General features: G+C 37.9%; 1 protein-coding gene and 1 pseudogene across 7 annotated transcripts; one reads left to right on the top strand and one right to left on the bottom strand.

Annotated features, from left to right (window-relative positions):
- Window positions 1–14,754: 14,754 nt before the first annotated feature.
- Gabra3 (gamma-aminobutyric acid type A receptor subunit alpha3) lies at window positions 14,755–187,543 on the bottom strand. 7 transcript variants are annotated; one of them, XM_013126418.3, is made up of 12 exons: window positions 186,625–186,805; window positions 186,083–186,165; window positions 127,247–127,409; window positions 110,282–110,403; window positions 88,664–88,731; window positions 77,396–77,616; window positions 52,165–52,247; window positions 41,495–41,638; window positions 36,762–36,914; window positions 31,064–31,275; window positions 17,932–17,979; window positions 14,755–17,040 (listed from the first exon to the last, which is right to left on the bottom strand). In XM_013126418.3, the coding sequence occupies exons 3-12, from the start codon at window positions 127,384–127,386 to the stop codon at window positions 16,705–16,707; spliced, it is 1,527 nt and encodes a 508-aa protein (XP_012981872.1). In that variant the 5' UTR covers window positions 127,387–127,409; window positions 186,083–186,165; window positions 186,625–186,805; the 3' UTR covers window positions 14,755–16,704. The 7 variants fall into 7 exon arrangements, with proteins under 7 accessions (XP_012981872.1, XP_040600664.1, XP_040600668.1 ...); XM_040744730.1 differs by lacking the exons at window positions 186,083–186,165; window positions 186,625–186,805 and adding an exon at window positions 187,353–187,543; XM_040744734.1 differs by lacking the exons at window positions 186,083–186,165; window positions 186,625–186,805 and adding an exon at window positions 187,331–187,421.
- On the top strand, window positions 100,183–100,689 carry LOC101825382 (annotated as a pseudogene).
- Window positions 187,544–288,358: the final 100,815 nt, after the last annotated feature.

Below are 288,358 nucleotides of genomic sequence, written 5' to 3' on the forward strand. Positions count from 1 at the left end.
ACAACTCTGAGATACCATCTTACTCCTGTCAGAATGGCTAGAATCAAAAACACCGAAGACAATTTATGCTGGAGGGGATGTGGAGAGAGAGGAACACTCCTTCACTGCTGGTGGGAATGCCAACTCATACAGCCTCTTTGGAAATCAGTATGGAGATTCCTCAGGAAAATGGGAATTAATCTACCACTAGACCCAGCAATTCCACTCTTAGGCATTTATCCAAATGAGGCAGGTTCATACAACAAGGGCATCTGCTCCACTATGTTCATAGCAGCATTGTTTGTAATAGCCAGAACCTGGAAGCAACCTAGATGCCCCTCAACTGAAGAGTGGATAGAGAAAATGTGGTACATTTACACAATGGAGTATTACTCAGCAGAAAAAAACAATGGAATCTCGAAATTCGCAGGGAAATGGATAGCACTGGAAGAAACCATCATGAGTGAGGTAACCCAGTCGCAAAAAGACAAACATGGTATGTACTCACTCATATATGGATTGTAGATATGGATCAGGATAGTGCCAGTCTGCACTTCCACAGATAGAGAGTCTGGGAAACAGGAAAGAACCTAAAAGATATGCATATATGCATAGTACCCAAGAGAAGAGGATGGAGACAAGATCCTCTGAATGGATGGGGAACAGGGCGGGGGGGTAGTGGGACCTGGGAAGAATAGAGGGGGTAAAGAGGAAGGGAGTTGGTCATGGGGGAACAGGAAGTTGAGGGGGTGGGGGTAGAATAGGGGGAAGAGGGAATCATAGGATCGAAGACAGATCAGGCACCAGAGTGACCTCGAGTGATCTAAAGGTATAACATCAATTGGCAAGCTAAGCAATAGTGGAAGGACCACCTCGAATGCCCATTCCTGATAATGAACTTGATGTCTATAACTATCCGGGAGCCTTCATCCTGGGACTGATGGAAGCAGAGGCAAACACACAACTAAGCACTGAACTGAACCCAAGGAACCCAGTGACAGAGAGAGAGGAATGATGAGCAAATTGGCAAAGAATGGGCTGGCAAAACCAGCAGAGACAGCTGATCTGAACAGGGAAGTGCTCTTGGACCCCAGACCGACAGGGGGGAGGCCAGCATGGGACTGATCTGGACCCCCCAAATGTGAGTGTCAGTGAGAAGGCCTGGACAACCTATGGGGCTCTGAGCTGTGGATCAGTGTCTATCCCTGGTATACAATCTGTCTTCATGTGCCTATAGCACAAAGAGAGATGCTCTCTCAGCCTGGACTCTTAGGGGAGTGCCTTGACCCTACCAAGAGTAAAATGACAGACTCTAGATATCCCCTATGTGGAAGGATTTGGCAATAGGGTGGGAGGGAGTGTGGAAGGGGAGTGCGGGAGGAGGGGAGGGAGAGGGAACTGGGATTGACATGTAAAACAAGCTATTTAAAATTAAAAAAAAAAGAAAAAAATGAAAAAAAATAGAGTAAAAAAAGAGCCACATAAGGATGGAAAATATACAGAGAGTCTGGATACTATATGTTATTGTACTGTCTTTGAATTGTTTGATTGCTGAGAAAAGAGCAACAGCCACTAAAAGATATTTGATTATAAATTCTGCTTGATTAATACAACTTATATATTTTGAAAATGCTTTGACTTCAAATTTAAGTCTAAGGACATATTACTTTGGAAAAGAAGTTCTGTTTTTTTTCCACAGAAGATGAAGAGCTGTGGATTCATTCCAGACTAATATGGTTTGATCAAGCAAGACCCTCAGAAGCAGTGGCCCAGGTGATCCAACATCTAAAACAGCTGATATGATACAGCCATGCAGACTACTACAGCCATGATTTGGACAGGTTTCTGTGTTTTCTCAGGATCTTCTTTCTGTTTGCAATGTTTCTTCACACCAATATAAAACTGTCTTTACCATATTGTGTGTATGTTTCTACATATGCTTAACATATTTTGATCATGTTGCACTGTATAGTTCTACCTCTTGTCAAAATATTTCAGTTCTACCTGTGATATAGAGATTTATAGATATGTATATAGTTACAAATTTGAGGTCACTGTCCTTATGGTGCACATCTGTTTAATTATTGTTTAAATTATGTATGGGAATCTTCAGTCAGTAAGCAATATGTTTCTGCGAATTACAAATTATAGCTACCCATGCTTCTTATACCTAATGATGTTAGCCAGATTCTCTATGTGCTCAAAGATGTAGCCAAGATAGATATTCGATCTTTTTTTTTTTTTGGTTTTTACGAGACAGGGTTTCTCTGTATTGTTTTGGAGGCTGTCGGTCCAGCCTTGTAAAAAGAAGCCTTTTCCTTGTTAGCCGCTTTGGTTTATCACCCGCCAGTCGCCTGGGCTCTGCCGCGTTGTAGTCCCCAAATAACACGCAAGACGCTGTATTAATTATGAAGCTGTTGGCCTTGCTTGTTTCTTACTGGCTAGCTCTGATTTAAGTAATTATGCCATAATTGTTAATCTAAGTATTTCTCTTACTGGAGAATAGTTCCGGGCTTCCTATCCCATGGCGTTACATCTTGACTCTCTGTGTTTCTCCTTCCCAGAGTTCTCCTGGTCTCCTAATCCCACCTATCTAGATTCCTATTGGCCCAACAGTGCTTTATTGACATAATCACAGGACTTCCCACATCACAGCCTGGCCTCGAACTCACAGAGATCCACCTGCTTCCCAAGTGCTGGGATTAAAGGCATGCGCCACCACCGCCCGGCTAGATATTCGATCTTTAAACACGTCAAAGACCTACAGAATATGACATTTAAATGATTTAATAATTAATAATTCTGTTAACATGAGACATAATTGCTCCTGAGAGCACTGATATATTCTCAAGAGTATGATGGGCACCGATGACACTCCATTTGGAGTTTGTTTTATTCTTGGCAATACTGTACTTTTGGGAAAATAACTGCCCCTGCCTTGACCACTGATTTTGGATATGTTGTCCTAATTGGGACAGCAGGTAGGACAGTCTTTCAAATTTTCCTGCTTCTGAGATGGTCTGTCAGATACTCTAGACCTTAGCCAAAGTTGGTTGCCTGATGTTACTATGAGATCTTGGGTGACTTTTCAGGTAACCTGCTGTTTCTGTAATTTTGACACCTTTAGGAATTTGCTGAAGCTGTTATATTAATTTGAAAATGTATAGCTCAACAAAAAGAGAGTCAAATAGAGAACAGTGGCAGTGACAGTTCAATACTGTTTTTTTATCATTTTTTATTTTAATTTTAAATAGCTTGTTTTACATGTCAATCCCAGTTCCCTCTCCCTCCCCTCCTCCCGCACTCCCCTTCCCCCCCTTCCTCCCACCCTATTGCCAAATCCTTCCACATAGGGGATATCTAGAGTCTGTCATTTTACTCTTGGTAGGGTCAAGGCACTCCCCTAAGAGTCCAGGCTGAGAGAGCATCTCTCTTTGTGCTATAGGCACATGAAGACAGTTTGTATACCAGGGATAGACACTGATCCACAGCTCAGGGCCCCATAGGTTGTCCAGGCCTTCTCACTGACACTCACATTTGGGGGGTCCAGATCAGTCCCATGCTGGCCTCCCCACTGTCGGTCTGGGGTCCAAGAGCACTCCCCTGTTCAGATCAGCTGTCTCTGCTGGTTTTGCCAGCCCATTCTTTGCCAATTTGCTCATCACTCCTCTCTCTCTGTCACTGGGTTCCTTGGGTTCAGTTCAGTGCTTAGTTGTGTGTTTGCCTCTGCTTCCATCAGTCACAGGATGAAGGCTCCCGGATGGTTATAGACATCAAGTTCATTATCAGGAATGGGCATTCGAGGTGGTCCCTCCACTATTGCTTAGCTTGCCAATTGATGTTATACCTGTAGATCACTCGAGGTCACTCTGGTGCCTGATCTGTCTTCGATCCTATGATTCCCTCTTCCCCCTATTCTACCCCCACCCCCTCAACTTCCTGTTCCCCCATGACCAACTCCCTTCCTCTTTACCCCTCTATTCTTCCCAGGTCCCACTCCCCCCCACCCCTCGCCGTGTTCCCCATCAGAGGATCTTGTCTCCATCCTCTTCTCTTGGGTACTATGCATATATGCATATCTTTTAGGTTCTTTCCTGTTTCCCAGACTCTCTATCTGTGGAAGTGCAGACTGGCACTATCCTGATCCATATCTAGAATCCATATATGAGTGAGTACATACCATGTTTGTCTTTTTGCGACTGGGTTACCTCACTCATGATGGTTTCTTCCAGTGCTATCCATTTCCCTGCGAATTTCAAGATTCCATTGCTTTTTTCTGCTGAGTAATACTCCATTGTGTAAATGTACCACATTTTCTCTATCCACTCTTCAGTTGAGGGGCATCTAGGTTGCTTCCAGGTTCTGGCTATTACAAACAATGCTGCTATGAACATAGTGGAGCAGATGCCCTTGTTGTATGAACCTGCCTCATTTGGATAAATGCCTAAGAATGGAATTGCTGGGTCTAGTGGTAGATTAATTCCCATTTTCCTGAGGAATCTCCATACTGATTTCCAAAGAGGCTGTATGAGTCGGCATTCCCACCAGCAGTGGAGGAGTGTTCTTCTCTCTCCACATCCTCTCCAGCATAAATTGTCTTCGGTGTTTTTGATTCTAGCCATTCTGACAGGAGTAAGATGGTATCTCAGAGTTGTTTTGATTTGCATTTCCCTGATGGCTAAGGATGTTGAGCACTTTCTTAAGTGTCTCTTGGCCATTTTAGCCTCCTGTTAACCACCTCTTTAAACTTACTACTGGAAAAACTGAGATCAGAAAAGAAGCATTTGGTTTACAAGCAGTGATGGAAATGAATACAGACTCCAGAAATGTGAGGATCTGCCAATTTAGAAGAGATTAGGGCTTCTCAGCACCAGTGGGTGAAGGGGACAAAAGAGATATTTTTGGTGACCAAATTTTTGGAACTCAGACTATAGGAAAGATTAAATCATGGGGATGGCCAGTTAACCATTGGGGAAAACTTGTAATAAACTATTGACTCAAAAGAATGCAAATTTAAAGCTATTGTCACAAGTAAGTCCTTTTCATTGAACACAATATTTTAGAAGACATGAGCTTCATTTGCAACTCTCCCATTTAGAAAATAGTTTTATAGTCTTAGTCTCAAGATCCCCATAATTTAACTGTGGAGATAATAGAACAAGGAAGCAAATGTAAGAAATCTACCAAGTGTATTTAGAAATGAGTTGCTGATATAGTTATTGATATTTGAAACTGAGTGGAGCTAAGTGAAAGAGAAGCCTTGATTAAGTTAATGATAACTGTTTGGTACAGAAATGACCTTCTTTAACTGTGAACATCCTAAAATCAGGAGGAAAATTGTGGAGCTTTTTAGCCTCCAACTAGGACAAATGGGAGACACATGGAAATGTTTCATTTAAATGTGGTTAGCTGGGAGGGCAAAATGAAAGAAACCTTCCCATGGCAGAGACAATGTATATAGAACACTCAAGAAACATCCCCATCTCCTGAGCAGGCAACTCAGGATCTTCCTAATGGGCTTGCAGAACTGCTCTTAAGAAGTGCCTGTGATGGATCTATTTTTGTCTCAAGTAAATTGTTTCTTGTAGTTGTATCTTCCCTGCTCCATCACCATACACTGCATACAAGAGGACAAAAAACTATTCAGTTTATAATCTGATAAATACAGAAAACCTCTAAAGGAGATTTTAAAATTTCAAATAATCTCAGGGATCTTAGATTTTTGAAAGCAAAAGAGAAACAGAATGAAGCTTTCCTATTCTTCTGTCACAGGGCCTGATCCATACGCTCTCCATGAAGAAAACAATATTTTGTGCACAGATGAACATTTAGTTTTTTTCTTAAAAATATGGTAAGGCTGCTCTTCTTACTCTCTGAAGTTATAGGTAGTTATATGATATATATTGCCTAAGAAATTTTAACTTGGAGTTATATATGTTACCCAAAGATGGAAGATCATGAATAAGCCTGAGATTTTTCCATTTTCTTTACCCTGTTTGTAATCATGGAAGCAAGCTTTCTGTGAGATGTTTATCATCATGGTTTACTTCAATGATTACAGGGTTCCTCTGGTGATGTTCAGGAAACACACAGAGAAAACAATCATTTGTCAGATTAAGGTCTGTGATCTAAGATATGTTAGCACTGCATCATATCCAAACCTACCCTAACTGATGCAATTTAGTCATGTCATTAGCATGAATCTTGTTCAGGTTTGAGTTGCTAGTCCAAGATCAATACTTGTCCCATACCCCAAGACTGTCTTGGAAATGGGGAAGAGTTCCCTGAGTCAGTCTGTGTTTCAACAAAGTCCTGAATTCACAAGCCCTTCAGTGCACTGTGTGTGATGCACTGACTTCTGACACTTGCTTTCAATCTGTAGGAGGCAACAGCAATTTGAGTGGGAAGTAAGGTTTGTGCAATTATGACTCAGTTTCTGCCTTGCCTAGTCCTCATGCCTGCCTGTAATTTTGTATTTATTATCTCTGCATTCTACAATTACCCTAGCTGAAAGCATTATATGACCAAATATTATCATTTCCACCCACAAATGGAATTATTTTTCTTTGCTTTGTGTTTTCAGTCCATAGACATAACATTCACTTGATAATTCCATCCCAATTATGCCTGTCTATATCTTTTACAAATAAGGACATCAGAATAATAAGAAGTCAGCAAGCAGATGGCTGTGCTCTGAAACACAGCATTTATGTCTGATATTTGGAGTGTCTGGTGAATTAATAACAAAGATTTGCTATATGTAAAAATCATACTTAGAGCACAAACTCCACTGTTCTGGACTATGAGACCTATGGAGTGACCACGAGTTATGAAATGTAACCCCGTGTGCCCTGGCCAAGTGTTGAGGATGTGGCCATAAGATAGCAAGAGTACACGTGTGGCACTGGACACGGTCAGAGATGAGGACATGGTCACAGATGAGGACATGATGGAGGGAGGACTAGATCTGGGGTCGTGGACCCCAAAGCTCTCTCTTGCTTCTGGTCGGGTCACAGGGAATAGCTTGGGAGGATCCTTGGAGCTGGAACCTGCAGTGGTTATCTGCCTCTTGTGTAAGTGCATTCTCCCCGAATAAACTTCACTTAACCTGTAGTGAGTCTAGTGAATATTGATTCCCGTACAATATCAGGAATTTGCCAATATTGAACTGAATTGTTTCTATATCTTCCTGAAGTCCATATGCCAAAGACTGGATCCCATCAGTGCTTCTGAAGTAGCATCTGCACTAAGTCCTAGACTAGGATTCAGAATAGTGACCTGTGAGAAGATTTATGTTGTCAGAGTTCTCTAGCATTACAGAACTTAGAGAACTGAATTTCATTCCTTCTGTTTGCCTTTGACCAGGGTCTTACAGAGGCTGGATTTCTCATATTCAGTATCTTTGTCTAGAAAACTCAATGGCTTTACTAGTTCCTAGATGACTGCCCTATTACCATTCTTACTGCATACCATTCTGCTATTGGCAGCAAAGAAAGTGTTAAAAATCATAGTGTTCTACAAAATGTCTCTCAGTGGTGCTCTTCAGATAAAATCCAGATTCTTTACTGTGCTGCATTAAATTCAGTCTTACTTTGCACCTCAAATCTCTATCATGTGACCATCCATTTTGCTTTCTACTCTAAGGAGCCTCATTTGAATCCACATTTGACTCCCTATTTATTTAATAGTGACTTACCTTTTGTATTACATGTTTCCTGAAGCATGGCTACAGCGTGTTACAGAGTGGGAAAGCAGGGACACATAGGATAGTGAGGCAAATTTTGAGGAATTTAACTCAAGTTTTATCTTAAACTTTGTAACTAAAATAAAATGGATACGTTTAAGTAGCCTTGAAAGAGGAGAGAGAAGAAAGGGTCATCTCCTTTTGATCTTTTGCTTCTCTACTGTCAGATCCCAAACTTCCTCTTCCATTTTAATTTCCACTGTCCTGTCAAATGATTGACAGCTAAATGAAATTCACATGAAAGATGGTTTCAGTCATAGCTTGTGACTGGGACATTGCTATGAAATGAACATGTTTCTCTGTAGCTCCCAAAGGAGGATGTATGACTCGTCTTCCTTGATTGTAAATTACATCTGTTATGATTGCTATTCCTGGCTTCAAGCCCCTGTGGAACAAAGTGAAACTTCTGAAAGCCTGAAGCATGAGATCTACTCAGCAAAGGGGCACAGAAATGACAGGGAGTAGATGGATGACTAAGTGCCTTTTTGTTATTGTTGTTCTTGCTGTTTTCATTTGAGAGCTGATGACAGAGAATCATTAGTGCAGCAGCTTTGGTCTGATTCTATGATTGAACCATTCTGTAAGAGATAACTTAAAAGCTCATTTTATTCATCAATTCAGTTTACATTTACATCAGATGAAAGTTTTACTATAAAAATGTTCATATATGACTAATAGTAATAAGTTAAGTGGGTGTCATAAAATGAAGCAATTATTGGCTCCTATTTGAAGTTATCTCAGAAGCAACAAACAGCAAAACATAGTCTTGTCTTCCTTCAGATATCATTTTCTTTTATTTAAAATTTTTTTCTTGCTTACCCTTAGTTGCTGGGACTCCTCCTTCTCCCAGACTTCTCATTGATGATATATTTCAAGTGACATTCGTTTAGTTATCAATCCTACTAAGAAGTGGGTTGGAAAAGACAAAGATGAATAATGGAGGAAGTTTGGAGGTTTGTCCAAAACAACAAAAGTTCAAAAAGGATGAATTTGTCTCCCTTAGGTCTCGCTCGGCCATACCTCCTGCTGTAACTTCTTCCTCTTATATTATAGCTTCTAATTTCTGTGTGGCTTTTAGAAGCTGGGGAACATTAACTGATCTCACATACAAGGACATGAGAAATGCAGAAATAAACCTTCCTCCCTTAAAAGAACCCAGTTTGAGTGAAGCAGTCAGGAAAACCAATGCTTAATGCATAACTGTCCTTGTAGAGTAGGCAGTAGAAGTAGGACAGGAACAGCATACCCAGAGGTTAGGCAAATACTCAGGTATTATATTATCCTTTAGACAGCTGTCTCTGGAGATTTGACTTACTTCTTACATGCATTGCCCCCTTATCCTTTAGTTCTGACATTTAGCAAGATACAAACTTGTATTGACTTCCCGGTGACATCTTTAAAGTGTTTTTATTCCTCTATGTGTCTAGTATCATTGCTGGTAAATTCATTAATCTATGATGGGTTTTTCTAAAGATGGAAAGCTAATGATTGAATACCTGTGCTGTGGGTGACATTATTTTATTGCATGTTACTAGGAAACTCCTCTTGTATCAGTGGGGTTCAGCCTTGTCTATTTTCTTCTCTACTTTATGCCCAGTACCTTGCATGAGCCTGTATATGTATGGATACTTGTAAAATTAACATCCTGTGATACAAGAGATTGCAACTTAATTTGCATGAAAGGTTTAGAATCTGGGACCTTTAACATTTGCCCATGCTGAATAAACAGCCGTGGAGTCTGGATTATTTCCTAATGACTAGAATAAAGATGAGAGGACATAAACTGATTTCCTATGTCTAGTTTAATAAATGACTGTACACATACCTGTTTCAAATGTGAATGTATTATCTACCAGTTCTAGAGGTCACAAGTCTGAAATGAGTCTCAATGAGTTGAGTTTCTTTTGGGGAGTCTTACGTAAAATCGGTTTCCATATCCTTTTCAGTTTCTAATATTTATCCAAATTCTCTCTCTCTCTCTCTCTCTCTCTCTCTCTCTCTCTCTCTCTCTCTCTCTCTCTCTCTCTCTCTCTCTCTCTCTCTCTCTCTCTCCCTGCCTCCTTAGTCCCTTTCACAACCTTCAAAGGCAGCAATTCCCTGTATTTGGAGAGCTGAGGCAGTAAGATTTTCATATAGAGACCAGCCTGATTTATATAGTCAGTTTCAGGACATCCTGGGATAAATAATATGACCCTCTCATGTAACAAAGCAAAGCAAAGCAGTGCCAGTAGTGTGAACTCCTCAGATTGCAGGCATTATTTCTTTCTGCCTCTATATTTCACTAAGAAAGGCTGGCCCTGTCTTATGCAACATGCCTCATGGAGTTATGTCAACTTCCAGGAGTTACCAATTATTGTCTTAACTTCAAATGCTAGATAAACTAGATGAAGCTTTGTCCAATCTATGAAGCTTGATAGTAATGTTATCCATTCCAGAGGGCAATTAGAAATACTTAGCATTGCAACTGGTTCCTATTAAGCAACAGATAGATGGTAGCTTTCTGTGTGCAATTTGTTATCATACTTCTCTTAAAGCCCATCACTTTACTTCACTGGACTCTATATCTATAATTCTTTCATTCTCTCCAAGTTTATTCTGGATTAAGAGTTTAGGAAAAGTATATTTATTTGTTCACTCAAGAGTAATTTCCTTAGCCTTTTGCACTATACTGGTGTCTATGGCTGTGCAGAGACGAGTAGAGAGGAGACTCAAATAACTATCACACATTTGGTGTTTAATACATATTGTCTGTCTGGTTCTAATCTGGTAGTTTTCCTCCTCTGAATGTAGATTTTTTATTTTCCCAGGAAGATATTTTGTTCCCAGGAACAATCAAGATGATTTTTAAAAATAAAACTAGAGAAAACCGTAAATTATCAATTCATATTGGGAAGCATATACTTGTGTTAAGAATTATGATAATATCGTAGACTTTGCTCAGATCTGATTACACCTCAAGGGATAAACACAAGCATGGCAATCAGTATTTACCCTAGTAGGTACTGGGGCTCTGGGATCTCAGAAACATTGACTTTTCCTCCTCCCAATGCCTAGTTTGCTGGCATTTTCACCCAAAATGCAAACTACCCATTTCCTTTATAAAACAACAATAATGATATAAAAAAACAATTCCAGACTGCCTTGAGCTAAAATATCAGATAGATAACAGCCTGCCTCTCATACCACTTTCTTACATCCTGACATACCATATCAACCAGTCATATCCTGGGAAGTTTTGACAAATAAAAATAGCTACATAACTAACTTGTCCCTCAAACATTTGGGCCTTTGAGCATTCTGTTGTCAATGTTTTTCCCTGCCTGAGGAATTTGGCATCATCCTTTAAAGATCAGCTCACAATTGATTGTATTCAGTAAGCTTTTTCTTTTTCTTCTTTTTTACTTTGTCTTGTGTGCATGTGCATATGTGCTTGTGGTTGTGCTCTCTTATATGTGTGGAGGACAGAAACAAAATCTGAATCTTTACCTTTTCCCACATATTTTTTCTTCAGACAAGATCTGAAGTATGGTTGATTCTCAAGTCCCTAGGATCCATCTGTCTCCTCTCACTGTTATGGGTACAAACATACACCTCAATGCCTGACTTTAATGTGTTTGTTGAGAAACCAAATTTAGATCCTCATCCATGTGCAGCAGTCTCTTTAACTACTATGATATGTATACAGCTCCTCTTTTCAGTTTTGACTATATCTTTGTGGTATACTTCAAAACTCCTAATTACAATGCTTAGTCTGATGGGGCATTGGGACAAAATCTGGTGAACATTAACAAAGAGTGGAGTGGAAATACATGGCATGGCTAAACATGTAGTGAGAACTGACAGATTGCAGGAGTTGACCAGATGAAACTGGGAAGGGAAGGAATATACACTAAGAAAACACTTTGTATAAAGTACCTGAGTGAACCACTGATGTGTGGTTCACATAGCTGGTGTATTGTGAATGAGAATCTGCAATTTTGGAAACAGGATACTGAGAAGTAATGAAAAACATACTACACAGGACTTTTAAGGCCAGCACTTTACTCTATGCTGAGCAAGATACTATCAGATGGCATTTTACAGGTAAGTGACATAATACATTTTATAGTTTTAAGAGACATGCCTGTAGTAATCAAGATCATGCATCATGATGAAAGTATAAATAATGGAAATGGGGAGGAGAGGGCACAATGTAGGATTTAAGTTGGAGACTGAATATAAGACTTTGAAATGTACTAGGCATTAAGATGCCAGACAGATTTATGGTGAATATCACCTTTAGGTATTTTTTAAAGGAGCATCTGGGTAAATAACTCATCTAATACTTGAAAAAAGAACAATAAAGGAAAACTCTGTGTGTGTGTGTGTGTGTGTGTGTGTGTGTGTGTTTAATGGGGGTTTCTTTGAACATATAAAAATTCATTTGAAAGAACTAGCCTAAGGTATCAATTTTTGATAGTTATTAACATTAAAGAGGTATGGTGGTTTTCATACACACTTATCATCAGCATTTTTGTGACCCTTTTCTTCATTCTTCACTGTTTTTTTACATTCTATGTGTTTCCCAACATAGGGCAGTAAAAAAATCTGATAGTTTCTGCCGGTTTCCTTTAAGACTTTTGTTCTCCAGAGGCTTCCATCTATGGATATTCCCTTTCGGAACCCAAATGTTATGCTGTGCAGTCACACAATATGCAGGTGAACAGTCCTAGATGAGTTTGTCCTTAACTCTTCATGGACCATCTGCGTATGAGGTGACTTCAAATCCTGATCCCTTTATCAGGCATCTGGAATCTCTTTGATCTTGGTTTAGGATCCAACTTTTGTGCTTCTAAACACAACTGGAGTTTTGCAGCTAATATGTCTACATCCCAATAAATACAGTCCAAGGCATTTACAGGGAGAAGATGTCTCTTTCAGATACTATGGTTAATAAAGCCATTCCATGTTTGAGTCACACTGTCTGTGGCTCCAGAAATCATGTAGTAGAGACAAGTTGTGCTCTTTCGACTGTCTTGACCTATGAGTAAGATAATGTGTTGTTTCACTTAGGTTTGTTTGTTATACAAGAGAAAATTAAAGTGTATGGTAACCTAAGCCAGGAGACAACAGATCACTCAGGGATAGTGTGAAGAAGGAAACAAACCACCTTAGGGAAACACAGACTTAAAAAGAAAGGGAAAGTTGAGCAGGAAAAAAACAATCACACACAGAAAGGTGGTTCTTGGGAGAGTGTGGTGTCATGGAAGCAGAGCAAATTTCAAAGATAAAGTAGTTGTGAACAGTATGCAATGCTCCTGACAGGTCAAGTAAGATAAGTGGGGAAAGCCTTTAGGTTCTAGGAGGGAGGATAGTGATGACTTAGCAAGAACAGTTTCACCAAGAGCAGATAACAAAATTCTTTGAGAAAGACAGCAGAGAGGAAGTACAAAGGAGGGGTTGGCCTTGAGCTAAAGAGAGGCTTTTGTCCTGTGATAAAAGAAGACAAGTAGAGATTGACATGTGAAGCAAGCTTGTCTCTAATTTAAATAAAAAATACTATATACAAAGAATATTTAGCAATAAAGTATATTTTAATGGAAGGCTAAAAAAAAGAAGACAAGTAGTACCAGCATATTTCAGGTTTATAGTAAGTCCAAGAGGTTCCCTTCTGAAGATTTCTTTTCTATCCTGGACTAAGATTTTTGAGGACAAAACAAAAGGAGTTATTATTTTTCTAACTCTGTCTTATATCCCTCCAATCTTTTTTTTTCTGGGACAGGGTTTCTCTGTGTAATACTGGATGTACTGGAACTCACTCTGTAGACCAGGCTGGCTTCAAAATTATAGAGATCCACCTGCTTCCCAAGTGCTGGGATTAAAGGCATGTGCCACCATCTCCAGGCCTCTCTAATCTTATCAGCTTCACATCCAGTTTTGCATGCAGAGTAGAGCTGAAGAATACTCATCCTGCATCTCTTCACAGGGCAAGGATGTAGGGGGAAGGTAGAGATCTGGAGAGATGCCTGTCCCACCTATAAATATGGCCCCTGTACCCCTAGGTTTTTCTCTGCGTGAGCTTTACTTTGCATTTAAGAAAAATTCATTTGAAACTGACAAGTCATCAATTATGTTACAGAAAAAAATTTAAATGGGTTTTATGTTTCTAGAGTGAAAACAGCAGCTACTTGAAAGAATACTATTCTGACTTGGATCTATCATAATCTGAATTGGCTTTTTTAATGTTGCTCTGCCTGTTCTGGAAATTACTATGTAGGATAGACTGGCTCCAAACTCATGGAGATATACTTGCAAGTCCTTCTTTTACTTTGGAGAACAATGCTTGTGTGTGTGTGTGTGTGTGTGTGTGTGAGAGAGAGAGAGAGAGAGAGAGAGAGAGAGAGAGAGAGAGTGTGTGTGTGTGTGTGTGTGTAAAACACTCTCCTGACAGGCAGTGGTGGCGCACGCCTTTAATCCCAGCACTCGGGAGGCAGAGGCAGGCGGATCTCTGTGAGTTCGAGGCCAGGCTAGACTGACAGTCTCCAAAACAATACAGAGAAACCCTGTCTCATAAAACCAAAAAAAAAAAACCACTCTCCCTAGGATATTTTTCCCATTCACAGCAGCCAAGTAAGTTTCTCAAGTATATCTCTTGAGATTACCTCTAAGATGACTCAGAACACTATGAAAAAGAAAGGTGCCATGCATTCCCTAACATATAGCTTAACCAATCAGATGTTCTCTATCACTTTACTTGAAATATTGCTAAATAAGAATGGTACTCAATGGGAAGGGAAACATGTCTGGAACTGTAAAGAAAATACTGTTTCCATCTCTTTCATGTTGGGTAAAGAGTCATTCAAAGCCATGTTTCCACACAGGATCCATCTTGGATCACTATAACTGTTCTGATGCTCTAGAGAAAACATTTTTCTCATATGTTATAATAGTGTTAAGAAGAGGAAAGTTTAGGGTATCAGAGTGGGTATCAAAGTCAAAAATATAGTACTAACTGTATATAAGACTAATCAATGAAAGTATTCAAGCACAAGTACAATTCATAAAGGATTTAATAAACAGCCGCTAAACATTGCACCAAAGCATTTGAAAACACAATTTCTACAGAGAGGCAAAGGTCAAGCTTTCATTTTATATCCTTAAGACAATCATTAACAGCCCCCCATCCCACCCCCATCCCTACACATCCACAAAACTACATTCTTCTAGTCATAAATTTACCTACAGACACAGTCTTAAGAATAATGGGACTGGCATGCATTATCCCAGCAATGGCAAGGAAGCAGGGGTTAAGGGAAAGATGGATTAAAGGCAACCAGCAGCTAATGATACACCCCTTAGGAGCTTTGTTCAGTGGGTGGGCAAAGAACCTACTTGTGGCTTTACCTTGGACATTCTGGGTACTCTGGGCTAGTTGAGGTATTCAGATCCAAAGTGTCTGGGGCTGTTTATTGAACAGTCTCATTCCTTTGAGTAATTACTACTGGAAGTCATCTTTTTGGGGAATGCATTGTTACCTTTCTAAAGACCTTTATAGTGTCAAACTGTCTTCATGACACAGAGGGCCAACTGTGGCTGTGCTCATTCTAAAGTAAGAATGGCCCTGGCTTCTCAGATATACCTTCATTTTGGCCTTTGGAAATGGGTATAGGATATTTCTTTATCAATGACATTTGTAAGAATTTCAGGCAAATTATTCAAACTTCTAGAACTGCCTTATAAAAATTGTGTGTTTTTATCTGTTCTTTTGCTTACATTTAAGAACAAAATGAGATCAAGTGGCCTCTAATGCATTATAAAATTGCTAATAAAGCTAATAAATTAACTGACTCAAAAATAAATAGAGATATTTGTATGAATCTGTAATTCATTTCTCATTGCAATTGGCATCCAAAGCAGGTGAGAAGTCCTTGACACAATGGAAGCAAAATGACTGGGCCTGAAAGAGGAGTGTGATATGTACAATGTGGATGGAAAAGTTTGACTTTCCACTGTTTGTGGCCCTTTCTTTTGAGGCAGCCTTCAACTACTACCAAACATCTTATTCTTCTACTATTTGACTAGTTGCCTTGGCAGGGAGGTGAGTTTCTTAGATTACCTGTCTTTGAACAATTCTTATATAGGCATTTGATCTGGATAATTTTGTGTGTATGTGTTTTAATTTAACTTAAAAGAGTCTTCATTTTTCCAGAAGGGTTTGTAGGCAGTCATGAATCCACAGTAAGCAATAGTCAGTTGGCTATAAGGGGCTCAGTGTTATTGAGGCAGGGGACTTTCCTGAAGGAGACATATATTGAGGTGCTGCTTTCCTGAGGGGCTAGTTGAAACTACAGTAGCACCTAGTCTTTTAATGCTGGAATGACCCAATTAGTTCCCTCTTTTTGTCATACATGTTTGACAGAGGTGAGGCTCAATTGTCCCCACTGACCTACAAGTCAAGAACCTGTGTAGGAGTCAGTTCAGAAGTTTGCATAGGCTTCTTCACATTTTACAAGTTCATAGGTCTAGTAGGCCCTGCTGGGGGCATAGGAGGGGCCAGATTGATAAAATTATATGAGATAGCTAGGCCTAACTTCATAGTGAGTCAGAATCATCCAATGCAGCCCAGCTCCTGAATCTCAACATCCTGGATCTCACACAGCCAAGGTTTCCACTAGAAGTAGAGTCTCCTGTCCCTTCTTCAGTGGACAGAGTAAAATTAAATACATGCAGTGCCCTCAGCTGGGGGAGACTGGCATACTGAGATGAGCAACTGGACAAATGGCAGTGTTTGGCTCAATCCAAGCAATGTTCAATGGACAAGTCATTTTTCTGTTATTACATTTTCATTGAGGTTTATAAATGTGAATTGAGAAAGTGATTACACTCAGCCTGGAACAGGGTTAAAAAGAAAAATCATGAAACACATGAAGGGAGCCCTGGTTTTGGTGTTTGGATGCTTCATGGGGTATACAGTGCTCTGGTTGCTGTGCCGCCACTATTATCTACTGTTTGCGGATCATGCCCTTGATAGCTGATTCACGGTTCACATATGTGGCCCAATAGACAAGATTGAATATGGCAAAGAGCACAGGAAAGATGATGCGGGAAATTTTGTCAACCTTGCTGACACTGTTGTAGGTCTTGGTCTCAGCAGGACTGTCCTGCACGTAAGTGGCCTTGGGTGAAGCGATGACTGTTGGAGTTGAAGAAGCACTGGGAGCAGCACCCTTGGAGATGGTGGAGAACTCAGCATCCTTGGCCAGGTTCATAGGATAGGTGGTTCCCACAATGTTGAAAGTGGTGCTTGTTTTCTTTGTTGGGGCTGCTGGTGTTTTCCTCTAGAGCCAGAAAAAAAGAGGGGGAGGGGGAGAACAAAACAAATAAAAGATGATGAATTCATTGCACAAAGTACCTTTGTAGACTGCAGGGAAGAAGAGCCATGAGGGACATTAAAGAACCTACTAAGTAATATATTTTACATAGGGACAGTATTTTTGAAAAAAGAAAACCTGCATGCACCATTTTAACTGTCCTAGTCAGTCCCAGTTGTCACCTTGACACAGTCTTAAGTCACCTGAGAATGGAGTCTCAATTGAGAGACTGCCCACATCAGGGTTAGTTTCTTGGGTATATCTCTGGGAACATGGCTTGATTGTTCATTGATGTAGATGGGTCTAGATCACTTCGGACATCACTATTCTTTAGGCAGGTGGTATTATACTGTAAGAAAGCTCAGACAGCAAGCATCATTCCTACATAGTCTCTGCTTTAAGATCTTGCTTGAGTCCTTGTCCCAGCTTCCTTCAATGATGGACAGTGACCTGGAGGGTATAAACCAAATCAACCCTTTCCTATTTCAGTTGTTTTTCACCAGTGTTTTATCTCAGCAACAGAAAGAAAACTAGAAAATTCTAGTTATGTGTCTTTGAATAAATCACTACTCCTTTGTGGGCTTCAGTTTCTTCATTTATAAACTGAAGATGAAAATAACTAGCAGATTATTGAGAGGATCAGAGGGGAGAATGGCAGTGGAAATTGCTAGGAAATGTGAGGTTTTATAGATTGCATGATTTCATCCTTCACCTTATGAAGTAGGTGACATTATTCATACTTAATATGTAAGTCGGCCTCAGATTAAATGGCAGAATACATACTACCAATCTGAGTTCCTGACTTATGTCCATAGATACACTGTGTCATTTTGTATAGTACAAGGTACTCTTGGTTACCCGAGGAAAAAACTTCAAAAAGGCTGCAGCCGTCAAGGGGAACACCTCCTGTGAAGAAGAGAGCTTGGTGAATCTGCAAAGTCATTCTGTCATAAAGAGCATAATACATACTATGGAATATTTACGTGCATCATCACAACAGCATGCTTCCCTCATGCACTATAAATGTGCTTAGCAAAGTAGGAGGTATACAAAGGTTTTTTCCCTCTTGCCAGGCTGCTAGCAGGAGTCACAGCGTCCCTACAAAGCTGAAGAAATGACTTCTTCTGATATAGCAAAAGTAGACAGCAGGAAGCTTGCTATGACATTGCCCTTTAGGAGCTTTTTTCCCAACATAACTATCCCCAAAACACAGTAAGAAGTGCTCTCGCTCTCTCTCTCTCTCTCTCTCTCTCTCTCTCTCTCTCTCTCTCTCTCTGTCTGTCTCTCTCACTGTCTCTCTGTCTCTTTCTCACATACATTCTCTGTCTCTCTCTTTCTCTCTGTCTCTCTCTTTCTCTCTCTCTCTTTCTCTCTCTCTCTCTCTCTCTCTCTCTCTCTCTCTCTCTCTCTCTCTCTGTCTTCACATAAATGCGTTCCTGTATATGTGGTGCTGCATTGGGGTTGCCATGCTTAGGTTTGGATTGGAATAGAGAGGCTGCATGGCATGGTGACTACAAGAGCAAGCTAGCTCCTAACTGCAGCCCAAGGCAGGGGCCTAGTTCAGTACATAAAAACTCTTCCCATGTCTTCCCTTCAGAAGTCTCAGTCGCTTTCTTGATGCTTATCAGAAGCTGGAATTAAATTCTGTAATCCCCCAGTTCCTTAGTCGTTTTCTTACTAAGTTTCTCAGTTCCTTTTGTTGCTCCTTTCTCCTAATCTCCCTGTTTTAATTCTTCAGAATTCTCAACACTTCTGTCTTCTGTCATTCAATCACAGCACCATTTACTTTCCTGATTCAAATAAGCACTTTTGTATATTTATTGAATATCAAAGCCAAAACATATGCTGGATATTTAGGATTAAGGGGGAAGGTTAGAAGTTGTTATACTCCAGTCGCTTTCTCCTAGGTGCTCACAGCCTGTTGTTGAAGAAAATCCTATAAAAACATGATTTCCATAATGTGTAACCTGAGTCATAACCATTTTGAGTTAACTGTTATGAGTGTATCTGCATGTGTGGGAAAGGCAGCTCAAGGCAGGCTGTGAGGTTTCCAGTCTGAGTATTAAAAGTTGAACAGGAAAAAAATCACAATTTAAAAACAGTCTTCTTGTGGAGCTTCTAACAGTGGAAGTAGGAATTGTCTCTCTTTTGCTGACTTTGGGACCCTACTCCTCATACTGGGTCATCTTGCCCAGCCTTAATACATAGGGAAGTGCTTAGTCTTACTGAAACTTGAAATGCTATGATTTGTCAATATCCATGAGAGGCCTACCTTTTTCTGAACAGAATTGGAAGAGGAGTAGACTTAGGGGTAGAAACATAAGGGGTGGGGGAGGGACAGGGAAGAGAGGAGGAAGGGGAAACTGTGGCTAGGATGTAAAATAAATTTTTAAAAAGGTAAGCATGAGTCACCAAATGATAATGCAGCAAAGGCTAGTGCATAGGAGTTTGCTGTGGCTGATTCACAGTGAGCACAGCAAACAAGTTGTAAGAACTGAAGGAAAGGCCAGATCTTTGCGCCATCCCCTGTACTTGGGTTGGTGACTAACATTGGACCCAGGGGAACTCTGCTGAGGAGAGGGAGGAGGAATTGTAGGAGGCAGGAGGGAGGGCAGTTGAATAGGGATATCATATGAAAGCCCATACAAAGGAGTACCCTACATAACCAACAGAACACAGGAGTCAGAAGAGAGAATCTCAGACATTGAAGATTCACTAGGAGAAATAGATTCACCAGCCAAAGAAAATCTAAAGTCCAAAAAATCCCTAACACAAAATATCCAGGAAATATAGGACACCATGGAAAGGCCAAATCTAAGAATAATAGGGATAGAAGAAGGTGAAGAAACCCAGCTCAAAGGTACAGAAACCATATTCAACATAATCATAGAAGAAAACATCACCAACCTAAAGAAAGGCATGCCAAGGAAAGTACAAGAAGCCTACAGAACACCAAATAGAGTGGGCCACAAAAAGTCCCCTCGCCACATAACAGTAAAAACCCAAACATACAGAAAAAGAAAGAATATTAAGAGCAACAAAGGGAAAAGGTCAAGTGACATACGAAGGCAAACCAATCAGAATTGCATCTGACTTCTCCATGGAAACTCTGAAAGCCAGGAGGTCCTGGATAGATATTCTACCAACACTAAGAGACCACAGATGCCAGCCCAGACTGCTATACCCAGCAAAGCTTTCAATCACTATAGATGGAGAAAACAAGATATTCCACCACAAAACCAGATTTAAACAATACATATCCATAATCCATCCCTACAGAAAGTACTGGAAGGAAAGCTTCAATCTAAGGAAGGTAACTATGCTCAAAAACATACATAATAGATAATCCAACATTACCAAAAGACAAAATAAAAAGGGGGTAAATCCACAAACACTAACACCACTACCAACAAATCAAAAACAAACAAGAATTAACACTAAATGGTCCTTAATCTCCCTCAATATTAATGGTCTTAATTTGCCTATAAAAAGGCACAGACTAACAGAATGGATATGAAGACAGAATCCATCCTTCTGCTGCATACAAGAAACACACCTCAACTTCTAAGACAGACATTACCTCAGAGTAAAGGGTTGGGATAAAATTTTCTAATCAAATGGATCCAAGAAACAAGCTGGTGTAGCTATTCTAGTATCTAACAAATTAGACTTCAAACTAAAATCAATCAAAAGAGATGAATGAGATCATTTCATCTTCATCACAGGAAAATCCATTAGGAAGAAGTCTTAATTCTGAACATCTATGTCTCAAATACAAGGGTGCCCACATTTGTAAAAGAAACATTACTAAAACTCAAATCACACATAAGACCTCACACATTTATAGTGGGAGACTTCAACACCCCACTCTCACCACTAGACAGGACCACCAGACAGAAACTTAACAAAGAAACAAAGGAACTAACAGAAGTTATGACCCAATTGGTTTTCACAGAATCTATAAAACATTCTACCAAACACAAAAGAATGTATCTTCTTCTCAACACCACATGGGACCTTCTCAAAAATCGAACACATACTTGGCAACATAGCAAACCATCACAGGTACAAAAAAATGGAATAACCCCCTGTATCTTATCAGACCACCATGCCTTAAAGTTAAAATTCAACAACAATACAAATTGCAGAAACCCTACAAACTCATGGAAATTGAACAATGCACAGTTGCACCATTCCTGGGTCAAGGAAGAATTAAATAAAGAAATTAAAGACTTCCTAAAATCCAATGAGAAAGAAGACACAACACACCCAAACTTACGGGACACTTTGAAGGCTGTACTAAGAGGAAAGTTTAAAGCACAAAGTGCACATATGGAGAAACGGGAGAATAGTCACACTAGAGATTTAACAGCACAACTGGAAGCTCTAGAACAAAAAGAAGCAAACTCACCCAGGAGGAGTACACACCAGGAAATAATCAAATTGAGGACAGAAATCAATAAAGTCGAAACAAAAATAACACAAAGAATCAATGTAACAAAGAGTTGGTTCTTCGAGAAAATAAACAAGATAGACAAACCTCTATCCAAACTAACTACAAGGTAGAGAGAGAACATGCAAATCAACAAAATCAGGAATGAAAAGGGAGACATAACAATGGACACTGAGGAAATCCAGAGAATCTTCAGGTCATACTTTGAAAACCTATACTTCACAAAATTCGAAAATTTAAAGGAAATGAACAATTTTCTGGATATACATCACTTACCAAAATTAAATCAAGAGCAGATAAGCAATTTTAAGAGACCTATAACCCCTAATGAAACAGAAGCAGTCATGAAAAGTCTCCATAAAAAGCCCAGGCTCAAATGGCTTCAGTGCAGAATTCTACCAGAAATTTAAAGAAGAGCTAATGTCAACACTCCTCAAAGTGTTCAACTCAATAGAAACAGGAGGTTCATTGCCAAACTCTTTTTACGAAGCTACAATTACCTTGATACCTAAGCCACACAAAGACACAACTAAGAAAGAGAACTACAGACCAATCTCCCTCATGAACATTGATGAAAAAATAATCAATAAAATACTGGCAAATCAAATCCAAGAACATGTCAGAAAAATCATACACCATAATCAAGTAGGCTTTATCCCAGTGATGCAGGGATGGTTCAACATACGAAAATCTCTCAATGTAATTCACCATATAAACAATCTGCAAAAGAAAAACAACATGATCATCTCACTTGATGCTGAAAAAACCTTTGACAAAATCTAACACCCCTTCATGATAAAGATCCTGGAGAGATTAGGGATAACAGGAATGTTCCTGAACATATTAAAAGCAATATACACTAAATCAACAGCTAACATTAAACTAAAGGCAATTCCTCTAAAATCAGGAACAAGAGAAGGTTGTGCTCTCTCTCCTTAGCTCTTCAATATTGTACTTGAAGTTCTAACTAGAGCAATAAGACAAGAAAAGGATATCGAGGGGATACAAATTAGAAAAGAAAAAAAAATAAAAGTTTTACTATTTGGAGCTGATATGATAATTTACATAAGTGACCCAAAAAGCTCTACAAGGGAACTCCTACAGCTGATAAATACCTTCAGCAGGATACAAGGTTAACTAAAAAAAACAGTAGCTTTATTATATACAGACAATAAGTGGGCTAAGAAAGAAATCAGAGAAACATCACCCTTTACTATACCCACAAACAATATAAAATATTTGGGGATAATGCTAACCAAACAAGTGAAAGACCTGTAAAGCAAGAACTTTGAGTCTTTAAAGAAAGAAATTAAAGAAGATACCAGAAAATGTAAAAGCTCTCCCATGCTCTTGGATTGGTAGGATTAAAATAGTAAAAATGGCAATCTTGCCAAAAGCAATCTACAGATTCAACTCAATCCCCATTGAAATACCGACACAATTCTTCACGGGCCTTGAAAGAACAATAATCAACTTTATATGGAAAAACAAAAGGCCCAGAATAGCCAAAACAACCCTGTAAAATAAAGGAACTTCCATAGGTATCATCATCCCTGACTTCAAGCTCTATTATAGAGTTATAGGCCTGAAAACAGCTTGGTATTGGCACAAAAATAGACAGGTAGACCAATGGAATCGAATTGAAAACTCTTATACTAACCCACACACCTACAAACACCTGGTTCACCTGGATTTTTACAAAGAAGCTAAAATGATACATTGGAAAAAGACTGTGTCTTTAACAAATGGTGCTAGCATAACTGGATATTGGCATGTAGAAGACTGCAGATAGATCCATGTCTATCGCCTTGCACAAAACTTAGGTCCAAATACACCAAAGACATCAACATAAATCCAACCACACTGAAACTCTTAGAAGAGAAAGTGGGAGGGAGGTACCCTTGAACGAATTGTTACAGGAGACTACTTCTTGAACATAACACCAGTAGCATAGACACTGAGATCAAAAATCAATAAATGGAACCTCCTGGAACTGAGAAGCTTCTGTAAGACAAAGGACACAGCTAACAAGACAAAAAGGCAGTCCACAAAATGGGAAAAGATATTTACTAACCCCACATCTGACAAAGGGTTAATCTCCAAAATTTACAAAGAACTCAAGAAGCAAGTCTCCAAAACACCAAAGGATCCAATTAAAAAGTGGGCTACAGAACAATATAGAGAATTCTCAATAGAGGAGTCTAAAATGGCTGAGAAACACTTGAGAAAGTGCTCAACATCCTTAGCCATCAGGGAAATGCAAATGAAAACAACTCTGAGATACCATCTTATTCCTGTCAGAATAGCTAAAATAAAAAACACCAATGAATGTTTGTGATGAGCAAAGGCATTAAGACTTGGTGGGTGAAACCCACAGAAATAGCTGACCTGAAAAAGGGAGAGCTCACTGAACCCCAGACTGATAGCTGAGAGGCCAGCATGGGACTGATCCAGACTCCCTGAATGTTGGTGTCAGTGGGGAGGCCTCAGCATCCTTTGGGGCTTCAGACAATAAATCAGTATTTAGTCCTGTCATCCAGATGTACTTGGGAGTCCTTTCCACGTGGAGGGATGCTCTGTCAGCCTGCTCACATGGAGGAGGGCCTAGGCCCCGCCCCAAATGATATGACAGACTTTCGAGATTCCACCCATGAAGGGCCTCACCTTCTTTAGAGAGTGGAGTGGGGACTGGGGGAGGGGTTAGGGGAGGGTTGAAGCATGGTGGGAGAAGAGGGGAGGGAGAGGGAGCTGGGATTGACATGTGAAGCAAACTCGTTCCTAATTTAAATAAATAAAAAAAGGAAAAGAGAAGAAAACAAGAGTAGCATAGTTCATGGGAACCTATTCCCTATCCTGGACTACCTTGCCCAGCTTGAATACAGGAGGGCAGACTTAGGAGGACACAGAAACATGGTGAAGGGAGGAATAGGAGGATAGGAAGGGGGGAAGCTGTGGTTAGGATGTAAAATTAATTATTTAATAATAAAGGAAAAGGCCAAATCTTGAAAGGCCCTGTATATCACACTCTGCCTGCCTATGTTGACATCAGTCGGAGGCAGGGAGTGTTGGAAATGGGTAGGAGGTGTTCATGTAAGTAAATAAATACTTTTCTTCTTTGTTAGAGGATTGTAGTCGTATTTTTAAAAGTAGAATGGGTACAGAACTCAAAGCCTTCTAAGAACCTTATAAATACTTTAAATACTACATGAGGATCATTTGTAATTAGCAAAGTCATTGTGTGAATATAGTCCTGCTGCTAAATGCCTTTGATATTAAATAAAACATTGCTTTACTTGTTTGCCTGCTTATTAACTTGCTTAGTAGTTTTTCCCCCCATGGGTAGGAAAAGAAGAAAGCAAAATAAAAATAGAAAGAAAGTGAAGAAAACTTTACACTTTATACTGACTTTGCTAAAAGGTTTTGCATGTCATTTCATTTAGTCATCTTATAAGCTGGTTATGACTAGGTCTTTAAAACTGTCACTTGGGAGAACAAGCCTTTACTTTGCCTCCACAGGTACTTTATGTGAAGAGAAGCAGTAGGTGATTTAATCACAGATTATTGGGATTGTATTGTAAAATTAACTTTTAGTTTATCTCATCATTTCCAACATGACATATTTTAATCACTACTGCATTTCTATCTGCACTGTCAAAAAAGCAATTGAAACTGAACATTACAGCATACAGAAGGTTGTGGACAAGTCCTTTAATGAGTAAAGAATTTTAAGTTTTGGAGATCAAAAGTATTTTGGGGATTAGCTGTAAGTGTGCTTAACATTATTGAATTACACTTTTGATTTTTATAAATACATAGGTGAGAAGATGAAAAGAAAGTGTGAGGGTGAGAATAATCAGAATGCACTATATACATGTATGAAATTATTAAATATGTAATTAATGAAAATGAAAATAACAAATTGTACAATAATTTAAATTTCATATATCTGTATTTGATAGTTTTAATTGTCATCATGCCACAATATGGAATGGCTTGGGAAGACAATCTCAATGAAAGACTTTTTACATAAGGCTATTCCATGGGTAATATATGGGTGATTTTCTTGATTGTGTTAATTGATATAGGAGTATCCATCCTAAAAGTATATGGCATCATTCTCTAGGCTTGTGTCTTAAATTGTTTTACAGTACAGACAATGAACTGAGCATTAGGCATTCATTTCCCTCTGTTCTTGACTGTGGAAGTGATATGACTGGCAACTTCAAGATTTTGTCCCTTTACTTTCCTCCAGTGCTGGGCTGTAACCTGAAATTGTGAACTAACTAGGACACGATTTTAATTTAATGTTTTAATGTTATAATTAAATATAACAAAGGACAATTTGTGGGTGGGGAAATAGTTCAACGAGCCCAGAGTTAATCCTGCTAACACCCATATGAAAACTGGGTATGGCAGTTCACAAAAAAGACTGAAATCCTAGTGCTGGGAGGGGTAGCAGGACAGTCCCTGGGGGCTTGCTGACCAGATAGTCTTGTTGAATTGGTTATGTCTAGGGTCATTGAGAGACTCTGTCTGAAAAAAAATGAGGTAAAGAATGACAGAGGAAGGCAGATCGACTTAGAGGAATCAATTAAGCCTATAGAAGGGAAGGAAAATGCAGATGGAAAGCCAACTTTCTAAAAGGATGGGAGTTGGATAAAGAAATGTGGTACATTTACACAATGGAGTATTACTGAGCAGAAATAAAAAAAAATGGAATCTTGAAATTCGCAGGCAAATGGATGTCACTTGAAGAAACCATCCTGAGTGAGGTAACCCAGTCACAAAAAGACAAACATGGTATGTACTCACTCATATATGGATTTTAGACATGGATTAGGATAGTGCCAGTCTGCACTTCCACTGACACAGAGTCTGGGAAACAGGAAAAAACCTAAGAGATATGCATGGTAACCAAAAGAAGAGGAAAGAGGCAAGATCCTCTGAACAGATGGGGAACATGGCGAGGGGTGGGGGTGGGGGAATGGCAGCTGGGAAGAAGAGAGGGGGAGAAGAGGAAGAGAGAGTAGGTCATGGGGGAAAAGGAAGGTTGAGTGGGGAGTATGATAGGGGGGAGAGGGAATCATAGGTTAGAAGACAGATCTGGCAGCAGTGAGACCTCTAGTGATCTAAAGGAATGACACCAATTGGCAAGCTAAGCAATAGTGGAGACACCACCTCGAATGCCCATTCCTGATAATAAAATTGATGTCTATAACCATCCTGGAGCCTTCATCCAGTGACTGATGGAAGCAGAGGCAAACACCCACAATTAAGCAGTGAACAGAACCCAAGGAACCCAGTGATAGATAGAGAGGAGCGATGAGCAAATTGGCAAAGAATGGGCTGGCAAAACCAACAGAGACAGCTGATCTGAACAGGGGAGAGCTCTTGAACCCCAGACCGACAGCTGGGAGGCCAGCATGGGACTGATCCAGACCTCCTGAATGTGAGAGTCAATGAGGAGGCCTGGGCAACCTATGGGGCCCTGGACAGTGGATAAGTGTTTATCCCTGGCATACAAACAGACTTCGTGCGTCTATAACACAAAGAGAGATGCTCTCTCAGCCTGGACTCTTAGGGGGAGTGCCTGGACCCTACCCTGAGTGAAATGACAGACTCGAGATATCCCATATGTGGGAGTGGGGATAGGGTGGGAGGCTGGAGGGGATGGTTGGGGGGGGTGCAGGAGGAGGGGAGGGAGAGGGAACTGGGATTGACATGTGAAGCAAGCTATTTTAAATTAAAATAATAAAGAAAAGGATGGGAGTTATCTAGAGCATACGTGGGGAATTATCCAGGTTCAAAAAGGAAAGAATGGAAAAGATTCAGATACTATCAGTGCTTTGAGGAGAAGAAATAAACAAGCAATTGAGGTAAACTTCATATGATGGTTTCCATATTTACTAGAAAGACAGTAAAAAAGGTTAAAATTTAAATTAAGAGGGTAAAGCTATGACTCAGTGGTTAACAAGGATAGCTATGCTTGCAGAAGACCCAAGTTCAATTCCCGGTGCTCACATCAAGCAATTCGTTCACAACTGCCTATATCTCCAGCTCCAGGGGAACCAACACCCTATGCAGTACAGACCTACACCAGCACATGTACACACACACACACACACACACACACACAAACACTCACAATAAAATAAATCTCCAAAAATACTTAAATTTGATAAAAATAGAAGTCTTCAGGAACTTTTATAGAGTCTTTAGAAACTTTTATACATAGAGTCTTCAGGAACTTTTATACGTAAAACTGTATCATCTGCAAATAAATATACTCTGAATTTCCTATTTTCATTTCACTTCATCTCCTTCACTTGTTTTATTGCTGTAAGACCACTTATTATGTTGAACAGGAATAAGGAGAGTGGACATTCCTGTTTTAGTAGAAATTATTTGATGTTTTCTCCCATTATGATGATGCTGGATGGGGTCTTACTGTATATTGTCTATACTGTGTTGAAATATGTCCCTTATATTCCCCTATATTCCAAGTCTCTTTAGGACTGTGATCATGGTGGATGTTAGATTTTTGTCAAATACCTTTTCTGAATCTAATGATATATCATATTGTTTCTGTCATACAGTTTATTTAAGTGGTAGATTATATATTACTGATTTTTCATGCATTGAATCATCTGTGCATCACTGGGATGAAGCCTACCTGAATATAGTAGAAAAATTTGAAATTATTTAAATTATGTATATAAGTACTGTGGCATAATCATTTTGTACACTGTCATTCAGTAGGTTATGGATGTTTGTCATTGTTTAGGGGGGTTATTTGCAAGCTGTTAGTGGTCATGTTCAGGAAGGAAACTAAGCAAAGGAAGTTAGAAGGAATTTCTTCCTTTCTTTCTTTTTCTTTCCTCCACCCGTTCTGTCCTATCTAGTGAAAAAAGGGGAAGAGATATAAGAGTAATAGGATAAAAGGGTAGATTATTGAATCTACTTTTAAAATAAAAAGCAACTACTAGTCTTAAATATTTTATATTGGTATGGATTTTGTATATTGACAGAAATTTAAGGTTATTTTTGTTATGGCAGACTGTAAGTATTGTAATTGTGCAATTCATTAAAATTATAATATAAAGATCTAGTCCTTGAAAGCTTCTATTAGAAACTGTTTAGGATAATTAAGAAACAATCAAACTTGTAGTAAGGGTTTAGATGTAGACAGAAATAAACTGTATTCATCCTTATGTATTTTATATAGATAGGTGCTATTCAAACACTTTAGAGACCTGCAGAATATGGCATTTAAAATATTTTAATAATGTAAGGGTTTTCATAACACTGAGACACACCGTCTCCTGACAGTATCAATCTACTTCAAGAAAGATAATGGTCATCAAATAACCCCTATATGGAGTTTCCTTCAAATGTAGCAAAGCTAGCCACTGGGCAAGAAACTGCCCTTACCTTTACTGATAACAGTATGTTATTCAAATTGGACAAGCAGGACACAAAGGAAGTTGACTGCTGAACAATTCAAAGACAATGTAGGCCAGTCCTTCAGAATTCTTGCTTCATGGAAAAGTCTATTAGATATTCTGGGCCTGTAGGCTGAAGATGGATGTCCCAATGTTTCAGAGAAACCTTGGGTGACTGTCCAGGCAACCAGCTGTCTCTGTCATTTCTGTAGTTTTGAAAGTTGCTTGCTCTGTACTTCCTGTTTACTCAAGTTATATGTATCTTAAATCTCTAATGGGATTGAAGACTAGATAGTTATAGTTTTAGAGTTCTTGTTACCAAATTCAGAAAAGAAACACATAAAAAAGATGTAAAGTCGTAAAGATTGAGATGCTTAAAAGTTTTAAGTTCTTTATCTGAGAAAATGTTTTATGGTCTAAAAAGGAATTTTAAGTTGGTAATAGAAGTTATGATAGAAAGTGGGTTAAGTGTAAAACTTTGGACTCACCAAGATAGGATAGATAATAGAGTATTTTCTCCAAGTTTTCAATACAAATGGACTAGAAATTGTGAATGTAATTCTTACTTAATAATAGTCACCATATATGCTATGGTAGAATTAAAAACCTTTCCTTTTTATTTAGATGAAAGGGGGAAATGTGAGATAATCTTTTGTACACTGTGAAGATATGTATCTGTTTTGCCTCACTTGTATAAGATACCACCTTATTGGTTTAATGAAGAGTTAAATGGACAATAGCTAGGCAGGAGAGGATAGGCAGAACTTCTAGGGAGAGAGAGGAAATCAGGGAAAGAATCTGAGAGGTGGAACATTCATCAGTAGTATTGAAGAGAGGTAATGAGTGACATGGTAGAAAACAGAGTAATATAAATAGGTTAATTTAAGTTTTAAGAGCTAGTTGAGAACAAGCCTAAGCTAATGAAGCTTTCATACTTAATAAGAGTTCGGTGTCATTATTTGGGACGTGGAAGTCCAAAGAAAGTCCATCTACATATAAATATCAATGTTCACCAGAGATGTTGGTCTATAATTTTCTCCTTTTTGGGGTGAATCTTTGGTTTTGGTATCGGGGTAATGGTGGCTTCACAACAGGAATTTGGAAATGTTCCTTCCTGTGCTATTTTGAAGATCACACATCTAAAATTATTTGGCAATACAAATTGGTCTTGAAGTGTTTAAAAACTATTGATCCCATTCATGGTTAATTACTATTGATCCAGTGAGTTTATCTTATCTCTTTATCTACCCACTTAGCCAACATTTCTTCAGCTTTCATTATTTTTTTTTTGGTATTACGAGACAGGGTTTCTCTGTTTTGGAGGCTGTCGGTCCAGCCTGGCCTCGAACTCACAGAGATCCGCCTGCCTCTGCCTCCCGAGTGCTGGGATTAAAGGCGTGCGCCACCAACGCCCGGCTCCAGCTTTCATTCTTATTCAGATACTGTGCTAAGATGAAGATAAGGTTCCAATAGGCATGATGTTCATAATATTGCAAGGAGACAAATGAGTACTTTTAATACAACTAAATTATTTTAATATCAGAGTACTCATACATAGGAAAGCCAAATCTGTCCCCATGGATCCTAACAGGATCTACAGAGATAGTAATGTTTTAGTTGGGTTTGGAAGAATAAGTAGGTATTTACCAGGAAGAAAAAAAAAAGAACACTTCGGGTAGAGAAAAAAAAATAGAGAAAGACTTGGAAAGAATGATGAGCACTTCATTTTGACTGGAATGTGAACGTTCCAGAGAGTGAGGGGGAGAAATGGTCCTGGAAGCTGTGCTTCAGATGTAGATAAGACTCTAAGCGTTTGGGTTACTTTCTAAGTACCAAAGTCCCCAGAGTCTAGCAGCATAACATTTATATTTGACTCAGCACAAGACATAAACTCTACATGCTATTATCCTCCTTTTTGTAGTTCCTAATTGATCCCCAGGTTGCCAAGAAACACTCCAGTTGAGAATTGGATTGATGACCCCAGTGAATAGCACATAGCCCTGCTCAGTTCCTGCAAGCTACAGGCTGTTCACTTCTGGTCCCAATACAGATCTCTCAGGAAGTGCTTCCCAGCCCTTCCTTTATTGCAACTCACCTTCATCTCCAGGGCTTCTGGTACCTTCTTTCCTTCCCAAGCCCAACTTCGCTTAGTGAAGTAGTTGACAGTGGCAAATTCAATCAGTGCAGAAAATACAAAGGCATAACAGACGGCTATGAACCAGTCCATGGCCGTCGCGTATGCCACTTTAGGTAAGGAATTTCTGGCACTGATACTCAAGGTGGTCATAGTGAGAACAGTGGTGACACCTAAGGAGAGAAAAGTCAAGAGCCAGTTATAACTGGAAGACCCTGGCAGTGTACTTGATAGGAAGTGCTTCACCTTATTCAGTAAGGTCCATTAACTTGTGTTGTCTGTGGAGTATCTTGATTTACTCTTTTGTAATAAACTGTACTTTCCCTTTGCTTCAAGTAATGCCCTGTTTTAAAGTAAATTTTAGATGGACAGACAGACAGACAATAGATAGATAGATAGATCAACCAAGGAAGCACTTTATTCCAACTGCCATAAGAATTAGATTCTTTCAGTGTAGTACCTCTATTGTTGCCCCCTAACCTCTGACTAAGCATTTCTTCTGAAGAGTGGGTAGCTCATTTTGTTGTAAGAGAGCTTCTAAATTAGAAAGACTTACTTTTGAGCTAAATCTGCTTCCTCTAATGATCAGCCTACTGATGGATCTCAATGTTCTTTCTGTAACCCAACAGGAAGTGAAAATGTAATCCCTCATCTCTAGGACAGACCTGTAGAGACCTAAGAAGAGTCTTCATCTCCAGAGCACTGGAGATCAGTGTTTGCCTCATGTTCTCCTTTTGCTCACCTTTCTCTCACCTTGGTAGTTTTATTTCAACAAGCCTGAAACTAAGGTCATGATTCAAGGCAAAGAACTGAGTTCAGTCTGGTTTCTACTCTTTTTTTGTGATTTCTTCTGATAAGGCAACAAAGTACTATGGAGAATGTTTCTGCAAATGCATCAATTTCTAGGTCTCAATTGAGATTTCTGAACAATCAAAGCTATTCTCAATTGTATCTTGAGAATTTTTGTAGAACTAGAACTCTTTTGGCTGCCACTTACTCATTTTGTAGCTTGTTAAACACTTTAATATCTCTGTGCCTTCTTTCTCCCCGTCTGTGAGTATCAGAAAATCCAGGTCTTTCATATTCCTGAATGCAATCAGATTTAAAGGAGAAATGGCCACAATATCTCTCTGATTGTTGGAAGACTGAAGAGGAAGACTGTGCATGGGACAAGCAGGGCACAGAATGAAATGCTGATGGGGTAAGATGCTAAAGAATAAGGCAAAAGAGGAATCACTGACTCTATTAGCGCTATTGAGACAATAAAGGCTCTTGAGTGTCCACCCCTGGTGCTAATTATCCTGTCTTGCTTCTTTGAATTCCTTGCTTATACATTTGCTGTATACATGAAAATCTAGACTATAGAAGAATTTTTAACAAAGGAAGTAAAGGTGCACATTTGCTGAAACTTAGCATCAGAGCTGAGCAGCAAAAATACAGCTTAAACAATGTGAGGATCAGCTACAATGTAGTACTTATAAACCAAAAAACGATAATAGACCCAAACCTCACCATCCCCAATATACCAAGACTCAGTACTTATGTATGAAGTTCTCAGAAAAATTAAATTGAGAAGGATGTAGAGCCTTTTGGGAGAAATAAGCTACCTCATTCATGCTGTGAACAAATGCATGGTCCACCTGAGTACATCTACAGCAATTGTCCTGTACCATAAATATTCTGTGCCTTATATCAATAGAGAGTTTTTGAGCTTAGCTTTTGGGAGTTAATCAGATCTGTCACTTTACAGAGAGCTCTTAGTTGGTCAGAGTTGCAAGGGCTCTCAATCAAGCATGCATTCTGTATACCCCACAGAGTACTTCAGCCTAAGACTCTTCTAGAAAGCTCTTCTTCCAAGACTAAGGTAGAACTGACTGACCTTCTCATTTCATATTAGTACTTCTAATACACTTACTTGTTAAGATGTGTCTGTTCCACCAAACTACATGATGAGGGGAACTGACATGACTCCTTCTCATAGACTCTTCCATGTCCCTAATACCCTCTCCTTGCTCTCAGCCACACACCCAGTGTCGTGTCATTATCATACAGTATGTGCACATTTGTGTCTGAATACATTCACTTAATGTCATAGTTTGGGTTTATTCATATTTCATCTTGAGAACACTTTTCTTGATTTCAGAGTGAGTCTATAGTTTTAGTGTAACCTAATTTGTCCATCTATTCACTTATTAATGGGCATCTGAATGTTTCCAATTTTCAATATATAATAAAAGTGTTTAAACAAATTGCTTTAAGTATTTATGCAAGTATGCTTTCATTTCTCTTCATAAATGCCTAGGGATGGAACTGGAAGATTATATGATATGATATGTTTATATGACATTGTCAAGTTTATTAAAGTAGTTGTACATTTAACAGTTTTCAAAGACATAGACAATTCTCAGTCACTATGTATCCTTGATTTATGAAAATTTAATGCTAATTGATATTTTTCATTAATAATGAAAATATGTACAATATTTTTATTTTCCATATCAACATACATAGATTACATTAGACTACAGTATTTTCTTTATAAGTCATTACTATTATTAATAAAGTCACCATAACTCATTTACTCATTATTTTTATTAATAATTTCAACCTTAATTGTAGGATAATCTTCCTTTCATTTAGTGAACAGCCATCAGTATTTATTTTTTTCCTTCCTTCACTCCCTTCTTTCTTTTTTCTTTCCTTCTTTCTTCTTTTCTTTCATTTCAGGAGGTAGCTTAACTATTTTTAAATAAATTAATATTAATTTGTATTTCAAGTTCTATGATAACCAACATGTTCCTGCACCCAGTCTTTCTTCTGATCTTTCATCATTTCATTCATTTATTTATAAATATTTATTATGGTTATTTGAAAATCTCTGTTTGATTGCTCCAACATCTATAATCCCACAGGTCTGTATTTTTAAGCTGTAGTATAATTAATATACAATAAAATGAAAGTATCTTTCACATTTAATTTCTTTGAAGAAATGTATACAGTTGTATCAATATATGGCTAGTCACTAATTTTTTGTGAATGAAATATATGAACATTCTTATGGAAGTGCTTTTATTTAATGCATTTTATTATATTATTTGTTTCAATTGGTCATATGTGTAAGAGAAGAATATCCAGATTAGGGGGTTTATGTAAAATGATATAACCACTTTGGAAAATGTTTGACTAGTTCTTAAAAAGCTAAGGTACATATTCTACAAGATGCATGGATATTGTATCATTTTTGTGTTTTATTCAAAGAACATCATAATTTTAAGTTTTATATTAAAGTCCATGAATAATTTTCAATTAATTATCTTCAGTGATATCTTTGTGATAAATCAAGTTTCCATATACAAGAGACTACTTTCAAGTTCACTGTATTTTTTAATTTACTTAATTTTCTTTTCTTTATGCCAATACAATGCTGCCTTAATGACTATTGCATTTTAATTATCTTGACACCTTATGGGGCATGTCTCTCCAGTCTGTTCTTATTCAAGACAATATTTGCTATTCTTGGCTCTTTGTCTTTGATTTTTAAATTAACATTTAAACTTTGAGATTTCCTCATCAATGCAGTTACCATAAATAAGAATTCTGAATTAGTATGAGGCACTTACAAAAAGAATAAATTCTCAAGGAAACCTGTATTTTATACATAACTTAGGTCACAATCAAAGTATTTTCACATTATCTTTCTATCCTATGTGTAATTTCTTAATGTTCTCTTACATTGAGGTCACAAGCATTGAATGGTATTGGATTTGTGGGAATGTTTTTTTTGTCTTAATTTCTTATGGTTGATGTAACAAGTTATCATATATCTAGTGGCTTAAAATACCACAAACCTGTAATTACAGATATAGGCATAATAAGCCTGAAATTAGTTCTACTGAGTTAAGGTCCATCTTGACCAGGGTCCCACTCCCTTTGAAGGATATGGTGTAATAATTATAATCTATTGTCCTTTGCAGGTTTCAATGCTACATCAATTGCATTTCTTGTCTAGTAAGCCTTTCTCTCTTCCTATAAGACAACAACAGAACATCTTCCAATTTGGTCTGCTTCCTTTATCACAACACTTATTCTTCTATAGTTAAATATCTTACAGTGCCCAATAATATATCCAGCTGGAAATCCTTAACTGCATCATATCTGGAGTCATATTTTCATATCCCAGAAACTTGGAGATGAAATTTTGGAGGCTATCACTCAGTATAACCATAACTTTAGTTATAATCCTTAACAGGGTTGAAGCTCAGCACCTTCTTTTATATTTTAAAATTCAGATACTTCTTTACCAAAACTAGTAACCCAGCTAAATAGCCACTTTTTATTGAAAATACTTTTTTCATACAATATATTCTAATCACAGTTTTTCCTCTAATAAAGGCCACTCATAACCACACCCATAAAGCTTCTGTTTCCTCTACTTCAGTAATATCTGAGTATACCACTTTAACCAAGAAACAGCTCCTACCTGTGTTTTACAAAAATTCACAGTAGACCTTCAGCCCACATGATTATTTCCTGCCACTAAATACTTACCTCTTGACTTCTATAATGTTGTAACTTTCTTATTGTTTTGTACTTTCTCTCTGCTGCTGCTGCTATCTCCTCCTGAACTTGATCTAATGTGCTACTTCTTTCTGAAACATCATTTACTACTGATGTAACAATACTGCAAAGCTTCAAGATATTGGCAGAAATGCCTTTTGTATGATTATCTAGCATATCCAATTGTATACTTCAGAATCTCTGTTTGCCCAGTGGTTCAATAGCCTGAAAGAATAAATTTTTGTTCTCCTAAAAACTTGCTATGGGAAAAACAGGCAGAAAATGCTTCGTATGCTTTAAGTCTCTGAGGAAAAAGAGGTCAATATATGATATGCAAACTTCTTCCTAGATCTAAGTAAACCTCATATTGAAATAAATTTCTCTGATTGTACATACTGTTCAAGAAACCCTCTAAAGTGTACACACAGCCTTTACTGAATAGCAGTGAATTCATTCTCTCAAAAGGCTGGAACAGATACAAGTCACAAATATATAGAGAAAATCATTCCTGGGGGTTGGAGAAATGACTCAGCAGTTAAAAGCATCTGTTCCTCTTACAAAGGACTTGGATTGAGCTCCCATCACCCACATGGTAGCTCACAGCCATCGATAGCTCAATTCTATATGGAGCTTATACCCTCTTCTCACCTCATAGGTACCAGGCTTGCACACAGTGCACACACATGCGTACATACATACGTACATACATACGTACATACACACACATAGAGGCAAAATACTTATAGACATAAAATAAAATAAATCCTAAAATAAAGCCCAATGTATTTATCTGTTTTCAGGTTGGTTTTCCACCTGTTACTTTTTCTATTCTCTGCTGTGTAGTCTTCACTGAAGACTCAATTTCTTCCTGAGTCAAAATAAGATAGGGAACATTTGGGTAATTGCACTACTGCATCATTTGTATCCCTGCTCCTTTGTTAAGAATTTGGTTACTTGAAATCTCAGCATCTGGCAACGCCATTACTACTACTGAACTTGGACACTATCCTGTTCTGTAGTAGCAGTTCATTCCTCTAATTTTCTTCCCTCTACTAGAACCATACAAGTGCTTCTCCCCCATTCTCCATGAAGTAACACTTACCAAAGACTGTGCGGGCAGGGACAGATTCTCTATTAAGCCAGAAAGACACTTGTGACAGAATGACAGTCATGATACATGGCAAGTAGGTCTGGATGACAAAGTATCCAATTTTTCTCTTCAGATGAAAGTGGGTTGTCATGACGACATATTCTCCTGGACAGAAAATAAAAGTAGGCAGTATAGAGTCATAAAAATATTGCTAAAGCAACTTGGGCCTCAATTTTGTTCCCTGAGATCCTCAATATTATATTCAAGTTAAGACATCCTAATGCTTTCCAAACTCTTCAGTTCCTTAATAATCAAAATTATGCAGTCGCATGATGGTGTGAAAGATGATACACTAACAAGATGCCATAACAACTTACTCAAAGTAAATATGACAATTATTCAAATCGTGTTTTTATTTAATAAGAAATAATGATATTTTTATAAAGAAAGTATTTACTATACACTCATGTAACATTTTATTAAAATAATTAATTTCACAATGGTTCTATGAAGTGTGGACTCCCTTGGTCAAGAAACTCAAGCAAGGGATAGAACAACTTGTACAGGAACCCAGTTATTAACTAGTGGTGCTCCAAAATTAAGACCACATAGATTGTATTCACAGTTTATTCTTTTTAACACCATGCTTTGGTATTGTACATACAATATTTGTTTAGAACCAAAAGATCACATGAGGGCTGGAAAGAAGGATCAGTGATAATGAGCACCTTATTTTACTTTGCTACCAGTAACCGTGGTTAATTGCTGCTTGCCTATTTCCCTAGAATTATTACAAATATGCATACACACATACGTATATACAGAATGATAGCTAAAACTAGCTGGAAAATGTACATTTATTCTCATTAAATAATTTGATTCAGAAACAGAATAAAGAAAACAAACAAAAGAGAAAAAATTATAAATTGACCAAAGTACATGACAAACGCAGAGCGTAAATGATACAAAACAAGTATGAACCCCTAAGACAGACAACAGGTCAAAAATCAGCAAATAAAGGAGCACAGCACAGGCACAATGAGCTACTGAGATATTTGCTTTCTCTGGCCAAAGAAAGCAAGCCAGAACACTCCCTCCCCCAAAGCCTTTACAGGCTCTTTCTACAGAGCAATGATTAAATTAAAATGGATGGTGACCAGTGAAGAAGAAATGCAACCCCAAAAAAACACACTTAGTATTTACTCTGTGTGTGTTTCTTTCTCTGCTTCAATTTCTAAAACCAGTTTTTAAAATCTTAATTATGAACAGAGAGATATGTTTGTTTCTTATCAGTCCTTTAACAAATTTATGCTCTAACACTTCTGGAGGTCAGAAATCTCAAATAGGGTTTTGAAAACCCTGTGCTTTCATTAAATACATTTGAGTGATATGTATAAAATAAAATATGTATATTTATGAGAAAACATAATATCTTGATACTAATATATACTATTGGATAACTGCATTTTTTCTGATGATTCTAGGCAAGAGGCTACCAGCCTTTCTTGGTTGGTAACCCTGCTTGTCTTTTCTCTGATTGGTTTGCTTGCCTGCCTGACCTTTATGAGTAAACTTTTGTAATTATGTTGGTCCTACCTGTATAATCCAGGATTATATCATTATTTAAATACCATATACAAAAACCTTAGTTTTACCTTCATAACCTAACATGCTCAAAGATTCTGCAATTACAATGTGCCATCATTAGAGCTCATTGTCATCATCAAAGTAATTAAATATACCTTTTAAACTTCTAGAAAGAAGTAAGACAAGGAAATAAAGACAAAAGGAATGATAGCATATGAAACATAGGGGATGGTTATACATAGCCATCAAGACATATTGAATCTTGTAGGGGAGTAGAAAGGTAGTGGGTGAGTGAAGTGTACTATGTGTTCACATACTCGGCACAAAGTAATCCATGTTCACTTTCATAAAGTAAAAAGATATAACAGTATAAGCACATTATAAGCATGGAGGGAACTAAAACATAACTGCTTATTGCACTGAATTATTCTGATCCATGATTTCTTTATCAAGACACCTGGACCAATATTGCTTTCTTCTCAGTGTTTTTCAAGGTTAAAATGAGTTACTACACGTCCATAGTGCTATGTCTGTCACACACTAAAAACTCAACAATTATTCATCATCAATTTCATCACCATGCATGTGTTTATTCCTTCATTGCTAAGAAAAATAAAACAAGAGTTTCTGGCTGCAATAATTTGGTGAGGTTGCCACAAAAAGTTCCAGATATTGGATATGTTAAAACAAGACAATTCTATCACTCAGAGGTTTGAGATGAAGTTATAAGTAGGGCCTGGCTCTGTTTAAAACCTGTAAGAGAGTCTTTCCTTGCCTCTTACTAATCTCAACTTGTTATTTTCTTATGGAAACATCCACCTGATCACAGCCTTTGTGTTCATATAGTCTTTCATGCTCATTCTTCACTCTGTCCAAGTTCCCCTTTTCAGAAGAATACCAGTTATATTATATTAGTGCAATACGACTTCATCGTCAGTGACTACATTTATAATGACACTATTCCCAAATAAGGTAGCATTCTTCTGTGATACAGTTAATATTTTGACATATCTTTGTGGGGGGTAATTTAATTCATAATACCAGTATTGCTAAGGAAAAAGGAAAACTAGCATGCTCATACAGGGACAGTGGGAAAAGGAATTGGTTAAACTTTCAAAGCAGCAGTTTGCCAACATGTGTTATTTTCAATGTTCTGTCTGGATCATAGACAGATAATTACACTGTAGTAAAATGTTGTCTGGAAAAGGAGGGTCTACACAAATATTGTTTATAGAATTAAACCAAGGCATAATGATAGATAATTGGTTAAGTAAGCTATGATCCCTGTACAGTGCCATTACAAATGATATGCTACATTTTCCACAGAAAAACACAAATAGTTATCAAGAATTCTCTGGCCTTGAAAGACAGAATTTTAATATTTTAGTTTTGTTTAAAGAAATCAAATATTAGTGTCTTTATTACCATTGTTAGTATATTGGTACCGAATTGTATGTGCATTTTGCTTGGCTACTGTACATCTAATGAATGAAAACTTTATAAAAATTATAATGTTCTAAGTAGATAAAATTTACAAAAGAATAAATGGAATGGATTCTTTAATACAGATACATTTCAATGTGCAAAGGGAATTCTATATAGTGGTATGCACAAGTCAATTAATTAAATCTTTTAAGAAAAATTTTCTATTTTTTATTTTTATTTCTGTGTTTGTTTCTGCCTGCTTATCTACCAGTGTCAGATCACCTGCAACTGGAGTTACAGGGTTATAAGCTACCGTCTATATGTTCGTAGAAATCAAGTCCTTTGTAAGAGCAGCCAATACTCTTAACTACTGAGGCATCTCTCCAGTTTCTTACTGGATTTTTCCAGGTAGTGAAATTAAAGAGTTAAACTGTAAGTCTGTAATTTTTGTGGACTGGTTTCAGGAGCCCCTTTTAACACAGAAATCCCCAAATTTTCTAGTCTCTTGCATAAAATTGCACAATATGTTTATAACATCTATCTTCAAGTATACTATTCTTTAAAACTAAAATATCACATACAAAACAAATAATTCTTATACTACATTGTATAGAGAATGACAAAAGCATGTACACATTTTATCCTACAATTAAAACAGATTTTCATTCTTCACTTGATTGAAGCTGCAGATACAGAGCTTATGAATACATTGGGTTGGTTGTATCCAAATTTTCTCTAATGGCTTTTTCATGCATTTCATTGTTCCTATTATGAGCATATAGTTTTCATGTGATAAAACTTAAACAGTGGCTTAAACTATGAAATGTTATCTTGAGCTGCTTGGATAACCAGTAACATTGATTTTCAAATTTGATGCCAAATAGGTGTTTCAGAAGAGGACCAGGATTGGGAACACAATTAATTGGTGCAGAATACACTCCTGGGCAAAGGCATTTCTAATATGTTATACTTTCTCCTGGTATTGAAATGAAGAACAGACAAAATGAGCATGCTATAACACCATGAAGTCATAGTCAAGTGATGTTCAAATAATGAAATAATGACTGGGTACCCAACTTCATCAGTAATCGTGGACTCACAGAGATTAGTGTTTGAAAAGTAATGCTGAACACCTCCACACTATAATAGCACAAAGTATTTTATGTGACATATGAGACATAGCATCTATTCCATTTTTCCAATTACTCTGCATTCCTTTTGTGGTATTTTTTAATTTCAAGAAAGTTTCCATTTTATTGTATGCCTAGAATCAGGTAGTATTCAAATGGACAAATTGAAAACTACAGAGCATGTCTCTCAAAAAGTATTTGTTTACTCAAAAATGAGATTTGAGAAGATTTTGTAGGTTTCGTGAAAAAAAATGTTTTCTCTGAGGTGGGTGAAACTTACTGCCTCAGTGCTAATGAACCCTCTGTGACCTAAGCTCAGTGACCTTATCCCAATGCTATCTCTGATTTGTATCACACTTCCTTTAACTTCTGCCACACTCCTTAAGAGGCATCGAGGCACTAGGGTTCAGAAGGATTTAAGAACTTCCTGCTTGGGTTCACAGTTTGATTCTGACACGGAATAACAATATGGGACAAATTATTGAATTCCTGCAATTTCATCTCTGTAATAGTATTCAAAAATTTTTAAAGGTTAAATAAGTTATAAATACAATGCTGGCATATTATACACACAACACAGAATTTTAATATATAAGTCAATACCTGTACTAGACCGGATTATCTCTGTCCCAACAACATGGCCAAGCAAGTCATATTGATTCAGGCGAGAGCCATCCTGTGCTACTTCCACAGATTTGTTCTTCCCAAGAGTCCAAGAGTAAATCACTTCAGCTTTGGTATAGGCATCTATGGCAGGATTGGTTGGAAGAAGAAGTTTAAGGGAAAGGAAAATTATTTCCAATTGTGTTAAACATGTAGATGATTTAATAATACTCATTTTAATACTGCTTCCATTAAAAAAGCTTTCTAAATACATGTTTGTCTTTCATGTAAATCCCCCTTCTATTCATCCATGCACTCCTCCAATAACTGCTAAGTAAATACTTATTATAGCATGTATAACATACACGAAACTACGTGTTTTGTGCATTTAGTGACTGACAATGTCCTATACTGACACCTTTCCTTTTCTTGGAGGAAAAATGTACGGAAATGTGAAAGAAGAACTAAAATATCACCTCATTCCCAAATGTCAAACTCAAAGGAGACAAGAGCAGGAGATATACCTGAGTAAATCAGGCTGGTAATAAAAATAAACTTCCAGGAATGCAATAAAATTTTCTTTAATGAATGATGAGATGAGCATATGAGATTAGGATAAAAATTCAGACTAATGATATTGTAAGTTAAAAATAAAAATCCAAATTAAAATAGCAATAATTAATGATAATAATTTTCTTTATTATCACTTTAATATGTAAACCAGAAATCTCACATTTTCTTTTATATCAGGCTATCAGTGTTTTCCCTTTGATTGGAAATTAAATGTCAAATATAGTATTTTTTTTTACTGATTAACAAAGGTTCGTGAGCTGGCATAGAGATACATAGTTTTGTCAGTATCATAAATGAATAAGTTGATTCCTTCCTAGGGAATTTTTACACTGAATTTCGTAGCATGAGTACCTTACCCTAACTGGGGTACCTAGACTCAGAAAGGGAAACTAATCACCATACCTTGACCAACTGTGTATAATTCTATGATAGTTTTATAACTGTATTGTCGTATGTGCATAAAAATTTTTTATAAGAGGGAATTGGGGATTGGCTCAATTGGAAAGCACTTCCCTCCAACTTTTAAGCTGTTTGTTGTTAAAGTCAGAGAGGGAAAGTGTCTCCACCTCATGATGGCAGCTACTATATCTTTAATATGCTCTAGTTCAATAGTTTACCACAAAGCAAATAATTTCCAGTGAATCATCTAGCAAAACAATGAAACCTCTGCAAAATTTCACAATACTGAATATACTAATCATAAGCAAATCTGGCATTAATACTTACATGTGTATGTTGATTATTATTTGTATACATTTTATTTAGGACTTGTTTTCAAATAAGTAAATCATTCTATGATTTAATTATAATGAATAACATGCAAAGAACTCATGGACATCAAAATTCTCATTGGTACCTTGACCAACTATGCATAATTCTGTGATATTTTTATATCTGTATTGTCATATATGTTTAAAAAATTTTATAAGAGGAGATAGGGATTGGCTCAGTTGGTAAAGCACTTACCACGTAAGCATGAGGGTCCAAGTTCGTATCCCCCATCTACCATATAAAAATCTAGGTACATTCTTATAGTTCCAGTGTTACTAAAGTAGAGATAAAAGCGTGCCTGCCTGGAGCTCAAGCTGGATGGCTAGTTCATCTAGCCAAACTGGTAAGATCCACATTCACTAGGAGATTGTCTCAAATGAGAGGTGGAGAATGGCTGAAGAAGACACCCAGTGTCAATCTGTGTCTTCCACACACAGGCATGTGCACACACAAATTTTTTAAAAAGAAAATTGTACAAGAGATTTAACTTTTCCACATAAATTGCCTGCACAAATTACTCAATCATTTCTTAAACATATTTATAACAATACTTCACACTGACATTCAATTAGTCCTACAATTAGTAGATACTTTTTTACATTTGTGTATGTGCACATGCATGCATGTGAGAGTGCATGCATGCATGCACAAATGCCCATACATCCCATAGTGTGCATGTAGAGATCAGAGGATACTTCTTTGGCCAGGAGTCAGTTTTCTCCTTCCAGAGTCCTGGGGTTCAAACTCAGGTTGTCAGGTTTGAAGGCAAATACCTTTGACCACTGAGCCATCTCATCAGCTTCAGTAGATACTTCATATATTGATAATATATTGAATATTTTGATGCCTAAAATTTCCCTGTAGCAATACTTAGTGCGTGTGATGAAATACAAAACTTGCTGAATTTTAGCCTACGTTTTACAATTTAGGTCTTAATTGTACATTTTTCTTAAGCACTAGCACCTTACCCCTATTATCTGTGGTTTCTCTTTCCAGGGATTCAGTTATCTGTGGTCAATGCAGTCCAAAAATACTGATGGAAAATTCCAGAAATAAAAAAATCTGCAAATGTGAAGTCAAATACCCTTTGAAATAACAGTGGGCTCCTTTGACATTCATTCCTTCCTACTGGCGATATAACTTTTTGATCTAGCATATGTGTAATGTTAATGCTACTTATCCATTAATAAATCACTTAGTAGTTGTCTTTGTTATCAGATCAATTGTTGTAGCATCTATGGATACTTACACAATACCCTAATGCTATCATTCACCTCACATTACATCACTGTGCTATCATTTCACATCATCACAAGAAGCAGATCAGGTACAGAAATAAGTACAGTTGTTCTCCTATTAGTGGTTATCCTTATTCATTTGTGACTGTGTCCAAATTCAAAAGTTAACTTCTCCATGAATAATTATGTATAGGAAAAACTATATACACACAATTTCACATATTCCAATATCCACTAATGCTCTCAGAACATTTTCCCCAGACAAGGGGGATGCTATATCTTAATTATATTTTCCTTTAATGTGCCACACAATTTCTGTATCTGAAGCTTAATTATTTCAAAAATATTGTATAGGCATACCTAAAATACTTTCCATTTATATAAGGAAGTGAAAATGTTTTGAAGCACAACTGTTTCATTCTAGTTTTTAATTGTCAAAATCTGATACACATAAATATAAGAATTATTTCAATTGTGTATTTCTATTAATAGCAACCTATATTAAACCCTATATTAAGAGGGATTATGAGGAATTTGAGAGTCCATATCAATCACCTACAATAACTAGTCACCACAGACATCCAGCTGGTTGTAACCTTCTGAGATTTGAGCCTAGTATTATCAAATAATTTAATTTCACAAAGCAGTAATTAATATGGGAACTTAGAATTTGGCAGCTGGGTTAGCAGACATCAAGACCCAGGGATGCTCTTTTCTCCCATCATGCTTCCTCCTCCCCAATAATACTGGAGTTCCTGGTATGTATCTATGCTTAGATATTGGTGTGACTACTGGAATTCCAAACTTGGTTTCTCGTGTTTGTACTGAAAGCACTTTATTCACTGAGTCACCTTCCCAGCATTTTGTACACAACTTTTTCCTTTTTTATTTGGAAACAATAATTTTACATATCAATCCCCCCCCCGAAAAGCAATCTACAGATTCAGTACAATCCCCCATCAAAATCCCAGCACAATTCTTCACAGACCTTGAAAAGACAATTCTCAACTTTTTATGGAAAAACAAAAGACCCCAGGATAGGCAAAACAACCCTATACAATAAAGGAACTTCAGGAGGCATCACCATCCCTGACTTCAAGCTATACTATAGAGCTATAGTAATGAAAACAGCTTGGTATTGGCACAAAAACAGACTGGTAGACCAATGGAATCGAATTGAAGACCCTGATATTAACCCACACACCTACGAATGCCTGCCTGATTTTTGACAAAGAAGTTAAAATTATACAATGGAAAAAAGATAGCATCTTCAACAAATGGTGCTGGCATAACTGGATGCTGGCATGTAGAAGACTACAAATAGATCCATATCTTTCGCCATGCACAAGACTTAAGTCCAAATGGATCAAAGACCTCAACATAAATCCAGCCACACTGAACCTCTTAGAAGAGAAAGTGGGAAGTACCCTTGAATGAATTGGTACAAGAGATCAATTCCTGAATATAACACTGACACTGAGATCGAGAATTAATAAATGGGACCTCCTGAAACTGAAGCTTCTGTATGGCAGAGGACACAGTCAACAAGACAAAAAGGCAGCCTACAGAATGGGAAAAGATCTTCACCAACCCCACATCAGACAAAAGGCTTATCTCCAAAACCTACAAAGAACTCAATAAGCAAGTCTCCAAAACACCAAATAATTCAATTAAAACGTGGGGTACAGAAATAAACAGAGAATTCTCAATAGAGAAATCTAAAATGGCTGAAAGACACCTAAGAAATTCCTCAATATCCTTAGCCATCAGGGAAATGCAAATCAAAACAACTCTGAGATACCATCTTACACCCATTAGAATGGCTAAAATCAAAAACACCAATGACAGTTTATGCTGGAGAGGATGTGGAGAAAATGGAACACTCCTCTATTGCTGGTGGGAGTGCTAACTTGTACAGCGACTTTGGAAATCACTATGGCAGTTTCTTAGGAAAATGGGAACCACTCTACCTCATGATCCAGATACACTCTTTGGACAGTTTTAGAAAATCCTCTCATTGCTTTTATGCAAGAACCCTGGAAGCAAAGGTTGTCAGAAGAAACTTTAAACAATTATTTTTGTTAGCAGTGACATTTGAGGTTGCATTAAATACACACAATGATTTAAGTGTGTGGATCACTCACTCCTTGATGTGCTCAATATTCCTTCCAGGATAATGTTCCTTAATTTCACGTGCCCATACCCTTTGCATTTATTGCAGTCCTGTTTTTTTCTCTAGCCTCTCTAGTCCTTGATCCTCTTCTTATCTCTATTTATATTCATTTCTTTACTAATCCCACCATACCATCTGGACAGGCAACAACTAAATTAAATACCCACTGTGTGTATTTCAAAGCAATTAGAAATGAGCAGTTTTGAATATGTGCTTTCACATCAGAATTAAATCTTAGTAATAGATACACAGTTATTGTTAATTTGAAGAAATCGATGGTGTAAATAAAATCAAAAGGGAAAGGGGAGAAGCTGACACGCTGAATCAAAAGTTTTGAAATCTTCAGGACTATTAAGACTTCAGTGGTCACAATCTGTCTTAGTTGCTGCAATGAAACACCATGAACAAAAAACAAGTTGGAGAGGGAAGGGTTTATTTAGTTTATACTTCCGCATCACTGTTCATCACCAAAGTATGTCGTGACAGGAATTCAAACAGGGTGGGAACCTGGAGGCAAGAGCTGATGCAGAGGCCATGAGAGGAGTGCTGCTTACTGGCTTGCTTTCCATGATTCACTCAGCCTGCTTTCCTATGGCATGCAGGAGCTATAGAGATGGTACAACCACAATGTGCTGGGCCCTCCACCATCAATAACTAATTAAGAAAATGCCTTACAGCCAGATCTTACGGAGACATTTTCTCAGTTAGGGTTATCTCCTTTCAGAAACCTCTAACTTGTATGAAGTTGACATAAGACTGGCCAATATAACTGACCTCCTGTCAACTTGACACACAAACACATCACTATTAAGCCACAAACTGTCCTTTCTCATTCTGTCCCCAAGATCTCACATTAAAATCATAATTTTAAAAGTCCCACAGTCTTTACAAATTCAAACATTGTACTTTCAGTACCTTTAAAATAGCCAATCTGTTTTAAAATCTGACGTCTTTAAGTTCACTTTCTCAACTTTGGGCTCCATTAAAATAAAAAAAAACATTAAATACTTTCTTACTTCAAGAGGAAAGAACCAGGGTATAGTCACAATCCAATCAAAGTGAAACCAAACTCCCAACAGTGTAAATAATGCTACGTCCAATGACTGGACTTTCTCACGTTCATCTGGGCTCCTCCAAAGGGCTCAGGTCACTTCTCCAGTTCGATCCTCTGCAGCACACACATCTCATCTTCTAAGCTCGGGCAGGCTCTCCACTGTTGCTGCTGTTCTTGGTGGTTATCCCAAGGTACTGGCATCTATGAAATGTTGGGGTCTTCTGCTGCAACTGGGCTGCACTTTCACAAGTAGCTCACTTCATGGTGCCAAGACTTGAATTCTCTGCATGACCCCTTCAGTCCTACGCCACTGAGGCTGCACCTTCCTTCACCAATGACCTATCCTTTCCTCTCACAGTGCCAAGGTTTAACTGTTCTCCATGACCCACCCCTTCCTGCTTCCAAAATCAGTACCACCTGGGTGACTCTTACATGTTACCAAGTCTGGCTACCAGCACAAGGTACAACTTTGGCCACCTCTAGCATACAGCTTCTCTGTGCTCTCAGGAAACCCTTTCAAGAAGATTTCACCTCAATTATACTGGTCTCTCCTTAATCACCACTAATTTCTTAGCTTCAACTAACCAACATCAACTATCCCGGCAAAGCAAAGTTCTGCTTTAGTAGTTCTCATATCTTGTTAATCACAGCTTACTATTCAGCTTCAGCTAACAAGAGCCACAGGATCTTAATTCAAAATAACAAATTGCTTCAATAGAGTCTTTAAACTTCCCTCTGAATATTCACAAGCCAGACCTCCATCCTCTGCACTGCTATTAACGTTCTTCCAAACCCCAATGGAGCATATCACAGAGCTCTTAACACTCAATGGTTCTTCTAGCCTAAAGCTCCAAAGTCCTTCCACAATCATTCCCCAAAGCAACACGGTCATGTCTGTCACAGCAATACCCCACTCCTGGTACCAATTTGTCATAGTTGGGGTTTCTGTTACTGCATTGAAACACCATGACCATAAAGCAAGTTAGGGAGTAAAGGGTTTATTCAGCTTACACATCTACATTACTGTTCATTACCAAAGAAGTCAGGACAGGAACTCAAATAGGACAGGAACCTGAAGGTGGGAGCAGATATAGAGGCCACGGAGTGGGGCTGCTTATTCTCTGGCTTCCCTATCTTGTTCAGACTGATTTCTTATAGAACTCAGGACCACCAGTCCAGGGATGATACCACCCACAATGGGCTAGGACCCCTCCATCAATCACTAAATAATAAAATGCCCTACAGCTAGATCTTATGAAGAAGTTTTATAAATTGAGGTTCCCTCCTTTTAGATAACTCTAACTTGTGTCAAGTTGACATAAAACTAGTTAGCACACAATCTGATCACTTAACTTTAATATAAATATGTGTTGTGCCTTTAGTACTACATGCTGCTAGAGACAAATTATCTTTCAAAAGTGTGTGTGTGTGTGTGTGTGTGCATGTGTGTGGTGTAGTGTAGTTATGGTTATTTTAAACTGTAAACTTCATACAATCTAGAATTATATGTTTACATTGGACTTTTCTGTGGGCACGTGTGTTGGCTAATTTTCTGTCAACTTGACATAAGCTACAGTTATTTGGAAAGGGGAAATCTCAAATGAGAAAATGCCTCTCTCTATTGGCCCAAGCCAAGCATATTAGGCATTTTCTTAGTTATGATTAATGTAGGAGGGCCCAGCCCACTATGGTAGTGCCATCCCAGGCAAGTGGTCCTGGGTTATACAAGAAAGGTAGCTAAGGAAGCCAGGAGGAACAAGACAGTAAGAAGTATTCCTCCATGACCTCTCTTTCATCTAATTCCTGACTCTAGGTTTCTACTTGACTTCCTACCTTAATATCCCCCGATGATAGAGTGTGATCTGGAAGTATAAGTCAAACTCTTTTATTCCCAAGTTTCTTTGGCTCTGAATGTTTTATCATAGCAGTATAAAGCAAACAAGAACAGCATGTCTGTGGGGGATTGTCTTAATTAATGTGAGGTGATTCAGCCCACTATGGGTGACATTTCCTAGCAAGGTTTCTGGGACTATATTTATGGATGAACTGAGCTTGGCACAAGCAAATGAGTCATCATACATGCGTTCATTTCTCTGTGCTCTTAACTATGGATGTGATATGACTACCTGATTGAAGTTCCCAATTTGACCTCACGAGACTACACTATAACATGGAATTGTAAACTTAAACGAACCATTTTGGGGGAGGTTCTTGTTTGTTTTATTTTATTTATTTTTTCTCTTTATTTTTTACATGTCTATCTCAGTTCCCTCTCCCTCCCCTCCTCCCTCACCCCCCCACCACCCCCAGCCTTCCACCCTATTGCCAATTCCTTCCACATAGGGGATATCTAGAGTCTGCCATTTCACTCAGGGTAGGGTCTAGGCACTCCCCTAAGAGTCCAGGCTGAGAGATCATCCCTCTTTGTGTTATGGACACACGATGTCTGTTTGTATTCCAGGGATAGACACTGATCCACTGCTCAGGGCCCCATAGGTAAACGAACAACTTTTAATCCCAAGTTATTTTTGTCAGGGTACTTTATCATAGTAACTGAAATGAAATTAGAACACTAGGAAAGTATAAGCAAACACTGAAGGTATTCTCCCAAGAGATAACAGATTTTGGAAGTAAAACAGTGAATTTTGATCTGTGACTCTAGTTCTATTTAAATTCATATGATTTGTAACATCTAACATATTAATCCTATACTATATCAAACCTAACTAATAGGATTAATCTTAATCCCGTATTCATATCAGGTATTTGGAAATATCAAGAGCAATTATACATCAGATACTGATGACTTCTATCACAGATTAATATTCCCTGTTTTACATATAACAGAAACAGAACCATGCTGCAAATGTACTTAGATATGTGGCTTTTCTCAGTTATCTATCATGTTATTAAAGCAATATAATTGCCATAATGCTATTGTATTTTGGTGTGAGTATACCACATATTTTTAATCCATCTTGATGGGACCCGAGGAAGTTTCCAGTGTGAGCATATTACAACTAGTACTGCTATATCTTCCATTTATATGAATATTGATAAACATAAACATTTATATACTGATGGCAAGAATACAAAATTTTCATATGTATGTGTTCAGTAATATAAGGTGTGATCAAACAATTTCCCCTAAACTTTCTATAAATCTATATTCTCATCATGGCTCAGGAGACTACAGAGTTGCTCTAAAACCTCACCCATGTATGGAATTTCCCGAGTTTTTCATTATAGCTACTTTACTGAATATGTGGTGGTACATTTTGGATTTGAATTTTTACTTTGCTAAAATAGTCAACAACCATTCAGTAAGTCCATATGAGAGAAAGAAGCAGATACATCCTAATGTTATTGATTGTTTCTTAGAGACTTACAGAGTGTCTTATGTATTTGGGCATTTTGTCACAATACAAATTATATATAGCACAAATATTTCCCCATCCTATTAAAAGCTTTCTTAGTGTCTTTTTGTTTTTGTTTTTGTTTGTTTGCTCTGTTTATTTTGTTTAGACAGCATATTTATAACCCAAGCATCCTGGACCTCACTATGTATCACAGACTGGCCTCTAACTCACATCAGTCCTTCTGGCTCAAATTCCTGAGTGCTAAAGTTATAAGCTTGTACTTCCACACTCTGCCATTCTCATCTTGCCTTTTTGCTCTCTTAGTGATATTTTGATAAATAGAAACCCTTAATATTTAAGATATCCCAGATATCTTACTGGTTTCAGGTTATGCATTTGTTTAATTGAAGTCTACCTTCTCCAATTAACAAAGACATCCTCTTACATTTTCATCTAAAAGTTCTGATTTTCTAAAACATTTTTAATTGAAATAGAATTGCACTACTTTCCTCCTTCAGTCCCTCCCAGATAGTCTTCTTCTAGACCCTCCCAAACAAACCTCCCTCAAACTCCTCTAATGTCCCTCCTGAAGTTGATAGCCTCTTTTCCTTTACTTAGATTTCCAATCCATCTGGACTTTATATATACATATATTTTGTATAAAATAGCATCCAAGATCTTTCTCCATGTCTTGTAAATTCTGTGTTATTTGTTTATCTTTGTAACAATAATATCTTTTCTAAATTACTACAGGTTCAAATGGATTATTAATGAATGCATTCCAAGCTCATAGGATAGAGGCTGTTACAAGAGATGATCTTTAAATATTTGACAAATTAATAATTGATAAAATATGTCATATACAATTACTTGAGACTTTTCAAATATTTTCTATTTCAATATCATTCAGATGTGATCAACACATATCTTCATATGTTTTTCTGATAACTTACTCCAATATTCTTATGTTCAAAACTGCTCTCAAATATATTCAATTTTGATATCTGCAATTCATTTGAAAATGCAATATACTGTCTTCTCTATAAGAGTTACAGCACATGAGAAAGACAGTACTCTAAAACATGAGGAAATCTTCACAGCTGTCCCTCCTATTTACCATTTTTGTTGGGAAATGGATAGTAAGTGGAGATGCAGAGAGAATGAACATTTTTAAAAATGATGCATTATCTTGTCCTTAGGAAGCCAAAATTCTTTTTCAGCCCTAGCTCTGTCTTCTTGAAAAGGACAGATGTTTCTGTTTCCAGCTAATGACTGAAATTATTCTAAAATACTGGAATGCAGTTGGTTTCTTAAGGAAAGAAAACTGTTATAAGCCAAGTCTACTAGTCTTGATCACTTAGTACTATTTGACCTCATTCTCCTGACCTATTCCATACCAACAAAGACTCAATTCAGTACTAGGAACTTCTCAGGAACAAAGTAGAATATATTGAATTTCTTCTAGAAGCAAATCAGGTAAACAAAACTCAGAAAATACATACAGCTTCCAAATTTAAGTGGGCAGGCATGCACATCCATGGGGAAATCTTCCAAATGCATAGGACATTCAGCATGTATTGTTAACCTAAAAGAAGAGAGAACAGAAAATGAAATACAGCACAGACAAATGTTATTAAACATAAAGCTCAGTTCCCACTCAACAGCAGTGCAGTACTCCAAGAATATCATGGGGTTTTGCTTGTTTATCTTCATTGACAGTGAAGTCCTCATGCTAACAAATAACAGATTATGTGATCTAGGGAGTTACTCAAAGCAGCAGCCAATGTTGCCTGTTTTTAGTTATAACTTATGTGAATCGCACATTACCACCTTTAGAAAAAATATATATTTGGCCAAATGGTACTTCCTTAGCTATCTTTCAAGAAGCATAGAAAAAGCTGGTCCTGACTCATTCACTCCTGATCACAGCTTCATTATTTCAGAAGAAATTCATTATTTCAGAAAGAATTCTTCCCAGCAGGCTATTAGATGAGTTAACCAATTTAGAGAGTATATAATAAGGGAGAGAGGTGTAGAAAGAGTATATTTGTCATAACTAACAGAGAAAAAATTAATCTACTGCTGTAGGAGAACATGCATGTACACACACACACACACACACACACACACACACACACACACAGACTCACACCACTCCAAAAATACAAAGGTAAGGGGGGAATCAGAAACCTCAAAGGCTAAATCTGAAGAACTTTCAACAAAAGCATAAATAGGAAGGATCATGCTTAAATTCCTCAGTGGAAATATTGATGGGGTATGATTTGTTCATATTTATATGTTCATTTCCATCTCCTTGCATAAGTCAGTCAAAATAATCCATTCTTGTCAATCTTTTAAGGCTTAGCTGCCATTGGAACTAACAGTATTCATATATATATATATATATATATATATGTATATATATACATATATGTCCCACACAGTAAACATTTAGAGTTGCTTACCATCTGCCATAAGTAGGTTATTTTTATCTAGTCTTTATACTTCCTGTGTATATGGCATACAGCTTCTGTCATACTCATGGTATTTTAATAAGCTGAGAAGCTGGTCATCAATAGGAATTTTGTTCATTCTCCAAATACCTTCCTTCTTTACAAGGGCATTTTTGCTCATGGCTTTATAGTGCCCATATTTTCCTTGGGACCATAATTCCTGCTTAATAGAATTTCAACAAAACACATAGAGTAATTTGTCTTGTTTCATATCAAGGCAATAGAGAGAGGAGTGTAAGGAATCCATTATACAGGATCTCACTCTTCCTAATGGCAGTGCTACTATAACAGTGTCAGTAAGCACAATCTTATCAGGTGCTTATTGGTAGGACACTGTTGTCTAATACTTCTCCAGTTTGGTTGGAAAGAGTAAGATACCAGGAAACATTCATATTTAAAATATTATAGATATCCATACATCCAGGAAGGCATGGGAGGTTCAGTGTATAATTATTATTAGTACAAGGATCATTGCTAATAACTTGAGCTATTCACAGTATTTTATAGTTTCTAAAACATATTCACATTGAGTAATTCCATTGAAGTCTGCTCCTAACACTTTATGTCATAGGGAACTGAGTTGCCTGGAAAAAAGAGGATGTTGATTCTATTTGATCCCTGTGGTGGCCCTGTAAAAATATACTGGGAACATCAATATCATCTCTGTTCCAGAGATACAAATATAAAGTGTTTGTGAGATTTGATCAGAAAAATACAAGGAAGACTGGATCAAGTCTAAAGGTCTTGCTACATTAGCTACCTTCTGTACATTAGAGCGTAAATGGCTCCTCAGCTCCTGGGGAATGTATTAGATGTGTGAGAAAAGCTTGAATTTCCTGTGGTTACCTTTGAATAAACATGTCCTATGTATAAAGTAGTTGTGGGGAAACATGAAGAAAATATGAAAGAATAAGGCAAGAATAGGTCATAATTATTGCCCTAACATGAATTACTGGTATAGAAGGAGAAAAATAATACCTACCTATTTGGTCAACCCAATAATACAGAGCAGTAGCTATGAACATTATCCTGGATATAGTAATGGTCTTTTCTTTTGTAGAAAACTCTTGAAGGGATTATAATTGTATTAGTCTAAGAAACACACACACACACACACACACACACACACACACACACACACACACACACAGCATAGCCTGCCTAATGAGAACTCTGCCCACACATACAGAGGCTTTTTATTCTTTGGTTAGTTGGGATGCGCAAAAAAAAATGGATAGAAAGGAAGATAAGAAAGTTATTATAGACCTGGTCTGTTCCTAATCAGAAATCACTACCTTTGCATCCTGCCTTTATAATTTATTTGTTGTGGTCATATTCTCTACATCCCAAAGACTGCTGGGTAGACATAAAATAATTTCCGCTTGACATTACTCATAAAAGGCAATATCTTGGAAATAATAATGTACGCGGGGAAAAGGAACACAATTTTCTTTATTAAATCCTCAAGGAAACGTTTCAGTATTCCACATGAAGGGTAGGTTTCTCTGCAAATGTACTTCTCTTGTGCCTTCTGTGAATTGTGAAGTCCACATTTATGCCTTTAAAAAATCAGATGGGTGGGCTATTACAGGCTGTTTTAAAAATTCAGGTTTTCTTCAAGACACATGACAATGTTTTTAAGTATCCAAGTGTAGCAGCCTTTCTTGGATCACCAGCCCCCAAATTATGACACAGAGACTTATTATGAACACTCTCAGCCTTAGCTTAGGCTTGTTTCTGCCTAGGTTTTCTTCAACTTAAATTAACCCATTTCTAGTAATCTATGTGCTGCTCTGAGGTTCGTTTACTATGTACTGTCCATCCTGGTTTCCTGCTTCCTTTCTGTCCGTCTGTCTGTCTGTCCCTCAGCTGGCTGTCTATCCCTGAGCTGGCTGACTGGCCCCTGGCTGGCTGGTGGGTCACTGGATAGCTGACTGGCTACCCTTTTCTTTCTACTCACCAGCCCTGCGTATCCCTCTTCTGCCCAGTAATTGACCACTCAGCTTTTTATAAGATCAATCAGGTGTCTTAGGCAGACAAAGTGAAACAGCAACACAACTTTACATAGTTAAACAAATGAAGCACAACATTGCAAAGTTAAACATTTTTTTAATTTTTTGAAACAATCTTATTTTACATATCAATCCCCCATCTCCTTCCCATTATCCTATGCCCCTCATTGACCACCCATCCCACCCTCCATCCATTCCCCATGCCTTCCATGGGGATAATCAAAGTCTGTCACATCATTTGGGGGAGGGCCTAGGCCCTCCTCCACGAATCTGGGCTGAAATATTATCCTTCATAGGGAATGGGAACCCAAAGTCCATTTGTGCACTAGGGATAAATACTGGTTCCACTGTTAGAGGTCCCATAGACTGCCCTGGCCTCCTAACTGGGCCCCACATTCAGAGGGCTTGTTTTGGTCCAATTCTGGTTCCCCAGCTTTATGATGAGGGTCTCTGTGTTCTCACTAGGTCAGGTCACTGTTTCTGTAGGTTTCTCCCGCATGGTCTTGATGCCTTTGCTCATCTCTTCTCCCTCTCTACAGCTGGATTCCAGGAGTATGGCTCAGTACTTAGGTGTGGGTGCCTGCTTCTACTTCTGTCAGCTACTGGATGAAGCCTCTAGGATGGCAACTAAGGTAGTCTTCAGTCTCATTATAGGGAAAGGGCATCAAAGACCTCTCCACTACTGCCTAGATTCTTAGTTGGGTAGTGGGGTCATCTTTGTGAATCTTTGAACACTTCCCTAGTGTCATATTTCTCTTTAAACTTATACTGGCTCCCTCTATTATAGTATCTCTTTTCTTGATGTCCTCTATTCCTCCTCTGACTCAGTCTTTCTGATCCCTCTTGTCTCCTCCCCCTTCTTCTCTTCCCTTCTCTTTTTCTTCCCTCTCTCCCACCTCCCTTATGCTCCCAATTTTCTCAGGAGATCTTGTCATTTTCCCCTGCTTCAGGGAACCATGCATTTCTCTCTTAGTGTCCTCCTTGTTTCCTAGCTTTTCTGGTGATGTGAATAGTAGTCTGGTAGTCCTTTGCTCTATGTCTAAAATCCATATTGAGTGAGTACATACCATGCTTGTCTTTCTGTGACTGTGTTACCTCACTCAGGATGGTTTCTTCTAGTTCTTTCCTTTTGCCTGAGAATTCCAAGATTCCATCTAGGTTGCTTCCGTGTTCTGGCTATTACAAATAATGCTGCTATGAACATAGTTGAACATATGTCGTATGAATGTACATTCTTTGGGTATATGCCCAAGAGTGGAATTGCTGGGTCTTGAGGTAGACTGATGCCCATTTTCCTGAGAAACCGCCATACTGACTTCCAAAGTTGCTACACAAGTTTGTAGTCCCACCAGTGTAAAGAGAAGCCTTCCCGGCAGCCTGGTTCCAGAGCCACATCAATCCCAAATAAACACAAATGATCCTGGCTATATTAATTATGAAGCTGTTGGCCTTGCTTGTTTCTTACTGGCTAGCTCTGACTTAAGTAACTACCCCACAATTGTTAATCTAAGTATTTCTCTTACCGGAGAAGTTTCCGGGCTTCCTACCCCAGGGCGTTACATATTGACTCTCTGTGTTTCTTCTACCCAGAGTCCTCCTGGACTCCTAGTCCCACCTATCTAGTTTCCTATTGGCCAACAGTGCTTTATTGACATAATCACAGGACTTCCCACAGCATCTCCTCTTTTCTGTCTAAACAAAAAGAAAGGTCTTAACTTTAACATAGTCAAATTATATATAAAAGAACAGTTATCAAGTAAGAACATAGTGACAATATTTTGTCTATCAACATTTAGCAAGATTTAAAGAAAATATCATCTATCTCATTCTTGTGAGTCCAAAGTCCTATATGTAGCTTATCTTTTATCATAACTAAGGAAAACTATAATTATAACTATCTGTCTTCAACTCCATCAAAGACCACAGAAGGATAATATGTAAACACTAGGATTGACAGACATCTTGCTGCCTGGACAGTCACCTGAAGTTCTTCTGTAATGTTGGGGCATCCATCTTCAGCCCATAGGCCACAGTGTGTCTGGAAGACTTCTCAGCAAAGCAGGAAATTTCAAACTGTCCATCTGCATTGGCAGTCTGTCAGTCATTTTTCTGTGTCCTGCAGAAAGTCTCATAGACTCTTCCATGAAGCAGGAACCCTGAAGGACTATTTGAGTTTAACAGTCACTTTCCTGTGGGTCCTGCATATCCAGTTTATACAGCAACAGTCAAACAGTCCAGGCAAGAGCAGTTTCTTGCCCAAATGGCTAATTTTGCCACATTGAAAGCAAACTCCATAACAAGTTTCTTCGATGCCCATCTTCCTCTCAGACATAATTAGTGCTGTCAGGATCAGACATTTCTCATTGTCAAGAATAACCCTAAACCATTTTAAATGCCATTTTCTGAAGGTCTTTGAAAGGTTTGAAGACTGTCTATCTCTGTAAGTCTAGAAAACCTAACTTACCTAACTATAAGATCTGATTATTATAATTAACTATCTATAATCTGTATTTAATTATGCATTATGTTTTAAAAGATCAGTATAAGGACAATACTTAATCAAGAGGAAAAATATACATATCACAAAATTGACCTTGAATTTGTATCAATAAATGAAAAACCATATCCATACCATAATTCCCCTTTTTACCATTAAAAAGAGATTGGCTGTGATCATTAGCCAATTATAAACAACCCCATTTAAATGAAAACAAAGATTTATAAACAAGATGGGAATTAGGACATCACTCATTCGAAACTGCTTCATGCTGGAAGGGGGCCCTGTTCATACCATGGGGATCATGACAAAACTCAGAAACCTGTATAAGTCCTTAGTTTGAGGGTCTGTAAGACTGTATCATCTTAGTTGTTTCAGTTGTTGGAATACTTGGTCCACTGCTTCCGGGGGTCTTGGTTCATCAAACCACAGAAGGAATCCTCAGATTTTCATTTTCTGTAGAAACATAAACAAAATCTCTTTTCCCAAGTAACATATCCTTATACTTAAATTTTGAAGTCAAGGAATTTTCAAAGATATAAGTTGAATTAATTTAGTAGCATTTGTAATCAAGTGAACTTTAGCAGTTTTTCCTTCCTGAGCAATCAAAAAACTGAAAAACACAATAGCATAAAGTATCCAGACTCTCAGTGGATTTTGCATCTTTACGTGACTTATTTATCTATTATTATTATTTTTCTTTTACTTTTATTTATTTTTCACTGAGACAGGTTTTCTCTTTGGAAATCTGCCTGCCTCTGCCTCTGAAGCAATCCTACCGGAGTGCGCCACCACAGCCAGCTTCTCTACTTATTTACCACTATGCCGTTTTTTTTCTCTCTCAATTCTATGTATATTTTTAAACACACTGTAAACCTTTAGAGGTTTTTCTTCATCCAAGTCTGACTTTACTGTAAATCTTTATGTTTTCTTGGCCACATGTCTTATCTGGTAAAACCGCGGCTGTTTTAAATTGCTGTTTTTCCAAGATGGCGGGCATAAGCGTGATTCCAGCCACAGTCTCAGTCTATGCTGAGATCCAGTAAAAGCTGCCGGCTTGGAGATGTGGTCACTGCCACTTCCAGCTGTACATACACACCTTTCAATTGTTAGCAGAGCCTCTTAAGCTCCTGAGCAATCAAAAAACTGAAAAACACAATAGATATGCTTGCTGTCTAGGAGGAAATTGAGAAATGTATATGTCCAGTCCTAGAAAAACCCATAATGTTCTTTGAAAAGTGCAGAGAAAATGAAAGAATTATTTTGTTCAGTACCTTATGAGAAAAGGATCAACCAGGATGGAACTGAAATGGTAAACAAAATGAAGTAAAGAATGGCATTGTGAAGAACAGTACACATTCTAGGACACAAACCACTACTCTTGGAGCTCTATTAAATCTTATGTTTTTTATTTTTTAATTTTTTAAATCAAATTAGAAATAAACTTGCTTCACATATCAATCTAAGCTCCCTCACCCTCCCCTCCTCCCCTCCTCCCCTGTCCCACATCAAAGCCCTCACTGCCCCCAACGAGTCCTCACTCCACTACTCAGGGATGGTGATTCCCTCCATGGGGGAGCTTCAAAGTCAGTCATATCATCAAGAGCAGGGCCTAGGCCCTCCCTCATGTGTCCAGTCTGAGACAGCATCCCTCATTGTGTGATGGGCACCCAAAGTCCACTTGTATGCCAGGGATAAATACTACCCAGGGCCCCATAGATTGCCCAGGTCTCCTCACAGACACCCACATTCAGGGGGTCTGAATCAGTCCCATGCTGGCCTCCCAGCCATAAGTCAGGGGTCCAAGAGCTCCCCCTTGTTCAGATCAGCTGTGTCTGTGGGTTTCACCAGACCGATCTTGACCCCTTTGCTCATCACTCCTCCCTCTCTGCAACTGGGTTCCAGGAGTTTAGTTCAGTGTTTAACTGTGGGTGTCTGCCTCAGCTTCCATCTGTCACTGGATGGAGGTTCTAGGATGGCATGCAAGGAATTCATCAAACTCATTATCGGGGAGGGGCATTTAAGATAGTCTCTCCACTATTGCTTAGTTTGCCAGTTGGTGTCATCCTTGTAGATCTCTGGAAATGTCACTAGTGCCAGACCTCTCCTGAAACCTATATTGACTCCTTCTATTATGGTAGCTCTCATCCTGCTCTCCTCTATTTTGTTTTTCTAAAGAATTTCATACATGAGTACTGTATTTACCACACTTCTACCCCTACTTCTAGCTCCTCCAACCCCTCCTGTGTCTCTCCAACTCCCTCTCAAATTTATGTTCTCTCCTTTAGTTATTATTATTATCATTATACACACATTTATTTATTTATTTATTTAAGCACAGTCTTCTCCAGGAATGAGTCCCCTAAACACATATACATATGAGCAATGCTAAATAATTCAGCAGGTTGCATTGGCTACAAGTTATTAACAACCTTTTTTGGGGGGAAAAGATCAGAGACTCATCAAAGTACAATACCGATACCATAGAATTTCAGTAATGATCCAGGATTTTGGCTGCTCTGATTTCTATGTAAATATTAAGTAGTAAAGAAGAGATAATCTGGTTTTGCCAGCCCATTCTTTGCCAATTTGCTCATCGCTCCTCTCTCTCTGTCAGTGGGTTCCTTGGGTTCAGTTCAGTGTTTAACTGTGGGTGTTTGCCTCTGCTTCCATCAGTCACTGGATGAAGGTTCCCGGATGGTTTATAGACATGAAGATCATTATCAGGAATGGGCATTCGAGGTGGTCTCTCTACTATTGCTTAGCTGGCCAATTGGTGTCATCCCTTTAGATCACTAGAGGTCACACTGGGCTGATCTGTCTTCTAACCTAACCAGCAGAGGAGAGCTCTTGGACCACAGACGGACAGCTGGGAGGCCAGCATGGGACTGATCCAGACCCCCTGAATGTGAGAGTCAGTGAGGAGGCCTGGGCAACCTATGGGGCCCTGGGCAGTAGATCAGTGTTTATCCCTGGCATACAAATGGACTTCATGTGTCCATAACACAAAGAGGGATGCTCTCTCAGTCTGGACTCTTAGGCGAGTGCCTGGACTCTACCCTGAGTGAAATGACAGACTCTAGATATCCCCTATGTGGAAGGAAGTGTCTATAGGGTGGGAGGCTGGGGGGAGGATGATGGGGGGGTGTGGGAGGAGGGGAGGGAGAGGGAACTGGGATTAACATGTAAAACAAGCTATTTAAAATTAAAAGAAGAAAAAAGAGATAATCTGGGAGATACTTTCCTTTAGGGGAGGCAGATGCACATAGGAATCCAAAGCCTTTTAAAGATATGTCATGCATGGGTATGCCCACACAACCCTCATTTTACTTTCATTGTGGCACTCTAGTTCCTTTCTCAAGGAATCGTTCGCTTTATGAAGTTTTTTTAAGTGCCACAATAGTAATAAGTGTATGCTGTATTATTCTCATGGCCTCCTAACTTGCTGCTCTGCTAAGAGAAGATTCTCTAAACTCCCTACTTTGTTCAGAATCAAAGTCTATGTCCACTCAGAGTCTTAGAATGACCCTAACTTGTTTCCCTATAGTTTATTTTCTTGGGTTACTGGACTCCAGCTCTTTCCAGACTCCTTCATTCCATGCCTGTTGAATTTGTGTGCTGTGTGACCAGCATGTCCCTCTTTCCAATATCTAGATGACTAATTTTACTTTATTTTTTTCTTTTATCATTTTGACTTTATTTAGTATAGGCTACATTTTTACCTAGATTTTAGCCATTCAACCAAGGTGATAGTCCAACTGAAAAGACTGATAAATCCAGTCTGATGTAGAGTTCTTTGTTTCTCAGTACTCAGAGTGGTAGAGTTGAACCCTAAGGTAAATTGATTCCCATCTTCCTGAGGAACCACTACACTGATTTCCATAGCATACAAGTTTGCAGTCCCACTATTCTACCAAGAATGGACTGTCACTTGTTTTATTGATATTAGCCATTCTGGCAGGTATAAAATGAAATCTCAAAGCAGTTTTGATGTCCATTTCCCTGATGACTAAGGATGTTGAGCATTTCTTTAGGAGTTTCTCAACCATCTGAGTTTCCCCTTTTGAGAAATCTCTGTTTAGGCTTATACTTCATTTTTAAAATATGTATTTATTTTACACATGGACTACAGTTTTCCCTCCCAGTCCCTTCCCTACATCCCCTTCCTTCCCCATCTACTCCTCCTCTATTTCTATTGAAAAAACAATGGCATATCAAGCTGCAGTAAGAAACACCTCCCCCTTGTATTAAGGCTTGACTGGGCAACAAAGGATGAGGAATAGGGTCCTAAAAGTCAGTGAAAGAGTCAGAGACAACCCCTGCTCCCACTGTTAGGAGTCCCAAAAGAAGAACATTTTGAAATTGGGTTATTCACTTTCTTGACATCTAGTTTTTCAGTTCTTTATATATTTTGAATATACTATTGTATAGGTAGTATATAAAAATCTTTTCCAATTCTGTAGGTTGCAACTTTGTCTAAACGATGGTGTACTCTGATATGCAGATGCTTTTCATTTTCATGAAGTCGCATTTATTAATTATTAATCTAAGTACCTGTGCTACTGGTGTTCTGTTCAGGAAATTATGTCCTATCCCAATGAGTTCAAGGCTATTCACCACTTTCTCTTCTGATAGATTCAGTGTCTCTGGTTTAACATTGAGGTCTTTGATCCACTTGGAATTGAATTTTGTGCAGGATAAGAATGTATTTATTTGGATTCTTCTACATAAAGCTATACAGTTTGGTCAATACCATTTATTGAAGATGCTATCTTTTCTCCAGTATGTAATCCTGGCTCCTTGATAAAAAGAATCAGGTATCCATGGGTGTGTACATTTATGTCTAGGTCTTCAATTTTATTTCATTGATGAACAGGCTTGTTTTCTTGCTCTGTAGGGCAATTTGAAATTAGGGATGGTGATCCCTACAGCAGTTCTTTTATTATTCAAGATTGTTGGATTGTTTTAACCATCCTAAGTTTTTGTGTGTATATTTTTTCAATATGATACTGAAAATTGTCCTTTCAAGATCTGTGAAGAACTGTGTTTGGATACAGATGGGGTTTGCATTGAATCTGATTCCACTATATTAATGCTACAGGCAATCCAAAAGCGTGGGAAATCTTTCCACCTTCTTATATCTTCTTCAATTTCTTTCTCTAAGTAGCATATTATCTTAATCTACTTCCACTATCAATCAGACAATCTTTTACAGAATCTCAGATATAGAAAAGCCTGAAAGAAAAGCATTTAGTTTAATTCCCTCACTGATTTTATATATATATAAACTATATATATATATATATATATATATAAACTAAAAGGAAGAAACATGTCCAAAATTATCCAACATATCAGAATTCTGACTCAGTGCTACATTCAGAGCATTATTGTTAATAATCTATCATTTAAACAGTGAAAATACATTAGGGGCTTTTATATTGCCAACTTACAGTTTATATTTGGCTATGGAAAGGAAAAATGGATAAAATACTTTAAGTTAATTATACTGTATACTAAAAGATTCTATATCCTAGAAAGAAATAAAAAGACTTAGATACAAAATATGGGACATGAATTAAAATTCCTATAGGGTATTTTGGGGGAGAAGAGGATTGAGTAGGTGGCATCTGAGCAAGAAATGCAGGAAATGAACAGTAAAAGTAGCAACAGTAGCGAATTCAGGGCTCTTGGGCAGAACAGTGTCTGTTTGCTTCCAAAAATTGCAAGAATGTTTCTACTATGAAGAAAAACCATAGATTCCAAAGAATTTGAATCTAAAGATGAAGCTTCATCCCACTGGTTTATTGTATTTTTACAAACCCAAGATATGAGTGATAATATCGACTTAAACCATTTCCTACAGCCTGAGGAAGCTTACACTTCAGACAGAAGACAAATGTATCAGAATCTCAAAGTGAAATGGAGACTGGAGTTGGGGAAGGAAGAAGAGACAGAATATGGAAATGTTAGGTATTTATTCCAGTGATAATACCAGGTTATATCACTGAGATAAGATTTCCTACTCTTAACACCACTAAGTAACTAATTTCTTTTCAATCTCTTATCAATTATAAGATGAATTGATAATTAGTTCATTTAGTGTTCTGATTGGATCCTCCCTGCTAATTCAGGTTCAAAATGAATATACCTATGAAATATTATTCCTACTATGTCATTTGCTGGATTTTTCTTTTTACTATACCAATCATGCAAAAACTGTGTATTTATATCATGTTTATCTTTATGTCTTTTTATTTTTAAATTGAAATTAGAAACAAGGTTGCTTCACATGTCAATCCCAGGTCCCTCTCCCTCTCCTCCTCCCAACAGCCACCCTCCCCCATCCCCAATCCCCAATCATTTCCCCAGGGAGAGTGAGGGCCTCCATGGGGGGTAACCATAGTCTGTCATTTCATCCAGGGCAGGGCCTAGGCCATCCCCCAAGAGTCCAGGCTGAGAGAGCATCTCTCATTGTGCGATGAGCACCCAAAGTCCATTTATATGCCAAGGATAAATATTTATCTACTACCCAAGGCCCCATAGACTGCCTAGGCCTCCTCACTGACACCCACATTGTGGGATCTTGATCAGGCCTATGCTGGATTCCCAGCCATCAGTCTCGTGTTCAAGAGCACCCCCTTGTTCAGGTAAGCGGTTTCTGTGGTTTAAACAAGCCCAGTCTTGACCCTTATAATTATTAGTCCTCCTTCTCTGTCACTGGGTTCCTTATGTTCAGCTCAGTGTTTAGCTGTGGGTGTCTGCCTCTGCTTCCATCAGTCATTGGTTGAAGGTTCTGTTTCCCAGACTCTCTGGGCATGGGATTGTAGGCTGGCACTCCCCTGATCCATGTCTAAAAATCCATACATGAGTGAGTACATACCATGTTTGTCTTTTTGTGACTGGGTTACCTCACTCGGGATGGTTTCTTCTAGTGCCATCCATTTGCCTGCAAATTTCAAGATTCCATTGTCTTTTGCCACTGAGTAGTACTCCACTGTGTAAATGTACCACATTTTCTCTTTCCACCCTTCAGGTGAGGGGCATCTAGGTTGCTTCCAGATTCTGTCTATTACAAATAATGCTGCTATGAACATAGTGGAACAGACTATCTTTTCCCATTCTGTGGGCTGCCTTTTTGTCTTGTTGACTGTTTCCTTTGACTTACAGAAGCTTCTCAGTTTCAGGAGGTTCAATGTATTAATTGTTGACCTCAGTGTCTGTGCTACTGGTATCAGAAAATGGAAAGATCTCCCATGCTCTTGGATAGGTAGGATCAACATAGTAAAAATGGCAATCCTGCCAAAAGCAATCTACAGATTCAATGCAATCCCCATTAAAATCCCAGCACAATTTTTCAAAGACCTTGAAAGAACAACAATCAACTTTATATGGAAAAACAAAAGACCTAGGATAGCCAAAACAACCCTATTCAACAAAGCAACATCTGGAGGCATCACCATCCCTGATTTCAAGCACTATTATAGAGCTATAGTCCTGAAAACAGCTTGGTATTGGCACAAAAAAATTGACTGATAGACCATTAGAATCTAATTGAACACCCCATATGTGTATGAACGTCTGTCTTTGACAAAGAAGCTAAATATATACAATGGAAAAAGGAAAGCATCTTCAACAAATGGTGCTGACATAACTGGATGCTGGCATGTAGAAGAATGTGGATAGATCCATGTCTATTGCTATGCACAAAACTTAAGTCCAAATGGATCAAAACACTTCAACATAAATCCAACCTCATTGAACCTCTTAGAAGATAAAGTGGGAGGTACCCTTGAACGAATTGGTACAGGAGACCTCTTACCTTGTGTTTATTATACTGTGCTTTGTGGGTTTTTGCATTTTTGGGGGTAGATACATACATCTTGATTCTCTCTCTCTCTTTTTTGGGGGGGTTCAAGACAGGGTTTCTCTGTATTGCTTTGGAGGTTTCCTGGACCTGGCTCTGTAGACCAGGCTGGCCTAGAACCCACAGAGATCCACCTGCCTCTGTCTCCTGAGTGCTGCGATTAAAGGCTTGTGCCACCAACACCTGGCTACATCTTGTTTCTTGAACTAGATTGAATACCATGGGTAAACCATTTAATTTTAGATTGACTTTCACTCAACAGCTTTAAAACAGTGAGAAACTAACCAAGCCCCAAAGCTATAGAATGTAGTTTCAGAGTTCACTGTGGTCTCTTCTTGTCCTCTTGAAATTCATGCTAGAATTTCTCAAGGAGATAGTGTTTGGTGGTAGGACATTTCAGGGGTGATTAGGTCATAGGTGCTTTATCCATCGTGAATTGGAGTCTTTATTAAAGAGGCCTGAAAGAATTTTTTAGCAACTGCAGTTAAGTAGGAACACTGCAAGAAGGCATTATCTTTGAAATGAATAGTGTAAGGCCAGACAATGAATATCATGGAGCCTTAATCTAGATTTCTAATTCTCCAGAACACTGAACAATAAATTTGGCTGCCTATAAATTACCAACAGCAACATCTTTGTTCTAGCTGAGCCAATTAAGATCTTGCTCATTTGCCCTTGGCACAATTACAAGGATCCACTGGAAGATGAGGTTCTAGTCCTCATATCTTTATAATAATTCTTCCCTTGCTAAACCATTTGCCATTTTCAGTACCTCCCTTATGCTACAACATGTGGTGTTCATTATGCAGAATGCTGTGAAACTAACCACAACATTTTCATACCTTAAAATATGCATGACTACCTAATTTACATATTTTATTTAAAATATAGAATTAATATGAATACAAATGGGTAAACTAGATTATAGCTGCTACAGGAAAAACACTTCAATGATTTTTAGAATGTTGCTAAGTGGAAACACAAACTAAGAGAAACCCTAGTGAAAAAAAGGTGTAAAATGTCTTGGGATGACTAGAGTTCCAAAGACTAAAGAATTTTGGACACATTTGTTTTCCCTGGCTGTTTGTCCAGGAGACAACCCTGCTAAAGAGTAATGAACATGGGAGTTCCCAGTTTAAACTCCAGAGTATAAGAGGGTCTTTGGAATTCAGTATGAGCCCTACTGTAGAAATCTGTCAACAGGCTTTTTGCAAGTGGAGCAATGTGTTCTGTGCTCAGAGAGACGTTATTTCTAACAACACTATCTAGAAAAAGTTGCCAGGCAGACTATTTCTGTAATTCTGGAGTAAAGGACAGGATCTTGAATTTATGGTGCAAAAGAAAGTATAGTAAATCATTAATAGCCATTATCAGTACAGGATGAGTCATTTGAAATATGCCTTCCCAAACACACAAACCAATTTGTGCATTAGTCACCAGAATCCCAGCTGTCTGTAGACTAACCATTAAATCCTCAAGCTAGAGACAGGAGACTCAGTGCACAGTCAGAGAGGCCATCACCTTATCACTGGTTGTAGCCTTCAGAGGGAACATGTGAGCTCAACAATTACCTCAGAGATGTAACTCCATCTTCACTTTCTGATGTTTGCAATTTTACTCACGCTCCATTCATCCACAAATACTTAAGATTTCACAGAAGAATCTGTATCCATCTTTGTTCCCTGCCTGTATGCCTGTTCTTTCTGTGTACAACACATCTCCTTCTAATCTTTGCTTGAATACTACCTATGCCATGATGCTTTGTTAATTTAATATGGACACCATGATATCCTCCAGCTCCCAGAAGTTCCAGAGCACTTTGTGCAAATATTACAATCATTAACATATAGGTTTCTAACTGTCTGTTTGCCTGTCTTCTGACAGAGGATTTCTGTTTGTTATTATAACCTATCCCTAGGATACTGGTTGACACATAGCAATGATTTGCTATGTGTCTCTCGATATATGGGTGCATTCAGCACATAGCATCATTTGTAACTGACTTAAGAATCCTACTATTTATTCTTTCTGGCTTCATTGTAAGTCTCCTCAGATCTCCAAATGAGACAGTCTTTCTCTTCTATGCTGCTGTTTATTAGAGTACAGCTCACTAAATGTGTCTCAAAGCATAAGGAACTATAGGTAGATTCCCCTAGAGCAAAAGTCATTACAAAAAGGACTGTGTGAAAGAAAGTTATCAAGGCTTGGTTGCCCTGATTACATTAAATCTCATACTATTAAAATGGTCATTTCAGAGGTACTCTCAATAATGAAAACTCAAGTGCAATGTATTAGCATCTAAAGTAGGAAAAGAGGAGCATTGCTATTAAAATTTAAGGGAGAAAGTTCCTGGCATCATGGAGCTTTTAGCATTCAAATGTTCTATATTTATTCCATCTGAAGTACATTGGCAAAAATGACCCAATCATACAATCAAAGAATAAAAGAAGGAATCATAATCTCAGCATGACAGATACTGTCTCTCAGCTGGTTCAAAATATCACATTCCTCTTGATGACTCAACATGAAGATAGCAGTGACTATTTCTTTTGTTGTTTTCAGCTAAATATAGGACACTATTACTGTATAGCACAACACATAAAAGACATTTTGTACAATGTATTCTACTTTACAAACCCCACTCCTGGTTTCCAGAGCTGAACTTCCCAATGCAGCTCATCGTGTACAGCTCATATTCATTACTTAAAAGTGATACCAAAGCATCACTGTATTTCAAGTAGTGGTGCATCACAATATGAGAAAGAAAATTTGTTTTAACTGTTAACTGGGTTTCTGCATAGCTCTTTTTTTAGGGTTATAACTTTGGTCTAATTAAATTCCAGTTTCTTTACTATAAGTTTGAAGGTATCAACAAATTAAAACCAACAGAGAGAGTGGCCACATGTCAGAATATATCACACAGTTCTCACATCTTATCACATTTACTATTGGCAATGGCTTTAAAGCCAGGCATTACTGCACTTAATACTATTTAACAGAGAATAGCCTAGGAACTATTTTACTGCAGAATCCATTTCCTTAATCATAATCATAATGCTGCACTATAACACGGCACTAAATGTACATGATAATTGCTATGAAGATTAAGTGAGACAAATATGTATAAGGCACTTTGTACAGTGTCTGGCACATTGAAAATCCTCAAGAAGTACAAAACTTATAGCCTTGTCCTATTGTTAGCTAAATATTGAATTTCTCTCTGATTCTTATTAGTAGAACTGCAGTCTATTCAGTGTCCAGGAACATTTTGAATGCTCCTTTTCAATACTATACTTAGTCACTAAGTTCTATAGAAAATATCTCATTCTTGTTTGCTTTACAACTCTGAATCTCCCCTACGTTTGTCCAGGGCCTTGTTATTCCCTGAATCATAAATGCTCCATTAACTAGTATCTAATTTCCAATTTATCCTTCAAGAATACAACCAGATGTTTTAATTTTAAAACAAATCTGTAATTCTTTTTGCACAGAGCAGCATTTCTTTCCCCAGCTTGGCTTGCTAGCTAGTAAGGCATATACAGATAACCCCTTCCATCAAAAGAAGGCAACTAGAAATGAGTGTGCTCTCAAAGCTCAACTAACCCACAGTTACCTCCCACATCCCAATCTCTGTTCTTCCTCTGACTCACTTTATACAAACAAGTCAGCACTGTTAGAAATAATGTGTTGAATATGGTAGAGTCACAAGATGAGTGGTTCTCGGGTCCTTGAATACATTACTCACAAATGATCCTACTGTCAATGAAGAATATCTGCTTTAAACTTGAAAGAACAAGAAATACATTTCCATCCCATAGATCAGATTTGAACTGTCATAGATTTTTGAGTTCAGCAATTTGTGTTAGCACAAAGGATCTCATCATGCCACTCAAATTTGCTTCTTTTTTATTTTGCTATTCTTTTATTTTGTGTGTATGGGTGTTTTGCCTGCATCTGTGTCTATATACTGCATTCATGCCTGGTGTCCAAGGAGGCCAGAGAGAGTATTAGATCCCATGGAACTAGAGTTATAGACAGTTCTGAGAAGCATGTGGTTACTGGGAATTGAATTTGGGTCTTGTGGAAGAGCAGGAAGTGCTCTTAACTTCTAAGCCAGCACTGTAGCCACATTATTATTAAAAAAAAAACAAACCAAACACACAAAAAAAGTTTCAGTACATCACCAAAGCTGGCCTTGAAGTTTTTTTTTAATTTTAATTTTAAATAGTTTGTTTTACATGTCAATCCCAGTTCCCTCTCCCTCCCCTCCTCCTGCACCCCCCCCACCATCCCCCCCAGCCTCCCACCTTATTGCCACTCCCTTCCACAGAGGGGATATCTAGAGTCTGTCATTTCAATCAGGGCAGGGTCCAGGCACACCCCTAAGAGTCCAGGCAGAGATAGCATCCCTCTTTGTGTTATGGACACACGAAGTCTGTTTGTATGTCAGGGATAAACACTGATCCACTGCTCAGGACCCCATAGGTTGCCCAGGCCTCCTCACTGACTCTCACATTCAGGGGGTCTGGATGAGTCCCATGCTGGCCTCCCAGCTGTCATTCTAGGGTCCAAGAGCTCCCACTTGTTCAGATCAGCTGTCTCTGCTGGTTTTGCCAGCCCATTCTTTGCCAATTTGCTCATCACTCCTCTCTCTGTGTTACTTGGTTCCTTGAGTTCAGTTCAGTGTTTAACTGTGGGGGTTTGCCTCTGCTTCCATCAGTCACTGGATGAAGGCTCCTGGATGGTTACAGACATCAAGTTCATTATCAGGAATGGGCATTCGAGGTGGTCTCTCCACTATTGCTTAGCTTGCCAATTGGTGTTATCCCTTTAGATCACTCGAGGTCACTCTGGTGCCTGATCTGTCTTCTAACCTATGATTCCCTCTTCCACCTATTCTACCCCCACCCACTCAACTTCCTGTTTCCCCATGACCTACTCTCTCTTCCTCTTCTCCCCCTCACTTCTTCCCAGCTCCCACTCCCCCCCCCATCCCTCGCCGTGTTCCCCATCCATTCAGAGGGTCTTGTCTCAATCCTCTTCTCTTGGGTACTATGCATATATGCATATCTTTTAGGTTCTTTCCTGTTTCCCAGACTCTCTATCCGTGGAAGTGCAGACTGGCACTCTCCTGATCCATGTCTAAGATCCATATATGACTGAGTACATACCATGTTTGTCTTTTTGCGACTGGGTTACCTCACTCAGGATGGTTTCTTCCAGTGCTATCCATTTCCCTGCGAATTTCAAGATTCCATTGTTTTTTTCTGCTGAGTAATACTCCATTGTGTAAATGTACCACATTTTCTCTATCCACTCTTCAGTTGAGGGGCATCTAGGTTGCTTCCAGGTTCTGACTATTACAAATAATGCTGCTATGAACATAGTGGAACAGATGTCTTTATTGTATGAATTTGCCTCTTTTGGATATATGCCTAAGAGTGGAATTGCTGGGTCTAGTGGTAGACTGATTCCCATTTTTCTGAGGAATCTCCATACTGATTTCCAAAGTGGCTGTACAAGTTGGCATTCCCACCAGCAGTGGAGGAGTGTTCCCCTCTCTCCATATCCTCTCCAGCATAAACTGTCTTCGGTGTTTTTGATTTTAGCCATTCTGACAGGAGTAAGATGGTTTCTCAGAGTTGTTTTGATTTGCATTTCCCTGATGGCTAAGGATGATGAGCACTTTCTTAAGTGTCTCTTGGCCATTTTAGCCTCCCCTATTGAGAATTCTCTATTTAGTTCTGTACCCCACATTTGATTGGATCCTTTGGTGTTTTGGAGACTTGCTTCTTGAGTTCTTTGTAAATTTTGGAGATTAGCCCTTTGTCATATGTGGGGTTAGTGAGTATCTTTTCCCATTCTGTGGACTGCTTTTTTGTCTTATTGACTGTGTCCTTTGCCTTACAGAAGCTTTTTAGTTTCAGGAGGTCCCATTTGTTAATTGTCGATCTCAGTGTCTGTGCCACTGGTGTTATGTTCAGGAAGTGGTCTCCTGTACCAACTCGCTGAAGAGTATCTCCCATTTTCTCTTCTGAAAGTTTCAATGTGGCTGGATTTATGTTGAGATCTTTGATCCATTTGGACTTACGTTTTGTACAAGGCGATAAACATGGATCTATCTGCAGTCTTCTGCATACCAGTACCCAGTTATGCCAGCACCATTTGTTGAAGATGCTTTCTCTTTTCCATTGTATGGTTTTAGCTTCTTTGTCAAAAATGAAGTGTTCATAGGTGTGTGGGTTAAAATCAGGTTTTTCAATTCGGTTCCATTGGTCTACCTGCCTATTTTTGTGCCAATACCAAGGTGTTTTCAGGACTATAGCTCTATAATAGAGCTTGAAGTCAGGTTTGGTGATGCCTCCTGAAGTTCCTTTATTGTATAGGGTTGTTTTGGCTATCTTGGGCCTTTTGTTTTTCCATATAAAGTTGATTATTGTTTTTTCCAGGTCTGTGAAGAATTGTGCCAGAGTTTTGATAGGGATTGCATTGAATCTGTAGACTGCTTTTGGCAAGATTGCCATTTTTATTATGTTGATCCTACCAATCCAAGAGCATGGGAGATCTTTCCATTTTCTGGTATCCTCTTTGATTTCTTTCTTTAAAGACTCAAAGTTCTTGATATACAGGTCTTTCACTTCCTTGGTTAACATTATCCCCAGATATTTGATGCTGTTTATGGCTATTGTAAAGGGTGATGTTTCTTTGATTTCTTTCTCAGTCACTTCATCATCTGTATATAATAGGGCCACTGATTTTTTTGAGTTAATCTTGTATCCTGCCATTTTGCTGAAGGTGTTTATCAGCTGTAGGTGTTCCCTTGCAGAGTTTTTTGGGTCACTTATGTAAACTACCATATCATCTGCTAATAGTGAAAGCTTGAATTCTTCTTTTCCTATTTGTATCCCCCTGATCTCCTTTTGTTGTCTTATTGCTGTAGGTAGAACTCCAAGTACACTATTGAAGAGATATGGAGAGAGTGGACAGCCTTGTCTTGTTCCTGATTTTAGAGGAATTGCGTTGAGTTTCTCTCCATTTAGTTTGATGTTAGCTATTGGTTTACTGTATATTGCTTTTATCATATTCAGGTATGTTCCTATTACCCTGATCTCTCTAGGATCTTTATCATGAAGGGGTGCTGGATTTTGTCAAAGACTTTTTCAGCATCTAGTGATATGATCATGTGGTTTTTCTTTTGCAGTTTGTTTATATGGTGGATTACATTGATAGATTTTCTAATGGTGAACTATCCCTGCATTCCTGGGATGAAGCGTACTTGATCATGGTGGATGATTTTTCTGGTGAGTTCTTGAATCTGGTTTGCTAGTATTTTAATGAATATTTTTGCATCGATGTTCATGAGGGAAATTGGTCTAAAGTTCTCTTTCTTAGTTGTGTCTTTGTGTGGCTTGGGTATCAAGGTAATTGTAGCCTCGTAAAAAGAGTTTGGCAGTGAGCCTCCTGTTTCCATTGTGTGGAATACTTTGAGGACTATTGGAATTAGCTCTTCTTTGAATTTCTGGTAGTATTCTTCACTGAAGCCATCCGGGACTGGGCTTTTTTGTTTGGGAGACTTTTGATGACTGCTTCTATTTCATTACAGGTTATAGGTCTGTTTTGGTTGCTTATCTGTTCTTGATTTAGTTTGGCAAGTGATATCTATCGATGAAATTGTCCATTTCCTTTAAATTTTCAAATTTTGTGGAGTACAGATTTTCAAAGTATGCCCTGATGATTCTCTGGATTTCCTCAGAGTCTGTTGTTATGTCCCCTTTTTCATTTCTGATTTTGTTAATTAGCATGCTCTCTCTCTGTCTTTTGGTTAGTTTGGACAGAGGTTTGTCTATTTTGTTGATTTTCTCAAAGAATCAACTCTTTGTTTCATTGATTCTTCTCAATGTTTTCCTGGTTTCTACTTGATTGATTTCAGCCCTCAATTTGATTATTTCCTGGTGTCTTCTCCTCCTGGGTGAGTTTGCTTCTTTTTGTTCTAGAGCATTCAGGTATGCTATTCTCTAGTGTGACTGTTCTCCAGTTTCTTCATGTGGGCACTTAGTGCTATGAAATTTCCTCTCAGCACTGCTTTCAGAGTGTCCCATAAGTTTGGGTATGCTGTGTCTTTATTCTCATTGAATTCCAGGAAGTCTTTAATTTCTTTTTTTTATTTCTTCCTTTACCCAGGGATGGTGCAATTGTGCATTGTTCAATTTCCATGAGTTTGTAGGATTTCTGCTATTTGTGTTATTGTTGACACAGGCAATATATAATCCCACTTTACAAAACACGGAAAGAAAAAGGGAGGAGAAACTACCCAAAATAACTTCACTGCCAATAAATCAAGCACAAACAAGAATCATCAATCAATGGTCACTAATATCCCTCAATGTCAATGGCCTCAACTTGTTTATAAAAAGACACAGACTAGCAGAATGGATACGAAGACAGAACCCATCCTTCTGCTGGCCTTGAAGTTCTAATGCCCCTGTCTTAGTCAAATGCACATTTTTCTTTGGCACTCAATGATAATTTTAACATTTGGAATATTTTTCACATATTTTAGTATTTGTATTATCCTAGGAGATATACTCTATCTTGGGTGGTTTAGAGTACTTCATAAATGTGTATATCATGTTGAGCTAGTTCTGTGTTGTTCCAATTTTAGTATGTGTTCTGCTGAGGTAAGCAGTGGAAATACAGCTTAGCCTACATTTCATGGTCATCCTGAAGTTCTATGATGAGGTAAGGCAAAAGTTCCCTAACTGTCACAATTACATACTTGTCAAAGACCTGATTCAATTTCTCCAAGTAGCTTTCCTTCAAAGCTTTCTGGTGGAATCAAGAATAAAACTAATTAACATTACAATATTAATAACAGGTGCTACAGAGTGAGTCTTTCAAGAAATTCTAAATGGTCTGTGGGCCTTATCCAATTTCTACTTTCTATGTTGCTGCAAGGCAGGCAGAAGCTAGTGTTAATAAATGTAGAACTGAAGAAAGGAAATAGGTTGTGCCTCATGAAGGTCACTAGATGAATCACTTGTAGAGCCATAAAAAGAGCTAAGATTTTATCGTGTAGTTTTGAGCCTCATTCACGCCCACCTTCTGGGATCTAAGGTGTAGACTCTGCCATGCTAGGAAAATAATGGTTTCATCAACCTTCAGTACTTCTGTTCTGTCTGGATACTGCACTTCAAAATAAGCATTAAGGCATTATACTTAGCTCATAAAGCCTCACTTTCTTGTGATTCTACCTTGCACGATCCAGAATATAGAGCTCTCAATAGTTATCCTTTTCTTTCTGGTGATTAATAATTTTCTTTGCTTCATCTTTGGCCCTTCTTAAGATGCATCTTCATGTTTTGTCTTCACATTTCAGTATTACACTCTCCCTTTTCTTTTCTGCATCCCTCTCCTCTAAAATTCAAATATTTCTTTTTATAAGATTTATTTTTATTTGGGTGTGTAAGTGTGTATGTGAGGGAGAGGGAGAGAGAGAAAGAGAGAGAGGGAGAGAGAGAAAGAGAGAGAGAGAGAGATGCATTTGAATGTAGTGCTAGTAGAGGCCAGAAGAAGATAGAGTCAGTATAGTTTTACTGGCACTAGAGAAATGTTTAGAGGTCTACAAAGATGACCCCAACTAACAATCTAGGCAGTAGTGGAGAGGCTGCCTTTGATGCTCTTCCCCTATAATGAGATTGATGACTACATTAATTGCCATCCTAGAGCCTTCATCCAGTAGCTGACAGAAGCAGAAGCAGGCACCTCCAGCTATGCACTGAACCATATTCCTGGAATCCATTTGTAGAGGGGGAGGAGAGATGAGCAAAGGAGTCAAGACCTTGCTGGAGAAACCTACAGAAACAGGCCTGGATAGTCTATGGGACCTCTAATAGTGGAACCAGTATTAATCCCTAGTGCACAAATGAATGTTGGGAGCCCATTCCCTATGGAGGGATACTATTTCTGCCAAGATACACAGAAGAGTGCCTAGGCCCTCCCCCAATGATGCAACAGACTTTGAGGATCCCCCATGGAAGGCCTCACTATCCTTGGGGAGTGGGTAGGGTTTGGTGGGGCCATGGGAGGATAGGAGGGAGAGGGAACAGGGCATTGATATGTAAAATAAGATTGTTTATAAAGAAATAAAAATGTTATTTCTGCAGTGTCCTCAGTTTTTATCTTTCTGTCTGCTCTTTTCTACTATTTGACAAATATATGCTATACTCTCATTTATAGCAAATAGAGCCTGACCTTTAACTACTTTATAGACACTTGTACATCCCCATTTTTTTGCAATTTCTCAGTTTCCTCATCTCTAAGGTAGAGGTAATAGCCCCTAGCCCTTAAGGTAGTCATGAAGACTACAAACGTCAGCGAGTAGAACACTTGTAAGCACTGTGTTCATGTGATATTGATGCTGATGACTGTAAGAGGCATTGTTAATATAGTGTTCTACTGTTCATTTTCATCTTTTAAAAGCTATCCAATCCTTTAACATATCTATCAACATTTTAGTACTAAGAAATAATTCCATCCTCATTGTATGGATTGGTGTTAACAATATTTGTCTCAATCCATTTTTTTCTTTTTGAAAATACTTAGCCCACACAAGGAGGTATGCTTCAGCACTTTCCTAGTCACTCCTCAATTTCAAAGAAGATGCCAAACAAGATTATTCATCACAAGTCCATGCCTTGTAAACTTTGACACCCAAACACACTTCCTCAAGCCATATTTAACCTGCAAATAAAAATATGGCACTAACATTATATATCTCTTTTTCATCCAAACCACATTAATTCTTTCCCTTCAGTTTTAGTGCTGCTGAAAGGACCAAACCCTTTACTGATACTCAAGGCAAACACTTAACTATGATGTCCTGTAAGATGAAAATAAATTCTTACAATTTACAATGAAAAATATTAAACATTCACATTTCAAAATAGGAGGAATAGGAACAGAGACAGGAGGAATTTGGCAAATGAAAAGACCAAAACTCAGAAAGGAATGCAAAAATCTCTATACCTCTAAGTTTAGAATCTCAGGAGGAGAAAGAACTCATGTAGCCTTGAATCTTAGTACCTTTCCAGTTATAGTCTAGATGGTTAATTCCTTGGTCTGGCTCTAGTCACTTTCATCAGTTTTCCTCAGCAGAAATTGCATTTCCTGGCATGTCTAAGTGCCTGTATTTTCAGCTTCACTCTCATGGCTACATATACCTTCCTCTCAGGGCTGCCGAGGGAGTTTAGCCTTGTTGTATATCTCTTGGCCTCCTTATCTTTCCTTTGAATTTCTAGACTAAGCCTGAATGATCCCATAAAATTTGCACTGTCCATACCTATAAAGTAGCATCAAATATAAACTATAAATGTCTGTTGCTAGCCTGTATGGTAGCAGGACTCACTTTGACTACAGTAAGTCCAAATGGATCAAAGATCTCAACATACATCCAGCCACACTGAAACTTTTAGAAGAGAAAGTGGGAGATACTCTTCAACGAGTTGGTACAGGAGACCACTTCCTAAACATAACACCAGTGGCACAGGCACTGAGATCAACAATTAACAAATGTGTGTATACATGTAAATGTGTTAAAGGTGTGCTTATGCGTCAATATGTATGTACAAATATATAAACTTGAAGTATATACAGATATGCTTTTCAAAATACATAGCATAGCAATATATAAACTTGAAAGAATAGTATGTATATAATACTATTGAATTTATATGTATATATTATTGAGTATATATTAAACCATAAGATACATGTGTAAAAACCTATTACTTTCAATAAAAGTCCTAGCTCCAAAATATTTTGAGTGGGCAGTTACCATTCTCTTACCTCATTGTATAGAGGAGGGTCCCATTATCTACTAGTCTAAGAAGCTTGTTTGGTGTGGTCATATTGTGAGCCACTGATTTCTTGCCATTGTGGAAGAAGGTGTCAGGAGTCCATATCTTACTAGCCAGAAGATTGTTCAGTGGAAGGATCTTCATGGGTCCATCAAATTTCAGTCTTTCATCATGCCACGTCTGTCTAAAAAATACATCAATAGTATATTCCTAGAACAGAGAGAACAAGAAGAAACAATATTTCAGTAGGTTTCTGATGAGGATCCACAATGCCATTGGTAAATATTAATTGAAATATTTCCTGTGATATAAAGTAGGAGTCTATTTGATGTACCTACTGGTGAGTAGGACAAATGATGATGACTGAAAATTATTGCCATGTTAACTAATAGGTATGCAATTACTGACTACTGACAAAACACATATCTAATCATACATGTAACATATCTTACTAGCAAAGCCACCGCCAACACTGCCCTATGTACAATACAAGCTGAGAACAAGACTATTCTCTGTGCTATGACATCTCTAGTAAAAAACGCTGTCTTTATTGATGAATGATCTCATATGGATATTAAAGGTCATTATAACCATAACCATAAAAGTTATATATTTTAATACAAATTTCATGTGAGCTCCAACTTTTTTACATGTATTCAAGGGATTCAAACAGGTCCTAATACATATGAAATGAGCTCTTCACTGAGTGAGAAATTTCCCGAGCCATTTCTTTTTTCTTGTATATGATCTACAAATCTAGAATTCTCTTGGCATACATAATGTTACAGGCCAAGTTGCCAGGAAATCTAGAATACTAGATGTGATAGTCCTGGAAGAAAGAGTGCCAAAGAAGGGATGGGCCCCAGAATATGAGTATATTATCTACTTTAATTCCTGGAAGGATGTTGGACTACCCATAAATATATTACAGTAAAAAACATGTTTTTTTAAAATAGAGCAGTCCTCTACTAGTTCAAATAAATGTGCTTGGTGATATTTGTGAGTTTGCTGATGCTTAAATGGGAGAAATTTTCCAAGTTATCACAACTCAGCTGGCAAAGCTCTAAAATCTCATTAGCTTAATGTGTCACAGCAAAAGTTCAGACTAAGAACATGACCTACAGTTGCTGGTCAGTTTCTTAAAGCAAGAAACTCTCTGAGAATATAAATTCCTACATCTGATTAAAAACTCCAACCAAATCCTTTACTGGTAATTAAAAAGGATATCCCTCCTTCAGAGCTCATGCAACCCAGCAGAAGGGAGGTGTAAAGAATGTAAGAGCCAGAAGGGATGGATGTCACCAGAAGAAGGTCCTCCAAATCAACATGATCAAAACACATATGAACTCACAGAGACTTAAGCAGCAAGCACAGGGCCTACAGGAGTCTACACCAGGTCCTCTGTGTATATATTATGACTTCAAGTTTAGGGTTTTTATGGGACTTCTGAGTGTACAAACGAGTTGGTCTCTGATTCTAGTTCCTTCCCTTGAGGCTCTTTTCCTTCTGTTGGTTTGACTTGCCCAATTTCAATGTAATGGTTTTTTTTTATTTTATTACATGTTATTTTGTGAAAAATATTTATAAAAATGAAATATTTCTCAATGAAAATAAAAGCAACTAGAGTCAAAAAGAAGGAAAAATTATTCACCTACAATGAGAATGCCAATAAGAATATCTTATAGATATCCATAATGGACAAGAAATAAAAATTTCAATAAAGTTAGGCATTGAATGGCTATTTGAATGCGCAAAAATCATTTTGATTTTTAAAATATACTTCACAGACTTTATGTGCTTTGTATTAAACTTTAGCCAAACTTTAAAGTTCTGCTTTTCAAAATTATTAAATTAGGTATATTTGATTGATGACTGACAGCTGGAATGCCACATATAGTTTCACCAAATACTTTTGAACTCAATTTTTATTTTGTTTTGAATTCTAAATAAAAGGAAATTAAAGTTTAAAAAGAACAAAAGACACAGAGATATCCTTCAGCTATCCAGATTAAAAAATGAAATAGCAGCTAGAATTATATGAAAATCTAATCCATTAACTGCGTTTGATCATAACTTGAATAAACTCTTCACTGACATACATTGTTGCTTTCATGTTTGAGATCTTTTCTGTCAATTAAACAGTCTGGTTCTTTTCTTTCTCCAGGATCCCAATCACATCCCTAAGAAAGGGAAGGTCCTACAATTTGTTGCCTGAACTGGAACACTTTTGAGAGAGAGAGCAAAGGCTTTATAAATAATTAGGACAACAGGTATAAACTGGGACTCTGCGAGTCTATAAACTAGAACTAGACTCAGCAAAAGAGGTGAACTAGATAAAATGTGCAAGACAGAATAAGCCATAGCACAAAAGTTCAAAAACGAAGTGGGTAGACAGAAAGGACAGACATTTTTATTGAAATTCAACCTCATTTAATCTTAGACTGATTTTCAAATGAATATACATTATCTGCTAAATCTAAAACTTTCAAATTGAGAAATTAGCATAAAATTAGTCTCAGATGCCAAGGGTGAATGCTTGGTAAAAAGACTATTGTAAACCTCAACAAAAGACTTAAAAAATGGTCAATTATCTGGTAAACCATATAACCAAATTAGACTTACTCTAAATACCTCATACAATATAATTATCAAATGGAGATTAGGAATGATCTGTTGTTAAAAATCACAAAGATTTTGAAGAGAGAGAAATAAAACACAGGTTTGAAAAATGGCCTACTTAAAGTGACATATGTGAAATGACAAAAAATTAAGTCACTACAAAATTTAATTATTAGCAGAATTGATATTACTGAAGACAGATTAGTATATATGAGGAAAAAATTGACCAGTTTACATTTCAGACAGATAAACAATGGAAATATGAGGAATGAATATTTTCCTACCATTTTAACAAGAATACAGGGGAAAGGTTCAAGGGATACTGAAAATTCTAAACATAAGAGAATAGAGAAAGTGAGGGAGGAACAATCTTCAATATACTAATGGATGAGCTTTTCCAGAACTGCTGAAGTAGATGGATCTGTAGATTCAAGTACCATAATGAGCTGCAAAGTCAATAAATTAAAAAAGAGCCAAGCTAACACAGCACAAAGCTTCAAAGAGTACGAAAAAGTGGATGAACAAAGAGCCATCAATTTGGTTAACATCAGATATCTTATGGGTAATAGAAGAAGTCAAAAAGACAATAAAAACGTATCTTGGAAATGCCAAAAGGAAAAAGAAATCACTGTTATTCCATAATTGTATAACTCATAGATCTAGGTAAACATAAATCTAATTTTACACAAGTAAAGTAAGACAGAGCATTTAGTACCCAAGGACCACACGACCTTCAGTCCCATTGGACTGTATAGTAAAGAGAAATTCTTTGATCATCTTACCATAACAAATAGTAATCCTCCTTCTCCTGACCATTTGTTATTTGTCTTCTTCACAGCACTGACAAAAATATATCTTTCATTCCAAATGGCTGGAAATTCCATTATAGTAGGGACATTTTTCTGTTCACTGCTATTCCTTCAGCATCTGAAACTCTACCTAACATGTGTATGCTCTATGTACAAATATAAGTAAATGATTAAATAGGCCTTCTCAAAATGACTTATAAAAGAATATCTTCCTGTAACTAAAAGTTAAACACTTAAATAATATGTAACAGGGAATGACAAGCACAAGTACTTGCAAAAGCATTCATAAACTTTAAAATGGCTAATAAGGACTAGGAGAGTAAGTCAGAAAAACCAATTAGAACAAGCTACATGGAAGGAGGGAGTAAAAAGTGAATTAGTACATTCTTAGAAGATTTGGAAAGAAAGTAGAGATGTGAAATACCATTCAGTTGTCAAATAGATATGTTAACATTTGAGGTAATTGTAAACAAGAATGTGATCAAAAAGATATAAAATAAAAAAGTAAGAAAAACAATTGGATATATTTAAAGTGTTTGAACATTATGGAAATAAAAGAAGAGAAAATAAAACGGAAGATATTAAAGCTCAGATGATATAAAACAGACTGGAATGATTCAGCTTGGTTTGGGGGTGATCAAAAACAAAGTGTGCAATATAAAAAAGATGGATTATCTGATATACACTTTTGTCTTTGAATTAAAGTATCATTCCAATTTTTTTGGTTTTTCAAGACAGGGTTTCTCTGTATTGTTTTGGAGGCTGTCCTGGAACTGGCTCTGTAGACCAGACTGGTCTTGAACACACAGAGATCCGCCTGCCTCTGACTCCTGAGTGCTGGGGTTAAAGGTGTGCACCACCAACTCCTGGCTCATTTGAATTTTTAAAGGAGCACCTTAAGTGGAAAATATAAGTCCTTTGAAAGTCACTATATCAGAGATTTTCCTTGATTATTCTATTGGAAATAATAGAGCTTGAAATCTAGAATGATAATCCTTCCAGCCCTGTTTTATTTTGTTTGGCATTGCTTTGACTCTCTGGGGTCTTATGTGACCCAATGTGAATTTTAGGAGTTTTTTTTTCTTTTATTTCTGTGAAGGATGTCTAGGGATTTTGATCAGTATTATACTGAATCTGCAGAATGGTTTGGGTGTAATTGTCATTTGCTAAGGCATGAATATAGGAGATATTTTCATTTTCTAATACTGTCTTCAAACTTTTTGTTCAGGGATGAGCCTCCTGATAGGTTATCTGAGCTCAAGTGGTCACACTAAACATACACACACACATACACACACACACACACACACACACACACACACACTAACACTAACACTTGAAAAACCTATATAAATTTAGTAGGGTGTGTTTATGTGTGTGTGTACAATTAAGGAACAATAAGCCAAGTCATGAATTTAAGCGTGAGTGAGGGAACAAGAGTGCTGAGGGGGAAAGATAGGGTGAATATAACATAAATATAGTATTCACACAGGTCACAGTGAAAACCTCAATTGAAAAATGACAAGAGGGAGAGGAAACTGTATTCAGGATGTATTGTATGAGAGAAGAATTTATTTTCAGTAAAAAGTAAACTTATTAATTAAAAGAAAAACAGCAAAATGGGAGCAGACAACATAACTCAGAGGACAAAAGAACTTGTAATGAAACCTATAATGACTTAAATTCGATCCATGGGACCTATATGGTAAATGGAGAGAACCAACTCCAGGTTTTCCTGAGACTTCCACATGCACACACACACACACACACACACACACACACACACACACACACACACACACACAAACACACTAAATATTTTTTAAGAGAAAACATTAGGAAACAGGGTTTGGGTGAGATTTTTGATTACAGGAGTGGTAACAGAGTTTGAAAACATCCTTAACCTCCATGTTCATCAGAAGTGTTAATATAATAAAGTAAGTATTATTTCATACTCAGAAACATACAAATATAAAGTGTGACAATTTGAAACATTGAAAAAATTTTATAGAAATTGAGTCATTGTACACAGGTATGGGATTGTAAATTAACACATCACAATAGTATTTGATCTCACCTAAAAACTGTAAAACATACATACGTCATATGAATCTCAGAGCTTACCTATAAGCACATATCCCATAGAAACTTAAACATGCTCATTAGAAGTTTGTACAATTTTATTGTATCATTATTTTTAATATTTAAAAATAAAACAGCAGCATAAGTACACACGAACAATAGAATAGACAAATGGATTAAAAGATGAATGGATATCATGTCATAATTGATAGTAGTTACCTTAATTAGATTAAATGTATCAAAAATAGCTTTCAATGTTTGTTACAAAGAACTTTTTACATGTATCTATAATGGCTATTTTAAAAAATATGATGCATTTAAAGAATATTTCCATTAATCTTCTTAATCATTTTTAAAGTTAGACTACATGAATCTATTATTATAGATTTTTCCCCAGAGTCAAAACTACTGCAGAAAAATCAAATAGTAACTGTTTTCCCCTTTAAAATCACACAACCTTTGGCCAAAAGCAATCAAATTTTGACCTAACCATTCTAGAAATGCAATCAATTACTTCCTCGCAATTTGAGCCCATGCATATTCTCTCAGGATGATTGCCTCTAATTGACAAATGAATTCTGTTGTATTGTGAGGCATTTAAATCTAATCTTTCAGATAATAAGCCTAAGTTTACCTCCTGGGAGAGGCACTTTATACTTTTCTCACACTCTCCAACAGTGCCATGTGAAAGTAAGCACCAGAAAAATCTTGCAAGGCTCATGCTTATTTAATAGAATATGTGGTTCAACATACATGACAACTGAATTAAAGTGAAGATCTTGTCATTTTCCCAATTTTGAGCACCTTCTCTACTTTCTTTTCTCTCCATCATTCTCCATTTGGAGAAGCTAAACCACAGCACTATTTCAGTGATATATGGCTCTTAAAATGTTCTTCCAAGCATTTGCCTGGCTATGCATGTTACACTAATCCCAGGAGATAGCTGATCGTGTACTCCTGTGGTGATGTTTTATTTATGATGTAATAAATAAAGCTTACCTGAAGGTCAGAATGTAAAACTAGCCACACTAGTCAGCCATAGAGGACAGGCAGTGTTGGTACACACCTTTAATTCCAGCAGCCACAGTAGTTAGCCAAAGAGGACATGCAGTGCTGGTTCACACCTGTAATCCCAGCACGCAGGAGACAGAGGCAGATGAATCTCTGTGAGTTCAAGGTCATCCTGGGCTATACAAAATTGATCCAGTCTAAAAGAGAAACAGAGCTCACACAAAAGTGATTCCAGCACTTGCAATGATATGAATTTAATCTCAGCATTTAAGAGGTGGAGACACGAGTGATATGGCTAGGCAGGGAGAGAAATATAAGCCAGAAGGAGACTTCCTAAAAGGCATTCAAAATCAGTCAATCCATTGTGTACCATGGTCTGCAGTAAGGAAGGACCTGAAGTGGACATATTATCTTTTTCTAATGCTAGAGAGGAAAAGATTTCAAATTCATCACTTCCAGTAAAATCCTCCTTTCCTGGACTATTTTAATAGCCACATTTTTCTGTGTGATATTTAGAAGTTTTAATAACTTTGCAGTTTCCTTAGATTTGTCAGAACAGAATATATATATTACCTGAAGGTGTTATCAAGAGCTATGATTATGATGTCCCTTATGAATTTTCATTCCTTTTTGTTTTGTTTTTCTTTGTCCCATTAATCTAGGTAGTCAGTTCTATGACTGTATTATTTTACTTTCATTATAATTCCTCAGTTGAAGATTTACAGCTGACGTTTGTTACCTTTCAGCAGTCAAAACATCTTTTAGGAAAGGGTGAGCAATATCTACAACTGACATCTAAATTGTCCTACTTAACAGTTCCTCAGCCTCCATGATATACACTGTAATTCAATGGCTCTTAACAATAATAATTGGGGAAAAAGAGATTGTCAGTTTGGAAGGGGGTGCATGGAAGGGAATGGGGGGGCTAGAAGGAGGAAAGAAAAGGAAACAGTGATGAAACTACATTTTATTAAATGTATAAATATTAAGAAAGAAAACAGATTATACATCAGCAACAATAAAAATAACAACTTTAAACAAAAGATCTTGTAATACCGTGGAGAATTTTTCCATATGCCAAGATCTGATTTTCATTGTTAAGGGATGGATAGTCACAGTTTGAGAGTACATTTTCACTAATATTTTTTTAACAATTCTGTCTGTGATTGCCACCTCTCTACTACCTGTTTGTATATCTAATCAAGAAAATGACCTAAGCACTCCTAATAGTAGTTACAGAAAGGTAAAGGGCCTCAGTTCAGATCTCTTGCTGTTTCACAGTGTTGATATTATTACTGAGGAGCTGTGTATTACTTCACTCAATTTATTCCAGAGATATTATAACATGTTCAATCATGTTGTTTATAAAATTCCTATTAAATCTACTTTCCAATTCATTTCTTGTACTCCAAATTAAATTTCATTTACATTTTCATGTATTCTGTTGTTAAGCATGCTTAGGTTTTTGTTGTAATTCATCACCAAAGTCAGAATGTTTGGAATCAACTGCTGCACACTACCAAGAACACTGAGAGCAAAACAATGTTTCTCATTCAGTTGAACTACAGTCTTAAGAAGGAATGGGAGTACTGATAAAAGAAGAATGAGTGTATTTGACCCAAGCATTTCCTCCTGACCAGGAAAGATCCACTCATTCTACTGCTTTAACTTAATCCTATTGAAGAAATATAAAATAACAAATGAAACAACTAAACCTTGAAAAGAGAAAGAGACAATATTTAGATTCTCAGAAATGTCTCCAGAGCCCCTACATACACATTGGTGGGGAAGAAGCCAGGTGAAGAGACTATGTGTGTGATTCATTGGTATATCTGGGTTCAAGTACCAGTTTGCATATATATGTCTTTAGGCTTTTTGTGATAGTGCATCAGCTGTGTCCATTCTGTGTGTGTTTGATGTTTATGTGTACATTTGTCTGTACTTATGGGTGACAATGAATGAGTGAAAATAAGTAAATGTGTCGTGTGTGTGTGTGTGTGTGTGTGTGTGTGTGTAGTGTAGTGTAGTGTAGTGTAGGGTGGTGTAATATGTTAAGAGAAAATAAGGTGTTAAATATTAATTTAAAGTTCTTGGAGCTGAGAGATATTTTAGTAAAGTCCTTGCTGTAAACCAGGGAGATGTGAATTCAGATCCTCAGCACCCACATAAAGGGCTGGGCATGACCCACTAAAAACAGACATATGGATGTGTCAGTGGACATGTCAGAAGAACAGTAGATGGCAGGGAATTGGTCCACTAGGAAACAAAGTCCTGATAGATGAATCTTAGATAGACAAGGCCTTGAGATCACAGACTCCAGAATGTCTTCTGCTTCTGCTATGCCTTTACATGCTTGATGCTGTCATTTTTCTCTGGAATCTGCCACGGTATGAATGGGTGTGAGGAGATCCCCACTGCCTGTAATAGAGTATGATCATCTCTTGTAAATGTTCCATTCTATTGGGCATCTTTATCTGTGAATTATTATGAAGATGATTTCTTCCTAAACTGTACTGTTTAACTGAAGCAATGATTGTATACAGTAATAGGGTTAGTTTAAAAAGAATTTTGATGATTGAGGCTTTATAATCAATACAGTAAGGTATTCTGATAGAAGCTTGTTTAGTGGAAGAAATAATATAGGTAAAGGTAGGATGAATTGTTGGCTCTGACTCTGATAAACCAGAGGCTGCAGAATATAAAAAATTAAACAAGGAGGTGTCACACAGCTGTAACATACGAACTTCTATTGAGGAGCCCTATAAACTTTGGCTTAGGTCAATGATTAAGAAAAACAATTGAGTCCCAGAAGCCCAGCTAGCTTAAATTCTTTTCATCTTAATGTTAAGAAATGTGATCACAGTTTCTGGAGTGTATCATAGCTGAAACAAAGCTTTGAAAATAACTTAAAGTTAGATGACAATGTTTTCGTCAAATAGCTTTGAGGTGAAAAGCCAAGAAGACAATCTAAAGTTTTAGAAAGGCACATAGGTGAATGAGGAACTCTTTAAGGTCAAGGAGCAAGAACAAAACAGCCCAATTATCATTAGCTGGCATGCCTCTCTTGCTAGAACTGGCTGATGACCAAAGGTGATGATTAATTCCTTGTACCAGTTTCTGCCATCAATCTCCTGATATATTAAAAAAATTATTGATGAGTAGCTATATACCCTAAATATTTCAAGTGGAGCTGACTGATTATTTTTCATTATAAAAGTTTAGGTTTGTTATTCCTTTAAGACTTTTTATAAGAATACTTTTCAAGATAAATAATAAAGTGATTGATTCTTTCTTTGTAACCACAATACACAGCCTGCCAGTAAAAAGAAATGGCTGAGAAAAATATCCTGCTTGCTCACACTCTGTTAATTTATAACAACTTACTGAGAAACGGGCTCTTAGTATGACTTTGGTGGATTACATTGTTGGATTTTCCTATGTTGAACCATCCCTGGGATGAAAACTACTTGATCATGGTGTATGATTTTTCTGATGTGTTCTGGATTCAATTTGCCAGTATTTAATTGATTAGTTTTTCATCAATGTTCATGAGGGAGACTGATCTGTAGTTCCCTATCTTAGTTGTGTCTTTGTATGATTTGGGTACAAAGTTTATTGTAGCCTCATAAAAAGAGTTTGGCAGTGATCCTTCTGCTAATATTGTGTGGAGCAATTTAAAGAGTATTGGTATTAACTCTTCTTTGAATTTCAGGTAGAATTCTGCACTGAAACCATCTGGCACTGGACTGTTTTTTGTTGGAAGACTTTTGATGGCTGCTTCTATTTCTTTAGGGGTTATAGGTTTATATAGGTTTGAGAAAAGAACTGACACTAGTGAGATTTTCAGAGATCTACAAGGATGACACCAACTGGCAAACTAAGCAATCATGGAGAGGCTATCTTAAATGGCTTCCCCCAATAATGTGACTGATGACTACTTTGTATGCCATCTTAGAGCCTTCATTCAGTGGCTGATGGAAGCAGAGGCAGATACCTACAACTAAACACTGAACTGAACTCCTGGAATCTAGTTGCAGAGAGGGAGGAGTGATGAGCAAAGGAGTCAAGACCCGGCTGGTGAAACCCACAGAGGCAGCTGACCTGAACAAGGGGGAGCTCATGGACCCCAGACTGGTGACTGAGAAGTCAGCATGGGACTGATCCAGACCTCCTGAATGTGGGTGTTCGTGAGGAGGCCTCAGCAATCTATGGGGACTTCTGATAGTAGATCAGTATTTGTCCCTGGCGAACAAATGGACTTTGGGAGCCCATTCTACATGGAGGGATGCTCTCTCAGCCTGGACTCACAGGGGAGGGTCTAGGTCCTGCCCAGGATGATATGACAGATTTTGGAGATCCTCCATAAAGGGCCTCACCATCCCTGGGGATCAGAGAGGGGATGGAATGGGGGTTGGATGGGTTGGTGAAGGATGGGGGAGGAGGGAATGGAGAGGGAGCTGTGATTGATATGTCAAACAATCTTGTTTCTAATTTAAATTAAAAATTATCAAAAAAGAACAATGTGGAGTAGAAGACTCCTGTGTGGCTAAATACAGTTAATGGAAACAGGTGAAGAGATCACAGAAAAGGTAAACTTGCCTAAAAATATACTAGTAAGGAATTAATGAGAAAAGATATCTCCTTAGAACACAGATCAGAGTTCTACTGTGGAAAATGACTATTTTTCCCCTTGTTTTATCATCTTTCTCTTTTCCCTTTTCAGGAACTATGCTTACCATGTCAGTGTCTGACACAGGGCCAAAACTTGTCACATAGATGTCTGTTTTCACTTCAGTCACTGCATCTGAATGAAATAAAGTAGAAAAAATAGAGTGTCATGAAACAGTGTTTCCTTAGGTCAGAAAGTGCAATGCAGATATACTCTGAAATGTAACCAGCTTGCTATTTCTGAGAAGGAACATCCAACATTGTCACATACCTCTCCCCTCAAAAAACCCTTACCTGGCACATATACTATTCTGTGGTGATATATTATTTATAATTTATTAAAGCTTGCCTGAGGATTCATAAAAGTAAGGTCAGCCTCAAACTATAGAGATCAGAAGGTGGTGGCACACACCTCCAATCCCAGCAGCCCGAATCTAGGAGGTGGTGTTGCACACCTTTAATCCTAGGACTCAGGATTAACAGGTAGACAGTTCTCTGTGAGTCCAAGGCCAACCAGATGTACACAAATTTGAATTAGTCCTAAATGAAAACAGCTCATACAAATAGGATTTCAGCACCTAGGATCACACACATTCAATCCCAGCTCTACAGGGGTGTAGAAGATAGGAGAAAGATCTCCCGTAGTCAGTATCAAGCATTCATTCTCCAGCCACATTGAGGATAGGAAGTCTCAGGATTCTCCAGCACATAGAGGAGAGGCAACAGGGTCAGCCCATTCAGCCTGATGTAGTGGTAAGAGCTTGTGGCCCACTGTTTTGCTTTTCTGTTCTCCAGCTTGAAGTTTGAACCCCAGTATCAGTCTCTGGGTCTTTTATTTTTCCTATTACACTATTCCTTCACAGAATACAAGTTAGGTTCAACTATAATTTCTACCACTTTAGATAATGCTGAAAATGACACTGGAATTCCAAACATTAAAACTTAGAGGAAGCTGTTAAAGACCCCTGATACCTATACTTGCTGGCCTCTAACAATGGCCTAGCCTTAACTGTGGTAGCTTAAAATAGTGCAAACTCTAATGCTGCTATACATACAGGAACACAGGATGGTGGCACTCACACTTCCCTAAAAAAATGAAGCATGGAGGCACATGGTAAATGGTTCCATCAATAGTAAGTTGCTGGAACATTTAATATCTGATACTAGACACTCTATGCCATAGTAAGCATGAAAACATAGGCACCATCCATGTGTTGTTTCTTAATAACTATTCTTTATTTTCTTTGGTTTTTTATTTTGTTTGATTGTTTTGTTTTGATTGTTGTTTGTTTTTTGTTTTTTGAGAAATGAATTCTCTGCATAAACCTGTAGTGATACATTATTTATGATTGATTAGAGCTTGCCTGAGGATTCAGAAAAGCTGAGTAAGCCACAAGCCACAGAAGCCAGGCACACAACTTTAATCCCAGCAGTCAGAAGCTAGGAGGTGGTGGTACATACCTTTAATCCTAGGACTCAGGATTAAGAGGTAAACAGATGTCTGTGAGTACAAGGTCACCCAGATCTACACAAGAGTGAATCAGTCTAAAAGAGAATTATAGCTCGCACCTTAAATCCCAACATTAGGGATGTGTATAAGACAGAAGCAAAGTCTCAGAGAGGCATTCATTCTCCAGCCACACTGAGGAGAGGCAGCAGTTTGAGACTTGGTGAAGAGCTCATGAATGGACCATCCCTTTCAGCATGATCTAGAGTTAAGAGAGTGGCTGGTTGCTTTGCTTTCCTGATCCTCAGCTTGAACCTTAATATCAGTCTCTGGGTCTTTTATTTATTTGTGTTACATAGACCTGGCTGTCCTAGCTCTGTAGACCAGGATGACCTCAAACTCACAGAGATCCACCTCCCTCTGCCTCCTGAGTTCTGAGATTAGAGTGTGCCACCACTGCTCCGCTATTTACTTGAAGTTTTTTGTTTTGTTTTGTTTTGTTCTGTATTGAGACAGGATTTCTCTGTTTAGCCCTAGATGTTCTGGAGCTTGCTCTGTGGACCATGCTAGCCTCAAACTCAGAGATCCATTTGCCTCTGCTCTCCAAGTGCTGGGATTAATATGCCACCATGTCTGGCTGACTATCATCCTTGTCTTACCTCTGTATCCTCATTGTATAGAGTAGAGGCCTGTTACTCACTGAATACTTTTCTTCATATTAATGGATAAAGCTCATCACACATTTGACATATTAAAAATAATACAATTGTCTATGCTGCTACAGAAAAATATCTTAGACCACATAATTTATAAACAGTTCAAGTGTGTGGCTCATTATTCTGAAGACTAAGAATTCCAACATCAAAGTTCCAATAGATTAATTTGATACCTAGTGAGAGTTCATTTTTCATATATAATACCCTCTGTATCCTCACATAATGGAAGAAGTTAGAGAACTTGCTGAAATCACTTTTATATAATCACTTTTCCCAATAAAGTTCTACTTAACTAACTTAAAAATTCCCTACATCCTGATGTACCCCATTGGCGATTAAATATCAACACATAAATTTTAGAGACACACAAACATTTAGAGCACAACAGATGACCAGAAAGAGATGCTATACCATTACTCAGTGTCTCTTCTATTTCTCTCAGTTCTGTTCATGTTACTAAAGCCCAAACAATCCATAGCAACGTGTCTCAAATACAGAGAAGAAACAAGTATAACCTATTGCAGTTCAGTCAAACTCATTCATCTTACTCAAAACCTCATAATTGCAGTAACTAAAGTCCCACCCCAGTCCAATGTACCTGACCCTGCAGAGGGAACAAGGGCATTGTACTCACAGAGGAGCATTAAGAAAACCAGGAATGTTAATCACACATGGTGTCTTCTCAATGGAGGAGATAAAATCAGATACCTGTGTTACATCCAGAAAACTGAGAGTGGAGGTTGTTAATGACCTGTTGAACTTTTTGCTCTCTGAAGGGATAGACCTTACCCTAATTCCCCATAATGGTTATCCCAGACTCTTTGTTCCCTAGACCATCATCCATCACCAGGCTGGCTGTCACAAGTACATTATGGCCTGCTGACGTCTATGCTATTTCAGTCAGAGAACACACTAGTTTTTAGGTCTTTTAGCTATTGAACCAACCCTTGTGGTCACATGTACTTTGTAAAGAGTCTCTGTGTAGTCCTAGTGCTTTATTGTGCAGCCCGAATTGGACTTATTAGACTGATTGTTGCCTGGAAACATTTTCCCAAATTATACTGTGTTTTAAATATGTTGACAATGAACTATCTAGTATTAGACTCCCTGAAGTTTGCACCAGGTTTTCATTCTTATCTCTTTGTGTGCTTCTCTTCCGTTCCTAACACCTGCAGGGAACCCCCCTCATGACACCAGCTGACATACTGCAACACAGACAACATTTTAAAAAATTTATGTGAGATTTGACATATATGTATATGTGTACACACACACACACACACACACACGGTTCAGTTTTTGCAGTCTGTGTTTCTTTACTTCCCATGGGTAAGTATGAGATGCACTCTTTTATCTGTACTATATTCACTCTATTTAAACAGTCATGGATTATGACCCAGTTGATTATTCACTCTCCCTAGCCATCTCTAAAGCTTAATATAGTATGCCTTTCCTGAGGCAGTGGTGTGCTCTATGTACTCAAGGCCACTGCACTCACTCAAAATCATTCCATTTTTCAGAAGACTCCATAAGTATCATTTAATAATAATTGGCACTATAATCAGCTTACCAAAAGACACAATTCACTCCCAAGCATAATCAACAAAACATGATTCTGAGACTAGAGCTATGTTTTAAACAATTGGGCTTCCATTTTGATTACAGTCTTCTTTTAAAATTATCTCTATACTTGGGTGAGCAGAGACTATACCCAATATCCAATTATATGGTTCCTGAAAGTGTGTACTGAGAGATTCATTGGCTGGTGAAGTAAATATCTATACATCTATGGTATGGCACAGTTATCTCTAATTTCCTTATTCCTAACTACATTAAACAAAATAGATTAACAAAATACATTACAGTTACATTTGAATTCAACATTGGGTAGGTCATTTTTAGAAACTGAAAAAATTTCTGCATGTAATTGTAAAATTGTAAGAATCATGCAGAATTCCAACAGATGAATAATCTTACATGAAAAAGAGATAGTGCAGAATACATCCAAAGCTGACATTATGGTAGGCCTGGTTATTTAATATGAAGTGACCAAGATAGTTCTCCTATCAACATCCCCTACTTCTGCTGCTCCCCAAACCATCCCAGCTCCCAATACCCCAACAGAAATGTGAAGTGACATTAAAACACTGTAATTCTAAGGGACTATGAAATCATTGTGGCTATGACAGAGTCTAGATGGATTGAAAGGTTTGGGTTCTGTATGTGAAAAAAGGAAATAAAACTATATAGAGAATTCAAAAACGAGAGTGGAAGAAAGTGAGAAAGCAAGAAAAGGAATATTTCTATGGGATCAACAGAGAGGTTATGGTGTTTTCAACAGAGAAGCTAAAATTTCCTAATTTAGTGGCCTGTGGAGCCAGGATATTTTCTTGTATCATATAAGTGCAAGTGAAGAGAATGTTTTGAATTTATGCCATCATCCTTAGTTCTTTGACCTTATACACCAACCATGTGTAAACACAAAGATATTTTCTCTAGTATTCTACACAGAGCCCATCATGTTTTAACAGCTTGTCTCCTTTTCTGGTTAACAGATCTAGTATCCTTGAAGCATGGTACCTGAGAGAATACAGAACTTGTATAAGGGTAACACGATGGCTAGCTGAGTTAGAATTTATGTCATATCAGTTCTCTTTTTTATCATTTTTTATTTTAATTTTAAATAGCTTGTTTTACATGTCAATCCCAGTTCCCTCTCCCTCCCCTCTTCCCGCACTCCCCTTCCCCCCCCTCTCCCACCCTATTGCCAAATCCTTCCACATAGGGGATATCTAGAGTCTGTCATTTTACTCTTGGTAGGGTCAAGGCACTCCCCTAAGAGTCCAGGCTGAGAGAGCATCTCTCTTTGTGCTATAGGCACATGAAGACAGTTTGTATACCAGGGATAGACACTGATCCACAGCTCAGGGCCCCATAGGTTGCCCAGGCCTTCTCACTGACACTCACATTTGGGGGTCCAGATCAGTCCCATGCTGGCCTCCCCACTGTCGGTCTGGGGTCCAAGAGCACTCCCCTGTTCAGATCAGCTGTCTCTGCTGGTTTTGCCAGCCCATTCTTTGCCAATTTGCTCATCACTCCTCTCTCTCTGTCACTGGGTTCCTTGGGTTCAGTTCAGTGATTAGTTGTGTGTTTGCCTCTGCTTCCATCAGTCACAGGATGAAGGCTCCCGGATGGTTATAGACATCAAGTTCATTATCAGGAATGGGCATTCGAGGTGGTCCCTCCACTATTGCTTAGCTTGCCAATTGATGTTATACCTTTAGATCACTCGAGGTCACTCTGGTGCCTGATCTGTCTTTGATCCTATGATTCCCTCTTCCCCCTATTCTACCCCCACCCCCTCAACTTCCTGTTCCCCCATGACCAACTCCCTTCCTCTTTACCCCCTCTATTCTTCCCAGGTCCCACTCCCCCCCACCCCTCGCCGTGTTCCCCATCCATTCAGAGGATCTTGTCTCCATCCTCTTCTCTTGGGTACTATGCATATATGCATATCTTTTAGGTTCTTTCCTGTTTCCCAGACTCTCTATCTGTGGAAGTGCAGACTGGCACTATCCTGATCCATATCTAGAATCCATATATGAGTGAGTACATACCATGTTTGTCTTTTTGCGACTGGGTTACCTGACTCAGGATGGTTTCTTCCAGTGCTATCCATTTCCCTGCGAATTTCAAGATTCCATTGTTTTTTCTGCTGAGTAATACTCCATTGTGTAAATGTACCACATTTTCTCTATCCACTCTTCAGTTGAGGGGAATCTAGGTTGCTTCCAGGTTCTGGCTATTACAAACAATGCTGCTATGAACATAGTGGAGCAGATGCCCTTGTTGTATGAACCTGCCTCATTTGGATAAATGCCTAAGAATGGAATTGCTGGGTCTAGTGGTAGATTAATTCCCATTTTCCTGAGGAATCTCCATACTGATTTCTGAAGAGGCTGTATGAGTCGGCACTCCCACCAGCAGTGGAGGAGTGTTCCTCTCTCTCCACCTCCTCTCCAGCATAAATTGTCTTTGGTGTTTTTGATTCTAGCCATTCTGACAGGAGTAAGATGGTATCTCAGAGTTGTTTTGATTTGCATTTCCCTGATGGCTAAGGATGTTGAGCACTTTCTTAAGTGTCTCTTGGCCATTTTAGCCTCCTCTACTGAGAATTCTCTATTTAGCTCTGTACCCCACCTTTCAAGTGGATCCTTTGGTGTTTTGGAGACTTGTTTCTTGAGTTCTTTGTAAATTTTGGAGATTAGCCCTCTGTCAGATGTAGGGTTAGTGAATATCTTTTCCTGTTCTGTGGCCTGCCTTTTTGTCTTTTTGACTGTGTCCTTTGCCTTACAGAAGCTTTTTAGTTTCAGAAGGTCCCATTTGTTAATTGTCGATCTCAGTGCCTGTGCCACTGGTGTTATGTTTAGGAAGTGGTCTCCTGTACCAACTCGTTGAAGAGTATCTCCCATTTTCTCTTCTAAAAGTTTCAGTGTGGCTGGATGTATGTTGAGATCTTTGATCCATTTGGACTTAAGTTTTGTACAAGGCGATAAACATGGATCTATCTGCAGTCTTCTGCATACCAGTACCCAGTTATGCCAGCACCATTTGTTGAAGATGCTTTCTTTTTTCCACTGTACAGTTTTAGCTTCTTTGTCAAAAATCAGGTGTTCATAGGTGTGTGGGTTAAAATTAGGGCTTTCGATTCGGTTCCATTGGTCTACCTGCCTATTTTTGTGCCAATACCAAGCTGTTTTCAGGACTATAGCTCTATAATAGAGCTTGAAGTCAGGTTTGGTGATGCCTCCTGAAGTTCCTTTATTGTATAGGGATGTTTTGGCTATCCTGGGCCTTTTGTTTTTCCATATAAAGTTGATTAATGTTCTTTCCAGGTCCTTGAAGAATTGTGATGGAATTTTGATAGGGATTGCATTGAATCTATAGACTGCTTTTGGCAAGATTGCCATTTTTATTATGTTGATCCTACCAATCCAAGAGCATGGGAGATCTTTCCATTTTCTGGTATCTTCTTTGATTTCTTTCTTCAAAGACACAAAGTTCTTGATATACAGGTCTTTCACTTCCTTGGTTAACATTATCCCCAGATATTTGAATCTGTTTTTGGCTATTGTAAAAGGTGATGTTTCTCTGATTTCTTTCTCAGTCACTTCATCATCTGTATATAATAGGGCCACTGATTTTTTTGAGTTCTCTTGGTAGGGTTTTAGTTATTGAACATCCATGTATCTTCTTCACTATCTAGAATATTGGAATGCAAGTATCTGCCTCAGCATGGCTCTGAGGATTTAAAAAGATTGTGTGTAAGCCAGTGGTAGACAGATTCATTGTTCACTCTATAGTCTTTTTCAGCAGCTTATATTATTTCAGAAGCTACACTACATGGACAACACTCATCAGCCCAGCTGGACAGAATCACACAAAGGTATGAAATCTACAAACCCAGTCAAAGAGGAAGTATCTACCAGGAACCCCAGCAATTTGTGTGAAGGAATGATAAGAATTTCACAGTTTCATTTGAATGAATATAAAGCACAGTTAATTATACTAAAATTGGTGATGGCCACAGTCCACAGAAAGTAGTTCTTTTTGTGGTCTTCTCAATAGATATAAATGTAAAATGTTCACTAATAAAAGATGAGAGGCTTTTCAGATGACTTACAGATGCTTTTGGCTCATTTTCATTTGTTCTAGGAACTTAATTTCCTTCCAACATAACTCTGAAACAAAAGGTAATTGATTGTCATTTCCTTTAGCAAATTTGTTGCATTATTGGAAGTTATTCAATAGCCTGAAGTGACCCAAACATAGATAAATTATGTACACACACACACACACACACACACACATATATATATATGCACACATAATCATTAATGCTCATTGGCACTCTAATTGGTAGAGAACACATTGAATCAAATCATGCAGTATTTCTGCTTAGTACTTATCTGAAAGAACAAAGATTAGCCAATTAACAAATGATTACTGTGTTTATGATGAGTATGTTGTTCATAACAATCTTTATTTTCTAGTTTAACTTCAAGTACATGTCCAAAGAACCTTTCATTTTCTCCTTGAAAGCCTTGAATTAGGGCAGGAACAATTTCTACAGGCTTTCCAATTCTTCCACTCCACCAGCATGCACAGACATTTTATTCTTGGTTCTGTCCTTTAGACACACGAGACAAAATTACTTTCCTACTTCTTTTGAGATTTAAAGATCTGCAAAGATGCAAAGAATGTAATCAATGTAGCCTGAAATCTACTTTTGTTCTTTTCCATACTGTGTCCCAACTTCCTTTAAACTCTTCTTTTGAGGTGATTCTGAGTTCCTTCACTTTATTCCACTCACTTTCCCATGGTTCACGTTTTATTGATCCTCTGAAATAATGTTTTATAATATGTATGTCACAACTTCTTTGTACAAGTGATGATGATGAAAAGAATGATGAACAGAAGTGAACAACTCTTTTTTAGTACATTATGGATCCTGATGGACTCTTCTTCCTGCACTGCTATTATTCCTAGTAAAGCAAGGAGAAATAGGATATTGGCCGAGGGGAGCACTAGTAAATTTTGCTGTTTAGTTTAGAAATTTGGAGGAACAAATGCTCATTTTTGCATACACTTTAATGAGGAGCAATGAAACACCTGGAAATGGCTAGCTAAGTCTGCTATCCACATGGACTTATGCAACAGGCTTCAGTGGCTTTGAGACAAGCTCTTCGAAAAATGGAAACTAGCTTTCCGTTCTCAAGCTAATGTCCTTTCCATTTTTTTTCTTGACAATCTCTGTGGGCAACAGACGCTGTAAGTGTTCATTCATGCCCCTACTCCAGTGCATTCATCTCAGATAAACTCTGTGGAAAAAAATCTAAAAAGGTTTCTAAGGAAAACAGACATTAGTAAAGTGTATAGCAGCACCATTGAACTCTACTGTAAACTCTGCAACTGACTCATAACCCTCTGAACTGGCTGTCTCTTCACCCATCACACTGTTGGCATTTTACAGGCTTTAGGTCTATATTTTCTTGCCTATGCTACTCCATCTAGTGTATAGTATCCAGAATGTTCAGGAAAACACCCAGCTGCCTTCCTTTTGAAGACTTTAAGTGAAAAGTTGGCACAATGTATACTCATAGCATAAAACCCAGGAGACATAGCACATTTAAAGGACCATAGTAACTAATATCCTAACCTTAGAACTATACCATTGTTCTACCAGAATGAGTATCTTGACTCTCACAAAGATAATACAGAATAAAATAAAGTCAACAATGACAATATACATGCCCAATCCCAGCAGGAAAATCATATCTTTGAGAATAGTCTGAACTACATTGTGGAACATTGTATTAAAAAATCATGAATGCTTTTCTCCAACTTTTCAGTCATTTTGGTCTTGATGAAACCTCAAAATTAACCATTGAGGCACTATTCAGCCATTCTCACTTTTTTCCACTGGTTCCAAAAAACAAACCAACCAACAAATAAAACAAAACAAAAACACTGACTCATGAATCATTGCCTCCACATTACTGTTCTGTTGTTACCACATTCCTCAAACTGGCATTTAACTCAGTTGTAAAAGCATCAAAATGAATTCTGAGTGTGAATTCAAATGATTTCATTTATTTTTCCCCAATTCTGACTTTCCTTGTCTCCAATACTTCCTACCACTTTTTTTTTACTAAATCTATCATAATTTGTCACATAATATAGTACTTCCACAGATTGTAATTTAAAAAAATATCTGACTTCAGAGAAACTTAGACAAACTCTTGGCAAATTCTATCATCATGATTAAGATATACGTACTCTTGAGCTTCAGTTTACTTACCTAGAATACAAACCACTTCACGATTTCAGAGATCTGTAAGTGCTTTTTAAAATACATCTATGAATTCATAATCTCCTGGTATTCCAGACCAGAGTTTTAAATCAGAAGCTCTAAGGAAGAACTAATGAGACAGACTCATTGGCAGAAAAGAAAAATAAACACTGAACTACTAACGTTGTAGAAGTAGTTGGAGTACAAATGGAGAATGGAGCGGCATGAAGAGGAAATAACCCCCATCTATGACTGTTCTCAAAAATCTTTAATGTACTTCATACCCTCAGTGACATTCTCATAGGTTATTTTTTACCTCAGAACTTTCTAGGGACATTACTTCCTTCTGAAAATGATGTTCTCTAAAAACCAAAGGCAATTTTTGGAGTAATAGCTTTAGAGAAAAAGGCAGGATATGTGGATGCAATGATATATTATTTATGATTTATTAAAGCTTGTGGGCACACACCTTTAATCCCAGCACTCAGAAGGCAGAAGCATGCATATCTCAGTGAGTTTGAGGCCAGCCTGATCTATAAAGTGAGTTTCAAGACAGACAGAACTGTTAACACAGAGAATTGCTCTCTTGAAAAACAAAGCAAGCAAACAAAAGAATATGAAACTCCACAACAACAATTACACCAGAACTGTGATTACAACATTAAGCTGAACAATACCAACTAAAGATCAGCCTTGAGCTACAAACTGCTCAGAACATTGTTGAGGACATCAGTTGAGATGATTCAGCCTCACAGACATTGCTCAGACCGATTCTAGTGGGAGAATTTAAAACAATAGCGCATGACAAAATACAACTGAGAAGTTTCATCTGAGATTAACAAAAAATTATCCATGACTATGCCTCTATGTCTCATTTGACACGAGCTAGGGCCGGCAGAAAGGAGGGAATCCCAATGAAGAAAATGCCTCCATAAGATCAGGCTCTAGGCATGCCGCTAGAGCATTTTCTTAATTAGTGACTTCTGGTGGTCCTGGGTTCTATAAGGAAGCAGGCTGAGCAAGTCATAGTAAACAAGCCAGTAAGCAGCACCCTTCCATGACCTCTGCTTCAGTTCCTGCCTCCAGGTTCCCACCCTGTTTGAGTTCATGTCCTTCAGTGATGGACTATGGATATGGATGTTCAAGCCAAATAAAACCTTTCCTTCCAAACTTGCTTTTGGCCATGGTGTTTCATTATATCAATAGTAACCCTAACTAAGATAGGAGTTTAAGGATAATAACCTTATATTCAGAAAGTTCATTATGAGGTATGTCCGGAGTAATTTCTACTATTTCTTCCTTTCATATTTACAGAGACCTTGGTGATCATCTTGGAATTCTAAATTATCACCAAGATATGGAAACATTGCTCTGGTTCTCTGAGAGAGAATTGTAAGTTTTATTCTGTAGTTTTGCCACTACAAAAATGTTTTTCTCGTGTGATAAATGCATAAATTGGTGTGATATAAGACAAGGCTCTGCTGTGCACCATCTTGGCTACTCCTGGAGGTTTGAGCATGAATTGGTGACAGTATGCACAACAAGAGAGATTCACGAAGGCCACGGAGCAGAATGGAACACTACCGGAGGGCTGGCTCTGTAGAGCTCCCAGCATCTTCACCAGTGCCCCAGCTACCTCCTGACACCCTGGAAATGCTAGTCAGAGATAGGAGCAGAATCTGAAACCTGTTGGGACTGGCACTGGGTCATTTGGAGGAGGGAAGCACCAGGCACGTGGTGTTCTCATGTTCTGGTTGGGCTGCTGGGAAAGCTGTCAGCTGTGAAGATTGTCAAACGGCGGGTTCCTGGCCTCCACCAACTCACCAAGCTTTGTTTTCTGCATACTGAGGACAGCTGGGTCCCAACCTCACCAGACACAGGCCTAGACCCCCTCACAGTTCGATGCCATGTGCCTGCAGTGTGGGTGCTACTCAGTCGGGACCCCTTGGACCCCTGTGAATGTGGTTACCAACCCCTAGGAGCGCTAACCGGCCTGGGCTCCATACCTAGCTCTGGTCCCAGACCAGAAGAAGGACTCGGGACACCCGGTCCTGAAGACCTGCTGAGCCTGCCTGTACTCTAGACCTGACTCTCTGTGCCTTCTGTAAGAAGCACCGGTATGACACCCAACATGCCAGCAAGGCTTGAGTTCCCTGAAGTCCTGCATCCCCTCTCCCTGGAATGCGGGATGGCACTGCTATGAAGAATGAAGGGCATGGGGTCAGTGCTGAGTTAAAGACTGCTTCAGAAGTGCTTGCTCTGTCTACAGTATATCTGACTTGCCTTTTTTTAACATCAGTCTAGGGAAGGAAAATAAAGGTGGTGCCCGTTTGTTTGAAAAAAAAAAACAAGGCACCTATTTCAGCCTATATAATAATGTGGTGCTAAATTTGGAAATATAATCAAATTTTCTAGCTTTTAGTGTATTCCAGTTATCTAGGTCTATGCCTTCTTTAACATTGGAGTTCAGTTGAAGAGAGGGAGGAGTGATGAGAGGAGTAATGTGGATCAAGACCATGATAGGGAAAACCACAGAAACAGCTGACCGAAGCTAGTGGAAGCTCATGGTGGGACTATGTACTGACAGCTGAGGAAACTGCATGGGAATGAACTTGGCCATCTGAATGTGGGCGACAGTTATGTGGCTTGATCTGTTCAGGGTGGTTGGCAGAGGTACCACGACTTATCCTGGGTGCATGAACTAACTTTTTAGAACCTATTCCTTATGGTGATGGTGGGATACCTTGCTCAGCCTTGATACAGAGGGGAGGGGCTTCATCCTGCCTCAACTTGGTATGCCAGACTTTCTGGACTCCCCAAGGAAGGCCTTAGCTCCTCTGAGGAGTGGATGGGGATGAGGTGGGGGTATAAAGGGAGGGAAGGGGACTGGGATTGGTATGTAAAATAAAAAATAATAAATGGCTTATTACAAAGCATAAAAATCCTCAAAAAACAAGCAACAATAGGTAAGTCTTTGATCTTTTAAAAAAGTATATACAGATAACTTATTTGTAGAAATAATCACAAATTCCTGTGAAAACTATTATAAGGATGAGTTGAATATTAATTGTTCATGTACCAGATGGATAAAGACTGAGATATGTAAATATTGATGATGAGCCACAAGTCAAACGCATATGGATGGATGCATGACAATGTAGATGGAGTATGATGTCGAATCTACCTGATAATGTAGGTTATGCAGAAAACAGGAGGATGACTGCTCAAATCTTAGTTTCATGAGAGGAATTCATTGAACCTATTCTTCTCGAGTATGAGTACATGAGTAATATCATTTACATCTTAGCTTTTATCTCTTCTTTATTTTTGATACCTTCCTTCAACCTATCTATGTATCAAACAATTACTTTTCTCTAACATCCACATTTTTTCTTCTTTGAAGTACTCCATTAGATAAAGTCTTTGTGTTTGGTCTCAGCACCATTTCTCTTCTATTCCCTTAATTATATTAGATACATAATAGAAATATAATAGCTTTGTGTGTTTCAGTTTTTGTTTTATCTACTACATTTAGCATCTCAACAGCAGGAATCATATTATTCATTTGGGTGTACTAAAAATCCAGCAAAAGGGATCAGAAAAGTAATTGTTGAATTAAATAAAGAAATGAAACTGTCAAGATGTTCTTTCTCCAAAACGATGTTTTATTTCATCAGTCTGCAGGGTTTTAGCATTAATCTGGTTTAAAGCATTGTGATGCCTTTCTTAAAACTTTCCTATCAAATATACTTTAGCCACTCTTAGCCTCACTGCACTCCCACATCACAGATTGTATTTTTATTGCTCTCTGGGATATGAGAAGACAGTTATCACCTTATATCTGTTGCACATGTTGTCCTACCCCACACTGGGAAATTTTTTCAAGTTGATCCAGTTCTGGGAGCAGAGTCAGGCCCCTTAAATTACAACTCAATGTTCACTGTTCTCCTGGTGCTAATTGTATTAGAGTTGAAAGTCAAAGATTTAAAACAGAGAAACAGAAAGTTGAAATTAACAATCCAAACACTGTGCTTGGACAAATGTGAGAGTAATGCTGACTCATATGCCATTCTAAACCACTTGGTAGTGGTTTATGGAGGGTCATGGAGAAAATACTATAGAATGACTACAGTGATAACACGTTTTTAGATAATGCATTGTGATGAAATCCACATAGTATGAATTACTCTATTCACTCCAGCTACATAGAGTGTATTCACAATGTTGAATCACCTCCATTTCTTTCCCAGATATTTCATCTTCCCAAAGTAAAACCCCATTTAGCAGTAAGCAGTTTTCCCCATTACTCTTACCCATTAAATAGCAATAATCAGTGTTTTCTCTTTGCATTAAACATCAACCTGACTTTGGTAAGTTACCAAATATTCCACAGAGTAAAAACCTGTTTTTAAACAGGATCACATCAGCTTCATTAGAACACAATTTGAGAATGCTGCTGGAGAGGGATAGTAATCAGGGTTCTGAAAGACCTTGAAACCAGGTAATATAAAATAATACTTGAGGACACTGGAAATAGAATTTTCAAAGGTTCATTTTACGATAGGAAGTACTTTTAAGGTGCAAGAAAATGAATCAAGTCCATCATAATCATGACCAATTGCATGCAGAATGTTTTAAGTAGGAACATTGTCTTTCTTGCTATATTTATCCACAACAAACCTGAGTAGCTAACACTCAGAGATGGTAAATAGGCAGTTATTGTCCTTCTAAAATGAAGGTTGCTTTAGAAAAGTTGGAAGTCGTTTCTGTGCCTCACTTACCAGCTCACTGATATTGGCATCCAAATTTATTAAATCTTTCAAGTGAGATGATGCTGTAACATACACAATAGCAGAGGCATGAGCTGATTGTGTTTATCAAAACATCTCTTACAAGTACATTCCCAGGTGACAAAAAGAAGTGTCACACTTAACTTACAGACAAACTACCTATTCCATACCAAGATATCAGGTGTAACAAAAAGATAATAGTTTGGACACTTTGGAATTTCTAAGAGCAGAATGTAAGAATTGAACTTTTAATTGATTGACAGACCATCAATTAAAGGTACAAAAAAAGATTGGGTCAAAGTATACAAGGAAACATCAAAAGCATTTCTATGGAATTTAGAAGAAAATAAGCAGAGCTGCTTTAGAGATAATTAAGGATTGTGTGACTGTGTATTTAAAAACTCTAAAAGAAAATGATAAACTAATAGAAAATTTCTAAATCCTCATAAAATGAAAATACTTTAAAATCACATTTCAAAAAATAACCAAGACTTTGTAAATTGATAATGCCAAAATATTATTGAAGTAAGTGGAAGAAGAAACAAATGCAAGAATTTTGCATATTAACGAATATTAGAAAGATAAAATAGAACTTTCAAATATGGCCTATATACTCAATGAAATGTCAATCACTGTAAATGATTTTTCAGGATACTATTATAAGTTGATTCTAAAACTTATTTAGAAGTATAAGGGGCTAACAACCCCTTATACTTCTAAATAACAACTAAACGATCCTGAAAAATAAGTAAAACAGATGAAGGACTTCTATCACCACATATCAAGCCTGTCATAAAAATATTATAGAATTATTTACCATGAAAAGGAAGATTGACTTAAATATTTGAAGCAAACCAGTGCGCTTCAGTGCATTGACACACTAACAAGAAAACACAAACATATAAATGACACAAAACGGAATTTGAAAAACTATAACTTTTCCACTAAATTTTTTCAGAAGGCTAAAAGTAGTAAAGAAGATTGTAGCATGGCATGGTGCTGCACAGTTTTAATCCCAACACTCAGAGGCAGAAGCAGATGGATCTCTTAGTTCAAGACTAGCCTGATCTACAGAGCAATTCTTAAAACAGCCAGTGCTACACAGAGAAACTCTGTCTCACCAAAAACTGTGGAAATTTCCTTGATGTGGTTCTTGATATATTCTGGAATTGGAAATGTGGCACAGAGGTGTTGGGCTATTCTAGAGATGGTTTAATGATTTAGCATTCTAAATCATCTCTAAGCAGTCATATGAGTTCCCGTTTTTAGACAGATTGTCCTAGCAGATGTTGAGATACTCAAGGAGTCAACTGAGGGATGATAAGAGAAAATTAATCCTTAAAAAGTACAATATAAGCTGGGCATAGTGTACATGCCTTTAATCCTAGAACTCAGGGCAGAGGCAGGCAGATCTCAGTGAGTGCACTGCCAGCCTGGTTTACAGAGTGACTTCCATGGCAACCAGGTTGTTACACAGAGAAACCTTGTCTCAAAGCAAAACAAAAAGCAGTAACAAATGTTTTCTTCGGTGGAAAGGGGAAACAAGATTATAAGATGTTATGAAATTGGGAAATTGAACCTAGGAAACACCTTTACTGAATACCATATTAAAGGTAGAAAATCAGGCGTTCTTTCCACAAGATCAGCAACTACACATTGGTGTGTAACCTTATTTGCTTACTTCTCTACCATTTAACATTGTGTATGAAATCTAGGCAGTATGACAACACAAGAAAACAAGAATCTGTACATAGACGACATGGAAATTGTCATTTCACATGACATAAACATCTATATGTATAATCTGATTAAATCTATGGAAAACTACTCAAATTATACGTCTGGCACAAGAGTTCTAGTGGCTCTGAAAACCTATTTCTCATTGAAACACTTGAAGTTCCAGGAAATGGTCCTGATGGCATACAGAAAATAAGGAATAAATGTGTTCAAGAAAATCTAAAATTTAGTGAGGGAAGCAAGAACCCATAATGTTTAAAACAAGAGAGCTATTCCTGCCTACTCCTTTCCTAGCTCAGTGAGACAGAAAGTATGCCAGACCTGTGCAGCCAAGAACTGTCTGGTTCTACTTTTCATTTGGAGAGCTATTTTCTATCAAAGAACAAGATGACAGTATTTTTCACACTAGTCAGTGTTACCTGTTTCTGAAACTGAATTTTGGGAAATTTAGCTTGGAGGTGAGTGTCTGCTTTGTCCTCCCAGCCTCCATATTGCAAATTTGTAGCTCCAAATGCCTTTTATTCTGACCCAAAACCAGAAGCTAATAAGATTTGGCCCACTTTTAGCATTCCTGTAACCAAGACCTCAACTAGTATAATGAAGATGCCTCTCAGACAATAGTGTGCTACTGTATAACAATCAGTTATGGAAAAACCTTAGAACAAAAAATATTAAATCTCTCCCCTAAAAGAGTTAACTTCATTTGCATTAAAGTATGGAAAAATTCAAGTATAAGTATGTATTCACAAAACACTGAAGTTCACGGTGAAAGACAATATGACAGAAATGGAAAGGTTTCTAGGAAATTAGGCTACACTCTAGACCAGCTGGAGAAACAAGAAAAGGAACAATTAGGAGAAATATTGCAGCTAGAACATGTACTTGCATGAGGAGACAAAAGTTAACATCAAATGTCTTCCTAACTGAACCCGACACCTGCCTATTCAACCAGGGACTCTCTTTCTCTGCCCCACCAGCACTGGTATTACATACATACCCTGTATGTCTGAATTTATATGCGAGTTCTATGGATCAAATTTAGTTCGTCATGCTTGCACAGCAAGCACTTTACCAATTGAGCCATCTCCTCTAGAACTTCAACTGTTTTCAAAGAATACTTTCTTAGTTCAACACTGTCATCAGGGGAGAGGAGAGTTGACCTCCAAAAGGGTAATGGATGAAATATATGCCTTTGATTTTTTATATTACATTATTTCCTTAGTCCTTTTCTCCTAGCAATGATACTCACAGTCAAGATTAAGTGATGAAGGACTATATTTTGTCCAGGTTAGATGTTTCATAATTCATTTAATAAAGCTAATCCTTATTCTTTAATCATCCCTTTTATCAGAGAATAATATTCAATACTAGTGACAAGCTTCTTTCCTTTTGCCTGACAAGCACTCACCCATCCTAAAAGTTCAACAAAATAATATGTCAACACAATACAAATCTAGGAATACTTGGATCCCTTTAGGTAAGTGTTGTGACTTTTTCACATCAAAGAAAATTTAGTAGGAACATGAAACCAATAAGACCAGTGGAGTTAAAATTTTCAAGAACAGATAATTAAAGCAAAAAAAAAAAAGCAATGTGCTGTACTCCTGGAAATATCCCAGGTTTCTAATTGACTCTCTTCAGGAGACATTGTATTATAATTTCCAGAAACTAGCTTCAAGAAGGTTTTTTCAATGTTATAAAGAAAATTCATTTTAGGAGTCAGTGAATAATAAGTCTCAAAGGGATCTCAATTGCTTCCCCAGTTCCCTAGTAAACACCTTCAATAAGAGGTCTTTTTGCTACAGAGACAACTCAGAGTCACAGATGCACTCTAATTATTCTTCCAGTTGGATTTAGTTTTTTATAATACCCTCATTAAAAAGATGCAGAGAAAAACTTCAGATTCTAGTAGCAGAGTGATGTTATTTTGTGGACATCACAACATAATAACTCAGAGTCTAGAAAAAACACTATTTAAATTATTGGTTAAACATGATGGAACATGCCTTTAATCCTAGAGCACACAAGAAACAAAAGTAGGCAGACGTCCATGAATTCAATGTCAGTCTGGACTACACAGTGAGTTCTAAGACTGGCAGGTCCACATGGTATGATCTCATCTAAAAATCAAAGACCTTAATAAATCCAGAAAGCATATTTGATAAAATCACTCTCACCTAATTTTAAAAACTGTGAGTAAAATGGGTATAGTAGGAAAGGAATTCAACATAATAAAGACTATTCTTTATTTTATAAAAAAAGGGCTGTTGAATGAGGAGAAACTGAAATCTTTTCCTTAAGATCTGGAATAAGTTAAAAGGTTGTTACTTTCATCAATTTTATTCAACATAAAATACTTTGGGGTAATGCTAACCAAACAAGTGAAAGACCTGTATCACAAGAACTTTGAGTCTTTAAAGAAAGAAATTTAAGAAGACATCAGAAAATGGAAAGATCTCCCATGCTCTTGGATAGGTAAGATCAATATAGTAAAAATAGCAATCCTGACAAAGGCAATCTACAGATTAAATTCAATCCCCATTAAAATACCAGCACAATTCTTCACAGACCTTGAAAGAACAACTTTCAAGGTCTTTCAAGAACAAAGATAAACTTTGTATGAAAAACAAAAGACCCAGGATGGCCAAAACAACCTTATTCAAAAAGCAATAAGTGGAGGCATCACCATCACCATCCCTAACTTCAAGCTCTATTATAGAGCTGTAGTGCAGAACAGTTTGGTATTGGCGCAAAAATAGACAGGTAGACCAATGGAATCAAACTGACCACCCTGATATTATCCCATACATGTATGAACATCTGATCTTTGGCAAAGAAGCAAAAAATATACAATGAAAAAAGGAAAGCATCTGCAAAAAATGGTGCTGGCATAACTGGATGTTGGCATGTAAAAAAACTGCAGATTCATGTCTATTGCCATGCACAAAACTTAAGTCCAAATGGATCAAAGACCTCGACATAAATCCAGCCACACTGGAATATCATAAGAAAAAGTGGGTGGTACCCTTGAACAAATTAGTACAGGAGACCGCTTCCTGAATGTAACACCAGTAGCATAGACAGTGAGGTCAACAATTAATAAATGGGACCTCCTGAAACTGAGAAGTTTTTGTAAGGCAAAGGACACAGTCAACAAGACAAAAAGGCAGCCCACAGAATGGGAAAAGATATTCACTAACCCCACATCTGACAGAGGACTGATATCCAAAATTTACAAAGAACTCAAGAAGCAAATCTCCAAACCACCAAAGGATCCCATTAAAAAGTGGGCTACAGAACTAAATAGAGAATTCTCATTAGAGGAGGCTAAAATGACTGAGAGTCACTTAAGAAAGTGCTCAACATCCCTAGCTATCAGAGAAATGCAAATCAAACAACTCTGAGATACAGTCTCACTCCTGTCAGAATGGCTAAAATTAAAACACCAATGACACTCTATGCTGGAGAGGTTGTAGAGAAAGGGGAACACTCCTCCACTGATGGTGGGAGTGCCAACTCGTACAGCCACTTTGGAAATCAGTATGGAAATTCCTCAGAAAAATGGGAATCAGCCTACCAATAAGACCCAGCAATTCCACTCTTAGGCATATATTCAAAAGATGCACATTCATACAACAAGGAAATCTGTTCCAATATGTTTATAGCAGCATTATTTGTAATAGCCAGAACTTGGAAGCAACCTAGATGCCCCTCAACTGAAGAGTGGATGGAGAAAATGTGGTACATTTACACAGTGGAGTACCATTCAGCAGAAAAAAAATGGAATCCTGAAATTTGCAGGCAAATGGATGGCACTAGAAGAAACCATCCTGAGTGAGGTAACCCAGTCACAAAAAGACAAACATGTTATGTACTCACTCATATATGGATTTTAGACATATATCTGGGGAATGCCAACCTACAATCCCACTGCCAGAGAGTCTGGGAAACAAAACCTTCATCCAGTGACTGATGGAAGCAGAGGCAGACTCCCACAGCTAAACACTGAGCTGAACTCAAGGAACCCAGTGATAGAAAGGGAGGACTGATGAGCAACAGGGTTAAGACTGGGCTAGTTTAACCCCCACAAACAGCTGACCTGAACAAGGGGGAGCTCTTGAATCCCAGACTGGTGGCTGGAAATCCAGCATGGGACTTATCAAGACCCCCTGAATGTAGGTGTCAATGAGGAGGCCTAGGCAGTCTATGGGGCCTTGGGTAGTAGACCAGTATGCATCCCTGGCAGACGAAAGGACTTTGGGTACCCTTCCAACAATGAGAGATGCACTCTCACCCTGGACTCTTGGGGGAGGACCTAGGTCCTGCCCTGGATGAAATGGCAGACTATGGACACCCCCATGGATGGTGTCACCCTCCCTGGGGAAAGGAGGAATTATGGGGGGAGTTGGTGGGAGGGCATGGGAGGAGGTGAGGGAAAGGGAGTGGGACCTGGGATTAACATGTGAAGCAACCTTGTTTCTAATTTAAATTTAAATTTAAAAATAAAAATTTTAAAACAATTGAACACACACACACACAGTGTCTCCTTCTTGAATAATTCCCCTAGAAAGACCCAATTAGCTCTTGAGCTTTTATTTCCAAAAATGAATAAAGATCACCTTAGCAACATCATAAAGTAGTAACTATCAGATTATAGGTTAAAGAGGTATGGTGATATTCAAACCCGGATGGAATCCAAATAAGTTAGATTGTTGTAAGGGACATTTTGCTTATAATTAGAAAATCTGAATATGGAACACAAACTAGAAATGAGTATTAGGTTAAGTTATATGCATTATTTATAAGATAATTCCTTTGTTTTACGGAATTGTGTAATGAAGTCTATCAATAAAAGGGCATAGTATATGTGACTATCTATCAAATCATTTGAGGAGAAATAAACACATACACTTGCATACTTGCCATTCAGCATAGCCCATAGAATAATAGGTTTGTCATACTTAATGAAATCCTACAAAAGTAGATAAGAGGTCACTGACTGAATTGAAGGATTAGAATGAAATTCTAATGCTCAGAGGGAAGAAACTCAACTGTACACTAAGCCCCTTGGTCAGCAGAAGGCACCTTATCGCTTTTTTCAGGGGAAATATCTTAGCAGAGGGCTTATAAAAAGAATAACTGACCTCCAAGCCCAGGTCGCAGCCGGTTATCATAACCATCCAGAAGCCGATCCAAGATTCTAGTGAAAATTGTGATGTTATCAGTGCTGTCATCAGGAATATCTGGAGCATGCTTGGGAGAGAGTCTGCAAAGGAAAATAAGAGTTCTTAATAGGCAACAATTACATGACTAACCATTTGAATTCTGGAAGATTTCACTAAATAGACAAGACAATTTTAATAGCTGTACATCCTGACCCACAGAGCAAGCAATTTCTATTTGCTTGAATAATTGCCTGTGTAGGAAGAGAAAAGTACTCAACACTTGCAGTCTTCCTTCTACATTTGCCTGAAGTTTGCCAGGTACATGATCCAGTCTCATTTCAGCAGCAGACAAACAAGCAGAAATCCTGGACACAATATTGCTGGGAATAGTACCTGGCAGACATTTGATCGCTCAAACTAAAGATAAATGTTGTTATTGAGAACTTACCTCCAGTCTAGACCAGACACTTGATCACAAAAGAACAGAGTCATAAAACCTGGGACCAGGTTCAGGCCCCAACATATGAACACAGAAATCAAAATCAGTAGTAGTTTAGAAAATGCAGAGTGTCTCTTCTTTCTCATACATGTAGAAACAAGCAGAGAGAATAACCCAAATTTCCTCATAGTCATCACTAACAGAGGCAGTGATAAGACAATAATCGAAAACTCTCTAATTTTCTACTCCATCCTATTTCTTTGATTTGGATGCCTTCTGAAAGTTCTTCTTAGTACCAATGTGCTTTCCCAAACACTATGATAGGTCTTTTTACTCTACACATGAAGACACTGGCGTTATTAGACAAAACAAGGATTTTTCTTTTGTTTGTTGTTGTGCTTGTTTTTCCTAATCACTAAATAATATTGTATTATGTAAATGTACCATATTTTCCTTATCCATTAATCATATAATGAGAATTTAGGCCTTTTTCAGTTGTTGGCTACTGTAAGTAGAAAAGCAATAAACATTGATGAGCAGTGGTCATCGTTATAGTGTGAAATGGAGTCTTAAAGTGTATGCCCAAGAGTGATTTAACTGGATCACGTGGTGCATCTACTTCTAGCTTTTTGAGGAACCTCCATAGTGATTTCAATATTATATCCACAGTGGCTGAAGCAGTCTTTACTCCCACAAATAGTGAATAAGTGTTCCTCTTTCCTCACATTCTTGCAAGTATCTGCTTTCATTTAAGTTATCTGATCTTGGCCATACTAACTGGGGTAAGGTGAAATCTCAAAGCAATTTTATTTTGCATTTCCCTGATGTAGGATGTCCTTCTTTATTTTGTGAATATGTGCTGCTTTTATTGGTTGATGAATAAAGCTGTTTTGGCCTATGGCAGGTCAGACTATACCTAGGTGGGAAATTCAAACAAAGATACAGAGAGGAAAAAGGCAGAGTCTGAGAGATGCCATGTAGCTGCTGAAGGAGTTAGAAGCCAGAACATTACTGGTAAGCCACAGACATGTGCTGATATATAGATTAGTATAAATGGGTTAATTTGATTGTGAGAGATAGTCAGTAATATGCCTGAGTCATTGGTCAAACAATTATAATTAATATTAAGCCTCTGAGAATTTATTCAGGAACTGGTAGGCAGGAGAGAAACTTCCATTTACATTTCCCTGATTGTTAAGGATGCTAATATTTTTTTTAATTTTCATCCATTTGTATTTCATCTGTTGAGAATTCTCTGTTCAGTTTTATAACCTATTTTTAATTGGGTTTGTTTTGTTAATGCATCTTGTAACCCTTAACAGAGTAGCTTATATTTTCTATAGATAGCTATTAATACAACTGCTTAGGGTACAGAGGATAAAAGACTATAGATTTTACAGCCCTAAATGGGTCATCTGTATCACATTCCCTCCTCCAAAGGTTTCAAGATCATTGTGGAAGAGGGGGCATAAGGATTATAAGAACTAGAGATGGTGGTTGACAAGGAAATGTTGTTTGAACTCACAGCATGCAAATGTGTGACAGCTCAATACAAAACAAATCCCAGCATGGAGCAGGGAGTTTAGTGTGACATTCTACCCCAGCTTGAGGAACTACTGGTATTTGGTGACTGATGAGAGGAGAGCCAATTTTCTTTAAGAATGATATCCCTGATAGGTCAATGATGCTCCAGTGGAAGACCACATATTCAGGAATAAATGGTCATTGCAGATTGGATTCAATGGTTTTAAAAATAAAAAAGAAAGGGAGGAGGACACAAGATTAGATATATACAGAAGAGAGGAGTGGATCTGAAAGGAGCTGAAGTAGGATGTGAGTAGAGTCAAGATATATTGCCCAAGATTCTTTATACATACATACATACATACATACATACATACATACATTTTAGAAACACTTTTATTTACATATCAATCCCCCATTACTTCACCCTCACATCCTCCTATGCTTCTCAACAACCCTGCAACCCACCCCTCAACCACTCACCAGAGATAGTGAGTCCTTCCATGGGGGGACCTTCAAAGTACTTCACAACATTTGGGGAAGGACCCAGGTTTTCCTTCCCGTATCTGAGATGCAATGATATCCCTCCATAGGGAATGGGCTCCCCAAGTCCATTTGTGCTCTAGAGATAAACACTGGGTCCACTGTTAGAGGTCCTATAGAATGCCCTGGCCTCCTAGCTGACACCAACATTCAGAGGGCTTGGTTCAGTCTAATGCTGGTTCTCCAGCTTTACGTCTAGGGTCTCTATACTCTCACTAGGTCAGGTCAACTGTTTCTGCATGTTTCTTCAGTACCATCTTGGCTCTTTGCTTAGCCCTCCTCCCTATCCACAACTGGATTCCAGGAATGTGGCTCAGTGTTTAGCTGTGGGTGCCTGTTTCTGCTTCCATCAGCTACTGGATGAAGGCTCTAGGAATGGCAACCAAGGTAGTCATCAATCTCATTATAGGGGAAGGGCATCAAAGGCAGCCTCTCTAACATTGCCTAGATTCTTAGTTGGAGTCATTCCTGTAGATCCCCTAACATTTCTCCTGTACCAGACCTCTCTCCAAACCTATACTGGCTCCCTCTGTCAAAACATCTCCTTTCATGCCCTCCTCTATTCCTCCCCTGTCTCAGTCCTACTGTTCTCATCCCCCTTCCCCTTCTCCCCTTCCCACCTTCCTCCCCACCCCTGCTCCCAATTTGCTCAGGGGTTATTGTCCCCTTCCCTTCTTTGGGGAATCATGTGCTCTTCTCTTGGGGTCCTCTTTGTTTCCTAGTTTCTCTGGTGGTGTGGATTATAGGCTGATAGTCCTTTGTTCTAGGTTTAATATCCATATATGAGTGAGTATATGCCCTGGTGTCTTTCTGTGATTGGGTTACCTCAATCAGGATGTTTTCTTACAGTTCCATCAACTTGCCTGTGAATTTCAAGATTTCATTGTTTTTTGCCACTGAATAATATTCCATTGTGTAAATGTACCATGTTTTCTTGATCCATTCTTCAGTTGAAGGGCATCTAGGTTGCTTCCAGGTTCTGGTAATTACAAACAACGCTGCTATGAACATAGTTGAACAGATGTCCTTGTTGTATGAACGTGCATTCTTTGGGTATATGCCCAAGAGAGGAATTACTAGATTGGAGGTAGATTGATTCCCATTTTCCTGAGAAACCACCATACTGATTTCCAAAGTGGCTGTAAGAGTTTGCACTCCAACCAGCAATGGAGAAGTGTTCCTCTTTCTCCACATCCTCTCCAGCATAGACTGTCATTGGTGTTTTTGATTTTAGCCATTCAGGCCAGTGTAAGATGGTATCTCAGAGTTGTTTTGATTTGCATTTCCTGATGGCTAAGGATGTTGAGCACTTTATTAAGTGTCTTTCAGTCATTTTAGAATCCTCTATTGAGAATTCTCTATTTAGCTCTGTACCCCACTTTTTAATTGCATTGTTTGGTGACTAGCTTCTTGAATTCATTATATATTTTGGAAATCAGCCCTCTGTCAGATGTGGGGTTGGTGAAGATCTTTTCCCATTCTGTGGGCTGCCTTTTTGTATTGTTGATGGTGTCCTTTACCTTTCAGAAGCTCCTCAGTTTCAGGAGGCCCCATTAATTAATTGTCGATCTCAGTGTCTGTGCTAATGGTATTATGTTCAGGAAGTAGTCTCCTGTACCAATTCGTTCAAGAGTACCTCCTACTTTCTCTTCTGAGAGGTTCAGTGTGGCTAGGTTTATGTTGAAATCTTTGGTCCATTTGGACTTAAGTTTTGTGCATGGAGGTAGATATGGATCTATCTGCAGTTTTCTACATGCCAGCATCCAGTTGTGGCAGCATCATTTGTTCAAGATACTTTCTTTTTTTCATTGTATACTTTTAGCTTCTTTGTCAAAAATCAGGTGTTTATAGGTGTGTGGGTTAATATCATGGTTTTCAATTTGATTCCATTGGTCTACCTGTCTACTATTGTGCCAATACCAAGCTGTTTTTAGGATTATGGCTCTAAAATAGATCTTGAAGTAAGGGATGGTGATGCCTCCAGAAGTTACTTTATTGTACAGGGTTGTTTTGGCTATCCCAGGTTTTTTGTTTTTCCAAATAGAATTGAGTATTGTTCTTTTAAGGTTGTGAAGAATTGTGCTTGCATTGTGATGGGGATAGCATTGAATCTGTAGATTGCTTTTGGCAAGATTGTCATTTTTACTGTGTTGATCCTACCTATCCAAGAGCATGGGAGATCTTTCCATTTTCTGGTATCTTCTTTAATTTCTTTCTTTAAAGACTTAGAGTTCTTACTATACAGGTGTTTCACTTTTTAGCATTACCCCCAAGATATTATATTGTTTGCGAGTACTGTAAAGTGTGATGTTTCTCTGATTTCCTCCTCAGCCCATTCATTGTCTGTATATAGTAGGGCTACTGATTTTTTTAGTTAATTTTGTATCCTACCAGTTTGCTAAGGTGGTTATCATCTGTAGGAGTTTCCTGGTTGAGTTTTTCAGGTTAGTTATATAAACTATCATATCATCTGCAAATAGTGAAAGTTTGATTTCTTCCTTTCCCGTTTGTAGCCCCTTGATGTCTTGTCTTACTGCTCTAGCTAGACCTTCTAGTACAATATTGAAGAGGTATGGAGAGAGTGGTCTTAATATAGCATCTGTATGTTTATTTAGGGCAAAATAGCCATGACCATAACTCTCCATATCTATCACTGTTGGTTAGATCAAATAAGAAAATGATAATTTTCCATAAAGAATAAAAATTAGCCCATCAACTAACTATCTATTGGTCAAGCAAATTTAATAATTTATTGAGTCCTAAAAACATATTGGTAGTATTTTCAGAGGATTTAGAATCAAATAAGTACAGTGTCAGTTCTGTTACCACCACTTGGTATAGATGGCCAATTTCTTTTTTTATGTGGGAGCTCACAGAGATGGAAGCATTAACTGTCAGGGACCTCCAGCCATCAGTAAGCAAGGCTGTATCACGTACTCATAGAGAAGACGTGACACTAAGACCACCCTGCCACCCCTTCTGACATAAAGCATATTCCAAGTAACAAGCCTGGGGTTTACCAGTCAGTTAAAGATTAGCTTAATTGGAAAAACTACAAGGTCCTCAGAAGATAGGCCTGAGCAGTAGTAAATTGTAATAGATAGGATTGGATTCTACTGTCAGGTTAACAAGCAACATAGGAATTCTTACCCCTGACCTCTTGCCCCTGCAGCTGCAAGCACACCTTCCCCCTTTCCCTCCTCAGTTCTCCTATATAAATCCCCTTTTGATGAAATAAAGTTGTCGCCTTGATCAGAATCCTGTCTTGGCGTCCATTCCTGTATCCCCTGTCCTCCATCTTTCTCCTAGGTATCCACCAGACCCACGTTGAATGTCCTGCAGGTCGGGACATTAACCATGGAACCTGCATGAATCTATACCAGACCCTCTGTATACAGATGCTATATTAAATATGAAACTCTTGGTTGATGGCTAGGGCTTCTTACTGGCTAGCTCTCTCTTATTTATTAACCCATAACTACAAATCTATGTATTTCCACATGACCTTATCTTACCAGAAAATGCCTGGCATGTCCTATCTTCTTAGTATCTATATTGCATCTCTTTGAGGTCTCTCTCGATCCTTCCCCGGAATTCTCCTCGTCTCCTCACTCCACCTATCTTCCTTCATCTATTTACTAAACAGTGTTTTATTCATCAACCGATAAGAGAAACATATATACAGAAGGACATCCCCCATCAACTCCTCTTTTCTGTCTAAATAAAAAGGGTTTTAGCTTTAACATAGTCAAATTATATATAACAAAACAGTTATCAAGTAAGAACTATAGTTAACAATATTTTGCCCATTAACATTTGGCAAGATTTAAAGAAAATATTCTATCATCTATCCTCTCTTTGTGAGTCTAGAGTTTTATATGTAACTTATCTTTTATCATAACTAAGAAGAACATAACCATAACTGTTTTCAACTCCAACAAAGACCACAGAAGGATAATGTATAGACTCTAGAATTGACAGAGACATCTCGCTGCCTAGAGAGTCACCCAAACTTCCTCTGTAATATTGGAGCATCCATCTTCAGCTCATAGGCCATAGGGTGTCTGGCAGACTTCTCTGTAAAGCAGGAAATTTTAAACTGTCCATCTGCATTGGCAGTTTGTCAGTCATTTTTCTCTATGTCCTACAAAATGTCTGGCAGACTCTTCTATGAAGCAGGAATGCTGCAGGATTGTCCTATCTTGTTTGCAAGTTCAGCAGTCACTTTACTGTGAGTCCTGCATGTCTAGTCTATACAGCATGCGGATAAACATTCCAGGAATGAGCAGTTTCTTGCTCAAATGAGTAGTCTTGCCATATTGAAAGCAAATTCCATATTGAGTTTCTTCCATGTTCATCTTCCTTTGTGATATAATTGATATTGCCAGAAGCAATTGTGTCTCAGCATCATAAAAATCCCTAATAAACCATTTTAAATGTCATATTCTGTAGGTCTTTGAAAGGTTTGAAGAATATCTATCCATTTGAAATATATCTCTGTATATATAGAAAATATAGCTAACATGATTATAAGTTTTGACTATCATATGCGACTATAATCTGTTTCTAATTATTCATTACTTTTTAAAACAGCTGTAGAAACACAATACCTAAACAGAGAAGAAATATACACATAACAATGTTGACCTTAAATTAGTATCAATAAACCAAAGCCCATACCAATTTATTCATTTTATATCATACTCCCTTTTTTTCTTTAAGAATCAACTCTGTTTAAATGAAAACAAACATTTATAAACAGTATTTGGGAATTTTCAGTCTTATTTCACCTTGTTATGATGAGCTTGGTTGATATTCCTGGGAGGCCTGATCTTTTCTGAACTGAAATTAAAGAGCAATTGATCTGGGGAAGAAGGGAAGTGGGGAGGAGAATTGAGAGGAGGAAAGAAAAGAAAGGCTGCATTTGGGATGAATTATATGAGAGAAGAATAAATAATAAATAAATATTTATTTTGAGAATTTCATGTATGAGTACTGTACTTAAATCATTTATAGTCCCTTCTCCTCCCGACTCCTCCCATGTCCTCTCTATTCCCTTTCAAAATATTGATTATTTTGTTACATAAAATATGATATACGTATGTACATATATATTCTGCTAAGTCCATTTATTGTTGCTTATATGTGCATGTGTTTAGAGCTAAACACTTAGGATTGGATAACTTGTTGGGGGGACCTCATTCCTTAAGAATACTAACTCTCCCTCTCTCAGCAGCTACTAATTGTCTGTAGCTCTCTACTTATGAATACGGCCTTGTGAGACATTCCCCATCATTGGTGGCATGTCAACTGCATGATAAAATAATATTCCTTGCTGCTAGGTGGTGGTGGCAAACGCCTTTAATCCTAGCACTCAGGAAATTGAGAGAGGCAGATATCTGAGTTCGAGGCCAGCCTGATATACAGAGCTAGTTCCAGGACAGACTCCAAAGCTACAAAGTAACCTTGTCTCAAAATAATAATAATAATAATAATAATAATAATAATAATAATAATAATAATAATCCTTACCTTGGAAAGTTTGGAGGTTGAGTAAATAACTTTGCAAATGAAGACAGGTTTTAATTTCTACCCCCAAACTTCTAATGATGAAATGAGAAGCCTTTATAAAAGTTGTGTACTTTTAGGCTATGAGAAAAAGTTCATGGACGATGTACAGATTAAGTACTGGGTACCAGTACCACCAGTATTAGTTCAACCTCATCAAAGATCTTAGTGTGTTTCCATCCAGGGAAAACAACAAAATCACAGCTGCAGAGTTGCTGATGCAGTTCATACAGCAACCCAAAGAAAAGAGAAATGTACTTCAATAAAAGAATAGCAATTTCCCTAATTATGCATATCTTCTAGAAAAAATAGACTTTTTAAAATATTCTAAAATACTAAGCAGATCATGTCTCTCCACTACACTTAGGCTTCAATAAATCTTGAAGGCTTACCAAATAGAATTCCAGTTCCTTAGCCTGACATTCATAACATTTTATAATACGTTATGAATATGTTTACAGATGAAAATTCCATTACTTTACTTTGGGGTCAGAAATTATACCCAGGTCATTTTATTTCAATTCTCAGTACCCTCAAGGTTTTCATTCTCCAAGAGCAGTCTTCCCTATAAGTGTGAAGTCAAACTAAAGATTCAACCCTAAAAATATTCATTATATATTATTCAGGTGGTAATCAGAAACATCTGAAATCCAATTGCACACATTGTATTATCTTTAAGAAGGTATTTGATAAAGAAATATTGGGTTTTGTCTAGGACATATCTATATAACCTTTATGGTCTTTCAAATTGCTCATATTTTGAAGGTTTTGTACTCAGATGACGATCATATTGAGAAGTGATTGTACACTGAGGATACTAAATTTATTGAATGAATCAATAGTTTATATTGTGTATTACTAGAAATTGGTGTCTAATGGAAGAAGTAGGTCACTAGGAGTATGCCCTTGAAGCCTTTATGTGTGTGTATTCTCTCTCTCCATTTCTCTCTCTATCTCTTATCTCTTTATCTCTGCCTCTCTGTCTCTATGTGTGTGAGTCCCCCACCTTTCTTCCTTCCTAGAAACTATTATATAAGTGGCTTTTCCTATCACCTCCTCCTGCCATAATGCTCTGATTCACTACTTACCAGTACAGAAGAAATAGAGCCAAGTGACCACAGACCAAAATCTTGGAAACTCTGAGGCAAAATAAATAGGTCTGCTCTTAAATTCTTTCCTTTAGTATTTTTTAAAGAGACAAAAAGTGACACATGATCTATCTAAAGAAGACAACTGTTCTTCTTATAAATAGCTATGCAAACTGGAAAATTAGAACACTTTCAGCTTGAGACAAGACCCCTCAATATGTGCCTCACCTGTTCACATTAAGTTGTTTTTCCAAGTTTATTTAAAAATAAAAACCAAATCCTTCAGGCTTTCTTAAGTACTTCAAAGGAATTGCTGCATAAAATCACAAAGACTGGCAAAAATCAATACAGGTTATTTATTCATTATTAAAGCGGTTTCATGAGTCAAATTCAAAGTAAATAAACAAGAATTCAGCTCAAAAGTATGACACCTATTATGAATTTGCTGTTATGATTTGGGTTCACTTTCATTTAAATTACTTTTTTCCATTACACACAAAAAGCTGTATTACTTTTTTCTCCTTGTTTTTGAGCTCTAGAAATGTCGGCATTTGAACCAAATTACAAATTGTGCTTTAGGATTCTGAAAGTGCCCAACTGGTATCTCCAGGAATGAGAAATGGTCAAGAGTAGGCCAGTGTCCTGAAAGACTTAGCTACTCTATTTTATAGTTGATGAAACTGCAGAGTGACAGACTGTGGATACATAATTTCATGAAAGAACACAGGCAGACAGAGATCAACTTCAAATAACTAAGAATCCAAAGTTTACAAAGAAGTCAGAGTTTACTTACTTTAAAACATTGCCATGAGGCAGTGAATAATTTTTCAAGTCTGCTTCTTATATTTTATCTAAATTATTATTCTATCAATGGCACTAATATACAAGGCAATATTCTGACTTTCATAAACCAATCTATAAATGATCTGTAATACTGTTTCTGTTGAGAAGAAATTAATATAAAATAGGAAAGTTACAGTGTTAGAAATATTATCTAGCTTGCTACTATTGACTCTGTACCTGTTACCCACAACTCTGATTATAGAAATAAACTGGACAACAGTTCAAAGCTTTTCAGTCTATCCTAGAGACTAAAATACTCACATTGAAGATTCCTGAAAGTCATTGCCTTAACCAAATGTGACATCAGCAAAACTGACATTATGCAACAAGAAGTCATAGCATCATCTATGGAGCTTGCCTGATCATGGCCTCATATACCCATCTTTGTCCTACATCACAATGATACATTTCCATTTTACAAGGGAAAAATGATCAAATGGCATTTCCTATATCTCTGGGTGCTATAAGAAAACTGCACAGTCTACCTAGTCATGCAACTAAGACAGTAAGAAGTCAAGTTTGAAATATTACTATATATATGCTCAGTTTTATTGTGAAAAACCACACACTCCAAGTGATTGATAGAATTGGGAGCACCACCAGGCCCTGTGAGTTTCAGTTTCAGTAACTCTTTAGCTATATCAACTTTGACAAATCACTTAACCCCCGTCTCCATATTTTATCTGTAAAACAGAATAACAGAATCATCACACTAATGGTTTTGTTTAAGTATTATATACATACAAATATATTTAGAATAGTGTTTCATACATAGTAAAATATAAACTTTAATTATCATAATTATTATGATAGAATAAAAGAACTGTAAATATAAGTATAAATCTCAAATTGAGTTTTCAAAATCTAATTATAGGCCAGAGCTGTTTGGTGAATGCCTGTAATTCCAACATTCAAGAGACTAAGGCAGGAGATCGATCCAATATTGAGATCAGCCTACACTGTACAGGAAGTGTAAAGCCAGCATGGGTTATATGCCAAAATCACAGGATGTTTTGTTTTCTTTAGATTCATTTATAGAAATGAGCCAGGCATAGTGTCACACACATCTAAAATCTCACCACTAGGGAGGCTAAGGCAACAGAATTTTAAGTTGAAAGCCACCCTGGGCTACATTTTAAGACCTTGTCTCAAAACAGACCTCGTTAATTCTAATAAAGTAACCAAAAGTATTAAGTAGTAATCAGCTTAAATCAGCATCTGATAAACCATATTACATCAGGAGAGGATCTGAAAGAAGGGAGAGTTACCATATGCAGATTACAAAGCAAGGAGGAAATTTAAAAGCTGTTAGATAGAAATATAAGGAAATGGTATAGGGTCTTGTAATTGGTAGACATTGTAAGGAAGCAGCTTTCAGATCAGTATAGGAAATAGTTCCACACTGTTTAAGCTATGCTTCGTGCTAGCAATGTAGCTTGTTGATGATTGGAGCATAATGCAGAAGTTACTCCTGCACAAGCCTAGTATGTTAAGCACTGACAGTATCTTAGGTCTCACATTTGGTTCTGAAATTTCATGATTTTACAAGTCAATGCTAAAATTATTAATGTATTGATTCTGTGATTATGACAGCATGGAAATGAAAGGGATTGTTCTTTTCATACATATACCTCAAATTATAATTAATATATTTGTGTCTATAAGTGTCAGTTTATGCTAAGATTAAAAAACTGAGAAAAACGTTTTTTATTATTTTTAAATTGTATGTATGCATGTGTGTCTGCATGGAGTTATGTGTCAGATTCTCTAGAGATGAAATTACAAGCGATTGTAGGTCTCTGGATGTGGATGATGGGAACTGAACTCAGATTCTCTGTAAGAGCAATATACACTCTTAACCTCTGAGATCTCTCTCTAGCCATGAGAATGGATGTTTCAGGATGAATACCTTTATATGTTTGGTACAATGACAACAAGACAGGCTATGTTATGTAACAAGAAATAATGAACTCCCCACCATTTTATTTTCAACTTAAAATATCAGCCATTACCATTATCACTGCCATATAACCACATTTTGTTTTTTGGATTTTTGAGACAGAGTTTCTCTGTGTAACCACCTTAGCTGTCCTGGAACTCACTCTTTAGACCAGGCTGGCCTTGAACTCACAGAGATCTGCCTGCCTCTGCCTTCAGAGCACTTGGATTAAAGGCATGTTCCACCATCACCTCTCGTTACCATATAATCGTGATGCAGAAAATATATGTAAATATATAGTATCACATCTCTTTACATCACACTTTCTAATGCATATTGAACTGTGCAACTATGAGTCTTAGTCCCCAGTGTTTTTAATTTAGGCAACTGGATACAGTTTTTGAGAAAGGCCATGTAGACAACTTTTGATCTTCCTGCTCCCGCCTCCCAAATGCTGATATTACAGGCATGCACCACCAGACACAGGACCAGATATATTTTTGTTTCCTTTTTCTTTCTTCCCAGAATTCTGGCATGTGATAACTACATTAATAAGGCTCCTTGGCCCCCAGAATTCAGTTTAGTGCATCCAGCCTGGGTAAAAAGCCATATAAAGAAAGTTAAATTTTAGCTTACAATTACTGGGCTTTTAAATGTCCTTAGGTTCCTTCTTTCTCTCAACTAAAGATCTCCATAACTCACTAGAAAACATACCTTATATGATCTGTCATCTACTTGCTCTGATTTCTTCATCTATTCCTTGTGGCTTCTTTATACCTATTCTACAGTAAGTCATTTTGAAAATTTACCCTATTCAAATAGTCTCCAGTGAAATACCTTATTTGTATCATTTGAGAGCTGTACTGACTCAGCAAACTGCAAAACCTCGATATAACATTCATTTGGTAATTATTTACTAGTTGGGAATGTGCCTGTTGAACCTTTAGTGAACTATTACTGATAGTCGATCATTTTTACCCAGAAAAGTATACTTACATGGTGGTTACACTTAACATTATTTATGTATCTAGTTCTAATTTGTTGATGACCAAAATATTAAATCAGAAAATTGAAGTAGTGAACTGTATTTGTTACTTGAATATGAACTTTTTTCTGTAGCTTTGCCTGAAAAATATAGCCGTAAAAGTGTTGTATAAAACTATTCCAGGCAGACATGAATAAACATCTACTGACTTCATATAAGGAACTGAAATCAAACCAAAGTATGGATATCACCCAAGTCTAACTTGATGAGCTAATGAATTTTATGGAAGTTACTTACAAAGTGACATCACCAAAAGCCCATCCCAGTGTGGGTGACAGTTCATAAAAGCTGGAAACTTGGAGTGAACTCCTCAACCTGCAGGTAACTGAACAGGTTAGGTATTGTCCTGTCCAGGTACTTCAATTTGCCTGAGCCTTTTCCAGCCAGTTCAGCTAGTCTTTGGTTCTTCCAGACATTTTCACTTGTCTAAGAGTGTCTCCAAGCAGTCTATAGACTGAAGAAGCTGATATCCAACAAATTATCAGAGAACTGTGCTCAAGACTTGACTTTACTATTAACTTAGAATATTTTTTTCTTTTTGGCCTTAATCAGTTTGATTATAAAAGGTAAGATTAAATCAGGTGTTGTAGTATGTAGGTTTTTCAACAGCTGCCCTACTAAAGCTCTAGGATCTGGTATTCCTGACTATATTGTTAGCTCCTAGAAAACACTAACTGTCTTCCCAAAGTATTCCTTACATTACAATGATCTGGAGCTTCTGATCAAACACAAATTGTTAGGCAGTGTCTTCTGAGTTCCCATATTAAAACCTTCTGTAAAGCACACAATCTGACTTGCAAACAGCAAACAGTGAAAATTAATGATATTAACATTTGATTTGAATTAAGCACTAGTCAATAGACCATTGTTGATCATCAAAGCTTCTAGAATATCCAGCATAGGAGATTTAATTAAATAAATGACACAGTGATACAGAAAATAGATAATTAAGAGGATACGAAAACAAAAGAATTCAATGGCTCTTTTAAGTATGAGAACTGTCAAAATACAGCATATATTTTAGATTGAGTTAGTTCACAGCTGACCTGACAAGGGTTAGCTCTTGAATTCCAGACAGATGGCTGGGAATCCAGCATGGGACTGATCAAGAACCCCTGAATGTGGGTGTCAGTGAGGAGGCCTAGGCAATCTATGGGGCCTTGGATAGTAGATCAGTATTTATCCCTGGTATACGAATGGACTTTGGGTGCCCATCCAACAACGAGAGACACACTCTCACCCTGGATTCTTGGGGGAGGGTCTAGGCCCCGGCCTGGATGAAATAACAGACTATGGATACCTCCATGGAGTGCCCCACCCTCCCTGGGGAAATGAGGGGGTATTGGGGGCATTGGTGGGAGGGCGTGGGAGGAGGTAAGGGGAAGGGAGAGGGACCTGGGATTGACATGTGAAGCAGCCTTGTTTCTAATTTAAATTTAAATTTAAAAATAAAAATTAAAAAATTGAGTCAATTCATTTATTTATAGTAAATGTGAAGAGTGCCAAACTTAATATCCAGAGTCAAATCTTTAGTAATCTCATCCATACAAAACATGAATTATTTTTAACTTGAAAGAGAATAAATAAGAAAAGGTCTCTAATTCAAGAGATATGCAGTAAATTTGCACTTGCTGTAAAACCAAACACTTTACTCTGCTGTTTCAAGATTTCTTTTCCTCCTGTTTAACATAATAGCTAAAATTCTTGAATATTGTTTTTCCAAGCTCAAGCAGGATGTTAGAAAACAATGTAAACAGGAAAGGTGACAAACTAAGCATAAAAATAAAAAGCAGCTGTAGAAGAAATATAATGTTATTTCTGAGAACAAAATTTTACCAAGAAAATGAACTAGTCTGTTTAAAATCTTTAAGATGAAAGGAAAATAGGTAATGCATTTTTGAAACTTGATCTTCTAAGTGAAAGTGTAAAAGCTTCAAGGCTCTAAGAGGTAAGGTTTATTTTTTCCTTTATAATATCTACCTTATTGAGAATACCTATCGTAGCTCAGGGAAATCAAATTCAAGACATTAATAGACAGAATTGGTTTTATTTTCCACATTGGGACCATGAATATACCAAAATACCAAGAATACACGTCCAGTCCTTTATCCCTCAACCCCAGAGATTACTGTAAAATGCTGATAAAAGAGACAGAATATATTAGAATAATCATCTTCACAATAGAACAAATTCTATTTTGAAGAATACTGGACAAATAGTCAAATGTAAAAAAAATTAGAGGGGCAATATCAAGGAATAAAATAGCTGTAACTCAGCATCAGAAATATAAATATTTATATGTGGGATCCAGATTTTTAAAAAGATACATGAAAACAAAAGAGATTCCATACATGAAGAGTAAAGAACTGGTAAGAAGAAATGTAAAAGAGTAAGAGAGGGCAATGGAGGTGAGTATAAGGAAAATATATACATGACTAATAATGTCATAAATAATACCTTTAAATATATGCTAATAAAAATGTAAAGTAAAAAAAACAAAAAAATCATTATTTAAATAATTGTTTCCAATAAAACAATATTATGATAATACTAAGGTATTCTAAGCCTAAGAGAGTCATGTCTAACAGTGATAGTCCACAGATAAGAGTTTGGTGTGTATCAGGAAACATCAGGAAAAAAGGAATATAAGATTGTAAGATCCCAAATACTAGGAAGTCTGTTGAGAAACAGTCTACCCTAGAAATGGCTATATAAACAAGACCAAAATAGCAGTGTCAATGGACATGATAATTCAGGAGAGGGGAATCTCAGAGGGTCATATTCCTGAGCAAAATACTACGAGGTAACTGAAGATTGCTGGGAGAGAGAGAGTTAGCCTCCCCCAGGAATGATTCCTCTAATTAGGTATCCAATACAAAAAGGTTAGGACTGAAGCCATATACAAACAAACAATAAAAATAGACTAAGCAGGATTATTTAAATGCTAGTACACACACACACACACACACACACACATACACATACACACACACACACACACACATACACACGCAATAGGGAATAATAGACTGTCAACTTGAGAGAGGGATATAAAAGGAGTTGGAGTGAAGGAACTTGAGAAAGACTGGAAAGGAGAAAGTGATAAAATTAGATTTTAATTAAAACATTTTAAAATGAAAATAAAACAAACATTTTATATAACTAGGAGTAAATTAATAAACCTGAAAAAGGAAGGTAAAGAATGTCAACAAGGTGAGTAAAGGCCTTATAACTGTTTATCAGTTCTGATTTTACACTCAAGAAAAAAGTGGAATTAAATTCTTTAAATATATATTTAATACACACTGTAGAAAAATAACTACACAACAGAAATGAATAGAAGCAAAATTTTAGGCAATGAGCTAACTAAAAGCTTTTGCTGGGGTCCAAGTGGAAAACAGTATTGAAGTAAACTGGACTAGTAGAAGGAAAGTAAAATAATCCGAGAAACAATGAGGGGAAAAATGGCAAATTTTGGTAACTGCTACAATTGGCAAAGATGACTATAATTTCCTGGCTTAAAGCACTGGGTACATGTACTTACATATGAAAAGCAGGAAAGGGATGTTTTATTGTGTTTGCTCTTAGGGAAAGAGTGAGAGGTGGAGGAGATATTTTAGATTAACTAATTTTGAGATGTTTGTGGAATACATAAGTAAATGTGTCAAACAGAAATGTGGATATAGATATAAAAGAAATCAGATATCAAAAGTAAAATGTAACCCTTTGGCATTTATGTTAGGTAGTAACTTTACTATATCCCTTTTAATTTACCTCTTTCTGTATCAAATTTCTTTCAATGGTAGCAATAACAGTCTGATCTGACGATTTGTTTTCCGGATTCAAAGAAACATATAAACTCTAGAGATCAGAGGTTTTTTAGCCTTCTATGCAGAAATTTGGAAGAAAGCATTCATAGTATTCATATTTTCTTCTGAGGGTTAAGTTTTCTTACCCGCCAATATCTTGCTTCACAAAGTCCCCAGGTTCTTGTCGTCTTGATTCCCCTTGGCTGGTGGTTCCAGGAAGAATACTAATCAGAAAAAGAAGTCCAACTCTTGTCACATAGAAATGTCGCATTTGTGTGATTCTCATCTTAGACAGAAACTTGGAGAGACCTGTAAGATCCACGGTACAGGGGAAAGGGACCAACAAAAGGATAGAAAACAAAGGCAAAGGAGAGGGTTAGAAAGATTTAAAATTACTTTCTCTAGTATCCAGCCAGTTACTTGACATTCCCAAGCTGATCAAGGTCAAAAATATTTGTTCCCAATACATGTTTTTTTAAATACCAGAATATTCCCAACAAAGAGCAAAAGTAGAACAAAGCTCCTCTAGGTCAGTCACCGAGAAACTGAAGTTACTGCTACACCTCTCTCCTTGGCCTCCTGCATGACTAGGTGAGCTGTTGAACTTCCTAAACCTGTTCCTCTTGTAATATAAAAGCTTAAAATAATCTCCCATGGGGATAGAGAGATGGGTTGGTGCTTAAGGCTCTTCCAGAAGACCCATCTTCTATCCCCAGTACTCACAGGGTGGCTCACAACTATCTATACCTCCAGTTACAGGGAATCTAACACCCTCTTCTGGCTTCTGTGGGCACCAGGCATACTTGCAGTACACAGGTATACATATAGTCAAAACATCCATACCATAAAATAAAAATAATTTTAAAGATACTCTCTCATGTCTCTATTCTATGCCCCTGAATCACTTGTTTGATCTTTCACATTACAGAGGACTTTGTTTTAGTTAACTATATAACACTGAAAAAAATGTAATATTAGGACCTGAAATCTCTTCATAGCATTATGAAGATTGTTTCTTATCTTGCTAGAGTTAAACAGTTTTCCAAAATTTTTAAAAGCTTGAGTAAACAGACGAGTTACCCAGATTGAAATACTGCTGAGTGGTATAATATAATGGATCTTGAATAAGAATACATTTCCCTATAAAAAGTTAGTCAAGAATAAGGCTGACTCCTTCAAGAAGTGCTTACAACATAAAAGAGAAATCTAAGCTTAGCTGCACAGCATAGACTTTCTTTTTTTTATATTTTATGTATTTGTATTTTTAAATTTAAATTAGAAACAAGGTTGCTTCACATGTCAATTCCAGGTCCCTCTCCCTTTCCCTCCCCTCCTCCCATGCCCTCCCACCCCCCCCAATATCCCCTCATTTCCCCAGGTAGGGTGAGGCCCTCCATGGGGGTGTCCATAGTCTGTCATTTCATCCAGGGCAGGGCCTAGACCCTCCCCGAAGGGTCCAGGGTGAGAGTTCATCTCTCATTGTTGGATGGGAGCCCAAAGTGCATTTCTATACCCGGGATAAACACTTATCTACTACCCAAGGCTCAATAGATTACTTAGGCCTCAGCATAGACTTTCTTAAAGTACCAAATTATACCAATGATAAAATTAGTGATTTGGATTATATACAGAGGATAAGCATTTTTTTCATGATCTCTATATTATAAAAGATTTATATAAGATGTGAGGTTAAGAGAATAACCAATGAAGTCATACTTACTTATTACTTCTAAACTCTTATTTTTTTTAAATTTGAAACACTAAGTATTCCATGCCAAAACTAATCTTTTTAAGTCATATCAGTACATTAACTTTCAGAGGCAGTGCAGGTACATGAAACATTTTTCAAGAAAGTTTTAAGTAAAAGACCAATCCATAAAACATACCCCATATGGATAAGTACTCTGACTGATTAAATGAATAAACCCCCTTTTAAATGTGCTCTGTTCTTTAAAGAGAGCCATTAGGTTCTATTCTAGGCTGTCTTTATGGATCTGGTAGAGTTATATGAAGAATCATAATGCTGAGTAATGTGAACTTCTGATATAATTCAATGTCTACATCAGCCATGAGGATCATCATGGTATTAGATCTTAGCAAGACATTGATAAATTCAACAATATTCATTTCAAAAAAGGATGTTTTTTGAGTTAAGCTAAAAAGTTGGCATAAGATTGATAAATCATAAACTGTACAAGATATATTGAACATTTTACATGAATGATCAAGGGTAGTACAGTTTAGAAAACCATATCACATAAGTGATAAAATATACTTACATGGTTAGATAACTCTGGGTATAAACAACATCCAAGATATATGCTCAAATATCCATAGGACCCGAGTAGTGCCTAATGATTTATGATCATATGACAAGGACTAAGGTTTTACTAATCATGCTATATGACTTGACAACTACTTCACAGGAACAGACATCATTAATAACAGACTATAAAGCCCAAAATGTAGAAATAAACCACATAATAAAATATGAAAATATATAACCATAATGCATAATGTTAAGGACACATTAGTAATAATCTTGGTTAAAACAAATGATGAACATTCTCCATAAATGAAAATATAGTTGATCAGTGTTCAAATATGTTAGTCTTGTATGTAACTGTGAGATATGTATAAATGATCTTTAATCAACAAACCATCATACTAAAATAAATGATACAATGACACAGATATAACTACTCATAGCTTATAAGATTACAATATAGCATATGATGCATACAAAGGCAATAAGATCATGTGAAATCATAACTAACAAACATCTTCAAATAACCATATACATATACATATATAAAGTGTTGGGCAATATGCCCTCCAAAAACCATGCCATTTTGTTAGCAAATATTGTTATTGTGGTATATGAGAAAGGATTTATGAAATAAAGATTTAGGCATGTTCTCTTTCAAGAGATAGTGCAATACAGCCCCCCAAAAGTAAAAACATAAAAATAAGAAATTTCTAGACAGCAAAGAAAAGTCAACAGAATTAAGAGACAAATATATAGGGAAAAATTATAACAAAGAACTGGCATCCAGTGTATATAAGTAATTCAAAAAAGTGGACTTTACTACTAAACAGACATACACTAAACCATAAAATTGGTCAACTTCAACGGCCACCAGAGAAAGTTGGACCAGAACCAAAATCAAGTGTTATTTAACTCTGGAATGAGTTTCTTCAAAAAGAAAAATATATTCTGGCTATTTCGCAAAAATCAGGAAAATTTTGTATCATGTTGGTACAATTGTGAATTACTATAATCACTGTGGAAAGCAACATAGAGATTCCTCCAAAATGAAAATAGATATTATATATGATTACCCAATCGTATTACTGGGCATGTGCTCAAAGGAAATGAAATCTTTGTGCCAGACACTTGCACTCTTGCATTTACAGAAGGATATTTATAAAAGCTAAAATAGTGGATCAACTAGATACTTCAATGAATAAATGGATAAATTAAATAGTATTATACTTATATAGTAGAATACTATTCAGCCATGAGGAATGAAATCCTGACATTTGCAGCAACAAGGGCAGAATGGGAAATAATTATGCCAAATAAAGCAAACCAGACATAAAAAAAAACAAATAGCACATATGTTTCAGTCAGCATTGTAGAAAAAAAAGATGATCAGATGCAGACCCACATCCAAACACTAGGCAGAACTTGGGGAATCCTGCAGAAGAGGGAGAGGAAGGATTGTAGGAACCAAAGAGGTCAAGGACATCCCAAGAAAATCAACAGAATCAACTAACTTGAATTTATAGAACCTTACAGAGACTGATCTACAATCAGGGAGCCTGCATGGGGCTCTGCATATTGGTGACAGTTGTACATTGGTCTTCTTGTGGGACTCCTAACAGTGGGAGTTGGGGCTGGCTTTTTTACAGGCTTCTGTAACTCTACTCCTCATACTGCATAATCTTGCCCAGACTCAATACATGGGGAATTGCTTAGACTTACTGTAACTTGATATGCCATGTTTTGTTGATACTCATGAGAGACCTGCCCATTCCTGAACAGAAATGGAGGAGGAGAAGTGGATTGGGGATTTGGGGACAGAGTGGGTGGAGGAGAGGGACTGGGTTGAGAGGAGGGAGAGGAAACTGCAGCCAGGATATAAAAGAAAGGGGGAGCAGATGGAGCGGTGGTCATTAGATAATAGGAAGGGCAAGAGGAGAAGAAGAAAGATGATAATAAGGGACGTCAAGCCATGGAGAACCTTATTGTTTCCTATAGCACAGTAGGATAATCATACATTCAAACAATCTACATTATTTTCCCCAAATGACTAGACAAGTATAAAATTTCTATTACATAAATGATTAGTGGTTGATTATAAAGAAATTTTTATGATACTTTCTTGATTAGTATACATTATAAGAGTGGATCAAATAACATAATACATACACACAAAGATGTGCAAATGAAAAACATACAAAAACATGACACATAATTAAAACATGCAGTTGAATTACTGGCAGCAATGTGGATAAATTCAACATTGCTGAAGTATGAACTTAAAAATGGCTGAGATGATGCCAGACACGGTGGTATATGTCTTAAATCCCAACATTTGGAAGACAGAAGCAGGTGGATCTCTGTGAGTTTGAGACTAGCCTGGTCTACATAGATAGTTCCAGAAGAGCGGGCTAGGTAGAGAGAGACTCTCTCTCAAAAATAAGTAAATAAATAAATATACTATTTTTAAAAGATGGTTAAGATGTCACATTTTATGTGAAGGACTTTTAAGTATAATTAGGAAAAAACATAAGAAGCCTGTTAAAGTTAGCAAATATTCACAGAGCAGAACTCATTTCTGGTATTTGGATAGAGAAATGTTTCACATTAACAGGTAGCATTAGATGAGCATACAGCCAAGGCACACGCTCAGATAACATCACATATTAACAGAGAATGATTGTGGAAAAATAACCAAAATATTCATGATATATGTGGTGATGTTTTTCAAGTGAGCATAGTGAATACACTGAAAATTTTGAAATCCATGAGATATTTGGTATACTTGCCCTCACCATGATGATACAGGAACACAGTGTGTGTATCATGGTAACAAAACTTTGAAGTTAGGCAATATGATATAGGAGCAGATAGCCATGACAGTAGACCATTTTAAGACAGAAGCAAAAATTCACTGTCTATGAGTGGGCAGTCATGGTCAATTTTTTTTCACTAGAGCAGACAGCCAAGATACACATAGAAAGTGGCTGTAGTGTATAAATGGTATTTTTTAGGGCGAATAAATTCCTATAATGTATGAACATATAAATATTATGTACAAATTCATTGTAAATGAACTGTCAATTGCAGGAGTGAACCATATAATGCTATGAAATTCAGAAAACTAAGATTCATGTAAAGAAAGTAGAATTTTATATATTTTTTAAATTGGTGTGACAAAGTCAATTGACCACATTGTAAGATGGAGAGAAGAATGGTGTGTATTCATAAGAGTACAGTACATAGAAGACAGCAAGGCCATATGGGCTCACATGTATTGGACATAAGATGTTCAACATGACATTCAGTTACTATCCACCCATAGCTATACAGGCCTGGTCCTCCTACAATTTTCCTCTTCATGTAAATAGCATTTCCACCCTTTCATTTGCTCAGGGCACAGACTTGGATGCTATTCTTGACCTCTTTTACAATCATACTCTTCATTCAATCTACCAGCAGCTCCACTGTTATTCTATTCTAAATGAAACATATACAGAATAAAATCAGTAGTCATGACCTTCTCCAATACAATCTGATTCATTCCCATCCCCCTTTTTCTGAGACAGGGTTTCTCTGTGTAGCTTTGTAGACCAGGCTGTCCTTGAACTCTGTGTCCCAAGTGCTGGGATTAAAGGCTTGTGCCAACCCCGCCCAGCAATTCATCACTTATTATCAAAATTATTTAGAATTTTTTCAGACTTCCCTTGCTCACATAAGCAGAAAATATGCTCTCCACATAGCAGGCAAGGTAAACTTGCTGATTAGATCATGCCTGAGGCTGTCCAAACATGGCAATTTCTTCTCATTTCAAAAACTTTACTATGCTTAATATTGCTTGTAGGTTTTAAGTGCTGACTAAACACACACACACACACACACACACACACACACACACACACACACACACCACCACCACCACCACTACCACCACCACCACCACCATCAACAACAACAAAGAAGGAAAGGGGGCATGAGCTTGAAAGAGAGCAAGAGATAACATGGGAGAATTTGGAAAGAGGAAAGGGAAAACAGACATAATGTGATTATATTGCAATTTCAAAAATAAAAAATAAAAATATACATATACTTATCCACATTTAAATAAATGTGCTATTTTCAAGATCTTAAAAAATATATAAATTAATTAAAAAACAAAGAAATAGCTCCATGAAGGGGAACAGGAAGGAACTATAAAGGAGAATGTGAAATTAGGAGGGACACCACATGAGGTGATCTGGGAAAAGTTGGAGGAGAGTAATGAGAGTGGATATCCTAAAGATAAATTGTATAAATTATCAGAATTTTTTTAAAAATGGGTAAACATAAAAATATTTTAAAGCTTTTTTTGAAATTTCATCTTGCTTTCCAACTAGTTTCCCCCTCCCACCCCTTCTCCTGCCCCCATACCTCCCTCCCAGCCCACACCCTCATCCACTCCTCCCATAGAACAAGGCCTCCTATTGGGAGTCAACAATGCCTGACATATTAAGTTAAGGAAGGGCCAAGAACCTCCCCAATGCATTGGTGCTAGGGGAAATTCCCAGGAATCCACAGGATGACCCCAGCTAAGACTCCTAACAATAGTGGAGATGGTGCTTGAACTGGCCTTATCCTGTGATTAGATTGGTGAGTACCCCAAAAGCCATCATAAAAATTTAAATTTTTTAGAACCTCCCTATGATTTTTTATATTTTATTTTATTTTTTATTCATTTTACATACCAAGCACAGTTTCTCTCCTCCCTCTCCTCCTACTTTATACAACCTGCCCCCATCCACTCCTCTGAAAGGATAAGGCCTCAACCAAATCTGGCACATACAATTGATGCAGGACCAAACAGCTCCCCACCCCTACATCAAGGCTGAGCAAGGCATCCCACCCTATGGAATGGGCTTCAAAAAGATATTTCATATACCAGGGATAGATCCTGGTCACAATGCCAGGGGTCCTACAAACAGACCAGGTCAAACATTGTCCAACCCCTAGTAGCTTATAAATCTGACCCCAGTCTACCATTCTGTTAGGCACTTTACTTTGGCCACTGTGGATTCCTTGCAAGTCATTGCAATGCCAGGAATGTTCCTACGGTAATGCATTTACACTGCTGCACATTCCACCTAGAAATTTTTTATGCTATTTCTGGAACACTTGTTCCATTAAGTCCTTCAAATTTTATTCAAATATCACCTTTGCAACCGAGTTTTGTTATTATCCTTGCCCACAGTACAGTTTAAGGTCAGTGTGAACTATGATTTTTATTTTTTTATTCATAGATATATAATTATTCCTTGTATCTATGAGGGGTTCATTCCAGGATTCCCAAATATCAAAAATCCTCAGACACTGAAGTCTTTCACACAGAAAGACACAACATTTACCTAGAACCTATACACATCCTCCTAAATAGTTTAAATGCTCTTACTAGATCACATATATTACAATGTAAATTCAACACAAATCATTATACTGCTGAAGGAAGAATGAGAAAAATATCTGCACACAATCAGCACACAGATGAACTTTTAAAATATTTTCAGTCTGTGGTTGGTTGAATCTTTGGGAAATGTCTGTGCATATTCCGGACAGAAATGACTTTTAAAAATATTTTCAGTCTGTGGGTGATTGAATCTGTGGATCCAGAACTTGCCAATACAGAGGGCTTACTGCATGAGTAATGAATAGCAGAGTGCCTGACAAATAATAGGTATTTTAAGAACAGCAACTGAATAGACGGATATCATCATGACACAGGCAGAACCCTAAATGAAGTAAGATGCTATAAAGGATGGGGTAGACTCTGCAACCTACTTGATCCAGAGGCTAGTGGGAACTGACAAATTGTAGCTATGTTAGGCTTTAATGACTGCCCTTCTTCAATGAAAATTAGAGATGGTAATATGAGGACTATAAAGAGTAGATAAGATAATATACATAATATGCTGAACCCAATACTAGTTACCAGAATGAGTATACTGAGATCATCTAATTTGTCCCTTTGCTTCCACTTTTGCCCCTTTGTGGTCCATTGTCTGCACCGTGATCAGAGATTCTGCTTCAGCATCTCAAACTTGCACAATGTATTTGCATCAGCTCCATAGTACTTGCTATGGCCTGAATCATCTAGCTTCCACTGCTCTTCCTGAGGACATGGGTTCAATTTCCAGCACCCACATGGCAGCTAACAACTGTCTGTAACCCCAGTTCCAGAGGATCTGACACATTCACACAGATGTGGGCAGAACACAAATGAGCATGAACTAAAAATAAACTAAAAATAAATAATCATTGGAATTTTTTTAAAAAAACACTGAAGCTCCCTGTCAAAAATCACTATTTTACCATCTCAGGTATTGCATGTGTGTTTTCACATATTTATGCAATTGGGAGACATGATCATAATTATATCTATGTAATTGCAAAAATGTTCCTACTCTACATGCTCACATTGATTAAAAATCAGAGTTCAACTCACAGTTTTCATGTCCTTATCTCACATTTATCTGTGTAGGTAGTGTACATAGAACAGCTGTTATATCTCCACAAAATTTAATAATTATCTTCCCATTTTATATTAAAACTCCATATCTATATCTTATGTATCCTATGCAAAATATTTCACATGTCACAAATATTAAACTTTGATATCTTTAATCTACATATTTACTCTGTTGTTTTCCTATTTTATTTTTTCTGGTATTTTTATTTGAATTAGAAACAAGATTTCTTCACATATCAATCACAACTCCCTCTTCTACTCCGCCACAAAGGCCCACAATAACCTCACAAACAACCTACCCAATCCCCACTCCTCTCTCCAGGGTGGGCGAGACCCTTCCTTGAAGATTTCCTAAGTCTGTCATATCAACCAGGGCAGCCCTAGGCCCTCCTCTGGGTCAAGGCTGAGAGAGCCTCCCTCCATGTGGAATGGGCTCCCAAAGTTCATCTGGTTGCCAGGGATAAATACTGATCTAGTACCTGAGGCCACAAGATTGTTGAGGCCTCCTTACTGACACCTACGTTTAGGGGGTCTGGATCAGTCCCATGCTGGCCTCTCAGTCATCAGTCTGGGGTCCATGAGCTTTCTCTTATTCAGGTCAGCTGTTTCTATGGGTTTCACCTACCCAATCTTGACCCCTTTGCTCATCACTCCTCTCTCACTGCAACTGGTTTCCAGGAGTTCAGTTCAGTGTTTAGCTGTGGGTTTCTGCCTCTGCTTACATCAGCCACTGGATGAAGGCCCTAGGATGGCATACAAGGTAGTCATTATCAGGGATAGGCATTTAAGGTACCCTCTCCACTATTGCTTAGATTGCCAGTTGGTGCCATCCTTGTAGATCTCTGGGAATCTCACTAGTGCCAAATCTCTCTGCAAACCTATAATGACTCCCTTTATTATGGTATCTCTCATCCTCTTCTCCTCTATTCTGCCCCTGACTCAACCTTCCTGCTCCCCCATGTCCTCCTCGCTTCTTTTCTCCCCTTCACTTTTCTCCAGCTCCCTCTCCCCTCCCCCCATGCTCCTAGTTCACTCAGGAGATCCTGTCAGATTCTCCTTCTCTGGGGTACATGCATATCTCTCTTAGAGTCCTCCCTGTTTCTCAGATTCTATGGCAGTGGGATTGTAGACTAACACTCCCCTGATTCAAATCTAAAATCCATATATGAGAGAGAACCTACCATGTTTGTCTTTTTGTGACTGGGTTACCTCACTCAGGATGGTTTCTTCTAGTGCCATCCATTTGCCTGAAAATTTCAAGTTTCCATTGTCTTTTCCTTGGTGTCTGTTGTTATGGCCCCCTTTTGGAGCTGGCTTAGCACAGTGCTATCAGCAGACTCAAGGTTGCTTGGTGAGCTAGGGGTGAGTCAACCTGGCTGCAGTTCCCAGGCCAAGACATCCCAGAGTGGGCAAGTGGAAGGAAGTCAACCCAAGGCAGGGCTGAAGCTCACCTCTGCTCTCTGCCCTCTGCCTTCTGCTGTCTGCCCTCTGTCCTCTGCCCTGAGTGGGGGATGGGAGTAGACCTGCACTCTCAGAATGCTCTAGGTTGCTTGGTCCTCCAGGTTCGAGTCTAACTGACTGCAGTCCCCAGGCCAGGAGACCCCAGAGTGGGAAAGTGGAAGTAGACCCAAGGTTGGGGCCACAACTCATCTCTACCCTGAGTAGGGGCTGGAGAAGACTGGCACTCTCAGCAGGCCCTTGGTTGCTTGGTCTTCCGGTGGAAGTCAATCTGGCTCTGTTTTTCTATTTTGTAAAATCTTAATCTTACTGTATTTTTTCTTTGAAATTACCATTCTAATCTATTGATTCCTATAGTATTTTTCAGATTCTTGGGTTAGCCTAGTTTATTAACTTGTATTTCAAGGCTAGATTTAATAGTAAATTTGCTAAACTACTCTTTCACCAGTATTTTGCATAAATGACCTTTTTGTATGGATAAATTTGTGTTTGCTTAGGTGATAAATGTTGAAAAAATCCCACAATTATTTCAATCAGTTTCACAGCATATTCACCATCTAAAAACCCAATTCTAGTCAATGAATGAATTTCTTTTCGTATTTCTTCTCAACTGTTCTAAACTTTTGTCATAGGGCTATTCTCAGGTTGCAGAAACTTTTGTCTTTGATAGATATGACAATAGTTTCTATGGCAGCTTGCTTTATGTTCCACTTTTTATGCCTTTCTCCAATATAGTATTGTTTTATCAAAAGAACATTTCATACAATTACATCTTTATATGAGTCATGCCATGTTCATTTCTATTGGATCCGTTTTGTGGATTTGGATTCAGTAATTTCTAAATTTGAGACCCCCATGATCCTAATTAATGCAATTCAAAATAAACTTTCTTTTAATTACATATTAAAAGGGAGTGATAGCATTAAAAGATAATGGAGATAGTGGGAGGATGATATTTGGTTCATAAATATAATGTGGGGGAGGCCTAATTACAATGTCTAGAGATAATTCTATTATTTACACTTTTATTAAGAGTGAACTCTGAAGAATGAAGAGATGTATCAGTTATTAAGAGTGCTTACTGCTCTTCCAAAGGATTCAGGTTCAGTTCCCAGCACTCATGTTGAGTGGCTCACAACCATCCGAAACTCCAATTACAAAAATCTAACACCCTTTTCTGCTGGCAAAACAGTGGCACAAGGCTTCTGAGAATAACCAACCAATATCTGATGGGATTTAAGGCCAACTCCATGAGATGGAACTCATCACTGACACTGCTCTTGTAACCAAAAGTTTGAGACTAAATAGGCCATATACATACAAGAAAACCCTTCAGTCTACAAGAGTGGCATGCCTGCAAGGTACGCTAATGCAAAGTGGCAAAAATTTATGGGAATAACAACCAGTATCTGATGTGACATAAGGTCCATTCCATGAGATGGAACCAATACTAAGCACTGCTTGGATGGTGAAGAACCTGAAACTAGATAGGCCAGGTACCTAGGGAAAAATCAAATATAACTGTTCCGATAAAGAATTGTAGTAATAAAATGTCTCCTATGACACTCTGCTATACTCACAGATCTGTGACTTGTTCAGCCATAATCAGAGAAGCTTTACCCTGCATCAGATGGTAACAAATATAGAGACCCACAGGCAGACAATAAAAGACCTTGGAACATTCAGCCTTAAATGGGATATCTTCATCAAATCCGTCCCCTCAGGATTCAGGGAACTCTACAGAAAAGGAGACATGAGGGATAGAGAACACCAAGGAATCCATGCCTTCTAGACAAAATAAGACTGGCACAAGTATGAACTCACAGAAATTGTGGCAGTATGCACAGGGCCTGCATGGATTGGCAACAGAGTGGATAAGAAAAATGTGATACATTTACACAGTGGAATACTACTCAGCAGTAAAAATGATGACAACATGAAATTTTCAGGCAAATGGATGGAACTAGAAAAAAATCATCCTCACTGAGGTAACACAGACTTATAAAGACAAACATGGTATGTACTCAGTCATAAGTGGATATTAGATATAAAGCAAAGGATAAATAAACAGACTAAAGTCCAAAGCTCCAGAGAAGCTAGGTAACAAGGAGGACCCTAAGAGGGATGCATGGGTCACCCTGGGAAGAGAAATTAGATGATATCTTCAGGACAAACTGGGGTTGGGTATTGGTAAGTGGGGAGGGGTTGATAACAGGAGGGAAGGAGATAGCCTAGGAAGGGAGGGATGCAGTGGAAGACCAATGAAAGAGATATCTTAACAGAGAGAGCCACTATCGGCTTAGGGAGAAACCTGGTGCTAGGGAAACTCCCAACGAGTACCCCAACTAAGACTCCTAGCAATAGTAGAGAGGATGCCAGAACTGACTTTCCCCTATAGTCAGATTGGTAATACCCCAGCCATCATCATAGAGCCTTCATGCTGTAATTGATTGAATCAGATGAAGAGATTCACAGTCAAGCACCAGGCCGAGTTCCAAGAATCCAGGCAAAGAGAGGGAAGAGGAAACATAAGAGCAAGGGAGGTCAAGATCATGAGGAGAATTCTACAGAGAGAGCTGAAGCAAGCTCAAGGAAACTCATGAACTCTGGACCAACAGTGGTAGAGACTCCAGGGAACCAAACCAGGCCCTCCATAGGTGGGAGACAGTTGTGAAGCTTTGATTATCAGAAGGGACCCCTGGCAGTAAATCCATGATACAAACCTGGCACATGAGCTAGCTTGTTGGACTTCATTCCTTAGGGTGAGATGCCATTCTCAGTGGCAGTAGGACCAGGATACAAACCTGGTACATAAGCTAGCTTGTTGGATCCCATTCCCTATAGTGAGATGCCATGCTCAGTCTTAATGCATGGGAGAGGGGCCAGACCCTGCACCAACCTATTGTACCAGACTATGTTGATTCCTCATAGAATCCCTTACATGTGAGGACGAGTGGACAGGGGTGGGCTAGGGGGAGAGATGAAGAAGGGTTGGAGGAGGCAAGGGGTTGGGAGGAGCAGTGGGAGGAAGAACTGTTGTTGGAATGTAAAGTGAAATAAAAGATTACAACTGGAAAAAATAAAGGTAAGAGTGACTACTTCCAAGAAAAAGAAAACAGAAAAAACATACTATCCAAAGTGATTTAATGTACTTCTTATACACATTTCAATGACAATTCACCAGAAATAGAAGAAAAGGATTATATTTTAAAACTGTATTTAAAGCAGAGTGGTATTGGTGTCATGAGAGAAGGAGAAAGAATGTACACTAGAAAATTCAGAAACTAGCAAATATATAAAATGGATTTTCAAGAGATGATAATTGGAAAGTGAGTTGTTTTAAGCACCACACAAATAAAAGCTCTACTAAAAAAAACTCACTACATGTGAGTTGATGGTCTAAATATAAGGAAACAATGATAAAACCTATGCAGCATCGTTGAATACTTTCACAAAACTGGAGTAGGAAAGCATTAATACTAACTATAAAAATCAATATTAAGATGCATTACATTAAAAACCAAAACTTTGTGCTTGAAAAGATACAAGAAAAAGAGTCAAGACAAGAACTACAGTAACACCTGGCAAAGAAATACCACATATAAATATATGAGAATAAAGCAGAAAATCCTGTAGAAAAATGGATAAAGCATTTTTGCCTAGCATGTTGAACAAGCTCTTGGCCTACATGCCAAGCACTAGAAGAATAAATATTAGCAAACTCACTCCCCAAAATAGTGATTCTATGCTACCATTAATAAGAAAGTGTATTTTCCTCATTAATGCCAAGAGGCAGGGGGATCTCTGTGAGCCAGCATGGTCTACAAAGCAAGTTTCAAGATAGCAAAGACTACACAGATAAACCTTGTTTCAAAAAAGAAATGAAAAGAAAATCAGAGCCAAAATAAGCTCATATTATAATATTCATTGTTTGACAAAAAATGTAAAGTGCCATATCAAGTTTGCTGAGCATATGTGAAACTTCTTTGAAGCATGGTTTGGCACTGAATTGTACAATTAATACCAACACCCATGATCTACTATTTCTACATGACCTATAAACTGTTAAGAAACTTATGAACAAACACATCAGATTAATTTGAAAGAATATTCATAAAAGCATAATTCTTAAAAGCAACTGAAGCCTGGGGCTGGAGAGGTGACTTAGCAGTTAAGAATACTTGCTACTCTTAACAGAGGACCTAGATTCAGTTTCTAGCACCCACATCAGGTAACTCACAACATCCAGAGTGTTATGGAAACATGGAAGGTGGATTCAGAATCTGCAGAAACTCACAGACCAACTAGCCAAACTCACATATTGGTAAACAAGAGACTCTCTTAAGACAGCTCAACAGGTAAAGGTGCTGTTATGTGGTCCTGGAAATCTGAGATAAATCCCTAGAATCCATATAAAGGTGGAAGGAGAGAACCAATTGCACAAAGTTGTCCTCTGATCTCCACAGCACTTATGCCCTGCAAACACACACACACACACACACACACACACACACTCACAAATAAATAAACAGTAACGATGTGTTATCTGAAATCAGATGGAAGGTAAGGACTTTCCATCTCTTCTAACATCCACACGCTCAAAATACACACACACACACACACACACACACACACACACAATTTATAAATATATTTATAAATTCAAAATTAGAAAAACTAATGCACATTTGATTACACATGTAATAAATTTATTTAAGAAAATAAATAAGATTCAGGATAGTGGTTACTTTTAGTAATGAAGGTAGTATCTGAGAGCAGAGATGGGTTTATTGTAAGCTTCAAGAGTATTCACAAATTTTTAGATCTTGATTTGTATGGTGGTTGAACAGATGTTACATTTATAGCTACTATTAAATAATGTGCTCCTTTTATAACTGTAAATATGTGCTGTGCTTTATATTTAACATTGAAAATACAAAAAAATTTAGCTCCATGATCACTGAGTACTAAACATGAAAGACAGATTATACCAATGAATTTCTTTGAAAGACATTCTTAAGTTTGAAAAATATAATAAAAGCAATGGGACATCACTACATCTATTAAGTGAAGTAAGATTTTTGGTGCAAGTAAGATATATTTTCAGTGAAAGAAATTAAGAGAGTTCTCTAATGTAACAATACCAGTAGAAACAGAGAATGGAATTAAACCCCCAGTTTCCCAAAGAGATGACCACAGTACAGGGAAAACGAATCAACATGAGAGACCACTTGCCCATGATGTTCCCTACAGGCTCATATACTTGGACACCTGGTCCCCAGATTGAGGTACTGTCTGGGGAAAGTATAAGACCTGACTGGTAGAAAGTGGTCACTGGGCTGAATCTGGGAGAGTTACATGTGGGTGGGCCTTGAAACAGTATGAGTGTTTGATTACAATACACAAAAATACCTTTAAACACATGATACAAATTATGATATAGGTAAGAAATAATAGTCAACTATGGTGCTTTTTCTGCTCATAAAAGCATTACCAGTTATGAGAAATTCAATAATGCAATGATTAGCTTTGCAAAAGGAGTAGATGGCACACATGTACTCTAAATATAAGAAACTGGGATATAACATTAATGAACTATATTTTTGGTTGTGAGCCTAGCCTTTAACGGCTGAGCCATATCTCCATCTCTATTAATTAACTATATAGAACAAGATATGATACAAATAATATAACAATATCAGTAAGCACTTAACATTTATTATGTGCCAAGCACTAAGCTAACCATGTTATATACAAGTTGTCAAGTGTGCATAATAACCCCATGAGATAATACTATTGCCATTATTTTAAAGTTGACAAAACAGAGACACTGGGAAGAAAAATATCTTGCTCAATAACATCAAACTATTTAATGACAAAACCAGGATTCAAATCCAAAGAGTCTGGATTCAGAGTCTGTACTATGTATCTACTCTGATGACATCTTGCTTCCTCAGACTAATGTGGTAAGATTAAAAACATAGAACACAGAAACAAATGACTTTGGTCCAGAAGTAGATGGCAAGGTAGCAAAAGTAGACACCGTAGTGCATGCTCAAACATCCGTGGTGCATAAGCAGCCACCACAGGAATCTGAGTATTTGACCATGATGCACATTCTGAAGGTTCCACAACATGAGCTGACATCCAGTATATAGTAGTAGATACTGAGGAGGCAAGAGGAGGCAAAACAAATTAAGAAATAATTAAGGTGTGCAAAGTGATAGTCAAGGTACATAAACTTCCAGTTTTATTACAAACCAGATAATAATGGTTGCATTTTCATGCAACCATGAGGAATGAACACTAGATCATAGTAAAACATCAAACACAATAAAACAGTAGATTGTGGTACGCATAGCAATACAAGTATCAAAATGAGCCCACACAAAAATATATCCAAGAGAAAAGGTATAATAGAAAACAGCTATGAGTAGCTAATTCACAAGTGAATATGTTGTGAAGCTGAAAAAATCTCAATATATGAACCTTTATTTCAGAATCATGTGGCCAAGATACATAGAGAGATCCAATGGACCTCTAGAAGTGATAAAAGCCATGAGCAGTATTTGTCCATTTGATCAGAATCTGCACAAAACAATCTATACTATGACATACCAGTTATGCCACAAGAACTAAGATACATAAATACTAGATATGGTATAGAAGAAGAAAGTCATGCTTATAAGTGAGCCATGCATGACATAGGAACAAAGAGCTTTACTGCATGAGTAGATTTCACATATGACAAGGGAGATGTGGCAGCATATGCCAGATGATGATGCGACCATGATGCATAAACAGGCATCATTTGTACTAGAACATTTGATCATGCTGTTTGTTATAAAGTCTTGTGATGGGAATCAAAATCATGCTGTAAGAAGTAGGCATGCTATCATTTTGAAATTAATATATCATGGTTCACTTTAGTCTAGGAGAGGATGAAACTGATCAAACAGGTGAGAAATCATTGTATATGCTTAAGCAGTCATGGATGTGTCTGAGCACTGGACTCTGATGCACAGGAAGTCTAGTGACAGGAGATAACTTTGGAACAGATAGAATACTACAGGAAAATACAAGGCATATCCCAGGAGAAGAGATACATGTACTGGTAAAAAACAATCAGAAAACACAAGCTGATATATAGATGATACATAAAACACTATTTTCTTGTAGAGTAGTAGGCAGTTAAGACTCCTGCTCAGGAACCATGATGCATGAGCAAAAACCTATACAATTACAGTAATACAATGTTAGGTGGATGTGATACAGAAGCAAATGACCTAATGAAGAATATGCCAAGATGAACAAGATATAGGAATAAAGGCAATATCATTCATAAGGAGACTATTACTAGGCTAACAAGGCATATCAATTATGATAAAGGCAGTAACACGACACATATTCATACAATTGTCTGATGCTGGAGCATTTCACTATGGTGTATTCCAAGAAATTACAAGCAAATATTTTTTACTACGGCCCAAAAGCAAATATGCATACATATTAGGAGATAAATTGATGATAGAAGAACAGAAAATAATAGTGTTAGAACTAATAGATTACTCCAGATAGCACTGTCCTTGTTGCAAAAGATCATACCATAGTCTTAATTACTATTGCAAGTATCATTGTATGACCATAATGCACTTGTATTTTGCTTCAGAACTGAAGCTGGAAGTAATGGTAAGAAATCAAGGGATTAGTATACGAATGGACTTTGGGACCCCATTACACATAGAGGGATACACTCTCAGTCTAGACACATGGGGGAAGGCCTAGACCCTGCTCCAAATGATATGACAGACTTTGAAGATCCCTCTATGGAAAGCCTCAACCTCCATGGAGAGCAGAAGGGGTATGGGAATAGAGGGTTGGTGGGGAGCAGGGGAGGAGGGGAGGGAGAGGAAACTGGGATTGAGGTGCAAAACAAGCTTGTTCCTAATTTAAATTTAAAAAAGAAGAAAAAAGAAATCAAAGGATAAAGTACCACCACCATCATTACCACTGACACATATACCTCACAACATTGTACTCAGTATTTGAAATAGTTTATATGTAATCACATATTAATCATCTGCACAAGTTTATAAGATACTATCTTTGACGTTTTACAGAAACCAAAGAACAGAAATGCAAATTGAGATGTCTAAGATCCCATAGTTAATGAGTCAGTAATTTGAGATTCAAACGCATATATTTTGGCTCCACAACCTGTACTTTTAATTATAATAATAAATGATAATATGCTGTGTTTGTCCTGACAGACAGATATGGTACAGGGTTTAAAACAGAGTAGATAAATGAATGACTTTGTTCCAGAAGCAGATGACAATGCTGTAATAGTAAATACCATAGTAGATGCTCAAACATCCATGGTGCATAAGTAGCTACCACAGGAGTCTGAGCATTTGACCACAATGCACACACAGAACATCTTGTACCATGTGTCAATGCTATGTTACAAGAGTCGAAACAATGACAAAGGAAAAAGAAACTCATTTTATTGTCAGAAAACACAGTGCACAGATTAATTTAATGGGCAAAAATATTACTAGATTGTCAATATGTATTTTCACAAATCTTGGTGTTTAAGGGAAAATCCATATGACAACCTCAAACACAGCACTTGACAAATTTTTTTAGAGTTGCTACTATTATGGATAATGGGTCAATTCACATATGAAAGATAGAATACATATGACAACATAAGAAAAGACAAAATAATGAAATCAATTCAGCTGATTTAAAAGAAAGAATGTATGCTACTGGTCTAGGAACATATCTGAATGATGCAGGATGCTTAGATGACTAAGACGTAAGAAAACATCATTTAAATATGTATTTGTAGTGCATAGTCACTCACCTAAAGAACACAGACTATCAATTATAATACTATTACATATGGACATAGTACAGAAATAAACTGTGACATATTACTTGGGTATATATGGTATGCTAATAAGAAAAACATATGGAGTGGATGACTTTGGTTCAAAAGAATGAAAATGAAGCAAAAGAAGAACATGATCCATAATGAAAACTGGCATGGCATATGTGGATTTGTGTTTGCTTCTGGTATACAACAACAAAATTATCCCATTACATGAGAGAACAACTATTAAAACTGATAATAGAAATGATAAAGGAGCAGTCAACAGAAATGGAGTGATCCTTGTACAAGATCTAATAACCACAAAATTACAACTAATGTTCATGTTAAAGTAATCATTCTGTATTTAGAAGTCAATTATGATGTTTTGTCTCTTACAAACTCAGGATAGGTGAGTAGTATCCATCATGTATACACAAAGAACAGTGGTTAATATTGCATACATATAATGGAAAATCAGTTAGATAAGCGATATTAGTGGGTCTATGCAGAAAGAAAATTTCAGTTGACTATCCACAAACAAAATCAAGAATAAAAGGCCAATGGCAAAAAATGAAACTTCGTGCTGTATGTTCAGATGAACAGTATCCTCTCAGCCTTGACGACTTAGTAAAAATTCATATTTTTAATTGTTTGATTCCAAGAATCTACATGTTTATTCACAACTGGCTGTAATTCCACTTTCAGAGAATCTGATGCCCTTTTCTAGCATGCATGGGCATTTCACATTTTTAGTACAAAGACATACATCCAGGCAAAATGTCCATATACATATAAATTAAAACATATTTTAATTAAATTTTAAAATCCCACAATCCAAAAGCTTAGGTCTTCAAGTATGGATGCTATTACAGAATGAATCATGTCCTTCTCAAATACATAATTTGAAGCTATAATATTTAATACTGTGGTTATGATAGTATATGGAAAGGAATCTTACAGTAATAAAGTTAACATCAAGTTACACTATACTATTTGAAAACAGTTTGCCACAGAAACTCATGTTGAAATCTGAATGTCACTGTGAAGTGTTAGAATGTGTGTGGCCTTTTAAGAGGCTAAAAGGAATTAGTTCCTTTCTTTAAAGAGTAGGTCAATCCCATGGGAATGGGTAGGTGTTAGAAGACTGGGTTATAAACTGAACATGCTCCTAGAGCTTTGTCTCTTTTATGTGTTTCCACATCCCTACTGCTTTCCCATCATGATGCAATTCACCCTGAGGCTATTTGAGCTATGGGTGTCTTTTCTTGAACTGCCACACTCTAGAAGTATGAGCTAAATAAGCTTATCTTATTTATAAGTAATTTAAGTAATTTAGTCACATGTATTCTGCTTTATCAGCAGAAAATGTAGCAAGATGTTTTCACAGACCCCAAATCCAATCATTAGTATCTCTATGAAAAGAGTGATAGTTGAACAAAAGAGAGAACAGTATGTCTCAACAGAGGTAGACTTTAATGTGATAGTACCACAAGCAAAGAAAATCTTGAAACAAACCAAAGCTATTGGATTGTTTCAAAGAAGCTGCACAGAGAGCATATCCCTGTTAACATTTTGATTTTGGAAGTCTAGCCTCTAGAAATATAAGCAGATAAGGGCACAATTGTGGTGTTTTGCTACCATAGCCCTTAGAGACAACAGTGAATGATATTGTTCCAAAGGACAAACTTTATTACCTATGAGATGATCAATGGCTTGAACCCATAGTGCACTATACTCACAATCATCTTTCAGAATGAAAAGTTATCATTAAACTGCAGTTGTAGATAGGCTAATAATGCATTCAAGAGATGCAGTAATACAAAGAACTCAAGGGTGTTATCAGCATAACACAGCATACTGATTTGCAGTAAATATTTTTATGTAGAAAAAATACTATCACTCTAAATTAATGATGGGGCAGGAAAAGGAAAGAGGTTGATTAATGACTACAACATTATATAGAAACAAAAAGTTCTTTTGTTCTGTGGCATCAGGATGGCTATGGATAATGATAATACAGTGAACATTTCAAAATGCTTGAATAAATTAATTTTAATTATTTCATCATGATGAAACAAATGTTTGAGGAGGTAGATGTTTAGCTTAATTGAAACAAGAAGCAGTATATATATAGCATATATATGTATATATATATGAGAGATAGATACTGTATATATACACACATACACACATACATACATACATAAAGCAATACTAAGGAGAGGGGTTAAAGAGAAGAGGTGGAAGGGGAATGAATATGGTATGAGTAATAACATATGATATAGTTGAAAGAAATTACCTACATGAAAATTTACAATGAGTACACACCAATAAAAAAACAAAATTAAAAGTTTAAATTAATGCCATGCTCAGCCTTAATGCGTGGGAAAGGGGCTTAGCCCTGCCCAAAACCTATTGTGCCAGACTTTGTTGATTCTTCATGGAAGCCTTTACCTGTGAGGAGGAGTGGACTGGGGTTGGACTGGAGGGAAGGGGAAGGGGGTTGAAGGAGGGGTAGAAGGGAGAACTGTGATTGGAATGAAATTTGAAAGAATGAATAAATTATTAAAAATTAAATTTTAAAGTTAGCTACAAATAAAAGAAAAATTTAAACTTCAAGGTAGTCCATATGTCGGGCGGTGGTGGCGCACGCCTTTAATCCCAGCACTCGGGAGGCAGATGCAGGCAGATCTCTGTGAGTTTGAGGCTGGGCTGGACCGACAGCCTCCAAAACAATACAGAGAAACCCTGTCTAGTAAAACCAAAAAAAAATAGATACATTAACATGGAAGGGGCAAAGCTAACAAGGCCTCAACACTACACAAAAACTATAGATAAGTAGGGAATGCTGAAAGTAGTAATAGTCTTCCCCATGGAAGAACACCAAAAATGGTTATCTAATACCAAGTGGTCAGAGCTGAAAATACACATCCACGTATCATTATACAAGCTAAGGATGTTATATTTATACATCTATGAATATATATATGCACAAAATATATAGACATATATATGTAACAACAATTAAAAAGAGGCCATAAATTTGAGAATATGGAGTTTCATGGGAGAAGCAGGAAGGAGGAAAGGGATGGGGGAAATGATGTAATTATAATTTAAGTTCAAGAAATAAAATAATTATTTAAAAAATCAAAAATAGTAAGCATATAATGAATAATACTTAGTAACCTGAAACTGACATGTAGTTATTACAACACACTATGATCAAATCTCGAATCCTTACTTCCTAACAAGAGTAAGATAAAGTTGTGTAGTTCATTTTTGATCAATTTTTTATTACAAAAGGACTTTGAAGATGGAATTAAATAGTAATCTACTAACTGTAACATACAGGAATTACCCTGAATTCTCCAAGTAGGTCCAGTATACCTACATGGATCATTAAAAGGAGAAGAATAATGCAGAATAAGAGCAGGAAGAGATTCAAAGTGTGGTAAGAACTAGCTGCTGCTTTGAAGATGAATCCATGAGCCAGCAAATATAGGTGACCTTGAAAAGGTGATGACATGCTCTGTTCAACATTCAGCAAGAAAATTGGTACCTGAAAGTTCAGCAATCATATGAAACTGAAATTTATCAACAATCTGAGTTAACTTGGAAGCAGATTTGTCACTAAAGCTTCCAGAAACAACATACTGCTGACAGTATTTTGACTTTACATATTTATTAAATGTGTATTGTTTTAAAGTACTCTATTTGTAATTGGCTTTTCTTTTTGCACCAGCAGTAGAAAATTAATATATCACTTTCTTCATCTCTGTGAGGAGGGTATTTTTCTGTTTCTTTTGGATGCATGATGATGTAAGGGTTGTGTACAATATATATAACTTATTAGAGTAGACTGTACATGATAGTGCTCACAAATGATATTATACAACTAATAATTTTGTATATTCATGATACAGTTTGGCATCTGTTATCAAATTTTATCCTCATCACAATCTGGATAGATGAGCATGGTAAGAATTTTTCAACCTAAAAATATAAAGATCTAAAACGTGGAGAGATTTCTACTTACTCAGAAACCAATTATAAAGATTATAAAAAAACTGAGTCCAAATGGAATAATTTCTGTTATTTGGATATTTCCATATTTCATTTAAAGTATGACTGCTCATTGAAAGAGTTCATAGGATTGGGGAGAACTCAATTATGCTTTTGAGAGGGAAAGAAATACTTGCTGGCCAAGTTTCTATTTGATATCTCCCATATAGAAAAGAGCCAGCCTAGCCTCTAGAATTCAATCCTAAGTATGTGCAAGAAATATAATTTTCCAATTGGTCTTCTGGGAAAGCATTCTAGGAAAGCAGTGAAGACTGAAGGTTAGAGAGATTTGGATAAGGCTATGTACAAACCAGCACTATGGGATTTAAAAATCTGATACAGCTGCCTGAAGAACAAAACCCAGGGTGCTTTGGTTTCAGCCAAAGCCATTAATCCTCTTTTCTGCTAACCCTAACCCTGAATTTCCACGTAAAACCTGTTAACAACTTAAAAAAGAGTTTCTAAAAACAAAAGAACAGAGACAAGCACAGCTTGTAGGTAGCAGGATTTTCTCGAGTGGGCTCTGTATGCTAGAGACAAACAGGCTCATGGATCCTTTAAGGGAGGTTTCCTGACTCAGTAGACTGCTCAGGAGATGTTTGGTGAATGTGCTAACCTTTACTGGCCAAGTCCTTTCTCATTGTAAGTCAGCATTTCCTAGTGTCAAAGGAAATCCATGTTCCTTGGCAGAATACAGCCTCAATAACAACCAGAAATATTTAAACAAGGCCAAGATATTTGGATTCTAAACCTGGAGAATAATGACTAATATGTTAACTTGGAATTTAGCTTATTAGTAAAGGATGGTATGGAACAAAAGAATGCCATTCATGCATACTGCTATAGGAACAGCATTTCTGTTTTGTAGCTATACATTGAGGCAGCTATCCTCAAACTTGTGATCTTTAGCATTAGCTTCCAGAATGGGAAATTACAGTATGTGCCACCATACCTTGCTTATCCTATTTTTCCACTATGTAAAAAAAATTTCTTTTCTGGGTCCCTATGTTCTTCTAAAACCAGACAGAAATTTTTTCAGGCATCTCCTATCTGAGTGATCTACCCTACACACCATAGCCAAGGTCAAGTTTGAAAATCTGATTTGTCAGTAACTTCCCCATTTAGCCTCTTAACCAACATGGCCTTCTTTCCACATTCTACAATACAGCAGGTCTTGCATCCTACACAGACACTGGACAACAATGATCACAATAGTCTTTTGCCCACTAAACTCACTTTTAAAGGTGTTCAGAAAAGTAGAAAATACTCTGTAAAAATGAACATTTACAATTAATATAGCAATAATTATAATACACAGTGACTAAATGCTCTGATTAAAGATAATTAGATTGAGGTAAAGAAGCCTAGATATAGCATACAAGAAATATATTTACATGAAGAAAAGTTTAAATGAAAAGTATAGAAACGTGAATAGGAAACTCAGCCTCACCAACAGTATAGAAGAGATGGAAGAGAGAATCTCAAGCAATGAAAAAAAGATAGAAGAAATAGATACTTCAGTCAAAAAAATTTTAATCTGAAAAAAAAATCCTGGCACAAAACATTGGAAATATTGGACAATAAGAAAAGAAAAAATCTAGTAGTCATAGGCATAAAGGAAGGAGTAGAAATCCATGTCAAAGGCACACAAAATATTTTCAATAAAATCTTGGGAGAAAAAAGCCCCTAATCAAAAGAAAGAGATGCCTATCAAGGTAAAAGAAGCATACAGAATGCCACATAGATTGGAGCAAAAAAAGAAATTCCTCACAATACATAATAATCAAAACCCTAAATGTACAAAACAGAGTATTATAATCTACAAGCAAAAAAGATCAAGTAAGTTATAAAGGTAGACATATTAGAATTACATCCAACTTCTCAATGGAGAAGGGCCTGAACAGATACGGTGAAGACTCCAAAAGACTACAGATGCCAGCCCAGACTATTAGATCCAGAAAAACTTTCAATCATAATAGATAAAGACATTTCATAATAAAAACAAATTTAATCACTATCTATTTCCAAATCCAGCCCTACAGAAAGCACTAGAAGGAAAACGCCAATCTAAAAAGGTTAACCACACCCAAGAAAACACAAGGAATAAATAATCCCAGACCAGAATACCAAAAGGGAAAAAAACCTTCACAACAAAATAACGATAATCAACAAAACACCGCTCATTGATATATCTCAATATCAATTATTTCAATTTGCCAATAAAAAATAGACTAACAGATTGGATATGAAAACAGGATCCCTTCCTGTGTTGCATCCAATAAATACACCTTAACATCAAGAATAGATATTGCCTCAGAGTAAAAAGATGGAAAATATATATTCCAATCAAATACATCTCAAACAAGCTGATATAACCATTTAATATCTGACAAAAATAGGACTTCAAACCAAAACTAATGAGAAGAGATAGGGAAGGACACTATATACTCATCAAAGGAAAAAAATCCGCCAAGAGGACATTGCAATTCTTAATGTCTAATGCCCTAATGTCAAACACAAGGACACTCACGTTCATAAAAGAAACACTACTATAGCTAAAATTGCATGACTAGCAGTATACTGCCACACAAAACAAACTCAGTGGCATGTTTGGAGGTTCTTTGTCTTATAATGTGCCAGAACATTTTATTTTTTAACCTTACATATCCTTTGTAGATATATGATAGCTTCCGGTTTAGTGTTTTATGGAACTCCTGAGTGTGTCTCTGCATCTATATGTATTTCTCATTTAATTTCTTTGGCTCTTTTTCTTCTGTCTGTTTGTTTTGTACTATTCTGACTTGTTTTTTATTGTATTTTATTTTGTTATTATTTCTTAGATGCCTCTTTCTTTTCTAACAAAAGCCAGAAAGGGCATGAATCCAGATGGGATGAAAGGTAGGGGAAAATTGGAAGGAGTTGGGGGAGGAAAAATAGTAATCAGAATTCATTGTATAAAGAAACTATTTTCAATAAAAGAAAAATGTTTGTTGAGTAACTCAGAAAGATGCTGAAGATGCTGCTTTACATTATACAACATTAAAGTAATTAATTAATTCTTTATGTAAAATAAAATATTCATCTTATTAGTATGTCAATTTGTTTCAATCTTTAAAAAAGGTGAAACTATTTGTACATAAAAATAATTTATAACTTTCTAATCACTAATTATCTGTGAATGTTTGATTCACATACTTATTTAATCTTTTTAAGTTTTTTATTATTTAAGTGCAGGAACAGTGGCATGTGTGTGTGTGTGTGTGTGTGTGTGTGCCTGTGTAGAACATAAGAGAGCATCAGATGTCCTAGAGTTGGAGTTACAGATGGTCTTAATTACCTGACATGGGATGGGTACTGAGAGATAAATTCTGATCATCTGAAAGAGCTACAAGCCCTTTCAACCACTGAGCCATCACTCCAGTCTCCACTTATTATATTTATCTATATACTTAGGGTCAAGTAAAATTTTCTCAGGCCAAGAGAGGCCTGGGAAGCTCTAAGAAGTCATGTTTTGGTATATTTTGGAGAGAGAGACAGAGACAGAGAGAATGTGTGTGCATGCAATGAATTTATTTCCTTTTATTGAAATCCATTCTTTTCTTACATAATATATAGTTTCCCCTCTCTCTACTCCTCCTAATTGCGTCCTTTCCTGCCCTCTCCAGATCCACTCCCTTTCTGTCTCTCATTCATAAAAAAATAAACAGGTTTCTAAGAGATAACAATAAAGCATAACAAAATAAAATATAATAAAAGTATCACTATCACATTCAAGTTGAACAAGACCAAGCAATCAAAGGAATAGAGCCCAAGAGAGGATACAACAATCAAAGACCCACTAGTTTACACAGTCAGGAATCCCATTAAAACAGAAGACCTGATGCAGGCCCTGTAGTCCTTATGAGTTCATATGAGCTTTGATCATGTTGATTTGGAGACCCTTTTTGTCCTGGTGTCCTCCAACCCCTTTGGCTTTTATACACATCCTGCTTCCTCTTCAGGGGTGTTCCCTGTGATCTCAGGGGAGAAGTTTGATAGAGAGAGACATCCCATTTAGGGCTGAGAAAAACACATCATCAATTTGGGGGATATATGAGAGTTTGGAGGGAGAAATAGGAAGGGAGAAATGGGGTAATTATAATATAATCTCAAAAAATTTAAAGTGTTTTTTAAATCCTGATTTAGACTATATATCAGTTAGGAGACCTGAGCAATCTATGGGGCCTCTGGTAGTGGATAAGTATTTATCCCTAGTACACAAATGGGCTTTGGAAGCCCATTCCACATAGAGGGATATTCTCTCAGACTTGACACACAGGGGAGTTTCTAGGCCCTTTTCCAAATGATATGACAGACTTTGAAGATCCCCCATGGAAGGCATCACCCTCCCTGGGGAACAGAAAGGGGATGGGACAGGGGATCAGTGTGGGACAGAGGAGAAGGGGAGGGAGAGGGAACTGGTCTTGACATGTAAAATTTCTAATTTAAATAAAAAATTCTGTAAAGAAACAAAGAGTAGATTTAACAGAGAGGGAGAGAGATTTCACATATTCCAGGTTGACTTTGAACTCAATATGAAACTAAGGATGACCTTGAATCTGATCTTCTTGGTTCCTTCTTCCAATTGCTAGAATTGCAGATTTGTGCCACCATTACGGGTTAATTCAGTACTGGGAATATATATATATATATGTATATATATATATGTATATATATATATATATATATATATATATCAGAGATTCCAGAATAGTATGAAAATATTAATGTCATTAACTGTAAAATATTAAAGTGTGAAAACCACTGAAAAATGTAATTTATAAAAGCTGACTTAAGTTACCTCACTGAAGATGGTTTTTTTCTAGTTCCATCCATTTACCTGCAAATTTCTGGACTCTTAGGGGAGTGCTTGGACCCTGCCCTGAGTGAAATGACAGACTCTAGATATCCCCTATGTGCAAGGAAGTGGCGATAGGGTGGGAGGCTCGGGAGATGGTGGGGGGGTGCGGGAGGAGGGGAGGGAGAGGGAACTGGGATTGACATGTGAAACAAGCTATTTAAAATTAAAATAGTAATAAAAAATTTTAAAAAATACATAACCAGGAGATTTCCAGAGATCTACAAGGATAACACCAACTGGCAAACTAAGCAATAGCGAGAGACTATCTTAATAGCCCCTCCCTGATGATAAGATTGATGACTATCTTATATACCATCCTAGAGCCTTTATCCAGTGGCTGATGGAAGCAGAGGAAGATACCCACAGCTAAACACTGAACTGAACTCCTGGAACCAAGTTGAAGAGAGGGAGGAATGATGAGAAAAGGTGTCAAGACCATGATGGTAAAACCCACAAAGACATCTGACCAGACAAGGGGGAGATCTTGAACCCTGGAATGATGGCTGAGAGGCCAACGGGGGGACTGATCTAGACTCTATGAATGTACTGTCAGTGAGGAGGCCTCAGAAATCTCTGGGGCCTTGGGTAATAGACCAGTGTTTACCATGGCGTACGAATTGAACTTTGGGAGCTCAGCCAGCTCACATGGGGGAGGGCCAAGGTCCTGTCCTGGATGAAATGACAGACTCAGGAGATCCCCCCCATGAAGGGGCTTTCCCTCCCTCGGGAATGGTGTGGTGATTGGGTGGGAGGTTGGGGGGCTGGGGAGGCTGGTGGAGGGACAAGGGAGGAAGGTGGGAGAAGGGAGCTGGGATTAACATGTGAAGCATTCATGTTTTTAATTTAAATAAAAACATATAAAAAACAAGATTTAATTGTTTCTTATAGCTGAGTAATACTGAGGGAGGTAACTCAGACTCAGAAAGACAAACACAACATGTATTCATTCATAAGTGGTTATTAGATATAAATCAAAGGATAACTCAGACTACAATACACAGCTTCAAAAAAGCTAGGTAACAAGGAGGGCCCTAAGAGAGACACACAGACCACCCTGGGAAGGGAAATTAAATGGGTAAATTGGGGGCAAGGAGGGCAGTAAAGAGGAAGACTCTTAAACAACTTTTTTAGTTTCTGGTTTTACTTTCCAAACTGAAGGAGTTCTGACCAATTACTATTTGCTCTATTCCTCTACCTTAATGTTCCTGAACAAAATACTCTTTTTTTTCTGTCTCAGAGCACATACACGAGACCAAAACACTATTCATCACATTGCCTTGCATGGAAGGCTCTTTTTTTATCCTTTAAAGTCAGATTTAAAAGGGACTTGGTAAAAAGGCTGTATTTGGTTGCCCTCTCTAAGTTAGGCTTTCAAAGCGTTCCCTGACCCAGAAATTCACTGTTCTTTCTTTTCACTTCCATACATTGCAAATTTTTATTTATATAATCAAAAAAATATAATTGTGTCTTCTCTAGCTTGACTATAAATTCCACAAGAGTAAGATCTTTCTTTCTGTTTCATTTACTTCTGTCCCTCAAGCCTGATACATAGACCTCATTGCATAAATGAGGAAATAGTCAGCCTCTCAGTCTTACTGTAAAAACTGGCATGTAAGTCACAGCATAGCATCGGGATGATTGTGAAATCACCCATATTGAAGTTCAAATCACAAACCATAGTAAGAACATTTGAATTTGAACTATCAGAGGTTGGATTTCCTTATATGAGAAAAAGAGACAGCATCCATCACATATCTTACTGAATTACTAAGATTAAATTCTTATTAAAAACAAACTAGCACAATAATTAGCACATAAAAGAAGCTGCATAAATGATAGAAAATGTTAATCTTCTTTCTGGATTAACAGATACCCAGTCTTTATAAGAAGCATTCTTACAAACCATACTGTTTAGCTTGTTATTCATTCAGAAGTACAGGTGAATTAACAGTCAGGAGAATCAGAGTCAACTCTTCATATTTAATTCTTCTACAAACTCAGATCTATGGTGGTAATGATAAATCCTGTCTGACTTCTAAAGCTTCCTTAAATGAAAAACCATGTCTCTAAATAGATATACATCCTCATTCTCTGTCATTCCATTTCCCTGTACTTTCTTGTCACTCCTGCATTCTTTCTGTCACCAAATTTTGACATGATAACAATAAAATAATGATACCAGCAGCATGTCTACAGCATTGACTATCATATTACATCTTATCTAGGTTTCTGCCAATTTAAGAAATACCAATAATTTATATGATACAAAAAGTTAATGTGGTAGCTGATGAATAATTGATGTCATTGGTAATTGAAACTTGTTCTGATTTTGGAAATGTTAAACTATAGGATGAAGTAGTGCTTCTTAAAACTGATAAAAATAGCCTTTCCCTCACCCTCTCTGGGATCTCCTAGACTGGAAACTGCAGCAAGCTCTACTCGCCTCCAGAGGACCCAGCAACCAGGAGCCTGCTAAGAGAGCTGATCTACTCCCTCTCCCAAACAGGGCAGAGGGCAGAGGGCAGAGGGCAGAGGGCAGAGGGCAGAGGGCAGAGGGCAGAGATCCCACCCACCGGGAGAGGGGGTGCCTCAGACCCATCTGCACCCACCGTGAGACACTTCAGTGAATTGGATCTGCTTACACCCACCAGAAGAGAACCTTGGAACCATACCCATGAGGAAAGACAGAGACCCCACCTGTACGCCCTGAAAGAAGGGATGGGAAGACGACAACACAAGAACAAATTTGATGACAGAAAAAACAGTATGACACAAGAGTCCAAGGACTGTATGTGAGCATCAAAACACAAATGAAACAGAAGAGATTGACCTTAAAAACAACTTGATGAACATGATAGAGACCCTAAAAGAAGAATTGAGAAAATCCTTTAAAGAAATTAAAGAAAAGAAAAACCAAAAATTGCAAGAAACAATTCAAACAGTGCAAGATTTGAAAGTTGAAATAGAGACAATAAGAAAACACAAAGTGAAGGAATGCTGGAATTCGAAAAGGGAAGTAAATGATTAGGAACTACAAATGCAAGCATAACCAACAGAATACCGGAGATAGAAGAGAGAATCTCAGGTGTTGAAGATTCACTAGGAGGAGTAGATTCACCGATCAAAGAAAATCTGAAGTCCAACAAATCCCTAACATAAAATATCCAGGAAATATGGGACACCGTGAAAAGGCAAAATCTAAGAATAATAGGTATAAAAGGAGGTGAAGAATCCAGGTCAAAATCTCCCCTCCCTGCTAGACCCCACACACCCCAGTTTCCTGGGCTTCTCCTCCACCCACATGACCAGGCAATTCAGGGCTTGTTTTTGGGCTCCTGTTTCGTGCCTGAAGACTGCCACTGAGGCTCCCCTCCCAATGGGAACCTATGCACCCCAGATTCCTGGTCTCCTTCTCTGCCCACAGGACCAGGTAAACCAGGCCCTGTATCTGGGCCTGCCTTCCAGTGCCTAGGAACTTCCTGGGGACCACCACTGAGCCTGCCCTCCTGCACCCCAGTTTCCTGGTCTTCTTCTCCATCCACAGGACCAGGCAATTCTGGGCCTGTTTCTGATGGAAGTAGAGGCTAAACACTGAACTGAACTCAAGGAATCCAGTGACAGAGAGGGAGGACTGATGAGCATAGGGGTCAACACTGGCCTTGTTTATCCCACAGAAACAGCTTACCTGAACAAGGGGGAGCTATTGAACCCCAGACTGATGGCTTAGAATCCAGCATGGGACTGACCCAGACCCCCTGAATTTGGTGTCAGTGAGGAGGCCTAGGAAATCTATGGGGCCTTGGGTAGTAGATCAGTATTTATCCCTGGCATATAAATGGACTTTGGGGACCCATCCCACAATGAGGGACTCTCAGCATGGACTCTTTGGGGAGGGCCTAGACCCTGCCGTGGATGAAATGACAGACTATGAATACCCCCCATGAAGGGCCTCACTCTCCCTGGGGAAAGGAGTGGGGAGTGAGTGAAGGGGGTATGGGGGAGTTCGTGGGAGGAAGGGAGGGAAACAGAGAGAACTGGGATTGACATGTGAAACAACCTTGTTTCTAATTTAAATTTAAAAATAAAAACAGACATAATAAAAAGGTGCAGAAAAATTCAAAAATCATAGAAGAAAACTTTTCCAACCTAAACAAAGACATGCCAATGAAAGTACAAGAAGCCTACAGAACACCAAATAAAGTGGACTACAAAAGGAAGTCCCCTCGCCACATAATAATAAAAACCACAAACATGCAGAATAAAGAAATAATATTAAGATCAGCAAAGGAAAAATGCCAAGTAACATGTAAGGGAAACCTATCAGAATCATACCTGACTTCTCTATGGAAACTCTTAAAGCCAGAAGGTCATGTGTAGATATCCTACCAATACTAAGAGACAATGGGTGCCAGCCCAGGCTACTATACCCAGCAAAGCCTTCCTATAATTGAATATATTAAAGACTATAATTAAAGACTTCCTATAATTGAATGAAAATGAAGACACAACATACCCAAACTAATGGGACACTTTGAAAGTAGTACTAAGAGGAAAGTCCATAGCACTAAGTGCTCATATGAAGAAACTGGAGTACAGTCACACTAGAGAATTGACAGCACAACTGAAAGCTCTAGAACAAAAAGAAGCAAACTCACCCAGGAGGAGTAGACGCCTAGAAATAATCAAATGGAGGGCTGAAATCAATAAAGTCCAAACAAAGAAAACAATACAAAGAATCAATGTAACAAAGAGTTGGTTCTTGGAGAAAATCAACAAATAGACAAAGCTCTATCCAAACTATCTAAAATCAGGAATGAAAAGGGGACATAACAACAGTCACTGAAGAAATCCAGAGAATCTTCAGTTCATACTTTGAAAACCTGAAGTCCACAAAATTCGAAAATTTAAAGGAAATGGATAATTTTCTGGATAGATATCACTTACCAAAATTAAATCAAGAGCAGATAAGCAATCTTAACAGACCTATAACCTCTAATGAAACAGAAGCAGTCATCAAAAGTCAACCAACCAAAAAAAAGCCCAGGCCCAGATGGTTTCAGTACAGAATTCTACCAGAAATTTAAAGAAGGTCTAATTTCAATACTCCTCAAAGGGTTCCATACAATAGAAGCAGGAGGTTCGTTCCCAAACTCTTTTCACAAGGCTATAGTTACCTTGGTACACAAGTCACACAAAGACACAACTAAGAAAGAGAACTACAGACCAATATCCCTCATGAATATTGATGCAAAACTACTCAATAAAATACTAGCAAATCAAATCCAAGAACTTATCAGAAAATCATCCACCATAATCAAGTAGGATTCATCCAAGAGATGCAGGGATGGTTCAGTGTACGAAAATCTACCAATGTAATTCACCATATAAACAAATTGCAAAAGAAAAATCACATGATCATCTCACTTGATGAGGAAAAATCATTTGACAAAATCCAACACCCCTTCATGATAAAGGTCCTGGAGAGATCAGGGATAACAGGAACATACGTGAACATAATCTAAGCAATATAAAGTAAACCAGCAACTAACATCAAAATAAATGGAGAGAAACTCAACCTGATTCTTCTAAAATCAGTAACAAGACAAGGCTGTCCACTCTCCATATCTTTTCAATATTGTACTTGATGTTATAGCTAGAATACTAAGACATCAAAAGGAGAGCAAGGTGTTGGGGAAGTCTTTTGTCAATAAAGCACTGTTGAGCCAATAGGAATCTGGATAGGTGGGACTAGGAGTCCAGGAGGATTCTGGGAAGGAGAAACACAAGAGAGTTTGACATGTAACTGCCATGGGGTAGGAAGCCCGGAACTATTCTTTGGCAAGAGACATACATAGATTAACAATTATGGGGTAATTCCTTAAGTCAGAGCTAGCCAGTAAGAAACAAGCAAGGCCAACCGCTTCACAATTAATATAGCCTCCTGTGTGTTTATTTGGGGACTACAATGCGGCAGAGCCCAGGCAGCTGGTAGGGGATAAACCAAAGCGGCTAGCAAAGAAAAAGCTTCTCTTAACAGCAAGGGGATACAAATAGGAAAAGAAGAAGTCAAACTATCACTATTTGCAGATGATATACTTTGCATAAGTGACCTGAAAAGCTCTACACGCGAACTCCTACAGCTGATATGCACCTTCAGCAAAGTGGCAGGATAGAAGATTAACTAAAAAAAAAAACAGTAGCCCTATTATATACAGACAATAAATGGGCTGAGAAAGAAATCAGGGAAGCATCACTCTTTACAATAGCCCCAAACAACATAAAATATCTGGTGATAACACCAAGAACTTTGAGTCTTTAAAGAAAGAATTAAAGAATATACCAGAAAATAGAAATATCTCCCATGCTCTTGGATAGGTAGGAACAACATAGTAAGAATGGTAATCTTGCCAAAAGCAATCTACAGATTCAATGCAATCACCATCAAAATACTGGCACAATTCTTCACAGACCTTGAAAGAACAATAGTAAACATTATATGGAAAAACAAAAAACCCAGGATAGCCAAAACAATCCAGTACAGGAATTTCCGGAGGCATCACCATCCCTGACTTCAAGCTCTATTATAAAGTGATAGTTCTAAAAACAACTTGGTATTGGCACAAAAAAATTAGCAGGTAGACCAATGAAAACAATCAAACTCCCCTATATTAACCCATACACATACAAACATCTGATCTTCCACAAAGAAGCTAAAAATATACAATGGAAAAAAGAAAGCATCTTCAGTAAATGGTGCTGGCATAACTGGATGCTGGCATGTAGAAGAATGAGTATAGATCATGTCTTTCACCATGCACAAAAATTCAGTCCAAATGAATAAAAGATCTCAATATAAATCCAGCCACACTGAAACTCTTACAAGAGAAAGTGGGAGGTACCCTTGAACGAATTGGTATAAGAGATCACTTCCTGAACATAACAACAGTAGCACAGACACTGAGGTCAACAATTAATAAATGGGACCTCCTGAAACTGAGAAGTTTCTGTAAGGCAAAGGATACAGTCAGCAAGACAAAAAGGCAGTCCACAAAATGGGAAAAGATATTCACAAACCCCACATCTGACAGAGGGCTGATCTCCAAAATTTACAAAGAACTCAAGAAGCAAGTCTCCAAAACACCAAAGGATCCAATTAAAAAGTGGGCTACAGAGCTACATAGAGAATTCTCAATAGAGGAGTCTAAAATGGTTGAGAGACACTTAAGAAAGTGCTCAATATCCCTAGTCAACAGGGAAATGCAAATCAAAACAACTTATAGATACCATCTTACTTCTGTCAGAATGGCTAAAATAAAAAACACCAATGACAGTTTATGATGGAGAGGATGTGGAGAAAGGGGAACACTCCTCCACTGCTGGTGGGAGTGCCAACTCGTACAGGCCACTTTGGAAATCAGTATGGAGATTCCTCAGAAAAATGGGAATCAGCATACCACAAGACACAGCAATTCCACTCCTAGGGATATATGCAAAATATGCACATTAATACAATGAGGACATCTGTTCCACTATGTTCATAGCAGCATTATTTGTAATAGCCAGAACTTGGAAGCAACCTAGATGCCTCTCAACTGAAGAGTGGATAGAGAAAATGTGGTACATTTATCACAATGGAGTACTCTATTCAGCAGAAAAAACAATGGAATCCTGAAATTTGCAGGCAAATGGATGGCACTAGAAGAAACTATCCTGAGTTAGGTAACCCAGTCACAAAAAGACAAACATGGTATGTACTCTCTCATATATGTATTTTAGACATAGATCTGGAGAGTGCCAGCCTACAATCCCACGGCCAGAGAGTCTAGGAAACAGAACCTTCATCCAATGACTGATGAAAGCAGAGGCAGACTCCCACATCTAAATACTGAGCAACTCAAGGAACCCAGTGACAGAGAGGGAGGACTGATGAGCAAAGGGGTTAAGACTGGGCTGGTTTAACCCCCAGAAACGGCTGACCTGAACAAGGGGTAGCTCTTAAATCCCAGACTGATGGCTGGGAATCCAGCATGGAACTGACCAAGAAGCCCTGAAAGTGGGTGTCCGTGAGGAGGCCTAGGCAGTCTATGGGGCCTTGGATCAGGGGAGTGCCAGCCTACAATCCCACTGCCAGAGAGTCTGGGGAAACAGGAAGAACCCTAAGACAGATATGGGTGGTATGGTACCACAGTGAGGAGGAATGGGACACAATCTTCTGAAGGGATTGGGAGTATGCAGGGTGGGGAAGCTGGGGGGTAGAAAGGGGATGAAGAGGAGGGGGGAAGACATGGGGGAGCAGGAAAGTTGAGTAGGGAGAAGAAGTAGAGGAGAGAAGGATGAGAGATACCATAATAGAAGGAGCCATTATAGGCTTGAAGAGAGATCTGGCAGTAGTGAGATGACCAGAGATCTACAAGGACGACACCAGCTGGCAGTCTAACCAATAGTAGAGAGGCTACCTTAAATGCCCTTCCCCGATTATGTGATTGATGACTTCCTTGTATGCCATCCTAGAGCCTTTATTCAGTGGCTAAAGGAAGCAGAGACAGACACCCACAGCTAAACTCTGAACTGAACTCCTGGAACCCAGTTGCAGAGAGGGAGGAGTGATGAGCAAAGGGGTTAAGACTTGGCAGGTGAAACCCACAGAGATGGCTGACCTGAACAAGGGGGAGCTCATGGACCCCAGACCGATAGTTGAGAGCCAACATGTGACTGATACAGATCCCCTGAATGTGGATGTCAGTGAGGGCACCTCAACATTCTTTGGGGCCTTAGGCAATAGATCAGCATTTATCCCTGGCATCCAGATGGACTTTGAGAGTCCTTTCCACATGGAGGGATGCTGTCTCAGCCTGGACACATGGGGAGGGCCTAGGCCCTGCCTGGGATGATATGACAGACTTTGGAGGTCCCCCATGAAGGGCCTCCCCTCCTTGGAAAATGGAGTGGGGCTTGGGTGGGGGGCTGGGGAAGGGTTGAAGGGGTGGGGAAGAGAGTAGGGAAAGGGAGCTGGGATTGACATGTGAAGCAAGCTTGTTTCTAATTTAAATAAAAACGTTAAGAAAGAAAATGATCTACACAGGTTAAATTGTAAGATTCTTATTAAACTTCCTCTTAGCTATTAAATGGTTACCACTCAATTTTTCAATTTAAAATCTAAATATGCTACTTATTTAATTTAAAAAAAACTGATAAAAGACGATCTGCCTTCAACACAATTCTAACCCTTTGCATTTATAAAGATACTGAACACTTGTAACAACTCTGTTAGGTGGGTAGGCTAAAATATTCTTCAATGTAAGTAGCTTCTAATTTTCTCTCTCTTCTCTATCCACCCTAGCACTACCACACACAGATGTATCATTGTTAGCTCTCATCAACTAATTCTTCCCCATTTCTACTTTTGACTTCTCTGACAACCAATTCATTCCCTGCTGCCATAATTAGTTTCAAAAACTGCAAATTGGACCATGACATTCCCTCTTTAAAGCCCTTCAACGACTCTGCATGACATGATTTGCATAATACTGTATCTCTACATTCACATCCCCTTATCTCCTAGAATGTAATCTGTGTTTCACACAATTATAACCTCTGCAGAACCTGGTCTTTTCTCCCTGAAACACTTTTTATCTGCTTTCTTTCTCCACCATTGCTGAAATCGCTAGAAACTACAGATCTTTACATTCTATGCTTCAGTATTACTTCAGTAAGAAAACAATGCTGCCTCTTGTGTTCCCAGTTAGGCTAGGCCTGAATTTTTATTACTTTAGAACACCCGTTGTTACATCTCCAAAGCACTAAACTCAACTGAAAATTATTTGTCCATTTTAGATGATAAGAACCATAGAGCAGAAAGAAGGCAGGTCTATCTGATTTAACATTAATTCCCCAAAGTCTAACACAGTGGGTTGATATTATTCACATAAGGAAGAGATGGTGAGAAGGGGAAAAAATCTTTGATTCCAACCAAGAAAAAACTCACTACTGTGGTTAGAACTTGGAATATTCTTTTTTAATTTATTCTCATATATTACATATAGACTGTAGTTTCCAACTTTTCCACTTCTCCTAGTTCCTCCCTATCCCCACTTCCTTTTTCCCCCAGATCCCTTCAGAAAAGAGCAGACCTCCAAGGGATATCAACCAACATGGCATAAAAATTTATATCACAACCCCTCATATTAAGACTGTGGGAGACAAACCAGTAGGAGGAAAATGGTCCAAAGAGCACTCAGGAGGCAGATGCAGGTGGACCTCTCGAGGTTCAAAGCCAGCCTGGTCTGTAGAGCAAGTTCCAGAATAGCCAGGGCTGTTATACAGAGAGACCCTTTCTTGAAAAAAAACCAAAAACTAAAAAGAACTTGAGTATTCTAAGAGGTTTTGTAGAGATCAATCACACAGAAGTTCTAAACAATGAACATTGAATTTATCAGTTCTGCCCATAATATTCACAGCCAAACCCTGACTGGAGGGAAATACATCACAATATCTTGACATCTATCACTCATACATATATGTTACATGGCATACCTTTATATAAGAATATAGTTAACAGCTAAATAATTTGTACTTGGCAAAGCAAGGAAATCATCTATATACTTACAGGCCCAGGAATTAGAAACAGTAATTCAAGAACTAAATCACCAAAGAAAGAGTAATACCCTGTTTCATTTGCACAGTCTCCTCAGGCTGCTGACCTGATTTATCATTGGTCTTTCCCTAAGAGTGAATTGAGGGACTAATATTAGCATCCAGGTTCTAATATATGCATGCACCCTACAGACAGAGCTGGGGCCGCTGTGCCTAAGCAGTGGATGGTGTCCTGCCTCCATTCCAAAGAACTACGTTTAATAGTAGTCCTAAATGGAGCTGCAAGGAGACGATGAAGTTGTATACTAAAGAATAACTATAGATTTGTAGTTTGCCTCTAGGATTCATGAACTATAAACGGGGATATGTAATGTATATAGTTCAGAAATCTTGAATTCATCTAAAAATGGGGAATCTTTAGATGTGGCACAAAAGAAAGAAAAGATTCATTCATATATATGAATTTCCAGCCTCCAGTGTCCACTAAACATATAACCAGGAGTATTTTTGCAGCTTCTGGAGACTGCCATAGTTTTAGATTTCTGCACAAGCACTTGTAAGACAGGAAAAAAATCATTCCACAAGTAAAGAGGAGAATAGGTTATAAAACTGAGTGTTTAGTTGTTCTTGCCAGGATGTTAAGGCAGCTAGAATGGCACTTGTACAATGAGATAGCTATTGTAAACATTGGGCAAGCATACGCCCACTCCCTCAGAACAAGAAAGTTTGTCTTAAGATAGTTCCAGCTAGAAACTGAGAAAGATGTACTGAAAACAAACAAGAAGTTAGGAGATTGAAAAAACAAAAGACCACTGAAAATGAACAATATTATTAATGGACCAATGTAGAAAGCAGAGAAAGAAAATGAGCACTTGTGACAATGGAAGAAAGCAAAAGGCTGATATTGAAAGAAAGGAAAGAGCAATGAATAAGTTAGTATGAATGCAAAAACATATCAGAAATACTGGTAAGAAATCAACTTAATAAAAAATGCAAGCAAAAGTGCAAGTTCAGTTACACCAGACATCCTAGTGCTTGCTAAATATTCCACCTGATATTGCTGCCAACATTCTAATGTACTTTTCAAACTCATCTTCTCTCTCCACATGCCACCTTACTGGAAACAGCCTTACTGGTCTTTTCACATTCATTCTAACTATCCTTCTGCTGCATTAATCCATCCTTCACATGGCAACCAGAAAGGACCATTAAAATGCAAATCGCATTACTTTACTCCCTTGCTTAAAACAATTGGAAGGCTCCCTACTGTTCTTGGAGGAAAGATTGAAGTCTAGAATCTGGCCCACAAAGTCCTTAAAGAATTAGCAAAATCTTACATCTTCAACCTCAATTTTTATATCAATATCTCATGCTAGCATTCTTCTGCTCTCTCTGCTGCAACAGCATGGTGTCTGGCTGATTTATAAATTGCTTGAAACCATAACAAAAATTTCCATTAGTCTCATACCAAAGCAGCCAGTATCTTCAAACTAAGGATTAATTGCCTCCAATCTATTTCTGCTTAAAGCTCCCACTATGATTTTTCCCACACTTTTGTCTTTCTCCTTACTTTCACAAAATGTTTCCTGCTGAGGTGGGAATTGCCACCCATCCAATCTACAAAAATCCCCTGCTATTAATTTGGGACCCAAGTTTCAGACAAGCCCAATACTCCTTCTCCCATAAGTAAAAAAAAATACCTGCTTGTCATGTTCAACTTCAGTGGACTCATGTCTCCATTGCTCTACACCCTAGAATACTAAATACTCAGATATATGAACAATACAATCTGTGATTACAAATTCAACATAGAAAACTAACCAAGAACAGTTCACCTTAATTCATGACTCAAATAATGAGTTGTGATTACTTGAAGAATTTATTATCTACCAAGAAATACCAAAATCACATCAAGCCTGTAACATTTCACACAGGAGAAATACCCTATCTCAGCTCCAAACATAAAATATAGGGATTATTGCTATAAAACCAAAGCATAATCACAATTGTAAAACAAAACGGAAATGAGACATACCTACAAAGCAAGAAAAAAATAGCAGCTCACTCACCCTTGGAGCTGAATCACAGTGGGGTACCATAAACCAGTATTATTAAAAAAGTAGAAGGTTAAGAAAATTAAGTCGTTGCAAGAAACCAGAAAATAAATCAGGAACCTCTATACAGAGTAATTTTTAATATGTTATGGACAATAGAAGACAAGACAGCCAACTGAGTTGCAACCTAGGAGGTCAGACAGATAATTATATAACTAGGACTCACATCACACCACCCACTAGCTCAAAACCTGGACTTCTGCTATCCTGAAGGAAGAAAAGCCTCAAGCTGTGAGTATAGGAACTGCTTTTGAACTAACAGGCTGATTGAATAAAACATAATCTAGCCAGACCTAGGAAAAATAGTGATAGCTAGGGAAAGAAAACCATGAATTTTTCCATTTGGGGTAACTATGCAGTGAGATAAAATTGCAAAGACTATCAAGAATGTCTTGAGAAAGTAATAGCCAACAAATATGAAATTATAATCCTAGAGAATCATGGCGTTTTGCACCATCAAAGAACTAGGAGGCTAAGAGCTATAAAAAACAGGAAAACAGGTTTTAAAATAGAAAAGCCACAGAAATTTTTAAAAAGTTCATTTTTTCAAATGAAAAATATGAATACTCTAAATCAAGACCAGAGACTCTGAAACAAAAGTTCAAATGTCAGCATAAACTGTACTCTCAATATAGCCAAAGGATTAGTCAATTTTAAGACTCATTTGAGAATAGAGTTAAAACAAAACACATCAGAGGAACCAATAAAATCAAAGAGAAATTAACGTATCTAGACAAGACTTAGACACTCCAACCAAAGCATAATAGGAATTCCAGAAATAGAAAATAGTAAGTATAGAAGAGTAATAATCACCAATAACACATACATATACATTATATATACATTATATATATATAATATGTGTGTGCATAATCTCATATATGAACTTGTGTGCTATTTTAAACAGTATGCAAGTGTCTGTCTTTTTGTCACCACTAATGTTACATGATGTTTAAAATAGAGTAGAAGAACTTACTTACAGAATGGGTAAGAGGAACTAACTGTAAGAGATAACAAGGAAATATACAGAAAATTATCAGCAGAAACCTTGAAATATCTGTAGTTAAAGATGGTTGACTGAATTTACTTGTTTCAAGCTGAAATTGCACTAAAGTGGCAGTAAATCAGTTTATTTTGATTCACAAACAAATAAGGATAAAGACAAAGGAAAATGAAACAAACAACAAAAATAACAGTGCCTCCAACCTTATCACCAAGAATGCAGAAAATTAAATCTGTTCCTCTGTAGATGAAACTTACATTATCCATATATTTTGAATCTTTTCAACTCAAGAGAAAGGAATTTTGTGGTGATATCTTGTTTGTGCTTTAACAAATAAAGCTTTGCTGGAGATCAGAGAAGCAAAGCAGTCAGCTACTAGTTCTTACCTCTACTGAATCCTTATAATGAATGAGCGATCCTGTCCCTAGGAATCCTCAGACTGAATGCCCTAAGCTCCTGTTTCCTCCTCTCTTTGTCCAGCCATATCACTCCTGTCTCCACCTCCCAAGTGCTGGAATTAAGGTCATGTGACACCCAAGTACTGGGATTAAAGGTGTGAGCCACCATCACCTGGCTGTTTCTACTTTAGACTGGATCAATCTTGGTCTGAGTCCAAGGCCACCCAGATCTACACAACAGTGAATCAGTTTAAAATAAAATTATAGGTTATACCTTTAATCCCAACATTAGGAAATTATATAAAACAAGAGCAAGGTCTCAGAGAGGCATTCATTCTCCATCCAAACTGAGGCTTGGTGAGAGCTCGTAGAGATAGAATCAGCCCATTCAGCCTGAACTAGAGGTAAGAGCTAGTGGTTGGGTGTTTTGATCCCTGATCTTCAGCTTGAACTCCAATATCTGTCTCTGGGTCATTTATTAATCCGTGTTACAATCACTACAATATCTAAAAATATTTACATTACATCAAAAAATTAAAAGCCCAAACTTGGCAGTTAACAATAATTCTAGTAATTCTAGTCAGTGTGAATGTTCCACTCATATTGTGTTGTGTAACCTTTCTTGAGAAACCATCAACAAATGTCACAGGGAGTACTTTTTCTAGTTTGGTTTCTGTTTCTGTCCTAAAACATTCTGGTCAAAAGTAACTTTAGAGAAAGGGTTTATTTCAACTTAGGCCCTGTAGTTCATCATGAAGGAAAGTCAGGGCAGGAACTCAAGGCAGGGATCTGGAGGCAGGAACTGAAGCAGAGGTCACAAAGGAAGACTGTTTGCTGCCTTGCTCATCCTGGCTTGCTCAACCTACTTCATTATACAACCAGGACCATCTGCTCAGGGGTGGTGCCATCCACAGGGTCTGACTCTTTAGGTATCAATCAACAACCAAGAACCCCACAGAGCAATCCAATTGCATGTTCTCTCAGTTGAGGTACCCTCTTCCCAATGAATGGCCTTAACTTGTGTCAAGCTGGCAAAATAGTAATGAATTGCACCATTGGCAAACATTATTTTAGCAGAGTGTAGCTTGGTAAAACAATACATTTCTTTGGGTACTTACAGGAGCAAGGGTGAGAGGTTGTTCAAGAGCATAGGTAACTCAAAAGCAGCTGTGTCTCTGAAAAACCTACCTTCAGATGAACAAGATTCATAAAAGCTGAATCTAGAGCTCAGTGTGTGACAGGCAGTTCTGCAAGAAGAATCAGAGAGTCTGTGCTCCCCAGACACTGTTTATTGCTTTCATTACAATAAACACTGTGGAGGGCCTTTACAGATATTGTAAGTTTCTGACCTTCCTAGCAAATTTCCTTAACTTGTTGACCTTTAACAGCCTCCTCCCATTCAGAGGATGCTGCACATAAGAAAAAACACAGAATGCGGAAGGAAAGCCTCTCACATGAAGAAGAACAAAGACCAAACATACTTCTTTAAGAAACTTGGAAAAAATTGTATAAGGGTAAAATCCATTAAAACTATATTACTAAATTCACCTAGGCCAGACTTGGTGGCACATACCTTTAATCCCAGAAATTAGTAAAGACATAAAAAGGCAGTAAAACCAAAAAAGTGAGCTTCATAAGATGCACAATATATTCACAAAATATAATTCCATTTACACATTAATGATAAACATTCAGAAGTTGAAATCTTTAATGTCACTTTGATGGATTCAGAAAGCATGCAGTACTTGAGAAGAGGCAGAGAAAGATGGCAGTCTAGACTCTATCTACCACTTCTTCCCACAAAGCATCATCTTCAACAACTGTCCACACAAAAAAAATGTTTTTCATAAAACCTGAATACAATCAGATAAGAGCACCTGGTATTAATGTAGTACTAAGAAAAGGTGTATTAAAGAGAATATTACCTACATCAGCACTCAACCAGCCCCAAGCAACACAGGCTGGACAGAGAGAACATTTACTTCAGATAAAAAAGGTAGCTAAACATAATTTTTAGTCATAATTTCCAACATTGTGCACACCACAGAAAAAACATCTCTGAGAACCCTTCACAGTTACTAAGTCCACATCAGTACACACAGCCTGAGCCTGTAAGGCTTCCTGGTGTTGCACAGGAACCTGTAGCTGCTGTAAGATAGACTGAGATCCAACCCACACTCTTGCCAGGGAACTACATAGACCTTAGGATCTCTGAATAGCCTACAGTGGTCAGGCCTAAGCAACTAAGAGCTTAGATTCCCAACCTCATATGACATAGGTCTCAGTGGGCCTGTACTTAGGGTGCCCCCTAGTGTTGCATTGGCTGCAGTAGTTGTGGGCTTAAAAATGCTAGCACTACCCCAATACCTTGATCCCCTCATCAAGGTGAATGACACAATTCAAATTGAATAACCTACTTCGTCAAGTTTGACACCGATAACCTGTGTATGGTGACTGGAGGTGCTAACTTGAGAAGAATTTGGGGTGATCACCAACTGAGAGAAACATTCTGGCTCTTTTGATGTGGCTCATGTGAAAGATACCAATGGCAACCGCTTAGTTATTGGCAAGGGCCACAAACCACGGATTTCTCTTCCCCGAGGAAAAGGAATCCACATCACCATGCTGAAGAGAGAGAGATAAGAGGTTAGGGTGAAATGGTATCTAGGAGACACGTTGGAGAAGTATTTGTACTCTTGCTACAAGTCTTTCTAGGCAACTGTGCTTGATTAAACAGCATGATGAAATTTTAAAAAGACCACACAACAAACATGCCCAGAATTTGTGGACATATTTATTGCTGAGAGACATTCTCAGACATTCCCAAAATGAAAAGATTGATGTAAGTACCTAATTCTTTATCATACAGGCCTTAATGCAGGAGAACAAAGTTCAAGTGCAATCAGGAAAACATGGCATCGATAAGTGTACAAACAAAGTGCCATGGAATAACTCTAAGATGAAGCCAAATTGTCAAAGCAATCTTGAAATAAAAAACAAAACAAAAACAAAAACAAGCAAACAAAAACAACTGAAGCACCACACTATCTGACTTCAAGATATTTCGAGTTTTAGAAATCTGAACAACGGGGCACTGACTTAAAACAGAAACACAACCCAATGGAACATAATACATAAGGCAGAAATGTATTCAAGCATCTACGAAAACTGGGGGTTTGGACAAAGATGCTGAGAAGACATGATAGAGAAAGGTTAATGGCACTATTATGACCAAATATCTAGATGCAGAATGTAGTTCAATTCCTATATGTCACATTTTGTTGCTAGAACAAAATACCTAAGGCTGAGTAATTCGGAAAGAAAAATAGTCTTAGCTTATAGGTTTGAGTTTACAGCCCAACACTAAGCAGCCCACTTATTAGACTCTAGTGAAATCTCCCTATAAGTTGGAGGGAATGGAATGAAAGCTGAATAGGGAGACTGGAAGAGAGATTTGGGTGCCAGTTTCACTTTTGTTGCAACGATCTGCTCTCACAGGAACTAATTTGACTCCTATGAGAAATATGCTAGTATTTTACCTTCAAGGGAAGCATCCCAAGTTCCTTAATCTTAATCACCCCCTAGTCTCTTCAGTCTCTGCTCCTGCCATTGGGATCCACTGAATGAATTCAAAGGAGCTGACTAGCAGTGAAATCCTAGGAAGCCCTTGGGCCTGTTCCTTAATATAATGCATGTAAGGGTTGCCTCACAGATTTCTGAGGTGCCTTTCAGTAAACTGTTTTTATGGATAGCACTTGGCTTTTTACCCATGATAATGTCTTTAGAAGGTAATTTCTTGGTCACACACCTTCTCCTAATACATTTTTATTAACCAGTTCCTTTGGACAACTTCAATCCCTGTTGATATACCCAATTCCAAAGGAGCTCCCATGTTTTCAGATAGTTATAGTAATTACTTGATTCTCAATGGCAATTTTGTGTATTAATTCTACTTTGTATTTCTGTAAAAACATATCAATTCTGAAGCTTCAAAAGAAAATTTAATTAGATAATCCTTAGAGGCTGAAAGTCCGAGATTAGGGAGTCCAGCTAAAGAGCCACTGGTGAGAGCTTCATGGTGATGGTATCACCAAAACAGGTGCAGAGGTAGAAGAGACCACATGGAGAAACAAATGGTAACTAGACTAGCTCTTATTGTAACAATACACTCTCATACAATTAGCCACTGTTCCCATGAAAAAGGCCATAATCCTCTCTAAGAGTGGTGTTTCCAATGATATAAATGCTTTCAGTTAGGTCCTACTTCTTTGAGGTTTCACTCCCTCCAAAGAGTGCTACAACAACTATCAAACAGGCACCCAGCACATCTAAAACACGGGGATCATAACCTTTCACCGTGTACAAAAATCAACCCCAAGTGCATTTAGCATGAAAACATAAGAACTACACCAATAAAACCCTTATAGAAAGCACAGTAAAAGAATACCATGGAGGTATTCTGTGCAGTGACTTTTAACATAATCCCAAAAAGCGTGAGCATAAACAAAATTGGATTCACTCAAAATAAAAGTTATACAACAAATTCATTCAGTGAAGAAATAGCTTGAAAAATGGAAAACAAAAAATATTCCCAAGATATACATGTAATAAGGTGTTAATATACAAAGTATATGAAGAACTTAATTAACTTGCAAAAATACCAAGAGCCTGGTTAAAAGTTGGCAAAGAAAGTGACCAGACATTTGTAAATAATGGCCAACAAATATGTAGATACATATTTGACATCACTAATCTCCAGAGACATAATCTGAAAATGAATACCATGAAAAAGATTTTACCTCAGTCCTGACATAATGATGAGTCCTGACAGATTGTTGGTAGGAATGTAAATTAATATAACTACTACAGAATACAGTATAAAGGTTCTTTAAAAGCTGAAAACCAAAATTGCCACATGATCCACCTGGACAACCGCTAAGTACATATACATGAGTAAATGAAACTAGTGTGTCAACACATAGTGTGTCCACTGTAATAGCACTCATACTAACCCCAAAAATGGAATCAACCCATGTCCATCAACAGATGAATGGCTAATCTATCTAAACCTAAATTAAAGGCAATAACCAATCTGTAGAATTCCACAACAAAGAGAACAGCCATTTTGAATTGAGTCAAAGACTTTTTATGTTGAATATAGTCAGAATTCATTGTAAAGAAGAGGGCAATGCACCCTTGAGAACTGAGAGTACACAACAGCCAAGTGGACCAACCATGTGAGGTAAAGAGTTCTTAGAACCCAAAAGTATAAACCACAGGAGGGAAAGATATTTTAAAGCATGCAACTATTAAAGGGTTTGTCACATGACCACACATGTATGTGTATGTACAATAACAATGTAATAATGTAAGTATTCCAAACATTAATGTGTAAATTATTTAAATTGACATTTCTCCAAAGAAAGGATGCAGATGGTCGGGAAACACATGAAAAGGTATTCAATCATAAGGAAATAAGGAAATACAAGTAAACCATGAGCTACACATTCACTAAAAATACTGACAAATCAAAATGTAAAGTTAATACACAATAGACATTTGCTTTCTAATATAGCAAAAATGAAATTTTAAAATGCAGTATTATTTATATTATTAATAAGACAAACAACAACAATAATAAGCCAATGAGATGGCTCAGTGGCACTTGTCAGGCTTGAGCTTGATGACCTGAATTCAACATCAGGACACACATATTGTAACAAGAGAACAAGCTCCCACAAGTTGCCCTCTGACTTCCACATGTAGGCACTGTGGCATATGCATACACACATACACACACACACACACACACACAAACACACACATAAATTAATATTTTTCATGTATGTCCATGTTATTTTATGCAAAGGTAGTAGTAGATGGGATATAAAATGAGTAAACTTTTTCTACTTTCTATTCCTTGCCTCATACTCACTCTGTTATGTCATATTAAGAAGAAACCATTATAATATCATTACATATATGCTATCATAGATGCATTATTCTTTGTTTTATTTATTTCTATTTTTTTAGGTTAGAAACAATCTTGTTTCTCATGTAAATACCAGTTCCCTTTCGCTCAACTCTTCCCCAGCCCTTCCCACCAGGTCCCCCAGTTCCCCACCCAATTTCCACTCCAATCCCCAGGGAGGGTGAGGCCCTCCGTGGTGGATCTCTAGTGACTGTCATTTCATCCAGGGCAGGGCCTAGGCCCTTCCCCAAGAGTCCCGGCTGAGAAAACATCCCATATTGTGGCATGGGCACTGAAAGTCTATTTGTATGCCATTATTTCTATTTTTGAAATTATAATTTAATTACATTTCTCCTTTCCCATCCCTCCATCAAACCCTCCCATACATCTATCTCCCTTATCCTTCAAATTTATAGTCTCGTTTTCACTAATTATTAAATGTATATGTTTTAAAATAATTTTTAAAAATCTATACAAATGTATATCCATCACAAAATTGGTTCAAAGTGGATCATAGAGCAACATGCAAAACAACAAAACTCCTATTCCATGGTGTTGAAGGATAGGAGCCTGCTCCACAAAAGTAAATATTAATAATCTGGATCTCAATGAAGTGCAAAATACTACTATTGACATAAAGAAAACACAAGCCACAGACTAAAAGGTAAAGCATGAAAAGCACAAGTCCAATACAGGACTTATATTCAAAGGTTACAAACAAGTTCTTTAAATTCAACAATAAAAATAAAATAACTCAGTTTTTCATGACCAAAATACTGTAAGTCCAAAGTCAACATGGATTGCAAAGAGAGTTCTAAGGGTATGTGGAGAGATCCTGTCATTATAAAAGAGACAAAAGAACTAAATAGATACATCACCAAAACTATTACCAGTGGCAAATAAGATTATGAAAAGATGTTAGGTGTCATTTCATTAGGAGTTTTTAAAGCAAAATACTCACAAGATGCTGACAATACCAAACGCTGGCAAAGATACAGAGCAACTGTGGCTGCTGTAAGGAATGCCATGTTAGCTAGCCACCTTAGAAGACTGTCAGTAACCTAACAGCTGAACTCCTTGCATCTTACCCAGTGAATTCAAACCTTTAAGCATAAATATTAGTGACAGATTTGTTTTTTACTGTCAAAACATGGGAACAACAAAAATGTCCTTCTTCTATGGGTGAATAGTTTTTTTTAATACAGTAACATCTCAATTCAGTAGAATATTACTCTTTAGTAAAGAGAAATAAATGAGATGCCAATCCATTAAAAGAAACTAAGGAACCTTAAGTCCATAGTGACAAGTGAAAAAAGTTACTCTGAAAAAGTCAAAGCATACAGGAAATGAAGTGACAAATTCCTCATGTTATATTTTGTCTTGTAATGCAAAATAAAAAAAAACAGCAACATAAAAGCAAAATAGGAAGTACTTGGGAAGAAAGAATCATCTAGTAGGAAGAAGGAAGAGAACAAGAGAAGAAAGCCTGTCAAAATGAAACTCATTTTGTACAATATAATATGTACTAATAAAAACAAAAAATATTGAAAACGCCTACATACAAGTATCATTACACGGACTAAGTATGTTGGATTTACATATTTAGTAGTTTTAGAGACACAGAGAGAGAGAGAGTAAAACAAAAATAAAAATGTCATGCATTTGAAAGAGAAAAAGAAGATATGAATGGGAGATTTTGGGGGAGGGAAGGAAAGGGAGAAATGATGAAACTATATTATTTCAAAAAAAGAAATAAAAACAAAAGATCAACAATAAGTACAGGTTCAGTTGGGTAAGATGAATGACTAGGTAAGTCACTAAAGACTTTTGTGGCTATAAAGCTATTCAATAAAATAATGTAGTGGTGACTACATAGATAATATAGTGGTGACTACATAGAATTATGCATGTTAAAACTCATATTTAAATGCATGAAATAAAGACTTACCCCAAATGACAACTATGCTAGTTAGTAATTACATATCAGTCCATCAATCATTAGAAATGTACCACATCCATACAATATGCATAGTATTATAGAAAATTAAGGACATAAAACATAGTATTACCTTCTGAAATTCTGTCACATTTCTCTTGTAAAATTAAAATAAAATGCATTAATTTTTAAGAGAAGTAAACTTTATCTGAAAAAATATTTATATTAAAGCATCAAAAACAAAAATTCAGTACTGGGTGATAGTACATGCCTTTAATCTCAGCACTTGGGAGGTAGAGGCAGGTGGATATTTGTGAGTTTGAAGCCAACCTTGTCTACATAGTGAGTTACAAAACAGCCATAGATATGACAGAGAGAGACCCTGCCTCAAAATAAATAAATAAAACATTTAAAATGTTAATATTCTTTGAGTTTTTCCTATATACCTTTGATCTTCAAAATATAAAAAATAAACTTTTTTTTAAATTTTATTTTCCAGTTTAAATTTAGATAAGAATCAAGGTTGCTTCACAAGTCAGTTCTAGGTCCCTCTCCCATTCCCTCAATTCATAATACATTTGAACAAAGTGAGAAAATATAAAATTAAAGTATTAATATCAAATTCTTTGTAGACCAGATATGCAATTTACTGCAACAATAGTATAAAGTTCTTTGCATAATTAAAGGTATATTATACACTCAACACAAATAAACAAATTGAGGTTCAGTTCTCCTATAGTTACAGTAAGAGGAGAGATGAGGTGATAGAAATTATTTAAAAGCTACAATAATATTTAAACTTTATAACTAGGACAAGAAGAGGCAGACTACAAGAATGGAAAGCAGATAAATTCCCCCAAAGAACATACTATATATAACAATTTAGGTATATTATACAACAGAGGGAAAGAATGAATTATTCAATATTTGCTGCTGTGAAACAACTGAAGGGGAAAACAATTTAGAAAATAACCTCACACCATACAGCAACATAAATTTCAGAGGGATTACGCAGAAGCACTGAAAATTAAACAAAATCTATTCAAGCACTTATTAAATTTTGAATGGCGAACTGCAATATAATTCATTAGAATAAATTACAAATCAAGAGATTGATATAATTATGTACAAATTAAGATCATTGGATATAAAAGTTCTTTTAAAATGCAGACAGAAAAATATTAACACAGTTGTAAGAATGGTCTTATGTCTACCAAATATAGAAAAATGAGTAGAAATCATTTAAATTCACAACAAAAAATGATGTACACAAAAAGGAAACAAAATAAAGAAATATAAAAAGTGCATCCACTATAATAAAAAAGTACAAACACTCAAATGATGTCACTATTTTGCCTGTCAGGTTGGCAAAAATATGAAAAGGTGGTTCTGATGCAGCTGTATAAACAGACACTGCCTGTCTTATACAATACAATCACATGAACAATAAGTGATTTTAAAAGTTAGCATACTGACCAACACCTCTTAATCCATCTCAATAATTCATTTAAAAAGTATCATGTACATTTAGACATTTTTGGCTGCTATGGGATAAAATTGTCATGAAAATAGGAAAATAGGAGGAAATCTTTTGCTTACTTTCTTTTTTTTTAAAACTGCTTTTATGTGAAGAAAGTTTGACAAACTAAGTAACATTCTCAAATAACAATAAAACATGAAAGTCTCTTTTCTTACTGACATTTTAAAGGGCCCTATGTCAGTCAAAGTAACTGGGATGTTTCATGGTTATAATTAAAATAATTTGCCACATAAGATGAACTGTTTAAGCTGACCTGAACAAGGGGGAGCACATGGACCTCAGACTGATAGCTGGGAAACCAGCATAGGACTGATCCAGATCCCCTGAATGTGGGTGTTAGTGAAGAGGAATCAGCAATCCATGGGACCTCTTGTAGTGGATCAGTATGTATCCCTAGTATACGAATGGACTTGAGGTGCCCACTCCACATAGAGGGATACTCTCTCAGCCTAGACACACAGGGGAGTGCCTAGGCCCTTTCCAAAAGACGTGCTTACTTTATAAGGTATGTGTCTAGTATAGAATCTAGTTAAGTGATGCTGCAAAACCAAAGAAGAAGAAAAGAAAAAAAGGAGGTTTATATTGGGGGAGATGAATTTGCATTTTTACATAAGCTCATTACAGAGGACTTCACCACAGTAGCATTTGAATGGAGACCTTAAAGAGGTAAAGTTCAAGGAATAATGATATATGAAATTCATAAAGATATACACTACAGAGATACAATTGAAAACAATTTCAACAGTCAATATTAGGACTGTCAGATGATGGCACAAAAATTATGCACCAGTAAATTTTGAAAAGCTGCTTAATGAGGTGAAAATTCTCAGAATGTAGTATTAATGAAAAGTAGCTATGAGACACACACACACACACACACACACACACACACACACACACACATAATGATCCTGTAAACACAGAAACATATCTGGAAGGAAGCATTTCAAATTATTTCTGCAGTTGGATCTTAGATAAAATTTCCAAATTTTCCATAATGAGATTATTTTATTTTTGTACCATGAAAAAAATATAAAGGTAGACTTTGGAGTCTTGAAGTATATTGAGAGTTGTCCAGGGCTTTTAAAATTAAAGTTCCAGAAAGCTGTGCATAGGGGAATGGGTTCAGGTTTAGCCATCACACATCAAGAGTATGCTGATCTACTTACTTTCCATATGACCTATGTGGATGACATCAAGAAAACTGTTTTCTGCACTTGATCTTAGCCAAAAGGTCAAAATGCCCTTCCCCTATAATGAGATTGATGACTACCTTAAATGACATCCTAGAGCCTTCATCCAGTAACTGATAGAAACAGAAGAAGAGATCCACAGCTAAGCACTGAGAAGAACTCCTGGAGTCCAGTTGCAGAGAGGGAGGAGTGATGAGCACTGGGGCCAAGACTATGCTGGGGAAACCCACAGAAACAGATGACCTGAGCTACATAGCTGGGGGACCAGCATAGGACCAAACTAGTCCCTCTGAATGTGGGTGTCAGTTATGAGGCCTGGGCAGTCTATGGGGCCTCTTGCAATGGAACCAGTATTTATCCCTAGTGCATGAATGGACTTCAGGAGCCCATTTCCCATGGAGGGATACTCTCTCAGCCTAGATACACGGGGAAGGGCCTAGGTCCTGCTCCAAAGGATGTGACAGACTTTGATGATCCTCCATGGAAGGCCTCACTCTCCCTGGGGAGTGGATGGCTGTGTGATGGAGGGATTGGTGGGGGCTATGGGAGGATGGGATGGAGAGGGAACTGGGATTGATATGTAAAATAAGATAGTTTCTAATTTAAATAAAAATATTTAAAAAAAGAAAACCGTTTTCTGAATACAACAGGACAGTAGCACAGATGAAGACAGAAATTGTGATAGCAGGCACAAGACTTATATAAGCTCAAGCCAGACAAAATCCCAGCATGGAGGATGACAGGTAGGCACTCAATTGCACCACTAACTGAGGAGCTATTGACATTTGATAGGTACTGGAAGGCAGGCAGGCAGCTTTCTCTAATGTCAGTATTCTGAGAAGATGACCACATTTTTGAGCAGGCCTGACTCCCAAGTAGTTGGCCAACCCAAACTGGACTTGATTTTTGGTGGGAAAGGAAGAAAACTCAAAGTTGGGTGGGTGGAGAGGTGACAATAGAGAGGTTGGATATAGGAAGAATTAGGGTGAACATGGTCAAAAATGTTATATTAAGTTCTCAATCAATAAAAGTATATTTAAAAAGAAATGTGTCATGTTGGAAATGAAGGACCTAATAGAGAAGATATTCAGAAATATGTGGCATATGATCTGCAGGACTGGGAGTATGTGGAGTAGAGAAAAGTGCAAAAAGGACTGAACCATCTTTTAATGTGTAAATTGCTGTTATAGGAAAGGAAATATCATTGATATTGCTTCATGGAGCAAGGCCAATAGGTTAGATTTAGAAAACATGTTTCAGGTCAAAATGAAAACTAACTTGCTAACAATAACAGCTGCATACCATCAGGTAATGATTAAATCATCAAGTAGTAAACAGCCTTTCCTGGAACTATTCACACTGAAAACAGGTGTCCATATGTACTCAGTGATGAGAGTGCTATGCATGATTACTAAGAATCATGCCATTTCTTAGCTCCATCGTGTACTATTTTGAAAAGTTATTTTATGTTGTGATCACTTACATAATTCCATCTGCAAGCACCTCCTTTCCCTTCAAGAGAATCTATGCAATACCCTTTCCTTTCAAGAAAGCTTTTTCAAAGTGAAAATCATCCCTCTAAATACACAGCCTGAAGATTTTTATTCTTCTTTCTGTGGATAGTGACGAAACATACTGTCTACAGACATCAATACCTTTAAAATCATGTTTCAAGTACAAGTATGAAATGTTTTCCTATTACCAACCAGCATTTCCTCCCCCCAGGAAGAAAACGCCTGAACCATTTCATTTCAGCATACAAGATAACTACACTACTATTTCCCAGTGTCCTGCACCATTTTATACAGTTACTTTCACTGTTTTCAGAATGTCCGTAATGGAAACAGCACCTGAAATCTAGCTTTACTCCAGATCTTAGGAGAAAGTTCCTTCTTCAGCTTTCAGGACAGTCACCAATTTCAACCATCTTAGGAATACAACAACAAAGAGACCTTCCCATGGCCTCTTCCAAAGCTTCAAAATACTTTTTTCAAAATGTTCAGTGTTGCTTCAGTTAGTGCCAAACTCGAAAGACGTGTACAATGTGGTTAGAACACAATATTCTACAAAGCAGAACAGTAACTACAGAACCTTATAACTAAGAAAGTCTTTATAAATAATCCAAACCCCCAGTTTTCAAAACTGAAGTTCACACAAGACAAGTAAGTTGTCATCATAAACTAAGTCAGTATACAGCTCAGGAATAAATTACAAACTACATTATCAGAAATCCATGTTGGGAGAGAATTTTTAATATATGATTCTTCACAAAAATGTTTTCTCTGTCATGCATCTTTTTCTATAAATTGCTGACAAAGCCAGAGATCTAAGGAGAGCACTGACATAGTAAGAGTATAAGTTAAGCTAATACATATCATCTGATTTTAAAGTAAGGTTATGCTCCTGTGAACCTAAGCCTAAAGGGACCTTTCCTTTTCCCCCCATTACTGCAGTATTATCACCTGCCAGATAACTGCAAAATGGTTATGCACCATATAACTTAAATGTTAGTGAGTATGTGAGCTTCAGAGTACAAAGGACTACACAAAATTTAGTGTCATTTGTCAGTACTCAACTCTTCTGTAAAATACAATAATGGTGATCACATCTCCCCTCTTAGAGTAGTTCATTCTCCTCCACACAAAACTGTAACTTATAGCCATGTCATTCAATAGTTTATAAAATAAGTTCTTCCTTCCCAAGGTGGCAACAACATTCCTATTTTGTTCAACACCATATTCTGCATTGATGGAAAAGGATATACATTCAATTAATATCTGTCCAAATAGTGAGTGGCTGAGACCAAACCTCTATTTCAACTTTATCCCCTTCCTCCTTTTCTAGCATTCATGTAGGTTATCTCCTTCTCTTATGACCTAAAGATAAGCAGTCACCAAAATATCACAGTTGCATCTCTTTTCTTATTTCAAAAAATCAAGAGACACTGACCTTCACACTGCTGTCTCCACATGGCTTCTTTGCTGAGCTCCAAGCCCATATTTCAACTGTATTCAGCAGCTCTTGTTGGAATTCAGCAATAGCATTACTATCTGCATGAGTTCAGGCAGATCAAACCATTTAGTCTGTCCAGGTCCAATTGCTCACAAGGAGTGCCACCCCATCTCTTTTACACATGAATCTTTTTTCCAATCTAGTCTTCACTATGACTTGTAGTCAAGTTTTCCACATATTTGCCAAATATTCCTCATACACATGTTATATTATCATATACAACTGGTTATTATCAAGCACGATTGTTCAAAGTCTATCTAATCTTCAATGCACAGTTCAAAATCCACTTCCAGGAGTCGTCTTTGTTCCCATTGAAGCCCTTTGTCTCTCTTTTATGGGTTTAGATCATACTGGCATTGCATGCACATTTCTTCTCCTTCCTACTTGATTCTGTCTTCTCAGAGACCAGAGACTAAGTCTAACCTATTCTGTGTTTTCTACATTTTCTTTGGACTATCGTAGACACTTAATAACTTTATGTCTAAAGGATCTAGCTGAGACTATGTCAATAGCCCTACTTAAAACTACTCTCTTATTAGGCAACATGCTTCCTGACCAAAGATTAAAAACCCTTCAAAAGACTATATATCTCTCATCTCAGTTCCCAATGTATACTTTCCCTCTTGCTTTCACTCCTCCCTCCTTACCCTCTTCTCTGTCCATCAACAAAACTGTTCCACCACCACTATTCTGATCCCTGTGGATCTCTAGGAAGCTTCAATACCTCCTCCTTAATGAAATGATAAGCTGGCTATATACACAAGCTTTGCTTAAACCCCAAGTTCTCTATTATATATTCTCATAACTCACACCCATACTTATGCATCATTATCTAAAATAGCATAGTTGTGTGATTACATGAGCACCAGCCTGTTCCCCATAAATAATAAACCTCAAGCAAGCAGAAAACATGCATCTTTTGTTCACCTTTAATAGCTTCTGCACAATGCCTAACTGTAACCAAATGCATTGACAGCAAGAAAGAAACAAGTTATAAACAACTGAATTGATGAAGATAGTTTTACAGTCACCGCACTAGAACTTTGCTACTTGAATCAACAGTATACTGAAATGTTCTGACTGCACCCTAAAACCCCAGATCAGAATTAACATTTTAAAACCACCCTAGTGAGCATTGTTGTGCACTAAGTTCTGAGAAGCACTGACCCTGGATGGTTTCTGCAGACCTTCACACCCCTGAGATTTTATAAACTTCACACCAAGACTTTCAAATGTGAAATACTCTGGGGGCTATGTACACCAAATCATTTTGTAAGTGGAAAAACTAAGCCTCTTAGAGGGGAAGTCAAGTGTCTAAGGGAACCAGCAAACAACCAGAACCAAGAGTAGAACCCAGGTTTGCTACTTGTGCTTTGCTCTAGCAGGGTTAACTCCTTTCCTTTCTGATTGTACTGAATCCCCTCAGTGATATCTGACATTCTAACAGTTTTTTTTCTAGCTTCCATATCATATATGAGTCTTAAAGTCACCACCATTTCAAATATCTCTTTACTAATATTTCTTCTTAATCTTTGACTATGGAATCCCCTACTCCCCATACCTATTGCCTAGCTATTATGTTGATTTTCTGTAGTTTTAGTACCAAAGGGTCCTTACTCTTTAGAAATACAAAAGAAAACCTCTTTTGCAGCAGTTCAGATGACAGCAGATAGATAGTTCTTCCAAGGACCAGAACTTACACTATCAGAGCTACTTGAGAAAGCTGTGGGATGTGAGTTTGAAGCTGACAAACATGAATAAAAAGTCTAGTCTCCAGAAGTCCACCCTGGTCCTTTATTTAGTAGTCTTCTCAGGCCCAAGACTTGAGGAGAAGATGTGATACCATCTTCAACTAGCTGAAGACAAATTATTAATTTCTTCCAGATACTTCCAAAGAACCAATGAACAGAAGACATAGGTAGTTTTTTAAAAATTTTTGACACAGGTGCTCAAAAATGCAAAGAAACACCTAATGAGCTCTATTATTGCAGGGAATGTAAATAGATAGCAGTCAACAAATGGGGTCCTGAGAACAAACTCAAATCAGAGTTCAATGGCTTTTAGGAAGTTTTCTAGTTGGAAAGTTCTACAATTAACAAATGTTTGGCCAAGCTCTCAGAAATAGCAGGATCCATTTCTAAAAGGTACAGCTGAAGCTAGATGCAGAATGACTGCAGCTGTGACCATGGGAAAGTAAAGTTTTTCTAGGCGTCCTTTCCAAAACAGAAAGTAGGTTGGCCAAAAGCAGCCTTCTAGGGTCTTTGAGGGAGCCTACGTCCCACACCACTCCCAGTTCTTACTGCTCTACACAAGGTCACTAGTTGCTCCCCAAAGTCAAGAGCTGTCCTTCCTGCTGCTCCTGCACTTGGCCAACAGAAAAGTACTGGGCATCCAGGGGCTGTGCTTTCATTTCCCACTGAAAGTGGCTGTGCTCTGTCGTTGAGCAAGCTACTTATGCTTGTTGTACCTCAGTTTCTTTATCAGTCAAACAGAGATAATGGCAATCAGCAGATTCACAGGTTTGACATAAAAAATCAATGAGATAATATACATTAAACCCTCAGCCCAGATCAGAGTCATTAAACACTTAAAATGTTAGTAATTGGTACAATTTGTTCAGCAATTATTATCGGGGAAATGACAGTGTCACCAACTACAGAGAGGAACCTCTATCAAGCAACCAGACCCTGTCCTTTACAAGTTCAGGAGAGATACAATTGTTTCAGATATCTTCAGACAAACCCAACCTGAGGAACCAACCCTCAATAATCCAAACCATTCACAATGGAAATCCTAGCTCTTCACACTCTCCTTTGTTGGCCAGCAGCCCCTCCCCCAGCCTCGGGGGGCGAGGCAGCCTACTGGGAAGAATCTCTTCAAACCATCAGGTGTTTCTGTCCTCCTCCCAAGGACATGTCTGGACCTAAGAGGATGCCCACCAGTGGGGGGGTATGCGAAATCTGAATTCATGGGTTAGACTGTCAGCACAGGTACTAGGGATTAAGGGTAATTGGCAATGGGGCTTTCCTCACTGAACCAAGAAAAGACTCCCAAGTTTGGAGAACAACTCAGGCCCAACGCCACAGTGAACCTCTAAAAGGAAGGGGGAAGGGCTCCACCTGCTTGAAAGGAAGCAGTTATTTACAACTTTCTACTCACTTGCACTTGGGTACTGCAATAGGGTGAGGGAAAGGGGCTGTTCAGTCTCCTCCTTCCTTCTGATTTCCAGCAGCCAAACACAGCTGCAGAGAAAGAGTTAAAGGAGGGAGCTCCAGCCATTACCCCATCCTTGGTGCCTAGGGCTGTCTGGGGGTCATGACAGTGCTGTCTGCTCTGGCTAGGGGGCCACTCTGTGGCCTTCTGCAGCAGCTGTCGGGCCCCCAAGCAATTTGCAAGGTCAATGCTGAGCCGCTTCGAAAGAGGAACACAACAATTCACTGACAATGAAGCAAATCGTGCATACACGACCACATCGCAACCCCCTTCCTCAAACCAGGTTTTACCCCAGCGCCTCCCAGCCCAAATGCCGCCTCTGGGATTCCACCAACCCCACTGGGGAACCCACGAAAGCATCACAGCTGCAGAGCATGTCTGGCCTCCCGACCAACCCAAGGAGACTCTCCTAACCGGGGAGAGATGCTATCTGGAAAGGAGACCTGAGCTTGGGGGAGGGGGAAGAAGGGAACATCTCTGTCTCTTACCGAGTGCCACAGTCACTTCCCCGAAGCAGAGGAGAAAAGGATGAATGAACTGAAACAAGTTGGAGGCTAAGCCCTGACAGAATGAGGCTTGTTCTCTTTCTCTAGGTCTCTGTCCTAGTCCCTATCTCAGTCTGTCTCTCTGCTTTGCTAGCGAGCTAGCGCGCGCTCACGGTCTTCCTCTCTTCCCTCCCTCCCTCCCTCCCTCTCTCTATGTGTCTCTCTGTGTCTCTCTGTGTGTGTCTGTCTCTCTCTCCCTCCCTCCCTCCCTTTCCTTCCCTTTGTCCCTCTCTCTCTCTCTCTCTCTCTCTCTCTCTCTCTCTCTCTCTCTCTCTCTCTCTCTCTCTCTCTATCTCCTCCTCCCTCCGTCCGTCCCTCCTTTTCCCTCTCCCTCTCTCCTTTCTCCCTCTTTCCTTCTCTCCCTCTCAGCTTCCCTCCCAACATTCCTCCCCTTCTCCCCACCCCCTTCGCTGGCTTTACCACTGCCTAGTGCTGAGCACAAGGCTAAGCTGGGGTTCTGAATACAGAGCTGCAAAGGCTTTAGATCTGTGGTTGTTTTACGAAAGACTAAAGTAGTATTTCATTCTTTGAGGTTTCCAGCAGAGAAATCAAGGGAAGCTGAGAGAGAAGGGGAGGAGCAGGGCAAGCAAAGAGGAGAGAAAGAGCAAAAGGCTTAAAGCAAATAGAAAATAAAGGAGGTATAGATTACCAAACGGATGTGAGATGCTTACTTCCCTGTTCAGGATCGAAGAGTGAGATTCCTCCTTTTCTCTCTTCTCTCCCTTCCATCCCTATGGGTGTGCCTTCTAACCCGGGCTCCAAATAAAGGTTTGACAATCTTCTCTGTTCAGACTCCATCTCTGAGGATAATAATTAGCTCCAAACAAATGTGCATCAAAAAAGTTGTCATTCACACTCCACTAAAAGGAAAGAGTTCAGCCATACTGATTCCCTAATAACCTAACTTCCACCCCACCCCAACTAAGTAGAAATGTGGACCCAATACAAAACTGTCAGCTAAAGCTTGCCTCAAGAGAAAACAGGGCTACAGAAGATCCATAGTGCTGAAGAGAATATACAAGCCCAAGAGGAGAAAATTGAGGATCCAAAATATAAAGCAAAAGGAGGAAGGAGCAACATAAACCAGCTGGAACAGAGTGGAAGGAGACAGAAAGATTAAACAAAGGAACTTAGGTTTGAGGGAAGCCTCAGAAAATGACTGATGCCTTGGGGGAATCATTTCTTCAATCTAGCCTTCAGAACCATCAATGACTAATTGAAAGGTGGTGAAGTATATTATCTTAAAAGCCCTTCTAGATCTAGCAGTCTAAGACCTAAAGACAGGAAACTCCCAGATGCAAGAGAAGTTGATCCTTAAACAATAAAAAACTACCAAATTTTAAAGGCTCTCCAAAAGTAAGTCTTTAGTGATTTACCATTCCACTGTTTTGTGTGTTTCAGAAGTAGCATGAATATGGACAAGCATATAAATAATTACTGCTATCAAAAAAATCAGTCTTTACTTATCAGGAAGATTAGCCTAAAACCATTCTTTTTATTTTATTTTTATGGTTATTTTGCCTGCATGTATGGCTGGCTGTGTTCCATCTGTTTGCCTGGTGCCCAGGGGGGCTAGAAAAGGGTGGCAGATCCCCTACAACTGGAGTTATAGAAGTTTGTGAGCTGCCATGTGTGTCCTGGGAATCAAACCTCAGTTCTCTGAAAGAACAACAAGTGCTGAGTCATCCCTCCAGCTCCCTTAAACCTTCTAAAAATCAAATCTTCATATGGTAATTTCTGGCTTATTCAGTAAGAGAAACTTAAAGGACATTACACTGGAAATTAATTAGTCCTCAATATAGAAACAGTAACTGAAACCTGAGTAGATACTTAAAGTTTTCATTGTGTTCCATTTCTATTTAAACTATAGTGCTATTAGCTTTTCATGAGTTCCTAATACTCTTTCCTATCCACCAAAGTGCACATGGTACAACTATACATTTCTGTCAAATTATATGTCTGCAGATTGATTATGTAGGGATAAGCTTAGAGTTATGGAACTGAAAGAACACATAAAAATAAGCATCATTTATACAAAAGCAAACATGACTGAAGGAAAAATAAATCACACACACGATTATGATTCATCAATGGTAGATTCAGGACCAACATCTAGACTGCTGACTCCAGGTTTGGCGTGTTTATAAACCAAAAGAACATATAAGCTTTGCATAAAGCAAGTATGTTTGTGGACAGATAACTATGCAATCACTTTACTGTTTTTTTATGTATAGATTTGTTTATACAAATGTTCACCTAACCCAGTGGATTAGAAACCCAATAAAAAGGCATATAACTTTCATCAGGATAGGGTATCACTTTTCTAGAGCTTCCATAACAAATGGCCATCCTTTCAAAAGTATAGATCAACAGCAACTTATTCTGCAATTATTCTAAAGACCAGAAGCCTAATTGAGATGTTAGTAGAACCACACTCCCTCCACAGGTTCTAGGGGAGAAACTCTACCTTGCATCTTCCAGCTTCTGTTGGATCTTGGCATTCCTTCTTTTTTTGGTGGGGGGAGGTTAGAGACAGGGTTTCTCTGTATTGCTTTGGAGGCTTTCCTGGAACTCACTCTGTAGACCAAGCTGGCCTCAAACTAATAGAGATCCCAGATCCACCTACCTCTGCCTCCCTAATGCTGGGATTAAAGGCATATACCACCAACGCCCAGCAGGATCCTGGCATTCCTTGTCACATAGAAACATCACTCCAATAATTGCCTATGCCTTCAATTCTTCTCTTGAATCCCTTTATGTGCAAATTTACAGTCACACTAAACCTACAACTTATCATCTAAGTATGGTTACAACCTGAGGTTATGAACAGATATGAATTTTAGTAGGACACTACTCAATCCACTGCAGTTGTTAACTTTTAATTTTAGTTTTTTTGTCCAAGATACTGAACAAACAAATAAATCAACAGGATAATATCTATCTATTTGTTTGGGTTTTTGTTTTTGTTTTTTAAGACAGGGTTTCTCTTTCAAGCCTGTCTTGGAACTCACTCTGTAGACCAAGCTGGCCTCAAACTGACAGAGATCAGCCTGCCTTTGCCTTCTAAGTGCTGGGATAAAAGGCATGTACTGCCTGCCTGACTTTGTAGGTATATTAATGCAAATTATTTAGCTGAAGATGCACTCAAAGCAAATACTCTCTATTAAGTCATATAATTCTATCATATACTCAATACACAAAACAATAGGCTTTATCCTCTGTAACATTTTCATCTATGTACACCATGTATCCATGTATGTTAATGTATTGACCCACTGTTACTCTCTGTTGTTATCTTATCACTGATTATATTCTTTGTCTCAGATAAACCTTCTGGTTTTATGTCCTATTTTTTAAATCCAGATAGTAATATATGATAAAAATCTGATGTTTGTCTTTTTTAGAATGGCAAACACTTAAAATGACAATCCCACTAAATAAAAGCACGTAAACTAATGGAGAATATGAGTCCTAGAAATCACACTATTTTATCTCTGTAAAAAATTAATGACATTTTCATAATTGTTTTCATTTCACTGAAATCAAGAAAAATTTTACTAGGACCACCTTGGGTATTTAAGAAGGTTCTTGAAGGCAAATCATGTTATAGGTCACAAAGCACATAAGCATCAAGCAAACATCAATAAATAAGAAGGGAACTGACACATGGAAGTTTTGCCTGATGGCAACCTCCAGGCCAAAACAATAAATAAAACTCTGGAGAACCTAGAATCACTATTGCATTGGTTAAATGGTTAGTAGCTGAATCTTGAGGGAAAAATATAAATAAAAATAGAGCCTAATTTGTAACATTTGCCAAATTCCATAATGTAATTGTACAACTCTGTGGATGAGGAGTTAAGAATACAAGCATATGATCCAGTGCTATCTAACTCCCCCACACAACTTTTCACAGTCCATGTGGCTTGAAAAGTCAGGAGACAGAAACAGGATGAATACCACAGTTTGTAACTAATGTGAGAAAAAAAGAAGTAGATATACACTGGCCAAATCTGGTAAAACTCATGAAATATGCATATGAGGACAGAGTTGAAAGGATGTAAATAAAGCTGAAAGGATTAAGCAGAGTTTTCAAAACTGTTTACCACAAGGGACAATTGAAAGTTTCACTTCAGCCATTTTACTGTCTACTGAAACAAACAAAAATCATAACTCTACAGAAAAATAAAGAAGAATAAAGGAATTCTACAGAATATGTCATTCACAATGGTGAAGATATGTTCCAAATTTATAAGAAAACAAAGAGATATGAAAATATTATCCATACTCATGGGAAAACATACTTTATAGAGCCTAGCTTTGATTTAAAAATGCTGAAATTAGCAGGAAGGGTTTTAAATAATCTCTCATTACTACATTAACAGAAATAAAAAAAAATGCACTTCTAATAAATTAACAAGCTGGAAATTGCAACAAGGTGAAGAATTTTTAAAAATGCAAATTCTATAACTAAATATGCAAATCTCTCAACTAAAGCTCACTGAACAGAAGATTTGAAATGGTAGAAGAAAGGGTTAACTGAAATATTAACACATATTATTCAATCTGAAGTATATAAAGAATATAGATTTAAAAAATAAAAATATGAACATAGGGGGAAAAGATGAAGTATCACTAATATGTGAGACAATAAAAAAATTATCACATATATGAAATTAAAGTGCCAGAAGACACACAAGAAATAAAAGCATTTGAGCTGGGTGTTGGTAGCTCATGCCTTTAATACCAGCACTCCGGAGGCAGAAGCTGTTGGATCTCTGTGAGTTCAAGGCCAGGCTGGTCTACAGATTGAGTTTCAGGACAACCTCGAAAGCAATACAGAGAAACCCTGTCGAAGAAGAAGAAGAAGAAGAAGAAGAAGAAGAAGAAGAAGAAGAAGAAGAAGAAGAAGAAGAAGAAGGAGAAGGAGAAGGAGAAGGAGAAGGAGAAGGAGAAGGAGAAGGAGAAGGAGAAGGAGAAGGAGAAGGAGAAGGAGAAGGAGAAGGAGAAGGAGAAGGAGAAGGAGAAGGAGAAGGAGAAGGAGAAGGAGAAGGAGAAGGAGAAGGAGAAGGAGAAGGAGAAGGAGAAGGAGAAGGAGAAGGAGAAGGAGAAGGAGAAGGAGAAGGAGAAGGAGAAGGAGAAGGAGAAGGAGAAGGAGAAGGAGAAGGAGAAGGAGAAGGAGAAGAAGAAGAAGAAGAAGAAGAAGAGAAATAAGAAATAAAAGCATTTGAAAGACAATGCCTAAGATATTTCTAAATATAATGAAAACTCATGAAATTGAGTACATTAAATATGACCAGGCTATTTTATATTAATTCCAATTATAACAAAGTAATCTTTAAAAAACAAAGGAAGTACATGTATTTTCAGATTCTGCAGTCTCAATGATCTCTAAGGTATAGGACACAGTTCAGAAAACAAACACAAAAAGAAAATACTGAAACTACCCAGCAAAAAAACATACTAAGAAAGAACAATAAAGTTAAACACAGAATAAAGAAGAAGCACTTCATAATGTTGATATGGATTTGGGAGTTTAGGTCAGTGGTAGAACATTTACCTCTCATGTGCAAACCCTTGGTTCACCCAAGCACTGCAAAAGTCAATCAATAAAACAACATTTTAAAATTTGTAAATACAGAATTATGCATTCACCCAAAAAACTTTCATAAATAAATATAAATGCTGTCATTTGCAGATAAATTAATGATAGGACAATTTTTCATCAATATATTTACTAAAGGAAATGATTTTCTTTATCATGATGAGGATAATATCCAGGGTCTCACACAAGCTAGGTAAGTGATCTGTCACTAAGTCATGCATTTTCAATCCATATAGAATGTATTAAGTGAACAGGAACAATATTAATTAAAACTTTGAGTCTGCCAAGTGAAAAATATGAGAAAAATAATATGGAAGTGGGTAGGGATAAAGAAACACGAAGGAAGACCAAAGAACTGAATTTAAAAGCTCAAACAACATAGCTTAAAACAATCATTTTGTTTTTTTCTTTTAATATCTACAAAGTCTGCCTTTATTCCTATCATTCATGAGGCAGAGATGGGCAGATCTCTGAGGTTCAAGCCAGCAGAGCTGCATAGTAGGACCCTATCTCAAAAAAACAAGTAAAAATAAAAAGATATACATAATTGGCAAAATATTTTGGAATAATTAAGAAAAATAGAAAAAGCTCAAATAATAAAATAATAAACAAAAGAAGAAACATTACAAATAATACTACAGAAATGCAAAGAAACCTATGAAGATGATATACCAATACTAGAAAAAACGAAAACAAATGGTTACATTCCTAGACACATACTGCCTACCAGATCAAATTATGAACACACATAAAGTATGAGCAAACTAAAATAACAAGCGAGTAGACTTCATTAGCAATTTTTTAAAATTCCATAAATAAAAAGCCCAAGGAAGAGTGGCTTCATTAATGAATTTGCCTGAATTTACATCAATACCTTGAAAACTGAAAATACTTCAGTGGACCAAATAGTTCTAAACTTCAAGGACATTATCACCTTACAAAAAGCCAAACAAGAACACTATAAAAGCAGTAAAATTTTGACCAACATCCCTAATAAATATAAATGTATGTACAACTACTGAAGAAAATATCAGAAACTGAAATCAACAGCAAGTAAAAAGATCATACACCATTACTGAGTTGTATTTATTCCTGTAGTACAAATAATTAACCAAATTAAAGATACAGATACTATGATGCAGAACAAGCATTTGAAAAAGTTCGACAGTATTTTGTGATTTATACAAGCCACTCTGAATATACTGAGTGTAGAAGGTATATAGTCCAAAATAGTTAATGTTATATCTGATAATCCTACAGCTAATATCATAGTAACTGTAAAAACTAAAACCTTCAAATTTAATTTCAAGAGTCCACCCACACACAAAAACTTTGTAATGAACAAAGTCATGATAACAAAAAGATATTTGCATATGTATATATTATCAAGATCAAATTTTCATAAAACAAAATTAAGGAAACAATCCTGTATATAATGACATTCAAATATTCAGTAATTAGGAATAACTAATGGAAGGCAAAGATTTACAGAATAGAAAATATACAATATTGGCAAAATGAATTAAATAAAACATAAATATATATAAAGGCATCATATGTCCATGATTTAGCATTAAAATTAATAAAATGTCCATACTACTCAAAACCAAATACAAATTAAATCTTACTCTCATTAAACTAATGGCATGTTTTTCTGAAAATAGAAAGCATCCTACAATTCACATGGAACCAAAATGAGCACAAAAAGTCAAATTATTTTGAACAACAAGAATAGAACTAGGTACATAATACTTTTTGTTTGGGCTATAGTATAACTTTTAAGTAATTAAAATAGTATGACATTGATATAATATTATGCATACAAACAAATGGAATAAAGTTAGAGGACCTGATAAAAATCCATTCACATGTGGTCAATTGATTTTTACAAGGGTGCCAAAATATACAATGAGGAAAGATCAGCATATTCAGTAACAATGTCAGGAAAAATATACATCTACAATAATGAAAAAGAATGAACTTGAACTATACACAAAAATTAACTTGAAATCAATTAAAGTGTTAATTGTACCACCTGAAATTCTAACAGTTCTGGAAGAAAACTTTTTTCTGAATGGTCTTGGTAATAATTTCATAAATATGACACCAAAAATACAGGTAACAAGCAATAAGTATACAAATTAAAAGGTTTCTGCCCAGCAATGGAAACAACCTCAACTCTGGTTGAATTTTTGTCATCACTTGTGTATAAGATTATGTTATCTGCAAGTAGGGATAGTTTGACTTCTTTTCCTATTAGTATCGCTTTAATTTTCTTCTTTTGCTCTATTCCTCAAGCTATTGCCTTAAGTATTATATTGAAAATGAGTGGGTACAGTGAATAGTCCTATATCAGTTCCAATTTTAATGAATTGATTAGAAATTTTCTCCAATTAGGATGAAGTTGGCTATGGGTTTGTCACACACAGCATTTATTATGTTGAGATATGATAAAAGTATCAGGGCAAATATTTTATCCAAAGACAATAATATATGATGATAATAAAAACATGGAAAAAACCCAGCACCAACATTCATCAGGGAGAAATAAAAACTAAAATGAGATATCCCATGACACTAGTTATGAAATCATGTTCTCTGAAGATCAGTATGTGCTCTTAATAAGTGAGCCATCCTTCCAGCCCCATATGTGGTGATATATTATTTATGATTTATTAAAGCTTGCCTGAAGATCAAAGTGTAAAGCTAGTCACAAGCCATAGAGCCAGAGAGTGGAGGCACACACCTTTAATACAAACAGCCATACTAGATAACCATAGAGGTCAGGGGGTAGTGGCACACACCTTTAATCCCAGGACTCCTGAAACAGAGACAGACAAATCTCTGTGAGTTCAAGCCCACACTGAGCTACAAGAAATTGATCCAGTCCTAAAGAGAAACAGAACTCACACAAACGTGATCTCAGCACTTGGGATCACAAGCCTTTAATCCCAGCACTAGGGAGGTATAAAAGAAAGAAGCAAAGTCAAGTCTTAGAGATTTATTCTACAGCCAAACTGAGGACAGGACAGCCCTTTCAGCCTGAGGTAGAGGTAAGAGCTAGAGGCTCACTGCTTTGTTTCTCTGATCTTTAGGTTGAAGCTTGAAACCCTATATATGTCTCTGGGTCTTCATTTTTCATGTTGCAGTGACACTTGTACATTGATCTTATATGTTATACTACTAGGATTAATAGTACATTTGTGTAATTGTTTATATTTCTCTATAAATCATACATACCATTATGAATTTAATGTACAATTATGTATTATTACGATTCTTACAATTTGTGCTAAGTTTTTCTTAACACTGATTTTAGCTTAAATAGCTTCTCATATAATTTATTTTACTTACTACTTCTTTTTCAATTTTTATTAACCAGCAGCAATGAGATATTTGGGGATATATATACATTTTTTACATTTTAATCATGCTAATTAGAGTGTATATGCTATCCAATCTACATGTTTTTATCTGATTTAGAAAATTTTAAATCTGCTCTTTAAGCAATTTACAGACTTATTATTATGCTCATCATGCTGTATAATAACAAAGTTCCAATAATATAAAATATTTAAGATTTGTAATAACACCTAATTGTACAGTTTCCGCTGTTCATGACAAGAGGCACATAACTAGCTCCAGTTCCAGAGCTTCCTTCACAATCTTCTCACCTTCACACAGAGACATACAGACACACACATACACATTAGAATAAAATAAATCTTTTCTAAAATAAAATTTTGATAGGTAAGCAATTTCCTCAATCTATAGTTTACCATTACATGAATGGCATCTCAGAACTGGCAATTAGTCCCCAGCCACATTGAGGATAGGATCGCCTCAGCCTTCGTAGAGGTAAGAGCTCCCTAGTAGCTTGATAGCTTTACTTTTCTGATCTTCAGCTTGAACCGCAACATCTATCTCTGCTTTTTATTATTTGTGCTATAATGTATTTCATTTATTAGCAACAAGTGAAAACGAATTTCTTTTTTTGAATTTATAATTTTAAAAAGTCTTATTTTACATACCAATCCCAGTTCACCATATATTCTGTCCTCCCTCCATCAACCCCCTATCCCACCCCCCCATCCACTCCTCAGAGAGAGTGAGGTCTCCCAATGAGGATCACCAGAGTCTGTCACATCATTTGGGGCAGGGCCTAGACTTTCCCCCCACATGTCTAGACTGAAAGAGTATCCCGCCATAGGAAAGTGTCTCCCAAACTCCATTCATGCACTAGTGATAAATACTGGTTCCACTGACAAAAACCCCATAGACTGCCCAAGTCCCCCAACTGACACCCACATTCAGAGGGCCTGGTTCTGTCCAATGCTGGTTCCCCAGCTGTCAGTTTGGGGCCCTGAGCTCCCAGTTGCTCAGGTCAGCTGTATCTGTGGATTTCCCCAGCATGGTCTTGACCTCTTCGCTCATCTCTCCTCCCTTTCTACAACTGGATTCCAAGAGTTTGACTCCATGCTTTGCTGTGAATCTCTGCTTCTGCTTCCATCAGCTACTGAATGAAGGCTCAAGGATGGCATTTAACGTAGTCATCAATCTCATTATTGGGGAAGGGCATTTAAGGTAGCTTCTCCACTATTGCTTAGATCCTTAGTTGGGGTTATCCTTGTGGATCCCTGGAGATTTCCCTAGTGCCAGGTTTCTCATTAAGCCCACAAGGGCTCCCTCTGTCAAGGTATCCCTTTCCTTGCTCTCTTCTCTGTTCTTCCCCCAACTTGACCTTCCTGATCCCTCATGTTCTCCTTCCCCGTCTCCTTCTCCCCTCCCCTCTCTCATATTCTCCCATGCTCCCAATTAGCTCAGGAGATCTTGTCCCTTTCTCCTTCTCTGGGGGACCATGCATGTCTCTTTTAGGGTCCTCCTTGTTTCCTAGCTTCCCTGGAAGTGTGGATTGTGAGCTATTTATCCTTTGCTCTATGTCTAATATCCACTTATGAGAGAGTACATACCATGTTTGTGTTTGTGTATCTGGGTTACCTCACTCAGGATGGTTTCTTCTAGTTCTGTCCATTTGCCTGTGTATTTGAAAATGTCATTGTTTTTTACTACTGAGTAGTACTACATTGTGTAAATGCACCACATCTTCTTTATCCATTCTTCGGTTGAGGGGTATCTAGGTTGCTTCCAAGATCTGGCTATTACAAATAATGCTGCTATAAACATAGATGAGCAAGTGTCCTTATGGTCAGAGTATGCACCCTTTGGATATATGCCCAAGAGTAGAATTGCTGAGTCTTGAGGTAGACTGATTCCCATTTTCCTGAGAAACCACCACACTGATTTCCAAAGCGGCTGTACAAGTTTCATTCCCACCGGCAATGGAGGAGTGTTCCCCTTTCTCCACATCCTCTCCAGCATAAGCTGTCATTGGTGTTTTTTATTTTAGCCATTCTGACAGGAGTGAAATGGTATCTCAGAGTTGTTTTGATTTGCATTTCCCTGATGGCTAAGGATATTGAACAACTCCTTAAGTGTCTTTGGGCCATTTGAGAATTCCCTGTACCCCATTTTTAATTGAATTGTTTGGTGTTTTGGTGACTACCTTCTTGAGTTCTTTGTATGTTTTGGAGACCAGGCCTCTGTCAAATGTGGGGTTGGTGAAGATCATTTCCCATTCTGTGGGCTGCCAGTTTGTCTTGTTGACTATGTCCTTTGACTTATACAAGCTTCTCAGTTTCAGGAGGTGGAAAACAAATTTCTAAAGACCAAGACTAATTTTAACAGCAAGACTATATTTAACAATAATGTATCTTTATATAGAAAACTACATAAAGTTTCACAGAAAATAGTTGATAAAATTGAATTCTAAAAATTAGAATTAACAAAGTGACATTTTATCTAAAGCTGGGCATTGGTGGCACAGCCTTTAATCATGGCAATTGGGAGGCAGAGACAGGGGGATCTCTGTGAGTTCAAGGCCAGGCTGGTGTACAGAGCAAGTTCCAGGACAGGTTTCAAAAGCTACAGAGAAACTCTATCTCTCAAAAAAAGACAATTTCCTCTAAACATAATAAAAATTGACAGGATTATCAAACAAGATTGTATAGAGCTACTTGCAAAACTATAATGTTAAGTGAAAAAGTGAACTTTTGAATGAATTGACAAGAATTTCATTTCATTCTATAGTAGTTTTTAAAGCAAAAACTTGAAGAAGTTATGTAGTATCATCTTTTTCCACCAATCGATTTGAGGTACAGGCCTTAGGGTGTAGCTTCAGTGTGCAGATGTGATCCCTTATAAGTCCGAGGAGGGGCCTGACTCTGGCTATTAAGTGATGTTCTGAGCATCCTTCATCACGTATCTACCACCAGTTGGTTAGAGCATTGCATTAATAACACCAAGGTCACAGATTCAATCCCTGTACAGGCCAGGATGTGTCCACACTCTGAAACCACATCCTAAGGCCAGTACCTCAAATCTATTGGTGGAACAAGATGGAACTACAGAGTTATTGTCTTATTTCAAGACATATTTACAATTGCACTAATTAAGGTAGTGTGGAACTAACAGAGAGTAAACAAATGAAATAGAAGTCATATAGACATGCAGTGATGTCTTCAAAGCAATCCATTCCATAAGAAATGATGTTGAATTAGTTGGATATTTCTATGAAGATGACAATGAATCTTAACCTTTCCTCACCTCAAATCCCAAAATCAATTTGGGATTTATCACGAATATCCATGTGAAAGGTAAATTATAAAAATTTCAAAACACAATAGGAAAATGTCTTCAATATTTTAAAGTAGCAAAAAGTTTATTACATGGTGATGAATAAATCAATACCTATTAAAGAAAATAAAGATAATTTGGGCCTCAACATAAAGCTCTGACCACAAAAGATACCATCAAGGATAGTGCAACGACATCCACAGACTGAAAGAAGTACTTTTAATCCGTATCTGTGACAAAGACTCAATAACTAGCACATATGATTTTATAAAGTGATAATAAATGATAGAAATCAGTAAAATAAGAGACACTAAAACAAAAAGAAACTATAGAAAGATGTAAAAATAGCTAACAAGAAGTTACATTATTAGTTATTATAAAAGGTCTAATTTAAACCATTATGAAATATCACTATAATTATCTGGAATGGATAATTAACTCAGTCACTAATTGTCAATGGTATCAAACATTTGAGCCAACTTGAAGTCTTGTTTTTTTGTTGTTTATTTTTTTATTTAACTTTTTACACATGTTACTCTCAGTTCCCTCCCCCTCCCCTCCTCTCCTGGCAATCCCCTACTCCATGTCTAAAATTCATATATGAGTGAGTACATACCATGTTTGTCTTTTTGTGACTGGGTTACCTCACTCAGGATGGTTTCTTCTAGTGCCAACCATTTGCCTGCAAATTTAAAGATTCCATTGCTTCTTTTTTCTGCTGAATAATACTACATTGTGTAGAAGTACCACATTTTCTCTATCCACACTTCAGTTAAGGGACATCTAGGTTGCTTCCAGGTTCTAGCGATTACAAATAATGCTGCTATGAACATACTTGAGCAGATGTCCTTGTGGTCTGAATGTGCATCTTTTGGGTACATGCCTAAGAGTAGAATTGCTGGATCTTGTTGTATGTTGATTTCCTTTTTCCCGAGGAATCTCCATATTGATCTCCAAAGTGGCTGCACAAGTTGGCACTCCCACCAGCAGTGGAGGAATGTTATCCATTCACCACATCCTCTCCAGCATAAACTATCATCGGTGGTTTTGATTTTAGCCATTCTGATGGGAATGACATGGTATCTCAGAGTTGTTTTGATTGGCATTTCCCTGATGGTTAAGGATGTTGAGCACTTTCTCAAGTGTCTCTTAGCCATTTTAGACTCCTCTATTGAGAGTTCTCTATTCAGTTCTGTACCCCACTTTTTAATTGGATCCTTTGGTGTTTTGGAGACTTGCTTCTTGAGTTCTATATAAATTTTTGAGATCAGCCCTCTGTCAGATGTGGGGTTAGTGAATATCTTTTCCCATTCTGTGGGCTGCCTTTTATCTTGTTGACTATGTCCTTTGCCTTACAAAAGCTTCTCAGTTTCAGGAGGTCCCAATTATTAGTTGCTAACCTCAGTGTCTGTGCTACTGGTGTTATGTTCAGGAAGTAGTCTCCTGTACCTATTCTTTCAAGGGTACTTCCAACTTTCTCTTCGAAGAGGTTCAGTGTGGCTGGGTTGATGTTGAGGTCTTTGATCCATTTGGACTTAAGTTTTTTGCTTGGCAATAGACGTGTATCTATCTACAGTCTTCTACATGCCAGCATCCAGTTATGCCAGAATCATTTGTTGAAGATGCTGGGTTTTTTTTCAATTTTTTAATTTTAGCTTCTTTGTCAGAAATCAGGTGATCCTAGATGTGTGGGTTAATACCAGGATGTTCAATTCTGTTCCATTGGTCTACCTGTCTATTTTTGTGCCAATACCAAGCTGTTTTCAGGACTATATGTCTATAACACAGCTTGAAGTCAGGGATGCTCATGCTTGCACACGTCGCTTTGTTGAATAGGGTTGTTTTGGCTATCCTGGGTCTTTTGTTTTTCCATTTAAAGTTGAGAATTGTTCTTTTATGATCTGTGAAGAATTGTGCTGGGATTTTGATGGGGATTGCATGGAATGTTAGATTGCTTTTGGCAAAATTGCCATTTTTCCTATGTTGATCCTACCTATCCAAGAGCATGGGAGATCTTACCATTTTCTGGTGTCTTCTTTAATTTCTTTCTTTAAAGACCCAAAGTTCTTGTGATACATGTCTTTCATTTGTTTGGTTAGCATTACCCCCAAGGTATTATATGGTGTTTGTGGCAATTGTAAAGGGTGATGTTTCTCTGATTTCTTTCTCAGCCCTATCATCTGTAAATAGCAGGGTACTGATTTTTTGAGTTGATCTTGTATCCTGCCACTTTGCTGAAGGTATTTATCAGATGTAGGAGTTCACTGGTAGAGTTTTTTGGGTCCCTTATATAAACTATCATATCATCTTCAAATAAAGTATGACCTCTTCCTTTCCAATTTGTGTTCCCTTGATCTCCTTTTGTTGTCTTATTGGTCTAGCTAGAACTTCAAGTAGTAGATGAAGTTCCCTTTCTTAGTTGTACCATTGTGTGGCTTGGGTATCAAGGTTATTGGAGTCTTGTAAAGAGTTTGATGAAGACATTTCTGTTTCTATTGGATGGAGTATTTTTAGGAGAATTGGTATAAGTTGTTATTTGAATTTTTTGAGAATATTGCACTGAGGCCATCTGGCCCTGAGCTTTTTTTGTTAGTAGAATTTTTATTAGGGGTTATTTGGCCTATTTAAATTGCTTATCTGTTCCTGGATTAATTTTGGCAAATGACGTCTTTCCAGAAAAATGTCCATTTCCTTTAAATTTTCGAACTTTGTGGAGTACAGGTTTTCAAAATATGCCCTGATGATTCTCTGGATTTCCTCAAAGGGTCAGAAGACATTTCAACAAAATCACAGAAGAAAACTTTCCCAACCGAAAGAAAGACATGCCAATGGAAGTAGAAGAACCTTACAGAACACCAAATAGAGTGGACCAAAAAAAATCCCCTCAACACATAATAATCAAGACCCCAAACATACAGAATAAAGAAATAATATTAAGAGCAGCTAGGGAAAAAGGCCAAGTAACATATAAAGCCAAACCCATTAGAATTACACATGACTTCTCCATGGAAACTGTGAAAGTCAGAGGGCCCTGGGTAGATATTCTACCAACACTAAGAGACCATGGATGCCATCCCAAGCTAGTATACCTAGCAAAGCTTTCAATCAATATAGGTGGAGCAAACAAGATATTTCATGACAAAACCAGATTTAAACAATACATATCCACTAACGCAGCCGGCCAGACCGTTCTGGAAGGAAAACTCCAACCCAAGGAAGTAAACTACGACCAGAAAAACATAGGCAATAGATAATCCTACTTTACCAGCAGGCAAAAGGAAAAGTGTTAGAATTCCACATACAGGATTGGGCCTCCAGCGGGGACTGCCCGCCCATCACCCATCCCCCCCCTCCATCTTCGGGGCCGCTCCCGGCTTCCAGAAGAGCCGCCCACACAGGAAAGAGATCAGCCCCTCCAAGACTCCAACCCAGCGAGCCCAGCTTCAGGTGAGATTGGGTCTCCAGCGGAACCGCCCGCCCATCACCCATCCCCCTCCATCTTCGGGGCTGCTCCCGGCTTCCAGAAGAGCCGCCCACACAGGAAATAGATCAGCCCCTCCAAGACCCCAACCCAGCGAGCCCAGGTTCAGGAAAGACATCAACCCCTCCAAGACCCAACCCCAGGGAGTCCAGCTTCAGGAAAGAGATCAGCCCCTCCAAGACCCCAACCCCAGTGAGTCCAGCTTCAGCATCCCCAGCTTCAGCTGCAGTAAGGAAGGAGACCAGAGGAGACGGAAAGACCCCACCAGCACCCACTGGAAGAAGAGATGGGAAGAAGACAGAATAAGAGATCACTCAGCAATAGAAACACCAACATGACCCCACCAGAATCCAGGGATCCAACACCAGCAAGACCCGAAAAGCACTACATAGATGAACAAGAGGAGACAGACCTTAAAAATTATCTCATGAAGATGATGGAGACCCTCAAAGAAGAAACAAGGAAATCCCTTAAAGAAATAGAAGAAAAAACAAACAAAAAAATCCATGAAATGGGGGAAAAATTCAAGAAATAAACAAATCTCTCGAAGAATCTAAAGAGCACCAAGAAAAAACAACCAAGAAAATTAAGGAAACAGCTCAAACAGTTGAAGGATTGAAAGCTGAAATAGAAACGATAAAGAAAACACAGAATGAAGGGATGCTGGAAATAGAAAAGCTCGGTAAACGGTCTGGAACTACAGATGCAAGCAAGTATCACCAATAGAATACAAGAGATAGAAGAGAGAATCTCAGGTGTTGAAGACTCTTTAGAGGATATAGAGTCGTCAACCAAAGAAAATCTCAAAACCAACAAATCCTTAACACAAAATATCCAGGAAATATGGGACACCGTGAAGAAGCCAAACCTGAGAATAATAGGTATGGAAGAAGATGAAGAACTTCAACTTAAAGGTACAGAAAACATATTCAACAAAATCATAGAAGAAAACTTCCCTAACCTAAAGAAAGATATGCCTATGAAAGTACAAGAATCTTACAGAACACCAAATAGGCTTGACCAGAAAAAGAAGTCACCTCGCCATATAATAATCAAAACATCAAACCTACAGAGTAAAGAGAAAATATTAAGAGCAGCTAAAGAAAAAGGCCAAGTAACATACAAAGGCAGACCTATCCGAATTACACCTGACTTCTCAATGGAAACGATGAAAGCCAGAAGATCCTGGTCAGATGTCCTACAAACGCTAAGGGAACAAGGATGCCAGCCCAGACTACTATATCCAGCAAAGCTCTCAATTACCATAGATGGAGAAAACAAAATATTCCATGACAAAGCCAGATTTGAACAATACGTATCCATGAATCCAGCTCTACAGAAAATGCTACAAGGAAAACCTAGAGCCAAGGAAGATAACTACATTCACAAAGACACAGGCAATATATAATCATACTTTACAAAACACCAAAAGAAAAAGGGAGGAGAAACTACACAAAATAACTTCACTAACAATAAATCAAGCGCAAACAAGGATCACCAATCAATGGTCATTAATATCCCTCAATGTCAACGGCCTCAACTTGCCTATAAAAAGACACAGACTAGCAGAATGGATACGAAGACAGAACCCTTCCTTCTGCTGCATACAAGAAACACATCTCAACACCAAAGACAGACGTTATCTCAGAGTAAAGGGCTGGGAAAAGATCTTCCAATCAAACGGCCCCAAGAAACAAGCGGGCGTAGCAATCCTAATATCTAACAAATTAGACTTCAAATTAAAATCAATAAAAAGAGATGAAGAAGGGCACTTCATATTCATCAAAGGAAAAATACATCAAGACGAAGTCTCGATTTTAAACATCTATGCCCCAAATACAAAGGCACCTACATTCGTGAAAGAAACATTACTAAAGCTCAAAATGCACATAAAATCTCACACACTAATAGTAGGAGACTTCAACACTCCGCTCTCACCGTTAGACAGGACCTCCAGACAGAAACTTAACAAAGAAACAAAAGAATTAATAGAAGTTATGACACAACTGGGTTTAACAGACATCTATAGAACACTCCACCCAAATACAAAGGGATATACCTTCTTCTCGGCACCACATGGAACCTTCTCTAAAATTGACCACATAATAGGAAACATAGCAAATCTCCACAGATACAAAAAAATTGGAATAACCCCCTGCATCTTATCAGACCACCATGCATTAACATTAGAATTCAACAGTAACACAAATCGCAGAAACCCTACAAACTCATGGAGATTGAACAATGCACAATTGCACCATCCCTGGGTAAAGGAACAAGTAAAAAAAGAAATTAAAGACTTCCTCGATTTCAATGAGAATGAAGACACAACATACACAAACTTATGGGACACTTTGAAAGCAGTGCTGAGAGGAAAGTTTATAACACTAAGTGCCCACATGAAAAAACTGGAAAACAGTCATACTAGAGAATTAATAGCACAGCTGAATGTTCTAGAACAAAAAGAAGCAAACTCCCCCAGGAGGAGCAGACGCCAGGAAATAATCAAATTGAGGGCTGAAATCAATTAAGTAGAAACCAGGAAAACACTGAGAAGAATCAATGAAACAAAGAGTTGGTTCTTCGAGAAAATCAACAAAATAGACAAACCTCTGTCCAAACTAACCAAAAGACAGAGAGAGAACATGATAATTAACAAAATCAGGGATGAAAAAGGGGACATAACAATGGACTCTGAGGAAATCAAGAGAATCATCAGGGCATACTTTGAAAAGCTGTACTCCACAAAATTTGAAAATTTAAAGGAAATGGACAATTTCCTGGATAGATATCACTTGCCAAAACTAAATCAAGAACAGATAAATAATCTAAACAGACCTATAACCCCTAATGAAATAGAAGCAGTCATCAAAAGTCTCCCAAACAAAAAAAGCCCAGGCCCAGATGGCTTCAGTGCAGAATTCTACCAGAAATTCAAAGAAGAGCTCATTCCAATACTCGTCAAACTATTCCACACAATAGAAGCAGGAGGCTCACTGCCAAACTCTTTCTACGAGGCTACAATTACCTTGATACCCAAGCCACACAAAGACACCACTAAGAAAGAGAACTATAGACCAATTTCCCTCATGAACATTGATGCAAAAATACTCAATAAAATACTTGCAAACCGGATTCAAGAACACATCAGAAAAATCATCCACCATGATCAAGTAGGCTTCATTCCAGGAATGCAGGGATGGTTTAACATTAGAAAATCTATCAATGTAATCCACCATATTAACAATCTGCAAAAGAAAAACCACATGATCATCTCACTAGATGCTGAAAAAGCCTTTGACAAAATCCAGCACCCCTTCATGATAAAGGTCCTAGAGAGATCAGGGATAACAGGAACGTACCTGAATATAATTAAAGCAATATACAGTAAACCAACAGCTAACATCAAACTAAATGGAGAGAAACTCAAAGCAATTCCTCTAAAATCAGGAACAAGACAAGGCTGTCCACTCTCTCCATATCTCTTCAATATTGTACTTGAAGTTCTAGCTACAGCAATAAGACAACAAAAGGAGATAAAGGGGATACAAATAGGAAAAGAAGAAGTCAAACTTTCACTATTTGCAGATGATATGATAGTTTACATAAGTGACCCAAAAAACTCCACAAGGTTACTCCTAGAGCTGATAAACACCTTCAGCAATGTGGCAGGATATAAGGTAAACTCAAAAAAATCAGTGGCCCTATTATATACAGAAGATGAAGTGACTGAGAAAGAAATCAGAGAAACATCACCTTTTACAATAGCCAAAAACAGCATCAAATATCTGTGGATAATGTTAACCAAGGAAGTGAAGGACCTGTATATCAAGAACTTTGTGTCTTTGAAGAAAGAAATCAAAGAAGATACCATAAAATGGAAAGATCTCCCATGCTCTTGGATTGGTAGGATCAACATAATAAAAATGGCAATCTTGCCAAAAGCAGTCTACAGATTCAATGCAATCCCTATCAAAATTCCATCACAATTCTTCAAGGACCTGGAAAGAACATTAATCAACTTTATATGGAAAAACAAAAGGCCCAGGATAGCCAAAACATCCCTATACAATAGAGGAACTTCAGGAGGCATCACCATACCTGACTTCAAGCTCTATTATAGAGCTATAGTCCTGAAAACAGCTTGGTATTGGCACAAAAATAGGCAGGTAGACCAATGGAACCGAATCGAAAGCCCTAATTTTAACCCACACACCTATGAACACCTGATTTTTGACAAAGAAGCTAAAACTGTACAGTGGAAAAAAGAAAGCATCTTCAACAAATGGTGCTGGCATAACTGGGTACTGGTATGCAGAAGACTGCAGATAGATCCATGTTTATCGCCTTGTACAAAACTTAAGTCCAAATGGATCAAAGATCTCAACATACATCCAGCCACACTGAAACTTTTAGAAGAGAAAGTGGGAGATACTCTTCAACGAGTTGGTACAGGAGACCACTTCCTAAACATAACACCAGTGGCACAGGCACTGAGATCAACAATTAACAAATGGGACCTTTTGAAACTAAAAAGCTTCTGTAAGGCAAAGGACACAGTCAAAAAGACAAAAAGGCAGGCCACAGAATGGGAAAAGATATTCACTAACCCTACATCTGACAGAGGGCTAATCTCCAAAATTTACAAAGAACTCAAGAAACAAGTCTCCAAAACACCAAAGGATCCACTTGAAAGGTGGGGTACAGAGCTAAATAGAGAATTCTCAGTAGAGGAGGCTAAAATGGCCAAGAGACACTTAAGAAAGTGCTCAACATCCTTAGCCATCAGGGAAATGCAAATCAAAACAACTCTGAGATACCATCTTACTCCTGTCAGAATGGCTAGAATCAAAAACACCGAAGACAATTTATGCTGGAGAGGATGTGGAGAGAGAGGAACACTCCTCCACTGCTGGTGGGAATGCCGACTCATACAGCCTCTTTGGAAATCAGTATGGAGATTCCTCAGGAAAATGGGAATTAATCTACCACTAGACCCAGCAATTCCACTCTTAGGCATTTATCCAAATGAGGCAGGTTCATACAACAAGGGCATCTGCTCCACTATGTTCATAGCAGCATTGTTTGTAATAGCCAGAACCTGGAAGCAACCTAGATGCCCCTCAACTGAAGAGTGGATAGAGAAAATGTGGTACATTTACACAATGGAGTATTACTCGGCAGAAAAAACAATGGAATCTTGAAATTTGCAGGGAAATGGATAGCACTGGAAGAAACCATCCTGAGTGAGGTAACCCAGTCGCAAAAAGACAAACATGGTATGTACTCACTTATATATGGATTTTAGACATGGATCAGGATAGTGCCAGTCTGCACTTCCACAGATAGAGAGTCTGGGAAACAGGAAAGAACCTAAAAGATATGCATATATGCATAGTACCCAAGAGAAGAGGATGGAGACAAGATCCTCTGAATGGATGGGGAACACGGCGAGGGGAGGGGGGGAGTGGGACCTGGGAAGAATAGAGGGGGTAAAGAGGAAGGGAGTTGGTCATGGGGGAACAGGAAGTTGAGGGGGTGGGGGTAGAATAGGGGGAAGAGGGAATCATAGGATCGAAGACAGATCAGGCACCAGAGTGACCTCGAGTGATCTAAAGGTATAACATCAATTGGCAAGCTAAGCAATAGTGGAGGGACCACCTCGAATGCCCATTCCTGATAATGAACTTGATGTCTATAACCATCCGGGAGCCTTCATCCTGTGACTGATGGAAGCAGAGGCAAACACACAACTAAGCACTGAACTGAACCCAAGGAACCCAGTGACAGAGAGGAGTGATGAGCAAATTGGCAAAGAATGGGCTGGCAAAACCAGCAGAGACAGCTGATCTGAACAGGGGAGTGCTCTTGGACCCCAGACCAACAGTGGGGAGGCCAGCATGGGACTGATCTGGACCCCCCAAATGTGAGTGTCAGCGAGAAGGCCTGGGCAACCTATGGGGCCCTGAGCTGTGGATCAGTGTCTATCCCTGGTATACAAACTGTCTTCATGTGCCTACAGCACAAAGAGAGATGCTCTCTCAGCCTGGACTCTTAGGGGAGTGCCTTGACCCTACCAAGAGTAAAATGACAGACTCTAGATAACCCCTATGTGGAAGGATTTGGCAATAGGGTGGGAGGGAGGGGGGGAAGGGGAGTGCGGGAAGAGGGGAGGGAGAGGGAACTGGGATTGACATGTAAAACAAGCTATTTAAAATTAAAATAAAAAATGAAAAAAAATAATTAAAAAAAAGAATTCCACATACAATTCCACCACCAACAATCATTTCAAATCAAGAATGAGCTATCAATGGTAATTAATTTCCCTCAATATTAATGGTCTTAACTGGCCCATAAAAATACACAGGCTAACAGAATGGTTTCGAAGACAGAATCTATCCTTCTGCTGCATACAAGAAACACACCTCAGCTTAAAAGACAGACAATACCTCAGAGTAATAGGTTGGTGTAAGGATTTCCAATCAAATGGACCCAAGAAACAAGCAGGGGCAGCAATCCTGACATCTAACAAATTAGACTTCAAACTAAAATCAATCAAAATCGATGAAAGAGGTCACTTCATACTCATCACAGGAGAAATCCGCCAAGATGAAGTCTCAATTCTGAACATCTATACCCCAAATACAAGGCCATCCACGTTTCTAAAAAAAATTACTAAAACTTAAAGCACATACACTTAAGAAAGTGCTCATCATCCTTAGCCATTAGGAAAATGCAAATCAAAACAACTCTGAGATGTTATCTTACTCCTGTCAGAATGGCTAAAATCAAAAACACCAATGACAGTTTATGTGGAGAAAGGGGAACACTAGTCCATTGTTGGTGGGAGTGCAAACTTGTACAGCCACTTTGGAAATCAGTATGGAGATTCCTCAGGAAAATGGAAATCAGTCTACCACAGGTCCCAGCAATTCAACTCTTAGTCATATACTCAAGAGATGCCCATTCACACAACAAGGATGTCTGCTCCACTATGTTCATAGCAGCATTATTTGTAATAACTAGATCCTGGAAGCAACCTAGATGCCCCACAACTGAAGAGTGGATAGAAAAAACGTGGTACATTTACACAATGGAGCACTACTCAGCAGAAAAATACAATGGAATCTTGAAATTTGCAGGCAAATGGATAGCACTAGAGGAAATCATCCTGAATGAGGTAACCCAGTCACAAAAAGGCAAGCATGGTATGTATTCACTCATATATGGATTTTAGATATGGATCAGGGGAGTGTCAGCCTACAATCCCAGTGCCAGTGAGTCTGGGAACCAGGGAAGTTCCTAAGAGATATGCATGATACCCCAGAGAAGTGGAATGAGGCAAGATCTACTGAGCATATTGGGAATATGCAAGGAGGGGAGAGGGAACCAGTAAAAAGAGGGGGGAGAAGAGGATGGGAGAAGAAGGCATGGGGGAGCAGGAAGGTTGAGTCGAGGTAAGAATAGAGGAGAGCAGGATGAGAGATACCATAATAGATGGAGTCACTGTAGGTTTGAGGAGAGAGCTGACACTAGGGAGATCTCCAGAGATCTACAAGGGTAACACCAACTGTCCAACTAAGCAGTAGTGGAGAGACTACATTAATAGCCCCTCCTTGATGATAAGGTTGATGACTACCTTATATGCTATCCTAGAACCTTCATCTAGGGACTGACAGAAGCAGAGACAGATACCCACAGCTAAACACTGAACTGGACTCCTGGAACCTAGTGACAGAGATGGAGGAGTGATGAGCAAAGGGGTCAAGACCATGATGGTGAAACCCACAAAGACAACTGACCAGATAAGGGAGGAGCTCTTGAACCCTAGACTGATGGCTGAGAGGCCAACAGGGGACTGATCCAGACTCCATGGATGTAGCCTCAGTGAGGAGTCCTCAGAAATCTCTGGGGCCTTAGGTAGTAGATCAGTGCTTACCATGACTTACAAATGAACTTTGGGAGCCCATTCCACATGGAGGGATGCTCTCTCAGTCTTGATACATGGGAAGGGCCTAGGCTCTGCCCTGGATGAAATGACAGACTCTGGAGACCCCCCCAAGGAGGGCCTTGCCCTCCCTAGAGAATGATGTGGGGGTTGGGTGGGGGGCTGGGTGGCTGGTGGAGGGACAAGGGAGAAAGGGTGGGAGAGGGAGCTGGTATTGACATGTGAAGCATGCATGCATGTTAGTAAGACATAATAAATTTTAATAAAATTTTTTAAAAAAATAAAAAATAAAGCAAAAAAGTGTAAAAGTCGAATTGAGGAGGGTGTCCCTTGATCATGAAGCACTAGTACACATGTTACTTAGTCAGCTTTCCTCAGTCAATTCAATTTACTCAGGATGCAATGTTAACAATTTAGCTCAACAAACCTTGTTACTTTGTTTTACTCTGGTATAATCAATGCAAATTAGAAATGTTGCAACAATATTTTGTAAGTATTAATGGAGTAATAAAAAGGAAACACAGAAAAAAGCAAACTAAGGAGATACTGTCAAGAGTCAGCAGCACCTTACCTTGCACCTTAGGACCACTGCTTTTTTTTCTCTCACTATTAAGATTCCACACTTCAACATACTACCCTAGGCCTATTCCCAGTACAAGCTGATATCATCCATGATACAAAAGGGTGTGTGTGTGTGTGTGTGTGTGTAGAGAGAGAGAGAGAGAGAGAGAGAGAGAGAGAGAGAGAGAGAGGACTCCCTATATTGATCACCTAGTTAAGATTCTCCTACCAAATCTAAGGCCTTGGTTTCCCCCTGAAGAAAAACTACATTGATGGTGTTCTGTTACTCAGGACAACCCTATTCTGGTGATGTGGAAATATAATGTTTCCTGAATGCAACAAACCTACACATGATTACAGAGAACAACTTAGACAGGTTCAGAAGCAAGGGGACATTTAAATTTTTAAATTAAAATTTAATTACATAATTTATCCCATCCCCCCCTTTATCTGTCTAACCCATCTCATGCCCCCCTTAAAATCTCTCAAATTCTTTAATGGCCATTTTTCTTGGTTATTGTTACATATATTATACCTAAGTTTGATGCCTATAAACCACAACAATGACCAGTCCTGCAACATATTCCTATTGGTACAAGAATAACACTAATATTTTCACAGTAACAAGCACCTCTCAAATTGGGCTTGAGATATGAGACCTACCTAACTACCTGAGGCTAGTGAAGTCATGGATCATTAGAGGACAACCAACTAAAGCAACTCTCCTATACTAGCATAATCCCTAACTATATTCTAAATACTTATCCTTATACCCACAAATATGGGTTATCAACACTCATCAAAGAAGTTCCTCCTTGAATAAAGGTTATTTGGACACAGTGCTACTTAAGTTGCATTTCCAGAATCATCTATAGGAGGGTTTCTAGTATAATGTCAATTTTTGTATCCAAGAAGAGTTCTGAAAAAGAAGATGATTTGGATATACCTAAAAATTTGAGTGCCCTTGAACAAAGGATGAGACAGATTATTAAATTCAAATTATGTTAACATCAAGTACCCATCCCATGCTATGAGTTATGCTATATGTTTTGCCATAACTAAATACCTATGAATCTCACACCATACTTGTCAAAAGGTTCCATTTTGCATTCAAAGAAACAGAAACATCTAAAAATATAATCATATCCACTAGCAACAGAATTAGTAAACTGCAATGTGATAGCCCCCAAAACAAATGTGGGAAGAGGAAGGTGGGCAATTGAAGGTGATTGGGTACATAGTCTCTGTACTGATACTTCATAACTCTATGACCTCGAAAAACTTCTTGTATACCTCAGTGTTTCCCTACTGCAAAGCGGGAGATCAAAACTGTATTCTTAAGTTTAAATGCACTAATGTAAGTAAAGCACTTAGAGTAGCATTCAGCATGCAATAAATACTACTCAAATGGAACTGCTCATATTATTGTATGAATTTGTCTCTGTATTCATTGTCTTCAACTTTCCTTTACCAAGACCTAAGAAAAACAAAGAGTGGGTCTCCTGCTACTCCACCTGAGATACCGCCTTCTGTTAATCCACACAACATATTAGGGTCCCTGAAAAACCAGGGGAACAGGCTCTATTACATGCCTCAGGGAGAGCTCTGTCTTCACAGGTATATTACATTGGCTATAGTGTCTACCATTAGAACCAATCTACTACATTTATACATGAGGAGTCCAGGCAAACTAGAAGTAACCTGTTAGAGTTGATAGCTAACATATCAGCCTACTAAGCCCCCAAGGAACAGCCAACTGAAACTTAGTTAATAGAAAAGCTCCATAGAAATGGAAAACTTAAGAACAAGGCACAGCAGAGGTTATCACAACTGAGACACTTAGGAAATCACAAGAAACCATTCTCTCATCATGCCCAACCTCCAATTACGTACTTCCATTTTATTCACCATTAAAATTAGTTTCTTTATTAAATGCACCAACAGACTTTGATTCTCTGTCTATCAATACTTACATTAGATTTTGTTTTGTGTTGCTTTGTCTTGGTCTTTTAGACAGTGTCTCATGTAGCTCAGGCTGGCTTCAAACTCACTAATGTAGTGAATGATAGACTGAACCCCTATTATCACCTCTCAAATTCTGGAATTACAGACAATTGCCACCATAGTCATCTATAGTACTTATCCTTTCTTTTCTTTTTTAATTAGCATACAAAATAATGGGTTTCACTGTGACATTTTCATACATACTTTGTTCAAATTGGTTCCCATTTTTGATCTTCCTGCCCAACTCTTCATTTTTAAATTAAAATTTTTTCTATTGTTTATAATTTTATGTGTATGAATCATTTGCCTTCATGAATGTCTGTGTACCATATGCTGGTGTCTACAAAAGCCAGAAAAGGGCATTGTATACCCCTGGAACTGGAGTTGCAGGTGTTGTGATCTGCCATGTGAGTCATGGGATATTTTCCAAATGTAATGTCTATTTGCTATCCTTCATTTAAGCTATGGGGCTTAGTATGATGAATTGCCACATACTTAGTGATCAAATAAGGATAGTTAGCATTTTATCTCACTACACTAAAATTTTTCAACTAATATATAAGAATTATACATATTTGTGGGACACAATATGGTGTTATAGTATATTCTATGCATAATAATCAAATCAGGGCAATTAAAGTTTTAATGTCTTTATCATTACTGCATATATACAGGTTTTTAAGTCCTCTATTGTAGTAATTCAGAAAATATATAATTGTATATTGTGAAATATAGTTTTCTGCTAGAGTTCGGGTACATACTAGAACATAACACTGAAACACAACATGGAGTGTCAGGGTACTTGTTACCTAAGTTCACACTATTACATTTGTCCCTATTTTTCCAGACTCTAATGGTCACTTTTGCAACTTCCATTTGTCTCTTTTAGCATCTACATGCAAGAGAATAGTCAATATTTGTCTTTCAGTGTTTCACTTAGCATTCAACTTTTAGTTCTATTCTTTTTGCTGCAAATAACAAGATAGCATTTTTATTTTCATTTATTTCATCATTTAATTATTTCCCTTTTCAATAATAAATGCCAGTTACTTTTATCTGGTATCCATTTATAATATATCACTCCTGCAAGAGGCTGAGAAAGACTTGGCATCCCCACCCAAAGCTTTTGTATGAGTTCCTTTAATTGATGCATATTTCCTGCGAAAAGTACTAGGGTTCTTAAATACACCTGTGTTCAACTGCATCATATACTTTCATATTATTCACTCCTCTCATACCTCCACAATTTCTCTCTATTATCCCTCCCAATAGTCTTCTTCCTTCCTCATACTATCTCACCTCTACTTTCAGAGAGATGAATGAACGGGCAGACAAATAGACAGACAGATAGACGTTATAAAGGATGATATTGGAAGAATATAGAAGATTTAACTGTGGAAAGAGAGGTCGATCCTGAGGGAGAGAGATGGAGGGAGGGAGGAGTAATAAATAACACTAAGAATACTTGAACAAGCATCAGGAAAGCATTATTTTACATTTGTGTAAATTACATTATATATATATGTATATATACTATCACTTAGGTTGACAATGTTCACCCCAAAAGCCATAGGTTGTCTAACAGAATAAAATACTGCGTATGGGAAGCAACCTTCGAGTTATTGGTCAGGGTAATCAAAGAGACTACCAAAATAATACAGGCTTTTGCTGTTGTCCTTAGATGGTTCCTAGAACCTGAAGGTAAGATGTTATTACTGCAGATACCACATGTTTTGAACACAGAACTTGGATGTACTGAGGTGGAACTAATCTAGAAGTCTCTTCCCTGAATACTAGCTCTCATGCTATCCAAATTTGCTATGCAATATGCCAAGGAAGAAAAGCAACCAATAATCCTACTGACCCAGCCATGGCAATGAACCTCAATAATGACCACCATGACAAGGTGTCCTCAAGGGTGTAACAGTGGTACTTATATCTTTGTGGTAATTAACAGCTATACAATTGGACTTAAGGTCCATTCAATAAGAAGTACTTCAGGACTGGCACTGTAAATCCTGAAAACGATTCATGACTGGTTCAAGCTCATGGACAATAGAGGAGAACCTACTACTTGCAATTTCCAAAACCAGTATAATTTCTAATTGTACTCTAAATATTTATCAGCCTTATATCCAGAGATAAGAGAGCTCTCATCCCCCATCAAAAGTCTTCTATTTGCAGCATATAGAGATCATTACAGAAATCCACAACTAGTCAAAAAGCAGATAATGACCATGCAATGTCCAATGCTATTTGATACACCTACAACAGAATGCTTACAAATTAAGGGCTGGATACAACTTTCCTGTCACATAGTACCCATGAAATTTCAATGATATGGTCACTTAAACAAGAACTGCGTAAGGACGGAACTAGTTGACAGGTCACTGTGGATAAGGGAATTACACAAGGTTCTACCCTAGATGAAAATCTTTAGGCAATTTAATGACTATTGAGAGAGGGATAATCTGTCTTCTCTCTAACTGGTTATCCAAGTGGTCAGTCCCAAACATAAATGAATAACACTAATGAACTCAGAAGTTTATATTTTAGATATGTGTGTATGTGTATAAAACAAAAATAACTAAGAAAATAGAGATCGAGATAATGGATTTGAGAGAGAATGGGAGGAACACAGAAGGAGCTGGAGGGAAGAGAAGAGGAGGGGACATACGCATTTATGACATTTTCAAATTAAATTAAATTAAAAATATTGATAAATTATATATATATACAGATATATATTTTATGTAACTATATGGAGCCTTGGATCTATAAATATGTGGTTGTGAGTCTGACATATTTCGTTTATGATAATAACCACTATGAAGCAAGCCAAAAGTGGATCAAGAGTCAAAGGACATCTTTGCTATGTAGCAAATTCAATGTAATGGCATATTATTTATGATTTATTAAATCTTGCCTGAGTATTCAGAAATCAACATCAGCCACGAACCATAGAAGGTTAGCACACACCTTTAATCCCAACAGCCAGAAGCTAGGAAGTGGTGGTACACACCTTTAATCCTAGGACTCAGGATTAAGAGGTACATGGATCTCTGTGAGTTCAGGGCCACCCAGATCTACACAAGATTGATCCAGTCCTAAAAAGAAACTGCTCACACAAAGATGATCTCAGCACCTTCGATCACATGCCAGCATTAGGGAGGTATATAAGGCAGGAGCCAGGTCACAGTATGAAGAGTTCATTCTCCAGCCACATTGAGAATTGGAATGCCCCAGCCCTGTTAGAGATAAGAGCTCTCTGGTAGCTTGGCTTCTTCGCTCCCCTGATCTTCAGGATGAACCCCAATATCTGTATTTGGGTCTTTTATTTTTCATGCTACAGTTCAAGGACAACTGCAACCAATGAAACTGTCACAAATAAATAATCAAGATAGTTATCCTGAATGGAAGAGATGGAATTCAATGTGGCTTCTATTATATATACATACATATACATACATACACACATATGTATACATATAAACATATATATGTACATATATATGTCACTTGAGTGTTTTACATGTCATGTTTTGTTCACCCTTTTCCTAAAACTAACTATCCTCCTTACCTACCTACCCAACTTGTGTCTTTTATTTAACCAATCACAGCCAAGATCAATCTGTGCTAACTCTTGAAAATGTGGTCTTCTGGTGGAGCATGGTTGATTTACCAGGAACTATACTTTTAGAGAAAATTCTTTCTCCCTCCGCCGGCATCTAACAATTGATAATAGCTCCATATTTAAGAATAGGATTTTGCTGGGTAATGCTGGCACACGCCTTTAATCCCAGCACTCGGGAGGCAGAGGCAGGCAGATCTCTGTGAATTCGAGGCCGGGCTGGACCGATAGCCTCCAAATAAAGAGAAACCCTGTCTCGTAAAAACAAAAACAAAAACAAAAAAAGAATAGGATTTCATGCTCAACTCCCATCTGCATGCTAATATTTGGTCTAGCTTGGGCATGAGTTTTATGGATAATGTAACAACTGTTGTGAATTCATATGTGCAGCTGCCCTGCTGTATATATTGGGTATATGTGGTGGTTTGACAGAAAATGGCTCCCTAAGGGAGTGGCACTACTAGGAGATATAGCTTAGTTGGAGTAGGTATGGCCTTATTGGAGGAAGTGTACCACTTTGGGGGTGGACTTTGAGGTCTCCTATGCTCAAGCTACTCTCGTGATAAAGACTACTTCCTGTTGAGTATGAGTCAAGATGTAAGAACTCTTAGCTCCTATTTCAGCACCATGACAGACTGCATGCCACCAGGTTGCACCATGATGATAATGGACTAAACCTCTGAAAATGTAAGCCACCGCAATTAAATATTTTCCTTTATAAGAGTTGTCACAGCTACAGTATCTTTTCACAGCAATAGAAAACCTAACTAAGACAACACAGCATGGCAGCTGCTTGATCATTTTATTCTCCCATATATTGAATGAATTGTTGGGTTTCCGTGCATTTGGTTTTCAAAATTCTTAATATATTATGGAGATTAATCATCCATCAAATATAGTTAGCAAAGTTCTTCTTCCCTTTCTTCACTTGATTGATTCTTTTGCTATTAAGAGCTTGTAAATTTCATGCACTCTTATGTATCAATCTTTAATTTTATCTATTGGAGCCCTTTTGAGGTCTCACACATATCTTGAAGTGCTTTTCCTTTAACACATTCAGAGTTTCAGGTCGTATGTAAAGTTTTTTATTCATTTGCATTTGAGTTTTATAAAAGATGAGAGGCAAGGATCTAGCTTCCTTCTACATGTTGATGTCCAATTTTCCCAGCACCATTTATTGAAGAAAATGTCTTGTCTTTATCATTTATTGAAGAAAATGTCTTGTCTTTAATGCTTGTATTTGGTAACTTGGTCAAAAGTCAGGTTGCTATAGCTGTGTGGTTTTATTTCTGGATCCTCTATTCTACTCAATTATGGTGATATCTTGCTTGTACAAACAAGGCCTGTCTGAAGATCAGAGGATGGAGCTTGCTACTAGCTAACCATAGAGGTCAGGAGGTCTGTACAGACAGACAGGAAGTGAGATGACTTGGCAGAGAAAGGATATAAGCAAGAATAAACAGGAACTCACTCTCTTTCCTGCTAGGAAGCTGCTAGGTAAAAGTGGCTTCGGCTTGCTCCTGATTCTCTCTGATCTCTCAGAATTTTCCTCTATGTCTCACTCTGGGTTTTTATTATTGAGACCAATTAAGAACTCCATTTACACTTAATTGTTCTGTATATCTGTTTTTAACACATACATGTAAGGATTTTTGACAGTAATGTATGTGCAGATGTATATGTGTATGCATGTGTTTGGAGGCCAGAAAATAACCTCATATATCATCCTCAGGAATGCAGTTCAGCTCCTTTGAGGGAGGATCTCTCATTGTCCTGGAGATCACTAGCTGACCAGTGCTGGGATTACAAGTATGCACCAACAAACCCAGTTGGTTTTGTTACTGTGTTGTGTACTATAACCTGAAATCAGATAAGATGTCTCTAGCATTGTTCTTATTGCTTAGGATTGCTTTGACAACCTAGGTTCTTTTGTGATCCCACAGAAATTTTATGATTTTTTTCTATTTCCGTGGAGGAAAATGTCATTGGAATTTTGATAGGCATTACATTGAATTTTCAGCATGCTTTCAATAATAAAATTATTTTCATGATATTAATTCTGCCAGCACATGAACATGGGATGCCTTTCCATCTTATAAAATTTTATTTCTACAGCATCTCACACTTAAAGATCTTACACTTCATTTGGTTAGGCTTTTTTCTAACTAGAGATGAATAATATTCACCTCATATATACACTATATTTTATTTATCCATTCATCCATTGATGGGTACATGGGATTATTTAGTACCTTAATTATTATGAATGTTGCAGCTAAATGGAAACTTAAAGATGATTGTAATGTGAGTTTTCTTAGCCCAGCAAGTCCCACTTCTCTTCTCTGCCCCAAAGAAGCACACACAGACAACTATATTAATTGTAAAATTGTTGGCCAGAGACTTGGACTTCTTATTCGGCTAGCTCTGTCTTAATTATTAACCTGTTTCTACTGATCTAGGTATTTCCATGCAGTCTTATCTTACCGGATAAAGGTCAGGGGACCTGTTACTCCTCTGGTGTCCTACATCTCTACTGTTTACCGTCTCAGCAGCGAAGAGAATTATTTCCTGTTTGTCCCTGCTTATATACTGATTCTGCCCAGCTACATCACCTCCTCCCTGTCTGTACAAACCTCTAGACCTCTATGGTTATCTAGTGGCAGTTTCTGCCCAACTGTTGCACTTCCTGGGATCACATGATGATCTCTCTCTGCCTACACTTACCAGAATCCTCCTTATATCCTAGTCCCACATATCTTGCTGCCCTATTGGCCAATAGTGTTTTATTTATCAACCAATAAGACAAACATATATACAGAAAAACATTCCCCATCAGATGATACTACTAGAAGATCAAAAACACAGTGAAATAAGACAAATCACTGGTTAAGAAACAACAGATGCCTAATAAATTTTTGTCTATTTGACAAAAATTGAATCACAGTGGGTTATCAATCTTAGAAACACAATATTGATAATGAATATGCTATAACTTCAGTTATCATAATTACAATTTCTCCACAGAGATTGGCAGGGACTCAGACATAAAAAATTTCTTACAATGTTCTGGAATTCAATTCACTTGTACTATGAATTGACTAATTTGTTTGTTATCCATCCTGTCATGGAGTGTAACTGCATCTCTGAAAGCTTTCTCTAATGTTTTGTAATAAAGGCAATATTTTTATTAAAGACAGAGTGAGCCTCTTAGAAAACTTTTAACACATCTGCCTCTTGCCCACTGAATTCTACAAGCTCTTCTTTTCTACTTATTGTAGAATCAAAGAATCTACATATCTAATATCAAATGCTTCCCAAGGAAATAGTTCCATTTATTGTTTCCAGTCTGATGAGCCTTTGGACCACATGGATATTAAATGAGAGCCAAGTAACCCTATTCATTCCAAGATAAGTAGAAAGTAAAAGAAAATTTGAGGATAGTGTTGGAAGCATGAATGGAATATATAGAGAGCGATAGATGTGACACTTAAGTATCTAAGTATGTAAACTAATGAGGGTATAAACAAAAGGTAATGGTCACTCAATATATTTTTTCTAATGACCCAGGATATTACAAACAGTTACACAAAAAATCAGGAAATACCTTTTTATCCTTAAGGGATTTCATTATCATACAGGAAAGAGTAGAAATGTGCAAGTATATACACGATGGATTGAAGTGGCCACATGAGTTCTCTCTAACAAGCTAGAACAAGTAAAAGTTAGGAATTTCTAATATTCTATATGAGAAATGAAGTGGTGTGCTCTTGATTAAAATAAGGAGGGACTGTACAATCCCACGGGAGCCTGAAAAGAATTTCTGAAATAAGAGTATATGAGTTCAAGAACATTATTGGGGGGTTATTGAAAATTCACTACGGATCAGTCACAGAGTGGGCTTCCAGGTACCAAACTGCAGCACTACTGGAGGAGGAGGAGGTTTGTGACTTTATTTTGTCTCAGGGTTTGAGTAATGAATCTGAATTAAAATGCTGAAAACTTAGTTAATAATTGTTCTTATATTGGAAGACAAATGAAATGTGTCACCTTATAGGTCATAGTTAAAATCCCTACAGAAATCATCTAGGGAGACAACTAATCAAGAAAAGAGGTCTTAGGGAAGAGTCTGAGGAAATCCAGCACTTGAAAGGCAGAAAAGGCAATTTGTGAAATACATTGAGAGTGGTCAATGAGGTAGGCAGATAATTAAGAGATTATAATTATGCATAATTAAGAGATTATTAATGGAGTTTTCCTATATAATGGAGAGTTTATAAAAGGAGAAGGAAGAGGTATCATACACTACTGAAAGATATATTTGAATAATATTTGATGTGGTAGAAGAGAAGTTCTAGTGCTATCATGACATGGAGCACCTAACTGCAATAGATTCAGAAAGCCTGGGAAGAGAACAGGAAAGCAACAGGTATAGAAAAACAGTCCAAGAAACATTGCTATAAAGAGAAATAGACATCCATTTAAGGAAACAGAAGGGGTATGATATGTCAAAAAAAAGTAGTTTGGAGTGTTTTTTTTTAAAGATAGACGGCAAATACAGCATATTTGTAGACAGATGGAAATGACGCCATAGAAAATGAAGGCTGGTATATCAGGAGAAAAAGGTGAGACTTGTTGGAGTCCTACCCTTGAGTGGGATCCAAACTAGCAATAGAGGAATTAATGTAAGGTACAAGTGCACGCACTTCTGGGAACTAGAAAACAAGGTAGAGTTTATGAATACAGATAATGAGAAATGGATACATGAATTGACATGAGCAACTTGCCTTCTATTTTGCCAGTGAAAATTAAGAAAGGAATTTTAAATAAAAATGGCATTATACATCAGTTTTCTGACACTAAGACAGTGAATGGAAAGAGAACTTAGCTAAAGACCCTAAAAATTTCTGTCCTTGTTTGCATACCTTGAGAAAACTACACAATAAGCAAATCTTTAGGAAGCATCCTTCACCTCCTATGTGGTCACTCACTTCTCCAATAACTGTAGCTAAAACATATCCTTGATTGGTATGTAAAATAAGATTGTTTTCTGCCAGCCATGGGCTCAAAAGTAGAAAAGAAGCCTGCAAAACAACACAGGCAAATGAAACTTATTCCTTGATCTGTTCCATCTGTGCTCAGATTCTAGCAAGGAAAATAGCAGAAATGTAAAGCAACTGACTTAAAATAAAGGGCATGACTTTTAGTCTAGAAGACTTATCACCTTATATCTGCCTGAGCCCCTACTTAGAATGCTAAAGTGTTCACACTGGATAGTCAGGTACAATTAAAATGGATGTGATTTTTAAAAACAAAAACATAAGAATCCCCGGGCCTTAGTGGCACACACCTTTAATCCCAGCACTCGGGAGACAGAGGCAGGTGGATCTCTGTGAGTTTGAGGCCAGCCTGGTCTACCAAGTGAGTTCCAGGACAGCCTCCAAAACAATACAGAGAAACCCTGTCTCAAAAAACCAAAAAAAGAAAAAAAACATGAGAACCAAATTTACTGTATCAATGTGTCTGTGATACTTCCTGGTCTTTCAAAACTGAATGAGTGTGCACCAGTATTTCCTCACATCCAGTGATTATCATCAAACATAGTTTACAGTTCTAAAACATTCAATTCCCATGCCACACTGTTATGCTTTTGGACAGATTCCCTTAGGAACAACATATTCACCATTATCAGGTTCAAATAAACTTGTGTTTTTCTTCAATGATCTTCTGGGATCTTCTGCTTTGAGCATCTCACTGAACTAATATCAGTTCAGAGACATGACCGTCAAAATAGAACTCATTAAAACCATAAGAGTTTATGTACAAAGTGAGAGAAAAGGATCAAGTTTAATTCTTCTACATGAAGCCATTGAATTTGACCAGCACCATTTATTGAAGATGCTTTTCTCTGTTTACAGTTTATTGCTTGTCGTTTTGTCAAAAGTCAGGTGGCTTATGGAGTGTGGTTTATATGTAGATCCTCAATTACATCTCGTTGATCAATGAGTATGTTTTTGCCAGCAACTTGTTGGTTCTTATTATATAGTTCTATAGTATAACATGAAACCTGAGATGATACCTCTAAAAGATTTTTTAAATTCAAGATTGTCTCAATTATTCCAGGTCTTTTGTCTTTCCATATGAATTTCTAATATTTTTTAGTTTACATTGAGAATTACATTAGAATATGTTTATTAACTAATTATTTTTTTTCAGCCAGATCACAGGTTACCCTCCATCCCCCGTCTTCTTCCCTAACCTTCCCTCTCTTCACCCAATCCATTTGATGGGAATTGCATTGACTCTAATTGCTTTTGGTAGGATACCTATTGTCATGATAATAATCCTGCCAATTCATGAGACTGGTGGGTCTTTCCATCTTCAGGTGTCTTCTTCAATTTCTTTTGTTCAATGCCCTGAAATTTTCACTGTACATGTCTTTAACTTCCTTGATATATCTATTCAAAGATATTTTATTTTCTGAGGGTATTGTAGATATTTTATTTTCTGAGGGTATTGTGAATGGTACTATTTCCATTATTTTTTCTCTGTGTGTTTGTCATTTGTATAAAAGGGGGCTATTGATGTTTGTATGTTAATTTTATATCCTGCTACTTTGGTGAAAGAATGTTTATCAGTTGGAGTTTTCTGATGGAATCTTTAGGGTCTTCTATATATATAGAATCATATCATCTACAAATACAGGTATGATGACTTCTTTCTTTTCTACTTGAATCCCCTTATTCCCTTCACTTGTCTTATTGCTCTAGCAAAGGCATCATGAATAAGCCCTGTGCAAGCTTAAGTCAGACTAAACCCTGGCATGGAAAGGGGAGGTGTACACAAAGTCTCACCACTAGCCAAGGAAATCTTTGCTATTAATAGCTGCTGGTAGATAGAAAGTCATTTTTCTTTAAGTGTGTTGCTACTGGTAGGTCAATCATGATTTAGTGGAAAGCCAAACATTCATGGAAATACAATTTGGATTTACTGGGTATTAGAAAATGACACAAAGATGGATGGGTAGGTATATTTTAAAATATTATTTTAAGGAAAGATAGGACTTGGAGTGGTTAGAGGAATGAATATGGTCAAAACTCATTGTATGAAATTATCAAAGAACTAATGAAAACAATGACCCAAATCAATTGTTATTCTAACAGCTAGCCTCTTGTTTCTTTTCTTTTTCTAGCTTTCTATTTTTTATTAGAAGAATATTCACGTTCTTTAAAAAACAGTGTTGTGTATCCTTACATCACATTGTCATTAGACAATGGTGAAAGGCACAAATGGACTAACATATACTCTTGGTTTTGCCTCTAGCTGTGTAAACTGGAACAATTCATTTAAGTTGTTTTATGCTATATGTGTTTAGTAAAAGAGTTCAAGTTAATGGATTATAATTAATTAAAGACTTATGTTACTTGAACATGATATAATTAAAGAATCTGACTGATTTGCCTTGGCAACAATTATCTATATGCCAAGAGAAGAAGGAAAATAACGTAGGCCACTATTAGAAAGATGATGTGCACTTGTATTTTTGAGATAGTGAAATATTATTTTAATCATTTACATCCCTGAATGCCTAAATTCCTATTGAAATGATAGAAAAATATCAATAAAACAATTCACAACATGTAGAAATGCAAAAGGGGAAGCCCTCCTAAAACAAAACCATCATAGAAATCCTACAAAATAAGAAACAGTTATAACACTGATGGGGAAATAGAGTATACATTATACACTGTAACATAGAAAGATTAGAAAGGAACTGTTGCAGAAGGAAAATATATAATCCTCAAATGATAACATTGGAGGCTGCAAGGAAACAAAAGCAAGAAGTATAAGTAATACATGGAGAAATCATTATGGTGACAAAATATTGGAGTTCAGGTGAGTCAGTCATCTACAACCCCCAGTCTAGATACCAAATTGTGTATTAAATTATCTGTTATTCTCCTAGGGGGCTTATGACTGAGCCAGTCTTGGTTTGGGGATGGTGATGCTTCCGGACGTTGCCTTGTTGAACAGGGTTGTTTTGGCTATCCTGGGTCTTTTGTTTTCCATACAAAATTGTTGCCTCTCATTATTTTCTTATTCCTTCTCCTGTCCCCATTCCTCATCCTATTGTTCTTTCAGGTCTGTGAAGAATTGTGCTGGGATTTTAATGGGGATTGCATTGAATCTGTAGATTGCTTTTGGCAGGATTGCCATTTTTACTACATTGATCGTACCTATCCAAGAGCATGGGAGATCTTTCCATTTTCTGAGGGCTTCTTTAATTTCTTTCTTTAAAGATTCAAAGTTCTTACGATACAGGTCTTTCACTTGTTTGGTTAGCGTTAACCCAAGGTATTTCATGTTGTTTGTGGCAATTGTAAAGGGTGATGTTTCTTTGATTTCTTTTTCAGCCCTTTTATCATCTGTATATAGTAGGGCTACTGATTTTCTTGAGTTGATCTTGTAGCCTGCCACTTTGCTGAAGGTGTTAATCAGTTGTAAGAGTTCCCTGGTAGAGTTCTTTGGGTCATTGATATAAACTATCATATCATCTGCAAACAGTGAAAGTTTGACCTCTTCCTTCCCAATTTGTATCCCTTTAATCCCCCTTTGTTGTCATATGGCAATAGCTAGAACTTCAAGTACCATGTTACAAAAGTATGGAGAGAGTGGACAGCCTTGTTTTGTTCCTGATTTTAGAGGAATTGCGTTGAGTTTCTGTCCATTTAGTTTGATGTTGGCTGTTGGTTTACTGTATATAGCTTTTATTATGTTTAAGTATGTCCCTGTTATCCCAGATCTCTCCAAGACCTTTATCATGGAAGGGTGTTGGATTTTGTCAAAGGCTTTTTCAGCATCTAGTGAGATGATCATGTGGTTTTTCTTTAACAGTGTGTTTTATATGGTGGATTACATTGATAGATTTTCTAATGTTGAACCATCCCTGCATTCCTGGGATAAAGCCTACTTGATCATGGTGGATGATTTTTCTGATGTGTTCTTGAATCCGGTTTGCGAGTATTTTATTGAGAATTTTTGCATCGATGTTCATGAGGGAAATTGGTCTAAAGTTCTCTTTCTTAGTTGTGTCTTTGTGTGGCTTGGGTATGAAGGTAATTGTAGCCTCGTAAAATGAGTTTGGCAGTGAGTCTCCTGTTTCCATTGTGTGGAATACTTTGAGGAGTATTGGAATTAGCTCTTCTTTGAATTTCTGGTAGTATTCTGCACTGAAGCCATCTGGGACTGGGCTTTTTTGTTTGGGAGACTTTTGATGACTGCTTCTATTTCATTAGGGGTTATAGGTCTGTTTAGACTGTTTATCTGCTCTTGATTTAGTTTTGGCAAGTGATATCTATCCAGGAAGTTGTCCATTTCCTTTAAATTTTTGAATTTTGTGAAGTACAGATTTTCAAAGTATGCCCTGATGATTCTCTGGATTTCCTCAGAGTCCGTTGTTATGTCCCCTTTTTCATTTCTGATTTTGTTAATTAGCATGCTCTCTCTCTGTGTCTTTTTGTTATTTTGGACAGAGGTTTGCCTATTTTGTTGATTTTCTCAAAGAACCAACTCTTTGTTTCATTGATTCTTCTCAGTGCTTTCCTGGTTTCTACTTGATTGATTTCAGCCCTCAATTTGATTATTTCCTGGCATCTGCTCCTCCTGGGTGAGTTTGCTTCTTTTTTTCTAGAACATTCAGCTGTGCTATTAATTCTCTAGTATGACTGTTCTCCAGTTTCTTCATGTGGGCACTTAGTGCTATAAACTTTCCTCTCAGCACTGATTTCAAAGTGTCCCATAAGTTTGTGTATGTTGTGTCTTCATTCTCATTGAATTCCAGGAAGTCTTTAATTTCTTTTTTTATTTCTTCCTTTACCCAGGGATGGTGCAATTGTGCATTGTTCAATTTCCATGAGTTTGTAGGGTTTCTGTGATTTGTGTTATTGTTGAATTCTAATTTTAATGCATGGTGGTCTGATAAGATACAGGGGGGTATATCCAAATTTTTTGTATCTGTGGAGATTTTCTATGTTTCCTATTATGTGGTCAATTTTAGAGAAGGTTCCATGTGGCGCTGAGAAGAAAGTATATCCCTTTGTGTTTGGGTGGAATGTTCTATAGATGTCTGGTAAGCCCAGTTGGGTCATCACTTCTATTAGTTCTTTTGTTTCTTTAAGTTTCTGTCTGGAGGTCCTGTCTAGTGGTGAGAGTGGAGTGTTGAAGTCTCCTACTATTAGTGTGTGAGATTTTATGTGCATTTTGAGTTTTAGTAATGTTTCTTTCACGAATGTAGGTGCCTTTTTATTTGGGGCATAGATGTTTAAAATTGAGACTTCATCTTGATGTACTTTTCCTTTGATGAATATGAAGTGTCCTTCTTCATCTCTTTTGACTGATTTTAATTTGAAGTCTAGTTTGTTAGATATTAGGATTGCTACACCCGCTTGTTTCTTGGGACCATTTGCTTGGAAGATCTTTTCCCAACCCTTTACTCTGAGATAACGTCGGTCTTTGATGTTGAGATGTGTTTCTTGTACGCAGCAGAAGGAAGGGTTCTGTCTTCGTATCCATTCTGCTAGTCTGTGTCTTTTTACAGGCAAGTTGAGGCTGTTGATATTGAGGGATATTAATGACCATTGATTGATGATTCTTGTTTGTGCTTGATTTATGGTTAGTGAGGTTATTTTGTGTAGTTTCTCCTCCCTTTTTCTTTAGGCAGACTGGTTTTCAACAAAGGTGCCAAGAACAAAGAATTGGAAAAAGACAGTGTCTTCAAGAAATGGTTCTGGAGAAAGCTAGGTATCTACATGCAGAAAAATGAAGCTAGAACTCTGTCTCTCATCAGTCAAAATAAGCAGTCCAAAATAAACTGAAGAAATAAACAAAAATAGTAGATGAAAAAACATCAGAAAATATTTCATAAAATTGATCTACTAAAGGATTTTTATTACCCCAAAATCAAAGGTATCAAAGGCAACTTAGGTGTGTCAATGGGGAAGAATTATTACAAATTTTCATAAAAATAAAGATGTCAAGAGGTACAGATCCTTTTGACATTCTCTAAAATATTATGAGTTGTATATAAAACTCTATTTGTATATAATGTAATATTAAAACAAAATACAATAAAGTTATAAAAATGAATGAGATTTTTAAGAAACCATAAAGTTTCTGCACAGCAAGGGAAAAATTCATCAATGAGTTAAATAGTCAACCTAACGGGGAAAAAAATAAATAGTACAATAATATGACAGAGTTAGTATCCAGAATATAAAAGAAATTCAAAGCAACCAAACCATTAAAAATCTGATTAAGAAATTGGTAATAGCTTAACTTTAAATCTTTCAAAAGAAGATGTACACTTATGAAAAGATGAATGGGCCTGGAAGACATTATGCCAAGTGAATAAGTCAGGTGCATAAGGGTAATAGCTTTGTGGCCTCACTCATATAGGAAATCTAAAATAGTTGATCTTGTAGACTAGACAGTAAAATAATAGTTGCCAGAGGATGATGAGAGTAGAGGGATATGGGCAAGTGACTGACCAATTGGTAGAAATTTACAATATCCTAGAATGAAAAATCCTGGTATTCTATTACATGGTGTGGTGAATATAGTTAACCATGATATATGGTATCTTTAAAGTAGATATAAGACAGTATTTTGGATACTCACACTGAAAAAGAAATTACAAACGTTAGAAGTGACAGAGATGCTAATTGCTCTGGTCTGATCATTTCACAATGTAGACATATAACCTACAATAACACTATGTATTGTGTCAATGAAATAAACCTAAAAGGTAAATGTTATATGAAAGTAGTTTTTATACTTTTGTACATGTGTATATATTTTGTATGTGGGCATATTTGTATTTATGTGCACATGTCTATGTGCATGCATGTGTACATATATGTGGAGACCAGAGGTCAATGCTGTCTTCCCCAGTCCCTCCTCACCTTAATTTTTGAGACTACACTTCTCAATGAACTTAGTGCCTGCAGATTCATTAGGCTTGCTAAGTAGCAAGCCCTGGGGATTCTTTTGTGTCTGCATCCTCAAAACTGGGATTAAACATAAGAAGAGTCATGCCATGCTTGTGTGAGTGCTGAGGACTGAGCTCAGACCTTCATGGTTTTGCAAGTCCTTACTGGACAATCTAACCAATCCTAGAAAGTGAATCTAGGAAGATTTCCCAACAGAAGTGACATTTACTTTGAAATATAGGAAGCAAACATGATAGGGAAATCATAACATAGCAAGAAAAAAAAAAGGCAGCCACACATGAAATGAACCACATGAGTCTTAATTTGATCAATAATTTAGAGTTTTTCTAGACCTCATTGACACTACTAAGTTAAAAATTTTTGAGATATTTCTTAACAATCTGTATGTAAAGTATTGCCTCAAATAAAATAAATCTTGTTTTAAAGCAAGCTACATTGGTTTTTAAATTGGAGGCAGTACCTAAAATGCATAGGGCTTGAGTACACCTCAAAGCATTTTACTGTCTGAGACATTTTTCCAGTTCCAAATGTTTTAAAATAGTAAATATTGTGACATTTCAAAATTGTAAAACTGTATAATTTGAAAATTAATGTAGACTGACAGAAAATCAGTACAGGTATCATTGAGGAGGATTAGGTGGGAGGAAAAAGATTATGAAGGAAATTAAAGATGCCTTTGAGTGATAGACGTTCCTTATCTTGACTGATGTCTTCGTTGGTTTATACTACAATTTATCTCATTGTAATGTATAAATATATACACTTCAATGTTTATCAATTACACATTCATTATTTATGCTGTTTTTGTTATCTTTTGCTAATAATACTTTTAGAACATTTAAGGAAAACTTTAATGAGCTTCAGAAAGAAAATGAAATGGGGTGTTGCCACAGCTGTCTAATAAAGTGTCATAAGAATTTACATCTTGCCATACTTGGTAGCTTATTGAAATAATGGAAAGAATGAAGGGTTATGAAGCAGCTGTTCCTCCGGCAGCATCAGATAAACAGGCTGGCTTCCCGGCCTGTGTTCCCGTGCCTGCAGATTGCCTGGGAACTGCACAGATCTCCCAATCCCGGTGGGAGCCAAGGACCCCAGACTCCAGGTCTTCTCTCCCACCAAGGAGACCAGGAAACCAGAAGAGGCTGAGAGTCCAGGGAAGCAGCTGTTCCTCAGGCAGCATCAGGTAAACAGGCCGGCTTCCCAGCCTGTGTTCCAGTGCCTGCAGATCGCCTGGGAACTGCACAGAGTTCCCAATCCCGGCGGGAGCCAAGCACCCCAGACTCCAGGTCTTCTCTCCCACCAAGGAGACCAGGAAACCAGAGGAGCCAGGGAGACCAGGGGAGTAGCTGCTCTGGATCAGGTACAACAGGACCCAGCATAGGGTCCAGGGGACCAGGTAGGAGGCTAAGCACCCCAGATTCCTGTTCTTCTTCTCCACCCACGGGACCAGCATTTGGACAAGGAATAGAAGAACCACCAGATTATTGGACTTGCTAGCACCCACCAAAAGGGAACTCTGGTCCCCAGACCAGTAAGGGGCTCTTTCTGCACCCACTAGAAGAAGAGATGAGAAAGAGACAATACAAAAACACACTCAGCAACAGAAAAACAAATATGACACCGCCAGATTCTAGAGACTCTACACCAGCAAGACCCAACATTCCAATGTGAACGAAGCAGAAGAGAATGACCTTAAAAGCACTTTCATGAAAATGATAGAGGCCCTAAAAGAGGATATAGGAAAATCCCTCAAAGAAATGGAAGAAAAAACAAACCAAAAAATGCAAGAAATGGAAGAAAAAACAAACCAAAAAATGCAAGAATTGGAAGAAAAAACAAACCAAAAAAGGCAGGAAATGGAAGAAGAAACAAAGCAAAAAATGCAAGAAATGGTAGAAAAAAACAAAGCAAAAAATGAAGAAAATGGAAGAAGAAACAAACCAAAAAAGGCAGGAAATGGAAGAAGAAACAAAGCACAAAATGCGAGAATTGGAACAAAAAACAAACCAAAAAATGCAAGAAATGTAAGAAAGAACAAACCAAAAAACTCATAAAAGGCAACAAATGGACGAAAAGATAAACAGAAAATTGCAAGAAGCAATGCCAACACTGCAAGGGTTGAAAACTGAAATAGAGACATTAAAAAATACAATCCGAAGAAAGGCAGAAAATAGAAAAGCTGGACAAACAGTCAGGCACTACCGATACAAGCATTACCAACAGAATAGAAGAGATGGAAGAGAGGATCTCAAGTGTTGAAGATACACTAGGAGAAATGGATTTATCAACCAAAGAAAACCTTAAATCCAACAAATCCTTAACACAAAACATCCAGGAAATATGGGACACCATGAAAAGACCAAACCTAAGAATAATAGGTATAGAAGAAGGAGAAGAAATCCACCTCAAAAGGGTAGAAGGCATATTCAACAAAATCATAGAAGAAAACTTTCCCAACCTTAAGAAAGACATGCCAATGAAGGTACAAGAAGCCTACAGAACACCAAATAGAGTAGACCACAAAAAAAAATCCCCTCGCCACATAATAATCAAGACCCCAAACATACAGAATAAAGAAAGAATATTAAGAGCAGCTAAGGAAAAAGGTCAAGTAACATATAAAGGCAGACCTATCAGAATTACACCTGATTTCTCCATGGAAACTCTGAAAGTCAGAAGGTCCTGGATAGATATTCTACCTACACTAAGAGACTATGGATGCCAGCCCAGACTACTATACCCGGCAAAGCTCTCAATCACTATAGACAGAGAAAACAAGATATTCCATGACAAAACTAGACTCAAGCAATATGTGTCCACTAACCCAGCCCTACAGAAAATTTTGGAAGGAAAACTCTGACCCAAGGAAGCTAACTACAACCAGAAAAACATAAGCATTAGAGAATCCTTCTCTACCAACAGCCAAAAGAACAAAGGGGTGAAATTCCACACATAATTCCAACAACAACAACCATTGCAAATCGAAGAAGGATGAGCAATCAATGGTCACTAATATCCCTCAATATTAATGGCCTTAACTCACTCATAAAAAGACACAGACTAGCAGAATGGATTCGAAGACAGAACCCTTCCTTCTGCTGCATACAAGAAACACACCTCACCCTCAAAGACAGACATTACCTGAGAGTTAAAGGTTGGGAAAAAATTTTTCAATCAAATGGACCCAAGAAACAAGCAGGGGTAGCAATCGTAATATCTAACAAACTAGACTTTAAAATAAAATCAATCAAAAGAGATGAAGGAGGTCATTACATACTCATCACAGGTGAAACCCACCAAGATGAAGTGTCTATCCTGAACATCTATGCCCCAAATACAAAAGCATCCACATTCGTTAAAGAAACATTATTAGAACTTAAATCTCATCTAAAGCCCCACACAGTTATAGTGGGAGATTTCAACACACCACTCTCACCACTAGACAGGAATACCAGACAGAAAGTCAACAAAGAAGCAAAGGGTCTAATAGAAGTAATGACCCAACTGGGATTAACAGATATCTATAGAACATTTCATCCACATAAAAAAGAATATACCTTCTTCTCACCACCACACGGAACCTTCTCAAAAATCGACCACATACTTGGCAACATATGAAACCTCAGCAGCTACAAAAAAATTGGAATAACTCCATGCATCTTATCATACCACCATGCTTTAAAATTAGAATTCAAAAATAACACAAATTGCAGAAAACCTACAAACTCATGGAAATTGAATAATGCTCAACTGCACCATTCCTGGGTCAAAGAGGAAATAAAAAAAGAAATTAAAGACTTCCTCAAATTCAATGAGAATGAAGACACAACATAACCAAACTTATGGGACACTTTGAAAGCAGTGCTACTGGGGAAGTTCATAGCACAAAGTGCTCACATGAAGAAACAGGAGAACAGTTATACCAGAGAATTAACATCACAACTGAAAGCTCTAGAACACAAAGAAGCAAACTCCCCCAGGAGGAGTAGACGCCAGGAAATAATCAAATTGAGGGCTGAAATCAATAAAGTAGAAACCAGGAAAACAATACAAAGAATCAATGCAACGAAGAGTTGGTTCTTTGAGAAAATCAACAAGATAGACAAACCTTTGTCCAAACTTACCAAACAGCAGATAGTGAACATGCAAATTAACAAAATCAGAAATGAAAAGGGGGACATAACAACAGACTCTGAGGAAATCCAGAGAATCATTAGGTCATACTTTGAAAACCTGTACTCCACAAAATTCAAAAATTTAAAGGAAATGTATGACTTCCTGGATAGCTATCACTTGCCAAAACTAAATCAAGAACAGATAAGCAATTTAAATAGACCTATAACCCCTATGGAAATAGAAGCAGTCATCAAAAGTCTCCCAACCAAAAAAAAGTCCAGGTCCAGATGGCCTCAGTGCAGAATTCTACCAGAAATTCAAAGAACAGCTTATACCAATTCTTCTCAAAGTGTTCCACACAATAGAAGCAGAAGGGTCTTTGCCAAACTCTTTCTATGAGGCTTCAATAACCTTGATCCCCAACCCACACAAAGATACAACTAAGAAAGAGAACTTCAGACCAATATCCCTCATGAACATTGATGCAAAAATACTCAATAAAATACTGGCAAATCGGATCCAAGAACACATCAAAACAATCATTCACCACGATCAAGTAGGTTTCATCCCAGGGATGCAGGGATGGTTCAACATACGAAAATTCATCAACGTAATCCACCATATAAACAAGCTGAAAAACAAAAATCACATGATCATCTCACTAGATGCTGAAAAAGCCTTTGACAAAATCCAACACCCTTCCATGATAAAGGTCTTGGAGAGATCTGGGATAACAGGAACATACTTAAACATAATAAAAGCTATATACAGTAAACCAACAGCCAACATCAAACTAAATGGACAGAAACACTACGCAATTCCTCTAAAATCAGGAACAAAACAAGGCTGTCCACTCTCTCCATACTTTTGTAACATGGTACTTGAAGTTCTAGCTATTGCCATATGACAACAAAGGGAGTCAAGGGGATACAAATTGGGAAGGAAGAAGTCAAACTTTCACTGTTTGCAGACGATATGATAGTTTACATCAATGACCCAAAGAACTCTACCAGGGAACTCTTACAACTGATTAACACCTTCAGCAAAGTGGCAGGCTACAAGATCAACTCAAGAAAATCAGTAGCCCTACTATATACAGATGATAAAAGGGCTGAAAGAGAAATCAGAGAAACATCACCCTTTACAATTGCCACAAACAACATGAAATACCTTGGGTTAACGCTAACCAAACAAGTGAAAGACCTGTATCGTAAGAACTTTGAATCTTTAAAGAAAGAAATTAAAGAAGCCCTCAGAAAATGGAAAGATCTCCCATGTTCTTGGATAGGTAGGATCAATGTAGTAAAAATGGCAATCCTGCCAAAAGCAATCTACAGATTCAACGCAATCCCCATTAAAATCCCAGCACAATTTTTCACAGACCTTGAAAGAACAATAATCAATTTTGTATGGAAAACAAAAGAACCAGGATAGCCAAAACAACCCTGTTCAACAAGGCAACGTCCGGAGGCATCACCATCCCTGACCTCAAGCTCTATTATAGAGCTATAGTCCTGAAAACAGCTTGGTATTGGCACAAAAATAGACAGGTAGACCAATGGAATCGAATTGAAAACCCGAGTATTAACCCACACAAGTATGAACATCAGATCTTTGACAAAGAAGCTAAAAATATGCAATGGAATAAAGAAAGCATCTTCAACAAATGGTGCTGGCATAACTGGAGACTGGCATGTAGAAGAATGCGGATCGATCCATGTTTATCGCCATGCACAAAACTTAAGTCCAAATGGATCAAAGACCTCAACATAAATCCAGCCACACTGAACCTCTTAGAAGAGAAAGTGGGCGGTACCCTTGAACGAATTGGTACAGGAGACAGCTTCCTGAACATAACACCAGTAGCACAGACAGTGAGATCAACAATTAATAAATGGGACCTACTGAAACTGAGAAGCTTCTGTAAGGCAAAGGACACAGTCAGCAAGACAAAAAGGCAGCCCACAGAATGGGAAAAAATATTCACTAATCCCACATCTGACAGAGGGTTGATCTCCAAAATTTACAAAGAACTCAAGAAGCAAGTCTCCAAAACATCAAAGGACCCAATTAAAAAGTGGGCTGCAGAACTAAATAGAGAGTTTTCAATAGAGGAGTCTAAAATGGCTGAGAGGCACTTGAGAAAGTGCTCAACATCCTTAGCCATCCGGGAAATGCAAATCAAAACAACTCTGAGATACCATCTCACTCCTGTCAGAATGGCTAAAATCAAAAACACCAATGACAATTTATGCTGGAGAGGATGTGGTGAAAGAGGGACACTCCTCCATTGCTGGTGGGTGTGCCAACTGGTTCAGCCACTTTGGAAATCAGTATGGAGATTCCTCAGAAAAATGGGAATAAACCTACCACAAGACCCAGCAACTCCACTCTTAGGCATATATCCAAAAGATGCCCATTCATACAACAAAGATGTCTGTTCCACTATGTTCATAGCAGCTTTATTTGTAATAGCCAGAACTTGGAAGCAACCTAGATGTCCCTCAACCGAAGAGTGGATAGAGAAAATGTGGTACATCTACACAATGGAGTACTATTCAGCAGAAAAAGGTAATGGAATCATGAGATTCGCAGGCAAATAGATGACACTAGAAGAAACCATCCTGAGTGAGGTAACCCAGTCACAAAAAGAGAAACATGGCATGTACTCTCTCATATATGGCTTTTAGACATAGATCTGGGGAGTACCAGCCTACAATCCCATGGCCAAAGAGTCTGGGAAACAGAAACTTCATTTAGCGGCTGATCGAAGAAGAGGCAGACTCCCTTGGTTAAGTACTGAGCTGAACTCAAGAAAGCCAGTAACAGAGAGGGAGGACTGATGATCAAAGGGATTAAGACTGGGCTGGTTTAACCCCCAGAAACAGCTGACCAGACAAAGGTTAACTTTTGAATCCCAGGCTGATGCCTGGGAATCCAGCATGGGACTGATCAAGACCCCCTGAATCTGGGTGTCAGTGAGGAGGCCTAAGGAATCTATTGAGCCTTGGGCAGCAGATCAGTACCCATCCCAAGTATACACAGGGACTTTGGACTCCCATAGAACAATGTGAGGTGCACTCTCACCCTGAACTCTTGGGGAAGGGTCTAGGCCCTGCCCTATATGAAATGACAGACTATGGACACCCCCATGGAGGGCCTCACCCTCCCTGGGGGAATGAGGGGATAACGGGGGGGGGGTTGGGGGGAGGGCACGGGAGGAGGGGAGGGAAAGGGATAGGGACCTGGAACTGACTTGTGAAGCAACCTTGTTTCTTATCTAAATTTAAACTGGAAAATAAAAAAAAAAGAATGAAGGGTTATGACAGCTTGCCATTTGAATTTACACCTACCATATTAATTAACACAGAAACTAACCAGCAAACTCTAACTCTGAAAGCATGTCAATCCTTTTTTTGAAACAGGGTTTCACTGTGTAGCAGACCTGGAACTCGCTCTGTAGAGCAGTGCTTGGCCTAAAACAGAGATCCACCTTCCTCTGCCTCCCAAGTGCTGGGATTAAAGGCCTGCACCACCAATGCCGGGTGTTAAAGCACATTTCCAATATACTCAATTGTACTTGTAGGAAGAAAAGAATATAAGATGAAAATCCCTAAGGTCTTTAGAAAAACTCCATATAATGACCTTAATCTCAGGTGATGTCTCAAGGCCACCCTAGAAGATGCCCTATTACTGCCAGCCACTTCCTTAAACCAGTATAATTACTAACTGCAATCTAAATTCAAAGATAATTATAACTCTCACCCCTCATCAAAGAAGCTTCTTTTTGTAGTAGATAGAGACCATTACAGCAGGCCACAACTGTTCAAAATGCAGAGATCATCTTATCATGGGGTGCTCAAACCTAGCTGACATATCTACAATACAACAGAAAGATTCTAAAAATCAGAGGACCAGGATTTATTGTACGAAGGTGTGTTATCTAGCACAAGGGGAGCAGCACCCATGAAATCTCAACCACTGCCTGCCTAAATAAGACCTGAACAATGACAATAGCATGACATCTCAACATAGATGAAAAGATATGAGCTACGGGCAATCAATGGCTAACGAGAGTGGCAGGTGGGGGCGTGGAATCAGTCCACTCTTGGAATAATGCTCCCCATGACATGATATTCAATCACAAGTGGTAGTCCCTAAACACACAAATAACCCTAAATGAACACATCAGGTTGTGTGTGTGTGTGTGTGTGTGTGTGTGTGTGTGTGTGTGTGTGTATCAAACAATAATAATTAAAGAAGAAGAGGTCATGAGTTTGAAAGGAAGGTTGGGTCATGTAATAAATTCTCAAAAAATTTTTAAAAATTAAAATAAAGTCTCAAAACCAACCTGCAAGTTTAAGATTAGTCTCTAGGCACAGAAGCTTGCATCATCCATCTTGGAAAAGTTAATGATGTTAAACAAAATTTATTCTACAAATATTCAGCAAGAACTTACTTGTACCATGGGTGTGTCTAGGCACTAGAGATACAACATGAAGAAAAAGTTCTTGCTCTCAAAGAGTTTATACTCTCATCAGAAAATAGAAAATATATAAGAAAAAAGAGTTTACAGACATATATTTATACACACATGCATATGAGTTTGTAGTCCTACAATTTATATATATATGCATATGTTTATACATGTATATATTAGTCATATATTAATATATGAAAATCACTTGTATCCTCCTTAATCTGCTTTTATTTCTGTATATACTCACATATATGAGTACATTAGTAAACATGCAAATGTGCTTATCAGTGAAATGATAATATTTGAATAGAGGCATGCATAAATATAGGAAAAAAAACTCCTGCAAATATCTGGAAAGATACTATCTCTAAAAAGAGGAATAGGCAATATAAAGGACTAGTCTTGGCATGTTTAAGGGGCATGTAAGAGGTATATGTGGCTAGATCAGCTGATTAATAAAGACCAAGTATGAAATCACAAAGAGCCCTATAGCTCACAATAAGGAATGTGAGTTTTCCTTTGAGTGATAGATAATTTACATTATGAAGATTGTTTCATTGATGCTTTGTTTTAGACTGAGGTTTATGTTGTTGGCCTGGTTTGATTTGGTTGGTGATTTGTTGGTTGGTTGGCTGGTTGGTTGGTTGGTTGGTTGATTGGTTGGTTGGGTAATTGGTTTGGTTTTGACATTTGAGAAAGGACTTTGTTATGTATCCAAGGTCAGCATCAAACATACAATCCTCCTGTCTCAGCCTCCTTAGAGCTACGGTTACAGGTGTGTATCAACATTCCAGGCTCATTAAAGAATTTTGAAGAGAGGCATAAATAACATGACTTAAATGATCACACTGTTGCAATCACAGTGAGCCTCAACAATATGACAAATGTGTTTTTCTTAAAATTACTGTTCTGGAGCTGGGTAGTGGTGGCACACACCATTAAGCCCAGAATTTGGGAAGCAGGGGTGGGCGAATTTCTTAGTTCAAGGTCAGCCTGGGCTACATACAGAGTTCCAGGACAGTCAAGGCTACACAGAGAAACTCTATCAAAAAAAGAATCAATGTAATGAAGAGTTGCTTCTTTTTTAGCCCCCACCCAATCCCCATATCATTCTCCAGGGAGAGTGAGACCCTCCTTGGGGGGATCTCTAAAGTCTGTCATTTCATCCAGGGCAGGACCTAGGCCCTTCCCCATGTGTCCAGGCTAAGAGAGCATCCCTCTATTTGGAATGGGCTCCCAAAGCTCATTCATAAACCATGGTAAACACTGATCTACTACCCAAGTCCCAGTGATTTCTGTGGCCTCCTCCCTGGCACTGCATTCATGGAGTCTGGATCAGTCCCCTGAAGTGTTGGTTCTTTGAGAAAATCAACAAGGTAAACAAACCTTTATCAAAACTTACCAAACAGCAGAGTGTGAATGTGAAAATTAACAAAATCAGAAATGAAAAGGGGCACATAACAACAGACACTGAAGAAATCCAGAGAATCATCAGGTCATACTATGAAAATCTGTACTCCACAAAGTTTAAAATATAAAGAAATGGACAGTTTTTTTTGATAGATCACTTACCAAAATTAAATCAAGAACAAATAAGCAAGTTAAATAGACCTATAACCTCTAAGGAAATAGAAGCAGTCATCAGAAGTCTCCCAACCAAAAAAAAGCTCAGGGCCAGATGGCCTCAGTACAGAATTCTAACAGAAATTCAAATAACAGCTTATACCAATTCTCCCCAAAGTATTCCACACAATAGAAACAGAGGGTCTTTGACAAACTCTTTCTACTGGGCTTCAATAACTTTGATACCCAAGCCACAGGAAGACACAACTAAGAAAGAGAACTTCAGACCAATATCCCTCATGAACATTGATGCAAAAATACTCAAATCCAAGAACACATCAGAAAAATCATCCACAATAATAAAGTAGGTTTCATCCCAAGGTTGCAGGGATGGTTCAACATACGAAAATCCATCAATGTACTTCACCATATAAACAAGCTGAGAAACAAAAATCACATGATCATCTCACTAGATGCTGAAAAAGCCTTTGACAAAATCCAATACCCCTACAGCCTTTAAAACGTTTGTTGAGCTTTTTTAAAATTATAATTACTAATTCATTCAGTCTCTCTCTGTCTCTCTCTGTCTCTCTGTATCCCTCTCTCTCTCTGTGTGTGTGTGTGTGTGTGTGTGTGTGTGTTGTGTGGATGTGTGCATGCCACAGCATGTGAATGGAGAGTTTTCCTTCCATAATGTCAGGTCTTTGGATGAACTTCCGTTTTTCAGGCAGTTATTTGATTTGTTTCTGATATCATTTGTTTTTAATAAGATTTCTTTTTCCCTACCTCTTGAATTTATATGTCATTCCTTTTTTCTCTTCTGGAATGCTGGCTTAGCTATTTTCAGTGGCTTTTAACATCTATTTTGGTTGAAGATTTTAAACAGATCAGCCCATGCCCTTGTGGTCTTTAATGTTTCTGGTAAAATGTCTCCTATTTTTCTGATGGTTTGAGTTTGTAAATGATTTGGCATTTCGGTCTTATGGCTTTCGGTGCTCTTTCTTTGTTCCATACCCTTAGTACTTTAAAGACAATAGGTCATAGAGAGGTGTTTTTCTGGACATGTCCATTTGGGGTTCTAAAACGTACCCTTGTACTGTCTCTAATTTCCCCTACCTTTTGTAGACTTACTGCTACAATTTCATTGAATTCATTTTCAATGCTTTCCATTCATAAGTTGATTTCTCCTCTGCACCACAGATTTACAAGTTTAGTCTCTGAATTATATTCTAGAAGCATTAAACATTATTGCCAAAATTGTTTGTTGTTTTCTGCTATCTGAACGTACTAACTCCTCAACCTTGTCATATTGTTGATTTTAACCATTGGGGCTTTTTCTCACTTAATTTATTCAGTTTTTTTAAGACTTCACTTTTTTTCTACAATGTCACTTTGCTGAATATTTGGTCCAGGTTGTTGAGTTTCCCACCTAAGTCCTAAATTGGCTGACTTCGTTATTTTATTCATACGCTTATTTGAATTCTTTTGTACTCCATTGATTGTTTTCAAATGATACTACTATTGAATGTCTAGCATTTCTTTAATAATTTTTATTTAACTTTTTACACATGTTACTCTCAGTTCCCTCTTCCTCCCATCCTTCCCCGGCCCCACAACCCACTTCATCTCCCCTCTGCTCAGTATGGAGAACCAATCTCCAAACTGGCTGCACAAGTTGGCATTCCCACCTGCAGTGGAGGAGTGTTCCCCTTTCTCCACATCCTCCCCAGAATAAACTGTCATTAGTGTTTTTGATTTTAGCTAATCTGAAGGGAGTGGTGCTATCTCAGAGTTGTTTTGATTTGCATTTCCCTAATGAGTAAGGATGTTGAGCACTTTCTCAAGTGTCTCTTGGCCATTTTAAACTCCTCTATTGAGAATTCTCTATTTAGTTCTGTACCCACTTTTTAATTAGATACCTTGGTGTTCTGGAGACTTGCTTCTTGAGTTTTTTGTAATTTTTGGAGACCAGCCCTCTGTCAGATATGGGGTTGGTGAATATCTCTTCCCATTCTGTGGACTGACATTTTGTCTTGTTGACTGTGTCCTTTGCTTGTAGAAGCTTTTCAGTTTTAGGAGGTCCCATTTGTTAATTGTTGATCTCAGTGTCTGTGTTATGTTCAGGAAGCATACAAAAATCCATCAATATAATCCACCATATAAACAATCTGAAAAAGAAAAACCACAGGATCCTCTCACTAGATGCTGAAAAAGCCTTTGAAACAATCCAACACCCCTTCATGATATAGGTCTTGGAGAGGTCACGGATAACAGGAACAAATCTAAACATAATAAAAGCAATATACGGCAAATTGACAACCAACATCAAACTAAATGGAGAGAAACAACGCAATTCCTCTAAAATCAGGAATATGACAAGGATTTCCACTCTCTCCATATCTCTTCAATATTGTACTTGAAGTTCTTGCTAGAGAACTAAGACAAAAATTGAGATCAAAGGGATACAAATTGGAAAGGAAGAAGTCAAACTTTCACTACTTGCAGATGACAGTTTACATAAGTGATCTGAAAAACTCTACACAGGAACTCCTACAGTTGATAAACATCTTCAGCAAAGTGTCAGGATATAAAATTAAGTAAATAGTAGCCCTACTATATATATAGACAATAAGGAGAATGAGAACGAAATCAGAGAATCACCCTTTACAATAGTCACAAACACCATAAAATATCTTGGTGTAATTCTTACCAAACAGGTGAAAGACCCGTATAACAAGAACTTTGAGTCTTTAAAGAAAGAAATTAAAGAAAATACCAGAAAATGGAAAGATATCCCATGCTCATGGATAGGTAGGATCAACATAGTAAAAACGGCAGTCTTACCAAAAGCAATCTACAGATTCAGTGCAATCCCTATCAAAATACCAGCACAATTTTTCACAGACCTCAAAAGGACAATCCTCAACATTATATGGAAAAGTAAAAGAACCAGGATAGCCAAAACAACCCTGTACAATAAAGGAACTTCAGGAGGCATCACCATCCCTGACTTCAAGTTCTATTACAGAGCTATAATCCTGAAGACAGCTTGATATTGGCAAAAAAAAACAGACAGGCAGACCAATGGAATCAAATAGAAGACCCTGATATCAACCCACACACCTTTGAACATCTGATCTTTGACAAAGAAGCTAAAAATATACAATGGAAAAAAGAACACATCTTCAACAAATGGTGCTGGCATAACCGGATGCTGACATGTAGAAGACTGCAGATAGATCCATGTCTTTTGCCATGCACAAAACTTAAGTCCAAATGGATCAAAGACCTCAACATCAATCCAGCCACACTGAACCTCTTAGAAGAGAAAGTGGGAAGCACCCTTGAACGAACTGGTACAGGAAGGAGACTGCTTCATTTCAATCACCATGCTATCTTTGGATTTAGTTTTAAACTTCTGCAGAAAAAAATGTCTTTCACATTTCTTGTGTTTTTATGTTATAATTTGTACTTATATTGGATATCTCTTTTGGTTCTTTATCAAGGACTTTCTAAGGCTTACTTAATCCCCAGTACTACTCAAAGAGAGAAGAAGGAAGAGACAGCTTTAACAGAAGCAACACCAGGACAAGCCAGATACAGAAATGCATTTTTAAAAAGTCAATTGCTAAAGCAATATAAAATAAATTATAAAGGTAAAGATTAGGAAAGGTCAATGCAATAATATAATAATGAAATAAAATTAAGAATCATGAAGAGATTTAAAAAGAAAGGTTAAATAAAAGAAAGAAGAAAATGTAAAGAATGTGAAGAAAAAGTTCAATCCATTAAAATTTTCTTTATACAAAATATTTTAAAAATCATTATAAGTGAAACAAATAAACATAAGCCAAATAAATTAAATCATAGAATCATAAATAAAGATAATTCTTGAAGTATGTAAAAATAGAGAAATTTGTCTATTGTTGGAATCCTTTAAGTCTTCACGGCAGAGCAGATTGTTTCTTGAGCCTGTTGTAATTCTTTGTTCACACTGTGTAGAAGACTGATGCTTAGAGATAGACAGTTGATCTCTTGAATGAAATTATGTCAGTAATATCACTGTTGGCCATAAGGAGCTTTATAGCTGAGCCTCTGGAAAGATTTCTACTTGCTCCAAACCCCTTCCAGTTTGTGTTGCCCCACAGTTTGTGTCAGTGAACCAAAGCAAAGAGAGCACCTACTTCTGCATTCAAGGAAACCCTTGAATCCATGCTAAGTATCATTGCTTTCAGATCCTGCCAAACAGTAAGCAACACTACAAAATGGAAAACTCTAAAGGAACTGCTATACCTGAAATCAGTGCATTTAGTCTCTGCAGAAAACCACAGAGGTCAAGACCACTGATCACCATGGCTTCCACAGCCTAAGCACACCACTGTTTTAATATCTCGGTGCACCAAGGTCTGTCTCACTATCCCCAGCAGTCTTTTCTTATTTACTCCTAGAACTCTGTCTCAATGGCTCCTTGGGGATAGGCTGAAGAAGAATCTGTCTTTTCTTTTTCACTCTCTTGTCTCAGGAATGTGACAACTTGGCCATCTTGAGAAACAGCCTATTTGAGACCGTCTTTCTGGTTTCTGAGAAATGAGACTTCCACCTGTGGCTTGGGCTTGCATTACTTTAGGGAAATGGAAAACAAGGCCATTGAGGAAGATGAACAAAATAGTTGAGATAAGAATCAAACCACTGTGCAGAGAATTTAAGAATGAAAGGACTGTTAAAATAGTGAACCCAGTCCAAGATAGTGGCACACGCTGTTAATCCCAGCACTGGGGAGGAAGAGGTAAGTGAAACTCTGTGAGTTCAAGGCCAGCCTGGTCTACAAAGGACAACCAGGACTGCTACACAGAGAAACCCTGTCTCAAAAAACTAAAGAAAAAGGAAAGGAAAAAAAGTAAATCCTTAAGAATTAAAAAAATTCCCCAGGAATCCCACATTAGGTAAGAAAAGGGTCCAAAGGAGGAATTGGAATAGTTTATTTCACAGATGTGTTAGCTTCTGCATATCTCCACTTATACTGTCAAATATTTTCATCTCCCTCAATCAGATAGTTAAAATATATCAGTGCAGTTTTAATTTGCATTTTCTCATTGAAATTAGACTGAATTCTTTTCTTATGAAGAATGACCAAGGACTACAGTTAAAACCAGATCCTTCCATGGAGCTAGGACTTGGAAGAGTAGACGAGCAACTTCTTTTACTCTTCTACCTCAATTCATTCAAACAGTTACATTTATTGAGTGCCTATTGTGAATAATGCACTGATCTATTGGGTAAGGGATCTAGCGATGAAGAAAATCATGTCAAAATCTAAAGTGGAACATGGCCCTGTACCACAGAAGGTCCAGAAAAGAAAAGGTCTCAACTTGGAGGCCTCTTATAAGAGAGTGATAATGCCAGTATGAAAACTTATCACTTTGCTCAATAAATGTATGTGTGTAATCTTTAAAGATGAACACCGAGAAGCAATGTCTGTGAAGGCAAAGAAAGAGTGAAACAAGATATGAATAGGAATTGCCTCAGCCTTGTAACCAAAACAACCATGAAAGGAAAGTGCAAAAGAAGCAAGATTTGGAAAAGTGAAATTCAAAGTAAAGTAGAATGCCTAGCAACCTCACTGAGAAACACTGAAGCAAAGACTATCCACCAAAGTATCCCTCTTTGGACAGACAATGTCAAGAAAGCAGCAACCATGAGCCTATCTTTTTTTTTTTTGGTTTTTCGAGACAGGGTTTCTCTGTGGCTTTGGAGGCTGTCCTGGAACTCACTTGGTAGTCCAGGCTGGTCTCGAACTCGCAGAGATCCGCCTGCCTCTGCCTCCCAAGTGCTGGGATTAAAGGCATGCGCCACCAACGCCCAGCTATGAGCCTATCTTTTTAACCCTTGATGCTAGTATACATGGCTCAGTCATTGGCTAAAGGGTACTTAGAAAGTGCATTGCTTCCCATAAAATATGAAAGCAGATTCCAAGTTTGCTAATCTAGAAGATAATAGCACACTTTGTTCCCTTCTGGTGAATAGAAAGTTCTTTCTTGAAAGAATCTCCAAGGAGTGAACTGCCAAAGCTGCTAGACCTAGCGATCACCTCTCACTGTTTTAATCAAATAAGAAGGGAGTATTGGAAAGCAGAACTGAATAGAAGAGCTTAGGTAAGTGTTGGTGTTAGAGAATAGACCTTAGGGCCAGGGAAATCACTCAGCTGGTAAAAGTACTAGTTGAGTAAATCTGACAACCCAAGCTCAATACCCAGAACCCACACAGCAATATGGTTGCAGTAGCATGCACCTATAATCCCAGTACTGCTACTGCACTGGATGGGAATAAGAGATGGGAGAATTGCCCTGAAGCTTACATACCAGATAACTTTGAGTACACAGTGCAACAGAAACAAAAGAGGCCACATTAGAACCATGAACTATGAAAAAACCTTTCTATCTTTTATCTTTCAATGTTACCCAGAATAGTTTATAAAACTGGGTCTACAAAACTGTGCCATCTAGAAGAAACCATCCTGAGTGAGGTAACGCAGTCACAAAAAGAGAAACATGGCATTTACTCTCTTATATATGGATTTTAGACATAGATCTGGGGAGTGCCAGCCTACAATCCCATGGCCAGAGAGTCTGGGAAACAGAACCTTCATTCAGTGGCTGATGGAAGAAGAGGCAGACTCCCATGGCTAAGCACTGAGCTGAACTCAAGAAAGCCAGTAACAGAGGGGGCAGACTGATGACCAAAGGGATTAAGACTGGGCTGGTTTAACCCCCAGAAACAGCTGACCTGACAAGGGTTAACTCTTGAATCCCAGGCTGATGCCTGGGAATCCAGCATGGGACTGATCAAGACCCCCTGAATGGGAGTGTCAGTGAGGAGGCCTAGGTAATCTTTTGAGCCTTGAGCAGTAGATCAGTATTCATTCCGAGTATACACATGGAATTTGGACTACCATCCAACAATGTGAGATGCACTCTCACCCTGAACTCTTGGGGGAGGGTCTAGGCCCTGCCCTGGATGAAATGACAGACTATGGACACCCCCATGGAGGGCCTCACCCTCCCTGGGGAAATGAGGGGATATTGGGGAGGGTTGAGGGGAGGGCACGGGAGGAGGGGAGGGAAATGGAGAGGGACCTGGAACTGACTTGTGAAGCAACCTTGTTTCTAATCTAAATTTAAACTTAAAAATAAATAATAAAAACAATGTATATTCATAAAGCATAGTAAAAAGAACTTCTTATGAGAAAAAAAGAAGACAGCATTTTCAAACTATTTTGTATAATGACTGTACCATTTTATATCCCTCCAATATGGTAGTGATCTAGTTTCTATGCATCCTCACCAATAATTGATGTCAACATTTTTAGAGCATTTTGGTAGGTATGTAACATTTTATTATGGTTTTGATTTGTCATTTCTCTAATAGCTAATGAGGTGAAATATCTTTTCATATTTCCAGTTAGGTTTGAAGTCTCTTCTCATTGAATTTCTGTTAATAGCCAGCCAAGCTGCTTTTGAACAGAATGTGAGTCAACTAAGCAATGACATTCTAAGGGAAGGAAAGAGCAAATGTTGTGAAGCTGAAGTTTAAAACACATTGCTCATTTGATGATCTTGCCCAAATTTCCCTTCAGTTATCATGTCATGTTCCATATCCAACTTACTAACATGCCAAGAAACAATACTAACCTCTGTACATACTCTATCCTTTATCCAGCATGGTTCTTCACTCCCATTATTCTGTCTGCTGTTTTCTCCATCTCCAAATGTTCACAGTCCAAGGATTACCAAGTTTAACATCAGAAGTCACCTTCGCTAGTAAACTTCCCTTGATAGTAGTGCCTGGAAAATTTTTTGAGTCTACTTAGCCTTGACTTTAAGTAAATCACTCAAGTTCTCTTTGTCTTGATTTCGAATATCACACATGCAGTTTATGAGGACAAGTTAGCATATATAAAGCATTTATAAAAGGAACTAGCACATAGTTAACCTAAACATTAACCATTATTACTTTACATTTACTTAACCTGTAATCTTTTTCTCAATCAGGCTTTATCCTCAAAAGTCATTCATATTCTTTCTTTCTGCCTTCTCTTTTTCTGACTTATCCATCTTTTGATTGGTGTCCTTAATAAAGTTTTTTGTTGCAGGCCTCCTATTAACCTTTACACTAAAACCTTTATGATAGACCTCTTTGTTTGCAAAGCTGGCCCTCACTGGAGTGATAAAAGCCTCTGACTAGAGACTAACAATTGCCCTTTTATATTTTCCTGTACTTTATTCATTTTTCCTTTCCAGAGAAGGGGAAATGTTGTGTTGTGGTAATTGGGCTAGTCAGTGTCACTCTGGGTGAGCTCCAGCATTATCAATGTTTTGAGATTTTGCTGAAGATAGACTGAAATAACAAATGGTATTACTTCAACTTTTGGGAAACTAAGCAAAATAGATTATGCATCATGTCATGTCTTTTTAATAAGCCATCTCTACTCATGTTTGAAAATGTGTAGCTTATAAATAAATCCAATCAGCATACAAGGCACTTTCATCTCTTCACATTGTCAATCTCTACTGACAGGAACTGCAATTTCAGCTAAACACTGGAGGGCCTTCAGGCCACTGACTCCCAGCTTCCCCCATCAGTTGCAAGCTGAAATCTGCTGTAGCCTCTGAAAGCACCTCAAACACATTCTCCCATTCCTACCCACCAGCAATCAGGTTCTCAGCCAAATTTTATCTTTATCCATAATAACTTTGAATGGAATCACATGCTGGAGCTGTGCTGCAAATTTTACTGGTAATGAGTTAATTTTCACAGATGGCTGTCATTTCTCCTCCAACTTTCCAGCCTGTCAGCTGGGAAAGGCAGAAAGCCTTGAGAGACATTCATAAGCCCCATAGTTGGAGAGGCCCTCTAGAGCAGACCTTGCTCCTAAGTCCCACCCTCCAGTCTCAAAACAGGTACAACCTCACTTACTAACTGTGAACTTTAGCCCTGGATTTTTAAGTTCATGCCACTGCTTAGATCCCACAAAGAAGTGAAAGCAATCTACTTGCTAGCTGGGGGAAAGGATCATGGAGGTATTTAATTACAAGCACTTCAAGTACATTTTAAGTTCAAGGAAATCCACCTTTGCAATTGCTTGTGTTGGCTTTTCAACCCAAAGGCTCAGATGTGTGCTAAAGCATCTTATGAACGTGCTAATGGGGGATCACCTTAGAGTCAGACACTGCCAAATAAAACACCCTCAAGCAAGAAATAAGGCACCCTCCTTGCTTTGTGAAACACTGTATTATGCAGCTCTGTAGGATAGGTAGAATCAGAGACTTATGAGCCATAGGGCTGATGAGAATCTGTATTGAGAATTACATGCGGTATGTTATATGTGATCATAACATGGTAGCATCAAATAGAACTCATTCTGGTAGCATTTGAACATCTGTGCCTTAATTTAGAAGGATCCAAATTTTGCTAAACATTCTAATCACCAGAGTAGTATTTCCTAGTCTCCATAAGTGTGACATCACACACTAAGCTTATGTGGAACTGGCATTAGGAGTTGAATTCCATTTCTCCAACTGTTTACTTGTTTGATCCCTACTATTTCCAAAGGATCTTGGACTTAATGGGGAAGAAGGGACCAGGTGAAAGCACATAATGTCTTTATGGCAAGAAATGTGAGGTACTGGCTTATAAGCCTTCATACTGCTATCAGCACAGGCCTCCTACCAAACAGCTTCCTACTAGCCATTCCACACCACAGCCAATCAAAGCCACACCTTACACTTAATCTTCCACTTCAGCTGCCAGTCTATGACTATCCTGCTCTCACTACTATAATACACTGAATCCTGCATCCAACTCACTACTTATTTTCTAACTGTCAATTCAAGTATTGCTAAATACCATTTTCACCACAAAAGCTACCCCTACCCACTCTCCATGGTCTCGTCAATTCTGAAATCCAACAGAATCGATTTTGTGACAACAGGATGGCACATATGTACAGCAATAGAATAACAGATCATAACTCCAACAGGAATACGGTCATACTGACTATTTAATTCTTGACAAATCTTTGTATCTCAGAACCTTTATTTCCTCAGTACAGTCAGTATTTTTAAAATTAGAAACAAACTTGCTTCACATGTCAATCCCAGATCCCTCTCCCTCTGCTCCTCCACCTCTTCCCCACAAGGACCCGGGCCCTTCACCCAATCCGCACTCCGTTCCCCATGGAGGGGAATCTCTAGAGTCTGTCATTTTGTCCAGGGCAGGGCCTAGGCCCTCCCTCAAGTGTCCAGGCTGAGAGAGCATCCCTCATTGTGGGATGGGCACCAAAAGTCCACTTGTATGCCAGGGATAAATATTGATCTACTACCCAAAGCCCCATAGATTACATAGGCCTCCTCACTGACACTCACATTCAGGGGGTCTGGATCAGTCCCATGCTGGATTCCCAGGCATCAGTCTGGGATTCAAGAGCTAACCCTTGTTCAGGTCAGCTGTTTCTGTGGGTTTCACCAGCCCGGTCTTGACACTTTGCTCATCACGCCTCCCTCTCTGTCACTGGGTTCCAGGAGTTCAGTTCAGTGTTTAGCTGTGGGTGTCTCCCTATGCTTCCCTCTGTCACTGGATGGAGGTTCAAGGATGGTATATAAGATAGTCGTCAAACTCATTATCAGGGAGGAGCATTTAAGGTAGTCTCTCTACTATTGGTTAGGTTGCCAGTTGGTGTCATCCTTGTAGATCTCGGGAAATCTCACTAGTGCCACATCTCTCCTCAAACCTATAGTGTTTCCCTCTATTATGGTATCTCTCATCCTGCTCTCCTCTATTCTTCCCCCAACTCAAACTTCCTACTCCCCCATGTCCTCCTCTCCCTTCCTCTTCTCCCCCTCTCTTTTTCCCAGCTCCTTCTCCCCTCCCCACCCCATGCTCCCAATCTTCTCAGGAGATCCTGCCTCATTCTCCTTCTCTGGGGTACCATGCATATCTCTCTTAGGGTCCTTCCTGTTTCCCAGACTCTCTGGCAGTGGGATTGTAGGTTGGCACTCCCTAGATTCATGTCTAAAATCCATATACGAGTACCATGCTTGTCTTTTTGTGACTGGGTTTCCTCACTCAGGGTGGTGCTTCTAAGGTCATCTATTTGCCTGCAAATTTCAAGATTCCATTGTTTTTTTTCTACTGTGTGGTACTCCAATGTGTAAAAGTACCACATTTTCCCTATCCTCTCTTCAGTTGAGGGACATCTAGGTTACTTCCAGGTTCTGGCTACTACAAATAATGCTGGTATGAACATAATGAAACAGATGCCCTTGTTGTATGAATATGCATCTTTTGGGTATATTCCTAAGAGTGTATAGCAGGGTCTAGTGGTAGGCTGATTCCCATTTTTCTGAGGAATCTCCATACTGATTTCCAAAGTGGTTGTACAAGTTGGCACTCCCACCAGCAGTGGATGAGTGTTCCCCTTTCTCCACATCCTCTTCATCATAAACTGTCATTGGTGTTTTTGATTTTAGCCATTCTGACAGGGGTGAAATGGTATCTCAGAGTTGTTTTGATTTGCATTTCCCTAATAGCTGGTGATGTTGAGCACTTTTTTAAAAGTCTCTCCACCATTTTAGACTCCTCTATTGAGAATTCTCTATTTAGTTCTGCAGCCCACTTTTTAATTGGATCCTTTGGTGTTTTGGTGGCTAGCTTCTTGAGCTCATCTATATTTGGAAATCAGCCCTCTGTCAGCTGTGGGGTTAGTGAATATCTTTTCCCATTCTGTGGGCTGCCTTTTTGTCTTGTTGACTGTGTCCTTTGACTTACAGAAGCTTCTCAGTTTCAGGAGGTCCCATTTATTAATTGTCGATCTCAGTGTCTGTGCTACTGGTGTTATGTTCAGGAAGTGGTCTCTGGTACCAATTTGTTCAAGAGTACCACCCACTTTCTCTTCTAAGAGGTTCATTGTGGTTGGATTTATGTTGAGATCTTTCATCCAATTGGACTTAAGCTTTGTGTATGGTGATAGACATGGATCTATCTGCAGTCTTCTACATGTAAGCATCCAGTTATGCCAGCACCATTTGTTGAAGATGCTTTCTTTATTCCATTGTATAATCTTAGCTTCTTTGTCAAAGATCAGGTGTTTATAACTGTATGGGTTAATATCAGAGTGTTCAATTTGATTCCATTGGTCTACCTGTCTATTTTTGTGCCAATACCAAGTCGTTTTCAGGACTACAGCTCTATAATAAAGCTTGAATTCAAGGATAGTCATACCTCTGCACGTTGCTTTGTTGAACAGGGTTGTTTTAGCAAGATTTAAAGAAAATATCATCCATCCCATCCTTGTGAGTCCAAAGTTCTATATGTAGCTTATCTTTTATCATAACTAAGGAAAACTATAATTATAAATATCTATCTTCAACTCCATCAAAGACCACAGAAGGATAATATATAAACACTAGGATTGACAGAGACATCTTACTGCCTGGACAGTCACCCGAAGTTCCTCTGTATTGTTGGAGCATCCATCTTCAGCCCATAGACCACAATGTGTCTGGAACACTTCTCAGCAAAGCAGGAAATTTCAAACTGTCCATCTACATTGGCAGTCTGTAAGTCATTTTTCTTTGTCCTGCAGAAAGTCTTGTAGACTCTTCATGAAGCAGGAACCCTGTAAGACTGAGTTCAGTAGTCACATGCCTGTGGGTCCTGCATGTCCAGATTATACAACAACAGTCAAACAATCTAGGCAAGAGCAGTTTCTTGCCCAAATGGCTAATCTTGCCATGTTGAAAGCAAACTCCATAATGAGTCTCTTCGATGCCCATCTTCCTCTCAGACATAATTGGTGCTGCCAGGAACAGACATTTCTCATTGTCAAGAAAAACCCTAAACCATTTTAAATACCATTTTCTGAAGGTCTTTGAGAGGTTTGAAGACTGTTTATCTATCTCAAATATATTTCTGTATATCTAGAAAACCTAACTTACCTAACTATAAATTCTGACTATTATAAGTAACTATCTATAGTCTGTATTCAATTATGCATTACATTTTAAAAGATCAGTATAAGCACAATACTTAATCAAGAGGAGAAATATACATATCACAAAATTGACCTTGAATTTGTATCAATAAATGAAAAACAATACCCATACCATAATTCCCTTTTTTACCATTAAAAAAGATTGGCTGTGATCATTAGACAATTATAAACAACCCATTTAAATGAAAACAAAGATTTATAAACAAGATGGGAATCAGGATGTCGCTCATTCCAAACTGCTTCCTGCTGGAAGGGGGCGCTGTTCACACCATGGGGATCATGACAAAAATCAGAAACCTGTATAAGTCCTTTTTTTCATGGTCTGTAAAGCTCCATCATCTTAGCTGTCTCAATTGTTGAAACGTCTGGCCCACTGCTTCGGGGGGTCTTGGTTCATCAAACGACAAAAGCCTGGAAGGAATCCTCAGCTTTTCATTTTCTGTGGAAACATGAACTAAAACTCCTTTTCCAAGTAACATATTCTTATACTTAAATTGTGAAGTCAAGGCATTTTCAAAAGATAGAAGTTGGATTAATTTAGCAGCATTTATAATCAAGTGTACTTTAGTAGCAGTTCCTTCCTGAGCAAGCAAAAAACTGAAAAACACAATAGCATACAGTATCCAGACTCTCTGTGTATTTTCCATCTTTATGTGGCTTATTTATTTATGTATTATTACTTTATTTATTTTACTTTTATTTATTTTTCTCTGAGACAGGGTTTCTCTTTGGAAATCCGCCTGCCTCTGCCTCTGGAGTAAATCTTACCGGCGTGCGCCACCACAACGCCGGCTTTTCTATTTATTTACCACTTTGCCGTTTCATTTTCTCTCTCAATCTCACGTATATTTTTAAACACACTGTAAACCTTTAGAGGTTTGTTCATCTAAGTCTGACTTTACTGTAAATCTTTGTTTTTCTGGCCACGTGTCTTATCTGTAAAACCTCGGCTGTTTTAAACTGCCGGGTTTTTTTCGTCAAGATGGCGGGCGTAAGCGTGATTTCAGCTTACCGCCTCAGTCCATGCTGAACTCCAGCAAATGCTGCCACTTCCAGCTGTACGTACACACCTTTTAATCGTTAGCAGAGTCTCTTAAAACAACCTTGGTGGTTTTTTTTTTTTTATGCCGAGTCAGGAAGACTCCGGTAAGCGAGCCGCGTGAATCTCGGCTTGTTGCTAGCAAAACAGAGCACACCTGAGAAAAATGCTGCTACCAAAATCTGTGCTTCTCTCTGTTCTTCTGTTTCTAAAATTCCTTTAAAGCTTTTGTTGTTTTGCGTGGAAATTGAATCCCACTCCTGACAACCATTCTGTTAAAGAGAAGCTTTTTCCTTGAGAGAAGCTGTTCTGCCCGCCTGGTTCTAGAGCCGCATCAGTCCCAAATAAACACACAGGAGGCTATAATAATTATGAAGCTGTTGGCCTTGCTTGTTTCTTACTGGCTAGCTCTAACTTAAGTATTTACCCCATAATTGTTAATCTAAGTATGTCTCTTACCGGAGAGGTTTCGGGGCTTCCAACCCCAATGGCGGTTACATCTCGAACTCTCTTGCGTTTCTCCTTCCCAGAATCCTCCTGGACTCCTAGCCCCACCTATCTAGATTCCTATTGGCCAGACAGTCTTTATTGACAAATGCACAGGACTTCCCCCAACACTGAGTCGTTTGTTTTTCCATATAAATTTGAGAACTGTCCTCTCAAGGTCTGTGAAGAATTGTGCTGAGATTTTAATGGGGATTGCATTGAATTTGTAGATTGCTTTTGACAAAATTGCCATTTTTACTATGTTGATCCAACCTATCCAAGAGCATGGGAGATCTTTCCATTTTCTGGTGTCTTCTTTAATTTCTTTCTTTAAAGACTCAAAGTTCCTGCTACACAGGTCTTTGAGTTGTTTGGTTAGCATTACCCCCAAGGTATTTTATGTTGTTTGTGGCAATTGTAAAGGCTGATGTTTCTCTGATGTCTTTCTCAGCTCTTTTATCGTCTGTATATAGTAGGGCTACTGATTTTCTTGAGTTGATCTTGTATTCTGCCACTTTGCTGAAAGTATTTATCAACTGTAGGAGTTCCCTAGTAGAGATTTTGGGTCACTTATGTAAACTATCATATCATCTGCAAATAGTGAAAGTCTGACCTTTCCTTTCCAATTTGTATCCCCTTGATCTCCTTTTGTTGTCTTATTGCTCTAGCTAGAACTTCAAGTACAATATTGAAGAGTTATGGAGAGAGTAGACAGACTTGTCTTGTTCCTGATTTTAGAGGAATCGCCTTGAGTTTCTCTCCATTTAGTTTGATGTTGGTAGTATGGCCAGTTTTAAGAACTTGAACAATTTCAATTGAACCTAAGTCTGCATTTTAATCAATTGATTTAATACAACCATATCATTTTGTAAAGAATGGAACTAAGTGTTTAAATAAATTCAGAAGCAAATGCAAAACTTGAAACAAAAGGTCCTTTTTATTTGGGAATTAACTTAATATGCCATATACAGATACTTATAATTGTAAATAGTAGTGAGAAAATATCAAGCTAAAAGTATGTTAGGCTGGTTGTGGCAGTACAGGGCTATAACTAAAGCACTCAGAATGTAAAAACATGAAAATCACTATGATCTCTAATCCATAAAAGTCTACACAATGATTTCCAGGATAGCTAGGGTGAGAAAGAGGCAAGGGAGAGAGAAAAGAAGGAAGAGAGATAGACAGACAGACAGACAAATAGATGATAGATAGATAGATAGATAGATAGATAGATAGATAGATAGATAGATAGAAAGATAGATAGATAGATAGATAAAGATAGATAGACAGACAGGCTGTGTCTCAAAAGTGTTAGTCAATGTTCAATCATGCTATTTATTTTATTGGAAATTAATTTTAAGTGTGCATTATTGTGCTAGAGATCTTTTAAATGGATAAAACATCAATTATCTCTATACACATATGCAATCTCATGTATAGATTTGTCTATTCCTAAAATAAGTTGTATTAATTAATGGTAAGACAACCCCCTCCTTTCAAGTTCTCAGTTTAAAAAAAACTTTCCTGACCTTCTTTCTTTTTCTAACAAATTTTAGAATCAGCTTCTCAAATTCTAGAAAATGTTTTACTGGGAGGCGTCTATTTAAAATATTATTTCTACAAAATTGACATCATTATGTACTGTTAGGTGTGATTCGTCACATGTCAAGTAGCTTTACAAAAATTATGCATACATTTATGAAGCATATGGATACTTACAAAAACAAAGAAAATAGATTATTGCCCTTAGTAAGTTTTTGCTTTAGCAGAAGTAGGCAAGTAATGAATGAGTGAGCACCATCTTACGTTCCACAGATTTATGACCATGATCAAAATGGAGAAACAATCAAGGAGGACAGTGAAACATGGAGAATTGAAAGAGTGGTATATGGGTTGCATACACACCACTAGGATTCATTACAGGTTAGGCATGGTAGCTAGGTGCCTCACTTAACTGCATAAAGGAGAGATTGATGTGTGATTGTCACTTTACAGAGGAAGGAAACAGTAAAGGCAAAGAAGTTTAGCTTAATAAGGTTACACTGATACAAAGTGACAGAAACAGGGCTTCAACTACAATGAGCTTCAGAATTGAGTACCATGTCCCATGTATGTTTCAAGTATGTTTCTCTACTTAATTATGCATTTTCTGTTAGTAAAGTATACCATGATTGGGGTGGCAAGATATTTCAGTGAGTAAAGTACTAACTATTGAAAACCCTGTTGTAATGATATATTATTTATGATTTATTAAAGCTTGCCTGAGGACTCAGAAAGCATAGTCAGCCTCACTATTTTTCAAAATCAACCATTCCTCTGACAGTATCACTTCCAGACTCCCCTCTCTGATTCCATCTTCATTGTGATTTTGGCCAAAGAATTGCCCCTGTATTAATTCAGTTCAGTATAAAGCAACCTTTTCAACCTTTTATAGGTGTGGAATTTTAGATTCTCATTTCACTATTTTTCAAAATCAACCATTCCTCTGACAGTATCACTTCCAGACTCCCCTCACTGATTCCATCTTCATTGTGATTTTGGCCAAAGAATTGCCTGTGTATTAATTCAGTTCAGTATAAAGAAACCTGTTCAACCTTTTTTTAGGTGTGGAATTTCTTTTGTAGCATTGAGCCTAGAAGACTTTGAACTAAGTGTAGCATGACAGGATATATTTGGTGATTTTAATATCTTATGGCATGTGAAATGAGTCAACAGTTCCTTTTTATAGAATCATTATACTTGTGAAATGGATGTAATGGTGTTTTTACTTTTCTACCTCTAAAATTGTTAATATAATAGAGAGATGATCTGTTTGTCCTCAAAGATTTCAATTCAAAAATGCTGTATTCAGAGATGTGTTTTCCTTTGGGGCTGTGTCTTCAATTTCTTCTATAACTATTAATTGAGGAATCCCATGACCTGGTTATCTATCTCTTCTTGGAAAAATACTAGATGTAAAATATAATTTGATAAAATTCCTTTGTGGTCTGTGCTGAGGTATTATTTATCATTTCCAATAGAAGTTGCATTTTCTGGCTTTTTAAATTATACTTAACCCAATTTATTTTATTCAGTTTTTAGAATAAACATCTTTTGGTGTCATGGATCAAGTCTACTATTTGGGGGCTATTATTTTTATGAAAATCAACACGTATCATTTGTTGCTGAAAGGTGTAAATGTCTCTATTTCTCAGGATTAGTGTCAGATGTATGAGATGTGAGAAATTCAAACCACATGTGACTTATGTAGAAGAAAAGTGAACTTTTACTATATTCAGACTACAAGATGTCAAGGTCCTGTAATTTTAGCACAATTGAGCCAGTTCTAGTTAGAGAAGCAATTTAAAACATTTGATATTTCAAAATGCACGTTTTAAAAAGTATTTCTAAAATACTTAGAGCAAATTTTGGGGGGTTAACTTGCATGATTTTTTTAATTTTCTTGAAATTATGTAGTGTAAAAAATATTTCAAGTCTATTAAGGAACTCAGTGTAGGAAAGGACAAGTATCTAAATCCATTTTGATCCCATCTTTATAATTTGTGTACTTAAAGCCAGAAAACATTTGCATTTTCTGATTGAAAATATACATATTATTTTAAGAATCCAGATTATTTTAATAATCTCTCTGATGACAAGCCATTTCCTTTTCGCTGCCTTAAACTGTGTTTTAATACTTCAGGTAAACCTCATAGCATTTTAGTTGGCTTACAACATGAAAAACCCTACTGCAGATGGTTCAGTCAAAGGCACATTTTAATGTCAGTGCTTTCCTTCCCTAGTAAGTGCCATCCAGTCTTCTCCCAGGAAAACTTGTGATGAGACAGAAAGTTGCTATCTGAAAACTCTCCCTTCCACTTCTCTGGATCTAAATTCAGATGTGCAAAGACTTCCTTAGAAAAAAAATGTAGTCAGTTACCCCATTGAGTTACTCGTCTATTACTTGATCATTTAAGCCACAGGATTATGACAAGAAGAGTTTATTTGGCATATTTTAGTTATACGAGTCTAAAGGAAATGCTTAAGCAGATAAAGAAAATATGCTGTCTTGAAAGACCATAATGATTGATACACACTATTCCTTCTTTTGAATTTTGTATTACAGGGTTCTATAGAGGAGCAGAACTAGTAGAATAGACACATATACCAAAGGACATTTATTATATTGTCTCACACAGCATAGACCATGTAGTCTATCAATGTCTTCTTACATGTTTGATAGACTGAGAGGCCAGTAGATATTCAGTCCACAAAATTGGATGACTCAGCAGTCCTAGAAAAGGACTCCTCCTGGAGTATTTCTAGAAGACTGTTAATCTTTGGTTCATATTGGAAGGACAAAGAAGCTGGGTTCTAATTAGAGTGAAGGGTAGTAGCAACATGATAGATGTACTCAATCATCAGAGATCAAAGCAGAGAGACAAATGTAGCCCTGCTTTTCCCTCAGACCTCTTTATATCTGGGATATTGCCAGAAGTTACTGACCACTCTGGTGGAGTCTTCTCTCAGTTTATCTTTTCAGGTAATACCCTCACAGACTCAGTCAGAGATCTGTCTCTTATTTTATTCCATATTCATTCAAGCTGATATTCAGGTTAACTACCAAAGACATTAATAATTATTAACTCATTGATTACATATCTAGATAGAACTTTAAAAGACTGAGGAACTGTCTTCTAGAGCTTCACATTCTAGTAGCAGACAGATATACCAAGAATCCAGGCAGCCCAAGAACCTGAAAATCAGTTTTTGGCAAAGAATAGTAATTACAATGTAGTTCTGAGACGGGGATTTTCATTTTGCTAACAGATGCAAAGGAGATCCCAACTGGGTTTTAGCTACATAAAGAAGGAACTAGATCGTGTACAACTTATTTCTCACAAGGAAAAATTGAATTTTATGTTACAGGACACCTTTAAAGGTTTTCAAAAAGGAGATCAAAATGGAACAGTCGGATGGCATAGGACCAAGGGGATGTCATTAGATATGAAGAAAAGTGTATAAAATGCATTTTAGAGGTAAAGTTGATATGATATACTGCACATTACATATGGAGGATAATAAAAGGCAGAAACATAGCACTCAAGGATGATTCCCAAGTTTAGGATTTAAACAACTAGATTGGTGGTTATTCCGTTTGCTGAAAGATCTGAAAGATTTTTTTAAATACTGAAGATTAAGGTATGATAGAGGAATCAAAATTTCTATTTTGGTAAGAGTAAATCTGAAAAATCAATAAAATATTCAAGTGGAAAATCAGGTAGGCACTGGGAACTGAAGGACCAATTTTGTAGTGTGCACAGAAGTAATACTTAATTCTGAGATACCATGTGAAATCATATGGGATTAAAGAAATAAACTTCTTGTAATTAATAGTACACTGTGATACGTTCATGAAATCAATCACAATTATTGTAATTTACAAGTTTGTAGCATTTTTCCACACAGAAGAATATAGCTGGGATACAGAATGCAAGGCCAGAGCCTTTTCACATGATGCATATATGTAAGATAAAGAGTTAAGTAGTTTTCTCATTAAAGCTGAAATCAAAACAAGTCAAAAAGATTAAAATTTGTAACAAAGATTAAGGAGATGTCTAATTGTACCCAGGTGTTTGTAGTTCCCCAAATCTTGCTCTAAATTATATCCTATTTATATTTAATATTTATGCTAATACTAGTTACTACTTATGCATAGTTGATTTAGTAAAGTGTTTGCTCTCTACGGAACATGTAAATTAGTAGAAAATCATGATAATTCTCTTTAATTCTGTTTACCATGCCAAGGTGTTCATGACACGATTTCATAACCAAAACATACCTTCTGCTTTTAAGCAGCTTATTCAAATTGCAGAGAAAACAAGGTAAACGGTTTCTGAAACATTAGCCTTACATGAAGAAGTGTACACAGAGACTTCAGATGCCAACATAGATCAGCAACATTTAGGCCCTTGAGGTAGAATCACTTTGCAAGTGAGGTTTCTTCCCCATAACTACTGTACAGAATAGAAAAATGACTTTCAACTGGATAACTTATGGTTTTATTATTAATCACTAATTAGAGTCATGACATGTGTTACTGAAACAAAACACCTATAGGCATCAAGAGATTGGTAGAAGGCTAGAGAGATGACTAAGCAGTTAAAGGGACATACTGCTCTACCAGGGGACAGTAGTTCAATCCCAGAGACAACATCAGAAGTTTCAAAACTACCTATAAAACCAGCTCCAAGAGTATCCAACACCTCTAGCCTCTGTAGGCACCTACACTCACATACATGGGCCTACACACAGAAATATACACAGACACATACTTGAAAATAATAAAGGTAAATTTTTAAAAATAAAGAAACTGGTATAATTTGGGTGTGGTGGTGGTATATGTCTTTAATTCCAGCACTTGGGAGGTAGAGACAAGAGGACCTCTGTGGGTTTGATACCAGCCTTATCTATACAGTGATTGTCAGGCATTTGAGGGCTAGACAGGTGAAACCCTGTCATTAAAAAGAATGATAGAATCTATATTGCATAGTACAGTTCATACTGGTAACCAGAGTAAAAATTGAGCTTCTGTGCTTGCCTTCCTCCCATGACTTAATGATGTCAGCTCACACTTAAATGTAATTGCCTGCATTCCCCATCCCATATATTCATGCTTCCCTATGCACACACACTATCCAGCATTCACGTTCTTGATGTACAGTTAAGGGTGAAAACTTGAAATGCTTTTTCCACATAGCACCCACATAAGGAAAGAAAGAAATGAGAAAACAATAGAGGAATTGAAAGGTAAAAAAGTGAAAATCAGTAGAAATAGCACAAAAACTGAACACATAAAGAGCCTCTGAAAGAAGATGGAAATATGACTTAACCCTTAGGTAAGTACCTAGGGTCCTGGAAGTGCCTAGAATTTATTGCAAACTGTATGTGTTCCCTTGACAAAAACATCATCTCTTGGCACTCAATTTACTCTTCTCTAAAGACGGAGATACTCTTCTTTTCAATCCCCAATTTTTAACTCGTGTCTGCATTGCTAGATAAAATAAATCAGTGTGATAACTCTCACATATAATGCCAACACTTGAGAGGTAGATGCAGGAGAATCAGGAATGTAAGATCAGTCTCAGCTACATATCAGTCTTTGCGTATCTCTCCTCCCTCTCCATAGCTGGATTCTGGGAGTGTGGCTCAGTGCTCAGCTGTGGGTTCCTGTTTCTGCTTCGATCAGCTACTAGGTCAAGGCTCTAGAAATGGTAACCAAGGTATTCATCAGTCTCATTATAGGGGAAGGGAATCAAAAGGCAGCCTCTCCACCACTTTCTAGATTCTTAGTTAGGGTCATCCCTGTGGATCCCCTACCATATCCTCTGTGCCAGACCTCTCTCCAAACCTGTACTGACTCCCTTTATCAAGGCACATCTTTTCTTGCCCTCCTCTATTCTTCCCCTGTCTCAGTCCTCCTGTTCTCCCCCTTCTACCCCTCTCCCCTTTCCATCTTCCTCCTCCCCCCACCCCAAGCTCCCAATTTGCTCAGGGGTACTTGTCCCCCTCCCCTTCATTGGGGAACCATGCTTTTTCCTCTTGGGGGCCTCCTTGTTGCCTAGACTCTCTGGCAGTGTGATTGTAGGCTGGTACTCATCTGCTTCATGTCTAAAATCCATATATGAGTGAGTACATACCATGTTTGTCTTTTTGTGACTGGGTTACCTTGCTCAGGATGGTTTCTTCTAGTTCCATCCATTTGCACTGGAATTTCAAGATTCCATTGTATTTTTTCCACTGAGTAGCGCTCCATTGTATAAATATACCACATTTTCTCTATCCACTCTTCAATAGAGGGGCATCTAGTTGCTTCCAGGTTCTGGCTATCACAAACAACGCTGCTATGAACATAGTGGAACATATATCCTTGTTATATGAATGTGCATTCTTTGGGTATATGCCCAGGAGAGGAATTGCTGGATCTTGAGGTAGACTGATTCCCATTTTCCTGAGAAACTGCCATACTGATTTCCAAAGTGGTCGTACAAGTTTGCACTCCCACCAGCAATGGAGGGGTGTTCCTCTTTCTCGACATCCTCTACAGCATAGACTGTCATTTGTGTTTGTTATTTTAGCCATTCTGGCCAGTGTAAGATAGTATTTCAGAGTTGTTTTGAGTTGCATTTCCCTGATGATTAAGGATGTTGAGCACTTTCTTAAGAGTCTCTCCGTCATTTTAGATTCCTCTATTGAGAATTCCACTCAAGAGTCTGTTTCTCCAGGAAAGAACCTAAAAGATATGCATATATTCATAGTACCCAAGAGAAGAGGATTGAGACAAGATCCTCTGAATGGATGGGGAACACGGCGAGGGGGGGAGTGGGAGCTGGGAAGAAGAGAGGGGGTGAAGAGGAAAAGAGTTGGTCATGGGGGAACAGGAAGTTGAGTGGGTGGGGGTAGAATAGGGGGAAGAGGGAATCATAGGATAGAAGACAGATCAGGCACCAGAGCGACCTTGAGTGATCTAAAGGGATAACACCAATTGGCAAGCTAAGCAATAGTGGAGAGACCACCTCGAATGCCCATTCCTGATAATGAACTTGATGTCTGTAACCATCCAGGAGCCTTCATCCTGTGACTGATGGAAGCAGAGGCAAACACACAACTAATCACTGAACTGAACCCAAGGAACCCAGTGACAGAGAGAGAGGAGTGATGAGCAAATTGGCAAAGAATGGGCTGGCAAAACCAGCAGAGACAGCTGATCTGAACAGGGGAGAGCTCTTGGACCCCAGACCAACAGTGGGGAGGCCAGCATGGGACTGATCTGGACACCCCAAATGTGAGTGTCAGCGAGAAGGCCTGGGCAACCTATGGGGCCCTGAGCTGTGGATCAGTGTCTATCCCTGGAATACAAACAGTCTTCGTGTGCCTATAGCACAAAGAGGAATGCTCTCTCAGCCTGGACTCTTAGGGGAGTGCCTGGACCCTATCCAGAGTGAAATGACAGACTCTAGATATCCCCTATGTGGCAGGATTTGGCAATAGGGTGGGAGGGTGGGGGAGAAGGGGAGTGAGGGAGGAGGGGAGGGAGAGGGAACTGGGATTGACATGTAAAACAAGCTATTTAAAATTAAAATAAAAAATGATAATAAAAAAGGGTCTGTTTCTCAGAAAATCCAAATTAGCACTCATAATGTATTAAAGATCTGAGAAGTTAATAATAGATGAACTAAGACTCTACAAAAATCAACTGAAAAGAAAGGTTATGATGGCGAAATTGAACAGATTAGTCTATTCTGAATTGGGTTCAAAGAAGAACTGAAGAGAACAGAATCCTGGGAATCAGCATATTTGGTCAATAGTTTGGCCTCTCACAGCCTCCCAGCTTCCAAGCATCAGCACACATATCAACCACTTTCTTACAGATGGTTAAGGATCTAAACTAGATCATTTTGGAATGCAATAGAAGTAAAACATCATTTGAAGCAACACTAAAGGAGATTCAGATATTTTAATTCACAGTTAACAGTTATCTGTGTTCAGAAAATCTCCTTGACCTAGCTCACTAATGAACACCAGAGCCCCAGTTTCCACACTGTGAGAGACTCAAAATGTAAGTTACTGAAAAATGAACCTTTATGCTCATAGTCAGCACTCATTAATCTCTGAGATTCTGAGCACTACTGATAATGAATGATGGCAGAAACACTTAAAATTAAAATGTCATTATATTTTCCTTTCTCCAGCATGATTTGATGGTTTAAACTTGCTTGAAATACTACCATTATGATGTGACTTTTAAAGAGATAAAAAAAAAAGAAAAAAGGCTGCAGAATACAAATGATCACAGGAGCCACTTGAGATTTTCTTGTTTGTTGTTATTCTTGCTATTTAGTGGGGGTCTTGTTGTTGTTTTCAATTTTTAATAATATTTTATTCATTAGGAGAGGCACATGTACGAGTAGTGGTCAGGAGACAATTTTCAGAAGTCAGTTATCTTTTTCCACCTTGTGGGTCCCTAATCCTCTGCAACTAAGTTGGCTGCAAAACTCCCACAGTTAAACACTGAACTGAATCCATGGAACCCAGTGACACAGAGAGGAGCAATGAGCAAATTGGCAAAGAATGGGCTGGCAAAACCAGCAGAGACAGCTGATCTGAACAGGGGAGAGCTCTTGGACACCAGACCAACAGTTGGGAGGCCAGCATGGGACTGATCCAGACCCCCTGAGTGTGAGAGCCAGTGAGGAGGCCTGGGCAACCTATGGGGCCCTGGGCAGTAGATCAGTGTTTATCCCTGGCATACAAATGGACTTCGTATATCCATAACACAAAGAGGGATGCTCTCTCAGCCTGGACTCTTAGGGGAGTGCCTGGACCCTTCCCTGAGTTAAATTACAGGCTCTAGATATCCCCTATGTGGAAGGAAGTGGGGATATAGGGTGGGAGGCTGGAGGGGATGGTTGGGGGGGTGCAGGAGGAGGGGATGGAGAGGAAACTGGGATTCACATGTAAAGCAAGCTATTTAAAATTAAAGTAATAAAAAAGAAAAAGTGTAAAAAATTATAATTTTCAGATTATGAGACTGACGAGCTGCCTACTGCGCTAAGAGGGCGTCATGGGGGAACAGGAAGTTGAGTGGGTGGGGGTAGAATAGGGGGAAGAGGGAATCATAGGATAGAAGACAGATCAGGCACCAGAGCGACCTCGAGTGATCTAAAGGGATAACACCAATTGGCAAGCTAAGCAATAGTGGAGAGACCACCTCGAATGCCCATTCCTGATAATGACCTTGATGTCTGTAACCATCCAGGAGCCTTCATCCTGTGACTGATGGAAGCAGAGGCAAACACACAATTAATCACTGAACTGAACCCAAGGAACCCAGTGACAGAGAGAGAGGAGTGATGAGCAAATTGGCAAAGAATGGGCTGGCAAAACCAGCAGAGACAGCTGATCTGAACAGGGGAGAGCTCTTGGACCCCAGACCAACAGTGGGGAGGCCAGCATGGGACTGATCTGGACACCCCAAATGTTAGTGTCAGCGAGAAGGCCTGGGCAACCTATGGGGCCCTGAGCTGTGGATCAGTGTCTATCCCTGGAATACAAACAGTCATCGTGTGCCCATAGCACAAAGAGGGATGCTCTCTCATCCTATACTCTTAGGGGAGTGCCTGGACCCTACCCAGAGTGAAATGACAGACTCTAGATATCCCCTATGTGGAAGGATTTGGCAATAGGTTGGGAGTGTGGGGGGGGAAGGGGAGTGTGGGAGGAGGGGAGGAAAAGGGAACTGGGATTGACATGTAAAACAAGCTATTTAAAATTAAAATAAAAAATGATAAAAATAAATAAAATACCCATAAAAATTATAATTTTAACCTCCCTATTTAAAAAATGCCATTATTGACACAAAAAAGCCTCCATGTCTGCCTAGCACCAGGTACTTTTACATAATGAGTCATTTAAGCAGCTGTTGTTTTGTTGTTGGGTTTTGTTTTGTTTGGATAAGTTGTTATGTTTTGTTTTGTTTTTGAGACAGGATCTCATTATATAGCCCAGACTAACCTAGAACTCTCTATTCAGCCTATATTGATGTCCTCCTGATTTAGTCTTCTAAGTGCCAAGACGGCAAGCATGTGCCTCTATTCCCAGTCCATTTGTAGTTTTTACCTTTTAACCTTTCATAGTGATTTCTACAAAATAAAATAAAAGGTGCTTAACACGGAATTTGTCTCACTGTCTTGTTCTAACCAGGAATGTAAGCTATACAGAGGAAATGAAATACTTTCAGATTAAGGCAACATGTCAAACTAGCAACTAAAAGTGAGTCAAATCAAATGAAATAACACAAAGAGATAGGTATAGCTCATTGTAGAGATAGCCATGGTATCTTCCAGAAAATATCTCACTATCTTTCCTTCTCAGTTAACAAAACTGACTTGATTTCTACCTCCACTTAGACCAAAAGTTCACTCTGTCCCAAGGCAGTCATCTAGTCAAGCCAGAAATGATTCAAGACTTATGTAAGCATAGCGCTCTCTCTCTCTCTCTCTCTCTCTCTCTCTCTCTCTCTCTCTCTCTCTCTCTCTCTCTCTCTCTCTCTCTCTCTCTCTCCCTCTCTCTCTCCCTCTCTCTCTCCCTCTCTCTCTCTCTCTCCCTCTCTCTCTCTCTCTCTCTCTCTCTCTCTCTCTCTCTCTCACTCTGTGTGTGTGTGTGTGTGTCTGTGTGTGTGTCTCTCTACATGTCTCTCTGTGTGTCTGGCTCTCTGTGCGTGGCTCTCTGTGTCTGTCCCTCTGTGTCTGTCTGTCTGTCTGTGTGCCTGTCTTTGTGTATGTGTCTCTCTATCTCTGTGTGTGCCTCTTTGCAGGTGTCTCTGTCTGTCTTTCTGTGTGTGCGTCTCTCTTTCCTCTCCCCTGCATGCTCCTTCCTTCACATTCATCCCTCATTCCTTCCTCTCTCTCACATTATTTCTCTCCTCTCCCTCTTCTCTTTTATTCCTGGCAAATTTAACAGATATAAGTAGAGGACTTTCAAAGGTCCTATTTACAGTAGAACCTGTAATATCTCTGATCTATCAAGACACAAAAAAAAGATCTATCAGTCACCAGTATTAGGTTCAAGAAAGTCACTGTACATCAACTACCATTAATTACCTTGACTAATACAGAATACTTACTCTTTTCAAAAGTTCCCTTTGAGCTTATCAAAGGTTCAAATGAGTCGATGTTCTAACCCCCAGTATTTGGAGACAGCATTTTAAAGAAGTAACTGGCTGAGAATAGTTCTGCTGCAACTGTTTGCCCTCCTCATCTTCCTGTCTAGCTTCACAGTGGATGTGATGCAGGCTTTTCCATGACTTTATTTTCTCTAAAGTCTGAAGACTCAAATGATGAGCCTGACTGTGTGTACTAGATTTCATAGGAACATCATGAATGGACTAATCTGTGTAATCAAATGCAAGTCATGCCAGAATACAGAGAAGAGATCCAGTCAAGAGCCATCCCCAAGCAGCAATTGTAACACAAGCATAAAGGCAGTTAAATTAATGCCAGAGAGGTTTGTTCATTTAATTTAGACCAGTAGCTTTTGCCCATGACTTATTACAAGTCCTGTTGCTATTGCAAGCACTCACACTGACTCCTGGGTTCCTGAGTCACTGAATGTCAAGTGTGGTGAGATGCTGAGGTGGTGTTGCTAAAGTTAGAATGCTCAAAGTTGCCAATTAATTCTGTGCAAAAAGGTGTTTACATCAGCCTCCACTTTGAGCCCAGCCTGATGTTCTTAAGGTTCTGCCAACCTGGAGTCTCCTTAGAAGCACCCATTTGTTACAAACCTGGACATAAACCAATTGCTTACAGCAAAATTACCAATCTATTTGTTGGACAGCAGCTGACTCTATCCTCACTCCTTATTACTTTTGTATTGCTATATAACAAATTGCTATATGTTTAGCAGCTGTAAACAAAGCACTTTTCCTTTCTCTTCTGTTTTCATTTTGCATGGGTCAGGAGTCTGGGTGCAAAAACAGCCTCTGCTCACAGTCTCATGAGGCTACAGCAGGGAAGGTGGTTTTCAGGATTCCTTTTCAGTCTGAAGCTCTCACAGTCACTGGCAGAATGCTTGTCCTTTTACTGGTCGACTGGAGGTTCTAGCTTTTGGCTGGCCCTTGATTGTAGGCTTCTCTTACATCCCAAAAGCTGAAACAGAAAACTTCTGCCTGCTAGAGACTTAAATAATGTAAGTTCACCATAGGAGGGATGTCCCATCACCTTGACAATACTTTACTGCTTAGAAGCTAGTTCTGGGTAACACCTACACTCCAGGGTATTTTACATACAGATAACCTCTGGATATGTTACCCAATGTGACCCCATTCTCCAGCAGCTCACTTTCTAGAATAAAGGCATTGTGGCACTTGCTGGCAGTTTCTACTTATCATATCACCAACTAAGCTTGGAAAGGGACTCAAAATGTCACTTGTGGTTAGTATCTTCATGAAGTCATTCTATCAGCTGTATTCCTTTGTGATAATCACTAGCTTGGAAGACAATCCATGCATGATCACCACTGTGTACTAAGGATCAGGACCAAGCATGCAACATCGCCTGTGTGGTCACTGAACTCACATTACACATCTTGTGAGAGATTTTTAAAATGGAGATTGAGACCAGTAAAATGGCCCAACGTCTAAAGGCACCTGCCAACAAGCCTAACAAACTGAGTTCGATCCCTATGACCCATATAGTCAAAGGAGAAAACAAATTCCCATAATTTACCCTCTAATCTCCACACATGCCATGACATGTGTGTGTGAGCGTGTGTGATGTAACTTTACAAAGACGGCGATTTTTTTCTGGCTCTAACTTTGACCTGATCAGTCAAAAACTCTAGGGTAACACTCAACAGGTTTATGTTTTAAAAAGCCTTCAAAGGCATGCTGATCCATGCTCTGCATTGGGTACCACTGAGCTCAGAAAGAATAGGTTTTGTGGATTGTTGCTAGAGTTACTTGTCCTGCCAGGTCCCACTGCTTCAGCCCTAAATGAAAACACAAAGATGCTATATTAATTGTAAACTGTTAGTAGATAGCTAGGGCTTGTTATTGGCTAGTTCTGTCTTAATCATTAACCTATTTCTATAAATCTAAGTATTTCCACATGGTCTTACCTTACTGGAGAAGGGTGCGGACCTGTTACTCCTTCCACTGCTACATGGTCTTTTCACATTCTCTCTCTGCCTAGCTTTCCCAGAATTCTCCTCACCTCCTAGTCCCACCTATCTTCCTGCCTCTATTGGCCAAACTGTTTTATTCATCAACCAATAAGAGAAACATATATATAGAAGGACATCCCCATCAGAGGATTACCGGAGACTATAGTGTAGGATCAATTCGAGAAAACCCAGGTTCCTTAGTGTACAGATTTGCAGGGTTCCACTCTGTTGGGATTAAGTAGTAATTTATTTCCTTACTGTTCCAGAAACTTGGAGTCCATGATTACCCATCAGCAGGTGGGATGACCAAGGCAGAGGGGCAGCAGTTAGCAATTGAAATTAAAGGTGTTGGCCCACCAGGAGGCAACTCTCTAATGGGTGAATCTCATTTAGGCAAGGCCATAGGACTACAGACACCAGAATGTCTTTGCTTCTGCTGTGTCTTTACACGCTTGTTACTGTAAGATTCCTTTGCTATCTAGCATGATATGAGTGGGTGTGGGAAGACATACACTGCCTGTAATATAGTGTGATTATCTTTTGGAAACATCCCATTCTACTGGGCATTTTTATCTGTGGATTATCAAAAAGATGTCACCTCCCTAATCTGTACTGTCTAATTTGATAATAATAACAATAGCCTATACATAGTTTTGATAAATAAAAATAGATACAAGGATATGTTTCATAGCCAGGGCCTGTGAGTTTCACTTAAGGAGCTGCATAGATTATAGCTCAAGTTAATGATTAAGAAAAGGCAATTGACACCCAGTAGCCCAGCTAGTTTAAATTCTTTTAACCTTGATGTTGGGAGATGTGATCACAGGTTTTAGAGTGCATCAGAGATAGCTAAAATGCTAAAACAAAGTTTTGAAAATAACTTAAAGTTAAACTAAGATATTTTTGTTAAATAACTTTGAGGTGAAAAAAACCAAGATGACAATCTAAAGTTTTAGAATGGCACATAATTGAATGCAAAATTCATTAAGGTCAAGAAACATGACAAAGCATCCCAATTATCATTGGCTGACGTACCTTTCTTGCCAAGATTGGTTGATAACCAAAGCTGATGATTAATTCCTTGTACCCATTTCTTCCTGAAGTCTTATTATGGAACCAAAAGATTTAAAGTGGAACTGACTCATACTTTTTTATATATAAAAGTTTATATTTTTGATTACTTTAAGATTACCTTTCAAGATAAGTAATAAAGTAATTGGTCCTTTCTTTGTAGTTGCAAAATGCAGCCTGTTAGTAAAAGCCCTGACAAGAATAGCTTGCTCGCCCACACAGCTAATCTATAACAAGTTGTTTGGGTATGAATGTATGTGGGTTCTTGGGATAATCTGTTTTTCAGCTAATGTATGTAAAATGTTTAATCATGTAAGGGAGATGAAAAACATGTTTTTACCTGCATTAATTATAATCATTCATTAGAAAAACCGAATGTAACCACATTGTAACTCCTATATTGCTTGTAAAATTTTGTTGGGTAGATAAGCTGTAGAAAAAAGTATACAGTAGAAAGAACATGAGAGAACAGAGAAGAATAAAGAAGGAAGTCATCTAGAGAGTGTGTGAATATTTCTTTTCCTAAACCACACTCGGAAAAGTCTAGTTTAAACAGACTTCATGTATTTCTCTCAAAGTCTTGTGCTACTAGAAGCTGGTGTAGAAGACAGCAGTAAGCAGGTCTTCTTTCTCCTAAGGACTCTTCCCACGTGTGATAGATGACCCTTTTCTCCTTGTGCCCCACTAAAATTATCCCTCAGTGTGTCTGTGTCCTAATTGCCTCATCTTACAAGGACAATAGTCCTACTATATCAGGGTATGACTTAATAATACCTTAATCACTTCTTTAAAGGTTCAACTCCCCTCCCCAGTACAGTCAGTCACATTCTGAAATACATGATCCCTCATGTTCCCATCCCTTTCCCCTCCCTTCTCCACCCCTTCCGAGTTTACCCAGGAGATCTGAACCATTTTCTCTTCCTGGTGCTGAGTTGGGGGAGGGAAATAGGGAAATAGTGGGAGAGCAATGAAAGTGATATCACTATAGAGGCAGCCATTATGGGGTTAGGGAAAACCTGGTACTAGAGAAATTCTCAGGAATCCACATGAGTGACCCCAGCTAACAATCCTAGCAGTAGTGGAGAGGGTGTCTTAATGGGCCCTGCCCTTTAATCACATTAATGACTGCCCTAATTGTCATGACCCTACATCCAGTAAGTGATGGAATCAGGTGAAGTGACCCGCAGCCAAGCACTGAGCTGAGCTCCTGGGAGGCAGGAAAGATCATATGAACAAGGGAGGTCAGGACCATGATGGAGAAAATCACAGAGACAGCTGACCCAAGCTAGTGGGAGCTCACGGACTATGGAATGTCAGTTGGAGAACTTGCATGGAACCAAACTAGACCCTCTGAATGAGAGTGACAGTTTTGCGACTTGATCTGTTGGGAGGTCTGGTAGCAGGACCAGGACCTATCCTGGATGCATAAACTGGGTTTTTGGAGCCCATTCCCTATGGTGGGATGCCTTGCTCAGCCTTCATACAGCAGGGAGGGTCTTGTTCCTGCCTCAACTTGGTATTCCAGACTTTGTGGACTCCTCAAGGAATTCTTTACCCCCTCTGAGGAGTGGATGGGGTGTGGGAAGGGGGAGGTGGGGGCAGGAGAAGGAGAGAGAGGAGGAACTGGGGTTGGTATGTAAAATGAAAAATAAAATTTTAGAAATAAAAGACATCAGGATATGAATTTTAGGGAACAAAACTGAACCTATAGCATCCTATTTTTCATGTCTTTCCCCAGACAGATATGCTAAAAAGAGGATGCTGCTAGACCAAGAGAGCAGCCTTGCATTGTACACACACTGGGACTCTTTTTTGCTCTTTTTTATTTGAGGAAACAATAGGTTTATTAGTACCTAGAAATGATGATTTGGAGTATTGTTTCTAGAAATTATTTGAGGATGCCAAAGTCTCAATAGTAGGAGATCTTGAGGTTGCCACCCTTTTGATAGAAAAATAACTACTGGTCCTATAGAAAATGAACTTGGATAGTCCACCATCTATAAGAATTAAAAAGCATCAAACTATTGATTGTTCATCACCCTTGGACTGAGCTGCCAGGGGCATATCCAGCCAGTTCTGCTAATGACACTATATTAATTGACTTCTTGGACTCTTTGACTTGTGAATACTAATGAAGCCACAGTGAAGTAATAATTCCAATTTCATTAACTTTTTTCCTGCAAAGTCCACCTCAGTTGTTCCTAGGTATATCTTGTGTGTCCACAATTCACACACTCCAGAATGGCTGCTACACTACCTGTAAGGTTTCTGCCAAAGCTCAGGCAGGCTACTGCCACTTAATAGATAAAGCAGATACAACTCTGCACAGCTCTGAATGGCAGGACCCATGAAATTACAATTAAGCATTGCTTGTGCCGCCAACTACCACAGGCCTTTCCAGTGACATTGTTTTGCCAAGAATTGTTACCTTCCATGCTATTCTTTAGGCAGACTCAGGACTCATTCATTGCCAGTGTAAGCTCCTATGAAGACAGAACTAAGTGCTTGTCCTTGAAAGGTGAGAAAGACTGCCCTCCCTGCTGTATTGTACTTTGTAACTAGTCTCAAATTCCTTTCCAGACCACCCCCTTCAGAGACATTTCATATGTAGTATGAAAGGACACATCTTGTTAAATATCTGTGCTTAGTCTAACAAGCTAAGGCCAAGGGGACAGTGTCACAGGCAGAAGAAATTATATTTATTTGGCAAAGCCATTTCTGTAGAGTTAAATAACTAATGCAGTTGGATTTTTAATCATTTGGGCATTTTTTTTATGTTTTCACATTTTAAAATTGAGAGACCCAGGCCCCAGCAGATCTGTGATCCGTAGCTCTAGCACAATACCTAAGCACCCTGGCCCTGAACGCAGAGCCAGTAAAAGAAACACACCCTGGACCTGAGCCATCAAAAGAAACACTGTAGCCCTAAACCCAGAGGCAGAGAAAAACCCTGAATCTGAAACTTGAACTAAAAGAACATGCTTTGCCCTTTCAGAACCTATTAATGAAATTCATCCTGGCCCTAAAATTGGAGCTTAAAAGCTAAAAGAACCAGAGAAAGAGATACAATTTGGGCCTGAAATCAGAGCCATCTTTGCTGCTGCTGATACCACTTTGAATAGACAGAGTTAATTTGCAAGAAATACTCTTTGCTGGCTGGGTGGTGGTGACACACACCTTTAATTCCAGCACTTGGGATCAAATCCATTTTAGGTTTACATTGTCTTAGTTAATTTTCCTCTTGTAACTTAAGAGGGAAAAAGCTTATTGAGCTCCTAGCTCCAGATTACATTTCATCATGAGAGTAAATATCATACATACATAGCCAAGAGCAAAGAGCAATAAATGAGTGCATGCCTCTCAATGCTCGGCTTGCTCTCTCCATTTCAGTCCAGGATCCCTTGCTCAGGGAATGGTTTTGCCTACAATTAAAATGAATATTCCCATGTCAACTAACTTAATCACGGCAATCATTCACAGACATATCAGGGACTAAACTTAACCTACATAATCCCTCACAGGTATGTCCAGAATCTTGGACTATGGATGTCAAGTTGGCAATTAATACTAAGCATCAAAATGCCTGAGAATTTAATGTATACCATCCTACCTATACTATCCAATTTATGATCCTAAGCATGCTAAGTGGGATTAAATGCATTCACATTTTTGTGCAACCATTACCAGAACATAATGAAACTGAAATTCTATACCCATTATACAACAATTCCATTCTCCATCCCCTATTCCAAGGCAAAAACCACTCTGCCTTCTTACTTAAAAAATTTGATTATGATAGGCACCTTGAGTAAGTGAAGTTATATGGTATTGTTTTTATTTAAAGCTGAGCTATTTCACTGAATATAATGTACTTTCTGTATTTAGTTGCCCATGCAACTAATATTTTTCAATTAGCATACAGACAAGTACATATACTTCCAACACTTCCATACTCAGAAGAACCCACAGATGTAGTGAAAAGATTCTGATCAAGGAGAACAAAGATAAGAGAATCAATCTCCCTGACTTTAAAATGTACTATAAAACTGAAGCAGTCAAAGTAGTATGATATTAGAATCAATGAATATTTAGAAAGGTATCAAAATATATTCTGAATGAGATTTTGCGATAACCCTCTGCAAAACATTCCATGAGAACACAAATAAGGAGCATCACACTATGTCTGGGCAATACATTTCCTAAAGCTAAGACTCTTATAGGCCAAAAATGAGGTAGAAGGATGCAGAAGGGTGAGGAATGGCCTTGGAAGTAACAGAGAGTATGTGTAAGCACAGATGAGCAAAACCCTTTCAAGAATACACAAGAAAAATTGTGCCATATATGGATGTGGGGAAAGATATATCACACTTAAACAGCAAAGAAACCAGAAACAGAGCATTGCAAGTTAAGGAAGGTGAACTTTACAATGGTAGGGCAGACTATGGGAAACCTTAGAGCATGCTTTAACCACAATGTGATTTGTCTACATTTTCCCCTTAAGAACTAAATATTAAAGTTATTTTGTGGCAAATACATATGCATTGGGATTCTCAGAATTAATATAAAGAATAATAATGAAAAATAATGGTTTCCTACAAATCTCAGCTCTGATTCAGATTCCATCAGGGCCACTATGAATTTATTATCCTGTCTCCTCTGTGTGTGTGTGTGTGTGTGTGTGTGTGTGTGTGTTGCATACACATAAGTGTGTGTGGACCAGTGCAGCTACATGCAGAAGACACAACAGGATGTCAATCTCTCTATCAGTCTCTGCCTCTGCCTCATCGCCTTAATCAGGGACTCTTGCTGAACCAGAAATTCTCTGTTTTTGTTAGCTGCCCACTGAGCTCCCAGGATCTACCTCTGCCTACCCCTCAATGCTGGGGTTACATGAACTATAAAACTATGCCAGGAATTTTACCTGGGTGCTAGGGATTTGCACTCAGATCCTCATGCCTGCAGAGAAAGCACTCTTACCACGGAGCCAACTCCCCAGTTCCCACCCCTTTTGAATCTCAGCTAATTCTGAATTTTATCTTCTGGTAGCTCACAATATGACTGTAAGTCATCTGCTGCTCCTGCTGTTAAGTATTTTATGATATGAGGCCATATTTATTACCATCTCAAGAAAACAAATATTTGACTTAATGGCATCACCCCAGTTCCCCTTCCTTTCCACAGATCTGTGGGCCATACGTGCTTTGTTTATGGGTCACTATTACCTAGACATTTTAGCTCTCATGTGGAGTACTTGTCTATGAGCCCTTGCAAGACTATGTGTCCCAAATGCAGACTCTAGAGTAAGAACTTTTTCATTTAAGTGGATCCTCACAAAATGCAGCCAAAACACATAGATTGTAAAATGTTAGTGCATGAGTTTAGAGCCTTGCTTACATCTGCTGAGTATTACTGCTGTCATCCTTGCTATCCTTGCTCTGAGGATTACCTCTAAATGGGTCTGTCTGCTCGTTTCTGTGGGATTCCTAGGAGAACTCAAACCCCAGGTATATTTGAAATGTTATCTATATGTGCCACTATACTATTTTGTTTTGGTTTGGTTTGGTTTTGTTGGTGGTAGTTCTTTTTTGTTTATTTGGTTTGGTTTGGATTTTTTGTTTGTTTGTTTATTTGTTTGGGGATTTATTTTCTGGTTTTCATTTTGGTTTTAGAAACAAGGTTTCTCTGTGTAGTACAGGCTATCCTCAAACTGACAGAGATCCGACTGCCTCTGCATCCCTGAGTGCTGGGATTAAAGGTGTGTGCCACCACTACAACACTGTTTATTTACATACAGCACCTGTCACTGAAGGGCACAGGAAAATTCAGTATGAATGCAGTGTTCTTCAGTATTGTTGTCTATGCTAGGTAGCATCTAGTAAAGAGTTGTCTGACCACTAGATGGTTAGCTAATTGTTGGTTAAAGTGCTTTGTATTAAGCAGAAGCTTTTAGTGGGTTGTTATATAAATGTTTCAAGGTGTTTTACTAATATTTAGAGAAATGGATTGGGTTTTTAATTGGCTGGAAATGCTGAGGTTTTAGTTCCTCTTAAAACAGAAAAATTTCTACTGCCATCCAAATAACGACAAGTTTCTGAAATATTTTCAATTCATGTAATGAGGAACTTTGGTATTTAAACTCATGCTTTCAACTCTTATTTCTTAAGCAATGGATAAAAATTACTTGACCACCACCCCCTCCCAGTGGACCAAAGCTACAACCCTCTTACTCTTACTTTCTTCATCACCTTTGCAGACACTGTCTCCTTCAGTATGCTGAAACTGCTGCCAGCAATAATTCCAACAAGTCAGTTTAGTCAGAAATCCCTTGTCCCCATAGTTCCTCTTAGTACTAATATTTTTCACTTAATAGCAAGGGCATGTGCTAAAACATGATTCATTTTGTAATTTCATAACTGTGTGAGCACCAAAGACTTTACTCATATGAAAATAGATGGTCCAGGTCAGTTCCTCAACATGGTTTCTTGAAAAAACAAATATCTTGGTCAACATGAGACACTTGAAGCTGCAAAAGTGTCAAATACATAAACTAATGATGTACTTATGAACATTACCAAGTGCAATGTAACACCCAATTGACTGTGATGACTGGGGGTGACAGTTTATTTAAGCCAACGTCACTACAGAAATTGTGATGGCTGCAATGTCTCAATGTGACAAGAATCTTTCATCTCCATTAGAATCTTACAGAGCTGGACTTAGTATATGTGACTTGTTTACCAAAGCTTTCTTGTGTAGCAGATGACTATTTTCCACTCACTGATCCCCCACCCTGCCTCTGAGTTGCAAAACTTCTCTTGTCCTTGGACTTGAATTCAGTCTCTTCTGCATGACTCACACCTACTGGCCTTTATCATATTAAATAAAGGGAGCCTTGCCTGTCTAAAACACCTGGTAGTCCTAATAAAGAGCTGAACTTAATGGTCAAAAGTGAGGTAGAAGCAAGGAAAGGCAGGGCTGGCAGGCAGAGAGTATAAACAGAAAGAGAAACGAAAACAATGAACAAGAGAACATGGAGGAGGATTTCAGGGGCCAGTAACCCAGCCACCCAGCCAAACACAGAGTAAGAATGAGAGAAAAGTGATACAGAAGCAAGAAAGATAAAATTCCAGAGGGAAAAGGTAGACAGGTTAATATAAGATAAGAAAAGCTGGCTTGAAACAAGCTAAATTAAGGCAGGGCTTTCATAAGTAATAATAAGCCACCGTGTGTGTGATTTATTTGGGAGCTGGGTGAAAGACCCCTCAAAAAGCCAAAAAAAAAAAAGACAAAATACCATTACTACACTTCTGATTAGTCATATGCATGCAGAAATGTTATTCCTTGTTTGTAGGAGAAAGCCTGTATGCCGCCATTAGCCATGTGACTTACTAGAGGTGCATACAGATGAGGTAATAAAAGGGCAGTTTACCACACCGCTAACAACACCCACTTTAGGCATAACTAAAGACGTATACGGCCAGACGTAAAGACGTATACATACGTAGGCGGTGAACTACGTCACTAGCCAGGCCCACTTTTGGGCATGGCTAGGGGGCATTACGGGGGAAGGCATAAAAGACAGCACATAGGAAGTCTTGGTCTCTTTTTCCCGGAGTTCGGCTTCCGGTTCGGCAGCAGAAAACTACTTGGCTCATCTGGGTTACTTGTTTGGTATCTTGTGAGTAATTTCTACAATAAATAGTTTTACTTTCAGTAAGTGTGTCGCTTATCGTTACAGCATCATTTGGAGCCACACCCCGAGATAACAAACCCTCCCCCAAACTGAAAAGACGTTACTATTTCTGCATTAAAAAGAGAAATGACGTTCCTGGGCTCCCCCCTTATGAGTCAGCGAATTCATCCAACGGTATAGATCCAGGTGTCTGGAGCTAGCCTGAAAGGCACGGTTACATCATGTATACGTCTGCAGGGGCCAGATCTGGGTAGAGAGTAACTGTAACGGGACTTGTTCTTAAGTTATTATTAGCAACTGTGTGTGTTACAGTTCATAGTCAAGGAGGGAAAAACACCTTACATCTTAAAATAAACTAACAAGAACTAGGGGTCACCTCTTTACTTCTAGTCCTCCAAAATAAATTCTTTTAATCTTTGTGGTAAGTTACTGCCTCCTTAATCAAAACAACATTTTTCTTCCTATAACATTGTAAATATATCAACATATGGTACAACCATTGAAATAATAATAAAATTACAGCTTTCTACCATAACTAAGGAGAAACACAATAGTCAATTTGTTAATAGGATGCCTTGGTGTTTTGTTTTTTGTTTTTGTTTTTGACCACTTTAAATATCTGCCACTCTTCTTCAGGTCTCAACTACCTTGCAAATCTTTTGTACAAGTGAACTTCAAAGTTTTATTTCCCAAGGTTTCCTCTGTTGCTCAGATACTACACATAATCACACATGAAGCAACAGTAGAGTATAAGTATAATCTTGTGTTATTTTGTATACACCATTATTTAAATTCACTATCTAATTTTCATTAAATTCACATTTTTCTAATAAATTGTGAACAATTCTCAAAATATCAATTTTCCTTGAAATTCTCATTAGTATAAATAGGTCTAAATGGAAAATTTCCAGAGTTAGTAAATTGACAGTACGTTTATGATAGAAAAACACTAGTATTCTAGCATGATGGTTAAGATTTTAGAAGAAAATGGACAAGGATAGTTGCTGTTAGACAGTGTTCTCTATATATGATGGGGAAGCTGCACCCACAAAAATCTCAGCAATCTGTTTTCCTAAATAAGACTTGAACAATGACAACACCAACTGACATGCCAATGTGGATGGGGAAAAATCTCACAAGGTCCTACCCATACATGAAAGACTTATAAGCAATTAATGGTTGTTAAGAGAATAATTTGTCTTCTCCAGGGATGAGGTCCCTAGTTGATTATCTAATACCAAGTTGGTAAATCTAAGAAGGTATACAAATGAGTAACACTAAAGAGATTCAGCAGGTTATATGTATTCATGTATGCGACTGTGTGTGTGTGTATAACAATAATAAAGAACAAGAGGCCATGAACATGAGAGGGAGTTGGGGGGAGTCACAGGAGGAGTTAGAGGGAGGATAAGGTGGGGAAATGAAATACAGTACTCACATATGGAATTTTAAATTTAATTAAGAATTCCTTGAGTAATACATCAGAGCTCCCATCTTTAGCAGAAAGTTAAGAGATCTGTCTATGGAACAGAGAAAGTACTTTAGTTGTTGCAGTTTGATAAAAAAGAAACCAAAGTGGCATGCCTTGAGGTTGAAAGTTAGCCACAGTCTCTGTAAAGGTACTACCATCACTCTGGTGCAGGAACAATGTTCAAAGTAGTGAGCAGCATTGGAAGCTGCTAATGGAAAATCAGAAGCAATTTATGTTGAAAGCCAGCTACATTCCTATGTTGCCACATTTGATGAACTGAAGTTTAAAAACTGTTTTCAAATGACTTTACTTAACATAGATACTGGAAAAACATATCAGGAAAATATATATTAGCCACAATCTTTAAGATGTTTTTGAAAATATATGGAAAGTACCATCTTTGGATAAAAAGCAAAGCCATGAGGGATGAATAACGTTTACAAAACCTTACTAAAAGAAAGGAGTGTGTTTAGGCACTGGCACTCCTGATCTATTACAGAGTATGGTTATTGCCTTAGTAAGCCCACGGATGCTTAGAACCTAAGGTTCCATGTTGCTGCCCAGTGTCAAAAAGATCATTATTAGCCTGGAAAAGATCAAAATCCAAGCCTTTCTGTGTATTTCTACTGAATTACTATTTCCTCCTCACCATTGTAAAGTTTTAAAAATTACACAAAACTTGAGTCACAACAAGTCAGGGACATCTGTAAAACAAAGGGAGCCTTATACCATTCAGTAACATTGATGGTGCCTTGAACGTGAGAGTGTGATCGGTTTAATTGTATGTGCCTTGGGCCCTCAAGGGAGAAAATGCAGCCAATGAGTGACCAATATAATTCAAGCATTTAGCAGAGTTAAATGTAAGAAATGATATGACAAAAGGAAAAAGAAACTATGGAGTGTTAGAATGGAGGCTACAACTCTGAGCCAGAAGGAATGGGTAAGCTGCCCATATTGAGGATATCTGGCAGTATAGCAGCCTGTTCATAGGGACCATCCAGTGGCAAAGCCCCACAGAAGGAGCATGCCTAGCTTCGGGAATAGCAAGGAGGCCAACTTGACTGGGTGAGTGAGCCAAAGAGAGCAGAACAAGAGGAGAGGGCAGAGAGGGGATGATGCTGGGTTAGAGCTGCTGATTTCAAGTTCAAATGTCATCAGAAAGGAAGCTCAAATGTCCCCTTGTAGTCATAAAGGTAAGTCCATGAATAATCTGAAATTGGGATAGGATATGACCTAGGTATAACTTTAAAAAGAAGGCAAAAGAGTCATGAAAATTTAAACCTACCCTCTTAAAAGAGTCTATATACCCATACCTTCTCACAACATGATTACATTAAGAACCCCTGTAGTACGCAATGTCATAGACTCCTTAAGACTCTATCTTTGAAGGAGCTCTTCTTTGACATAGCTGCAATTTGACTGTTTTCTTCATTAGAACATTTCTCTGGTATTCTGATCACAGCAGGGTTGCACTGGCTTGGCCAAAGGCCATTATAATACTTAGAGCAGGGCAGAGATGATGTCAGCTTTAAAATAAATTGGGAGGATTAAAACAGGCCAAATAAAAGTTATTTTCTAAGAGTAAAAATGGGTCAATTTTAAAATTATATTCATAAAAGGAGTCATCCAATTTATGCATTTCTGGCCATTTTATCTCTAGAAGTTTTCATTTGCAGTTCCAGTATTATCATTGCAAAATAAATGACATTGCAGCTTATAGTAACATCCATCTTGCACAAGAATCCACTTGATTTTTTGCATGTTCCACAGGAACTTGTTCCCAAAACCTTCTTACATGAGTATAGGTTTACAGAAAGTAAGAGAGAGAAAGAGAAAAGGGAAGCATGACAGAATCTTTGAGTATCCGGCAGCGAAACTGGATACTGCACTCATAGAAGTGTGGAAAAGCTAAAGACAATGTGAAGAATGGTACAGACTTTTAAGTCTGTATTCCAAGTAGCAAAGCGGTTGGACCTTGCTTTTGTTTTATGTCAATGATTTTCAGTTACTCAATAGTAACCAGTATGTACTTTGAGCTATAGATGTACCTACAAAACTAATAATACAAGTCAAGTGTGGTAGCACATGCCTATAATCCCAGTGCTCAGAAAGCTGAACCATGAGGACTGAGAATTCAAAGTCAGGCTTGCCTAAATGGCAATACCTCTTCATACAAAACCAAGAGATGAGGCTAGAGCAATTACCTAGTTTGACCAAGGCCTTGGGTTTAATCCCTAACAAGAAGAGGGAATAGGAACATGAAAGACAGAAAGCATATTCACTGAAAATTTCCCATTCTCCTATAAATATTTTTCCAAACCTCCTTACACCTAGGTCTCCATGAAAACATGGATATACTGGTTAGTTACAACAAAATACTGTTTTAGCTTTATACCACTGTGATAACTTTTCTGAGAAAATTGAATTAAATGGGTAGACTTCTTTTGACCCATGGTTTCAGAGGCTTAAATGTATGGTCACTTGACTCTCCTGTTTCTGGTTCTAATGAAGCATGGCAGAGAGGGCATGGGAGAGTACAGATACCTTTCTTATGGTGGTAAAGAATCAAACAAAAATGGAAAGAAGTGGGGAACAAATACAGCTTTTAAAGGTACTCCCCCAGTAACATATATATTCCAACTAAGCTCCGTCCCCTGAAGTCCCTACCCCATCAATGAATTCATTGGTGAAATCAAAGCCCTCATGATCCAATCATCTCTCAAAATCCCTACCTCTATGCATTGCTGCAATGGACACCAGGCCTCAAACATATAAGCTCTTGTGGGACATTTCAGATCCAAACCTGAACTAGTTTGCATTCTATAATTTGATATAAATGGAACTACACAGCCAGGCGGTGGTGGCGCACGCCTTTAATCCCAGCACTCGGGAGGCAGAGGCAGGCGGATCTCTGTGAGTTCGAGGCCAGGCTGGACCGACAGCCTCCAAAACAATACAGAGAAACCCTGTCTAGTAAAACCAAAAAAAAAATGGAACTACACTTTTTGTCTACCTTCTTTCACTCAGCAAAATTATTTTGAGGGTTATCCATGCTGCAATATGTATCAATATTTTATTTTTATTTAGTAGCATATACCACTATCATTTAGTCACTCATCTGTTGAGGATTGATATTTAAGTTATTTCCAATTTGAGACTATTAAAATATAGTTATTGTCAGCATTTGTTATAAATCTGTGAATGAACTTGTGCTTTCATTACTCACATAAGTATTTAGAAATAGTAGTGCTAGTTCATAAAAAGATACATGTCTAACTTTTAATTAAGTTGACAAAGCGTTTTTCCCCAAACCGATACCCCTTATATTCCCAACAGCAGCCTATATATGTTCCACTAATTCTACATCCCTGCCAACACTTGTTATAGGTGGTGTTTTAATTTTACTAATTCTAATGAGTGGGCAGGTGCATCTCATTGAGGTTATAACTTGAATTTAGTAAAGGCTAATTATATTGGGCATCTTTTTCTGTGTCTGTTACAAATACAGCTCATTGGAAAAGTGTCTGCTCAGATTTGTTTCGCATATTATACATTGGTTGTTTATCATTTCCTTACTATTAAATTATAGTTATTTTATATATTCTGAATATGTCTGTTATCACAGATATAATTTGTGAATGTTTTCCACGATTATAGATTGCATTTTCAACTAGATTTTTATTTTGTTCACTCTTTGACACTTTCATATATGTATATAATGAATTTCAGTAATTTTTACACCCATTACCTTTCCTAACCCCTCTCATCCCACTGAGAATCTTATTAACAAGCACCTCTCCACCTTAATGTATTTTTGTGTGGAGCCCACTGAATGTAATTCGAGTTTACCTGACCACAGATGGGAAGTTATTTACCACAGTCTGGGTAAATTTTTAAATATTAAAAATTTCCAACTTATCAAACATTTGTTACAGATCCAACTTTATTAAGAATATTGGCCACACATGTGCATATTTATTTTGGACTCTATTATGTTCCAGTTGCCTATTTTTATGCCAGGATCATGCTATCTTAAGTATGGTAGCTCTGGAATACTTATTAAAATCGGCAAAGACTATCCTCCAAGTATGTTATTTTCCAAAATTATTCTGGGTCATTGTATTCTGTGGGAATTATTTTGGTTATTTGAGACAGTACCCGTTTGGCCTCAAATATGTGACAGTCATCCTGCTTCAGCTTCTCAACTGCTAGAATGACAGGTAAGCTTCAATTTTTAAATTATATTTTTCCACAAAAATTCCACCTAAGTTTCTAACTAGGATTTCATTGGACCTGTACATAAACTTATCATGATCTGACATCATTCTGGTTTAGATAAACAATGTCATCCAATAAAGGTTCACAAGATGTAGTTGGGCCTCATCTGATGGCACTACTGAGATGGGATTGGTCCATGAAGGTGATACTCTTAGCAATGGATTTGATTATTGATGAAATCATAGATGAATGGGATACTAGGAAATAAGGCTGCTTCAATGAAACATTGGAGATATATCTTTGGAGGATGTAATGTTGTCTCTAGACCCTTCTGCTAGCATCTTCCTTTCTGCTTCCATGCTGCCATGAAGTAAGCCACTCCGCTCAATCTCACTTTCAAGCAGTTTGTCACAACAAAAAGTGATGAACACAGACATGGTAATAATAATTACATATTCCACTTCTGAACATGACATATAGTTTCAGTTATTTGTCTATAGTTTGTCCAACAATATTATTGATTTAAATTGCATGGATTATCAGTACCCTTTGTTAAATTATCTATATTTTAATTAATTTTCATTTAAATTAAAAACAATCTTACTTTACATAACAATCCCAGTTCCCTCTCCCTTCTGTCCTCCCATTTCCCTCACCACCACCCCCATCCCATGCCCCATCCACTCCTCAGGGAGGGTAGGGCCTTCCATGGGGGATCATCAAAGTCTGTCACATAATTTGAGGCAGAAAATAGGCCCTCCACATGTATCTAGGCTGAGAGAGTATCCCTCCATGTGGGAATGGGCTCACAAAGCCCATTCGTGCACTAGGGATAAATACTGGTTCCACTGCCAGAGGCCCATAGACTGCCTAGGTCCTCCAACTGACACCCATGTTCAAGGGTCCTGGTTCAGTCCTATGCTGGTTCCTGAGCTGTCAGTCTGGGGTTCATGAACTCCCAGTTGCTCAGGTCAGCTGTATCTTTGGGTTTCCCCAGCATGGTCTTGACCCTTTTCTCATCACTCCTCCCTCTCTACAACTGGATGCCAGGATTTCAGCTCAGTACTTGGCTGTGAATCTCTGCCTCTGCTTCCATCAGCTACTGGATGAAGGTTCTAGGATGGCATTTAATGTAGTCATCAATCTCATTATTGGGGAAGGGCATTTAAGGTAGCTTCTCCACTATTGCTTAGATTCTTAGTCGGGGTCATCCTTGTGGATCCCTGGAGATTTCCCTAGTGCCAGGTTTCTCATTAAGCCCACAAGGGCTCCCTCTGTCAAGGTATCCCTTTCCTTGCTCTCTTCTCTGTTCTTCCCCCAACTTGACCTTCCTGATCCCTCATGTTCTCCTTCCCCTTTCCTTCTCCCCTCCCCTCTCTCCTATTCTCCCATGCTCCCAATTAGCTCAGGAGATCTTGTCCCTTTCTCCTTCTCTGGGGAACCATGTATGTCTCTCTTAAGGTCCTCCTTGTTTCCTAGCTTCCCTGGAGGTGTGGATTGTGGGCTGTTTATCCTTTGCTCTATGTCTAATATCCACTTATGAGAGAGTACATACCATGTTTGTGTTTGTGTATCTGGGTTACCTGACTCAAAATGGTTTCTTCTAGTTCTGTCCATTTGCCTGCGAATTTCAAGATTCCATTGTTTTTTTATCACTGAGTAGTACTACATTGTGTAAATGTACCACATTGTCTTTATCCAATCTTCAGCAGAGGGACATCAAGGCTGCTTCCATGTTCTGGCTATTACAAATGCTATGAACATCATTGTACAGATGTCCTTGTGGTATGAATATGCTTCCTTTGGGTATATGCCTAAAATAGAGTTGCTGGATCTTGAGGTAAATTGATTCCCATTTTCCTGAGAAACCACCATACTGATTTCCAACGTGGCTGTACAAGTTTGCATTCCCACCAGCAATGGAGTAGTGTTACCCCTTATCCACCCTTTCTCCAACATAAGCTGTCATTGGTGTTTTTGATTTTAGCCATTCTGACAGGTGCAAGACGATGTCTCAGAGTTATTTTGATTGCATTTCCAGGATGGCTAAGGATATTGAGAAATTTCCTAAGTGCCTTTCAGGCCATTTGAGATTCCTCTATTGAGAATTCTCTAGTTAGATTTATATCCCAATTTTCAATTGGATTATTTGGTGTTTTGGAGACTAACTTCTTGAGTTCTTTATATATTTTGGAGATCAGTGCGCTGTGAGACATGGGGTTGGTGAAGATCTTTTTCCATTCTGTAAGCTGCCATTTTATATTTTTGACAGTGTCCTTTGCCTCACAGATGCTTCTCAGTTTCAGGAGGTCCAATTTTTTTCATTGCGGATCTCAGTGTCTGTGCTACTGGTGTTATGTTCAGAAAGCATTCAAGGGTACATCCCACTTTCTCTTCTAAGAGGTTCAGTGTGGCTGAACTTATGTTGAGGTCTTTGATCCATTTGAACTTAAGTTTTGTGCATGGTGATAGATATGGATCTATTGGCAGTCTTCTATATGTCAGCATCCAGGTATATCAGCACCATTTGTTGAAAATGCTTTCTTTTTTCCATTGTATAATTGTAGCTTCTTTGTCAAAAATCAGGTGTTTATATGCGGGTGGATTAATATCAGGTATTATATTCTATTCCATTGCTCTACCTTTCTGGTTTTTGTGCCAATACCAAGCTGTTTTCATTAAGATAGCTCTATAGTAGAGCTTGAAGTCAGGGATAATGAGGCCACCAGAAGGTCCTTTATTGTACAGGGTTGTTTTGGCTATCCTGGGTTTTTTGTTTTGCCATATAGAGTTTTGTATTATTCATTCAAGGTCTGTGAAGAATCCTGCTGGGACTTTGATGCAGATTGCATTGAATCTGTAGATTGCTTTTGACAAGACTGCCATTTTTCTTATGCTGATCCTACCTACCCAAGAGCATGGGAGATCTTTCAATTTTGGGGTATCTTCTTTAAATTCTTTCTTTAAAGACTTAAAGTTCTTGTTATACAGGTCTTTCACTTGCTTGGTCAGAGTTACTCCAAGATATTTTTGTTTGTTTGTGGCTATTGTGAAGGGTGATGTTTCTCTGATTTCTTTCTCGGACCATTTATAAACTATATATAGGAAGGGTAATGAATTTTTTAAGTTTATCTTGTATCCTGGCACTTTACCGAAGGTGTTTATCAGCTGTAGAAGTTCCCTGGGAGAATATTTTAGGTCACTCATGGAAACTATCATGTCATCTGCAAATAGTGAAACTTTGACTTCTTCCTTTCCAATGTGTATCCCCCTTGAACTCCTTTTGTTATCTTATTACTCTAGCTAGAACTTCAAGTACAATTCTGAAGAGATATGGAGAGAGTGAACAGCCTTGTCTTGTTCCTGATTGTAGAAGAATAACTTTGAGTTTCTCTCCACTTACTTTGATGTTAACTGTTGGTTTACTGTATATTGCTTTTATTATGTTTAGTTATGTTCCTGTTATCCCTGATTCCTCCAAGGCCTTAATCATGAAAGAATGTTGGGTTTTGTTGAAGGCTTTTTCAGCATATAGAGAGATAATAATGTGTTTTTCTTCTTTTAGATTGTTTATATGGTGGACTACATTGATGGATTTTCATATGTTGAAACATCCCTACATCCCTGGGATGAAGCCTACTTGATCATGGTGGATGATTTTTATGATGTGTTTTATTGAGTATTTTTGCATCAATGTCAATGAGAGATATTGGTCTGTAGTTCTCTTTCTTAGCTGTATCTTTGTGTGGTTTGGGGATCAGGGTAATTGTAGTCTCATAAAAAGACTTTGGCAATGATCCTTATGCTTCTATTGTGTGGAACAATTTGAGGAATAATGGTATTAACTCTTCTTTGAATTTCTAGTAGAATTCTGCACTGACACCATCTGGACCTGGGCTTTTTTAAATAAAATACTATTTTATTTTGCATTTGATTGTTTCTTGAAGACTATATTTAGTTTGGGATTTGAATTTTATTATAAAAGAAGAAATTTACTTAACATCAAGATTGGCCAGATGCTGTAGCACATTCCTCTAATGTCATCCCTCAGGAGGTAAAGAGGCAAGTTAGAGGCTAGCCTAGTCTATGAGAGTTCCAGCCTACTCTACTTAGTGAGTGGACCTGGGCGTTTTTGATTGGGAAACTTTTGATGACTGCTTCTATTTCATTAGTTGTTATAGGTATATTTAAATTGCTTTTCTATTCTTGATTTATTTTTGGTAGGTGATCTCTATACAGAAAATTGTTCACGTCCTTTAAATTTCCCAATTTTGTAGAACACAGGTGTTCAAAGTATGACCTGATGATTCCCTGGATTTTTCCAGTGTCCGTTGTTATGTCCCCCTTTTCATTACTGATTTTGCTAATTTGCATATTCTATCTCTGCCTTTTGGTTAGTTTGGGTAAAGGTTTGTCTGTCTTGTTGATTTTCTCCAAGAACCAACTTTGTGTCATTGATTCTTTGCATTGTCTTCTTTGTTTCTACCTTATTGATTTCTGCTCTCAATTTGATTATTTGCTGACATCTACTCCTTCTTGATGAGTTTGTTTCTTTTTGTTCTAGAGCTTTCAGTTGTGCTTATAATTCTCTAGTGTGACTTCTCTCCAGTTTTTTCATGAGGGCATTTAGTGCTATGAACTTTCCTCTTAGCACTGCTTTCAAAGTGTCCCATAAGTTTGAGTATGCTGTGCCTTTTTTCATTGAATTCTAGAAGTCTTTAATTTCGTTCTTTATTTCTTCCTTGAACCAGGAGTGATGCAATAGAGCATTGTTCAATTTCCATGTGTTTGTAGAGTTTCTGAAATTTGGATTGTTGTTGAATTCTAACTTTAAACAATGGTGATCTGATAAGATATGGGGGTTATTCCAATTTTTTTGTACATGTTGAGTTTGGCTTTGCTGCCGAGTATGTGGTCGATATCAGATAAATTTCCCTGTGGCACTTAGAAGAAGGTATATTCTTTTGTGTTTGGATGAAAAGTTCTACAGTTGTCTGTTAAACCCAATTGGGTCATAACTTCAGTTAGTTCCTTTATTTATTTGTTAATTTTTCTGTCTGGTTGTCCTGTCCAGCGGTGAGAGTGGGGTGTTGAAATCTCCCACTATATGTTTGTGAGGTTTTGTATGTGATTTAAGTTTTAATAATGTTTCTTTTAAAAATGTGGGTGCCTTTGTATTTGGTGCATGGATGTTCAGAATTGAGATTTCTTCCTGATGGAAGGACTTTTTCCTATGACAAATATAAAATAACTTTTTCATCTACTTTGATTAATTTTAGTTTGATGTTTAATTTGTTACAATTACGATAGCTACACCAACTTGTTTCTTAGGTTCATTTGATTGGAAAATCTTTTTGAAACCCTTTTCACTGAGGTAACATCTGTCTTTGAAGTTAAGGAATGTTTCTTATATGCAGCAGAAAAATGGATTCTGTCTTCATTTCCATTCTGTTAACCTGAGTCTTTTTATAGGCGAGTTAAGATCATTGATATTAATGGCTATTAATGACCATTGATTTTTTATTTCTGCTGTTTTTGGATTTGCTTTTGTTGATGGCTTTGTGTGTGCGTATTTCCCTTTATTGGCTTGTGGTAATGTGGGATTATCTAATGCCTGTATTTTTGTGAATGTAGCTTTATTCCCTGGGTTTGAGTTCTCCTTCCAGTAATTTCTATAGTGCTGGATTTGTGAATATGTATTCTTTAAATCTGGTTTTCTCCTGAGAGTCACTTGAGAAAGTGCTCAACATCCCTAGCCATCCAGGAAATGCAAATCAAAACAACTCTTAGATCCCATCTTACTCCTGTCAGAATGTCTAAAATCAAAACACCAATGACAGTTTATGTGGAGAAAGGTCTTG

The sequence above is a fragment of the Mesocricetus auratus genome, unplaced genomic scaffold (genome assembly GCF_017639785.1).
Source record: "Mesocricetus auratus isolate SY011 unplaced genomic scaffold, BCM_Maur_2.0 Super-Scaffold_100003, whole genome shotgun sequence".
In the NCBI taxonomy this organism is placed as follows: domain Eukaryota; kingdom Metazoa; phylum Chordata; class Mammalia; order Rodentia; family Cricetidae; genus Mesocricetus; species Mesocricetus auratus.

Bases quoted from the DNA above. Each gene is read 5' to 3' on its own strand.
- Gabra3 (XM_040744730.1), bottom strand. From the start codon at position 187,479: ATGGAGTCTGAACAGAGAAGATTGTCAAACCTTTATTTGGAGCCCGGG. The intron at 88,732-110,281 runs GTCAGTTATTCT...TATTTCATTCAG, and splicing joins GCTGCGACCTGGGCTTGGAG to ATGCAGTGACTGAAGTGAAA. The intron at 36,915-41,494 runs GTATTGACTTAT...TTTTCTGTCCAG, and splicing joins GATAATCCGGTCTAGTACAG to GAGAATATGTCGTCATGACA.